The sequence below is a fragment of the Homo sapiens genome, chromosome 3, assembly GCF_000001405.40.
Source record: "Homo sapiens chromosome 3, GRCh38.p14 Primary Assembly".
Lineage (NCBI taxonomy): Eukaryota > Metazoa > Chordata > Mammalia > Primates > Hominidae > Homo > Homo sapiens.
In genome coordinates this window covers 84,632,260-84,920,617 of record NC_000003.12, presented here as the reverse complement: position 1 = coordinate 84,920,617, position 288,358 = coordinate 84,632,260, and the positions used below count along the sequence as shown (strand labels likewise).

The 288,358-nt window shown below is 36.0% G+C and overlaps 3 long non-coding RNA genes and 1 pseudogene across 3 annotated transcripts, besides 2 other annotated features; 3 read left to right on the top strand and 1 right to left on the bottom strand.

Annotated features, from left to right (window-relative positions):
• Positions 1 to 1,783: 1,783 nt before the first annotated feature.
• On the top strand, positions 1,784 to 10,320 carry LOC105377193 (uncharacterized). Its single transcript, XR_002959699.1, has 2 exons — positions 1,784 to 1,824; positions 10,198 to 10,320. It is a non-coding gene; the product is annotated as an uncharacterized LOC105377193 (long non-coding RNA).
• Positions 14,889 to 15,388: an enhancer, noted in NCBI's record as "H3K4me1 hESC enhancer chr3:84954381-84954880 (GRCh37/hg19 assembly coordinates)". NCBI's record gives its function as "activates a minimal SCP1, AML or CMV promoter by ChIP-STARR-seq in naive H9 embryonic stem cells {active_cell/tissue: H9 hESC(naive)}" and the evidence as "EXISTENCE:reporter gene assay evidence [ECO:0000049][PMID:30033119]".
• Positions 27,239 to 38,528, bottom strand: LINC02025 (long intergenic non-protein coding RNA 2025). The gene is made up of 4 exons (NR_147147.1): positions 38,514 to 38,528; positions 35,495 to 35,674; positions 27,653 to 27,686; positions 27,239 to 27,376 (listed from the first exon to the last, which is right to left on the bottom strand). It is a non-coding gene; the product is annotated as a long intergenic non-protein coding RNA 2025 (long non-coding RNA).
• A 12,514-nt stretch (positions 38,529 to 51,042) lies between these two features.
• Positions 51,043 to 282,213, top strand: LINC00971 (long intergenic non-protein coding RNA 971). The gene is made up of 21 exons (NR_033860.1): positions 51,043 to 51,340; positions 51,594 to 51,715; positions 51,950 to 52,020; positions 56,613 to 56,912; positions 57,182 to 57,402; positions 57,797 to 57,895; positions 60,695 to 60,803; positions 66,603 to 66,676; positions 128,327 to 128,450; positions 130,846 to 130,980; positions 174,281 to 174,573; positions 224,277 to 224,460; positions 224,736 to 224,908; positions 225,103 to 225,253; positions 234,838 to 234,978; positions 236,940 to 237,009; positions 247,713 to 247,997; positions 248,915 to 249,034; positions 250,762 to 254,218; positions 276,332 to 276,405; positions 281,406 to 282,213. It is a non-coding gene; the product is annotated as a long intergenic non-protein coding RNA 971 (long non-coding RNA).
• Positions 223,735 to 224,934: an enhancer, noted in NCBI's record as "CDK7 strongly-dependent group 2 enhancer chr3:84744835-84746034 (GRCh37/hg19 assembly coordinates)". NCBI's record gives its function as "activates an origin of replication core promoter dependent on BRD2, BRD4, P300/CBP, MED14 and CDK7 cofactors, with strong dependence on CDK7, by STARR-seq in HCT116 cells {active_cell/tissue: HCT116}" and the evidence as "EXISTENCE:reporter gene assay evidence [ECO:0000049][PMID:35650434]".
• Positions 227,947 to 228,939, top strand: TMEM183AP5 (TMEM183A pseudogene 5; annotated as a pseudogene).
• Positions 282,214 to 288,358: the final 6,145 nt, after the last annotated feature.

Below are 288,358 nucleotides of genomic sequence, written 5' to 3'. Positions count from 1 at the left end.
ACAGGCATGAGCCACCACACCCTGCTGAAGTTTTTGCTTTATGGCTACCCTGAGACTTACATAAAACACCGTCATATTATAATACCCTAATTTAAGCTGACAGTGACTTAACTTCAATTGCATACAAGACACTGCACTTTTAATTCTTTTCCTCCACAGGCTATGCTATTGATGTTGTATTTTACTTTAACATTTTATGCTATTAATATCATGCTATGGATGTATATTTTGTATCTGTTAATCAATCATAGCTTTTTTAAAAAATGAATTTTGTTTTTAACTCTTACACAAAAGAGTGATTTACAGACTACCTTTATAATATTAGAGTATTCTGAATTTGACTATATATTTACCTTTGCCAGTGAGTTTTATACTTTCATATGCTTCATATTGTTGCTTATCATTATTTTGTTTTAATGTGAAAACTTCCTTTAGCATTTCTCATAAGAGTAGTTTCATGGTGATGAACTCCTTCAGTTTTTTGCTTGTTTTGAATTTTTTTAACCTCCCCTTCATTTCTTTGTTTTGTTTTGTTTTTTGTTTTCAATATTTATTTATTTTGTATTTTCTATTTCTGAGATGGAGTCTTGCTCTGCTGTCCAGGCTAGAGTGCAGTGGTGTGATCTTGGCTCACTGTAGCCTCCACCTCCTGAGTTCAAGTGATTCTCCTGCCTTAGCCTCCCGAGTAGCTGGGACCACAGGCGCCCACCATCACACCCGGCTAATTTTTGTATTTTTAGTAGAGACGGGGTTTCACCATGTTGGCCAGGCTGGTCTCAAACTGACCTCAATTGATCCACCCACCTTGGCCTCCCAAAGTGCTGGGATTACAGACCTGAGCCACAGCGCCCAGCCCTTCAGTATTTATTTAAATTTGCCTGCTGGCTAACTTCTCATTGCACCTAGGCTCTAGTGTAATTAAATTACTTCATTCTCTCTTTTTAAAACTTTTTTCTTTTTTCTTTTTTGTGTTTTTCATTCTCTTATCTACGAGAGCCACAATACTTGAAGACACCAATTGATACCCCTTAGTCACATCTGAGCTAAACACTTTCAGTTCCTACAGCTGTTTCTTTTTTTCTCGCTTTTTTTTTTTTTTTTTAATTGATTATTCTTGGGTGTTTCTCTCAGAGGGGGATTTGGCAGGGTCACAGGACAATAGTGGAGGGAAGGTTAGCAGATAAACAAGGGAACAAAGGTCTCTGGTTTTCCTAGGCAGAGGACCCTGCGGCCTTCCGCAGTGTTTGTGTCCCTGAGTATTTGAGATTAGGGAGTGGTGATGACTCTTAAGGAGCATGCTGCCTTCAAGCATCTGTTTAACAAAGCACATGTTGCACCGCCCTTAATTCATTCAACCCTGAGTGGACACAGCACATGCCCCAGAGAGCACAGGGTTGGGGGCAGGGTCACAGATCAACAGCATCCCAAGGCAGAAGAACCTCTCCCAGTACAGAACAAAATGGAGTCTCCTATGTCTACTTCTTTGTACACAGACACAGCAACAATCTGATTTCTCTATCTTTTCCCCACCTTTCCTCCTTTTCTATTCCACAAAACCGCCATCGTCATCATGGCCTGTTCTCAATGAGCTGTTGGGTACACCTCCCTGACGGGGTGGTGGCCGGGCAGAGGGGCTCCTCACTTCCCAGAAGGGGTGGCTGGGCAGAGGCGCCCCCTACCTCCCGGACGGGGCGGCGACCGGGCGGGGGCTGACCCCCTACCTTCCTCCCGGACGGGGCGGCTGCCAGGCGGAGATGCTCCTCACTTCCTGGACGGGGCGGCTGCCGGGTGGAGGGGCTCCTCACTTCTCAGACGGGGCGGCCGGTAAGAGACTCTCCTCACCTCCCAGACGGGGTCGCGGCTGGGCAGAGACGCTCCTCACATCCCAGACGGGGCTGCGGGGCAGAGGCGCTCCCCACTCAGACGACAGGCGGCCGGGCAGAGACGCTCCTCACTTCCTAGACGGGATGGCGGCCGGGAAGAGGCGCTCCTCACTTCCCAGACTGGGCAGACGGGCAGAGGGGCTCCTCACATCCCAGACGATGGGCAGCCAGGCAGAGACACTCCTCACTTCCCAGACGGGATGGTGGCCGGGCAGAGGCTGCAATCTCGGCACTTTGGGAGGCCAAGGCAGGCGGCTGGGAGGTGGAGGTTGTAGCTAGCTGAGATCACGCCACTGCACTCCAGCCTGGGCAACATTGAGCCCTACAGCTGTTTCTTAATCTTAGGTCACATGGTTTCTTCCCATGCTGTTCTTCCCAGACAGCATTTTTTTTTTTTTTTGAGAGTCTCACTCTGTTGCCCAGGCTGGAGTGCAGCAGCACGATCTCAGTTTACTGCAACCTCTGCCTTCCAGGTTCAGGCGATTCTCCCCTTCATTTCAAAAGGACAGTTTTGCAAAGGATAATTTTTCTGTTTGGCTTCTCTTTTTTTCCTTTAGCACTTTGAATATGTCATCCCATTTTCTCTTGGCTTGAAAGATTTCTGTTGAAAATCTGCTGATGGCCTTATGAAAGATTCTTTACATGTGACAAGTTTCTTCTCTCTTGCTCTTTTGAAATCCTCTTTGACTTTTGGCAATTGGATTATAATGTGTCTTGGAGTGTTCTTTTTTTGATTTGATCTTGCTTACCATGCTTTGGACCTCCCGAATCTGCATGTCCACATCATTTCCAAAATTTTAGAAGTTCTCAGGCAATATTTCTTAGAATAAGCTTTCTTCCCCTTTCTATTTCTCTTCTCTTTCTGGTACTACCATAATTTATATACTTGCACATTTTGTTATGTTCTGTAGGCCCATATGTTTTTATTATTCTTTTTATATATATTTTTCTTTTTGTTCCTGTAATTGGCTAATTTCAAATGACCTGTTTTGAGTTCACTAATTCTTTCTTCCACATGGTTGAGTCTGCTGTTGAAATTGTCTGTTGAGTTTTTCAGTTCTGTCATTGATTTTTCTCAGCTCCAGAGATTCTTCTGTTTTTTTCTTGGGGGTGGGGAGTTGTTTCTATTTAATTATTAAACTTCTTATTTTGTTAATGCATTATTTTCTAATTTTATTTAGTTGTCTATATATTGTTGCATCTCACTGAGCTTCAAGATGATTATTCTGAATTTTTTTCCTGGCAATTCGTATATCTTCATTTCTTTGGAGTTGGTTATTGAAGCTTTATTGGTTTTCTTTGGTGGTAATATGTGTGCTTGATTCTTTGTTATCCATGCAGTCTTGCATTGGTGTCTGTATACTGGAAGTAGCAAACCCTTCTTTCATTGTTTACAGACTGGTTTCAGCAAGGGAAAATAATCTGTTTGGTCTCTGGGCTGATGGGATTGCCTGTGGGATAGCAGTTAAGTGGGATTGCATCTGGGTCTCATGGCTGATGCTGCATCTGCAATGGAGAATGCAGTGAGCAGGTCTGTTACCAGGGGCTCTATTGCATGTGGGTCCTATCTGGTCCCTGGGTAGACTGGACTTTCTCCAGTCCTTTGGTCTATGGATCTGTGCTATAATTAAGTCTCATTTCAGGGTTTGCAAATGGCAGGTCTGTTACCACATGCATGATGGATGTGGTTTTCACCAGGTCTCTGGAAGGGCTCCTGTTATATCACTGGATGAATCCTTGGGCTGGCTGTACTTTTCAAGTTGATGGCTAAAATGAGCTGGAACTGAGGCACGAGTTTATATGAGGCCACAGCTGAGACCGAAATCTTTAGGCCTGTCTCTGAGGCCATTAATAGGGTGTCTCCCAGCAGTTTTCCGAGTGAGCAGGCCTGCTTTCATACTGCAGTTGAGAAGTGATTGATAGAGCCAATTTCCAGGGCCACTTTAGGATTCACAGTGGGACTGAGGTCAGTGTGTCAGCCTGCAGAGCACTGTGGGACATGCCCCCTTCTGGGTCTCCAGGTGGACAGAACTGCTCTAAGTCTACAAACAAGAGGGACTGGGCCTGAGATCCAGGGCATTTGAGGATCTGCTGTGGGACAAATTGCCAAGCCTTCCACAGGAACTCAGACAGGCATATCTCAAAGTAGGATTCTTCCTGGGCAAACCTACTCTCAGATCACAGTTGAAAGATGGCTAAAACTGAGCGTCTGGGTTATTTCAGAATTTTCTGTGGGACCAGAATTGGCAAGCCGAGCCCATGTCACTGGTGGGCAAGACTCCTAGCATATCTCTATGTGGGCAAGATTGCTCCCAGACTGCCATTGTAAGGAGATGGAACTGAAATTCAGGGCCTTTTTAGAATCTAATATGGAATGGAGTTTGGCAAGCCTGACCAGGAGTCTCCCAGCAATTACCTGCATAGACAGGATATTAGTTAGTACTTAAAACTCTTTTCTTTTACTTTCCATTCCATTTCATGTTCCATTTGTCCACAATTAACTCCCCCCAAATTTACAACACATTGCTTAGTATGGGGACTTAATTTTTTATTCCCAAAGTGTTTGATCTTGCCTATATTTGATTGTTGTCATTTATTGTTGTTTATCACTAGATATGGAAATATTGAAAGACACCTCAGAGAAACCACTGGTTTAAAAACGTAACCCTTTCAGACTCTATTGATTAACAGAAATCCTGCTGCTTCTTTATGAATTAGAATTAGAATTATGACTGCAAACATTTAATACATCTTCTTTTACCTATTGGTTCTGTTGTATTAGGAACCCATAATGGTGAGGTAGTTTTCCCAATTTCCAGTTCATTGAAATGGTCATTGTGCCCTTGTAAAAGTTTCTTTTTTTTTTTCCTTAGGAACATAGATCAAGAAATCATCAACACAGTAAATTATAGGAATGGGAATTTTAAAATTTTGGAGGGAAGTTTTCAGGGTTATAATAAAATAAGTCATTCTCATTTTCAACAATCCATTTCCCAATCTTTTTTTTCTTTTTTTGGCTAGAAGAGAAACAGGTACCTTTTTTTTGTCATCAGAGCATAAACTAAAATTTGTAGAACATTTCTCCAAACCCACCAAGTGTTATTATATGCAAAATGTCATATTTAAGTCTTCTATAAGCTGTCCCACTATATTATTAGCCTCATCACTTCTTCTTTTTTTTTTTTTTTTTAAGGAATGTTGCTTTATCACCCAGGCTGCTGAAGTGCAGTGGCACGATCTCAGCTTACTGCAACCTCTACCTCCTGGGTTCAAGCAATTCTCCTGTCTCAGCCTCCCAAGTAGCTGAGACCACAGGCACATGCCTTGATGTCTGACTATTTTTTGTATTTTTAGTAGAGATGGGGTTTCACCATATTGGTCAGATTGGTCTTGAACTCTTGACCCGAGGTAATCCACCTGCCTTGGCCTCCAAATGTGCTGGGATTACAAGTGTGAGCCACTGTGCCTGGCTATGCTCACTTCTTCAGGATGATGGGGTACATAGTGATGTGAGTGATTCCCCTGAGAATGAATCTATTGCTTTACTACCTTGCTGTACATAAGCGACATAGGTTATCAGGGCAGCAAATCATTCATTTTGTGAATTCATAGATGAGAATGAGGTCCAAACATTGCAGACGGAGAAGTGGCGATACCGGTGGGGACAAATTGCTGCCACCCCTGTGACTGAAAACTAAAAGTTTATTAAACTGACACCAGAATTTACTGCTATATTTTCCTTCAGGAATATATACCATATGAAGGGCTTCTCTTTGGTTCTTGCTATGGGCATTTTAGTCATTAAGCAGTGGAGGTAGCCAGATTTACCTTGGTGAGGAGAAGTTTATGGACTTGAGGCTACACCACTTCTATACCAGCATTCATTCTCAGTTTGCTAATGATTCCACTGAATAAGCTAAAGGTAACAGGTAAAGAGGTTGGTGGACATTCACTGAATGAGAAATCTTACTATGTGATTATTGCAGATTTCTTTCACAGCATTTGTTTTTGAAAATATATACACAGATACTATATATATTTACCTACTTTGCCAGTTCTTGAGTTTTCTCCTTAATCTACACTAAACTTTTTCCCAGCCTTATAATTGTACAGTTTCTAAGGTATTTGTCATCCGCATAAATTATTAATCAACACATCTGATTGTTAGTATGGATGAATTAAGGTTCAAATGAATTATTGGAACCTCTGGGCAATTTGTTTCTCAAATGAAGTGAACAAACAGATGCCATACTCAAGGTTCTGCCCCCAAGGGGACTTCGCTGTTATATTTTATGTTTATGATGGCCAATTTTATGTGTGAACTTGACTGGACAGCAGGATGCCAAACTATTTGGCCTAACCTTATTCTGAGCATGTCTTTAATGGTGTTTTGAATGAGACTAACATTTGAATTGGTAGAATAAGTAAAGCAGATTGTCCTCCTTAATGTAGGTGGCCCTCATCTAATCAGTTGAAGGCCAGAAGAGAACAAAAAGGCTCATCCTCCCACGTTTAAGAGGGAACTCCTCCCGCCTGACTACTTAAGCTGAAACATCTGCTTTTCTTGCCTTTGGACTTGAACTAAAACTCAGCTCTTCTTGGCTCTTGAGCTTGCATATTCATGGGCTAAAGGACCAAAACTTACATCATTGGCTCTCCTGGTTCTCCAGCTTGCTGACTGCAAATTTGAGACTTCTGAGTCTCCCTCTCAATCAGTTTAGGTTGCTATAACATAATACTATAGATTAGGTGGCTTAAACAAGAAATATTTATTTCTCACAACTCTGAAAGCTGGAAGTTCTAGATTAAGGTTCCAGAATGGTTGGGTTCTTGGCGGCAGCCCTCTTTATTCCTAATTATGTCATCACGTGGCCTTCTTTGATGAATGCATGCTGAGAAAGGGGGTGGGGTGGGGAAGGGGGATACAGAAGGAGAGAGAAAGAGAGAGAGAGATAGAGGGAGAGGAGGAGAAAAAGAGAGAGAGAAAGGGAGAAGGGGAGAGAGAGAGACAGAGAGAGAGCGCTCATCTACTTCTCTTTTATAAGGGTGTTAATCCCATCATGAGGATTCCACCCTCAGAATCTAATCAAATTTTTATTACATTTCAAAGGCCCTACCACCAAATAGGATTACACTGGGGTTTGGAGTTTCAAGATATAAATGTAGGGGTTGGGGCACAAACATTTGGTCCACAGCAGCCTCCATAACCCCATAAGCCAATTCCTATCAGAATGGTTGTTTTTTTCTTTACCAGTCAATTGTTTTTTATGAAATCCCCTATGAGGCCATTGGATATGGACTGAAGAAGAGGTGGAAATTCAGGCAAAATAGATCTCATGAGAGTCTGAAATATTTGATCATAAAACTATTTGTGGTATCAGAATCTATAACAGCCCAACTGTAGGGCTTTATGGATCGGATAATAGCTAATTGTAATCATGTTGGAGAGCTCAGACCGTATGGTTACTAGGTAAGATAGCCCATCAAATCTCTACTGTGGGTTTCATAGCAAAGTTGATGTTTTTTTTTTTTTTTTTTTTTTCTTAAGGAGTTGTTATTTGTAGAAAAAGACATGGCTTTGCTCCCAAACCTAGATGTTTGCCAGGTTTTTATTCCCTGTATGAATTTGTACAGATATTGTATGTACTGTTGGATGTATTGAATCATAAGCTAGCACTTCAGTCTTATTTTGTTATAGACACCAACAAAAATAGCAACCTATGGAATTCTTATGAAATAGGTTAGTAATTAAAATTATTTATTTATTCATTTTGCTATTCTCCACCATGACCACTCAAATAAAGTCTCCAGATAGAGGATTTTATGATTTTTTTTCTAAACATTACATAACATGTTGGTATATTGGTTCATCTTTTTCAGTTCTAGAGTCTTTATGATCAATTTGCTACTTCCAAAGATACCCAATGTGAAAATTATTAATATTGCTATTTCAGTACCGCTGTCCATTTCAGTAACCATATTGGTTGTTAAATCAGTGGCTGTTAAGTGCTATAATTTGGCTTTGTCTACAGTGGGATACTGGTATGCCTATTAACATCAAGGAGCCCAGTCCTCATTAGTTAATCCATGCCTCATGAATACATCCAATGCAGAGAATGCAGAGTGCTTCAAGGGCGCTGGTACTTCCCTCACAAAAATATTTTCAATGCTTTCATGACAGGAATGTCCTCTGAGGATCTTCCAAGAGATAACAGAAATAATAAACCCATTTAAACATCCCTATATTTTTTAGCTTTGGCATTTGTTTATGAACATTAAGAAAGTTACACTAACTCAAATTCCTTTAACATAGGATACCATTTAGGTTGGATTTTGATTATCCAATCAAGCACAATAAGCCAATTAATACATTTATTCCAGAATCCCTAGTTAGTGTGTTCATACTTTCACATTCAGCCACTTTAAATGCATTTTTCTTTTCTTTTTCTTTTTTTAGACATATAGTAAGTATAACAACCATTCCTGTAATAAGTTCCTTAGAAACTAAGAATGAGATTTTTTTCAGATAACATAGAACATCTCAAACCAAAGAGCAAAATATCTACCTGTACTTCCATTAAAATCAGTTAAAAATGTCATGTATTATAATTTTTATTTGACATTGTTCTAGAGGTTACAACCAATGCATAAGATATGAAACAGAAATGTTGTATACAATAGACAGAAAATAATTTTCAGAAAAAGATAATATGCTTTGAAAGTGCAAATGAATTAATTAAAATTATTGAAAAAATAATCAAAGGATCGATATATTAGATGGATTTCAAGAACTTCCTTTTACATTAGACATGACTAATTAGGAAATAACATGGAAAATATTCCATCCACTAGATAAATAGCTATTAATGGAAATATTGCAAGAGTGATGAAATGTCTAAGTCATTATTTTTAGTTGGTAATTGTTGATAAATTTTGTTTCTTCTGTAGTTTTTATTATTTTATATTTTCTATATTGATCAAGTATAGCTTTTAGAATAAAAAGGCAATAAAACATTTAATAAAGCATTACTTTGTGTACACCTATACTCTTAGCTACTGGGGAGGCTGAGGTGGGAGGATGACTAGTACCAAAGAGGTAGAGGCTGCAGTGAGCTATGATTGCAACACTGCACTCCAGCCTGGGTGACAGAGCAAGACCCTCTCTCTAAAAAAAAACAAAGAAAATATTACCTTAGTAAGAAGTGACTTTGGGGACCTCCTCAGTTCACACTTGTAGTCTGCAAGCCATATTGTGAGAATCCCAGCTCTTAACTTCTTTTTTTTAAAATTTAATTTTATTTTATTATTTATTACTTATTATTTTATTATTATACTTTAAGTTTTAGGGTACATGTGCACAACGTGCAGGTTTGTTACATATGTATACATATGCCATGTTGGTGTGCTGTACCCATTAACTCCTCATTTAGCATTAGGTATATCTCCTAATGCTATCCCTCCCCCCTCCCCACACGCCAAAACAGTCCCCGGTGTGTGATGTTCCTCTTCCTGTGTCCATGTGTTCTCACTGTTCAATTTACACCTATGAGTGAGAACATGCAGTGTTTGGTTTTCTGTCCTTGCGATAGTTTGCTGTGAATGATGGTTTCCAGCTTCATCCATGTCCCTGCAAGAAAAAAACAAACAACATCATCAAAAAGTGGGTGAAGGATATGAACACACACTTCTCAAAAGAAGACATTTATGCAGCCAGAAAACAGATGAAAAAATGCTCATCATCACTGGCCATCAGAGAAATGCAAATCAAAACCACAAAGAGATACCATTTCACACCAGTTAGAATGGCGATCATTAAAAAGTCAGGAAACAACAGGTGCTGGAGAGGATGTGGAGAAATAGGAACACTTTTACACTGTTGGTGGGACTGTAAACTAGTTCAACCATTGTGGAAGTCAGTGTGGCAATTCCTCAAGGACTAAAAATACCATTTGACCCAGCCATCCCATTACTGGGTATATACCCAAAGGATTATAAATCATGCTGCTATAAAGACACATGCACAGGTATGTTTATTGAGGCACTATTCACAATAGCAAAGACTTGGAACCAACCCAAATGTCCAACAATGATAGACTGGATTAAGAAAATGTGGCACATATGCACCATGGAATACTATGCATTTTTCTTTCCTAATAGCTTTTCCACTTTAAGTATTTATTTACACACATATTCCCCCATATTCTGCTTGATATGAAGTGTCAAAACCTTGCACTTTTGGTGCAAATGCTATCTCTTCCAAGTAGACTTTGGGCCCATTTCCTTCAGCCATGATGAAATCTAACTCTAATTACAGTTTTGGAAGTAACAAGAAGGGATGAAATGAATATCATGAAGAAGAGTGACTGCTTCAAGTGAGGAAAGTACAGGATCTTCAAATGAAAGGATTGTAGCCTCCTCATGCAGAAGAAAAAAATGGGTAAGGTAGGATCATTGAATTTAGGTATTCAGCATACTCATGTTCATACAAATCCTCTCAAATGTCCTCAGTATGATATTCAGGTTATTGCTATTTCCCTATTACTGAAACATCTGGAGCAGACCTGAATTTAACTTGGTTGTAAATCTGTTATGCAGAATCAAACTTTAGATCTGGTTTCAGAAACAGAATTTTTAAAATAAGAGATAAAACATGCTTTCTGATAAACCACAGAAACATGGTCTCTGACTGTGCCTTTAACTAAGTATTTAAAGGACTAAACTTGTCATTTTATTGTTGTTGTTAATGTTCCAGTATAGTCAGAAAAATCTAGTGTATCTATAGTCATCATTCCTCCCCCAGCAATCTAGGGCAGCAGTTATTTGGTGTCTTGAGGCATTGTCTTTCATAGGCACTTCATTTATGGTCACCGCCAGTTGATGTAACTTTTGTCGTGACACTCCAGAGACCACCAGCATCCCATATTGCACAAGAGATGATCAGAGATTCTTATTACATTAAGATCCACAAATATCAGGTAGCATAAAAACATTAAACACACACACAAACACACATGTACACATAAAATTACATAAAATTATATATTTTCTTATTTTTCATTCCAAGGAATACCAGTGCTTATAACTGCTTTTGATATTTCAATCCTAATCCGATAAATGCCACTAAGGATTACAGAAATAATAAATTAAGACTGTTTAATTTTACAGGCAAAACTATGCCAAGAGTTGACTGTTTTTATTAGGTTGCATTTGCTCTTAAGGCAGTAGTGTCAACAGCTCAAAAAATAAAGGAAAATTATTGTAAAGAACCACACACAGCAAGCCTCAGGAAAAGTGGAATCCAGGGCAATTATGAAGGTTTCAGCCCAAGAAATTCTTAGATGTTCACTGTGGTATTTTGCCACCAGTGAGATATTAGCTACAATTTACTAAATCAGTATGTTAGTACTATTTAGTTCGACTTCCCAAATGAGATACATTTAAATAACTTTCCATGGGCCAGAGGGTCACATTTGAAACAATAAGCTATGATTGTGGAAAAAGAGGATCATAAGGTATGACACTGATCTCAGACCCACTTTTTAAATCAGGTGGTGCATGTAGGTTTCAATTCTAGAAGAATAGATTACGGACTGAAACAGCAAAACAAAACGTATTTCATAGAAATCTTCTTCTTCTTCTTTTTCTTCTTCTTCTTCTTCTTCTTCTTCTTCTTCTTCTTCTTCTTCTTCTTCTTCTTCTTCTTCTTCTTCTTCTTCTTCTTCTTCTCCCCCTCCTCCTCCTCCTCCTCCTCCTCCTCCTCCTCCTCCTCCTCCTCTTCTTCTTCTTCTTCTTCTTCTTCTTCTTCTTCTTCTTCTTCTTCTTCTTCTTCTCCTTCTCCTTCTCCTTCTCCTTCTTCTTCTTCTTCCCCTTCCTCTTCTTCTTCTTCCTCTTCTTCATCTTCTTTCTTCTTCCTTTTTCGAGATACTTTGTTTAACATTCCATAGGTTACTATAGTAAAAAATGAACATGATACAAATTGCTGTGGCAGAAAATTCCATAAAACAGAGTAATCCAGCAATGTGGTTTTGGGCACATGGCCCCAGCCAAAACTATAATACCAAGTGAATATGGAGCTGAAGTTAGTTGAGGAGACTAGAGTTCTTTTTGAGAAACAGAGTGATTCTAAAATTCCTACAGGATATCCTGGTGGTTTCATGGGAATTTCAGGATAAGACAAAACAGAATGAATTATAGCCCATTAATGCCTTCCAAAAATTTCTAGAACTAACTCACCCATTTGATTGACCTCTAAATTTATCACATAGTATTATTTATTATTAAAGACTACACAGGAATGACTTGGAACAAGTGTGGTTCACCTGATATGCTATAAGTGTGTGTTTCTGAAATACACACTGAGGCTCATGATACTGGAGGGACCTGTGTACAAGGTGCCTAAGGCTGATTATAGGCCAGTGGCGTTGTGATACTTGGTAGCATATGATACCCACATATGCTATTTTTATTTGGTTTAACATGCCCAAAAGATGCAAAAATTTTTTACCCAGAATTACAGCCAGATAAATGTGATTTCCTCAGGTTTTGAATCTTATAGCATTTTTTGTTTTCTTAAAACTCAAATCTACCCTATACAGATTTATAACAATTTTTGAACTTTTTTTATCATGAGGGGAATATTATGCCTTATTCACAATTGTTATCTTTTATAGCACTTTTTATATAATGCTTTGTATATATTATGTCGACAAGATAGTTCCATTTACACTAATTGAGGTAGAAATTTTAAATTTCTGACAAAATACAGAATTCATTGTCTTTCCCCTTTAAGAAAAAAGTCGGCCGGGCTCAGTGGCTCACACGTGTAATCCCAGCACTTTGGGAGGCCGAGACGGGCGGATTACGACGTCAAGAGATCGAGACCACCCTGGCCAACATGGTGAAATCCCGTCTTTACTAAAAAAATACAAAAAATTAGCCTGCCGTGGTGGTGGGCGCCTGTAGTCCCAGCTACTCGGGAGGCTGAGGCAGGAGAATGGCGGGAACCCCGGAGGTGGAGCTTGCAGTGAGAGGAGATAGCGCCACTGCACTCCAGCCTGGGCGACAAAGGGAGACCTTGTCTCAAAAAAAAAAAAAAAAAAAGAAAGAAAGAAAGAAAAAAGTCATGTATTCTTGCAAATAATAATAATTCATTACAGTAAAAAATTATGTTATACCTACATTTTTCTACCCATAAGAGGTGTTTGCAAACCAATCTGTTCATCAGTCCATCTTAGGTTTTCAGTTCCCATCATCAATTCTGTTAGCATTACAAAAGGTACATATATCTTAAAAGAAACCTTTCATTAAGGAACAACATCCCTGCAAGTAGTTACTGTAGATAGCACCGTGGAAAGAATCTCCTCTCATTCTCTGAAAGGCATACCTGTATCAATTTCCTACTAAAAGTTACCAGCCTTTCCCTACTGTCACAGGGAGTTTTGATTTATGTCGCTCACTGTGAGGATTCAGTGAATAAGTCAATGCCAATTTTTGTGTACTCTCTGGTACACATATAATAGTTTGTCTGGTACTGTCATTTCCCTTTTACATGACATTCCAAAATGACAAAAACCATTGGTGATCATACACACACACACACACACACACACTGATGATCAAGACATATTGATCTAGATCAGAAAGAATAAAAATGTAAAAATCTAATTCAGTATACTCAATGATCAAATTATGCTTAATGAAGCTTATAATTCATTTAATTTCCCCTACCCTCAATTCTCCTAAATTGTGCTTTTGTTGTAATTAGTTTAGAACATGGAAATTTGCAATGTATTTTTATTTTGAACATATCGTCTAAGTTGAAACTTCCCAAAATCTGTCTAGAATCAAAATAAATAGAAACATCTTGTGAGTTTTTCAAATGTCTCTTTTAATAATACATGCTAAAAAAATAGATAATAAGGTTACTTCATATGCACACACACGTATCACTCACTACGAGGATTCAGGAAATAAATTAATGGCATGTTCTTCTATATTCTCTGGTACATACAATAAAAAGTTTTCAAAACAGACAATTTTTGTTAAAAAATTATATTTGTGTGGTGGGGGGCAAGGGTAGGGAGAGTATTAGAACAAATACCTAATGCATGCAGGGCTTAAGACCTAGATGACAGGCTGATAGGTGCAGCAAACTGCCATGGCACATGTATATACCTATGTAACAAACCTGCACATTCTCCACATGTATCCCAGAACTTAAGGTAAAATTTAAAAACATTATCATTTCTAAACATGCATAAACATGTAACTACCCAATGGATGAGATGGACATTTAAAACCAAAGGACTGCTATTTCTAGTAACATTGTGACAGGATCCTTGGGGCCACAGAGGATGGCACCTTTGCCTGAGCAAAACTCACGAGCCACTAGGCTCGTTCTACTCACTCAGCCTGGCAGGCTGACCTTGGCTTATGCTACTGGCCTGTTTCCCATGCCTGTCAAGGGCGAGTCAAGTGTGGAGCAGTGAGGGGGTGTGAGAGAGTGAGCATGGGGTATGGTCACTGTGTACAGCTAGGCATGCCAGCTGTGGTGGGGTGGGCAGCTCCAGGTGCCAGCGTGGGGGCTGGCTCCCTGCAAGGCTGCAGCTGGACCAGGCACAAGCAGCTTCTATGGCTGCCACGAGGGGACATGGTTGCGCCCAGAACCTTAGAGACACCGGGAACCACAGAGCCCCAAAGAAGGTGTCACAGCCCTGGCTCAGGGAGCTCCCAGGTCTGGGCTCCCTGAATGGCCGCAGCTCTTCTCTCTTTCCCTCTTACCTCCTCCTTGTCGCCTGCAATGTGGCAAGCAAGGGGCATGTTTCAGCCCTGTTTGTGTTACAGTTCTTTCAGTCCCACCGTTTGATGGGTCCTGAGTTCTTGTCCTGTGTCCAGGAAGAATAAAGTATGTGGACAGGTGGAGGGTGAATAAGGCAAACAATTGCTTTATTTAGTGACAGAACAGTATAGGTCTCAGAGGAGACCTATACTGGGTAGCTCCTCTCCACAGTCAGGTCGTCCCAATGAGTGTCCAGCTCTCAGCAGAGAGGACACCCACAGTGGGTAGCACCTGTCCACAGGGAGGCTACTCCGTCATCTGCCCGAGTCTAAATGAGTCCAGGGTTTTTATGGGCTTCATAGGGGAGGAAGTGCATGCCAGATTGGTCCGTAGGTGGCCATGGGCAGGCCCGGAAAAAGCGCGAGTTTTCACTCTGGTGCACGGAAAAGGCAACGTGGAGCCCAGGCCTCAGGCCCTCCCTGGCTTGAAGGTGGGGTTTCACCAGGGACTTGACCCTTTCCAGCCAGGATCCTATTTGCTTTCTGCCACCATTAACCTGCCAGCCACGGTGCCCATGGCGACCAGGCTGTTGCTGCAGGGAGCCTACAGGCCCACGCCAAGCTGCCCCTCTCGGGCTCCCTCCCATGCTTGTTGGTGACCAAAGTCCAGAAGGCACCAAGGTGGCAGGGGGCTAGCATTTCACTGCTGCCCCAGGCACGTGCACACCCCGCCAGGTGATGACGGTGCCTGAGCTCAGCCACAACTTTGCTGTGAAACGGGAGTGGGCACTGGGAGTGGGGAGAGACCAGGCAGCAGGAACAGGCACTTCTGAGGCTGCGGGGGCAGGGGGGCTTCCTGCACCTCCCATCCCCGCAAAGTGCAGGGATACACAGATCCACAGCCAAGACTAAGCGGATGCAGCTGTGCCTGTGAGGGCGGGGCTCCCACCCCTCCAACTTGTAAGAGGGTGGGGCTACCACCTGTTCCCAGCTCCTGCCAGCTCCATGGAGCGGCAGTCCCAGCTGCGCCTCCCTCACTGAGCTAGCGTCAAGACAGCGGACACTCCAGACAGGCTGCTGCTGCCATCAACATTTCATTTTGACAAAATGTTTTGTGTTGTTTAACCATGTGAGCTCTCCAACAGCCCGTTGCTTTTGAATCCTGGATATGTCACATAAAAACTGCGGGACCTTGGACTAATTAATATGATTCAAACTCAGTTTTCTTATTTTTTAAATAGGGGTAATAAGAGTAACTACTTCATAAGGTTGTTGTGAAGATTAGGCATCAGTGCCTGCACTGGCAAGCATTGAATAAATGTAAGCTATTGTCGTTATCATACATTTCCACAAATGGAAAATAGAGAATATATAAATATCTGGTATAAAATAGTGGATTTATTGAATTATTTCCTTCAATAATTCACAAACATATTTCCAATTACTGCCTTCTTATGACACACAAGTCTGAAAATATATCATGTTTGAATTTCCTAGCAGAGGAAGAGTAGGTATTTCCATCCACAGAGATTGGCTTGGTCATGTGATTTGCTTTGACCAATCTAATGTAAGTTAGTCAGAAGCTATTCAAGAAATATGAACCACACCAGCTGTTTGAACAGAGATATTTTCATATAAACTAATCTTAATAATTAGATATTGGTGACAACTTAATTAAAAAGCAAAAGGAAACACTACATTTTCATGGAGTTGCTGTGGAAAGCACTTACCATCCCTAAGGCTGGAGGTTAAAAAGGGAAGAGGCTGAAACTGTTAATAATAGAAGTTTGGAGGAGAGACCTCATTAAAATGGAACGTGGACTCCTGATAAGGTTGGTACTCGTACCTGAAGTCCTGTGAAGAAAGATTCTGTAGAACTTGGTTGCAGGCCTTGAGGAAAGGGCACAATTCATTTCATAATGATGCCTTAGGTCTAAAAGAGGGAGCTTATTAAGAGGAGGAAATAAAATTCTGAGAAAGAGGCTTTGACCAGCTAGTGCTGGTATATTCTGAGTAGACACAATGAGACTGGTTTGGGGAATTTCAGAAAAACTACAAGCCACTCTGTTTATTTATTTATTTACTTGAGACAGAGTCTTGCTCTGTCGCCCAGACTGTTGGGCAGTGGCACGGTCTCAGCTCACTGCAATCTCTGCCTCCCGGGTTCAAGCAATTCTCTTTCCTCAGCCTCCCAAATAGCTGGGATTACAGGTGCATGCCACCACACTGGGCTAATTTTTTTTTTTTTCAGTAGAGATGGGGTTTCACCCTGTTGGCCAGGCTGGTCTTGAACTCCTGACCTCGTGATCCGCCTGCCTTGGCCTCCCAAAAAGTGCTGGGATTACAGACATGAGCCACCGCACCTGGCCTCATCTGTCACTTTCAGGGTAAGGAAGTTTAGCTGGGGTTATACACATGAGGAAGGAATAAGTCTCTTCTGGTTACTTCAGATTTTCAGTCATTTTCTTCCTTCTTCAGACTTCCAGATTTCTCCTGATTTCTAGAGCCTTCTATTGCTGTATCTCCAGCTGCCCAGCAGATTTTTTTTTTTCTTTTTACCCCTGCTCCTCCCTATGCCCAGCATATTTGAGACGGCATCAAATCTATCCACATAGATACTATCAAGAGAAACTAATGTTTTCCTTTATCATTTAACATCTTAGCCTATGACCTTTCAAAAGTATAGCACATGGTTATAAAATTCTGTCTTTTTAAAAACAGATTAACTTTGTGACTTTAGACATTTTTATTAATTTATTTCTACTGCATATTTCTCTGGATGACCCTCTGATATAAAAGCAAGAATCTCATGGCACATAATTGATTTACAGCACTGAGTTTTGGAATGGTTTGTTATTCAGTAAGAGCTGACTGATACAAGTGGATAGGTAAGCAGTTAGGTCAATAGATAGGTAGATAGAAAAATAGATGCCCATGAGGACAGGGCTTTCATTTGTCTTAGTCAGCACTACATCTTCCTCTTCTACTGGAATACTGCCTGATACATTTTGATGAGTGAAATAGTCACTAAATGAATGAATATATTGATTATAAATATTTAAATCCAGCATATTTTACTTAACTTTGCTCTAGAAACAGTTAACAATATCATTAAAAATCCTTGCAAAATTTTTCCCAGGGGCTTCCTATGAATATATCATAATTTCCCTTACAGTCTATTGGCAAGAAACATTATTTGGCTTCTAATTTGATTTTATTATAATAGTACTGTGGTTAATATTTTTATCCCTGCATGAAATCCTGAATCTCTAAATATTTTTATTTGGAATCTGTTAATAAAGGATACATTTTAGGTCAAAGGATCTACATGCACATACATACACACTCCACACATACATAAAAAATTCCAAAGATATCACATATATGTTATTGTACTACAAATATTTCATGTCATGTATACACAAGAGGGCATTCAATCTTTTTATGTAAGTATTATCTGGAACAACTTATATTTTCATGTATGATTTAACATCTTAACCAATGTCCTTTTAAAACTATAGTGCATGATCATAAAATTCTTTAGTAGAGATTAACTGTGATTTTGGGCATTTTAATTAATTTATTTCCTCTAGAGATTTATTCACCTACAAGATAAGAATGACAATAATAATGCTTATTTCATGGTTTTGTTTCTATGATTAAATGTGTTAACTGATCTAAGGTGCTTAGCATAGTGACTGAAACATAATATTAGTTTTATTAATCAAGGGTTGAATATTTGAAATAGTAGTTTTAATAAACATGGGATAATAGTCTCGTATTTGTCCATTTTCATTCTGCTTATAAAGACATACCTGAGACTGGGAAATTTACAAAAGAAAGAGGTTTAATTGGACTTATAGTTCCACGTGGCTGGAGAAGGTCTCACAATCATGGTGGAGGATGAAAAGCACTTCTTACATGGCAGTGGCAAGAGAGAATGAGAAGGAGGCAAAGTGGAAACTGATAATAAACCCATCAGATCTTGTGAGACTTATTCACTATCACAAGAATAGCATGGGAAAGACCGGCCCCCATGACTCAATAACCTCCCACTGCGACCCTCCCACAACACATGGGAATTCTGGGAGATACGATACATGTTGAGATTTGGGCAGGGACAGAACCAAACCATATCATTCCACCACAGCCCCTCCCAAATCTCATGTCCTCACATTTCAATGCCAATCATGCCTTCCTGACAGTTCCCCAAAGTCTCATCTGAGACAATGCAAGTCCCTTCTGCCTATGAGTCTGTAAAATCAAAAGCAAGTTAGTTACTTCCTAGATACAATATGGGTACAGGCATTTCATAAATACAGCCATTCCAAATGGGAAAATTGGCCAAAACAAAGGGGCTACAGGCCTCATGCAAGTATGAAATACAGCAGGGCAGTCAAATTTTAGAGTTCCAGAATGATGTCCTTTGACTCCATGTCTTGCATCCAGGTCACGCTGCTGATGCAAGAGGTGGATTCCCATGGCCTTGGGCAACTCCACCCCTGTGGCTTTGCAGAGTTCAGCCTCTCTCTCAGCTGCTTTCACGGCTGGGCATTGAGTGTCTGTGGCTTTTCCAGGTGCACAGTGCAAGCTGTGGGTGGCTCTACCAATCTGGGTTCTGGAGGATGGTTGCCCTCTTCTCACAGCTCCACTAGGCAGTCCCCCATTAGGGACTCTGTGTGGGGGCTCTGACACCACATTTCCCTTCTGCTGCCCTAGCAGGGGTTCCACATGAGGGCCCTGCCCCTGCAGCAAACTTTTATTTGGGCATCTAGGTGCTTCCATACATCTTCTGAAATCTAGGAGGAAGTTCCCAAACCTCAATTCTTGACTTCTGCGCACTCACAGGCTCAGCACCACGGGGAAGCTGCCGAGGCTTGGGTCTTGCACCCTCTGAAGCCATGGCCTAAGCTCTGTGTTGACCCCTTTCAGCCATGGCTGGAGTGGCTGGGACACAGGGCACCAAGTCCCTAGGTTGCACACAGCACAGGGACCCTTGGTCCAGCCCACAAAACCACTTTTTCCTCCTGGGCCTTCAGGCCTGTGATGGGAGGGGCTGCTGCAAAGGTCTCTGACATGGCCTGGAGACATTTCTCCCATAGTCTTAGGGATTAACATTCGGCTCCTTGCTACTTAGGCAAATTTCTGCAGCCAGCTTAAATTTCTCCCCAGAAAATGGGTTTTTCTTTTCTACTTCATTGTCAGGGTGCAATTTTTTTGAACTTTAATGCTCTGTATCCTTTTTAAAACAGAATGCTTTTAACAACACCCAAGTCATCTCTTGAATGCTTTGCTGCTTAGAAATTTCTTGCACCAGGTACCCTAAACTGGTATCTTTTGTGCCCTAACTGGCACAATACAGGGATGCCCTCTCTGAACACTCCTATTCAACATAGTGTTGGAAGTTCTGGCCAGGGCAATCAGGCAGGAGAAAGAAATAAAGGGTATTCAATTAGGAAAAGAGGAAGACATATTGTCCCTGTTTGCAGATGACATGATTGTATATTTAGAAAACCCCATCATCTAGGCCAAAAATCTCCTTAAGCTGATAAGCAATTTCAGCAAAGTCTCGGGATACAAAATCAATGTTCAAAATTCAGAAGCATTCCTATACACCAATAACAGACAAACAAAGAGCAAAATCATGAGGGAACTCCCATTCACAATTACTACAAAGAGAATAAAATACCCAGGAATCCAAATTACAAGGGATGTGAAGGACCTCTTAAGGGAGAACTACAAACCACTGCTCAATGAAATAAAAGAGGACAAAAATAAATTAAATAAAATTTCATGCTTATGGATAGGAAGAATCAATATCATGAAAATGGCCATACTGCCCAAAGTAATTTACAGATTCAATGCTATCCCCATCAAGCTACCAATGACTTTCTTCACAGAATTGGAAAAAAACACTTTAAAGTTCATATGCAACCAAAAAAGAGCCCACATTGCCAAGACAATCCTAAGCCAAAAGAACAAAGCTGGAGGCATCACGCTACCTGACTTCAAACTATACTGCAAGCCTACAGTAACCAAAACAGCACAGTACTGGTACCAAAACAGATATATAGAACAATAGAACAGAACAGAGGCCTCAGAAATAACACCACACATCTACAACCATCTGATCTTTGACAAACCTGACAAAAGCAAGAAATGGGGAAAGGATTCCATATTAAATAAATGGTGCTGGGGGAACTGGCCAACTATATGTAGAAAGCTGACACTGGATCCCTTCCTTACAGGGTATACAAAAAGTAAGTCAAGATGGATTAAAGACTTAAATGTTAGACCTAAAACCATAAAAACCCTAGAAGAAAACCTAGGCAATACCATTCAGGACATAGGCATGGGGAAAGACTTCATGTCTAAAACACCAAAAGCAATGGCAACAAAAGCCAAAATAGACAAATGGGATCTAATTAAACTAAAGAGCTTCTGCACAGCAAAATAAACTATCATCAGAGTGAACAGGCAACCTACAGAATAGGAGAAAATTTTTGCAATCTACCCATCTGACAAATGGCTAATATCCAGAATCTACAAAGAACTCAAACAAATTTACAAAAAACAAACAAACAAACAAACAAAAAACAATTCCATCAAAAAGTGGCAAAGGATATGAACAGACATTTCTCAAAAGAAGATATTTATGCAGACAACAGACATATGAAAAATGTTCATCATTACTAGTCATCAAAGAAATGCAAATCAAAACCACAATGAGATACCATCTCATTCCAGTTAGAATGGCGATCATTAAAAAGTCAGGAAACAACAGATGTTGGAGAGGATGTGGAGAAACAGGAGCGGTTTTACCCTGTTCTTGTGAGTGTAAACTAGTTCAACCATTGTGGAAGATAGTGCGGTGGTTCCTCAGGATCTAGAACTAGAAATACCATTTGACCCACCAATCCCATTACTGTGCATATACCCAAAGGATTATAAATCATTCTACAATAAAGACACATGCACACATAAGTTTATTGCAGCACTATTCACAATAGCAAAGACTTGGAACCAACCCAAATGTCCATCAATGATAGACTGGATTAAGAAAATGTGGTACAAATACATCATGGAATACTATGCAGCCATAAAAAAGGATTAGTTCATGTCCTTTTCAGGGACGTGGATGAAGCTGGAAACTATCATTCTAAGCAAACTATCACAAGGACAGAAAACCAAACCTCATATGTTCTCACTCATAAGTGGGTTTTGAACAATGAGAACACATGGACACAGGGCGGGGAACATCACACACCAGGGCCAGTCAGGGGTGGAGGCCTGGGGGAAGGATAGCATTAGGAGAATTACCTAATGTAAATGACAAGTTGATGGGTGCAGCAAACCAAAGTGGCACATGTATACCTATGTAACAAACATCCACATTGTGCACATGTACCCTAGAACTTAAAATATAATAAAAAATTTAAAAAATAAAAAAAACAAAGACAGTGAGATATAAGAAAAAAACAAATACATAATACAAAGATGTCAGGGAAACACTTGATTATCTGAATAAGTAATTCAAGAAAGAGATAGATGTGATAAAATAATAACCACACAGAAATCCTGGAACTGAAGAATTCAATGAATGAAATAAAAATATAATCCAGAGCTTCAACAATGAACCAGATCAAGCAGGAGAAAGGACTTCTGAATTTGAAATAACTCAGCAGAAAAACAAAGAAACAAACAAAAGCATTCAGGAAAAAAATAATAACAAAAGCCTATGTGACTTGTGAGACACCATAAAATGACCAAATATTTGAATTTAGGGAATTCCAGAAGGAGAAGAGATTGGCAAAAGCATAGCAAACCTATTTCATAAAATAATAGCTGAAAACTTCCTAAATCTTTTAAGAGATTGTAGACATCCAGCTATAGAATTAAAAACAGCAAAATGTCAAGTCACCTATAAGAAAATCGCTAATAAAGTACCAACAGATTTATCAGCAGAAAACTTACAGTGCAGGAGAAAATGGAATGCTGTATTTCAAAGTGCTGAAAGAAAAAAAAAATTGTCAATCAAGAATACCATACACAGAAAAGCTATCCTTCAAAAATAAAGGAGAAATAAAATCTTTACCAGACAATAATAAAAAAGAGGGAATTCATCACCTCTAAAACAACCATACAAGAAATTCATAAGGAATTCCTACATCTGGAAGCCAAACCACAAATCTACCATCATGAAAAAAGGAGAAAATATAAAACTCATTGGTAGAGCAGACACACAAATGAGAAAGAGAAAGGTGTCAAAAGTTACCACTACAGAAAACCACCAAACTGCAGTTATTTTCACAGAATTAGAAAAAACAATCCTGCAATACATATGATACCATAAAATACCCTTAGTAGCCAAAGTAATTCTGCCAAAAATGAACAACATTGGAGGCATAACACTATGTAACTTCATATTACAAAGCCATGGTAACCAAAATAGTATAGTGCTGGCCAAAAAACAAACAAAAACAAAACAAAACAAAACAAAAAAAAAACCAGATACATAGACCAATGGATTAGAAAGAGCACCCAGAAATAAATCCACACATTTACAGACAATGCATTTTCAGCAAAGGAGCCAAGAATATACATTGGGAAAAGGACTGTGTCTTCAATAAATGGTACAGGGAAAATTGGATATCCATATGCAGAAGAATAAAACAAGTCCCTTGTAGGGAGACCCCCCTGAAACTATTGCTACGGAGTGGAAGATGAAATGCTCCTGATTATTTTAAGTACAAAATTGTATGCAAGATTGTGTAAAGACAATGCCAGGTTGGACTGCCAGAATGAGCCAACAGCGTATGATGTGCTTTCCCCTGAAAAGAGCCTATGAATGAACATGCAGTCGGGGAGGTTTCACATCACCAAGATTCCTATCCCAGAAAAGCAGATATTCATAGCTCTGGGAATGGAATGAGACCCTTGTGGAGAGCCTATAAATGGATGCATGAGGGGTGCCTGTTCATATGGATAAGATAGGGCTATAAATGCCATCATCTTGCCACAGCTCTTCTAGGCCTCCTTAGGGTTAAGGCATACACCCTTCTGAGAATTTCTGGTCTAACCCGTTGTCTAGCTTTATGTCCTGTTTCTATGGATTGTTTGTAACCAGCTTTTGCTGCACTGTTACTGCTGATTAATATCTTGCTAATCATAGGTTATGGAAAGACTGTGTTTCTGTTTTAAGGCTCTGTTAGAAATTACTGATGCACACGCTCTATTGTAAATTCTTATCTCTGTATACTGTACTTCTGCATACAGATGTTATGTTAAAGAATTACTTCATCCCCATGTGACCATTTCACCTCATAATCAAACAACACTAAATCCCTCACTAACTTACCCCCGCCCTCACTAAACTTAATAATAAATGCTGGCATATCCAGTGCATTGGCAGCATCACGGGACCAGAAGACGATGACACCCCTGGACCCAGTTTTCACTATTTTGTGTGTGTCTTTTATTTCTCGACCTGCTGATCCACCTGGGAACAAAGAAAGAGTCCCGTTGCATTGCGGGCTGCTGGCCAGATCCCACAATAGTCCCTTATCTCTCACTATATGCAAAAATCAACTCAAAATATCAGACCTCAAACCATGAAACTACTGGAAGAAAACTGTGGAAAAACACTTCAGAACATTGATCTGGGTGAAGATGTTTTTTAGTAAGATCTCAAAAACAGAGTCAACTGAAAAAAATAAGCAAATTAAAAAGGTTCTTCATATCAAAAGTGACAGTCAGCAGAGGAAAGAGACAACTTGTTGAATGGGTGAAAGTATTTGCAAGCTATCCATTCAATAAGGGACTAATATCCAAAATATACAAAGAATAGAGACAATTGAATAGAAAAAAAAATTCCAAAAATTGGACAAAGCCCATGTGAATACACATTTTTCAGAAGATGTACAAATGGCCAAAATATATATAAAAAAATGCTCAGTATCACTAACCATCATGGAAATGCAAAACAAAACCCTAATGAGATATCATCTCTCTCCAGTTAAAATGACTATTACCAAAAAGACAGACAATAGCAAATGTTGCCAAGAATATCAAGTAAAGGGAACTCATACATTGTTGGTGAGAATGAGAATTAGTACAGACATTATGAAGAAAAGTTTGGAGGTTTCTCAAAAAACTAAAAGTAAACAATTATATCTTCCAGCAATCTCAGTACTGGGTATTTCTCCAAAGGAACAGAATTAGTAAATCAAAAGGTTACCTGTACCTCCATATTTATTGCAGCATTATTCACAATAGCCAAGGTATAGAATCAACTTATGTCCATTACCAGTTAAATGGATAAATAAAATGTGGCATATGTGCACAATTACATACTATTCAGCCATTAAAAAGAATAAAATCCAATCATTTGCCACAATATGAATGGAACTGGAAGTCATATTATTAAGTGAGTTAACCCAGGTACAGAAAGACAAATATCATATATTCTCACTCATGTATATAGGAGCTAAATATTTGATCCCATGGAAGTGGAGTAGAAGAGCTTCCAGTGGCTGAGTAGGGCCAGGGAGAATGAAGAGCGGGTACATAATGTGCACAAACATACAACCAGACAGAGGGAATATGTTCTAGTGTTCAAAAGTACAGTACTGTGACTATAGTTAACAACAATTTATTTTATATTTCAATATAGCTAGAAGAGAAAATTTGAATTTTTCTCAACCCAAATATATGGTAAATGCTTGAGGTGATGGATATCCTACATACCCTAGTTTGCTCATTACACATTGTATACATGTATCAAAATGTCATTGTATTCCATAAGTATGTACAATCATGTATCAATTAAAATTTTTTTAAATTAGATTGGCCAAAAAGATAATAACAGGAGAAAAACAGACAAAAGTTTATTAACACATACATTGTGCATATACATGAGGACATTCAGTGATGAGTAACTTCATGGCATGGTTAGAACTTGAGCTTATATAGCATTTTAGCAGAGAACAATAATTTGTACAAAAATGACAAGAAAAAGAAGATGACTTGGAGCTTCTAGATGTGGCAAATTGTGGGAAGGTAAATATTTTGGAGAGCCAATGTTAGACAAGGGCTGGTTAGTAAGGTTTGTTAAATAGATTCCTCTATATAATCCTCTGTATGCCATCTTTTGGCTGATAAGCATCTAGAGTTGCCTCTAGCGATTAACTTCATCTTTCCTGGTAGAGAGTGATGAGAAGATACCTTTACAAATTTATGTATTGCTTTTGGCACAAAGGGGAAGGCAGAAAAGTTTTTTCTGTATCAGCTTCATCTTAATTGCCTGTAGCTCAAAATAAATCTTATGCCAAAGTAGTGTATTTTGGGGTGCCATATTCTGTTACATTTTACACGCGAATAAACATAAAATTTGTGTTTATTTTCAAATATGTATTCTAGGCTAGCTACATTGCATAGTACAGTGCTTTGTAGGTACTAAATGTGCAATAAATAGGTATTGAGTAAATGAATGCATAATATTTTATTATTTCTCTATTTAATCTCTACTTCTGCCCCATCTGTAGAAAGAGAATGTTCCTTTATTTGACATGAAATAATACAATTTGGGTTAGCAAGCATTGAAACCTGTGCATTTTCAACACATCTATAATGGGTCAATCAATATTGTAAAATGGAGAGCCTGAATTTGAAAGCTCAGTCATATCATCTGTGAGTGGGGTGAACTCTTAACTTTTTCAACTTCAGTAAAATTGTGATGTTATGGTTATATTTGTCTGACAAGATTAGTGTGAAGATTAAATGAGATAGTGTAGTTAAGCAGCCCTTGCTAAATGATAAACATGTACTAACTTTAACTGCTATTGAAAAAGTAATAATAGGAGATAAAACTTTCAAATCAAGTACTCATAATAGCATGAAGATTCTTCAAAATGGAGGAGAGTGAAAAGTTCAGGAAGAATCTATAATGTCTAAAAATGAAGGCTACTTTAACATGTTATGACAGTTTTATAAAGGGAATGTAATTGAGGCATTACAAAGAATGAGGCAGATATTTTCATACCAATATAGAAGTATTCTGAAGGCAAATTAAGTGAAAAAAATGAAACAGAATTGTATGTGTGATATATGATCTTTTTTGAGATGGATTTATGTCTGTTTGTAAATATATGTTTACTTGTGTATGCATGTTTTGAAGAATATTTAAGCAATTGATTTTATATATATATAAAATATATTTCATTCTGGGCAAAAATGTGGTTGGTTAGAAAAGGAGGAAGAATAATAATTTCTTTTACTATATATTTTGAACGTGTACACTGTTGTCTAGTGGTTAGCTACACATAAGGCTGAATAACAAACCACTCCTAAATTTAATGGCTTAAATCAATGATCATTTATTCTATTTCAGGTACCTCTGGTTTGGCTGCAGTTCAATTGATCTAAGCTGGGCAGAGTTAGGCTTGAGTCCAAGATTCAGGTTGGGTTTAAGTATATTCCCCGTGTTTTTTTTTTTTATTTTTCGTAGACAGCCAGGCTAGCCAGCACATTATCTGCCTGTGGTGATGCCAGAAACATGAATCAATACCTCATCGTGCCAGTAAGCTTCAGGTGTTTGCTTGTGTCACACCAGTAAATATTTATTTGATTAAAGCAAGTGACATGACAAAGCCTAAAATTTCAGAGATTTAATCTACTCACCATAACATAAAATAAAGTTACATGGCCAAAATCAGCACCTGTTGGGAGGAGAAATGTAGTTCTACTCTCAATCACGTGGAGGAGGAAATGATTAGTATCCTAAGCAATCATTCACCATATTTATGACTGCATTACCTATTCAAAATATATGTAAAGGAGAATCCACAAGAAAACAAAACAAAAGGGGTGGAAAAGTGTGCATCTATAGGTTAAGCACAAGAAAGATAATACACCTAATGACAGCAGTATCAGAATAAAGATTCATTATGTAGTTTTTCCAGAGATGAGGAAAGCATATTATTTAACAAACTCACCATATATGGACATTATCCAAGTATCGAGGATAATCTAAAGAGAAAATTAAAAAAGAAGGGATGTTAACTTTGAAGATCCACTGTTTTCTTCCTCTGATCTTACAGAGAAAATTAACTCTCACTAATACACAGCTACAGAATGATTTTTGTCCTTATTTCTTTAGCATATCATTTATCATGTAAACCATTTTCAGCCTGTTTTTTGTACGGAGTTCATTTATTTATTTCATGTTTCTATAGTTGGACATGTTCTAATGTCCAAATTTGCATTTGTTTATTCCTGTTCTGTTTGCAATTAAAAACAAAGTAAGAGCAATAGAGACCTCTGTAGTTTTCAGACAATTTTGTGTTATTTTTCTTCCACTGTGTATTTATTAGTCTTTATTAAAGATTAAACAAATGATGGATTCATTTCAAAAGTACCTTGATTTTCAGTATTTTAAAGTTTATATATTAGAATTAAAAAATCAGTCAATTACATCAATGCCGTTATAGTATTTACCATCAGTCTGGGAAATTTGTTTTTCCTGAAGGGAGTTTGAACAAATTTTCTCCTGAAAGCATGTTATGCTGAAGGAGCTCTCTCCTCTGTAGCAACTCTATCAGAGGGGACAGAAAATTACTTTGTTTAAAGATCCAGAATAGGACACATGATGCTAATCTTTGCTCTACCTTGACCAAGTCGCTTAGGTTATCTTTACTGCAGCCTTGTCTGCTAAATGAAGATAAGAAACTTTCTGTCCCTTCCTTAATTTTATATAAAATTATTTTTTAAATGTGGTACCTCCAGAAGGGAGTCCATATGGCAACCACTTTACCACAGTAGATGACCCAGATTTAAAGCATTAAATAGATAAGTAGAAGAGAAAAGGTAAACCATGCTACCCATGGTGCAGCACAAATTTGTTGGCAAAATCTGGTGGCCATATGGACTTCTGTAAAGCTGTCAAAAGTCTAAGTAGAAGATAAGAAAGAGCCACTATGCCCATGATACAGGCACAAATCATTCAAAACCTGTTTGACCACATACGCAGAAAGGACTAAATAATAAATGAACTATCTTTTGGAGTTTGAATACACTAGATCCAATTTAAAAAATACACTAGATTCAATACACTAGATCCAATCTGTAGTCCCTCAATATATCTGCCTATTCCCGTATCAGCCAACAAGAGGAAAATAGTCACCCGCAATGGAAATTTACAAGAGGGATGTATCAAATACAAATTTTATCAGAGAGAGTTCAGAGGCAAGGAAGATTTTATTCAAGACTATTGCAATAGAGAGGAGAGATTGAACTCAACTCTGTGGAAACAAAAGACAGGAGGGTTTTAAGCAATAGGTGATCTGGTAGAAAAATACTGGAAAATTTTAATGGGAGGTTGATCAATGTGTTTAGGCTGTGTTTGCTAATTATACTTTATTGAAATTAGGTTCCTACCCTCCTACTGAGACTAGGAGATGGGTATTATCTTTCTTGATCATTGCGTTTCAAAGGAATGGCTTGACGAAAGTCCTTCAGAAAGACATTTCTGTGTTGTAAAATTGTCAAGAGTCTGGGAGAAGATTTACATTTCAAAGAAGCAGAGGTAGAATTAATAATTACAAGTTTTGTGAAGTAGATGCTCTAAAAAAGCAGATCAGGGACCTATAATCAGGAACAAAAAAAACCCCTCTACAAAGTTCAGACAAGCTAAAGAGAATATTAAGGCTGCTTTGGTCAGATGATAGGGTTAGTTTGATTAATAAAACAGGATGGAAGAAATCAAGGAAGACTGAGGGTAAAGAATGGAATTAACTCATTTGATTATTTATTTATTAATTTTATTTGTTATTATACTTTAAGATCTAGGGTACATGTGCACAATGTGCAAGTTTGATACATAGGTATACATGTGCCATGTTGGTTTGCTGCACCCATCAACTCATCATTTACATTAGGGATTTCTCCTAATGCTATCCCTCCCCCAGGCCCCCATCCCCCAACAGGCCCTGGTGAGTGATGTTCCCCGCCCTGTGTCCAAGTGATCTCATTGTTCAATTCCCACCTATGAGTGAGAACATGCGGTGTTTGGTTTTCTGTCCTTGTGATAGTTTACTGAGAGTGATGGTTTCCAGCTTCATCCATGTCCCTACATAGGACATGCACTTATCCTTTTTTATGGCTGCATAGTATTCCGTGGTGTATATGTGCCACATTTTCTTAATCCAGTCTATCATTCATGGACATTTGGGTTGGTTCCAAGTCTTTGCTGTTGTGAATAGTGCTGCAATAAACATACATGTGCATGTGTCTTTCTAGTAGCATCATTTATAATCCCTGGGGTATACCCAGTAATGGGATTACTCAGTCAAATGGTAATTCTAGTTCTAGTTCTTTGAGGAATTGCCACACTGTCTTCCACAATGGTTGAACTAATTTACACTCCCACTGACAGTGTAAAAGCATTCCTATTTCTCCACATCCTCTCTAGCATCTGCTGTTTCCTGACTTTTTAATGATTGTCATTCTAACTGGCATGAGATGGTATCTCATTGTGGATTTGATTTGCATTTCTCTGATGACCAGTGGTGATGAGCATTTTTTCATGTGTCTGTTGGCATCATAGATGTCTTCTTTTGAGAAGTGTCTGTTCATATCATTTGCCTACTATTTGATGGGATTGTTTGTTTTTTTCTTGTAAAAATTTCTTTGAGTTCTTTGTGGATTCTGGATATTAGCCATTTGTCAGATGGGTAGATTGCAAAAATTTTCTCCCATTCTGTTGGTTGCCTGTTCACTGTGATGATAGTTTCTTTTACTGTGCAGAAGCTCTTTAGTTTAATTAGATCCCATTTGTCTATTTTGGCTTTTGTTGCCATTGCTTTTGGTGTTCTAGACATGAAGTCCTTCCCCATGCCTATGTCCTGAATGGTATTGCCTAGGTTTTCTTCTAGGGTTTTTATGGTTTTAGGTCTAACATTTAAGTCTTTAATCCATCTTGACTTAATTTTTGTATAAGGTGTAAGGAAGGGATCCAGTTTCAGTTTTCTACATATAGCTAGCCAGTTTTCCCAGCACCACTTATTAAATAGGGAATCCTTTCCCCATTTCTTGTTTTTGTCAGGTTTGTCAAAGATCAGATGGTTGTAGATGTGTGGTGTTATTTCTGAGGCCGCTGTTCTGTTCTATTGTTCTATATATCTGTTTTGGTACCAGTACCATACAGTTTTGGTTACTATAGCATTGTAGTATAGTTTAAAGTCAGGTAGTGTGATGCCTCCAGCTTTGTTCTTTTGGCTTAGGATTGTCTTGGCAATGCAGGCTACTTTTTGGTTACATATGAACTTTAAAGTAGTTTTTTCCAATTCTGTGAAGAAAGTCATTGGTGGCTTGATGGGGATGGCATTGGATATATAAATTACTTTGGGCAGTATGGCCATTTTCACGATATTGATTCTTCCTAGCCATGAGCATGGAATATTCTTCCATTTGTTTGTGTCCTCTTTTATTTCATAGAGCAGTGGTTTGTAGTTCTCCTTGAAGAGGTCCTTCACATCCCTTGTAAGTTGGATTCCTAGGTATTTTTTTCTCTTTGAAGCAATTGTGAATGGGAGTTTACTCATGATTTGGCTCTCTGTTTGTCTGTTATTCATGTATAGGAATGCTTGTGATTTTTGCACTTGATTTTGTATCCTGAGACTTTGCTGAAGTTGCTTATCAGCTTAAGGATATTTTGGGCTGAGATGATGGGGTTTTCTAAGGATACAATCATGTCATCTGCAAACAGGGACAATTTGACTTCCTGTTTTCCTAATTGAATACCTTTGTTTCTTTCTCTTGCCTGATTGCCCTGGCTAGAAATGCCAACACTATGTTGAATAGGAGTGGTGAGAGAGGGCATCCTTGTCTTGTGCCGGTTTTCAAAGGGAATGCTTCCACTTGTTGCCCATTCAATATGATATTGGCTGTGGGTTTGTCATAAATAGCTCTTCTTATTTTGAGATACATTGCATCAATACCTAGTTTATTGAGAGTTTTTAACATGAAGGGCTGTTGAATTTTGTCGAAGGCCTTTTCTGCATCTGTTGAGATTATCATGTGGTTTCTGTCATTGGGCCTGTTTATGTGATGGATTACATTTATTGATTTGTGTATGTTGAACCAGCCTTGCATCCGATGGATGAAGCCGACTTCATCGTATTGGATAAGCTTTTTGATGCACTGCTGGATTTGGTTTGCCAGTATTTTATTAAGGATTTTCGCACTGATGTTCATCAGGGATATTGGTCCAAAATTCTCTTTTTTGTTGTGTCTCTGCCAGGCTTTGGTCTCAGGATGATGTTGGCCTCGTAACATAAGTTAGGGAGGATTCCCTCTTTTTCTATTAATTGGAATAGTTTCAGAAGGCATGGTACCAGCTCCTCTTTATACCTCTGGTAGAATCGGCTGTTAATCTGTCTGTTCCTGGACTTTTTTTGGTTGTTAGGCTATTAATTATTGCCTCTATTTCAGAGCCTGTTATTGGTCTATTCAGAGACTCAACTTCTTCCTGGTTTAGTCTTGGGAGGGTGTATGTGTCCAGGAATTTCTCCATTTCTTCTAGATTTTCTAGTTTATTTGCATGGAAGTGTTTATAGTATTCTCTCACGGTAGTTTGTATTTCTGTGGGATTAGTGGTGATATCCTCTTTATCATTTTTTATTGTGTCTATTGATTCTTCCCTCTTTTCTTCTTTATTAGTCTTGCTAGCACTCTATCTATTTTGTTGATCTTTTCAAAAAACCAGCTCCTGGTTTCCTTGATTTTTTGAAGGATTTTTATGTCTCTATCTCTTTTAGTTCTGCTCTGATCTTAGTTATTTCTTGCCTTCTGCTAGCTTTTGAATTTGTTTGCTCTTGCTTCTATACTTCTTTTAATTGTGATGTTAAGTTGTCAATTTTAGATCCTTCCTGCTTTCTCTTGTGGGCATTTAGTGCTATAAATTTCCCTTGACACTCTGCTTTAAATGTGTCCCAGATATTTTGGTACGTTGTGTCTTTGTTCTCATTGGTTTCAAAGAACATCCTTATTTCTGCCTTCATTTCATTATTTACTCAGTATTCTTTTAGGAGCAACTTGTTCAGTTTCCATGTAGTTGTGTGGTTTTGAGAGATTTTATTAATCCTGAGTTCTAATTTGATTGCACTGTGGTGTGAGAGACAGTTTGTTGTGGTTTCTGTTCTTTTATATTTGCTGAGGAGTGCTTTACTTCCAATTGTGTGGTCAGTTTTAGAATATGTGTGATGTGGTGCTGAGAAGAATGAATATTCTGTTGATTTGTGGTGGAGCGTTCTGTAGATGTCTATTAGGTCTGCTTGTTGCAGAGCTGAGTTCAGGTCCTGGATATCCTTGTTAACCTTTTGTCTTGTTTATCTGTCTAATATGGACAGTGGGGTGTTAAAGTCTCCCATTATTATTGTGTGGGAGTCTCAGTCTCTTTGTAGGTCTCTAAGGACTTGCTTTATGAATCTGGGTGCTCCTGTATTGGGTTCATATATATTTAGGATAGTTAGCTCTTCTTGTTGAATTAATCACTTTACCATTATGTAATGGCCTTCTTTGTCTCTTTTGATCTTTGTTGGTCTAAAGTCTGTTTTATCAGAGACTAGGATTGCAACCTCTGCTTTTTTTGCTTTCCATTTGCTTGGTAAATCTTCCTCCATCTCTTTATTTTGAGGCTATGTGCATCTTTGCACGTGAGATTGTTCTCCTGAATATAGCACACTGATGGGTCTTGACTCCTTATCCAATTTCCCAGTCTGTGTCTTTTAATTGGGGGCATTTAGCCCATTTACATTTAAGGTTAATAATATTATGTGTGAATTTTATACTATCATTATGATGTTTGCTGGTTATTTTGCCTGTTAATTGATGCAGTTTCTTCCTAGCATTGGTGGTCTTTACAATTTGGCATGTTTTTGCAGTGGCTGGTACTGGTTGTTTCTTTCCATGTTTAGTGCTTCCTTCTGGAGCCCTTTTAAGGCACGCCTGGTGGTGACAGAATCTCTCAGTATTTGCTTACCTTTAAAGGATTTTATTTTCCTTCACTTATGAAGCTTAGTCTGGCTGGATATGAAATTATGGGTTGAAAATTCTTTTCTTTAAGGATGTTGAATATTGGCCCCCCCTCTCTTCTGGCTTGTAGGGTTTCTCCTGATAGAGCCCCTGTTAGTCTGATGGGCTTCCCTTTGTGGGTAACTCGACCTTTCTCTCTGGTTGCTCTTAACACTTTTTCCTTCATTTCCACCTTGTTGAATCTGACAATCATGTCTTGGCATTGACCTTTTCGAGGAGTATCTTTGTGGTGTTCTGTGTATTTCCTGAATTTGAATGTTGGCCTAGGTTAGGGAATGTAGCTAGGTTAGGGAAGTTCTTCTGGACAATATCCTGAAGAGTGTTCTCCAACTTGGTTCCATTCTCCCCATTGTTTTCATGTACACCACTCAAACGTAGATTTGGTCTTTTCCCATAGTCCCATACTTCTTGGAGGCTTTGTTTGTTTCTTTTCACTTTTTTTCTCTAACCTTGTTTTCTCACTTTATTTCATAAATTTGATCTTCAATCACTGATACCCTTTCTTCCACTTGATCGAATTGGCTATTGCAGCTTGTGCATGTGTCACGAAGTTCTCGTGCCATTGTTTTCAGCTCCATCAGGTCATTTAAGGTCTTCTCTACACTGTTTATAGTACTTAGCCATTCATCTAATCTTTTTTCAAGGTTTTTAGCTTCCTTGCAATGGGTTCAAACATCCTCCTTTGGCTCAGAGAAGTTTGTTATTACTGACCTTCTGAAGCCTACTTCTGTCAACTCTTCAAAGTCATTCTCTGTCCAGCTTTGTTCCGTTGCTGGTGAGGAGCTGCAATCCTTTGGAGGAGAATAAGTGCTCTGCTTTTTAGAATTTTCAGCTTTTCTGCTCTGGTTTCTCCCCATCTTTGTGGTTTTTATCTACCTTTGGTCTTTGATGTTGATGACCTACACTGTCACAAAGGTGTTTTGTTGTAGATGTCCTTTTTGTAGATGTTGATGCTATTCCTTTCTGTTTGTTAGTTTTCCTTCTAACAGTCAGGTCCCTCAGCTGCAGGTCCCTCAGCTGCAGGTCTGTTGGAGTTTACTGGAGTTCCACTCCAGACCCTGTTTGCCAGGGTATCACCAGTGGAGGCTGCCCAACAGCAAATATTGCAGAACAGTAAATATTGCTGCCTGATCCTTCCTCTGGAAGCTTTGTCCCAGAGAGGCAGCTGCCTATATGAGGTGTCTGTCCGCTCCAACTGGCAGGTGTCTCCCAGTTTGGCTGCACGGGGCTCAGGGACCCACTTGAGGCAGCAGTCTGTCTGTCCTCAGAGCTCAAACGCCCTGCTGGGAGAATGACTACTCTCTTCAGAGCTGTCAGACAGGGACGTTTAAGTCTGCAGAAGTTGCCTGCTTTTCTGTTCTGCTATGCCCTGCCCGCAGAGGTGGAGTGTAGAGGTAGTTGGCCTTGTTGAGCTGCAGTGGGTTCTGCCCAGTTCGACCTTCCAGCTGCTTTGTTTACCTACTCAAGCCTTGGCAATGGCATATGCTCCTCCCCCTGCCAGGCTGCCACCTCGCAGATTGAACTCAGCCTGCTGTACTAGCAGTGAGCAAGACTCCGTGAGTGCGGAACCTGCTAAGCCAGGAACTGGAGAGAATCACCTCGTCTGTCGGTTGCTAAGACTTTGGGAAAAGCATCGTATTTGGGCGAGAGTGCCCCGTTTTTCCAGGTAGTCTGTCACAGCTTCCCTTTGCTAGGAAAGGGAAATCCCCTGACCCCTTGTGCTTCCCTGCCCTGCTTCGGCTCACCCTTTGTGGGCTGCACCCACTGTCCAACCAGTCCCAATGAGATGAACCAAGTACCCCAGTTGGAAATGCAGAAATCACCTTTCTTCTGCATTGATCACGCTGGGAGCTGTAGACTGGAGCTGTTCCTGTTTGGCCATCTTGAAACACCCAGCAAAACTCATCTGGTTTTTGAAATTCATTCTGTGAAATAAAATTACTCAAAGCTTAATTTGCTATATGCATGTGTCATGCATTATAAAATACAATTTGTTAAAGGAGAAGTGGTTCTCGTCTTCTGGGACTTTACTTAGTAAAAAATGTGACACATGTAAACACACACACACCCCATACTCCCTTATAACTTTAAAACCAGGTAAAACTGAATAAGAATTCTCCCACAAAATGATATAGAAGCAAAAGGAATAATGGTTTTCAAGATGACTTCATGAGGGTGGGTAGATTTTGTATAAAACTGATTTGAATTTGGTGGTAAAAATGTAGGTTAGAGTTTCCAAAAGAACTAAATTACCTTCTACAAATATTTTTGACAATAAAATTTTTAAAAGAAAAATTTTGAATGCAATTTTAAAAATTAAGTGTCTATGCCAGGCAAGGTGGCTCATGCCTGTAATCCCAGCACTCTGGGAGGCCAAGGCGGGTGGATCAACTCTGTTCGGGAGTTTGAGACCAGCCTGACCAACATAGAGAAACCCTGTCTCTACCAAAAATACAAAATTAGCCAGATGTGATGGCACATGCCTGTAATCCCAGCTACTCAGGATGCTGAGGCAGGAGAATCACTTGATCCCAGGAGGCGGAGGTTGCAGTGAGCCGAGATCAGGCCATTGCATTCCAGACTGGGCAACAAGAGCAAAACTCTGTCTCAAAAAAAAAAAAAAGAAAAAGTGTCTGTGAGGAAAATTTACTTTAGTATCATCTTTTGATTTATTTATTTTTAAAAATTCCTTGGAGTACCACATGTGTTATGCATCTGTTATCCATTGTAGATTCAAAGATAAATACTACACTATCCCCTCAAAGTACTCATAGGTGCAAGTGATAACAGTCAAAATGAACAAAAAATTACAAGAGAAAATGGTAAAAATCATAAGTAGTAACACATAAAAGGGGAGATCAAATGCCTTTGTATTACAGAAAGCTTCAAAGAAGTTAAAGCATTGAGAGGAGGACAAAAGTGATTTTGTAGCACTGTGCTGACAAAGCAAACTAGCTAAGGATGAAATTCTGTTACTTCTCCATCCTAACCCATTCTGTGGCTTTCCATCATATTTAAATTTTTAAAAATTAATTTTGTTGGTCTGCAAGTTGTCTATTTCTCCAACGTCCTACTATAACTCTTTGCTTCCATGCTACAAATTTCAAATTCACTGGCCTGCCCTCAGTTTCTAGAATGTGTCAAACATATGCCCCTGTCTGCTTTCTACACAGCTGGATTTATCTCATCCCTCCTCTCACCTGATTCATATCATAATCCCATAGGTATCTTTCCAGAACATCCTACCCAGGTATCTCCATCACTCGTTATTCTCAGTAACAACAAAGTAACTTCTCTGTTCAACTTATCATTTACTTTTATTTTAGAATTTTAACCATTAATTATTCCTTCTTCTGAAAGAGGACAGTAAAGAAATTTCACGAATAAATAAATATACAGCTATGTCTGGTGCCCACAGGGGAAACAAAAATAGGAAGCAAAGTATTAAATATAGTATAGTAACATTTGTGCTTATATTTGTAAAAAACAAAACAAAACAAAACAAAACTGGAAGGCCAAAATGAAAACTAATAAAAACGTTTGTTTATACAGGTGGCAGGGAACAGAGGGAGAGGATAAGAATGAAAGTGAGATGTTTCTGAGCATATGTTGTTATTAATTCTGACTTAAGACACGCAAGATTTGTATATATTAAAAATAAATTACATAAAAGTGCAAGTCTTAAAAATTCAGATCAAACTAAAACAAATGAACATATCAAGTTGGTGATTAACCACACAGGCAAAAATTAATAATTTCAACATGATTCAGAACATAGTATTGTGGCAGTACATCCTTAAAGGGGATAGGTACAAAGGAAACCTAAGGCAAACCTTTATTCAGCTTTATTGCTCTAGTTAGGACACCACTATGGTTGTTTAAATGTTATTTTATGTGTTGTAGAATAAAGTAAATAAAAGTTTGTATTTTTAAAATTTTTCTTGTAGGAGAAAGGAGTTAAAATTATAAAATTTTAAAAAGTTAAGGAAAAACTATAATATTGAATTTAATGTTAAGTATAAACTCATAGTTTTTGTTGCTGTTGTTGTTAAAAAATTTTCCCCATCTCTGTCCACTGAAAATGCCTAGAAGCAATGACAACTCAGTAGCTCTGAGCACTCACCTGTACACATCATGTTCTCTAAATATTATTTCTTACTAAAAGTAATTAGGGCTGCTTGGAAAAATAACTTGTTCTGGGTCTAGGGCAGGATATGTACAAAAAGATTGTGGAATAGTTTTCTGTGCTAGAAGTCAAGAAAGCTATCATAAGCTAATGTTGTTATGCCGAAAAATCACAGTGACAACTCTAAGGGGATCTTGATGCCAAAGATGTAATCATTTAAGAATAAAAAATAATAATTGTAATTAATTTTAATAATCATAAGTGGTAACTATTAATTACATATTTTATATCCACGTAGCTAAAAATAATTTTCAAAAATATAAAAAACTGAAAACGGTAAATCTTTTTATCATTGAGGATAGTGAGTACATTAGTTACTTTACTCAGAAGATCAGTAATGAAGAAAAAACATTAAATGTTTTCTTCTTTTTTTCTCTAAGAAGTGTATTTTAACTGACAGAATAACCTTGTTTGATAAAAAATTCTTTTTTATATGTGAATTCAAGTTAATATTAATACATATATTGGAAACACAGAAAGTCACCATTTTGCCACCACTACTTAATGATTATATTAAGCAAGAATAATAAACTACTTAAGAAAAACATTTTTTTAAAAAGTTGATAGGGGGTGCTTACTCTCAAAGATCATAAGTTTCAGCCCAAGGATTATTTACTGATTTCAAGATGTAAACCAACACCAACCAACCAACAATGAGTTCACAATGGAGGGAACAAGCTGCCACTTCCTGAAATAACTGGTCAATCACTAATAATGTGACAGCCAGACACTATGTGTCTCATTGTGATGCAACATGCTACCTAGAAGACCACTTCAAAAATGATTCTTCCAGAATGCTAATGTAAATCTAATCAGCCTTTAGAATTTAAAGGCTTAAAAAAGACTAAAGAAAAGTAACAACCAAATGCAATATGTAGAACTTATATGGAGCCTGATTCGAACATCAAGTATAAAGAGATATTTTTGAGAAAATTGAGAAATTTTAAAACATGAAATTAGTATTATATGATATTGAAGACTGCTGCTTTTTCAAGACATGTCCTCAAATTTATTTTACATTCCTTCCATACTAACTCTTCTCCTTGCATGTAGACAGACTTGTGGCTGCTTTCAATGACTTCTGAAATTAGGTCATTAAAAGTCATACATTCTTTGGCTAGTAATCTTGGGTTACTCACTCATGAGAGGCCAAGCTTTATCTAGGAAGTTCAACTACTCGAGACTGTCATGCTGGTGAGTATACACGTAGACACTCCATTCAACAGCCCAGATCATCCCACCTAAAGCAGGGTGCATATAAGTCAGTCTTGAATAATCTAGACTGGCTCATCACCAGGTGAGTACCATTGAGTAACCATAGAGAGCAAAAGAATCACTTAGTGGAGCACTGCCCAAATTTCTGACCCAGAGATTCATGAACATAACATGGCATTTGTTTCATAAGTATGAAATGGATGTTTTAATGGATAATAGATGACTGGAAAAATTAATTGTAAAATTTTTTGTAGGTGGGTAATGGTATTAGAGTTAGGAGAATGTATTTATTTGTGAGAAATACAAATAATGTATTTAGGAGTAAAATAATGCCTGGGATTTGTATGAAGCATATATGATTAAATAATTATAATTGTTGGATCTATGTAATGTGTATAGAATAATTTATTGTATTCTACTCTACTCTTTTTTTGTGTGAAGAGTTTCTTTTTTGTTGTTTGAAGGACTCACAGGGACATGAGTAAAGATTTCTGTTAGAAAATTAAAGTGAGTAGGGGAAGACTATGGCTTCTTGTAATTTTAATCCAAATCCTAGAAGAAAGCAAGAATTAACATAGGATTTGAAAAAAAGTTAAAAGATAGATTTGGGAAGAATAAAAGGTAGACTGAAAACTAGGAGATCAAAGAACCTTGACAGATATGATAAAATCACTTTGTACTGTAAATCTCTGTTTTATGTGGTGGTACCTCCCACCACTTTGTAAAATCATTTTGGGCAAGGACATTATCTTCACCTTTGTACTCCTAGAGGCCAGCATATTGCCTGGCATAATTTGGACACTCAGTAAATGTTACATAAAGGAAAAATAATGTTGGTGGAAATTGGAATTTTAGAAACTGTACATATTAGTTCAAAACCTCAATACTGAATCTATAGGGGAAGATCTACCGTGTGTAAATGTCTGTATTCAGGGCTCTGAGCACTGGCTTGTTGGCGTGGATACTATGGAGATTCCGGATATGGCATTCAAACTGTACAATGTGTAACTGGAAAGGAGAAATAGAGAGAGAAATAAACATGGGAAATTAAAGTAACCTCAGCTCTCATTTAAAACAAATACAAATATATTTAAGCATATAATAGCTTCTCAGCATGTTTTAAAAAAACAAATATTAAGAGATCATTTTAGCTCTCAGAATAAACATTGAAAGATGAATCATGATAATTATAGTCATCAACATTGACAATACCATTATTTATTGAATATCAGATGCTTTATAATCATTGTTGCTAAAATATACAACATCTTCTGTAAGGGGAAGTATTATTATTTTTATTTTACAGATAAGGAAATTAAAAGTCAGAGATTTAAGCATCTTGTGAAAAATATCACATGCAATAAATAGGTCTGAAATGTGATAGAACTACAGAGCTAACAACAATTAGCAAAAACCAAGTTAATATTATCTCTATTTCTCCATGAGAAAAATGAGATACAGAATCATGCAGTTTATAAGTGGCTAGGATATGAGGTCTGCCTAATTTGCAAATACTTGCCAATAAAGTCTAATGTGTAACCCTTTCTGTGTTACCAGATTGAAAGATACTAATTTAAATATACAGGCTCATAGTTGTAAATATTTATGAAAAAATCCTAGGAAAAGTGTGTCAGAGGAACTGATAGTACTTTCATACAAGGAAAAATAAAGGTTGTATAATGTAACGTGAAAGATGTTGGCTTTCCTGAACCTGCTATGGTAATAGCTGAAATTAATTTCTCAAAACTGCAAAATTTGGTAGAGCTTTTTGGAGGTTAAGAATGTCCCTATGAGAACAAGAGGAAATTAAAAAATATAAGAAAGATAATCAAGGGTAGAGAATCCCTTCTCACCTTTCCAGATGTCACAAAGTGGTGGTTCATGTTTAAAAAATGATATAAAGAAAATTCCCCAGGGAAGGAAGCAAGCCAACAGATTTAAAGAGCAAAATAGCTGCAGAAATGTTTAAAGGAGTACACAGACAGAAAACCATGGTGAAGACTTGGAAGTAGAAATCTATACAGAAATAACAGGTCTGTAAAGATAGTCAGAGTGATGAGAGAAGAGAGGATGCCAGACAAAAGTAAAAGCACTTCCCACAGACACCTGAGGTTCCACAAGGAAATTAGACAGAATAAAAAGCAAAAAAGGCGCAGGTTAAGTTGGCACTGAAGAAAAACAATGGCAACACTTGTGTTGTCTGAATAATGAAAGTGATATTTATAAAATAACTTGAGAAACAAGAAAGGAGAAGGAATCTGAGCTGATGCAGGGTGCCAACAAAAGAATAAGGAAGTGATTTATTGGAAACGATCACAGCTCTAGTAGTTAGGAACTCAAAGAAGAAAGTGCTTTAATGACATATTGCAGTCAAATTAAGCACATTCTTAGATATTAATTATGAAAATATTTGAAAATACTCATTACAATGGAATCTCTAGTTGGTTATTTTTTAAGAATTGAAAGATGTGTTTTAAAAGTTGGAAATCTATGAAAGTAGACATTGATTTCAAGATTTGTTGAAGCGGAGCATAGAAGACATGTGATAGGTGTTGTGGCAGGAGGGAAAAAATCTGTTGGCTTAGGAAGGCTAAAGAGACAGCATGCTGAAGTAGGAAAGTGGGAAGAACATTAATTTTATTTCAATGAAGCAAATGTTTGATCAGAAAAACAACAACACAAACAGTTTCTCTTCAAGACCATCTGTCTGAACATTGTTGAAATATGTGAAGACATTTCCCATCACCACCATCCGCAGCCCATACTCAGTGGTGGGAGAGAGTGTGTGAAGACTGTATACTTCGAGGTGCTGGATAAATAAGACAAAACTGCTTTTCCAGCTTCTCTGTGTGTGTATGATCTGAAAACTCTTTCTAAGAAGTTATTTTTTTATTATTATTATTTTGAGATAGGGTGTTTCTTTGTCACTCAGGCTGGAAGGCAGTGGTGCGACCCCCCAGGCTCAAGCAATCCTCATGCCTCAGCCTGTCGAGAAGCTGGGACTACAGATGCATGCCACAATACCTGGCTTTATTTATTTATTTATTTATTTATTTATTTATTTAGTTAGTTAGTTAGTTAGTTTTGAGATGGAGTCTCTCTCTGTCACCCAGGCTGGAGTGCAGTGGCGCGATCTTGGCTCACTGCAACCTCTGCTCCTGGGTTCAGTGATTCTGCTGCCTCAGGCTCCTGAGTAGCTGGGACTACAGGCATGAGCCACCATGCCTGGCTAATTTTTGTATTTTTAGAAGAAACGGGGTTTCACCATATTGGCCAGGCTGGTCTCAAACTTGTAACCTCAAATAATCCGCCTATCTCAACCTCCCAAAATGCTGGTATTACAGGTGTGAGCCACTGTGCCCTGACTTACTTTTTATTTTATTTTATTTTTTACTTTTTAATTTAAAATTTTTTTAATTAATTAATTTTTAGAGACAGGGTCTTAATATGTTGCCCTGACTATTCTCAACTCCTGTCCTTAAGTGATCCTCCCACCTTGGCCTCCCAAACTGTTGAGATTACCGGTGTGAGCCATCATAAACAGAAATAATTTATTTACTTATTTATTTTATTTTATTTATTTTCTTTTTTAGAGACAAGTTCTTTCTATGTTGCCCAGGCTTCCTTCAAACTCCTGGGCTCAAGCCATCCTCCTGCCTCAGCCTCAGTACCTGGGACCACATGCACATGCCACCATGCCTGGCTAAAGACATTTTATAAGGAGATTCTTAGAAACTTTCAGGGAAGTAAAATACAAAAATGAAAACAGGATGCTAACACTGAGTGTGAAATCAATTTTATTTCATGCAGATGACACCACTCTTTGAATTACAGGAAGAGCACAAGGATGTACATAAATATAACTAATGTTCTCCAGAGACCTGAAGAAGAACAATTAAACAGATCAAAGCAGGAAAATCATAAACATGGGCACCAGATGCAAAAGTGGCACTATGACATGTGGAATTCAGAAACGAGCTCAAGGAGAATTATTGGAGTGCACTTTATAAAGGAGACAATTATGCAAAATAAAATAAAATATGGAAAAGGAAAAGAAAAATAAGTGAAGAAACTAAGGGGAAAGCTGGTATTGGAAAATAACACTAGGCTGACTGTACGGCTTCCAGCGACAGCTTTTGTACCTTATTTCTATACGCTCACCTCACAGGTATGTGGCACTTCTGGCACTGGATTTTTCAGATTCCACTGGAAAAGTAGGAAGGAGTTAAAAGAGGGCTCATATACCTGACTGAGGAAGAACTACACAATTTACTATTGTGTTTCCATGTTTCAAAGTGAACTGTAACAATACACTGCTTTGGGAAATAAACTTCAAATTTTACCAGCTCATGTGAAGGAATGAGGGAGTGGGAGTGCTTTACTGAAGATAAAATATTTTTGAAGTAAGAAAAGGGCAAATTATGAAAAGGATATAGTGAAGTACATGACAGTGCAGAGTATAAAGCCTAAGACTTAAAAAGGAAAACTAGGAAAGGTATCACACTTAGAAATATCAAAGGCGATCTATATGTATAAAATAGAAATTGATGATATTGAGGATGAAGATGTTAAAAAAGGTTTTTAAACATCTAAAGGAAGTAGTGGAACTGGGTCAAGGTAAAGATGTCTTTTTGGAATGAAGCAAACTTCTGGCTAAAACACATATAAAGTTCTACCCAAGAGAAATAGGTACTGAAGAGACCAATAAACACATATTCACTGAATATAAAAGGCTTGGGAGTCAGATGGCTCAGGTTATACAAATTATAGTCATAATAATGGCATATGCTTACATGTATGCATACGCATGCATGTAAATATACATATATATGTTAGCGAACTGCATACATCTTCTTTCACATATTGAATTAGCCCATTTTCATGCTGCTGATAAAGACACACCCGAGCCTGGACAATTTAAAAAAGAAAGAGGTTTAATTGGACTTCCAGTTCCACATGGCTGGGTAGGCCTTACAATCACAGCAGAAGGCAAGGAGGCGCAAGTCACGTGTTACGTGGATGGTGGCAGGCAAAAAGAGAGGGCTGGTGCAAAGAAACTACCGTTTTTAAAACTATCAGATCTCGTGAGACCCAATCACTATCATGAGAACAGCACAGGAAAGACCCACCCCTATAATTCAATCATCTCCCACCAGGTCCCTCCCAGAATGCATGGGAATTATGGGAGCTACAAGACGAGATTTGGGTGGGGACACAGGCCAAACCATATCACATGTGTTGCTTGGTGTTTACACTAATCCTTCAGACTGGAAAGATAGTTAGTTTAATTTTCATTTTGCAGATGAAAACACTGAGTTTCCAAGAAATGTATCAACATTTCTAAGAAACAAAATAGCTATAATCCTCCACCTCACCAGCTTTGCCTAGTGCAGACTTAGCCTACCTATTCCCCAGGGAAAAGTAAATCTGGGAGTGTATTAACCCAGTAATCACACCTGAGTGATACTCTGGGGTTGTGTGTGCCCACAAAGCTGCAGCTCTTTCCTCTAACCTTTCCTAGATTGATGAGTCTTTATTTAGGCCTCAATCCCAGCTGTAATTTTCTCTCCAGTTCTGTGATGAGCCTAGATCCTGCTTAGCTGGGTGTCTGCTCACTTATCTAGGCATGGATGGCTTCTTATTTTTTGAGGGCTGGATCTTGTGCCTGTCTACAAACTCTTGTTTGAGGTTCTCTTTAACGCACACAGAGTGCTTAGAACAAAAACAGTGGAACACAACAGACAAGGAATACTGCTGCTCACCCAGTACTCTGCATATTTTCATAGGGCCTACATTTGCCATGCCCTCTTGAACATAGCACATACATTTCGGGTTGTTGTCCTTGAGAGAAAGACAGTTAATTCCCTTCCCCATAAATAGCCCATGAGTACAGTTTATTCTGTGCCTTGGTAAATAAATGTCATTTATACTACAAATATGAGACAGAGACAATTGTAGCAGCAGTGGAGGGAAGAAATGGACAAGCAACCATAGTAGAAGAACATGACTTGGGCACTTCATTGAGAGAGAAAGGTATAGAAAGAAAGTGACATGGTGGGAGCAAAGAATCCACAATAAAGCAGAAATGCTAAAACAATGCTACTCAAAGTGAGGTTAGTGGGACCATGCTTGTCTGCTGTTTGTTACAGGTTCATCAACTAGATAAGAAATTGAGAGTAAGTATTTAGAAATCAGTCAATCAAACTTAGATCGATTAAGTAAATGAGAAAAAGTAAACTCATTTGTTACATTTAAAACTTGAAAATCTAGGCAATACCATTCAGGACATAGACATGGGCAAAGATTTCATGAGGAAAATGCCAAAAGCAATTGCAACAAAAGTAGAAATTGACAAATGGGATCTAATTAAACTAAAGAGCTTCTGCACAGCAAAAAAAGCTATCATCAGCGTGAACAGAGGGCCTATGGAATGGGAGGAAATGTTTGAAATCTATCCATCTGACAAAGGTCTAATATCCAGAGTCTACAAGGAACTTAAACAAATTTACAAGAAAAAAAAACCAAACAACCCCATTAAAAAGTGGGCAAAGGACATGAAGAGACACTTCTCAAAAGAAGATATGCATGTGACCAACGAACACATGAAAAAAGGTCAACATCACTGATCATTAGAGAAATGCAAATCAAAACCACAATGTGATACTGTCTCATGCCAGTCAGAAAGGCGATTACTAAAAAGTCCAGAAACAACAGATGCTGGCAAGGTTGCGGAGAAAAAGGAATGCGTTTACACTGTTGGTAGGAGTGTAAGTTCGTTCAACCATTGTGGAAGACAGTGTGGCAATTCCTTAAAGATGTAGAAGCAGAAATACCATTTGACCCAGCAATCCCATAACTGGGTATATACCCAAAGGAATAGAAACTGTTCTATTATACACATAAATGCACATGCAGCTCTATTCACAATAGCAAAGACATGGAATCAACCCAAATGCCCATCAATGATAGACTAGATAAAGAAAATGTGGTACATATACACCATGGAATACTATGCAGTGATAAAAAGGAACTAGATCATGTCCTTTGCAGGGACATGGTTGGAGCTGGAAGCCATTATCCTCAGCAAAATAACACAGGAATGGAAAACCAAACACCACATGTTCTCACTTATAAGTGGAAACTGAAACATGAGAACATTATGGACATATGGGGGCGAACAACACACACCGGACTGTTGGGCATGTGGGTGATGGGAGAGCATCAAGAAGAATAGCTAATGGATGCTGGGCTAAATACCTAGGTGATGGGATGATCTGTGCAGCAAACCACCAAGGCACACGTTTACCTATGTAACAAAACCTGCACATTCTGCAATTGTACCCCTGAACCTAAAATAGAAGTTGAAGAAAAAAAGAAATTATATATGAATCTATAGGTGCTTGTTCAAAATGTGAACAATATGCAGACTTGTAACTCTTGGTTTAGTAAAAATAGGAATCACATTATGAGTATAATAATGATTATTTCAATGAACAAAGTTTACAAACTTTATAATTGTTTTCTTTTTCCTAATGTTTCATATGATATTTACGGGGATGAATTTTGTGGTTTTAAATGCAATAGAAAAAGTTTGGGTTTGTATTTGGTATGTCTTTTTTAATATTCCTTTTTCTTTTTCTTTTTTTTTTTTTTTTTTTGAGACGGAGTTTCGCTCTTGTCGCCCAGGCTGGAGTGCATTGGCACGATCTCTGCTCACCACACCCTCCAGCTCCCGGGTTCAAGCAATTCTCCTGCCTCAGCCTCCCAAGTAGCTCAGATTACAGGCATGTGCCACCACACCTGGCTAATTTTGTATTTTTAGTAGAGACGAGGTTTATCCAGGTTGGTCAAGCTGGTCTCGAACTCCCGACCTCAAGTGATCTGCCTGCCTTGGCTTCCCAAAGTGCTGGGATTACAGGCGTGAGCCACTGCGCCCAGCCTAATACTCCTTTTTCTAATGATTAATTCTTATTATATTTTATGGAATTATTGATCTGCAATTGAATATAAATCTATAAATAAAACAAACTTGTTCTTTACCACTGTATTGGGAGGCACTGAATTAGAATACAGATCTTGTAGGAGGAGGATTAATAAGAGAAGTAACTTACATTGTAAAAAGAAAATAAGTCAGCTGGACACAGTGGTGTGAGTCTGTAATGCCAGCTACTTGGAAGGCTGGGACAGGAGGATCATTTGAGCACAGGAGTTCTAGGCAAGCCTGGGCAACATAGTGAGACCCTGTCTCTAATAAATGAACAAACAAACAGATGATAGATAGATAGATAGATAGGTCAGTAATAAGAAAAATGATGAAACTGGAGGGTATGAAATTTACAGCAGTAGATAATTTTTAACCTGTTTATAGAAGTATAATATACATATAATGTTCAAAATATTTTTATGAGATGACAATGAGATATTTTATAGCAGGTCCAACTTATAGTAGGCATCTATTTTCTATATCACACCATTGCTGACGTTATGGCAAACATCACAAGAAATGTGGAACAATGAGATCATCTGTGTTTTTAGAAGTGAATAAAAGGAAGGGGCTATCATACACAGATCAGAGGGTTTAAAACCTATGCATTTATTTTTCATTTAGTTATTTCATCACTCTTTTATTAATTCATGAATTCATTCAACAAATAATTTATATATTTAGTAATATTATATCTACTTATAAAAATTATCCATCACATTTATAGGTTTAGATGAAATAAAGAAAAACCCAAAAAAGAATCAAATTTCCAATACCTCAGAGACAAATTGTGTTAATGTTTTTGTGAACCTTATTGCAGTTTTCTACACACAAACACACACACACACAAATATTGGTATATTATAATTTAAGAGCCTTTGCCAATTTATAGATCATGAACAATTTCCTGGTCATTCAATCATCCTCTATAATGCCATTTTAGTGGCTGCATATTTTTTTCAAAGGATATGTGTGTGTTGTCTGGCATATGCATAAGTAATCTGATCATTTTTTTCTTTGTTGGGTATTTACATCACTGACAATATATCATTATTTTGAAAATGCTGCACTAAGTATACTTGAGGTGAATATGAACATATCTGCAAATATTTCTTCAAATTAATTTCTGGAAGTCTAGATTAGTATTTTGCACAGTTAGGGGGTTTCTAGTATGTATTTCTATTTCTAATGCTAAATTGTGCTTGAGAAAAAAGTTTGAAACATTTTTTTCCTGCTTAGCTGTTATAAATGAGTGTCCATTTCTTCATACACTTGTGAACAATGGGCACTATTACATTGATTTATACAAGAACAAAACAAAGACCAAAATTCAAGGAGAATGCGTGTGCATACTTTTCAATCATATTCTCACTGGCACTTTTCTCTCTCTCTCGGCATATTAGCTGCTATGTTCCGGGTACTGGGCTCTGGTCTTTTGGTGACTCCTGGCCACTAGACTTTTCTGCAGTTGTCCTGGGGATTGAACAGAAGGTATTTCTGGGAAGAAAACGCTGGGGTTGAGGATGAGAGTGCAAGATCCTGCAGGTAGAGATGACCTAGGAGAAAGGCTGGTGGAAAAGTCTGAGGAGGTGACAAGTTTGGAAGATCACCGGCAGAGGTCAGAAACTGAGAGTTTGTAGTTGCTAGAAAGCCTTCTGTAGAAAAAGGAATTAGATGAGGAATAAGCACTTGCAGAGAAGTGGTCCTGAAGGCAGCAATACTGAAAACAGGTTTCCTAGCAGAACTCCTTGAACTTGGAGGTAACTAGGGCAAGAAAACAAGTTCTGCATCTACTTGTGTATTGTTATTTATAACATGGAGCAGTGCTCGGAATTTTACCAAGAGAAAATCTACTGTGGCCAACATGTACCTTATTTTCCAGTATAAATGAACAGAAATGGTGTGGGGATATTAATCAATCACATATTAATGCAAATAAATGTGTGCCTGTTGCTTTTTTCCCCCTAAGAGACATAAAATAATTTAGTCTTAAAAAAGAGAAATTGTAATTTGGTCTGGGTTTACAATTCTTTGGAAGGTGGATTACATTGGATTATCAGAGTTCCTCTTTCTCGGTCCCAAAGTAGAGACCTGAGGAAATATATTGGACATAGGGGAAGGAAAACACGCACACACACACAAACACACTTCCATTTTCTAACCACTTTCTTTGCCAGTAGCTGTAGTTGTTTTGAGAAATAATTTCTTAAAGTGAGTATCTTTCTAAAACGGGTTAAAAATGAAGGAATGATGCTGGAGGGGAATGACAAAGATGAATAATTATTTGAGAGGGGGGGCTTTTGGCATTGTAAGTAGACACATGCAATGCAGGGAAGGTAAAATTTTCAATGTCCTTTTGGAAAGAAAATTTTTCATTTTATGATGTTTCCTTCACTGTGATCCTTATCCTTCCCTAAAGGCTAAACCTATAAATAGATTCACAGGATGGTAGTTTCTGCACCAGCATCAAACTAAGTTTGGGTTCTTTGTAATCATTTCAGAACCATTGGTTATGATCCTCTCTATGTGTATGTGCATGTGTATCTGTCTGTGTGCTAGAGAGAGAGAGAAAGCAACAGAAAGAGACAGGGAGATGGAGATGGAAAGAATGAGATTGTTTTGTTTATAAACTTGGAAGCAGTGTGTCTCTGGGCCCTAATTTTTTAGTTGTTTTTTTTTTCTTTGCCATATCACATTATTTAATTGCTTCTTTTTTGTCTGTGATACCTATAATACATGCCAACATATCTATTAACACTTACTCATTTTTAAAGGTGACAAAGTTACTAAATGTGCAAGGCCTCATAGCTTAGATAGCAGCTGGCTTGTACTGCATCCAGCAAATGGACCTACACACCTGTGAGTACTTAATAGACTTCTTTCCCCCTAGATTTAAAAGTCATTCCATACTAAAATATTTGGTATTGGAAACTCATTTTAAGGTGACCACTGAAAATTATGGAATCTATATGCATCACCTTCTGAATAAAATAAGCCAGGATGTTTTATCATTTCTGTTAAAGTGGAAATCCCTAAGAAATAAAAATTTTAAGATTTCTGTCTGTAAAATTGATTCATTGAAATTCTGAGGCTGAGTTTGCATGATTTAATTTCTTTATAGATACACAAATAGATATTTATAATGATCCTCCTCTTTCAGCTTCCCTATTTAAGGGAGAAAAGTTTCCAGACAAGCGTGTAAGCATATTGGTCAATCTGGCTTGATTGCTTTCCTCCAGCAATGGGCAGTTTTAATTTCCTATCACATTTATAGTCATTATGTTTGAGAAAGGGCAAAAGAGGTTAATGAAATCATTATAATTTCATTCAAATGATATATATTTTAAAAGCTCAATTAAAGAAACAGATACCAGGGTACCACATTTTATTTACCTTATGGAGACCATCGCTCTGTAGCACCTGTAAAGATACTGAAGAAACACATTTCCCAATGCTAAAATGAATGTGAAGTCATTACCATCACTGAACATATCTATAAAGTAAGTTTATTATGAAGATAAATGATGTTTAATTGAAAATGCATTGTTTCCTTATTTATTTAATGCATTTTTAATCAAATTCCTGACAGTTTTAAGGTAACATAACAAATTGGTTACTAAGGAATACTGCAATTTGACTGAAATATTACAAGTTACTTGGTTTTGAACAAACTAATAAACCTCTTTAATCAGTGCTTTCTTCATCTGTAAAGTGAACATAATGATATTACTAGCCCCAACATGATGGGGCAAATGACATAAGTAACATAAAATCACACTGACTGACATCTATAATAAGACGTTAATACATTTTCTCTATTATCATTATTACTATTGTTACTACTATTATTATGTCATATCCTTTAGAAATATGGAACATTCTGGGAGGCCGAGGTGGGCGGATCACGAGGTCAGGAGATTGAGACCATCCTGGCTAACACGGTGAAACCCCGTCTCTACTAAAAATACAAAAAAATTAGCCGGGCGTGGCGGCGGGCGCCTGTAGTCCCAGCTACTTGGGAGGCTGAGGCAGGAGAATGGTGCGAACCCGGGAGGCAGATTTTGCAGAGAGCCGAGATCGTGCCACTGCACTCCAGCCTGGGCGACAGAGCAAGACTCCGTCTCAAAACAAAAAACAAACAAACAAATATGGAGCATTCTGATATGAATAAGACACTTGCTCACTTCTCAATTCCTTGGTGTCCAGGTGGGAAAGCAGATAAGATTATGTTAACATTGTACCAATCTGATCTGGTCTAAACATTTTATCTATATTAACTCATTTATACTGTCAATAATTATGTTAGGTAGGTTTCATGAGTATTCCTGTTGTACAAATGAGGAAATAGTGGCTTCATAGGATAAACGGTTGCTCATAGTTACATGGCTAGCTAGAGTTTTGCTGGGATGTGACTCCAGGCAGTTTTGTTCCAGAGTCATTATTTTTTTCTTTTCTACAGCTCTACAAGTGTATATAGACTTCCAAAGAATATTTAAATCCTTTAACAAAAATGCCACCTAAGAAAATATGAAATACTTCAGTCTGTCTGTCAGTGCTCACTTCCTGTCTAGAAACTTTCAGGTGAGGAACACAATTCTGGAAATGGTTGTCCTCAACCATGTTCAATTCTTTTCCCCCAGTAATAATTCAGGCATGAGGACACCTTCCTGTGTGTGCAAAACCTCTCATATTTTTCAGTGTGGTAAGCAATTTCTTCACCTTGAACAATCATTCTGGTATTCTTTTCCCAGGAGAAGCAAAATTATTGACAGCATTCAGCTATCATCTTTTCACAAAACACTATTTCTCTTTTAGGCTCCGGCACAAATGAACCATGTTCTTCGCCTAAGTCATTTATGGAACATCTGCTTTCGGTTTAGCATCAGGTAAGATAATAAGAGAAATTCAGTGCTACTATCACTGCTTTCAGGAAGCTTACAACCTTTTAAACAAATATGCAACCATAGCGTATGGCCCTTTTATGGAATTTTGGAAGATGACTAATGTCTGTATACAAAAATGTACATATATATGTACATGTATGTACATACACACAATTGTAATATTTGGTTATACATATAGTAAAGAATGCTACCTTTTTTAAAATTGTTTTCTGCCTTCCAGTCAATGATAAGAATCCAGACATATTCATTTAAATAGGGGGAGAGGGACACTTATAATTCTTATTTCATCTTTACAGATACAATGTATTTCTTTGGAATTGACAGGGGAAACAAAGCAAAGAAGAATGACACTGAAGAATCAAAAAAAAAAATGAGCATAAGACCCATGAAGATTACAGACACATACACTCCTAAAATTAAACATTAAGCGGAATAAAAATAATCCCAGATTATATGGTCTGACATGCCAGAAGAAATAAAAACCTAAGGAATTAGTTAAAATCTGTGCAAAAAAAAAAAAAAAAAAAAAAAAAAAAAAACACTATGACTAGAAAAAGCACTATTACTAGTAAAAATAATGATAATGAATTCTGGTGTCTAAAATATTGAACTAAATAGTTAACAATAGCATATACATTAAGAGAGAGTGATTGGGATTTACAGGTTCTTAATCCTGCTAATGTCAGGAATAAGGTAGAGATAATGTTAGCAGAGATTTTGATAAATATGTATATTAAAATCTGTAGGGTAATCACTGAAACCAAAATGGTGGATATAATTTATCAAATAATAGCAAACAAATCAAGTGAAAAATTACCAAATTAAGGCTGGGCACGGTGGCTTACACCTGTAATCCCAACAATTTGGGAGGCTGAGGTGGGTGGATCACCTGAGGTCAGGAGTTTGGGACCCAGCCTGGCCAACATGGTGAAACACCATCTCTACTAAAAATACAAAAATTAGCCAGGGGTGGTGGTTGGTGCCTGTAATCCCATCTACTCAGGCAACTGAGGCAGGAGAATCACTTGAACCCAGGAGGCAGAGGTTGCAGTGAGCCAAGATGGCGCCTCTGCACTCCAGCCTGGGAGACAAGAGTGAAACTCTATCTCAAAAAAAAAAAAAATTAATTAATTAATTCATAAAAGGCTAGAGAGCATGAAAAACAAAAGAGAAAAAAATAGCATTCAGCTATCAGAAGTCTGGGTCTAAAGGAAATAAATCTGTTAAATCCAGTAGTCAGACTCCTTAAACTTTGGCCTGCCTCTCCCAGATGAGATTATACCAAAACCAACCTAATTATTACTAAATTATTTGATCAATTTGGAATTGAAAGGATGAGGAAGAAAACACAACTAAAAGGAATTGTACACCCAACATTATACACTAAGTCAATTCCAGTTTGGGATAAAGAAAAATCTAAAAAATGAAAGTATACAACTTTTAGAAGTCATTTCATGGGGATATATTTATAATTTAAAGACAGCAAAAAAAAAAAAAAAAACATTGACACAAAACAAACAAAAAAGAAAACCTCTACTATATGAGTATATAAATTAAAAGTTATTGTTTATCAAGGACCATAAAAAACAAAAACAAGAATCTCAAATTGTGAGAAATTATTTTCAGTGCATAAAAATGACAAGTGAATATTATTCAGCATGTATAACAAAAGCTTCACAACTACTAAAGGAAAGAAAAAATTATAAAACACAAAGACTCAAACTGCAGTTAACAGAAGGGGAAATTTGAATTTTTATCAAAAAACTAAAAATTACACTCAAATGTAATAGCAATATGAAAATACAAATTAAAATCATAATGTGGCACCATTTTACATGTAACCACATTGTTATAAAAATTCATAGCCTTCAAATATCAAATAGTGGTGATGTGAAATGACAGATCTTTCATATATTGCTCACAGGAGGGACTCCAAATAAGTACAAACACTTTGGAAAATTACTGATATTACCTTTAAAAGTTAATAACATATAGGCACAAGGACTAGAAATTCTAATCTTCAATCTTTATCTGGAAGAACCTCATGTATATGTATTCCAAGACATACGTATTTTCATAGAAGTATGTATCAGCCCATTCTTACACTGTTATAAAAAGAAATATCTCAGTATGGGTAATTTATAAAGAGGTTTCATTGGCTCACAGTTCCACACGCTGTACAGAAAGCATGATGCTGGCATCTGCTCAGCTTTTTGGGGGGCCTCAGGAAACACAATCATGGTGGAAGGTGAAGAAACGAGAGGCAAACACGTTTTATATGGCTGGGGCAGGAACAAGGAGGGGGGAAGGTGCTACACATTTTTAAACAACCAGATCTCGTGAGAGCTCATTCACTATCATGAGAACAGCACAAAGGGGGAAATCCTCTCCCATTATCCAGTCATCTCCCACCAGGTCCCACCTCCAACCCTGGGGATTCCAATTTGACATAAGATTTGGGCAGAGGCACAAATCCAAACCATATCAGAGTACTTTTTGCAATAGCAAAAAAATCCAAGAAAAATCTTAAATGTCCATCAGCAGTAGAATAAACAAATAAATTGTGTTACAACCATACGATATAATACTCTATAGCAATATAGATGAAGACCTCAGCTACTTGTAATAACATTGAGGAGAGAACCTAAAGTTTAAGAACCTTAAGTGGAGCTAAAAAAGCAAATTTCAGGTAAATATATACAATTTATTTTGTTTTAATAAATATTAAAGCATGGGAAATAAATGATTAGTTGTTTAAAAACTTAAAATGAATAATAACATTTTTCTAAAGCAAATAAAAAATACATCCAAAATTTAAAATAGATGTTACCCATGAAGGGGAAAATGAAGACATAAGAGGAGGAGGATGAGAAGAAAGATGTTAAAAGCCATGAGACCGATCTTTCTCGTAAACCAAGTAGTTTACATGTAGAAGTTTATTAGTATTCTTTGTACTTTGTACCTCATTTTTTAATAAATATGGCTTAAATAATACAAATTCACTTTAAAAATGACTGTTTTCATGTGACTAAAAAAAGAATATAAAAAATGCCCTAAATGAAAAAGAAAATCTTTATATTTCAAGATTTAATATATTTTAATGTAAAACATTATAAAATATAATTAAATTTATATATTTAATTTATACAGATTGTCAGTTCAACTACATTGATTGCCAAAATGCTACATATCTATGAGAATGTATATATTTATTTGAAAGTTAATTTATGCAAGTTCTGATAATGCATTTTTTATTACATCTGTGTGCAAAAAGGAACTGCTACCCTCTTTAGATTTTAGCTTAAGAAATAAACATTTTAGATAATGCCTAGCTTGAATCTGATTAACATGGTTTTCAAAGACGTTCTGCCTCATTCCATGTCAACATTTCTAATACAGAAATTCTCATAATTTGTATACAATTTAATATAATGCCCACTCTCAGAATTCTGAAATATCCAAGGCCAGAGCAATAATTTAAATTACTACTGCTATAGCAACTGATTCGCTTTCTGACTGAACCCCAGAGCTGGGTGAAATCCCACTTGTAGACTTCATTTTCTCTAGTATTTCTCTACAAATGAATTAGTCTCAGTTTGAAATTTCTGTCTTTCTCTCTGGTTATAACTCCATGAGGATAGGCTCTTTGTTGTTCTATTCACCCAGGGTCTAGCACAGTGTCTGATAAGTAGTAGATATTTGAGAACTGTTTATTAAATGAAGAAATAGATCATTGATCACAAGTTAGTGTACAGAAAAAAGGCAAAGATAAAGGACAACATTTCAAAAGTCAAATAAAGCACTAATTATTTCTACTATTTAATGCTTAGGTGCCCACATGCTTTCAATAAGACTCATATATTTTGATTAAATTGAATTTTATTTTTTATTTGATAGTATATTTACATGAGTCAAATCTCAGTAAAAAATATATATTTAGAAAACTTGATTGTGCCCATTTCCTTCTCTACCAAATTTCTCCCCTTCTATTCCCTAAAATGATTTCTTTCCTAATGCATAAGAGAGTCTTCCAGTGTTTCATGAAACCAATATGAAAATATACTTATTACCTCCCTTTAGATACATAAAATTAGATATTCTATTTATACTCTTCCACTCCTTGCTTTCATCTCTTAAAAATATACCCTGGACATGGTGTGCACCTATAGTCCCAATTGCTGGGGGACTGGGGCAGGAGGATAGCTTGAGCCCAGGAGTTCAAGGCTATAGTGTGCCTGTGAATGGTCACTATACCTCAACCTGGACAATATGCTCTGGAGATTGCTCCATATTGGCACAGTGAAAGCTACCTTAATCATTTTTATAAATACATATCATTCCATTGTGTGAATTTACAGTATCTAATTGAATTCATCCCCTTGTGTTTTTTCCATTGTTATACTCTAAACAATGCTCTGGTGATGTGCAACCTTGTCCACACATCATTTTTGACGTGTGCAGGCATGTCTAGATGATAAGCTCCCAGAGGTGGAATTGCTGAGCCAAAGGGTATATGCATTAGTAATTTGAATGATACCACTCCACAGCAATTTTACTATTTTGTGTTTCCACAGTGTGCTATTAATCCAGGTCTTCCAAGAAACAAATGCCAAGATGGTATTAAACATGAAATGATTTTAATTGTTTACATGCCTGAAAGTAAATAAAGAGGGTGCCAGCTAAGGCTGAAAAAGTCTTCAGTGATATAAATTTTACCACACTTAAAGAGAGAGAGGAAAAGTTTAAGTGGAAGCTCCTACTCAGCCATGCTGTCTAAGGAAGATTTGGCAAAACCTTGAGCTAAAGTCAGCCAACGGAAATCCCACCTTTCTCCAAAGAATGGATCTGCTTTACTATCTTGCTTGGTCTTATTGGTAGGAAGCAGCCAGGGGAACTCAAAGAGCAGCAGCAATATAATGCGGCTGGGTTCTTCCTAGTTGGAAGTTTGCTCTGTGTGTAAGACAAAGGCAAATATAAAATCAAAGGCCTAATTCTTCCTGTTGAAAATGGGAGAAGAGGTTTCCCTCCTCTACTTTTTCTTTTACAACATTATCTTCTTAGATTGCTTTTAATTATAAATATTTTCCAATTTATTTGAAATGTATACAAATATTTTCAAAGACTATATTGACTTTTTTTTCAGCTTTGTGACCTAGTAATATCTTTCTCGAGTGCATGAAACATCTCAGAAATGCAAACATCAAGGAAGATACTAATCCTTTCTTCCAGTTTCTGTGTGAGGGTTGGAGGCTGACTTTGGTGGTGATCTTGCTCCAAATTATAGAACTACATCCTGTCATGAAGAGAAGTTTGTCTTCTCGATAAAGCCAAGTAGCTAACAGAGATGGTCACCCCAATTACCAGGTAAAGTTAGTATGAATAATGTGTGACAAATGGTGTTGTCAAGTCCTCTTACTTGAAGACTAGTTATTGTTTATCTGGAAAACATGTCTGTAATTGGTTGTATCTTCTTGGATCTTTAAGAGGGTGAAATTTGTTTCTGTCTTTGCAATCACTTAGTGGACTGCCTGTGATGCACATCACATTCTGTTTTAATGCATTCTCAATAGCAAAAGCGTTTTCTTTGTCTACTACCTTTGTGGAGTAGATTTCTGGGTTGAGAGATTTGACTTTCAATTATATTTCCTCAATAGATAACACAGGCAGGTATTGGTGTCAATTTACCTACAGAATCATGAAAGCGCGTTGTCAAACTTTTCACTTAACTTTTCTAAGTGCTCAGTTTTCCTTCCATTAGATGGACATAATTATACTTGAATGCTGACCTACAACATTTTGTGCTGTGCAGAGGCTTTGAAAATCAAACAACTTTGAAAATACAAAGCACCGCGTGGATGTAAGTTTATTAAATTTTGTTTTCATCAACATTCAATTGAGGGTATCACTTCAGAAACATTATAAGATTTATTATTATCAATGCTTAGAATAGCATGAATATACTGGAGAGATTTATATATGATAAGTTTAGCACACTATGTTTACAACATACCCAAAAAAAGCACACTTGTTAGCACTTCAATTTAACATGAATGGAATTTGCATGAATAGATCGGGGGAAGCATTGAGTCCCTAGTAGCAGAGAAATACCAGGAAAAATACTAGTGATTTTGAGCAGCAAAAGGGCTTTGCCTGAATTAATAAATAAGCTATCTGGTGATGGTAATTATAGCATTGCTCTCTACCTTTGTATGACACAAATATATCTGGGAAGAGCAAATAGACATGAGTTGGGGAAACAGACTATTAATATAAAGTATCATGTAACAGATCTTAGTTGAAGCATTGCATTCACTTTAAATAGGGCAAGTAGAAAATTATGAATTTTATAACTCTAAAACCTTTTACTTTGCCCATTTGCCAAGTCCCAGTTTTCACATAAAACATTTTTCTTCTTGTTGAATTTACTTTCTTCACTTTGTTACGCTTAAACCAGCTTTGATGAAAACTATTTCCTATGATGTGACATAGGAGCTCTAGCAGAAGCTTGTTCACTTGTATGTAATATGAGCATTGCGCCGAGCAAACACCATTTAGATACTACCATTATTATAAGGCTCATTTAGATACTACCACTATTAGGCTCAGCAATCAAACAAACATTTACCTAGAGTAGAGGCACTAAAATGCATATTCACAATGGAAAATTCTCCATTCGAATTAACGCACACCTTAAAGACCAAACCTGGCACTGCATTCTATATATCTAGACTGAGATATGTGCCATTATCTTTATGCCTTTCCTGTTGTGTGTTTCCCTAGGGGCACATTTACCTGTTCTGCATTCTATCTTTGTTACTTTTTTTGACCTTTTCTTGCTTTCATTTTGCTTCTTTTGACTTACAAATCCCTTTCAATCTATAGTAAATGCAATGGATAAATAGCACAATTTTAACTTCTCACCCCTTTATTTTAAATACACCCTTTCTGCAAACTGTGGTAGTATTTATAGCAACACACCAATATTCTACTTTTCTAGGAGATGGCAGTCAATACTTTTGAAATTTTTAATCTTTTCCCATTCTACACAAAGGAAAACTACTTTGTTTTCCATTGAGTAGGAAAAATTCAAATGATAAGCATGTATATACAAACTTCTAAGACACTGAAATCTCATTTACTGTTAAAAATGGGGGTGTGGTGTTAATCATTTGTATTAATCGAGACTATTGAAACATTTTAACTATTATATGTGTAAAGGTTTCTTTGATTTCTAAAGAAATGCATTTCTAAAAGTCTTATGCTGTAAGGATGCTGGATGCGTAGTTTGACCAATTATGGCTCTTGATGTCGACTGAAGTGGTCACTTGATTCCTATTAGCGTAAGTATCTGTCTGTAAAGACACTTTGTAAAGGAAAGCCTTAATTTGAAAACAACAACACAATAATGATGAATATCTGTCTAATATAGAAATCTGCACATCAGAAAAAAAAAGCTATATATGTATCTGTTGATTTAGGAGGATCTTATAAAATGAACCACTTAATTCCAATTGTATTCCAATTCCTTCTTCCCTAAGAGAATGTTGAAAACATGACACTTACTGGTAAGTGACAGGTCTCCTCTCTGTCTTGGTTTAGATTCTATGCTTTTCATACAAGAGCTGAAGCATTCCTCATCTGGAGAAACAGGATCTCTTGTGATGAGGCTTTTTTGTATCACAGATCATATTTCACACTTCTTGTTTGTCAAATCTTTTTCACAGTTTATAATGCTCAAGCTTTATATTTTTAAAAATATTATGAGCACTTCTTACTTGACTTTTTTTTCAGTTGGAAAGACATTTTAATCTTTCCTTTTTTTTTTTTTTTTTTTTTTTGAGACGAAGTCTCGCTCTGTCACCCAGGCTGGAATGAAGTGGTGCAATCTCAGCTCACTGCAGCCTCCGCATCCTGGGCTCAAGTGATTCTCCCGCCTCAGCCTCCCGAGTAGCTGGGACTACAGGCATGCGCCACCAGGCTGAGCTAATTTTTGTATTTTTAGTAGAGACGGGGTTTCACCATGTTGGCCAGGATGGTCTCAATATTTTGACCTTGTGATCCGCCTCTCTCAGGATCCCAAAGTGCTGACATTATAGGCGTCAGCCGCTGCGCACTGCCAGAAAGACATATCTACATACTGCTTCCTCTCTCGTCATGGTGAGCAAACCGCAGGCAGGAAGTCAGAGTTTGACGTTGCTCCTCCTGAGGAGGGGAGAGCTGGAGTTCAGGAAGCCTCTTTATATCTAATGCTGCTTTCTGATTCTGTGCCTTGGTATTAGGAACTTGATTCAGCCCAATATATATTATTTAATAGCAATTCTATTTGGTCTCCATATGACAATGACTTTGCTTTATATCTCAACTAGTTCAGTGTTTGGGTTTAATTATTGTCAGAGGCAATATCATGAGTACACCCTAAAGGTACTGGCTCAATACATTTGCTGCATTCCCATTTAATACAACATGCTCGAAAAGTGCTTACTGCCAGTTACTTAATACAAGTAATATACAATCTAATATTTTACAGTCCAAAAAAATTGTTTAACTCCTCTTAATTTCATTTATGGGGGACCCATTCTGTTTAGATTACTGTGTAAATAATTTGATAATAAGTCAACAAATTTTTAGCTTTGGTTTTGTTTTTATTTTGAGACAGGGCCTCACTCTGTCGCTCAGGCTGGAGTGGCACGATCTTGGCTCACTGCAGTCTCTGCCTCCTCCTCTTGGATGCAAGCAATTCGGCCTCCAAGTAGCTGAGATTACAGGTGCGTGCCACCACACTCTGCTAATTTCTGCATTTTTAGTAGAGATGGGGTTTCACCATGTTGGCCAGACTGGTCTCCAACTCCTGGCCTCAAGTGATCCACTTGCCTCAGCCACCCAAAGTTCTGGATTACAGGCGTGAGCCATTGCGCCTGGCCTAGTAAACATATTTTTTTTAAATAAAAATGTTATTTTATCATTTACATAAGATCAAAAACATGTCTATTGGATTCCACCGCCCAGATCCTTACACTGTACATTCTATTTTGCCTCAAATTTGACTCTCTTCACTTGCTTTTAAGCTCTGGATGAGTTTGATTCCAACTAGTTCAAAAGAAAAATGGAGCATCCCAAAAGAACATAAAACTAATAAAAATCAACTTGTTTATGAATCTAAAATGATAAAAAGCAATACATTTAAAATAAAGGTTACTTTTAAAACATGATTTCATGTCTCAATTTTTCCAACTACTTGGAGATTCTTCTAGTATTAGCATGCCATTATTATTAGGCTTGACTGCCTACTGTGAACCACTGTGAAGCCCACAGAAGAATCTCACTACAGGCAAATGCAAATGCTGAGATTTTAATGACTGTTAAGTAAATTTGAACTTAAAAATAAACAACAGGCTTAACAGAGGCTTAATTATTGTCAGATGCAGTATTAAAAAAAAACAAAACAACAGAATTTATTTACCTACCTGTCATGAAAATATATTTCTTCTGGGAGGAAAATCTTATTTGTATTTTAAAATATGAGACCTGCCTGGCAAGCAGGTACTTCTCTGTTTAATTATTGATTACTTTCCTTTAGATATAAGATCCGTCTTGTAGATGGGATAAAATTAGACCATCAAACTACAAAAATGTAACATTCAGATATACTCCTCTTTGTCATACACATTCATGTGTCCAGCTTCTTCTGACACTTAATTTAAAATATTGGTTGATTTAGAACCTTATTTTTGTCTTTATTCTATTTGCTTTTGTTTTTTACTTATTCCTAATCTTGTTAGCTTGCTTTTTTAGAACTGAAGCTGCTGGATTTTTACTGATTATAATTTCATATTGATGTGTCTTGAGTACATGTACAAATACATAAACACATGAAAGAGCATAAATACCTTGTTTCACATTACTGTTTGATCGGTCTCTCTATCTATTTATCTATCTATCCATCCGTCTAGCTATGTATATTGTCATGTGTATAAGTGTCTATGTATCTGTCATCTATGTATCTAGACATGTAGATATGTATATAGGTATCTATGTATGTGTGTATAAATGCATCTGTGTATCTATGTCTCTGTCTACTATCTGACTTGCTAGCTGTGCATGCATGTATGTACCTGTCTATGTCTGTATCTATCTACCTATCATCTTTCTAAATTATAATTGGCAAGAAAGACATTGAATTGGCAGAAAATCTTAGAAATTATTTCTCTCAATTTCATCAGTTTACAAATGAGGAAAATGAGGCACAAAGATATTAATAAAACAGATGGTTTGTGATGTAATTACAGCCAAATGGAAGGTTTCCCAATTCTAAGGATATGAAATCCTTACATTTTTATCTTCTGCATAATGACCTCTGATGTCCAAATCAGAAGTTGCTTACCATACTGGTGAGCATTATTTCCACGTAGCGCTAGGCAAAGCCAGAAGTTAGAGAAGATCTCTCACTGCTGTAGTGTGCTAGGTATCTTTATTAGACCTTTCATCCATACTTTCCTTACCATTTTCTTTTAAGAAAATCCTCTTTTAAACATTTATTATAAAATACATACACAAAAGTGAACACATTATAATCATTCAGCTTGGTGAATATTTGCAAAGTGAATATACCTGCATAGTCACCACTCAAATCAAGATATGGAAGATTATCACCACTTTTAATTTTATATAACTTAACATATGCTATGTTATATAAATGAATGTCATATAAATTAAAAAATACTTTTTTTCATGTTTGACTTTTTTCACTAAGCATTGTGATTTTATCCATATTATTGGATGTTTGTTTTAATTTCATCATATATATATGCCACAGTTTACTCACTGATCCTACTGTTGGTGGATATTTGGGTTATTTCTGCTTTTGACTTTCGTAAATAGTATTGTTATCAGTATCCTGTACAAACCATTTCTACACAAAATAATACATTTCTCTATATATTGTTTGTTCTTAGGTTGTACCAGTTTGGGTAGAATATAACAGTCATATATCAATTGGCACTCTGAAAAGTAATATATGACAGTTTAGACTGCTTGATTTCTTCACCAGTATCTGGTCATATCAGTTTTTTATTTTTCCTTCACTGTTTTTGGGTTTTTTTTTAAGCCATTCTAATGGTGTATGTTAAAATATTATATTCTTTAAAATTTTTATTTCCCTGAAGACTATGTTGAATGCCCTTTCATTTTATATGCATATATATATGTATGTATATGTGTGTATATATATATATATACTTAACACTATCGAGATCTATTCTATGTTACTGTCTATCCAGATGTAGGTCCCTCCAGAATGCTCTATATAGCATGAATTTATATAACATAACGTGTTAAGTTATGTAATGTAACAGTGTTTTGAGTGATGATTATGCAGTGGTGGGCTCTATGTTGTACTGACTATACCAACAGACTCTCTTGTCTTCTGGGTTCCATCATTGAGGACCATTGACAGGGAATAAAAGGAAGGAAAGGAGATAGTTAAATCAACATTTCTTCTCTCTACTCCTATGGTTGGCTCATGATGTCCTGAACTTCCACTGATCTTTGGCATTACTACAAATGCCACTACTTCTGCTGCAGTAGTCTGACCTACCTCATCTTCTGCAAGCAGATTTGCCTCACGGCCCTCTGTCTCTAGTTTCCGGGTCACTGTTATCTCTCTCCCTCCAAATACCTAGAGTTGTTATGGGAGCCATTCTAGCCCCTGAGATTTCACTGTGTTTTGTGGGTTTCCTATTCCTCACTACAACTATGTGTGTGGTTCTTTTACTAAGCTCTTTCAATGTATTTAAATTTGAATGTACTATCTCTTTCCTGGTGGAAAGCTACATAATATGCATGGTTATATCTGAATTGTACTGAACATGTGTGGGAAAATGGTATATGAAAGAGATGGAAATTTTAAAATTGAGCAAAGGGTATCTAGTAGTAAATACAGTGTTTTAAAGCAGAATCCTCACCAGGACTTTAAGTGGTGAATGTAGTTTGCCAAGGTATCTTGCAATGTTTTAGCAAATGGAAAGATATTCTATTACACTGACATCTAAGGTTAAATCTTTAAAGATATTCTGGTTGCTTTTAAGATTTCATCTTTGTTTTGTAGCAACAACAAAATTGTAATTCATACATATTGTATGATCTCAAAGGAGTGCACACCAGATTTGCCTAATAATCTTACCAGAGTGCCTTAAAGTTCTATTTATTATATACTCATTTGTAGTAAAGTAGGAAATCTGACATTCTGAAATATTATCTTCTGAAAGAGGTGTACCACTGTCTTTTTATGTACTTTTAAGGCTTCTATCAGATACTATTAAATACATTGAAATCTGAGTGAAGTAAAATTCTTCCTTTTCAGTGAATAATAGCTTCCACCATAAATATCAAAATGGTATATAAAAACCAAACCATTCATATAGAGGAGAAGATTTAGAGATTAAAGTTTACAAATTTCCAGGAACAGTGACAGAAATGGTTTTAATTTCAGTCTTAAATGTCTTTAAGCCAGGAGATTAATCACTTTTAAGCATTTGTTTAAAATGGGGCCCATAGTTATGAAAAAAGCACTGCCTAACAGCAGTGCCAACTTGGAGCCAACTCAAGATGAACTGTAATAAAGTACTCCCATGATATAGTTAAACAGATCTAATACACAAGATAACAACTGGAGACAAATCCATGAGCTCATGAGCTCTTCACCATTCAGTTTAATTCCCCTACCCATTGCAATTTGGTGTCTACCTTAAATATTCCTTCAAAAAATGCTCAAAAAGTCCACAGTGGTTTTTTTTAACTGTGACATCTTCTCCACATTTCTGGCAGCAATTTTTGGGGAAATCATTTCACTCATGAAACTCAATAGTACAATTATCTAGTCCCTTAATTCTGCTTTCTCCTATCTGGCCACTCTTTTTTCCTTCTTTCCTGGTATACCTTTCACTAACTACCTCTTAAATATTTGTGTAATGCAGGGTTCAGTTTTTGGAACTTTTCTCTGCTCATTCTATATGATTTTAGAGGGCTAAGTTAATCCCTTCATAAGAGTGATCTTTTATTCCAGTGAATTTAAAAAATCTGTATTTATAATAACCCCCAATCATATAACCTGTGTTGTAATATAACATGTATTGTAAAATGGTTACAAGGTATATTTTACATAGACTTTAGTTTCAATACATCCAGGCCAAAGTCCTTATTTTCCTCTCCAAAATTGCTCTTTCCTCTTCAGCTTTCCTTTCAGTTAATGAAATCACCATTCAGTGAGTCACCCAAGCTAGGAAACCTCATTATGATCCTCAACTTATTCATTTATCTCCTCTCTCACATTCAATCAGTCAGCACATCGTGTTAATTCCGTCTCCTGAATAGCTCTGGAATCTGTCTTCTACCTCTCATTCCCACAGCTACCTTTCTTGTTTATAGGCTCATCATCCCTTTTTCAGCTTCTAACCATGGCATCCTAACTAACTTCCCCAACTCCTATGGTTGGCTCATGATGTCCTGAACTTCCACTGATTGTTGGCATTACTACAAATGTATAATTCTGAAACATAAATAAATCATATCCAACTCTTACTTTAAAAGCTTCAATTACAGAATTAAATACCTACTTATATGGGATCTGCCTTAGGATAAGCCAGAATTCCAAATGGTAATATGCTCTTTGAAAAGAAAATATAAGAGAAAGTTTCCTTTCACAGAAAAGCATAGAAAATGCATAAAGAGAAGCATCCTTATTAATTTTTAGTGCAGTGTTGAATTTTATGGCTTTTAGAATCATACACTGGTTATATTTAACCCTCAAGGATACAATACAAATTAATTATAGCTATTGTTCACTAATGATTTTCTCTTTAAATAAAATTATTCGATGGTCTCTCTCTCTTCCTCTCTCTCTCTCCCTCTCACACACACACATGCACACACACCTTTATAATTTATACATTATGTAAATGTATACACATGTGTATATACTGCTTAAGCAACAATCTCAGAAACAATATTTATGAATTCATAAAAATTTATGAATTCATTAAAAATGAGTCTAAACTAATTAGAAAGACTTTTTTTAGAAAGAACTCTTGGGGTGCATGGAAAAAATGAAAATTGTTTCTAATCAGCACTTTTCCTCTTAATGAATAGGGCCAATGAGTTGGTATTAAAATGTGCATTTATAAATAGGATTCTGCAAGCATGTGACATTACACACCTGCCCGACAGCTTTAAATTGCAAATGCAGTTTTTTCTTATCTTTTTCTATTTTGTATTTATTTATAGTAATTTATCAGATTATTTTTCTACGTGATAAAATTTCTATTACTTTCTGTTATTTAACATTCCCTGTGCTCTGCTTAATAGCAGTGTGCTGGCTAGCTTTGGGTATTAATAAATTATATCAAATAAAATGAACATGGTAACTGGCAACCTTATGAATTATTATTCCACTATATGTCTAGAAAATGCTTTGATTTAAAGAACCTGTTATTGCTAGAAAAGTTGCCTTTGCTCCTCTTTTTCTTTGTAAAATGTTTTAGTAATTTTAGGTTTCTGAATTATGCTTCTAGAGAGGCTGAAAACTCAAGAAATGTGGACTAAGTGTGTGGGCAAGTGTGTCACTGCTGACTAAAACTATGAACAGGTTTGTTTACCATGATTCTCTTCTATTAGGCAGTGAATGTGTGGCAAATTGAAAATGGCATGATTGATAGTTATGAAATAAAATAACGAATAGTTTTTTTGGTGTCCTCTTATTCTTTGATTCTATCAATAAAAAGAAGACTATTTCGAAGTTCTAAAGAATAGTTTTGTAGTATTTCATACATAACAATGCAACATTCTTAGGAGTATCAGTTGGCTCTCAGAGTGACAGTAACTAGAACATTAAAATATTATTTGATACATTTTTGGCTTTGAAACTGACATTCAAAGTATAAAGATGTCACTACAATGACTAAAATACAATCTAAAATCAATGCTTTAAATTATCATAATCAATGAACAACATTACTTAGATATGCGTTTAAACTAATGAATGGAAATGGGTAGATACTTTTATTTTGACATAGTTATAGATAATGCTTAGATACCTAAAAGAGTTTTTCTGACTTTTTCAAAAATGCAAAATGAAATAACATACAGCCAAAATCACAATTCAGGTAACCAGTGTCTCATTTCTGCATTTGTTCTATCAGAGCCTGAATCTGGCCAAATCTAGTGATGTTTATCAACTTAAGAGCTTCAGTGATGGAGGAGACAAAAAATTCTTCATAACATTACATTGAAGAATAAATCTTAGAACATGTTTTTACTTGCAGCCAAAGGGAAATACACTGCTCCAGTTGGCATAGTTTATAGCCCCAATACTTAATTATTATCTATGACTGAGCTTAATTGAAAGTCTAAGATAACCAGAATGTTTGCTTAACATTCCAAAATCAAGGAGTATTATAGATTCATGGATAATAAATGGTCCTGCAATAATGGGATTCCAATCTCACATAATACACAAAAAACAATTTCAGGTGGAATTTATGTTCACCAAAAGACACTTACAAAATGTGAACACTTGTCAACAATCCAAAAGAAGAGCTTACAATGCATAAAATTAACAGAGCATGTATCCAAAATAGCTAAAGAATAATTCTTATGATCAGTAGTTCATTATTGATCAATTCTTTGACTCTATCAATAAAAGGAAGACTCTTTTGAAGTTTTAAAGAATACTTTTGTAGTATTCCACACATCACATTGCAACAGTCTTATGAGTATCAGTTGGCTCTCAGAGTGACAGAAACTGGAACAGAAGGATATTATTTGATAATTTTTTGGCTTGGAAGCTGACAGCCAAAGTATACAGATCTTCTAACTATAATGACTAAAATACAATCTAAAATAAATGCTTCACATTATCATAATAAATGAAATGACAAAACAATTTCATAAATTTCACTGAAAAAGCAACACAACTAGCCCACAAAATTCATAAAAAGATGTTAAATTAATGAATAGTCAAGGAAATGAAAATTGAAACCACAATGATATGCAATTTTGTACTCAGCAGATGGGCAAGGTCAACTAATATCATCTTTGACATGGCTATTGGCTGGTGGGAATGGTAACTATTATAGCTACCTTGTAAATCAGTTTAGTGTGACCTAGTAGAGATGAACATGTATGCATATATTCTATAATTAGCAATCCTACTCCTAGTTAATCCCCCAGAAAAACTCTTGCACATGTATATTAAGATATATTTACAAAACTGTATCAGTTTTGTAAAAAACTGTTTTGTACAAAACTATCCTTAGGACCTACAAATGGTATGATAATTTATAGGATATTTGTACAATCACTTAGCATAGCAGTGAAAACAAAGACCTGGAGCCATACACATCAAAATAGATAAATTTAAAATCTAAATTTTGAGCTAAAAGAAGCCCCTCACAAAAAAATTCAAAAAATATTGTATGTCTTGGCCTAAATAATGGCTACTCAGGTATTTTTAAAGAAATTTTTGCTTATGTTCCTATGCCCACTTATTATGTATGTTATATTTTAGATTTTAAGAAATCCAACGTCTAGAAAGGTAATACTGTTTATGAAGGAGAAGAAAGCATAAGAAGGGAAAACATTTGGGAGATTTTCTCATGGAGTTTATTTTTAACTTCCCTTCAGCACCCTAGAATTTTGCTTTCTTTTCATGTCTAACTTGCAAAGCCCTCTATTACCTTAGCTCTCTTTCATATAGCTGTGAAGGTTTTACTAAATTAGTTAAAAAAAGCAAAAATGCTAGTACTTTATCTTCTCCTTGGAAACTTGAGCTTATAAGGTATCAGTGTTATTAATATTTAGTAATAGTGTGTGAACAATTGATAGGAAAGCATTGCCAGCAAGGTTGACCACACTGACATTGGTGGAGGACCCAGTGATGACAGAAATAAGCTAAACCTTGAAAATAAGTAACTCTAACTGAAGAAGCAATGCTGTTGATGGTGACTGTTGGTAAGGCTGACAACAAAAATTAGATGTATAGTGAGAAAAGGAGAAAAATAGCAGATAGTCTAGAGTAGATACTACATAAAACTTTTTAGGATTATTTCTTAAGGCCCAAGTGAAACAGTTCTTGGGGACTCCCAGTATGATAAGAAATTTGAAATTGTTTTGTTAAAAACAAACTGGATGGAGTAGCATCAGGTTTGGGAGGAGCTGCTGCTAATGATAATATATATATATTTTAAATGTATGTATTTTCTTACTACTTATACATTGCTTACATCCAAGTCACTATAGTTTTAGAAATATGTTAACATTTTAGAAAGATAAATCTCCTAATGTATACATATGTAACAAACCTGCACGTTGTGCACATGTACCCTAGAACTTAAAGTATATTAATAAAGAAAAAAGAAAGATAAATGTATTTCCCAGAGTAAACATGTTATAATGGTTTGGCTCCATATAGCCAAATAATATTGTTCAAAAGTTTTGGCATTGGCTTGATTCTATATACATAATTATAATATTGTTACCAGAAATAATGCATTTTGGGTATTAACTGAATTTATGAATGAATATTTGAAATATACCATATTTACAAATTGGGAGATGACCAAACATGAACATGGAAATTTACAGAGGGTATAATTTGTTGATAAACATTAAATAGAAAACTGGTGAAGCAGTCATGCATTGTAGCAGGCCATAAGGAAAAAGCAACGTGCTGGTTGAATGGAACTTTTATAGTCAGTTTGGGCTGCTACAATAAAGTATCATAGACTTGGTAACTTATAAACAACAGATTTATTCCTTACATTTCTGGAGACTGGAAGTCCGAGATTATGGTTTCAGCATGGTCAAGACTCCGGTGAGGGTCCTTCTCTAGGCTGCAACTGCTAACTTCTTGTTATATCCTCGTATGGGAGAAAGAAAGTGAGGCAACTCTCTGGTTCTTTTATAAGTTCACTAATCCCATTCATAAGGGCTCTGATAGGGTTTGGCTCTGTGTGCCCAAGCAACTCTCATGTCAAATTATAATCCCCACATGCTGAAGGTGGGGTCTGGTGGGAGGTGATTGGATCACAGGGGTGGTCTCTAATGATTTAGTGCCACCCCCCTACTGCTGTCTTGTGATAGAGTTCTCGCGAGATCTGATGGTTAAAAAGTGTGGCACCTCCCCCCTTGCTCTTTCTCTCTCCTGATATCTTTTAAGATATGCCTTACTTCCCCTTTGCTTTCCACCATGATTGTAAATTTCCTGAGGCCTCTCAGTCATGATTCCTGTCAAGCCTGCAGAACTGTGGTCAATTAAACGTCTTTTCTTCATAAATTACCCAGTCTCAGGTAGTTCTTTATAGCAGTGTGAGAATGGACTACTACAGAAAATTGGTACTAGAAGAGTGGGGCACTGTTATACAGATACCTGAAAATGTGGAAGCAATTTTGGAACTGGGTAACAGGGCAGTGGCTGGGACAGTTTGGAGGGCTCAGAAGAAGACAGGAGGATGAGGGAAAGTTTGGAACTTCCTAAGGACTTGTTGAGTAGTTTTGACCAAAATGCTAATAGTGATATGAACAATGAAGTTCAAGCTGAGATGGTCTCAGATGGAGAAGAGGAACTTATTGTGGCCAGGGGCAAATCTTGCTATTCTTTAGCAAAAAGACTGGCAGCATTGTGCCTCTGCTCTAGAGATCTGTGGAATTTTGAACTTGAGAGACATGACTTAGGGTATCTGGTGGGAGAAATTTCTAAGCAGCAAAGTGTTCAAGATGGAGTCTGGCTGCTTCTAACAGCATACAGTCACATGCATTCAAAAAGAAATGATCTGAAATTGAAACATACGTTTAAAAGGCAAGCAGAGCCTAAACATTTGGAAAATTTGCACTCTGACCATGTGGTAGAAAAGAAAAACCTATTTTGTGGGAAGAAATTCAAGCCAGCTGGAGAAATTTGCATAAGTAATGTGAAGCCAAATGTTAATAGCCAAGAAAATGGAGAAAATGTCTCCAGGGCACTTCAGAGATCTTTGAAGCAGCCCCTCCTATCACAGGCCCAGAGTCCTAGGAGGAAATAATGGTTTTGTGGGCCAGGCCCAGGGCCCTGCTTCTCTGTGCAGCCCCAGAACATGACACCTTGTGTCCCAGCCCCTCCAGCTCCAGCTGTGGCTAAAAGGCACCAAAGTATAACATAGGACATTGCCTCAGAGGATGCAAGCCTCAATCCTTGCCAGCTTTCATGTAGTGTTGGGCCTGTGGGTGCGCGGAAGGCAAGAGTTTGGGAACCTCTTTCAAGATTTCAGAAGATCTATGGAAATGGATGAATGTCCAGGCAGAAGTCTGCCATAGGGGCGGAGCCCTCATGGAGTACCTCTACTAGGACAATGCTGAGGGAAAATGTGGGGTTGGAGTCCCCACAGAGTCCCCACTAGGGCACAGCCTAGTGGAGCTGTGAGAAGAGGGCCACAATCCTTCAGACACCAGAATGGTAGCTCCAGTGACAGCTTGCACCATCTTACTGGAAAAGCCATAGGCACTCAATGCCAGCCCATGAAAACAGCTGTGGGGGCTGTACCCTGCAGAGTCACAGACGCGGGGCTGTCCAAATCCTTGGAAGCCCACTCCTTGGATCAGTGTGGACTGGATGTGAGGCATGGAGTCAAAGGAAATTATTTTGGAGCCCTAAAATTTAATGACTGCCTTGCTGGGTTTTGGAATTGTAGCCCAGGAACCTGCAGCCCCTGTGTTTTGGCCAATCCCTCCCATATTAAATGGGAGCATTTACCCGGTGTTTATCCCCCCATTGTATCTTGGAAGTAACTAACTTGTTTTTGATTTTACAATCTCATAGGCAGAAAGGACTTGCCTTGTCTCAGATGGGACTTTGGACTTGGATTTTTGGGTTAATGCTGGAATAAGTTAAGGCTTTAGGGAACTGTTGGGAAGGCATGATTCTGTTTTGAAATGTGAGAAGGACATGAGATTTTGGAGGGGCCAGGGGCAGAATAATATGGTTTGGCTTTCTGTTCCCATCCAAATCTTATGCCAAGTTGTAATCCCCATGTGTTAAAGGTGGGGCCTGGGGGGAGGTGATTGGATCATGGTGGTGGTTTCTCATGGTTTAGTACCATCTCCCTAGTGCTGTCTCAAGATAGAGTTCTCACAAGATCTGATGGTTTAAAAATGTGGCACTTGGCCCCTTGCTCTCTCTCTCTTTTGCTGCAATGTAAGATGTACCTTGCTTCCCCTTTGCCTTCAGCCATGATTGTAAGTTTCCTGAAACCTCCAAGCCATGCTTCCTGTTAAGCCTGTAGAACTGTGAGTTATTTAAACCTCCTTTCTTCATATATTACCAAGTCTTAGGTCATTCTTTATAACAGTATTCAAATGAACTAACACAGGCTCCAACCTCATGACCTAATTTCCTCCCAATGGTTGGGGATCAGGATATCAACATATAAATTTGGAGGGGGAGGATAGACAGACCAATATTCAGTCCTCAACAGCACACCTTCTGAGGAATGGAAGTGATTGCCTCCCACTAAAAAGGGGAAAAATGAGATATTTACCTAAAAAGCGAGAAGAAGATATGCTGAATGATGTAAACTCTCCATCCCCAGATGAGATGAGGAAGTGTTCACTGACCAAAGTCCTGGATTCAGAGAGAGAGAATCAAAACCAAGAAACTAAGGCAGTATAGAACCCACGAATGTCAAAACAACAACAATAAAAAAATCAGTAGTGATTCTGAGAGATATTAATTGTGACGAAAGCTTTTGTTGTTTATTTTTCTTTTGTTCTTGTTTATTTGTTTTTGTTTTAAAGAAGTCTAAAAAAATTTCTCATATAACCCACTACAGTTAACTTCACATTTTATAGACTCTCATAAGATTAGGTACTTGACAAAATGACAGCATTTAGCTTTGCCAGTTTCATAAATGCAAGTCACTGAAATAATGTTGCTTCTGTTAATTAAGTTTATTAATACAATTTCATGGTAAGAATACCTGTTCTGAATTTCAGATTTCTATCACTACCCGAGAGATAGAAGGTTTTTGAAGGAGAAAGTAAAAAGATATGCCAATTTGGCAATGTTTCATGAAACTAAATGCCTGTGTAAATGCAGGAAAATAATATACTAACACAGGAATGATCTATGTAGACACATTAAAATTCAAGAAACATATTAGCACAATTACATAGGACTGATTAATAAGCATCACACAAATATAGAGAAATAGAAGTGAAATTAAAATAGTATTTACTGTGGCTCTTATTCATAATATTACAATTTTAAAACATTCATATTTAAAAGTTAATATGGTTATGTTATCCAAATATTTTTAGTTTCCTAAACAACAACAAAAGAAGCTACTTCTTTTAGACTTCTTTCATATAAATGATATTGATTATGAAGCAATTTTATCTCATAATTAATTATTTACTTTGTAAAACAAGTATGTCTGTATCATATAGATTTTAATGTAGATCAGAATTCAGATTCATATTATTTGTGGTTAGTTTTTTAATATAACTGTGAACGTACATGTGTTAACAAAATTCTTTCTACACATGTTTATTCCACAAGTGTATACTTAAAATCAGACATGATTTTGTATGTTCATGATACAGTAGTGAATGAAATAAATTCCCTCCCTTGTATATTTTATACTCTACTTTATAAAGTTTTTTTAACTTGTATTTTCTTAAATTTGTAGTCTTCTATGGTGTTTAAAAATTACAAGTTACCTATCACCATCTATAATAAAGAAAAGTACAGAAATGTTATTTTTCATTGTTAGCATTAACGTAAAGAATAGCAATCACAATTTGCTCTTGCATAGTCACTTTCATTCATGATTCTCAAAGAATAACATTTTATAGCACCCAAGAGAGACAGGGAGGTATTATTATTTCAATTTTACAAATGATAAAAATGTGTCATGAAAGCTGAATTCAGAGTTTCCTCCATATCTCAATAGAGCTCTTAAGAAACCCCATAGCTATGGCAAGGTTTCAGTTTACGTATTGTTGTGTACCTCTGTGGCTATGGCACTGTTTTCATTACTCAAGGTAGACATTCTTTGGTAAATGAAATAGAGCAAATCTTTATGGGGACTGAGTTTTCGAACAGTGTTATACAGTTGATGGAACCTTCCCAGCAAATTGTATAGTAAAGGCAGACTGACCCATGCTCATTTCTTATGTCATTTCCACATAGAAACGTAAAGCCACATATACATTTGGTTCAGAGAAAACAGATCATTTTGCCCAAGACCTTCTTATTTCATAACTTGGAAAACCCAAATAAAATTTTAAATACAATTTCCTCAACACAACAAAAAATGATAAACAACAACCAACAAAAGAACAAGCAAGCAAAAACAACTAAACATTTTTTACAATAAACAAATACTTGCTCTATCCTAAAGAATACATTAATGCTCAATTAACTCATAGTATAAAAAGGTAGCCAATTACATTAGTGAGCAGACAGAGATTTAAAAACAAACAAGCAACAAACAAACATGCCAGGTGATTCAATAAACAGACTATTGTAACAACTATCATTATAATGTTAGAATAGCTGAAACCAACCATGTAGGAAGGAGAAGCAAGCAGAAGTCACTGAAAGAAGCCTCTAAACCAAGCTCTGGAGGGGGTGTTGGGAGGAGGCTGTATAAAAGCCTGAGCTGTCAGGTTGAAGCCATGGAAAAGACACAGCCAGTGCTCTTTGATAACAATTCAAATAGGACACAAATATCTTCATACTCTGTCCTCTTTCTGAGAGGTCAAAAACAAACGCTTCTCCTCCAGATCTCCTTGACACAAATCTTATAACTGGGTTTCTCCAAGTTCCTCACAAATTAACCAAACGATTAGCCAATGCACATGAATAAGTACTATGAAATATTTTTCCTTTCATGCCAAATGAACAACTAGATGTGTTGTTCGAATTTCACCTCACTGGGAGTGTTTTCTTTTAGGGACACATTGACTGGATTATTGAAATAGGTTTTTAACTATGAACTGGTTTTCTCCAGATTGCACCTCATATGTCATTTTTCCTCCTTGAGTTTGCTTTGTATCCTTTCACTGTATATGTGTTTCCTGTCTCTACCTCTTATTCTTATTTTCCACATGACAGCCAGCGTCATCACTTTAGAACATAAAGTATATCATGACAGTCCTGTGCTCACAACTCCAGAGAAGTTCCCACTCACTCACTCGCTCAAAAAAACAAAAACAGAAACAAAGCCCGAATCCTGACATGGTCAAAAGATCACTTGTAATCTAACCTTTCACTATCACTGAACAGTCTCGTAGCACAGGCATACCTTGGAGATATTGCAGGTTTGGTCCTAGACCACCACAACAAAGTAAGTATCATAATAAAGTGAGTCACACAATTTTTTTTGTTTGCTTGTACATATAAAAGTTATGTTTATACTATACTATTCTCTATTATAGCAGTCCCCAACATTTTGTTACCAGAAACTAGTTTTGTGGAAAACAATTTTTCCATGGATGGTGCAAGGAGGATGGTTTTGGAATGAAACTGTTCCACATCAGATCATCAGGCACTAGATTCTCATAAGGAGCACACAACCTAGATTCCTCGTACGCATAGTTCATAGTAGGGTTTGCTCTCTTTTGACAGTCTAATGTCGTGGCTGATCTGACAGGAGGCAGAGCTCAGGTGATAATGCTTGCTGGCCTGTGGCTCACCTCCTGCTGTTGAGGCCCAGCTCCTAATAGGCCACAGACCAGTATCCATCTGCTGCCCAAGGGTTGGGGACCCCTGCTCTGTTAAGTGTGTAATAACATTATGTCTAAAAAAGAATGTACGTACCTTAATTAAAAATACTTTGTTGCTAAAAATGCTAACAATCTTCTATACCTTCAGTATGTTATCATCTTGTTGCTAGTAAAGTGTCTTGCCTCCAAGTGGATGGCTGCTGACTGGTTGCTGAAGATTTGGGTGGATATGGCAATTTCTGAAAATAAGAACGATGATGAAGTTTGCCACACCAATTGACTCTTCCTTTCACAAAAGACTTCTCTTTAAAACTTGATGCTGTTTGGCAGCATTTTACCCACTATAAAACTACTTTCAAAATTGAAGTCAATCCTTTAAAGCCTTGCTGCTGCTTGATACACTAAGTTTATGTAATATTCTAAATCCCTTGTTGTCCTTTCAACAACGTTCACAGTATCTGTACCAGGAGTAGATTCTATCTCAAGAAACCACTTTTTTGGTCCCTCGTAAGAAACAACTCCTTATCCATTCAAATTTTATCATGAGATTATAGCAGTCGTATCTTCAGATTCCACTTCTAAATCTAGTCCTTATGCTATTTCTACCACATCTGTAGTGACCTCCCCCATTTAAGTCTTGAACCCTTCAAAGTCACCCATGAGGGTTGAAATGAGCTTCCCACTAACTCCTATTGATGTTGACATTTGGATCTCCTCCCCCATGAAACACAAAAGTTCTTAATGGCATCTAGAATGATGAATCCTTTCCAGAAGGTTTTCAATTTACTTTGCCCATATCTATCAAGAGAATCACTATCTATGGCAGACATAGCCTTACAACATATATTTCTTAAATAATAGACTTAAAAGTAGAGATTTCTCCCAGATCCATGGGCTGCAGAATGGACGTTGTGTTAGCAGGCATAAAAAGGACATTAATCTCCTTCTGCGTCTCCCTCAGAGTTCTTAAGTGACTAGGTCATTGTCAATGAGCAGTAATATTTCAAAAGAAATATTTCTTTCTGAGCAATAATTCTCAAGGGCGGGCTTAAAATATTTAGTAAGCCATGCAGTAAGCAGATGTGCTATCTTCCAGGCTTTGTTGTTGTATTTATAGAGCACAGGCAGAGTACATTTGGCATAACTTTTAAGGACATTAGTATTTTTGAAATGCCAAATGACCATTTGCTTTAACTTAAAGTCAACAGCTTCATTAGCTGCTAATAAGAGAGACACCTTTTCCTTTGAAGCTTTGAAGCCAGATGTTGATTTCTCCTCTCTAGCTATGAAAGTTGTAGATGGCATCTTCTTCAAATAGAAGGCTGTTTCATTTACATTGAAAATTTGTTGTTTAGTGTAGCAACCTTCATTAATAATCTTAGCTACATCTGGTAGATAACTTGTGACGGCTTCAACATCAGCAATTGCTGCCTCATCTTGCACTTTTGTGTTACAGAAACAACTTTTTTTTTTTCCTTAAAACTCATGAAGGATCCTCTGCTAGCTTCAAATTTTCCTTCTGCAGCTTCTTCACCTCTCTCAGCCTGCGTAGAATTAAAGAGAGTTAAGGCCCTCCTTGGATAAGTCTTTGGCTCAAGTGAATGTAGCTGGTTTGATTTTCTATCCAAACCATGAAAGCTTTTCCCATATCAGCAATAAGCCTCTTTCGGTTTCTTATCATTTGTGTGTTCACCAGAGTAGCATTTGCAATTTCCCTGAAGTTTCTGCCTTTGCATTCACAACTTAGCTAACTGTTTGGCTCAAGAGATGTAGCTTTCAGCCCATCTTGGCTGTTGACATGGCTTTCTTTACTAAGCTTAATCATTTCTAGCTTTTGTTTTAAAAGTGAGAGACCTGCAACTCTTCCTATTACTCAAACAGCTAGAGGTCATTTTGGGGTTATTAATTGGCTTAATCTCAATATTTTTGTTTTATGGAGAATAGGGGGCCCAAAAAGAGAAAGCAAAATGATAGAAAGGCTGGTGAGTGGAGCAGTCAAAGCACACAGCACTTATTGATTATGTTTGCGTCTTACATGGGTGTGGTTTGTGGTGCCACCAAACAATTAAAATAGCATCATTAATCACTGATCATAGATTACCATAACAGATATAATAATAATAAAAAGTTTGAAATATTGCGAGAATTATCAAAATGTTACACAGAGACATGGCAATCACGTGCTGTCAGAAAAATGGCACCAATAAATTTGCCGAATGCAGGGTTGCTACAAACCTCAATTTGTAAAAAATACAACATTTGTGAAACACAAGAAAACAAAGTATGCCTGTATTGTCAAAGTAAAACTTGAACTGGACAAAGTTAAATAGACAAGGATGATTTATTTTATTTTATTTTATTTTATTTTATTTTATTTTATTTTATTTTATTTTATTTTATTTTTTTTTGAGACAGAGTCTTGCTCTGTCACCCAGGCTGGAGTGCAGTGGTGTGATCTCTGCTCACTGCAACCTCTGACTCCCTGACTCAAGTGATCCCCAACCTCACCCTCCCAAGTAGCTGGTACTACAGGCTCACGTTGCCACGCCTGGCTAATTTTTGTATTTTGGGCAGAGATGGAGTTTTGCCATATTGCTCAGGCTGGTATCAAACTGAGCTCAAGTGATCCACCCACCGTGGCCTCCCAAAGTGCTGGGATTACAGGCATGAGCCACCGTGCCCACCCGGAAGACTTTATTTAACACTCCTGCAATAGGTGATGGTGAGCTCTGCTGAAACAAAGGTCTATAGAATTTTTAAGAGCTGAGGTAGGTGGAATCATAGACTACCTGTGCTTACTGATTGGCCTTACCCAAAGGAAAAGTAAACCTTCATCTATTTTCATGACAGGAGGTAGTTTTACAGTTTGGAGTAATGTGCCTGCCCACTGCAGTTAAGCTCCCGTTCTTCCACAGAAACTCAGAAGTAGAAGTGTTGCACCCTTCTAAGTTTACACATCAATGAGATGCCTCCCAGGTCCTTGACAAAGACATTTCTTGGGTTTTAAAACTGGCGAGATGCTGGGCAAAGGTTTATATACATTTCAAAGGGGCAGGGAAAGAACATACAACTGGAAGTTTTTTTTTTTTTTTTTTTAAAGAAATGCTCTAAGAAGAGTCAGGGGCCTTAAGTCAGGAAGAAGCCTGCCTAAAATTTAGTCAAGTTGAGGGGAACATTAAGGCTGTATCTTGATCAGTTCTTACTCTTTTTATAACTTCAGACTCAGAAACAGTAGTTTCCTTCCTGTTCCTCAAAGACACCAAGTATATTTCTGTTCTATAATCTTTGCATTTGTTGGACTCTCTGGAACAATATTCTGCCAGCTTACTACATGGCTTGTTCTCTTATTTTCTTCTGATGTATACTCAAATGTCAACTTACCACCAGAGTGATATTTCATGACCACCCTATTTAAAACAGCAATCCTCCCTATATCCATTACTATGCTTTATTTTTCTATAACATCTGATATTATTATTCAATAACATCTGATATAGTATATATAATTGAAGTGCTAAGAACCTAATGATATAGCCTGAATTATTTTCTCATATAGTCTTAGAACTAGCATATCATAAGTGCTCATCGTAGGTGCTTGATATGGTTTGGCTGTATCCACATCCAAATCTCACCTTAATTTGCAATAATCTCTGCATGACATGGGAGGAGCTAGGTGGAGATAATTGAATGATGGGGGCAGTTCCCCCATACTGTTCTTGTGGTAGTGAATAAATCTCACAAGATCTGATGGTTTTATAAATGGGAGTTCCATTTCACAAGCTATCTCTTGCCTGCCGCCATGTAAGACATGTCTTTGCTTCTCCTTTGCCTTCCACCATGATTGTGAGGCCTCTCCAGCCATGTGGAACTGTGAGTCCATTAAACCTCTTTCCTTTATAAATTACCCAGTCTTGGGCATGTCTTTATTAGCAGCATGAGAACAGACTAATACAGTGCTCAATAAATTTGTGTTAAATACATGAATTAATGAAGTAGTTACTAATAACATTTCAGTTTTCAAAATGAAGAAAGTGAGGCATAAATATATTAAAGTACTTAGGTCCGTAGAGTCATTCAGTATCAGAGTTATGTATTAATCTACACCAACTTTGCTGACTTTAAATCTAAATATTCAGCTAGTAATTAAAAGACAGATTAGGAGTTGTAGTTTTTGAACAAATTCATGGAAATGATTTAAATATGTGCAACTTAATATGGAAAAGCAGAGTGGCCATTCAGTCCAAATGTGATTTTCGCATTGTTTCAACAAATTGTCCATAGCACCCATCACAGTGCCTGGCCCATGATTAAAACCATGTAAATAGTCAATGAATGAATGAATAAATCAATGACTGGAGTTAGCAGTCTAGATTTTTGACAACAGTTATGTAATTTGGGATATTTGGCTAATTTCTTTAAGCCTCAAAATTATTATTGGCAAATTTTGAACAGGCTAGATAGTCTCCTTAGTAGTGATGAAATGGTAGCCACCACAATCATACACCCTTTTTCACATAGAGAGAGTTGTTGCAGAGAAGTAGCTACCCAATCAGAGACTATATTTTCCATACTTGCATCTAGGGCACATTCCATTGCAATATAGTTGAAAGTCATTTATATCACTTCTGAGCTGAAGTTCAAGAAGAAAATGTGTCCCTTCCACATTTCCTTTATTTATTTTCTGGATGAATTTAGAGAACTTCAAGGCTGTAGTGGGGAATACAGCTAAAAGATGAAACAGCTCATTTCTCTGAATTACCATGTGGAAGAAAGCCATTCACCCACCAGCAACATCTAAGCAGTTATTTAACCTGAGTGTAAAATAGTAATCTGTGGTATATAGTCCATAAAACAGTTGAGTTTATTATAGCAGCTAACAATGCCCTTAATGTCATAATCACAAATGTTTATTTTAAATACAAAATTCCATGTTCTACACTCATGTCAAATCAGTAATTTTTTTCAGACATTAAACATAATTTCCCAGATAAAAGGCAGAAAACAATAGTAATGTACTAATTATTTTCCATTTTCAGGGCCATAACCCTAATTCTATTCCTAGTTAGCTAACACTTTTAATGGCCATATCGTTTCCAAGTGGTCTCCTTTCTTCTATTTTATTCTCCTTCAAATGATCATTATAAATGTTTTGTAGTTATTTTTCATTTATTCATATATTGACCTTTTATATGAGATAAACTCAAATGTTCACATCTGGCTTTTAATCTTTTTCTAAAATTCCTATCTAGGGTTTATCTCCTAGTGGTACCCAATGTAAATCTGCTTTAACCAGATCTCTAGCCCACACCTCTTTAAATCAACTATGCTTAGTTGAGTCTCTGAAGTTTTACCATTCCTTCCCCTGGGTTACTTTCTTTTTATCTGTAGTACTAATCTTTTAAGATCTATCCATAAGCTTTTTCTTCTTGAAAACTTCACTTTCCCTTCTGTCAAATTAATGTTAATTTCATGTGTATACACTTTGGTTCTTAATATTTTATGTCAGGAATGGAAGATGCTTAACTTATTTTGCCACCTTGGACCTAATCCTGTTTCTATAATTATATTGTAACAATCTTTCCCAGTTATTTTATAAAAACACTTTGCACAGGAAGGGTTCAGGCTGAAGCTTTTAATTAGATCAATTGACCCATTCTTGTTTTGAAATACAAGCTTATATCATTTAATTCTATTAAATTGTCTTTCATATATATATATATATATATATACACACACACACACACACACACACATATACATAATAGTTCTCCTATTAGACTACAATATTATTAAGAAAAGTAGTTTCTATAATTGGGCAAAACACAGAGTAGGGTTTTTTTATTTTTAGCTCTTAATGATGGTTAATATTAAAGAAAAAGCCCTCAACATCTGAAAACAAACAAGAAGTAGAACGTAAGAGTCCAAATTTGCAAATACAGCTCTAATAGTAAAATGTTCAAAACAAATCAGTCTGGCAGCAATGGGGTATAGCATTTTAAGTTCTCTGTACCATGCAGCATAAAAGTAAAAGATTTAAAGTTTATATTTAGAGGCAATATATTTGTCAGAAAGATGTAAAATTCCTGTTAAATGTTCACAATATAGAAAACATGTTATTACTTTGGTTCTATTTAGTATGAATTTTTTAAAACAGAGAAGGCAGAGGAAAATTATGGTATTAGGGTAATGTTATTTATATTTTTATTTTAGAAAAGCAAGATAGGTGATGTTTAAGTGAAGCGAAAATAATAAATTATAATGTTTAAGAAATGCTAATGGCATTCATGATCACTTTGGGAGGCTGAGATCAGATCATTTGAGGTCAGGAGTTCAAGACCAGCCTGACAAACATGGTGAAACCCTGTCTCTACTAAAAATACCAAAATTAGCCAGGTGTGGTGGTATGTACCTATAATCCCAACTCCTCAGGAGGCTGAGGCAGGAGAATTGCTTGAACCCAGGAGGCAGAGGTTGCAGTGAGCCGAGATGGTGCCACTGCACTCCAGTCTGGATGATGGAGTGAGGCTCTGACTTCGTTTTTTTTTTTTTAAAAAAAGAAACTGGCTGGTAAATATAAGAGGAAATAAATTATAAATCAAGAGTAATTTCTAATGTTTGGCAAATTTCTTCAGGTATAGGCAAAATAAAAGTTCCTATGAAGTTTATTGACATTTCCTCTCAGTGACACCATAACAAGGCAGTATTTCTTTCAATAAAATAATCTTAAGAAGTTAGAAAAAAAAGGCCATTAGGTTATGGCTTCTTTCTTACATTTCCTCAAATTTGTTTGATGCAACTATTTTTGCATAATTTGATAGAGTCGTCTAAAATTATGGATAAGCAATGTATGTGACAAAAACCAATACAAAACTATTCATTATTATAAACATAAAACATAAATTTCAACAATCTTTTTTGTGTTAAATTTTCAAATATTTAATATATATTTTTAAAACCCTGTTACTAACATTGTATATTCAATTATTAAGAAAATAAATACAATTGGTTTAGTATAAAGGTTTGAATTTTTTAATGAAAGCTTTTCAAACTAATATTTGAAATTAAACAAAAAACTAGCCTTTATCATTTACATAAAAAATTATTCAGTGATTGAAATTTTTCTCTTCTAAACATTTACAGAAATGCCAACAGCAGATAAAGGTATAAATACCGTTTATTTAGTGTTTATCTTTTCAGGCAAGTTCAAGTATTCTGTCAATTAGAACTTAAACGAATTCCAGACATCTGCATAATATGTTATTATTGGTGCTGTAAGAGGAATCAGGGTTGATAGGAACATAGTGGCAGGCTAAAAATGAGTTGTGTGACCAGGTGGTATGCAGAATGCTAGGCTTAAATTTGGACATGTCAGAGGTGTTTTAGTTATATAGATGGCTATGATTAAAGATTTGCATTAGAAGAGTAATTGGTAATAATATGGCCTGGAAGAGGCCTTGAGACTTGAAATAAAGACAATACCTATCAGAGGAAACACTCATCTATTCTCACTGGTCTCCTTCAGACTCACTTGTTTACAAAGCTACTGGTTGGGGAGGGGTAGAGTAGGCTGTTTAAAATGTAAATAGCTCCTCCAACAAGCTGGGGAGATTTCCATTACTTGAAAGTTGTTCTAGTTCCCTGGAGTTGGCAGGGAGCCAGAGCAGCAGGTTGAGGAGCCTGTTATATAGTCACTTCCCTAGTTGCTGCAGCTGCTGAGAGCAGATCCGGTCTATTTACCTGGTCGCCATGGGATTCTCCCTCTTGCTCAACCACCTGGCCAACCACAAACCAATCAATCCTAGCCTCCATTTCAAGGCTTTTCTAGGGCTCTGAAGAATTAATACCTCTCTGAAAGTACTTTATATTCAGGAAACACCTCATTAAATCATGAGGGTCAAGTATAATATATGAGATGGTCCATTTGGAAGGACCAGATCATCACAGACATATCTAGGGATGGGAGTTCTGAAAGGTTATACCTATCAGAGCGTGCCTTCAGTGTGATTAAATGTGTCTAACTAACGGGAGAGGGGTCAGCACACCCTATTGGCCTTTGCTCTCTGAATTCCATTAGTCTTGAGGTCAGCAACTGGACTACCTGTACATCTCTATTATGCATAAGTGATGTGGTTATATTCCAGGCAGCCAAGAAAAGCTAATCTGAGACTAGTGTAGATATATTATCCTCACTTCCACCACTCCTTTTGTATTTACCCAGAAAGCTTTTCTCTTAAATAATAAAATATAAAATTTCAAGATTGTCCTTGAAAGCAGGAATGGAGTAGGTAATTCACACTCTTGGTTTTTATTATCCTTAATGCCTTCCCCATCACAGAAGTTATATAAAATTTATCTTGTTCTAGGTATGATGCCATGACTTGCTTTTTTTTTTTATTCAACATTCTGCATTTAAGCATATTCATGTTGGCTTACAGAGAGTCTACATGGCTTCTTTTAAATGCTCTGTAGTATTCCATTGTATAAAGAGACCACAATTTATGTATCTATTTCTCTACTGATGGAGATGTTTGGATTAGTTTCAATTTTTCGCTCCAAAAATTATGTCAGGGCTTATAGCTCTGCATGTCTTCTTTATAGGTGAGAGAATTTCAGTAGGGTATATAATAAAAGTGTAATGGTTCTATCACAGACTATGCATGTGTTCAATTATCCTATAAAGATTGAAACTTTTATCCTGAATGATTTTACCAATATACCATTCAACAAAAGGTGTATGGGAGTTTTCTTTTCCCAACATCCAACAAATACTTAATATGGCCAGATTCATTTTTACTTTGCTAATCACCTGAATATGAAAAGAATCTCATTTTTCAAAATTTGCATTTCCCTACAGAAATGCAAAAAGGTTGTGAGCCTTTTCATATGTTTATTGGCCATTGTGCTTCCTTGTATACTAATTCCTGTTTATACCCTTTGCACATATTTCCTTTTGAGCTATTTCTTTCATTATTGATTTGTAGCAGTTACTTATATTTTCTCAGTATCTTTTCATTTATTATAAATGATCAAGTTATGTCCTCCAAGTCTATGGCTAGTACTCTAGTTTTGTTTACAGTATACTTGTCAAATGGAAAATTTTTAATGCCATCATATTTAGCCAGTCTTCTGGTTTTGCTTTGTATGCTTTGTGTCTTGTAGAGTGCTACAGACTGAATTGTTTTCTCTTTAAATTCATATGTTAAATCCCTAACCTTTAATGTGACTATATTAAGACATAGGAGGACCTCTGGGAGGTAATTAAGATTAAATGAGGTGAAAACAATGGTGATTTAATCTGCTCAGGCTGCTATAACAAAATACCACAGACCTAGTGGCTTAAACAACAAAAGTTTACCACAATTCTGGAAGCTGGAAAGCCCAAGATCAAAGGGATGGCAAGATAGGGTACATTCTTGAGAGGTGAAGCCGGCTGGGCTTCTGGGTCAGGTGGCGACTTGGAGAACTTTTTTGTCTAGCTAAAGGATTGTAAACACACCCATCAGCTCTCTCTGTCTAGCTAAAGGTTTGTAAATGCACCAGTCAGCACTCTGTAAAAGCAAACCAATCAGCAGTCTGTAAAATGGACCAATCAGCACTCTGTAAAATGGACCAATCAGCAGGATGGGGCCAAATAAGGGAATAAACGCTGGCCACCCAAGCCAGCAGCAGCAACCCACTGGGGTCCCCTTCCCTGTTGTGGAAGCTTTGTTCTTTTGCCCTTCATAATAAATCTTGCCACAGCACACTCTGGGTCCCTTTACGAGCTGTAACACTCACTACGAAGGTCTGCAGCTTCACTCCTGAAGTCAGCGAAACCACAAACGCACCGGGAGGAACAAACAACTCCAGACGCGCCACCTTTAAGAGCCGTAACACTGTGAAGGTCTGCGGCTTCACTCCTGAAGTCAGCGAGAGCACAAACCCACTGGAAGGAAGAAACTCTGGACACATCTGAACGAACAATCTCCGGACACACCATCTTTAAGAACTGTAACACTCACCGTGAGGGTCCGCGGCTTCTTTCTTAAAGTCAGTGAGACCAAGAACCCACCAGAAGGAACCTGGAAAGCCCAGGATCAAGCGGATGGCAAGATAGGGTATATTCTGACGCCTCTCCTCTTGGCTTGCGGTGATAAAGACTTTTTGCTTGTCCAAATTTTAATTAGTCTTCTGAGCTTCTCCTAGGTCCACCTTTGCACTTCCTTGTACAATTCAGTTTTAGCAAAGAACCCTGCTAAATCAGTTTAGCTAATCCCCCATCTTCAGTATCTGATTAGGTTCCTTATCCTCCACCATCATCCCAGATGATGTCTGATTACCCTGGCCTGTCTTCGGCAAGAATCCTGTTTAGTTGGTTAAGCCAGAATCCAGTTCACCCCGATATTTCCTCTTAGCAATTTCCCATCTACTGACACCCACACGGCTCTTCGACTATAAATTCCCATTTGCCAATACTATATTCAGCGTTGAGCCTAATCTTTCCCACACCCCATTGCAGTGGTCACTGTATCTATTGTGATGGTCCTTAATGAAGTCTTCCTTACCATGTTTTAACAAGTACCATTGAATAATTTTTTTCCCTTTAACAGTAGGTGGCTTACATCTCACTGTGCGCTCCTCACATGACCTCTTGTTCACAGGCAGAGAGAGGTCGAGCTCTCTGATGTCACTTATAGGGACACTAGTTCTGTCAGATTAGGGTGCAGCTCTTATGGACTCGTTTAATCTTAACTATTTTTGTAAATGCCCTATCTACAAATAAAAGTCACTGTTATTTAGGGGTAAGGACTTCAACATATGAATTTTGGGAAGAAAAAAAATTCAGTCTAAACCAGGTGGGAACATAATTTGATAGGATCAGTGGCCTTATAGTAAGAGGAAGAGACCTTTCTCTCTCTCGCTCTCTCTCTCTCTCTTTTTCTCTCTTCCCTTCTTCTCCTACTTGGGCTAAGAGGAAAGGTCATGTGAAGCCGAAGTGGCTGTGTGCAAGCCAGGAAGACAGCCCTCATCAAAAAACTGAATCAGCCGAAACTTTCATCTTGAACTTCTTGCCTACAGTACCATGAGAAAAAGAAATTTCTATTGTCTAAGCCACCCAATAGATGGTATTTTGTTATGGCATCCTGAGCTGAGTAAGACATATAGTATTCCTGCCTTCTACCAAGCTCATAAACAATTGCTATTATTTATGTAATTACTTATAATTACTTATGGCATTTGACCCATATAGTATATATAAAAATATATGCATCTATGAAATGAGAATACATTGATCCAAAAACATTTACTGAAGGGATGACTCTGTCACCACTGATTTTTAATGCTTCATATATCTTTTACCATGATGCCATACCATGATGCTATGTGATATGGTTTGGCTGTGTCCCCACCCAAACCTCATCTTCAATTGTAGCTCCCATAATTCCCATGGGTTGTGGGAGGGACTCTGTGGGAGATAATTGAATCATGGCTGCAGTTTCCCCCATACCATTCTTGTGGTAGTGAGTAAGTCTCACGAGGTCTGATGAGTTTATAAGGGGTTTCCCCTTTCATTTGGCTCTCATTCTGTCTTGTCTGCCACCATGTAAGACGGGCCTTTTGCCTTCCACCATGATCTTGAGGCCTCCCAACCACGTGGAACTGTGAGTCCATGAAACCTATTTTTCTTTAGAAGTTACCCAGTCTCAGGTATGTATTTATCAGCAGCGTGAAAATGGACTATATGTAAAATAGGGTTATTCCAATTGTCTATTTTGGTCAATTAGTCAATTTTGGTTTATTGTTCATCTATGTAGTACATCAAGGCCACTTTACCTTGACTGCCATCCTGGTAATAGTGAGTCCTGGTATCTGGTAGGTCAAGGGTCCTCCTTTTTTTTTTTGAGAGTGTTTTAAATGCACCTGTGATCTAGGTGATTTAGTAGGTCTGGAATGGGACCTAGATTCTGAATTTTATCTAAAGCATGTAGATTTTGACATTGAACAGCAGGCTTTTAGAAATAAGTTTGTAAAAAGTTTTGTTGAATAAAAATAAAGTTGAAAGGCGAATGTAAATGCAATAATGCGTGAAATAATCTGCCAAGAATTGATTGTGATTTAAAATATAAAGTCCTCCCATAATAGAACATAGTACTTTTTTCAGATATTTATATCCTTTAACAATGTGTTTTAATTTTCTTTATAAAAGGGCACTCTTTGTTAGGTTTCTACCCAGATAGCCTAAATTTTATATTGCCTTTATAAATGGTATTCTTTTTTCCTGTTCAATACTGAAATAGAGAAAATCGGTGGTATATGTGAAAGCTTTTCATTTTTATATGATGATCTTGTATTCAGCAACCCCAATGAATTACCAGGTCTAGTAGTGAGATAGCTGAAATTTGCTTTCTTTAAAAATAACTTGCCTGAGTTAGGATGAAGCACATAGGGTCCTTACTTTCCTTTTTTTTCTATTTGCTGCAAGTTTTGGATTACCTGTTCTAGATAGATTGGTAAAATTTGTCTAGATGCAGTGTATTCCCTGTTCCCATTCCTTTTGTGAGTGGGATTGGCCCAAGGTTTTAATTGCTGACTTTGTACTTTAATGGTGACAGATTTAGTAATGTTTTCTATTTTTTCTTGATTCAAATTTGTTTCTATTTTTTTAATAAAAGATCTTGTCTCAAATTATGGTCTAAAAACTCCTGTGGTTCCTGGAGAAACTTTCAGGGAGTTCATGAAGTAAAAAACAGTTGTGTAATTACACTATACTGAAATATTATTGTTTTTACTCTCATTTTTTCACAAGTGTATAGTGAAAGGTTTCAGAATTTCAGAGATGAAAGAGTGGTATTGTAGCAGATTTAATGTAGTATCAAGCGAAAGTTTAAAGAAACATGCACTATTCTACTTTTTTGTTTCTTTTGCTATAGTTATCTCATGTAGTTTATATTTATATTAGCATGCAGTGAGCTTGTTATTGTTATATTTTAAAATATATTAATAAAGGCACATTTTAACATTGCTTTAATTTTTAAGTGATAAATGTTGATATATAAGCCTGCATAAATACAAGCTCTTTGAGGTCCTCAATTTTTAAAATCATAGAGTTCCTGAAACCAAAATGTTTGAAAACTACTATTCTGGAAAAATTTTTGTTTTGTCAAAAGTGTCAAATTCATTGATATAAAAGTGTTCATCACTTACACATCTTTTAAAAATATTGATGTACTAATCTCTCTATGTTTATACTGAATTCCATTTAAAAATTTATTTTCTTACAAGTTTCAAATAATCATATTTAAATGCTTATTTTTTTCATTCTTCTGTTTATTGAATATTAAAATTTGCTGTTTGTGTATTCTCTTCTTTTTGTGTACCTTTCCCTTACTTTTATGTCATTAATCTAGGCTCTTGAATAGTTGCCAAATAAGCAATCATTTTTTAAAGAAAGACTGCAAATATATTTTTAAGTATCACTTAAACTGTGTCACAAGTTCTTTGATGCAGAATTTGCTTATTACTTAATTCTAAGCATTTAAAAATTGTCATTCTTTTAAAATTCCATTTTTACAAGCTTTTAATTGTTGGAAAATTAATTACATGGAGATTCAGTGCAGTATGCATGGTTTAAATTCATTTAGTTTTGTTTTAAATTTTCTATGCAATGTAGTATGTGGCAAATATTTGTAAATATCCACATGCACTTCAACATTGTTGATTACATGAATACATAACCATGAACATGTATAGTAGCTTTGGCTTTCTTTGAATTTTTTTGATTAATCATTAGCAAGTATTAAACAGCTTGATCTATCAGTTTCTGAGATATGTACATTTAAGTTTTATGATTGATAATTTATCTGTTGCTTCTTAATATTCTGTCAGTATTTTCAATATATATTTCGAGGCTATATTATTGAGTGCATATATGTTTATTACTGCAATGTATTATTGACTGGTTGTGTCAAGAATTGTAAAGCAACTAAAATTTACTCTGCATGCAAGCTCAAAAGTTGTTAAAATCCAGAAGACACAAGACTCCTGGTTTAGAGCAAATGGAAAGTTTATTATTCACAACAATAGCAGCAGTCACAACATTTTCATATTCTTATGCCTGTTCCCAGATCTCAAATTCCCATACAGTGATGTTACAAGGGCCCAATAATGCCTACGTGAGCATTAAAATGTGTTATAAGAGAATTGCAAACTTAAGAGACCCTAGTCTTTTATAATGTGCTGCAAGCAAATAAATCCAAATTCTTCTGTAGAGGGAGTTGTTAACTTTTATTCTACTCAGCAGTAAACAAACCTACCTCTGCTCTGGAAAAATAGCGTATCTCTGTTTTCCAAACCTGTTTTCTATACAAACCTCTTTAAAAAGATAGATAGTTGAGAAATAATGCTCTCAGTACCTCTGTAAGCTGTGCAAAAATTCAAGAGACCATTGGTGAATTGTCTTCTAATAAGTTGTTTCTATTTATCATTAGAAACAATCTAATTTGTTACTAGGAATAGCTTTATTTATTAACTAAAGATAATGAATATAACAATTGTTATTGGTAACAATTTATTAACTAAAGATAATGAATATTACATAATTGTTAACAATAATTGTTTTTACCATAATTGTTATTGGTAACAATTATGTAATATTCATTATCTTTAGTAAATAAAGCTATTCCTAGTAACAAATTAGATTATTTCTAATGATAAATAGAAACAACTTATTACCAATTGTTATTGGTAACAATTATGTAATTGGTATAATTGTTATTGGTAACAATTATGTAATTGGTAACCAATAATTTGTAATAATTGTGTAATATTCATTCTTTTTAGGTAATAAATATTATAATGTGGCATGAATATTTCCATACTAGCATTAACTGTTAAGTGGTTGACAGATATATTTTCTCAACACTTTTATATATTATTTTCAATTTGACTTTTGATTTTGATTTGAAGGTAGAAGCGTATGAATTTTAAAAATCTAATTAGAAATATTTGACTTTTCACAGTAAAAAAGTTATACACAATATAAAAATATAAAAGTACAGTTTCTGCTATACTTTTAATGTGTCTGCTACAGTTTATGTGTTGGCGAGTTAATCCCCAAATTAACAGTGTTCATAAGTGGGACCTCTAAGAAGTGATTTGGTCATGAGTGCTCCACCCTTATAAATGAGTTAACACCATTTTTTTTTTTAAGTGGGAGTGGGTGAGTTTTCATGGAAATGGGTTCTTCATAAAAGGATGAATTCGGTCCTCTTCCCTCCTGTTCTCTTACCTTCCACCATGGGATGATACAGCAACAAGGCTATTGCCAGATGCTAACACCTTGATATTAGACTTCCTGGTGTCCAAAACTTGATAAATACATTTCTTTTTGACAATAATTTTACCCAGTTGTGGCACTCTATTATAGCAACACAAAATGGACTAAGTCAGTTCTTGTATACTGTATACAGTTGGCCCTCTGTATCCATGGGTTCTCATCCATGGATTTAACTGAACATGAATTGAAAATACTGGAAATAAATTGTGTCTCTACTGAATGCATACAAAGTTTTTCTTCCTGTAATTTTTCCCTAAGCAATACAGCATAACAACTATTTACATAGCAATTACATTGTACTAGAAATTATTAGTAATATAGTGGTACTTTAAAGTATATACTTGGGAGGATGTGCATAGGTTATATGAAAATGCTAAGCCATTTTATTTCAGGGACTTGAGCATCAACAAATTCTGGTATCCAAGTGAGGTCCTGAAACAAATCACTCATGGATACCAGGGGATGATGACTGTACAATATTTAGATTTATTTTTATCATTTAAATTTAATTTTATGCTTTCCCTCCTTTGTCTTTAATTTTTTGCCATTCAATTATGACATTTTAAATGGCCCTTCTATCTGTAGTTGGTTTCAAAAAATATATTCATATGTCAATTCATATGTCAATAAGACTTTCTTTTTTTCTCTGAATCTACTTAGTTGTGCTTCCTTAGACAACCTATAACTCAGGAAATCAAAACTCTGTATCTCCTTACCGCCTCATGGGTGGTGATGTTATGTTATTCACCTTGGTTTTATGAAGTGGTTCTCTTTGGTGGTCATCCAGGGGAACTATTTGGGTCCCATTATCCTAATGGAGGAAAATTCTTAGCTACTTCTTCATTTCCAATTTCAGGTCTCATAAGTTTCATGAGAAGTTAAAAATATTATAAAAATCAGTGAAGTCTTGAAGAGTTGTAACTGGGTGTCTAATTATTGTTGTCATAGATGAGGGAATGCCAAGAAGATGAGGTTTCTGAAGGGCAAACTTCAGTCAGCCTCCGCTTCTTAATTCATAACTCAAGTTGTCGTGATTTTTGAATAATTAAAGTGAGCAGAGGAAACAGAATGGAGTGGATGATAACATTGAAAATGGAGACTGCACTTAGTTATAAATATTTTCTAATTTCTTTTTCCTTTGGTCAGTCTTGACATAGAGTTAAGCTTGCTTGTTAAGATTAGGCAACATGAGATTAATAAAATTCTATACAATTTGGGAAGCCAAATCGATTTTTGTTTGCTTTATTATTTTGACAAAATTCTAAACGGCTATAACTATTGAGAGGATGGTTTTGCTGCTTCAGTAAGTATTATAGTATCCTTTGCCATTGCTGATTTTATTTTATTAATGGACATTTAATCACAACTAGTGACAACAGAGAGATTATAATAAATTAGAAAAATGAGATTAGTCAAATTATGTTTTACCAGAAAAAAATTGTTTTTTCATGTTTATTATTTTTTTTCTAATAAAACTAACATCATCATTAGATTTTCTATTCAGCAAATTTGTCAAAAGCATCCAGAAATGTACGGGCAGGGTGCCATATATCTTCAGAGAAGAAAAATCACTTTTAGTTTGAAACAATCTGTGACAGACAGACTTGTAATATGGCCTATAGTGATTCTCAACCTCCTAGTTTTCAAACCATTTTGAAATTCCTTCTCCTTCAGAGGGGCCTGAATATAGTGACTTTCTTCCAACCAACATAATATAGCAAAGTTGATGAGTTACTACTTCCATGATTGCTACAAAGATGGTGACTTCTACCTTGCTAGTAACACTGTCCCTTGCTGGCTTTGATAAAACAAGTTACTATATTTGAGAAGCACATGTGATAATTGTCTGAGGGCCACTTTTGGCCAATAGCTATTAGCAAAAAGATTCTCCATTCAACATCTGTTGAAAAACTGAATACTACCAACAACCACCTAAATTAGCATGGAAGAAAACTTGTACCCAGTGAAGCCTTGAGATGACTCCCCAGCCCTGGCAACACAGGCATGCACATTCATTGCAGTCTTTTAAGAAACCTTGAAGTAAAAGACTCAACAGGGCAATTCCCCGATTTCTGATCTGTAGGAATGGTGAGAGAATAAATGTGTGTTGTTTTTAGTATTAATGTCTAGGGTACTGTTTTGCACATTAATAGATAACTAATATAACTTGTATGAACGTCAACATAAACATCAGATTGTTTTCTTATGAGTGAGTGCTACAGGGCTATTTATTTATAATGCTAGTATAACTCTTGGCATATAATATTATGTTCCCAGAGTACTCATGTTGAAGTCCTGGAGTCAAAGATTAACATCCCAGCAGCACAGCCCTAAATCTAGCAAAAGTTTTATTCAAATTTTGGTTCCATTTTCCTCTTTATTTGTGAGAGGAGATACATATGAATCAGTCTGGGTTCTATGTGTAAATATGATTGCTATAACTTAGACTAGTACCCAGTTTAAATATCTATTATGCCATATTTCCTTTCATACATTTATAATATGAATTATATAATAAACACGAGTTTCACATGATTGTCACTGTGCTTGGTTGGTTAGTTTCTGTTTTTGTGGTACTTTTGAGATTTTGGCCTTAATTTTTCCTCATCAGCTTTATAGGGATCCCTATTTTTTCTGTGTCATTACTTCTTGGGAATATGTTAAGCCACGGAAGGAAAAAAAAACTATTTAAAAATGATTAAAATATAGTTTCCGCCAAGATATCTACTTTATACATTATTTAGGCATTTCTTTTCTGGCTTCAATTAGTTGATTGTGCCCTTTTAAATCACAGTTTTATAAATGATGTTCCTGTATCTAACAATTTGTGATTAATTTTTCTCTGTGACAGAAACTGAAGCCTGAAACTACTCCCTTTGGTTCCCTTTATTCATTACTCAATGATTCCATCAGTGATGGGTACACAGAATTGAAAATGTTCTAAGCTAACTGAACCTGACTCAGCAGGGCCTGGGGAATCTAGCCATGAGGGATGAAAGGGAAAAATCTGGAGACTCTATATGCCTATAGGAAAACACCTGTTTGAATGTCTCTTCTTAACTGACTTTGTCTAGTTTTATACAATAATGAAAGCCATTTGAATGCAAAAATCATAGCCTAAAAAGCAAAGAGAAGAAATTCCTGACACTGTCTTATTTGATTTTAAATAAATAATACAAGCAAACTCTCTGAACTAGAAAAAAGTGAGATCCATGAAAATGAGGCCAGTCGTGAGTTACAATTTGCTTTCTTTTACGCACAGTGTTTGAAACTTAGAGAAACAGGATCTTGGAGACAATATTTACTTTACCTGTTTCTCTAATACTATATGAATCCACAAACAAATCTCCATGTTTATTTTGAACAACACCAAAGTTGTCACATGATTCCAGGTGATTTGCTCTAATAGCAATTACCTATTTTCAGCTACAGAACCTTTTTTCTGTTGCTTTTTCACCTTTTAATGCCTTCATCTTCAATTTATGCTTTCTGCCACAGGTGGCGGCAGTCTCATGGGTACAGGATAGTGAGCCTGCTGATGTGAGATCCAAATTTATCAACTCAGCTCAAACTTATTTTTAAACACATTTTAATTTCATTTCATTTTACCTTTAAACTTGGTTTTAAATTGTGAAAATAATACATAATATAAATATTCATTTAGAACAACAATTGGTAATAAGTAGAAGTTACTTCACAATGGCACTAGCAGCGTCATAAGACCATTCCCTGAATGTAAATACTTTAAAACAATTTCTTAAGCATCTTTTCAGATAATTTATTTGCACGTATCAAGGTTTCACAAATAAATGAGATTATATTGTCACACTGTTGTGCAATTTGATTTTAAAAATTAACAGCATATTATATGCTATATCTTTTTCCATAGTATAGTTAATGCCTAATATATTTAACCATTCTCCTATTCCTTTAACTTTCCTTCTTCTCTTCCTTTTTCATTATTCTTCTTTTGTATTTATTAAACGAACTATGTAATGAGTAGCACTTCACATATATCTTCGTGTATATGTTTGAAATTATGGGTGGATGAATTCCCAAATATGGAATTGCTAGCTCTTATGGTATACACTTTTAAAATAAAAGATTGAACGAATTTAAACTTCCACAAAAATGTTTGTGAATGCTTAATTCTTCTAGAGTTTTGTCAACATTGGTTATAAACCCTAGCTTAATTGGTTAGTGTTTCAAAATATATATATCTCATTGGTATTTTAATTTGAATTATGTAAAGTGAGTGAAGTTGAGCATATTTTCCTCTATTAACTAGCTATTCGTATTTATTTTTCTTTGAACTTGGAGTTTGAAATTACATAAATCAGCTTTTACTGTGATAACAAACAATCCCATATCTCAGTATTTTGTGACAAAACACATTTGTTTCTTGCTCATGTTACATAAATACATGGTCTACTCTGGCTTTGCTGGGCTTAGCTCTGTAAATCTTCTCATTTTGAAACACAGGTAACAGGCATAGTCACTATCTACAATTTCTAGTTCTCATGACTGGGGAGCAGAGCAAGAAGATACCTGTCAAGATACACAATAACATCTAAAGTGTCTGTTCAGATGGGGACTTTGGAGTTGTGACAATATATCCTTTTAAATTAGATTGAAAAAATAGATCACATAGCCAAGACCAAGTTCAATGGCGTATAAAGGCATGGAAAAAAACGCGGAGAGAAAAAAAAATTATTGTGAAAACCTAATGAAATTTACCATTATGGTCTTGACATTTCTCTATTGGTTAATTTTCTTGCTTATGTATTTATTAAAAACAATCTTTGTATATTAAGGAAACCATTCCATTGTCATATTTGTAACACTTTTTTATGCAAATCTTCACGTATGTTTGACTTCTATAGTCATTTTTATGCTATAAATTTTTAGAACATTACATATATTATATATAATAAATGTATAATATAAAAATTCCATAGATAATATATATTTTATATAAAACATTAACGTTTATAAATCATATTTATTTATAATATTGTTATATATTATATATAAATTATATATATATAATTTAAAAAATATAAACTTTATTTAACACTTACTTTCATGGCTTCTGGTCCTATATTATGTTAGAAAGAAAATCTCTCCTCCATGACTATAAGAAACAGCAAAATGATGAATTGTTAAGTAAAATAAATCTACATGCACACACAGACACACACTCACACATACACACCCAAATTTGGCCGGGTGCGGTGGCTTACACCTGTAATCCTAGCACTTTGGGAGGCCGAAGCGGGGTGGATCACGAGGTCAGGAGATTGAGACTATCCTGCTAACACGGTGAAAACCCGTCTCTACTAAAAAAAAAATAAAAATAAAAAATTAGCTGGGAGTGGTGGTGGGCGCCTGTAGTCCCAGCTACTTGGGAGGCTGAGGCAGGAGAATGGCGTGAACCCGGGAGGTGGAGCCTGCAGTGAGCCGAGATCGTGCCACTGCACTCCTGTCTGGGCGACAGAGGGAGACTCCATCTCAAAACAAACAAACAAACAAAAAACTACACGAAATATATATCTTGATTATAATTTGTACAGAATATCTTTTAAAGAAACATGCATTTAAACCCAGGTAATTTCCATCCTTCTATTATATCTAAACTAAACTAATTAGAGAAAAAGTATCTCTCTGATCCTCATTTGTTAAGATGACTTAATCAAGTTTAATAAATTTTTTTTCTAGACCTTTATATCTGTTTATCTGCATCGATATGTTTCTTGTTTTTTTCCACAGAAGTTTAATACAATTCCTAAACATGCCATAAAATTCAAATACCTAAATCACTCCGTTTGATTTATTTTCAACAAATCTCTTCTTGACATATTCTATTTTCCAGAAAACACCATATTTCCTTGTTTCTCCTGGATCTGGACATATATGTATATAAAAGCACATATATAAAGAGGTAGATATTAATATCCATGTTATTAATCACGTGTTTAACATTCTAAAACTGAAGTGCTATGGTGACTTGATTCACATAGTTCAATGATGTCTGACAAAGTCATTCACTTCCACATACTTTCATATAGTATAATTCAAGAGAAGTTTAAATCATGTTCTCACCTGGAAAGGGCTTATAATTTAATTCAGGTAACAAGTACATATATCAACAATTAGTGAATTATATAGGGCTTTAAATAATAAAATTATATTATTATATACAAAGTAATATCAAAACCAGCACGCATTAGAGCTGTCAATAGAAGCTTTGCTGGAGGAAGAGGCCCAATTTTAAAGATGGATAAGATCTAGGTAGACGCTAAAATTATAAAAGACTAAATATAAACATTGGGTAAAAGGACAGGATAAGCAAAGGTAAGGTAATGAGAAAAGGATTAGACTTTTAGATACAATAAATAATGTCTACACTAACCTGCTTGCTGAAGACTGGAAGTGTATAATATTAAGAAACAGTAGATACAGACCAACTTCTGGCATGTTGATATGAGGCGTTCTGTGGACCTTCTCCCTAGTGAAACTGATAAAAAATATTTTTTAAAAAGATACAACAATTTAAAGCCATGGACATGATCTTAAGAGCATACAATAAATGAAGAAACATCCAGTCAAGAAAATTAACAAAAATTTGGTAAGAAAAGTCAGAGTCAATGGTATTTAAAACAAAATTACTTCTTCCCAATCCCCACCTGCAGCTGATAATGCCACCCCAAACCACTACATTGGAGATCACAGTGCTTTCTTTCTACCCTGCTCCCCATCACAGGGTTTTGTTGTTGTTGTTGTTGTTGTTGTTGTTTTCCCTGGGAAGAGCAGGATGTCAGAATTTCTCATCCTTCCCCAGCTGCCTGCTCAGTCTGAGTTTTGGGAAAGTGCACTTGAAAAGTGGGGACTCCTTTGCTAAAACTAACTCTCACTCTGTCTTTGGCACATTATCACTAAGAATATGGGGGCAGAAACTGCTTTTGACAAAATTATAACAGTGAGAGAAATTTAACATAACACTTTACTGTTCTTCAAAACTCACAAGTTGACCACGTTGCTCACTGCTGTATGTAGACCAAGCTAACTATGGGAGGAATTTGGTTTCTAGCTTAATTTTAAAACAAATATAATAATGAGATTGTTTATTCTCAGTACTAGTCCCTTCCTTGCTTTAGGACTGAAACTGTCTATATAGCATTAATGAAAGCCTACAAAGCTAGAATTGTGGTAAAGGCCTGAATTTTGTTAAGACTTAGGCAGAAGTTCAGTGATAACCAGCCATTGTTTGTTTGCTTTTCCATAATTGCTTACAGCTCAGAAAGTCACCTAACTAGGGGTTACAAGATTGAAAACTTCTCCAAATTACTCCTATGGATAGGGTCACTATTGCAACACCTAAGACTGATGTTCAAGTTATTTTTCAGACCTTGCATTCTGATGAACCAACTGACACCAACCAGACTTGTGTCCCATACCAAGGAACTCACTCAACTGGTCCTGTGAACCCCACCCAGAAACTGATTCAGCGCACAAAGACAGGTTTGACACTCCTATGATTTTGCCTATGACCCAACCAGTCAGCATTCCCCATTCCCTAGCCTGTCAAAATATCCCTAAAAAAAAAACTTTAACTTCTGAATTCTTAGGAAGGCAGAATTGAGAACTATCTCCCATGTTCTCATTTAGCTGAATCTGTAATTATTAAACTCTTTCTTTACTGCAAACACCTGCTGTCTCTGCGTATTGGGTAATTCTGTGCAGTGGGCAAGAAGAACCCATCCGGCTGCAACAGGGCGCTGATCATGCTTTTCGTTGCTTGTAAAGTGGTGATTCTATGCCAGGAGAAGCAAAAAGAGAAGACCTCAGGCTTCTGCCTGCCTCTAGTGAGTGCTCAGTTCCTGAAGCATGGGTATCACTTAGACTGAAGAGTGGCATTGTCCCCACCCTCAGATCTAGAGCCCTGACTCAAAGGTTTTGCCTGGGGGAAGAAGCAGGACCTAAAGCTGATAACTCCTAATTTCTTCCCAAAGTCCTGACTTCATTTGCAGCAAGATGTAAAGGCCAAGCCAATAGGTACGCTTAATAACAGTGGACATTGAGGTTGAGTACAACTGAAAAGTGATTAGCAGATTTGGTGAAGGTATGGTCTAAATTTGTCCCAACCAGTTTGCAAGAGAGAGTGGGAAAAACCTACTGGGAGAATTCCTTCTGGGGAAAGCATGAATATCAAATGTGGACCTAAAGAGTTGTTCCTTCAAAGGAGTGTAAATTTGATTGAATTAATATCTAGAGCAATTTAGGCTTTAGAAAATTGTTGAAAACAATAGAACAGTCACTCAGCAATTATTGGAGCTTCACAGCTGGTTGTGGTCAGGGAAAGCAGCAAAAAAAGCCCTGCCAAAAAAATGGTCATTTCAAGGTGACTAAGCTGCAGTTTCCTGAGGAGCATCATCCCAGGTTAAACATAGCCATGGTAGGCAGTGGGGTGGGTGGGGGTGGGAGGTAAGGGGGAAGAGATAATAGACCAGTTCAGCCAGTCACTAAACAAATAGACAAACATGCAGCAATAACAAGCCAACCCTCTCAGTGGGGTGAGGGGATTCCAAGTGTTGGTGCAATATAATATCTAAAAAGCCTACTTTCCAACACAAAATTATGAGACATGCAATAAAACCAGAAAATATAATCATACACTTAGAAAAAGCAGGAAATAGAAGCTGTTGATGAGAGCAACCAGATGTGGGATTTAACAGGAAGAGACATCTAGATATTATAAATATTTTCAAATAACTAAAACTAAAAGAAATAATGATTAAAGAAGCAAAGGAAGATGTAATCACTACGTTGCCTCAGAAAATATAGAGAAAAATTATTGGAAAAAAATCTGGAGTTGAAAGTATAACTAAAATAAAATATTTACTAGGGTTGATGAAGAAATGATTGGAATCGGTGAAGAAAGAATTAGCAAAATTGAAGATAAATCAGTAGAAATTATGTAATCCAAAGAATGGAGAGAAAAAAGAATGGAGGAAAATGAACAGAGCCTCAGAGAATCCTTTAAATACTCCAATATGCATAATAGGGTTTGGCTGTGTCCTCACCCATATCTCATCTTGAATTATAACTCCCACAATTCCCATGTGTCATGGGAGGAACTCTGTGGGAGGTAATTGAATTATGGGGGTGGGCCTTTCCCACGCTATTCTCATGATAGTGAATGAGTCTCTCAAGATCTGGTGGTTTTAAAAAGAAGAGCTCCCCTGCAAAAATTCTCTTTGCCTGCCACCATCCACATAAAATGTGACTTGCTTCTCCTTGCCTTCTGCCGTGATTTTGAGGCCTCCCCAGCCATGTAGAACTGTGAGTACAGTTAAACCTTTTTCTTTTGTAAATTATCTAATCTTGAGTATGTCTTTATGAGCAGCATGAAAATGGACTAATACAACACACATAATAGCACTACCAGAAAGAGAAGAAAATGAAGAGAAAAAAATTTGAAAAAGTAATGGCTGAAAATTTCCCAAATCAAAGAGAAATTAGACAATACTTTGATATAAATAAAACTGAAGACACATCATATCAAAATGTATCAAATGCAATTACAGCAATACTTAGAGGGAAATTGATAGTTACAACTAACTATATGCAGAAAAAAGAAAGATCTCAAATCAATAATCTAAACTTCTATCTTACTACACAAGAAAAAGAAGAGAAAACTAAATTGAAAGCAAAGAAAACAATAAATATTAGAGCAGAAGTTAATGAAATAGATAATAGAAAAACAAACAAAAAAATCAATGAAACCAAAGTTGTTTCTTTTAAATGGTCAATTAAAATAACAAACTTCTCGCAGGATTGACTAAAACAAACAAACAAACAAAATGAGAGAAAGCACTTAAAGTACTGGCATGAGAAATAAAAGCGGGGGAGACATTATTACAGACCTTATCCGAATATTATGAATATTGCATATGTTGAAAAATTAGATAATTTAGATGGATTGCACACATTCCTGGGAACATGCAAACTCTAAAACTGACTTGAGAAAATACAATATGAATAAAACTATAACAAATAAAGTGTTTGAATCAGTAATAAAAGGATTACCCACAAAGAAAAGACCAGGCCTAGATCCTTCAGTGTGAAATTATTCCAACTATGTTAAGCAGACTGAATTCACCAATTCTTCAAAAAATCTTTCAAATAATAGAACGAGAGGAAAAAGTTGTAATCTTTTATTATTTTATTTTATTATTATTATACTTTAAGTTTTAGGGTACATGTGTACAATGTGCAGGTTTGTTACATATGTATACATGTGCCATGTTGGTGTGCTGCACCCATTAACTCGTCATTTAGCATTAGGTATGTCTCCTAATGCTATCCCTCCCCCCTCCCCCCAACCCAAAACAGTCCCCAGAGTGTGATGTTCCCCTTCCTGTGTCCATGTGTTCTCATTGTTCAATTCCCACCTATGAGTGAGAACATGTGGTGTTTGGTTTTTTGTCCTTGTGATAGTTTGCTGAGAATGATGGTTTCCAGTTTCATCCATGTCCGTACAAAGGACATGAACTCTTCATTTTTTATGGCTGCATAGTATTCCACTGTGTATATGTGCCACATTTTTTTGAGGCTAGACATACCAAAATCATAAAAAGACTTTGCAAGAGAAAAAACATTCAGACCAATATTTCTTATAAATATGGATACAAAAGTCCTCAACAAAATAATAGCAAATCAAATCCAGCAACAAACAGAAATAATTATACTTCATGATGTGATCCAAAAGTATCTGAGACAGATTTCAATCAATTTAGAAAGTTTATTTTGCCAAGATTAAGGACAAACCTGTGACACAGCCTCAGGAGGTCCTAAGGACACGTGCCAACGGTAGTTGGCTCACAGCTTGGTTTTATACATTTTAGGGAAACAAGAGACATTAATCAATATGTGTAAGAGGTACATTGGTTCTGTCCAGAAAGGCGAGACAACATGACTCAAAGTTGGGGAGAGTGGTAGGGGTAGGACTTCCAGTTCATAGGTAGATAAGAGACAAATTGTTGCATTCTTTTGAGTTTCTGATTACCCTTTCACTGAAAACACAATTTACATATGAGGAAGATAGAGGAATAGTCACTTATGCCTTAGTCTGGCTTAGTGAATCTGCATTCTTAAATAAACAAGAGGACAGAGGAAGCAAACAGGCATATATTATTTGTCTGGGTGAGCAGAGGGATGACTTTGAGTTCTGTCCTTTGTCCTGCACCTGTGAAGATAATCTATCAAATTACATTGCCAAGGTGAAATTCAACAGATCTGTTTTAGGGCAAAGATTTTTGAGGCCCCCAAAGAATTTCCTTCTTCACAAATTGTGAAGGAGGTATGGTAGCTTTTTAATTTTTATAGCTGTCTCATTTAGAAATAAAATGGGAGGCAGATTTGCCTGATGCAGGTCCCTTTGGCTTAGTGATTTTAGGGTCTTGAGATTTGTTTTCCTTTCACAATGACTAAGTTGGATTTATCTGAGAAATGCAAGGTTGGCTTATCTAGCAATCGAGTAATGTAACATATCATATCAACAGATTAAAAAACAAAAAAAATACCCACAAGATTTTCTCAACAAATGTAGAAAAAGTACTTGATAAAATCAAATACTCTTTCATGAAAAAACTTAGCATAGAAGAGACTTTTCTCAACATGGAAAAAGGCAGATACAAAAAATCTGTAGCTAACATCATACTTAATGATGAAGGCTGGATGTCTTTTTTTTTTTTTATAAGAGCGGGAGCAGGATAAGGATTTTTGTTCTCACTAGTTAACATTTAACAGTACTGGAGGTTCTAACCAGGGGAAGGGCAATTAGGTAATGAAAAAATGCATTTGGATTAGAAAGGAAGAAGTAGAACTATCACTATTTGCAGATAATGTGGTATTTTATATAGAGAAACCAAGGAAATTCACTAAAAGTTATTAGAATTAATAAATAAGGCCAGGCACGGTGTCTCACACCTATAATCCCAGCACTTTGAGAGGCCGAGGCAGCCGGATCACCAGAGGTAGGTGTTCAAGACCACCCTGGCCAACGTGTTGAAACCCTGTCTCTACTAAAAATGCAAAAATTAGCTGGGCATGGTGGCGGGTGCCTGTAATCCCAGCTACTGGGGAGGCTGAGGCAGGAGAATCAATTGAACCCAGGAGGCAGAGGTTGTGGTGAGCCAAGATGGTGCTGCTGCACTCTAGCCTGGGCAACAGAGCGAGACTCCATCTCAAAGAAAAATAAATAAATAAATAAATAAATAAATAAATAAATAAGTTCAGCAAGAGAGTAGCACACAAAATCAATATGCAAAATAAATTGCATTTTTAAAATTGTGATGACTGATTTTATGTGTCAACTTGACTGGGCCATGGGATTCCCAGATATCTGGTTGGACATTATTTCTTGGTTGTCTGTGAGGCTATTTTCAGAGGAAACTAGCATTTGAATTGGTACTGAGTGAGGCAGGTGGTCCTCCCCAGTATAAATGGGCACAACCCAATCTATATGAGGATCCAAGTAAATCAAAAAGGTTGAATTTTCTCTGCCTAACTGCTTGAGCTGGGATCAATATCCTGTCCTAAGTGCTCCTGATTCTAGGTTTCAGAATCAGACTGAAATCTACACCATCAGCTTGCTGGCTCTCAAGTCTTTTAAATATACCATAGGCTTTTCTGGTATAGATGGCAGATTATGGGACTTCTCAGCCTTTGTAACTGTGTGAGCCAACACCTTACAATAAATATCTTTCTCTCTCTATTTATTATTGTACACAGAAACCACTGTACTCATCAATTGCTACCTTTGACCAACTCAAATTCAGCATTTTAAAAAATGGATAAATTTCCATTTCTTTGGAGTTTTTGTTTACTCTTTTGTGGGTATTATATTTGTACAACTTCTTGAGAGCATGTTTAAAGTCTTTTAAATTAATATAATGAGATAAGAAACTTTTAATAAACAACATTATAGCACACATTATAGCATACATTACTTGAAAATTTCTCCTGTATATCACTGGCCACTTTTAGTTGCCTATAGCTAACTGAACAGTTATTAAAAATTCCCAAAAGAAATGAGCTGTAGTAAGGAATGTTTCCTTTATTTCCAGTTATTTTTTTCTATTTGTATTGGTATAGGGATCCATTTATTTTTGTCAAGGATATTCTAGGTATGTTTGTCCACCTCATTAAGATTAGGAGGTGAGACATCTACTAATTTACCACCTAGTGCACTCTGACTATATGAAGTGGGAGCTCTTTCCTTCCCCCTCTCCCAGCCTACTTAGGAATTCAAAATGTGAATCAGGAAGCATCATGTATTTTCAAAAAAAAAAAAGCGTGGTTTATCAAAGGCTATATTAAAGATGAAGGTGTGTAGTTTGGAGTTTTGTTCCATCAGTGTGGACTGAGCAGCTGTTTGAAGAATATCATTAATTACTTTAATCTTTTTTTTTTAATTGACAAAACAAAATGGTTCTAAAAAACGTTTTGAAACAACTGTGAACAGATAAAGAGTCACTGGATCGTTTATCTAAGTAAACCTATGCATGGCATGGCATTATATTTCATTTAATCTAAAAATGTATTTATCTGATGGCTGAATAGGAACAGCTCCAGTCTACAGCTCCCAGCATGAGTGACGCAGAAGACAGGTGATTTCTGCATTTCCAACTGAGGTACCAGAACCATCTCACTGGGGCTTGTCAGACAGTCAGTGCAGGACAGTGGGCGCAGCCCACGGATCATGAGCCGAGGTAGGGCGGGGCATCGCCTCACCTGGGAAATGCAAGGGGTAAGGGAATTCCCTTTCCTAGCCAAGAGAAGCTGTGACAGACGGCACCTGCAAAATCAGGTGACTCCCACCCTAATACTATGCTTTTCCAATGGTCTTAGCAAATGGCACACCAGGCGATGATATCCCGCGCCTTGCTCAGAGGTTCCCACACCCACAGAGCCTCACTCATTGCTAGCACAGCAGTCTGAGATGGAACTGCAAGGTGGCAGCGAGGCTGGGGGAGGGGTTCCTGACATTGCTGAGGCTTGAGAGGGTAAACAAAGCAGCCAGGAAGCTCGAACTTGGTGGAGCCCACCGCAGCTCAAGGAGGCCTGCCTGTGTAGACTCCACCTCTGGGAGCAGGGCATAGCCGAACAAAAGGCAGCAGAAACCCCTGCAGACTTAAATGTCTCTGTCTGACAGCTTTGAAGAGAGTAGTGGTTCTCCCTGCATGGAGTTTGAGATCTGAGAATGGACAGACTGCCTCCTCAAGTGGGTCCCTGACCCCAGAGTAGCCTAACTGGGAGGCATCCCCCAGTAGGAGCAGACTGACACCCCACACGGCCGGGTACCCCTCTGAGACGAAGCTTCCAGAGAAACGATCAGGCAGCAACATTTGCTGCTCACCAATATCCGCTGTTCTGCAGCCTCCACTGCTGATACCTAGGCAAACAGGGTCTGGAGGGGACCTTCAAAAAACTCAACAGACCTGCAGCCGAGGGTACTGACTGTTAGAAGGAAAACTAAAAAACAGAAAGGACATCCACACCAAAATCCCATCTGTACATCACCATCATCAAAGACCAATGGTAGATAAAACCACAAAGATGGGGAAAAAACAGAACAGAAAAGCTGATAATTCTAAAAATCAGAATGCCTCTCCCCCTCCAAAGGAATGCAACTCCTTGCCAGCAATGGAACATAGCTGGATGGAGAATGACTTTGACGAGTTGAGAGAAGAAGGCTTCAGATGATCAAACTTCTCTGAGCTAAAGGAGGAAGTTCGAACTCATCGCAAAGAAGATAAAAACCCTGAAAAAAGATTAGATGAATGGCTAACTAGAATAACCTGTGTAGAGAAGTCCTTAAATGATCTGCTGGAGCTGAAAACCATGACACGAGAACTATGCGACAAATGCACAAGCTTCAGTAGCCCATTTGATCAACTGGAAGAAAGGGTATCAGTGATTGAAGATCAAATGAATGAAATGAAGCGAGAACAGAGGTGTAGAGAAAAAAGAGTAAAAAGAAATGATCAAAGCCTCCAAGAAATATGGGACTATGTGAAAAGACCAAATCTACATCTGATTGGTGTACCTGAAAGTGACGGGGAGAATGGAATCAAGTTGGAAAACACTGTGCAGGAAACTATCCAGGAGAACTTCCCAAACCTAGCAAGGCAGGCCAACATTCAATTCAGGAATTACAGAGAACATCACAAAGATACTCCTTGAGAAGAGCAACTCCAAGACACATAATTGTCAGATTCACCAAAGTTGAAATGGAGGAAAAAATGTTAAGGGCAGCCAGAGAGAAAAGTCGGGTTACCCACAAAGGGAAGCCCATCAGACTAAGAGCTGATCTGTCGGCAAAAACTCTACAAGCCAGAAGAGAGTGGGGGCCAATATTCAACATTCTTAAAGAAAAGAATTTCAACCCACAATTTCATATCCAGCCAAACTAAGCTTCATAAGTGAAGGAGAAATAAAATACTTTACAGACAAGCAAATGCTGAGAGATTTTGTCACCACCAGGCCTGCCCTAAAAGAGCTCCTGAAGAAAGCACTAAACATGGAAAGGAACAACCGGTACCAGCCACTGCAAAAACATGCCAAATTGTAAAGACCATTGAGGCTAGGAAGAGACTGCATCAACTAACGAGCAAAATAACCAGCTAACCTCATAATGACAGGATCAAATTCACACATAACAATATTAACCTTAAATGTAAATGGGCTAAATGCTCCAATTAAAAGACATAGACTGGCAAATTGGATAAAGAGTCAAGACCCACCAGTGTGCTGTGTTCAGGAGACCCATCTCACGTGCAGAGACACACATAGACTCAAAATAAAGGGATGGAGGAAGATCTACCAAGCAAATGGAAAACAAAAAAAGGCTGGGGTTGCAATCCTAGTCTCTGGTAAAACAGACTTTAAACCAACAAAGATCAAAAGAGACAAAGAAGGCCATTACATAATGGTAAAGGGGTCAATGAAACAAGAAGAGCTAACTATCCTAAATATATATGCACTCAATACAGGAGGACCCAGATTCATAAAGTCCTTAGAGACCTACAAAGAGACTTAGACTCCCACACAATAATAATGGGAGACTTTAACACACCACTGTCAACATTAGAAAAATCAACAAGAGAGAAAGTTAAAAAGGATATCCAGGAATTGAACTCAGTTCTGCACCAAGCAGACCTAATAGACACCTACAGAACTGTCCACTCCAAATCAACAGAATATACATTATTCTCAGCACATCGCACTTATTCCAAAATTGACCACATAAATTGACCACATTGTTGGAAGTAAAGCAATCGTCAGCAAATGTAAAAGAACAGAAATGATAACAAACTTGTCTCTCAGACCACAGTGCAATCAAACTAGAACTCAGGATTAAGATACTCACTCAAAACCGCTCAACTACATGGAAACTGAACAACCTGCTCCTGAATGACTACTGGGTACATAACAAAATGAAGGCAGAAATAAAGATGTTCTTTGAAACCAATGAGAACAAAGACACAACATACCAGAATCTCTGGGACACATTCAAAGCAGTGTGCAGAGAGAAATTTATAGCACTAAATGCCCACAAGAGGAGGCAGGAAAGATCTAAAATTGACACCCTAACATCACAATTAAAAGAACTAGAGAAACAAGAGCAAACACATTCAAGAGCTAGCAGAAGGCAAGACATAACTAAGATCAGAGCAGAACTGAAGGAAATAGAGACACAAAAAAACCTTCAAAAAATCAACGAATCCAGGAACTGGTTTTTTGAAAAGATCAACAAAATTGATAGACCACTAGCAAGACTAATAAAGAAGAAAAGAGACAAGAATCAAGTAGATGCAATAAAAAATGATAAAAAGGATATCACCACCGATCCCACAGAAATACAAACTACCATTAGAGAATACTATAAACACCTCTACACAAATAAACTAGAAAATCTACAGGAAATGGATAAATTCCTGGACATATACACCCTCCGAAGAATAAACCAGGAAGAAGTTGTATCCCTGAATAGAGCAATAACAGGCTCTGAAATTGAGGCAATAATTAATAGCCTAACAACCAAAAAAAGTCCAGGACCAGATGGATTCACAGCCGAATTCTACCAGAGGTACAAGGAGGAGCTGGTACCATTCCTTCTGAAACTATTCCAATCAATAGAAAAAGAGGGAATCCTCCCTAACTCGTTTTATGAGGGCAGTATCATCCTGATACCAAAGCCTGGCAGACACACAACAAAAAAAGGGAATTTTAGACCAATATCCCTGATGAACATCGATGCAAAAATCCTCAATAAAATACTGGCAAACCAAATCCAGCAGCACATCAAAAACTTATCCACCATGATCAAGTGGGCTTTATCCCTGGGATGCAAGGCTGGTTCAACATATGCAGATCAATAAACACAATCCAGCATATAAACAGAACCAAAGAAAAAAACCACATGATTATCTCAATAGATGCAGAAAAGGCCTTTGACAAAATTCAACAGCCCTTCATACTAAAAATTATCAATAAATTAGATATTGATGGGACGTATCTCAAAATAATAAGAGCTATTTATGACAAACCCACAGCCAATATCATACTGAATGGGCAAAAACTGGAAGCATTACCTTTTAAAACTGGCACAAGACAGGGATGCCTTCTCTCACCACTCCAATTCAACATAATGTTGGAAGTTCTGGCCAGGGCAATCAGGAAGGAGAAAGAAAAAAAGGGTATTCAATTTGGAAAAGAAGAAGTCAAACTGTCCCTGTTTTCAGATGACATGATTTTATATTTAGAAAACCCCATCGTCTCAGCCCAAAATCTCTTTAAGCTGATAGGCAACTTCAGCAAAGTCTCAGGATACAAAATCAATGTGCAAAAATCAGAAGCATTCTTATACACCAATAACAGACAAACAGAAAGCCAAATCATGAGTGAACTCCCATTCACAATTCCTTCAAAGAGAATAAAATACCTAAGAATCCAACTTACAAGGGATGTGAAGGACCTCTTCAAGGAGAACTACAAAGCACTGCTCAACGAAATAAAAGAGGACACAGACAATTGGAAGAACATTCCATGCTCATGGATAGGAAGAACCAATATCGTGAAAGTGGCCATACTGTCCAAGGTAATTTATAGATTCAATGCCATCCCCATCAAGCTACCAATGACTTTCTTCATAGAATTGGAAAAACCTACTTTAAAGTTCATATGGAACCAAAAAAGGCCCCACATTGCCAAGTCAATCCTAAGCCAAAAGAACAAAGCTGGAGGCATCATGCTACCTGACTTCAAACTATACTACAAGGCTACAGTAACCAAAACAATATGGTACTGTTACCAAAACAGAATTATAGACCAATGGAACAGAACCGAACCCTCAGAAATAATACCACACATCTACAACCATCTAATGTTTGACAAACCTGACAAAAACAAGAAATGGGGAAAGGATTCCCTATTTAATAAATAGTGCTAGGAAAACTGGCTAGCCATATGTAGAAAGCTGAAACTGGATCCCTTCCTTACACCTTATACAAAAATTAATTTAAGATGGATTAAAGACTTAAATGTTAGACCTAAAACCATAAAAACCCTAGAAGAAAACCTAGGCAATACCATTCAGGACATAGGCATGGGTAAAGACTTCATGTCTAAAACACCAAAAGTAATGGCAACAAAAGCCAAAATTGACAAATGGGATCTAAGTAAACTAAAGAGCTTCTGCACAGCAAAAGAAACTACCATCAGAGTGAACAGGCAACCTACAGAATGGGAGAAAATTTTTGCAATCTATTCATCTGACAAAGGGCTAATATCCAGAATCTACAATGAACTCAAACAAATTTACAAGAAAAAAACAAACAACCCCATCAAAACATGGGCAAAGGATATGAACAGACACTTCTCAAAAGAAGACATTTATGCAGCCAACAGACACATTAAAAAATGCTCATCATCACTGGCCATCAGAGAAATGCAAATCAAAACCACATGAGATACAATCTCATACCAGTTAGAATGGTGATCATTAAAAAGTCAGGAAACAACAGGTGCTGGAGAGGATGTGGAGAAATAGGGACACTTTACACTGTTGGTGGGACTGTCAACTAGTTCAACCATTGTGGAAGACAGTGTGGTGATTCCTCAAGGATCTAGAACTAGAAATACCATTTGACCCAGCCATCCCATTACTGGGTATATACCCAAAGGATTATAAATCATGCTGCTATAAAGACATATGCACACGTATGTTTATTGTGGCACTATTCACAATAGCAAAGACTTGGGACCAACCCAAATGTCCATCAATGATAGAGTGGATTAAGAAAAAGTGGCACATATACACAATGGAATACTATGCAGCCATAAAAAAGGATGAGTTCATGTCCTTTGTGGGGACATGGATGAATCTGGAAACCATCATTCTCAGCAAACTATTGCAAGGACAAAAAACCAAACACTGCACGTTCTCACTCATAGGTGGGAATTGAACAATGAGAACACTTGGACACAGGAAGGGGAACGTGACACACCAGGGGGCCTGTTGTGGGGTCAGGGGAGGTGGGAGGGATAGCATTAGGAGATATACCTAATGTAAATGACGAGTTAATGGGTGCAGCACACCAACATGGCACATGTATACATATGTAACAAACCTGCACGTTGTGCACATATACCCTAGAACTTAAAGTATATAAAAGAAATGTGCTTATCTGACTGTTAGATTTGGGTTGTGTCAGTACCTTATGTCAAGCTCAATTCTTCTTCAGACACAGACAATAAATAAAGTTGAAAATATTTTGTGGGAAAAAAGATTAATTTTATATGACTTGATTGAATATTTGGTATTTTTTTTTTTTTTTTTTTTTTTTTTTAGGTGGAGTCTCTGTTGCCCAGGCTGGAGTGCAGTGGTGCAATCTCAGCTCACCACAACCTCTCCCTCTTTGGTTCTAGCGGTCCTCCTGCCTCCACCTCCCAAGTAGCTGAGATTACAAGCATGTGCCACCACGCCTGGCTACTTTTTGTATTTTTAGTAGAGAAGGGGTTTCACCATGTTGGCCAGGCTAGTTTTGAATTTCTGACCTCAAGTTATCTACCGCCTCAGCCTCCCAAAGTGCTGGGAATACCGGTGTAAGCCACCATGCCCAGACCTCCTATTATTTATTAAAATAAAATAAAATAAAATAAACCTGATAGATCTTTGGGAGGTGGTTGTATAGGTAAGTATGTTTGAGTGTTAAGACACTGTAAGATAAATGTTCAAGTGGTAATTGAGAAGGAACTTAAACTGGCAGCACATTTTACTTTCTGGTGATTATTCATTATCTGTGATGCAATAAGTTCGTAATAGTCACTTTACTGGGTATATAAAAGGTGCTTGATACTATTTTGTTTAAATGAAATTACAGCCAGCAAATATCCTTTGTATGTTAATTTTTATTAATTTATACTTAGCTTATATTTCCACATTTGAAAAGTAGATTTTTTTGTTTTTTACTATGTCTATAAATTATAAGGTGAAAATATAAAATGTAGTAAATATAATAAGCTCCGAAAAATAACATTTTTGTTATGGCAGAGATAGTGACAAGGGTTTTTTAAATTCTCTGCTATTTCTTTAACTAGTTATAAAATAGCCTATCCCTGAGATTAATTTGAACCTACTGTGACTTATAAAATAACTGAATGTGCAACCGACTTTTTAAAGGTCACAGGGAATTGAAAGAAGTAGATGAGTAAGATGGTTAAATGCCTTTTTTATTTTTATTTTTTCTTAAGTATGAGTTTTTCTGTAAAGCCTTAGAGAGACTTTTGGCCCAGAAAGTAGTTGAGTAGGGATTAAGTTCTTGCAGGAAAAAAAAAGAAAGTTTGTTCCCTGAAGGTATTAGAAGGATCCCAGCTGTTGGGGTACTACTCCCTGGTTATGATTGGCACTGAAATGTCAAAGCTCAAAATCCCAAGCCACTAAATTATCTGCTTTAATCAGGCAAGGACTGTCTACCGCCCACAGCTCCGCATCAGCCAAAAGCTGCCTATCTTAGTTTCTTACAGTCTTTTGACTGAGGAGACACCTCCCCATGCCCCTTCAATTATGTTTCCCTTTTCTTCCCCAAAGATAATTTTTTTCTATTATACTCCTTTAAAATATCATTTTACTTATAAAACATTTACTTATAAAATTTATAAAACCCTTTTACTTTTTAGCTACATAGAGAAAAGAAAATGATATATGACCATTGAATCATTCATTCAAATAATATAGTTTGACTTTAGGTATCTAGATTTGTCAGAGGAGACATATCTAGATGCATAATAATTTAATAGAGATTAGTAATAATAACAGTTTATATAATATAAATATATTAACTTCATATAGACATATATCCTTACACAAAATAAAAGTGTGTGTGTATACATATAGAGGCATATGTGTGTATATATATATATCTATATATGCATGTATGTGTACATATGTATATATGTGTGCATGTATATGTTTATAGAGAGAAACAGACCCAGAGAGAGAATTCATAACTTTGCAGGAAGCCCTTAAAAGCTATTTACATGGAGTATCTTTCTTGTTAGAGTTGATTCCCCACTAAGCAGACATGTTTTACATTTTTTAAATTTTTGGTCTTTACAGGGAGTCTGTCTTGTCATTAAAAAGAAAAAAAAAGAAGCTGCCTCACCAATTAATTCCAATGGTATCTTAAGACTTCTTATTCAGTTCTATAACAGTAAAAATTCTTCTAAATACTTTGCACATATCATTAGGCTATTGAATGACCTGGAATCAAAAGTTTGCATGAAAATAATTAATCCTACTCTTTCTTACTACTGTTATATAAACCAGGGCACTTTAATGTACACCGCCTGGGGAAGTTGTTGAAATTTATATTCTGATCCAGGAGACCCAGAAAGTACCCAAGATTCTCTAGTCCTAAGAAGTTCTGGGGTGCTGCTGCTATTGCTGTGTCAACCATACTTTAAGGAACAAAGTCATAAAGAAGTGCTTCAAATTATCCTTCCTTGCCCCTATATACAACCCTTGTGGATCTCACTGTTTCTCTGGTAAATTTTAGGTTTTAAAAAGCTTACTCAAGTTCAAAGCAATTTCTTACTTGATTAAGAAGTTTTCCTCCCAAAGCCCAGTTCTGATTCAGTCTCAGAAACTTGAAGTGGAAGGGTTGAGGATGACTTCCATGTCAGCTTCTTCAGTCAGGTTCAGCAGTCACAGACAACAGTGTGGGGAAGCAACAGAAGAATCCCTTCAAGAAAACAGACGGGGAGAAAAGGAAATAGAAAAAAATGCTTACTTGACATAACGTATGATATCAGTGCCCATTTGTGTGTCAGCTGTCTAAATATTAATTCTACTGAAGGCTTTTCAGAAAACCTAATTATTGAGGATTTTCATTTCTAGTTTCTTGATGAGGCAACTTGCATCCCTTGGTTATTTACTAACTGACTTGTTTTTCGAGCCATAGTTTAAGCATTCTATTGTGGCCACTTTGGTCTTACAGGAAGTGTCTTTCAAGATAACCTAGGACTGACACCCATCTGCAAAGTCCACACCATCTATGGGGAAACATCAACCTTTGCCCTACTTGTGCTCATGGTGTGCTATGTCCATGCAGCCTGCCTCCTTTTCTGTCCCTGGATAGGCACCTCAAGCCTCTTTCTCATGGTTAGCCTTTTTAGGCATGAGTGAGTCAAGTATCCGTCCTTGCATCCCACATGTTAAGCTATTTTAGTAGTTTTCTTGAAGCAACCTTATATGTAGAAGTTCTCCGAAGTTCGCAGAAAAAATATCTACATAACTTCCTGAAGAAATCTTTATGCTTTAATCTTATTCTGTTCGATCTTTAAGCCTCTTCTCATATACTTTAAAATGTGAGCTATGGGCAGAAAAATAATTTTCTTAGTTTATTTATATCATATTTTATATAGATGCTTTGGCATTTTGCTTTAAAGTGTGGATATGATTAGTATTCATTGTTTCTGGCTTTATGTTTTGAGCTAAACCTTGCCAGAGATAGTACAGTCCTATTACAGAAACTTATTCCATATGTATTATCTCATTTAGTCTTTACCCTGTGAGATAGGGCTATTATTATTCCTACTTTAGAGATGAGAAAATAAGGCACAGAAATAAAATCTATAAATCCAAGTATGTATTGGTCCCTTTTTCACTGTACACATTCATTTACCTTGTAAGTGTTGTATCCCATCTGGTGGTTGGGTGATGCCACTATTCAATAATGTCAGGGGCTCTGGTTGATGGACAGCATGATACGACTAGTGAATCCAATTGACATCAATCCACAGCCTTCTTTCTTTTTCTGAGCAGTAAAAGTTGTATTGGAAGTCATGGTGTGTGAGTTATTATGGCAGTGTATATAGCATTCAGTTCGTATATGGATAGTGTTAGCAGAGAGGGAGGGAAATAAAATCTGAATGCAGATAAATTATCACTTTCAATGATCATACATCTCCATCTCCTTCATGAAGGAAAAAGATCGGGCTTTTTCAGAAGCAGATCTCAAAACAAGGATTCAAAGCACGTCGTGTATTTGAAAAGGCAGGGCACACAAATGTGGAACTAGGAAAGTGATGCATACAAAACAGGGCAACCACGAGCAACTGGACTTCATCCCACAGGGACACTTGGGGAAATTGCAACAAGAATGTCTCAAAATTATTCCACCAGAAAAGTGAAATAAGTGGGGCATTCATATACGAAATCCTAAGAATTGTTAGCTAAGAATTTCAATGGGGTATTCATTTCTTCAGTACTTCTGGCATGCACATGCAGGCCAAGCAACCCAGTTGGGAGTGGCGGCTGGGGTGGTGGTGGTGGAAACACTCAGTAACAAAGATGTATATACTACCAGTTGGACCTCTGTCAGAGCATACTGGAAAGTTGGAGAAATATGAATGGAACACTGGCAACATCTCTCCAGAAAAGTACATAAGGATGGCTGGGAACTGCCATGTGAATGGTACAGTTGGTCAACTGATTTTGGAAGATTGAATGTAGATCATGTTTTTTTTTTTTTTTCTGTTTTTAGAAAAATAATTATTTATTTTTTAGCAGTTATTGTGTGCCAAATATATAGCTACAGTCATCAAGCAGTTAGAAGACAGGTACAAATTTCAAAGATAATTTTTCTGAAGAGGTGACAAGTAATATCAGGAGCAGCAGGGTAATTTTGGGGACTGCAGGGTCATGAAATCACCCTCTTGCAATGGTAAGTGATGCACTTACACTCTGTCAGGAATCTTCATGCAGGTAAATTATTATATGCATTACTTATATTGTACATACAAGTAGTTTTTGCCAAATCAATTATTTTCCATCAGTCATTGTCACTTTGCAGATCCAAAATAATCAACCTGCTCCTGTCAGAATAATGCTTCCACGTAAATATGCTCAGAGGTTGTGAGTATTCTTGGAAAAATTCAGTAATCATCAGTGCAATAGCTAGAACCTACTTGGTTAGATTATATTGGTTAAACTCTTGGATAGTCTTTATTCCTGGTATCATGGCCATTATGTTTATGAGACCATGGAGGAAAGAAGTTCAGGGTACCTAAGGTAAAAGTCTGACTGATATCTGCAGCACAATTCATCTAAACTCCACACTTCTGCAATAAGCTCCTTTTGAGGTTCATGTGGAATGTGGAATACAATTTTCTCATGCTCTCTGCCCATTCTGAGATATCCAACCTCAACCTTCGTTACCCCAAATGCCTACAGTACTATTTACTAACTGGTTGCCAAACTTGTTGCTTCTTCACAGGCTCTGAACCATCTTGGCAGACTATTGGCAACTATATAACCTTGTGTAGCTCACGGACTCTAATTTAAGAGTTTCATCTTCCCAGTGGGTCAGCAATGGGCCCATCAAACAGTTTGAATACTTATCCTAAATTAGCCTATTGAATCACAGCTCTATATATCAATGAATTCAGGATGCTTTAAAATTATGCCTTACTCAACTTTGTTAAGCATCTTTCATATTCATTTCTACAAATTTGATACATATATTTTAATGGCAAATTCCCTTGATTCTTTTTGTGTATAACACTTTATTTCTTGCTCTAATTATAAATTTTACCATAATCTCTTACTCCACCCAAGCCATGTTGAATTTATATTCCTTTTACTTGTCATTCAGTATCCAACCACTGGACAAGATGAACTTTAGTTTTCTTTTTATATCTAAGGACAGCTTCTTCAGGCATGGATGATACTGAATTTCTAAACGAGATGTACAGTAAGTCATGTTTCATTGGAATTTTGGAGGTTGATCTGTTTCATGTCTTTTAATTAATCTGTAGTATCTTCTTAGCAATTAGTAAGAGTCTAATCTTTTATGATCAATGCCCTAACATTCACATAAAATATATGGTCAAGCTGTAAATCAACTGGTATTGTAATTCTGCAAGCTGCAGAGACAATATCTGAATTTGGTCTTCAGTGATTTCTGTTGCCAGCAATATCTTATTTTTTCAACTAGGTCATGAGAAATCTTTGAAGGTTGTTTCATTCCTTAGGAGAACATTTAGGAATTTGATTTGCCCTTTATTTTGACTCATTTATCAAATACCATTTGAAGTGTCCATCTGACCTATGACATAGTAATTTTAATTTCTTTATAGTAGGGGTAATCTGGTTTCCCAGAATTTCATCCTAACTAATAGACAGTTGCTGTTTGGTTTTCTAGCATTCATTCCCCTCTTTTGTCCTGTCCTAAATGTACCAACAATTTAATTTCCTTTTATGTCCCTGTATTACATAGAGGTTTCCTTCATTGCAGCTCTAGAGAAAGGCCATGACTTTCTTTAGGTAATCAGTACATTTTATCCCCCTAGCAAAAATCATGAGTGGATATGTAACCTAGTTTGTCCATTTAGGCTGAATTTGAAGATTGACTCTAGAACACTTTAAAAATGATATACTCATATACTCATATGAAGGTTAGAACTGCTCCATTCTTGGTTTTTTTTTTTTTTTTTTTTTTTTTTTTTAGCAGTGAGAAAAGCCACAGTAAGAAAAAAGGCTGCATATAGGGTAGGACTAAGAAGAAAAAAAATCAGAAAATTCAGATAAATGGCAGCTGGAGGCCAAGCAAACCACACATATGATTTTTCTGCTACTTTTGGTCTTTACAGTTACAATCCCTCACCCCACTCCAAAATACAAATTATTGGGGTAGTTGGAGTTGGAAGTTTTGTTACTTAGAGAAGAAAGATGTCTTACTGCCACATCCTCAATGAATACATTGCTCTAGGTAATCATGAGGAATAATTCATCTACAGTTTTATCACAGAGTCTCATGGACAGCCAGAAACTTATTCTATAATATGAATGGAGATCTTATTCTTTCATTCCAACTTAGCCTTATGAGGAATTTTAAATAGTATATATTTTCCTAATTTGTTTTTTCTAGTACATTAACTAGTACCAATAGCTGTGGTTTTTATCCACTACTTTTTATGTTGCAAGTATAGGAACCCCAGTTAAAATGGTTTCAGGAAATTGTAATTATATTTTATGAAAGTTCAAAATAGAGCTTTCATTATGCATAATTTTGTTCATATCTTAAACATAAATAGGTCCAGAAGTTCAGCTGATGTCACTAGTTTTTTCTTTCTCTTTTTTTCACCTCCACCATCTTTCCACTTTTCTTTGTCTGATTTTATCTTAACTAGGCTTTCTTCTCGAGTTGGCTACATGGTGACTAGTGTCTTCATGTTTACAGTCAATCACGGAAGCCAGGAAGTTGAATTATCTTGATTAAATGGGCAGAGGACACATGCACTACTGAAATAATAGATTGAGGAAAAGTGACACCAAAACCACATGTACTGAAATTCGGGAAGTAATAGTTTACCTGAAGGAAATCAGAGTGCTGATACCTTAAACAGTGTTATGTTATTCAAATTCTGATCGTTTTGTTGTGTTCCAAATGTTCTGTGTATGCATTTCTTAAATTACAATTAAAATGAAAAAGACTAAATAGCTATGTGGCTTTTTCCTACTTTTTTTTTTGTTTATTTTGAGTCACAGTCTCACTCTGTTGCTCAAGCAGGAGTGAAGTGGCCTGATTATGCCTCACAGCAGCCTTGACCTCCCAGGCTTGGATTTCTCCTACTCTTTGCATCTGTTTCTTAAAAGATGTTTCCCTGGATAATAACTCTGCAAGAAACACTCTACACAGAGGTGAGGCTTACAAATTGACAGACTGTGTTTTAAGATGCAGCCTACTGGCAGTCAACTATCAGTCTGGACCTTCCTCATCCTCACATCCTTTGAAAGGAATTTGAGAAATTGATTAATTTGGGAATTGAGTTGGGGGCTAATCAAGGACAAAGACATGACCGCAAGGTGACAGCATCACACAAAAGACTTACTGGGGTCACCTTTTGACAGTTTTGCATGCAGGGTTAGTCCCTCACAGCATGAGCTTGTCCAGAGGCTATGGTGAAAGGTTGGTCATTCAGAAGGGGAGGAAGCCAAGGAAGATGGAGAGGGTATGAGGAGTCAGAGAGAGGGCTTACAAGTTTAGGTGACGTGACTCAGCAGCATGGTAGGGAGTATCTGGGTCAGTGGCCTGGTGTATTTAAAGCCCTGAGATTAATCTTACTTATGGCTAGTACATCCTGGGCAGTTTTGAGGGTTATGCAAGGCAGGCAGGCTCTAAGTGGCTAAACATATGCTTATTTAAGACTACATTTGAAACAAATGAGTGTGTAAAAACTTGCATTCCTGACAAGACGGCTTTTGAGCTAACTGGCCGCAGCATGTTTTGAAGAAGTAGACAACCTAGGAGGCAATATACAGAGGCCATCTTTGGCTCATTTATATAACACCCACTGAATGCCAGTATAACAGGAGTGTTTTTCTTGTTTGTCAAAATCAAGGTAGAATTCTTTGATCTCATCAGATGTTTTATCAAATTCACCTGGAGGAAAGAATTATTTTGCAGCCCCTGCACTGTATTCTGAGTAGCTGCTCGTTTTCACTGATTTCTTTCTTTCTTGGAACCCCCTCCAATCACTTCTTTTATAAGCGGCTGCTTTTTTGTATTTCTGTGTGTTGTTTTTTAACCTGTGTACTTGGGAAAGTAAAAAGCAAATATAAAAACACAATCTGCTAATCTACTGACTTGAACAGAAACTAAATACTTTCAACAAATATTTATTGAATGTTACCATGTGTACAGCAGTAATCAAAACACATAAAAACCCCTATTTCATCAGGTTTTCATTCTAGAATTCCGAAGTGGTTAGCCTGGATTTCAATAAGGGGATCACAATATCTCTAAATCTCAGACAATTACACGTACTGAATGAATGGAGACATTTTTAAAAATAAGCCCTCTGGCATATCTGAACTCAATAAGGAACTCCTCAATAAGATTACAATATGTTTTGTGAATCCTTTCAATTTTTTATTAGAATCATTTGTGGGTTTTGTAGTCAGAAATTAATTCTTTATGTTAGTAACCCATTCTTGAACCATATTCCCATTAAGATTCTTTTTTTATTTAGGTTAGTTTTTGATTTATTAAACCTATAGTACATTTAAAAGTGCTCCTTTGTTTAAGTATAATAAATTCTAGGATAACATTCACTTTTTCCCAAGGTTTCTGTTATATCAAAATCACAGTTAACTATTTCATTGTTTGTTAATGTTAAATGAAGAATAGAATTTCATTTTATTGTGTTCTTGAGTAGTCAGCAAAGCTAGCACTTATCAGAAATTACGCTTTTTGTATAAATAAAGTTGTATGACTTATGGGTAATTTTAAACCTTGTTATTACACTGTATTTCCCATGTAAACAGATTTATAACTCAAATGAAGTAGCTTCTCTCTGTAACTTCTTTGTGATTGGCCATCCGTATGTTGTCACACAGGTGATGCTTTTATTTCTATCTAACAAAAATCTGGCTCAATTAGCCTTGATCAGTGAAAACTAATTCATTATTTCACATAATTAGAAAGTAAACAGATAACATGGACGGACTGCATGCATAGTAGAATCAGAAACCTGTGGTCATTTTTCTATCATTCTCTAAGCTACACTCTCTCTTTGCTTGTCAGCTTACCTACAGGGTAGCTTCCTTCTTGGTCTCAGAATAGCAGTATCTAAGGCAACAGGTTTCTTCATTTATATATTATATGTATGTCTCCTTCAAATACAGAATAAAAGCTATTTGTTCAGTATTACCAGGTTAACTTACATTGTATACCCAGCCTTTAACCAATAATCATTTCCTGGGGAACTATTGGCCTCTGGCTGTGTTATAGAAGTATTTACTTGTAAAGTATTACCATAATTGATTTAGAAAAGTAGATGAGGTTGGTACAAGAAATACTGTCTTAGTTCTGTATTGCTGTGTAACAAATGAGCACAGAGTTAGTGGCTTAAACCAATAGCCATTTAGTATATCATAGTTTCTGCAGTTCAGAAGTCTGGGAAGGGATAACTGAATTCTCTGTTCACGTTCTTCAAGAGCTGATGTCAAGCAGATTGTGTTCTTATCTGGAACATGGAATTCTCTTTGACTCTATTAAGCTCATTTAGTTTATTAACAGAATTCCCTTCCTTGTGGTTGCGAGCAGAAGATCCCGTTCTCCTGCTATCATCAGCTAGAAAATGTTCTAAGCTGCTGGAGGCTACCCACGTTCCTTCCCATGTGGCTTCCTCCATTCAAAAACTGCAGTGGAGAATCTTCTTCACGTTGAATTCCTCTCAGATGTTGACTCTGTTTCTTGTAGAACATCACAGTACCTTTTAAGGGCTCATCAGATTAGGTCAGACCACATAGAATAAGCTCCCTTTCTTAAGGGCACGTATGCCATTTAATGTAATGCAATCACAAAAGTTATTTCCCATTATATTCATAAGTCCTGTTCAGACCCAGGGGGAAGAAATTATGTAATACATATATACATCAGAGGTTGAAGGTTCTGGAGGCCATCTTCGAATTCTGCTTACCATAAGTATGTACTAGACAATAAATATTGTAATACTTAGTGGGTTTATGGATGTACATGGCTGAAAGAGGTGAAATAACATTGATATGGTTTGGATGTTTTGTCCCCTCCAACTCTGTTGGATGATTTGTTGCCTCTAAATCACTTGTTGAAATGTGACCTCCAATGTTAGAGGTGGGCATAGTGGGCTTAGTGGGAGGTGGTTGGGTCATGGGGGCAGATCCCTCATGAATGGCTTGATGCTGTTCCTACAAGAATGAGTGAGTTCTTCCTCTGTGAGTTCACCTGAGATCTAGTTGTTTAAAAGAGGCCAGAACCTCCTTCTTTCTTGCTTCCTTTCTTGCCATGTAACATGCTGGCTATTCTTCACCTTCCACCATGATTGTAAGCTTCCTGAGGCTTTTACCAGAAGTAGATACTGGCACTATGCTTCATATAAGCCTGGAGAACTGTGGGCCAAATAAATATCTTTTCTTCATAAACCAGCTAGTCAAGGATATTCCTTTACAGCAATGCAAACAGACTAATATACGCATGTAGAATGATTCTTTGATTTCTAAAATGTATCTGGCTTTATTCTTATTTCCAAAAATGAAATTAGGTGAAATTTTGAAGAAGTAGACGTTATAGGCAAAATTGTGAGTTTAATTTGAACTTTTATGCTTGAGATATTTTCAAGGATTTTAAACACCTCACGGCTAATATAGGAAAATATTAGGGATAATCAGCTGTCTGCATGTACTTTGAGGGCCTAGCTAACTTGTACACTCTTTGTCTCATTACAAATAATGTTGGGAAGCCCTGATAAAAGCCTTGAAATACAGCAAATTTAAAACTCTATATTTTGTGAGAATTGACAAGTTCTTGACAATACTTACTTTATGTGGAAATCCCAGTGAGTGATTTATTCCCCATCTCTTATAGACATACCTATTGCCATTGGCTGTGATATGCATTGATTTCAGTGGAACTCCTGAGATCTTGGACTAGAAGCTCCTATTAATAGAAGTTTTGTTTATTATTTTTCACTCCATCTACATCAATCTTCCAGTTTCCAATCTGCTTTTAGATACAAAGCCCTATATTATTCTTTTTGGAATAATTGAACTTTACTTCTAGTATTTTCAAATCCCCAATCTTCTGAGATTTTACCTGCTGAGTCACTTTTGAAATTTGGTCTTTGTCTTGTTTCCCAGGATATTCACAACACAAAGAAATGATAAATGTTTGTGATGACAGATATGCTTATTACCCAGATCAGATAACCATACATGATATATATCAAAACATCACTATGTATCATATAAATATGTATAATTATTATTTGTTTTCTTAGTCCGTTCTCACGCTACTAATAAGGAAATCCCTGAGATGAGGTAATTTATAAAGAAAAAGAGGTTTAATGGACTCACATTTCCATATGGCTGGGGAGGCCTCACAATCATGGCAGAAGATGAAGGAAGAGCAAAGGGACATCTTACATGGTGGCAGGCAAGAGGGCTTATGTAGGGGAACTCCCCCTTATAAAAACTATCAGATCTCGTGACTTATTCACTATCATAAGAGCAGCAAGGGAAGAAACCCATGCCCATGATTCAATTACCTCCCATTGGGTCCCTCCCATGATGTGGGGTTATTACAATTCAAGGTGAGATTTGGGTGGGTACACAGCGCCAAACCATATGTCAATGAAAAATTTTAATTTAAAAATTTAAAAAAAAATTGTGGGTATATTTGATGGGGTACATGAGGTATATGATGCAGGCAAACAATGGATAATAATTACATCAGAATAAATGGTGTATCCAATTTACACCTCAAGCATTTATCCTTTGTGTTACAAAAACCCAAGTATACTCTTTTGGTTACTTTTAAATGTATAATAAATTATTCTTGACTGTAGTCACCCTGTTGTGCTATCAAATACTAAATCTTATTCATTCTATCTAACTATATTTTTGTACCATCCCCACTTCCATCCGTACCCCACTACTCTCCCGAGTCTCTGGTAACCATCATTCTTTCTCTATCTGCATGAGATTGTTTTAATTTTTAGCTCCCACAAAGTTGAAAACATGTGAAGTTTGTTTTTCTGTGCCTGGTGTATTTCACTTAACATAATGACCCCAATTCCATCCATGTTGTTACAAATGACAGCATCTAATTTTTTAAATGGCTGAATAGGTCTCCATTGTTTATAAGTACCACATTTTCTTTATCCATATATCTGTTGGTAGATACTTAGTTTGCTTCCAAATCTTAGCTGTTGTGAATTGTGCTGCAATAAACATGGGAGTGCAGTTAGCTCTTTAATATACTAATTTTCTTTCTTTTGGGTATACACCCAGCGGTGGGATTGCTGGATCACATGGTAGTTCTATTTTTAGTTTTTGAAGGAACTTCCAAACTGTTCTCTATAGCAGTTGTACCAATTTACTTTCTCACCAACAGTGTATGAGGGTTCCATTTTCTCTACATCCTCTCCAGCATTTGTTATTGCCTGTCTTTTGGATAAAAACCATTTTAAATGCAAATTTAAATTTGCATTTCTCTAGTGATCAGTGATGTTGAGAACCTTTTCATATACTCGTTTGCCATTTTTACATCTTCTTTTGAGAAATGTCTATTCAAATATTTTGCCCATTTTTAATTGGATTATTAGATTTTTTATATAGAGTTGTTTGAACACCTTGTATATTCTGGTTATTAATCCCTTGTCAGATGGATAGTTTCCAAAATTTTTCTGCCATTCTGTGGGTGGCCTGTTCACTTTGTTGATTATTTATTTTGTGATGAAGAAGCTTTTTAACTTGATATGATCTTGTTTGTCCATTTTTGCTTTGGTTACCTATGCCTGTGGGGTCTTATTCAAGAAATCTTTGCCCAGTCCAATGTCCTGGAGACTTTCCCAAATGTTTTCTTATAGTAGTTTCACAGTTTGAGGTCTTAGATTTAAGTATGTAATCCATTTTGATTTGATTATTGTATATGGTGAGAGATAGAGGTCTATTTTCATTCTTCTGCATATCTATTTTTACCAACACCACTTATTGAGGAGACTGTCCTTTCCCTGATGTATGTTCTTGGCACCATTGTCAAAAATGAGCTCACTGTAGGTGTATGGACCTGCTCCATTGGTCTACTTGTCGGTTTTTATGCCAGTACCACACTGGTTTGGTTACTATAGCTCTATAGCATAATTTAAAGTCAGGTAATGTGATTCCTCTAGTTTTGCTCTTTTTGTTCAGGGTAGCTTTGGCTATTCTGAGTCTTTTGTGGTTCTATATAAATTTTAGGATGGTTTTTGTATTTCTTTGAAAAATGTCATTGATATTTTTGATAGGAATTACATTGAATCTGTAGATTAATTTGAGTAGTATGGACATTTTAATAATATTGATTCTTCCCATCCATGAACACAGACAATCTTTCCATTTTTTGGGATCTTCTTCAATATTTTGCATCAATGCTTTATAGTTTTAATTGTAGAAATCTTTCACTTCTTGGGTTAAGTTTATCCCTAGGTGTTTCATTTTATTTGAAGCTATTGTAAATGGGATTACTTTTTTGATTTCTTTCTCAGATTGTTTGCTGTTGGCATAGAGACATGCTACTGATTTTTATATGTTGATATTGTATCCTGCAACTTTGCTTAATTTATCAGTTCTAACAGTTTTCTTGCGAAGTCTTTATTTTTTTCAAATATAAGATTATATCATCTGCAGACAAAAATTATTTGACTTCTTCCTTTCCAATTTGAATATATTTTATTTCTTTCTCTTGTATAATTGCTCTAGTTAGGACTCCCAGTACTATGTCAAATAACAGTGGTGAAAGTGTGCATTCTTATCTGTGTTCCAGATCTTAGAGGAAAGGAGGCTTTTGTTTTTTTCCCATGCAATATGATGCTATTTGTGGGTCTGTCATATATAAACACATTTTATTGTGTCTAGGGATGTTCCTTTTATACTCAGTTTTTTGATGTTTTTTATTATGAAGAGATATTGAATTCAATCACATGCTTTTCCAATATCAATTGAATTATCATACGGTTTTTGTTCTTCATTTTGTTGATATGATGTATTACATTGATTTGTATATGTTGAACCATCCTTACATCACTGGCATAAATCCCACCTGGTCAGGAAGAATAATCTTTATAATGTGATGCTGAATTTGTTTTGCTAGAATTTTGCTGAGAAATTTTGTATCAATGCTTATCAAGGATATTGGCCTATAGGTTCCTCTTTTTTTTTTTTTTAATGGGTCTTTGTCTGGTTTTGGTATCAGGGCAAATACCAGCCTTGTAGAATGAGTTTGGAAATATTGTTTCCTCCTCTATTTTTCAGGATAGTTTGAGTAGGATTGGTATTAGTTCTTTAAATGTTTGGTAAAATTTAGCAGTGAAAAGCAGAGAGGCTTTTCTTTGTGGGGAGACTTTATTTACGGCTTTGACCTTGTTACTTTTCATTGCTCTGTTTAGGTTGTGGATTTCTTCATGGTGCAATTTTGGTAGGTTGCATATGTCTAAGATTTTTCTCCACTTATTGGCATATAGTTGCTAATAGTAGCCACTAAAGATTGTTTGAATTTCTGCAGTGTTGGTCATGATGTCTCCTTTTTATCTTTAATTCTGTTTATTTGGTTCTTCTCTCTTGTTTTCTTAATCTGGCTAAAGGTTTGTCAATTTTGCTTATGTTTTCAGAAGAATGAACTTTTCTTTTTTTTTTAAGACAGTGTTTCTTTCTGTCACCCAGGCTGTGTGCAGTGATGTGACTACAGCTTGCTTCAGCCTTGACCTCCTGGGCTCAAGTGATTATTTTACCTCAGTCTTCCAAATAGCTGGGACTATAGGTGCATCCCACAATGTATGGCTATTTTTTTTTAAATTTTGGTAGAGACAGAGGCTATCTTTGTTGCCCAGTTTGGCTTTGAACTCTGGAGCTGAAGCAATCCTCCCATCTTAGCTTGCAAATTGTTGAGATTACTTGTGTGAGCCACCTTCCTGGTCCCCAACTTTTTATTTGATTTTGTATTTTGTGTTTTTATATTTGTTTCAATTTCATTTATTTCTGCTTTGATCTTTATTATTTCTTTTCTTCTACAAATTTTGGGTATGATTTTCTCTTGCTTTTCTAGATTCTTAAAATGAATTATTAGGTTATTTATTTGAAGTTTTTCTACTTTTTTCTATAGGTGTTTATAGCTATAAACTTTCCTCTTACTACTGCTTTCACTGTATCCCATAGGTTTTAATATATTGTATTTACATTATCATTTGCTTTGGGAAATTTTTAAATTTCCTTCTCAATTTCTTCATTGACCCACTGTTTATTCAGGAGCATATTATTAAATTTCTATGTGTTTCTAATGCTTCCAAAATCCCTCTTGTTATTGATTTATAGTTTTATTCCATTGCGTTAAGAGAAGATAGATAGAATTTCATTTGTTTTGAATTTTTTAAGACTCGTTTTGTCTTAAAAAATGGTCTGTCCTTAAGAATGATCCACGTGCTGAAGAGAAGAATGTGTATTTTGCAGCCATTGGATGAAATGTTCTATAAATACTGGTTAGATCCATTTGGTCTACAACGCAGAGTAAGTATGATGTTTCTTTATTTTCTCTCTGGATGATCTCTCCTATCGGGGGAACCTGCCCCTGATATTTCAACATAGATTCTTTTCTATTTTCCCTAAGTGTCGGCTGGTCTAAGAAATAAAGGGAAAAAGTATAAAAGAGAGAAATTTTAAAGCTGGGTGTCCAGGGGAGACATCACATGTCAGCAGGTTCTGTGATGCCTCCTGAGCCTCAAAGCCAGCAAGTTTTTATTAGCAATTTTCAAAAGGGAGGGAGTATATGAATAGCGTGTGGGTCAGAGAGATCACATACTTTAAGGGCAACAAAATATCACAAGGCAAATGGTCAGGGCAAGTTCACAAGGCCAGGGAGAAACTAGAATTAATAATGAGGTTCCCTGTCCTGCTGTGCACGCATTGTCATTGATGAACATCAGGAAACAGGGTTTGAGAGCAGACAACTGGTCTGACTAAAATTTACTAGGCAGGAATTTCCTAATCCTAATAAGCCTGGGGGTGCTGCAGGAGGCCAGGGCGTGTTTCATCCCTTATCTGCAACTGCATAAGGCAAACACCCCCAGATCGGCCATTTTAGAGGCCCCCCCGGGAATGCATTCTTTTCCCAGCGCTCTTAATTATTAATATTCTTTACTGGGGAAAGAATTCAGCGATATTTCTCTTACCCATCTTCGGTAATAAGAGAAATATGGCTCTGTGCTGCCTGGCTCCCAGGCAATCAGACCTAATGGTTATCTCCCTTGTCCCCTGAACATCTCTGTTATCTTGTTCTTTTTTCAAGGTGCCCAGATTTCATATTGTTCAAACACAGGTGCTTTCCGAACAACTTGTGCAGTTAACACAATCATCACAGGGTCCTGAGGCGGCATACATCCTCAGTTTATGAAGATGATGGGATTAAGAGATTAAAGTAAAGACAGGCATAGGAAATTATAAGGGTATTGATTGGGGAAGTGATAAATGTCCATGAAATCTTCACAATTTATGTTCAGAGATTGCAGTAAAGACAGGTGTAAGAAATTATAAAAGTATTAATTTGGGGAACAAACAAATGTCCATGAAATCTTCACAATTTATTTTCTTCTGTCACGGCTTCAGCAGGTCCCTCCGTTTGGGTTCCCTGATTTCCTGCAACACTCTCCAATGCTTGAAGTGGCTGTTGAGTTCTCCAGCTATTATTTTATTGGGGTCTATCTCTTTCTTTAACTCTAATAATATTTGCTTTATATATTTGAGTGCTCCAATGTTGGGTACACACATATTCACAATTGTTATATCCTATTGCTGAATGAATTGATTTCTTTATCATTATATAATGACACTCTCTCTTTTTATAGATTTTTTCCCCTGAAATATATTTTACTGATATAATTGTAGCTATTCTTCCTCTTTTCTTTTGGTTTTTATTTGCATGGAATATCTTTTTACATCCCTTTATTTTCAGTCTCTGGGTATCTTTATAGGTGAAGTATTTTCTTGTAGGCAAAAGAGCAATGGGTCTTGTTTTTTATTTTTATCCATTCAGCTACTCTATGTCCTTTCTGTTTGTTTGTTTGTTTGTTTTGTTTTTGCAGACAGAGTCTCACTCTGTCATCCAGGCTGGAGTCCAGTGGTATGATCTTGGCTCACTGCAAACCTTTGCCTCCCTGGTCCAAGTGATTCTCCTGCTTCAGCCTCCAAAAGTAGCTAGGACTACAGGTGAGCATCACCATGCCCAGCTAATTTTTGTACTTTTAGTAGATAAATGGTTTCACCATATTGACAAGGCTGGTCATGAACTCCTGACCTCAGGTGATGCACCTGCCTCGGCCTCCCAAAATGCTGGGATTACAGGTGTGAGCCACTGCACCCAGCCCACTCTATGTCTTTTGATTGGACAGTTTTGTCTATTTTCATTCAATGTTATTATTAATAAGTAAAGACTTAGGCCTGCCATTTTGTTATCTGCTTTCTGGTTGTTTTGTGGTCTTTTTGTCCTTCTTTCCTTCCTTCCTGTCTTCCTTTTAGTAAGGTGATTTCTCTGGTTGTATTTTTAACTTCTTGCTTTTTATTTTTTGTGTTGTTGTATGATTTTCTATTGGTACTATGAGGCTTCCAAGTACTATCTTACAATTCTTTATTTTAAACTGATGACAACCTAACATTGATTGCATAAAAAAAGAAACAACAAGCAAAGAGAAAACTAATAAAAAAAATTTAAAATACCTGATCCTCAAAGAAAACAGATGTTAACTTCTCCTGAGACCTTAAAAAAATCGCGTTTTTCTTTTGTATTTAGATATTAAAGATGATACACTTATTTATAGGTATCTTTTGGCTATATCATTCATTCTGACATGTACAGAAGATATTAGTAGTTGGGGAAGTTTATATGTACAGTCTTAGTATTTATTAGATATTATTGGTAGTGTAAACACAAAGAAATATTTCAATTTAATGTACTCTAAAATTTTAGCTCTCTGGAAGATTCATGGAATTTGGTGATTAGAAAGGTGTCAGTGATTTTGAGAATAGAGTTTGAATAATGTACTGAATGCAGAAGCGAGAGAGCCAAAGGTTAAGGATAGACATTATTTCTAGAGTGATCTTTGACAAAGTAACTGGTTAATCTCTGATAATTTTGAACATCCATATTTATTGGAATGGGAAAACATAAGGTCTTTATTATGTGTCAAAAGCCACAAATAAATATAGGGTTAGTTGCTGTTATCCATTTATTTGTAGGCCTTTGATATTCCAGTGGTGTTGCTCATTCATCCAACTCAAAATAAGGCAGTGAAGCATATTTTCTTTCACTGGAAATATTTTTTAAAATGAAAACTTACTTATTTTCTTCTTCTTAGGCTGAAGATTTACAAAACACTGAGTAGAAAGTGAACTGATTTACAAAACACTGATTGTTATTATTTATATGATTTAATTTACATTTGTACCCTTGTGTGAATAAAATACTTGGTATATGAAAATGAATTAATTTTCGGGCTCACCTCCTCATACAGTTTTGCACATTGTGGAGTCAAAAAAAAATGACTGGTTTCATTAAGGTTATTTTAGTAAAGTAGATTTGATGTAAGCATAGTCATCAATTCTTTATAAAGAACTTTCACACTTGATTTTATCTTCATTTTTCCTAATTTGTGTTTATTTGCCAACTAGGCGGTTCACACAGAAAGTAAGAGATACCAGACAAACTTATTTGACTTTTTAAATGTTGATGTTTTCCATTTAGAAAAATATATTGAGATCTTACTGAAATATCAGTTCTCTGGCTCTACCATTTTAATTTTTGAATCACTTTGGGGTTGTAGAAAGCCATAAGAGAAATAGGATGTTGAAGCATTTTCTCTAAACTGCAAAAGACAGAATGGACAGCATTTTTTTAGATTATTTATATAAGATTATAACTACTAATTATAATATATTATTTATATTATAGTTAAGTCTAGTTATAATATTGATGTATATATATTACTCAATGTTATTGTGCTTTTATTGTTATAGGTAGTAGATTTTTTACAAGTAGTAAGGGGAGAGTTTTATAATCACATAATAAATGCCATCATCAATGTGTTTCAGAATTATAATGTCTTGATTGGGTTCTCTGGAAGCAGAGCCTGAGAAAAGAAATTTCTGTTTATGTGGTTTCAAAAGGAAAATGTGGGGAGCAAGATAAGATAGGGGGAAAAGCTAGGGTATGGTCTCAGAGATCAGTTTCTGGGTGACCTCACAGGACTATCTGGAGCATAAATTTCATCATAGATTTAGTCTCATCTTAAAGCGAGGAGGCCTGTCTTATTAACCCTATTGTCAGTCATCAAAAGGCTGAGATGTAGCAAAAGAAAAGTACATTGCTAGCCAGAAAAGGGAAGTCTCTTTTCATATTATGGGCTGCTTCTCTCTTCATACAAAGAGAATGACAAGATGTTCTGCCAATGCTTAGTGGGAGAATAATTTTAATTTCTTCTCACTACTACCTTTCTGGGTTATCTCTGAATATGGTTGTTAGGCAATCAGGTCTTCCATTTTTATATTGTGTTTACATACAAAGCAGATATGTGTCTTAACTAAACACAGATTTTTTTTCCTCTGGTAGCTAATCCTAGTGAATCCTCCATGAGGCCATTGTTCTGAATGGAAGAAGAGAGATATATGCAATAGGAAAAGGTGACGTGGAATCTATGAGAGTCCCATGTTTATGTAGCATATTGTGCCTACTGTATCTATTCAGGTGAATCTCAAATTTTCTACTTCTATTTTAGAACAGATTGCTGCTGAATCTTGGTGCATATAATGGTATTTAGCTGATTCAGAACAGTTCTTGTTCCATGACCGTACGGTATTACATTATAAAATGCTCCATACATATCTGATCTCAGTAACATGCTGGTTGTTTGAATAACCTATAGTCTCTGATAAGAACAGTTTCACCATGCTATAGAACTTTAGAGTTCTGCACTGTAACTTTTACTGGGGTTTGGCAGAAGCAAACTGTGTTTCTCTAACACAGTTATCTCTAATATCTTGGGATTCTGCAAGTGATATGGGCCAATCAGGCTTGCTTCTACTGCAGTCTGAACCTACTTTAGAGTTCTTTCTTGTTCTGGATGTTACTCAAAACTAGGAGTCATACACATCATCCAACAAATTTATCTGAATGGTAGTTGCAAGTAGAGGATATGACGCCTCCAAAACCCAGGGGACTTTCTTAGTGATAGGTGTTGCAAGGTGCAATAAAATGTCTTCTAATTTTCTGGTATATTCCGGAACACTAGACCACCCCTAAAAACTCTATTAATGTGGTAGGGTCAGAAACTCTATAGTTTTATTTCCCATTCAATGGGGTGCATGTGTTTTACCAAGGAATCCAGAAAACTTTCTGCTTTTATTCATCAAAATTGACTTATAAGATACCATCAACAAAGGGGAAAATGTGATTTATTTTTTAGAATATCCCAATGGTCCAAGTCTCTTCTGACTATACTACAGCAAAGAAAGGGAGAATTATTATATCCATGGGACCAGACAGTGAATGTGTATTGTAGTTCATCCCGTATGAACACAAACTACTTTTGATCCTGATGGGTATAGAAAAGAATGCATTCACCAGATTAATAGTCACATATTCCTTTAACATATTTGAGTTTGGGTTGTTTCACTCTTTCAAAAATACTACATCTTGTGTAATAGCTCCAATTGGCATCGCTACTTGGTTAAAGTTTGCAGTAGACCACTGTCATTTATTAGGATTAATACAATTTTGTAGGAGTCAGACAGGTTAATAGAATGGGGAATATGATGGAGAACACCATCTCTGCTTCTTATAATTCTTTGAGAATTGCATCTCTACCATATCCTCCAAAATGCAATACTAGTTTTGACATACACAGTTGGCCCTCCATATCCCTGGCTTCTGCATTCATGGATTCAATCAACCTCAACTTGAAAATTTTTTAAAAGAAAAAACAATAAAAATATCAATACAATAATAAAAAATAAAAATAAGTGGCTATAACTCTTTACATAGTATTTACATTGTATTATGTATTATAACTAATTTAGAGATGATCTAAAATATACACAAGGATGTGCATAGGTGATATGAAAATATTATGCCATTTTATATAAAGGATTCAATTATTCACGACTTCTGGTATCCATCAGGGGTTCTAGAAACTACCCCCAGTGGATATTGAGGGAGTATTTTATGTTCTTCATTGGTGGTAATGGTAATGAGTTTTTACTTGATACCACTTAGCCTTTTTTACCATTATATTTTATATTTAACAAGCCAAGGGACTAATGTGAGGGTTCTGCTCACTGGTAAGTATGTCCATACCAAATATAAATTAGGAAATAGAAATAAAAATTTGAAGGCAAATATAAATGACTACTAGTTGAGGCCATGGAGCCAGTATACCCAAAATAAGAAAAACCTAGGCTAGGATTCCATGTTACCCATATTAGATTCCTGTTGCTGCTGTAGCAAGTGACAACACAATTAGAGGCCTAAAGCAATGCAAATTTGTTATCTTACAGTTTTGGAGGTCAGAAGTACGTAATATGTTTCACTGGGATAAAATTAAACTGACATGAGGTCTGCTTCTTTCTGGAGGTTCTAGGAAAGAAATCTGTTTCCTTGTCTTTTACAGATTCTAGTGGCCAGTGTGGCTTGTGGTTCCTCCCTCTATCTTCAGAGTGAATCACTGCAGATGTTGCTTCCATCATCACATTGTTTTCTCCTCTGATTGACTTCTCCTGAGCTCACATTTCAACCCTTTTTATAGTAATTATGCCAAATTAGCATCTCATAATTAAATGCCTGGGATACATCCTGTAATCCCCATCTCATGTCTCAGAATTCCACTTCATTTCTATCAGAGTTCTTATTTTGGCATAGAAGATTTGATCGCCATATGAATTCTGCATTCTCTAAAGTTTTGGCACACTTAGAATTAAGTTTTGTGATTGATATTTAGGTGCATCTGGCCTTCAAAGGCAGGAGATAAGACTCTCTTTAAGTATTGCAAAGAAGACAATAACTCATACATGTTGCTTTAAATAGTTGAACAGATTTAAACTACATTTTCTCTTTTAAAGACATCAACGGTATTCAGCAACAGTCAATGCCATAGTCATTACAGTTGTTATATCCCCTAGATCTGTGAAATACCCAAGATATTGCATTAACTAGTGCTTTTCTTTTCACCTGTATCTCTTCCCAGTTTATCACGTTTGAAAGTTTTAGCAATATCAGCAGTATAACATGCCAGATGCTATCAATATATCTATCTACCACAGTAATGGGGGGGCGGTGGTCCTCTTTACCACCCAGGTGGTGAATAATCTGACTAAAGACCTACATTCTTAAAAGGCTGCTTCCTATGATGACTTCTATTACCACCTATTTTACATCAGTTTATCCAAAAGCAGAGCCCAGGATGTGAGATCATCTCCAAATGATAAATTGGGGGAGTGCTCTCGATCAACAGAAATATAGGAAGTATGATAGGGTATAGTAGAAACGCTAACTTAAATTCGTGTCCCCACTGAAGAACCAGCTGCAGTCTGATCTCAGAGAAAAGCTCTGGAGCACAAAACGTACCACAGAGGTAGTCCATCCTGAGGTAAAGAAATGTGTCTTATAACCTCTTAACAGGCAGCCACTGGTCAAGGTGGTTAGGAGATGGGTTAGAAAGCCATAGCTTCCAGGGGAAATGACTCCAGTTTGGCTACAACACTTTTCTACAGAAGGCAGCAGTTGCAAGCCATTGTTGACCAAGACTCCCAGTTTCTGGGAAAATGGGTGCACTGACTGGAAAAGGGGAATGGGATGTAGCAAGAACGGCATTCTTGACATAAAATTCTACAAGTATAAATTAATTTTACTTCAAATCTCCCAGATGTGTATAACTACACCAATTGAGGCACTTCAGGTGAGCAAAAGACATACTACGTAATCTTGTTTGGTTTCTGTTGTTCAGACAGAATATCAACACTATAAATTACTCAGGTGATTTTAAATCCCCACTTTGGGCAGTGAAATCCTATACACTAGCTTTGTTCCTATTACTCTGTGTGAAATGACGATGTGGCTATTATCCTCTTATTCGGATCATCCAGGGCAGATAACTTGAACCCTAAATTGACTTTTCTTTTCCTACTTGAATCAATCAATTTACCTGTTTAAATTTATAAAAGCTAGCTTACAGCTTCAGTAGATTGGTCTGTACCTGAGTGGGATAGGTTTTTCTGCACAACACCAAACAGTTTGGATGAAAAGCGAAAAATCAGGTGGCTCAGATAAATAATGTGGCAGCCCACTGTCCATTCAAGACCAAACAAGTGATTTTAGCCACGTTCCCAAGTTGTGATGAATAATGAAATCGTGTTTTCATTTAATCTTGGTGGTTTCGGCTCACTTAAAGGTAGTTGATCTGATTTGACAGTACTTCACTCATCTAGGGAAAATGTGATTACCTTTTGGCTTCCAGGGAGTAGTGGGATGTCAGAGTTAGATACTGAAAATATATTAAAGCTGATTTTTTCTTTAATTTTTAAATTTAATTTGGGATTACATACTCTGCTAAAGATCTATACTTTAAAATATGGAGATTTGGATCACTGATCCAAACAACCATTTGAAAAAAATAGTACATTATCTTGGGCTGTAAAGAAAATAAACCAATTCATAGAACCAAGGCATTTCTATAGGGCATTGGGCCATCATGTCTCCATGTTTCTATTTAATAGATTAATGCATTAAAATTTCTGTTTAGTATTTCAGAATGGTGATTATCTGTCCCTTAAATTTTTATTTAGGAGACAAGAATTTTATTACTAAGAAAAACAATCCCTTAGTACTGTTGAGGGCTTTTCACCTTCTAGATGATAATAGGTTAATTTGTTCATTAATAATTTAAAGAATATATTTTCTGAGGCTTTTAATGAAAAACATATTTAAAATTTAACCTCTTTGCTTTTGAATTTTATACTTAATGTCACATTATGAAGCATTTTTAAATTTTTCGAAGACCTCAGAAAATGTCTTATTTTGTTTTGTCTAAATTAAATTTTTTTCTGCGATTTCCAGAGGAAAAATAAAAATAATTCTATAAAGAAATATCTATATGGCACTTAAGACTACTTTAAACATTAAACATTTATACTAGGGCAAAAACACATTTTATGTATTGCCTAACTGTGCTTCAAATACTCAAACCTCACTCTTGAGTATTTGCACAATAACACACATCATCACTGATATCTTTGAGAGCATGTATCTTTCTATGGGAAATTTACTATGCAAGTATTACAGACTGAATCTTAATCCTTAAAATTCTTATGTTGAAGCCCTAAGCCCCCGTGTGACTGTACTTGGACATAAGGCTTTGGGGGAGAGAATTAATGTTAAATGAAATCATAAAGGTAGATCCCTACTTGATAGGACTGGTGTTCTTATAAGAAGAGGAAGTTACACCAGACATCTCCCTCTCCCCAACTACAGAGGAAAGGCTTTGTGAAGACACACACACACACACACACACACACACACACACACACACGTGACTATCTGCAAGCCAGAAAGAAAGACCTCACCAGAAACTGAATTTGCCAGTACCTTAATCTTGGACTTCTGGCCTCCAAAGCTGTGAGAAAATAAATTGATGTTGTTGAAGGCATCCAGCCTGTGGTACTTATTGTGGCAGTCTGAGAAGCAAGTAAGAAGTGACAGAATCCAGACATCTCAAGACATAGACTTAGTACATATGAGATCATTTTCTTCTTCTGAGTTGCTATAGATGGGTAGAAAATATCCAATTTGGACTAAAATTAATGATTGACTTGTACTTGGTGACATCATGCAGACACTAAGAGTGATGGCTAATCTATTGATTTTGATATGCAAAATGTGCTTCTAAAGTTATTGATAAAATACTTTATAGGTAGAACTAACTGCAAGCACTGATTTTTCTTGTTGGCTTTCGCTCTCTAAATATGAGATATTTGATGCTTAACATACACAAATAATGTTTATTGAATATGTTCTATATATCATGAATATTCTATACATGGTAGAATTATTTACCCAACAGGATTGGCCAATGTTGCAAATGAGGTCTTTTTCTTCACTGCATGGAGAACCAGTTATTAAACATGTAGCACTCCATCTCTCCTTAATACATATTGTATTCTAATCGAACCTGGAAGCAATGGGGGAGTGCAAAAAGCTTGTGACATGGCTTTCACTTTTGAAATTTTGTTCAGAAAAAGAAAATAAAATTCATATGCTTGACTAGCCCACTGTACATTTATTATATTATGTGTTTATTGATTCATGCAGCCGCTCATTCATTTTTATGAAATTTTATTGTGAAATACAGCAAAATACTGATGTTTATACAACTATGCACAATTTAATGAACAATTATAAGTAAAGAATTGTGTAACTACCTCACAAGATAAAAGTTAACATTGTCATTACCTTAGAGAACTTCATCTGCCCTGTGTTTCTATCATATGTATAGCATTGAAAAGACCTTGAAGGACTTTAGGCTGTATTTTCAGATATTCAAGAACGATCTCTGGTTTCAGGGGACCTCCTATTACATCCCACTGTCTCCTACCAAACCATATTTTTATATAATCATTTTTACAGTCTTTTTGTTTGTAATCATTTCTTTTAATCAACATTATGTCTGGCCATTCTTCCACACTGTTTGTGTGGCTGTGGTTCATTCATTTATGCTATTATGGAGTAAAGATTTACCTCAATTCATTGCTTTATTCTTTTAAGCAACAGACATAAAATTAATCCTTTTAAAGTGTACACTTAAGCATTCTTTAGTATATTCACAAAGAAGTAGTGCAACCATTACCACTGTCTAATTCCAAAATATTTTAATCCCCCAAAAAGAAACTCCATATCCATTCAGTCACAACTAATCGCCTCCTCACTCTACCTAATCCCAGATCTGACACTTATCCACTCTGTCTCTATGGATTTGTCTATTCTGAACACTTTATGTAAATGGAATCATGCAATTTGTGGCCTTGTGGTTTGACTTCTTTAATTTAGCATCACAGTCTCAAAATTCACCCATGTTGTGACTTGAATCAGCACTTTATTCCTCTTTATTGCCAAATATTCGATTGATTGGATATATCACATTTGTTTATCCATTTATTTGATGGACATTTGAGTTGTTGCAATTTTCTTCACTATTATAAATAATGCTGCTGTCAACATTTCTGTGTGTTTTTATTGGGACGTATATTTGCATTTTCTTGGGCATGTATCTAAATGTGGAGTTACTGAGTCATGATAAAGCTGTGCTTACCTTGTGTAGGAACTGCCAAAGTTTTCCAAACTGGCTATATCACTTTCCAACAAAGTTTTGAAGATTGCAATTTCTCCATATCCTCACCAACATTTATTACTTTCTGTCTTCTTGATTATAACCATTTTAGGAGAGTGAAGTATTATTTCATTGTGATTTTGATTTGCATTTACATGATAGTTGATGATGTTGAGCATTTAAAAAATGTGCTTAGTGGTCTTCTCTGAAGAAATGTCTTTATTTATAAATTATATTTGGTCTTTAATTATAAAGACCATTTATAATTGTCTTTTTATTAAGTTTAAGAGTTATTTATATTTTCTAGATACTAGTTCAATATCAAATACAGAATTTGCAAATATATTCTCCCATTTTATGGGTTTTTCACTTTTTTGATAGCATCTTTTGAAGCACAAAAGAGTATAATTTTGATAAAGTATAATTTATCTATTTTTTTATTTTATTGCTCTTTTTGGGGTGTCATATTTAAGAAATCATTGCCTAATCCATGGTCAGGGAGTGTTATGCCTACACTGTCTTTTAAGTTTTTTTTTTTTTTTTTTTTTTGAGACAGAGTCTTGTTTGTCCCCCAAGCTGGGATGCAGTGGCACAATCTTGTTGGCTCACTGCAACCTCCATGTCCTGGGCTCAAGCCATTCGCATGCCTCAGTCTCCCGAGTAGCTGAGATTACAGGCCTGTGCCACCAGGCCCAGCTAATATTTGTATTTTTAGTACAGACTGGATTTTGCCATGTTGGCCAGGCTGGTCTGGAGCTCCTGGCCTCAAGAGATTTGCCTGCCTGGGCCTCCCAAATTGTTGGGATTACAGGCATGAGGCACTGTGTCTGGCCCCTTTTAAGATTTTTTTTTTTTAAAGTGGGAGGATTTCATATAAATAATGATAAACCTGTAGATAAATATTAAATCTTTTAATCCAGGAACATAGACTGGCATTACATTTATTTAGTTCTTTAATTCTGCTCAACAATGTTTTGCAGTTTTCAGTGTACAAGACTTACACACTTTTTTTGTTAAATTTAATATTAAGAATTTTATTTTTAAGCCATTGTAAATGAAATTGTTTTCTTAATTTCACTTTCAGATTGTTTATTGTTAATGTAAAGAAATACAGTTGATTTCTGATAATAATCTTGGATCCTACAATACGGATGAACTTGTTTGTTAGCTCTAATAGTTTTTTGTTTGTTTGTCTGAAACAGCATCTCACTTTGTCACCCAGGCTGGAGTGCAGTGGTGCGATCACAGCTCACTGCAGCCCTGACCTCCCGAGTTTAAGCGATCCTCCCATCTCAGCCCCTCAAGTAGCTGGGACTACAGACACGTGGCACCATGTCCAGCTAATTATTTTTATTTTTATTCTTAGTAGAGACGAGGTTTCGCTACATTGCCTAGGTAGGTCTTGAATTCCTGTGTTCAAGTGATCCACCTATCTTGGCCTCCTGTCACAACTATGGAAGAACATGCTTCTTTTGAAGATCTGGTCAAAAGATCATTGCTTACTGAACTACTGAGTCATTGCTTGGAGGATATTGGCTCTACAAGTTCTTCGTATTTCTATGTAAATTTAAAAATCACTTTGTCAAGTTTGTAATAGAAAGTCAGTGGGATTTTGAGTAGGATTGCTTTGAATCCTTTTAGAAAAAAAATGAGCTGCTGATAAAATTGAATCTTCTAATCCACGAACATGCAATGTCTCTTTATTGATTTAGTATTTTAATTTATACAAAAATATTTTGTTATTTTCAGGTTACAAGTCTTGCACATCTTTTCTTAAACTGATTCCTAAGTATTTTGTTTTTTACACTTTTATAAATAATAACATTTATTCCTTTATTTTTCAATTGTTTGTTTCTGGTATGTAGAGTTATAATTATTTTTTCTATATTTGTAATTTTACAATATTGGTGAATTCACTCATTAGTTCTACCTGTTGGTTGTAGATTATTTTGAATTTTCTAAAAAAATTACTCTTGTCATCTCATAATAAAGGTATTTTAGTTTTCTTTTACAATATTTATGGTTCTTATTTATTTTTCTTACAGTGATGCTCTGGCTAGAATGTCCAATACAATGTTAAATAATTTGATAGGACATCTTTGCCGTATTTCCTATCTTAGTGGGAAGTGTTCAATATTTTACCTTTAATTTTGGTGTTAGCTATAGACTTTTTTTTTTTTAATAAATGTCTTTTGTCAGAAACAGAAAGTTCCTTTCTGAGTCATAGTTTTCTATGAATTCCTATTATAAAATGTATTAAATGTTGCCCAAAACTCTTTCAGTACCTATTAAGAAGAGACATAATTTTTCTTCTTTATAACGTGATATATCATTGTAGGTTTTAAAATGTGTTTCTGTGATACATCTCAATGGGTATTGATGATTTTTCTTATTATACATTGCTGGATTCAATTTACTGATACTTTTAAATAATGTTTGTATTCTTGTGAATGAATAATATTGATTTGTAGTATTTTTCTTTTCCTGTAAGGGAGTTGTCACATTTTAGTATCAGGAGTATATAAGCTTCATAAAACAAATTGAGAGTTACTTTCTTCCTGCATTTTCTGAGAGATTTGATGTCAGATTGATATTATTGATTGGTATTATTTCTTAAATATCATTTAAAATTCACCAGTGAAGCCATATAAACCTGAAGAATTCTTGGGGAAAGGCTGAAATTTTGTTGTTGTGAATACAAATATTTTATATATATAATTGCTCTGCATATGAAAACTTTTTGAATCCATTAGATGTGTGTGTAAATATAGTTCAGCAGTAATTTTATGTCAGTATATTGAAGATATAGCAACACCAACTTCTCACTTCTATTATTTGTATATGTAAGTCAATTATCAATGCAAGTGTTAATAATTTGATGGTAATCACAATTTTTTTCTCTGGCTCCTTTAAAACAAACGAAAAATGTTTCTGTGTGCTTTGGTATTCTAGCTGTGACCATGTGACAATTTCTATTTATTTATCCTGCTTGAAATTTCCTGAGCTTTTTGTGCATTAGTTGATTTTATTATTTTGAAAAAAATTTCCAACAATTATATCTTCACATATTTTTGGTTTTATATTTTCTCTCCTTTTTCTAAAATGCTGGTTAGACATATGTGCTACTTTCTAATTCTATTTTTTTTAATGCTGCAATAGCAAACTAATAATTACCCAATAATGCCCATATTCGAATCCCCAGAACCTCTAAATAAGTTACCTCTCATGGAAAGGGGACTTTGTAGATACAATTAAGATTAAGAACCTTGAGATGAAAAGATTATCCTGAGTTATCGAGGGGAGTCCAATTTAATTATATTAGTCCCTAAAAGTGAAAGAAAATGACAACAACAAAAAGAAAGTGTCAAAGAAATGCAACTTGAGAAAGACTAACCACAATTATTGTCTTTGAGACAGTAGGAAGGGGACCAGGAGCCAGAGAATAGGGTGGCATCTAGCATGTGTGAATGGCCTTTAATTTGTAGCCACACAAAAAAAAACGGAACTGAAATCTTCCAAAACTCAAATGAGCATAAAATGTATTCTTTTTTACAACCTTCAGAAATGAATACAGTCTGTCTACATCTTGATTTTAGTCTAGTGAGACCAGTAGTGGACTTCAGACCTACAGAACTAAAAGGTAACAAATTTGTATTTTGTAAGCTGCTAAATTTGTAGTAATTTATTATAGCCACAACAGAAAACAAATATATGTATTGATAACTATTTCTTATTTTAAAATTATATATCTATGCCCTGCATTGGGAATATTTTCATTTGATTTATTTGTCAGTTCACTAATTTTCTTTTCAGCAGTGTCTATATACTTGTTAAAAAGCTATTTGTAATGTTATTTGTTATTGTTACTTTTTTTCTAGACATTTTATTTGGCTTTAATTTGATTTTAATATTCTAATAAATTTTTACAATTTTTGTATATTTTATTTCTTAAAGCATAGCAGACAAATTTATTCATAACTCCTGATAATTCTAATATTAAAAATTATGCAGGTCTATTTTTGCACTGTTATTTCTTTTGATTATTTCTTATGATCCCATGTTTTTGTCTTTCATTTTATACATGATTTGACTATTTTTCTTGGAAAACTTCTGTTATTTAATTAAGGCATTTGTATTTGCTTCTGCTAGCCACTTAGTGGCAATGCCAAACAGGAATAATTTTTATTTAAATTTGCAGCTTTGTTTTTCTTTGTTTTGACCATAAGATGATACAATTTTGCAAATCACAAATATGATGCAAGGGAATCATATTTATTTGTTTATATTAAACTTATGTAACGTGTATAAATTTTTGCCTCATTTTATGTTCATTATAAAAACAATGTTTTCTGTTACCCTGCATTGTAAGTAGGGCGTATTTATTTTGGATTCATAATTAAACTGAGGGTGTAGACACTGGGATTTGAATTATATCAGAGGAGCATTTGAAATTATATAAACCTAATAGCTTGTCTTATACAACTTTAATCTGTATGTATCTTATACTACTTGGGCAAGTTCCATTCTTTTCCTTTTTCCCCATGTAACTAAAATATATTTAAAAACCATAGCTCAAATATTTCAAGTTTGGCAGGTGTCTTTCTTTATATATATATATATATTTTGTTGTTGTTGTTGTTGTTTTATTATACTTTAAGTTCTAGGGTACATGTGCACAATGTGCGGGTTTGTTACATATGTATACATGTGCCATGTTGGTGTGCTGCACCCATTAACTCGTCATTTACATTAGGTATATCTCCTAATGCTATCCCTCCCACCTCCCCTGACCCCACAACAGGCCCCCTGGTGTGTGATGTTCCCCTTCCTGTATCCAAGTGTTCTCATTGTTCAATTCCCACCTGTGAGTGAGAACGTGCAGTGTTTGTTTTTTTGTCCTTGCAATAGTTTGCTGAGAATGATGGTTTCCAGCTTCATCCATGTCCCTACAAAGGACATGAACTCATCATTTTTTATGGCTGCATAGTATTCCATTGTGTATATGTGCCACATTTTCTTAATCCAGTCTATCATTGTTGGACATTTGGGTTGGTCCCAAGTCTTTGCTATTGTGAATAGTGCTGCAATAAACATACGTGTGCATGTGTCTTTATAGCAACATGATTTATATTCCTTTGGGTATACTCAAAAGTCTGTGCTGTATTCAACTTACATTTCTGGATTCCAGCCTTCATTAAGAGTATGGCCTGATATTTTCTTACTATCTTTCAATACTATCTTTTACATCTTTTTCTATTTTAAAAAGAATGTTTTCTTTTTCAATACTGAAAGTTATTACTGCATAGTAGATGTATATATTTGGGGATAAATGTTATATTTTGATATATTCATATTATAATATAAGCAGTGATAAAATCAGAGTAACTGAGATATCCTTTATCTTACCCTATATCATGTATCTTTTCCTTATGCTAGTAACATTTGAATTACTCTTTTCTAGCTAAGTTGAAATATACAATACCATAGATTATTGTTAACTGTAATCACCCTATCGAACTCTCAAACAATATGCCTTATTCTTTCTCTCTAAATGTATTTTTGTACTCATTAATCAACCTCTCTTTATCCTCCCACCCCTTCCAGCATTTATCTTTATGAGATCCATATTTTAACTCCTACGTATGAAGAACATGCAATATTTGTCCTTTTCTGCCTGTCTTATTTCATTTAACATAATGACTTCCAGTTCCATTCATATTGCTGCAAATGACAGAATTTCATTTTTCTTTATTGCTGAATAATATTCTATTGTGTATATATACCATTTTTTTATCCATTCATCTGTGATGAACAGTAGGTTGATTCTGTATCTTGGCTATTGTAAATAATGTAGCAATAAACATGGGAGTGCAAATATCTTTTTGATATACTGATTTCCTTACTTTTGGAAATATAGCCACTAATGGAATTGCTAAATCATTTGGTAATTTTATTTCAAGTTTTTTGACAAACCTTCATGCAATTTTCCATAGCACATTCCCAACAACAGTGTATGAGTGTTCCCTCTTCTTCACATCATCACCAGCATACCTTATTCCCTGTCTTTTTGAGGAAAACCATTTCAACTGAGGTGAAATGATATGGTTTTGATTTGCATCTCTGTGATGATTAGTGTCATTGAGCATTTTTAAAAAATATACTTTGGCCATTTGTATGTCTTATTTTGAAAAATGTCTACTCAGATATTTTGGCCATTCTTCAGTTGGATTATTTGTTGCCTTGCTATTGAACTGTTTGAGTCTCTTATATGTTATGGTTATTAGTCCCTTGTCAGTTGAATAGTCTGTAAATACTTTTCCTATTTTGTGGATTGTCATTCACTTTGTTGACTTTTTTTTTTTTTTTGAGGAGAAACTTTTTTAACATGATATGATCTTTTTTGTCTATTTTTGATTTTGTTGTTGTGCTTTTGAGGCCTTACTTAAAATCTTTGCTCAGACCAATGCCTTGGAGTGTTTCCCCAATGTGTTCTTTTAGTCATTTCATAGTTTCAGGTCTTAGGTTTAAGTGTTTCATTTATTTTGATTTGATTTGTGTATATGGTGAGAAATAGGGATCTGGTTTCCACATACGGATATCTAGTTCTCCCAGCACCATTTACTGAAGAGACTCCTTTTCTCAATCTATGTTCTTGGTGGCTTTGGCGAAAATGAGTTAGCTGTAAATGAGTCAATTTATTTCTGCATTCTCTATTCTGCTCCATTGGTCTATGTGTCTGTTTTCATGCCAGTACTATGCTGATTTGGTTACTATAGTTTTATAGTACATTTTGAATTTAGATAGTGTGATATCTTTAGCTTTGTTCTTTATGCTCAGGACTATTTTGGCCATTTGGTGTCTTTTGTGGTTCCACATAAACTTTAGGATTGCTTTTATTATTTCTGCAAAGAATGTCACTTGTATTTTGACAGAGATTGCATTGAATCTGTAAATTGCTTTCCATAGCATCAACATTTATACAATATTGATTCTTCCAATCTATGAGCATAGAATATTTTTCATTTTATTTTGTCCTCTATAATTTCTTTTGTTAGTGTTTCATAGTTTTTCCCTGTAGAAATTGATTTCTAGTTTAAATCCACTGGAGTTGTGAGACTTGATATGATTTTAACTTTTTCGAGTTTGTTAGACTTGTTTTTTGACTAACATGTGCTCTGTCCAAGAGAATGTTCCATTTGCTTATGAGAAGAATGTGTATTCTGAAGCAGTTGGATGCAATGTTAGTAAATGTCAGTTAAGTTCATTTGGTCTACTGTGCAGTTTAAATACAACTTTCTTTGTTCAATTTCTGTCTGGATAATATGTCCTTTACTAAGAATAGGATGTTGAAGTACCCTGCTATTATTGAATTTCACTTTATTTATCTATCTATTTTTACTTTTTTTTTTTTTTTTTTGAGACAGAGTCTCACTCTGTCCCCCAGGCTAGAGTGCAGCGGGGCCATCTCGGCTCACTGCAACCTCCACCTTCTAGGTTCAAGCAATTCTCCTGCTTCAGCCTCCCAAGTAGCTGGGTTACAAGGATGGACCACCACATATGGCTAATTTTTTGTAGTTTTAGTAGATACAAGATTTCACCATGTTGACCAGGCTGGTCTTGAACTCCTGATCTCAAGTGATCTGTCCGCCTCAGTCTTCCAAATGGATTACAGGTGTGAGCCATCATGTCTGGAGAGATTTCACTTGATCTCTCCCTTTAGATCTATCAAGTTTTTTTTTTTTTTTTTGAGATGGAGTCTCGCATTGTAGCCCAGGCTGGAGGGCAGTGGCGTGATCTCACCTCTCTGCAAGCTTCGCCTCCTGGGTTCACACCATTCTCCTGCCTCAGCCTCCCAAGTACAGGCGCCCACCACCACGCCATGCTGATTTTTTTTTTGTATTTTTAATAGAGACAAGGTTTCGCCATGTTAGCCAGGATGGTCTTGATCTCCTGACCTCATGATCTGCCCACCTTGGCCTTCCAAAGTGCTGGGTCAAATTTGTTTTATATATTTTAGTGGTCCATTGTTGAGTGCACAGGTATCAATAATTGTTACATCATCTTGTTGAATTGAACTCTTTATTATGACCTTTATTGTGACCTTCTTTGTCTCTTGTTATAGTCTTTAACTTGTGGTCTACTATATCTAACATGAGTGTCAGGAATTTCTGCTCTTTTTTTGTTCCATTTTGATGGAATTCATTTTCCATTTTTTCAATTTCAGTCTATGCTGTCTTTAAAGGTGAAGTACGTTTGTTGGAGGCAACATATAGTTGAGTCTTACTTTTAAAATTCATTTAGCTACTCTATGTCTTTTAATTGCAGAATTTAGTCTGCTTATATTTAATGTTATTATTGATTGGTAAGAACTTAAAATTGCCATTTTGTTACTGTTTTCTTGTTTTGTAACTCCTCTCCCTTTTTTCTCTTCTTACTGTCTTCCTTTATAGTTAAGTGATTTTCTCTGGTAGTATGTTTCAATTAATTGGTTGTTTTTAGTGTATCTATTACAGATTTTTGCTTTGTGGTCACCATGATGCTGGATACAAAATTATTTTAAACAGATGACAACTTATCTTTCATCACGAAGAATACAATAGAAAAGAAACAAAAAACAAAAACAGAAAACTGGAAACACTCAGCTTTAACTCCCTTGTCCACACATTTTGAGTTTATATTGTCTCAATTTCAATCTTTTTATATTATCTATCACTTAACAAGTTGCTCTAGCTACTTTTTTGGTATACTCGTGTTCTAGTCTTTATACTATAATTTTGAGTAGATTGTACACTTCAATTACAGTTTTAGAGCATTCTGTTTTTCTGTGTACTCACTTTTACCAGTGGCCTTTATACAACTCCAATTTGTTTTTTGGATTTTTGTGTTTTATTATTATTATTATTATCATTATTATTTAGAATGAAGAACTCCCTTTAGCATTTGTTGTTAGACAAGTCTGGTGGTGATAAACATTTTCAGACTTTGTCTGGGAAAAACTATCTTTCTTTCATGTTCAAAGCACAACTTTGCTGGGTACATGTTCTTGGTTGGCAGCCCTTTACCTTCAGCACTTTGAATATGTTGTCTCACTTTCTCCTGGCTTGTATGATTTCCATTGAGAGAAGTCTGTTGCCAGACAAATGGAAACTCCTTTAAACGTTATTTGCTTCCTCTCCCTTGCTGTTTTTACGATTCTCTGTTTGTCCTTGACCTTTGAAAGTTTGCTTGTTATAGACCTTGGGGTAGTCTCATTTGGATTGAATCCATTTGGTGATCTCTAACTATCCTGTATCTAGATACTTACATCTTTCTGAAGTCGGAAAGACTTCTGTTAACATTTTTAATGAACTTTCTACCACTTGCTCTTTCTCAGCTCTCTTGAACACCAATAATTCTTAAATTTGCTCTTTTGAGGTGGTTTTTAAAAATATCTTATAGGTGTTCTTTGTTCCTTTCTGTTCTTTTTGTGTGTATTTTCAAATATCCTGTCTTCAAGCTCACTGATTCTCTCCTCTATTTGATCCATTTTTTTCTTTGGACAGTTTCTAAAAAATTTTCAGCTCAGCAAACATATTTCTTTCTTACTCACTGGTTTCATATGTTGTTAATTTGTGGATATCATGGTTCCCTGTTTATTGTTGTTTCCTGTGGATGTACATCTATGTTTTCTCATTGAAGAATCAGTTATATATTCCAGTCTTCTCTGTCTGTTTTCTTATGTTTTGTTCTTGGATACGTTTACAATTTACCTGTTGAATATATACATATATATACATGTATGTGCTTGTGCATAGATATATATGTATATATATACACATATATATATTTTATATAGTTTAAGTTCTGGGGTACATGTGCAGAACATGCAGGTTTGTTACATAGGTAGACACATGCCATGGTGGCTTGCTGTACCCAACCTGTTGAATATATTTTCACTAGGTTACTGCCTTCTATTTGGCACTAGGTGGCACCTTGAACCCATGTTTGCTTTGGTTCTAGCAAATGTTTGGAATATTGCCCATCCTGATTGGGGAAATCCTACAAAAAATATCCTGGCTGGGTGCAGTGGCTCACGCTTGTAATCCTAGCACTTTGGGAGGCTGAGGTGGATGGATCTCCTGAGGTCAGGAGTTCAAGACCAGCCTGGTCAACATGGCAAAATCCTGTCTCTACAAAAATAAATAAATAAATAAATATACAAAAATTAGCCACGTGTGGTGGCAGGCACCTGTAATCCCAGCTACTTGGAAGGGTGAGGCAGGAGAATCAATTTGAACCCAGGGGATGGAGGTTGCAGTGAGCTTAGATTGTGCCACTGCACTCCAGCCTGAGTGATAGAACAAGACTCCATTTCAACAACAACAACAACAGCAACAAGTACCTCAACAGTATGGGAAACCTGACTAGGAACTCATGCCCAGGGGAACTGTGGAATATGCTTCCAACAGTATGGTTCTACTAAACAGGCCCTCTGATTTGGTGTTTCCATTGACTGAGATATAGAGCAGAGTTCTGTGGTTTGAGACTGCTAGTCCTGCCTCCTCTCTTTGTCTTTGGCTGTCCTCAGTGGTTTTTCTCCCTTTGGGCACTCGAGATGCTTTTGTGGGTTGAGGCAGAGACAGTTCTCCTGCCAGGGAAACCAACGTGGTAAGGAAGTGGTTGTCCATCTTGATTTCACTTTTTCCAGTGTAGAAACTGTGAGTTCAGGGGAAATTTTATATATGGGAGGATATCTGGTAGATTGGGACCAGTCGTTACTGATATAAAAGTCTGATTCTCTTACTGTCTGCATGGAGTTTTAAAATTCTCTATGGCCTAGAAATGATCTCATCCCTGTATTTGAATTTTAGGATATTGCTGGTAATAATCTTGGCAGTATATATGTATTTTTGGTTTTCAGTTAGGGGAATAAAGTCAGCTTGCTTTTACTCTGTTGTTTCGGTGATTTCATATCAGCATTTTTTATTACTTTTAGTTGGAGTGTATGTTTGAATATCTAACTTGTCGTCTTTCTGAACATAATTCATTTACTAAACAAACACTTATTGGAGACTTATCATATATTTGATACTCCAGTGTAAATAAGACATGACTCTTGACCACTTGGATGTTGCAGTACTGTGACAAACACACATAAACAAGTAAAATTATAAGTTATGTAAGTATTATAAAATAGGAAATAGAAGGAAATCTTGATCTTCTAGGTTAATATTTTGACTCATGAGATTCTGTGGTATTTCTGATTATACAGATTGTTAATTGCAAACTCAAAACTATCAGTTACCCTCAATCCCAGTTCAAGGTTCTTCCTACTTTGCTATATTTATTTATTTTGATTTGTCATTTGTCAATGTTTCCAATAGTGGGATTCTGTCTCACCATGCAGATCAAGCTGCTTGTGGCCTTAAGTTCTTTAAAAGAGTTCTTTAAGAACTCTCTAAAATTTTTTTCATGAGCTTTTAAAATATAAGTTGCTAAAGTTGTATGTATCTTATTATTAATTTTAATACTGCCATGGTAGTAGGGCCACTTATGTATGCTCGATGCATCTTATTTAACTAGACTAAGAAAAGAAAAGTTGTGTAATTCTTCATAAAATGTCAAAGGAGAAAACTGCAATATTTGGTTGAAAATCAAGTCAGTACTACTAGCACAAAACTTTGTCAGGGAATATAAAATACTCAAGGGATCAAGAAACCACCCCTACAGATTATTCATTAGAAAGTATTCAAAAGTTCAGAGATAATACAAATGGAAAATTGAAACTTTTTTTTTCTTTCTCTCTGAGACACCCATTAATTCCCTAATATAAAGCTTCATCTGATGGTTAACTTATGCCATTTGGGTATGAAGTTCTTGTTAGACAATTTTGAAAGGCAGCATCTGTTTTTTTCTATAAGCATTTTTCTACCTTTCCACCTTTCTTGCTATAGATTTTTACAACTGGTGTTCCAGCCAAACACTTGACATTTTACCACAGAACATTAAGTTACCACACTTCCTACCCACATAAATAATCTCATTTCACATTTTTAAAGAGCTTTATTTTCACAATACTCATTACTTTGAAGTCTTCTTATATTAGCCCTGACCAGAGGACTCTATTTTCCTAGTTATTACCTAAAAACAGTCAAAGGACGGTTTTATCTGTGGTTTTGTCTGCTTGTCAGTGAAAGAGATGTTTCTTTTTCTTATGATTGAATAAATATGCAGTAAATACTAAATATTACTTATATGTTAATAATGTCTAACTTCTATTGAGTGTTTTCTATGTATCAATCATAGTTATAAGTTATTTCCCTATGGAGCCAATTTAATTTTCCTGTCAGCTCATTTAATTCAACAACCTTCTAAAACACAGACTATTATTGCTCCTATTTTACAGACAAGGAAGCTAAGACTGTTTTCTAAAAATTTCCATTTTTATTTTAGATTCAAGGGTACACCTACAGGTTTGTTACAAGTGTACATTGTGTGATGCTGAGGTTTGGGCTTCTATTGGTCCATCACCGAGATAGTAAACATAGTACCCAATAGTAAGTTTTTCAATTCTTGTCCCTCTCTCTTCTTTTGGAGTCCCCAGTGTCTATTGTTCCCATCCCTGTGTTTATGTGTACCCAAGATTTAGCTCCCTCTTATAAGTGAGAAAATGGGCAGTAATTGGTTTTCTGTTTCTGAGTTAATTCACTTCAAATAATGGCCTCCAGCTGCATCCATGTTACTTCAAAACACATGATTTTTTTTTTCTTTTTTAATGGTTGTAGTATTCCATGGTGTGTATGTATCACATTTTCTTTATCCAATCTTCCATCGGTGGACACCTAAGTTGATTCCATGTCTTTGCTATTGTGAATAGTGGGAAGCTAGTCCTTAAAAGGAGAAAGTAACTTGCCAAAGACACACAACTGTTCAGTGGCAGAACAGAACAGTTAGATTTTGAACTAAGAAAATCTAACTCTAGGGCCTTTGTTCTTCAGTGTCTGCAATCTAGATTTCCATTGATGATATTTACTCTATTTATTGGGTGAACCAATATCCTCATTTTGATGGGTTTATAATATGTTATTTTATTATAAAGTCATGAATTATCTTGCTTATTTCCTGATTGTAGAGATTTCTTTAGATTTTGTACTTTTAAATGTAGCCTCTTATAAAATAGAGATTATATGTGCATATATTGTATACAAATATGTTATGATGTGAACATGTAGTGACCCATAGTGTATGTAAAATTAAAAGAGTCATTATCTTCTCGTTTCATAAAATTAAGCATTACATATTCTTAAGTATTGTCAAAAACAGGATTATGATTTTAAAGACTGTCTAGAAATCTGTAACAAGAATGTTTTACGTACCCATGAATTTGCTGTTTCTCATATTTCTTCCATTTTACTATGATTAGAAAATACTTTGGCCAATGTTTATGTTCAGTCATAACATATGTTCAGTTCATATTTCACCTATATTTCATTAGACATTGTATTAGTCTGTTCTCACATTGCTATAATGGACTGCCCAAGGCTGGGTAATTTACAAAGGAAAGAGGGTTAATTAACTCACAGTTATGCATGTCTAGGGAGGTATCAGGAATCTTACAATCATGGCAGAAGGGAAAGCAAACACATCCTTCTTGACATGATGGTAGGAAGAAGAAGTGCTGAGCAAAACTGGGAAAAGCCCCTTATAAAACCATCATCTCTTGTGAGAACTCACTCACTATCATGAGAACAGCAGCATGGGGGTAACCGCCCCCAGAATTCAATTCCCTCCCACTGGGTCCCTCCCACAACACATGGGGATTATGAGAACTATAATACAATTCAAGATTTGGGTGGGGACACAACCAAATCATATCATTAATTTATCATTTTATATGCCCATTGTCCCTTCCAAAAATTATTTTCTTTGCTTCTAATGGCCTAATTGCTATAAAATCTCTTGAAAGACTGCCCTTGTGGTAAAGGAGGCATTTTAGAAGGCTAAAAGCAAAATCATTGAAGTATCTGGTAGATTACGCCTTCATGTGATGCAGTGTACTAAAGCATAAAACCCAGCTCCCTTGGATTAAACAGAGATATACTTTACTCATACTGTACATTGTAGTCTAGAGCAAATTTGTGGGATTAGTTTAAAGCTGGTGTGTTGCCTAAAATCTTACCCCGATTGACTTATTTTCCCTTCCCTGTTCTATTGGTTTCTCTTGAGAGCACTTGCTCAATAAATCACTTACAGATCAATTCTAAGTTTCAAGGAAACTTTACATAAGACAAAATGTCATTATATGTAAATCTTTATATGTAACTCATAATATTTTTAAAATTTTATGCAATACTTTTTGGGGTACAGGGTTTTCTTTGTCACAAGCATAAGTTCTTTAGTGGTGATTTCTAAGATTTTTTTTCACCCATCACCTCAATCCTTTCTGACTTCTATGGTTTCTGCTGATAAATCTGCTGTTAATCTGATAAGTTTTTCTTTATAGATTACCTGATGCTTTGTCTCACAGCTCTTAAGATTCTTTCATTTGTCTTGACTTTAGATGATTTTATGACTATGTATGTTGGTGATGGTCTTTTTGTGATGAATTTCCCAGGAAGTATACGAGGTTTCTGTATTCAGGCGTCTAGATCTCTAGGAAGGCCAGAGAAGTTTTCCTCTATTATTCCTTCAAATAAATTTTCCAAACTTTAGATTTCTCTTTTTCCTAAGAAATAGCAATTATTCTTAGGTTTGGCCACTTTACATAATCCTATATTTCTTGGAGACTTTGTTCATTTTTTTCAAATTCTTTTTTCTTTGCCTTTGTCAGATTGGGTTAATTCTAAAGGCTTGTCTTCCAGTTCTGAAATTCTTTCTTCTACTTGTTCTAGTCTATTGTTGAAACTTTCCATTGCCCTAAGTGTGCCTTTCATTTCCAGAATTTGTGATTGTTTTTTCTTTATGATATACACTTCTCTGAAAAATTTTCATTCATATCCTGGATTTGTTTTTTAAATTTCTTTAAGTTGGTTTCACCTTTATCTGCTATGTCCTTGAGCAGATTAATAATCAGTCATCTAAATTCTTTATATGGTAATTCAAATATATTTTTTTATTGGTTTGGATCCATTGCTGGGGAGCTAGTGTGATCTCTTCTGGGTGTTTTAGAACCCTGTTTTGTCATATTACCATAGTTACTTTTCTGGTTCCTTCTGATTTGAGCAGATTATCTCTTCAAATTGTTCTTAAATTTATTTTTGATTGGATTGTGTTTTTTTAAAAAAAATTCTTCCCTGGCCCTACCCCTTAAGGATTGGACTTTATGTTTATTTTAGCCTAATTTGATTTTGGGTACTTTTAGGTGGAAAACTTTTTATGAATTCCTTAGTTATGGAGAGACTTTGTGTGCTAGCTTTCTCAGATGCCGTTTGCAGTAGCTATGTTTTTGGTGTGTGGGTAATTTCATTGTCTCCTATGGGGATGGAATGACAAGAATCTCTTGAAGCTTGATTTATTCTTTTTTGGTGTTCAATTTATTTAATTTTCCTCCAGTATTTTATTTACTGAGTTGACGATTCAGGCTTCAGGCCAATAGGAGAGGTAACCCTGGGTAGGAACAGGTTGTTGTTAAGGCAGGTGGGTGGATGTAATACCTAATGGTGGTCCAAGGCCCCAGCCTTGATGAGGGTGGCTGGGGGAACTCACAATTAGATTTGCTGAGGTATTATCAGGGTGAAGAGTGGAAGCTACTTCAGCTCCCTTGTCCAGCCAGCAAGAAAGCTATTTATTTTATAGCCTTATTCTTGTCCCAGTATTTCAGCTATTCAGATCAGTCAGGCACCTCTTTTTATCTATAGGAATGTTTTTTTTAAAAAATTTTTTATTATACTTTAAGTACTGGGATATATATGCAGAACATGCAGGTTTGTTACATAGGTATACCCGTGTCATGGTGGTTTGCTGCACCCATCAACCCATCATCTACATTAGATATTTCTCCTGATGCTATCCCTCTCCAAGCCCCCCACCTCCTGATAGGCCCCCTTGTGTGATGTTCCCCTCCCTGTGTCCATGTGTTCTCATTGTTCAACTCCCACTTATGAGTGAGTACATGCGGTGTTTGGTTTTCTCTTCTTGGGTTAGTTTGCTGAGAATGATGGTTTCCAGATTCATCCATGTCACTGCAAACGACATGAACTCATCCTTTTTTATGGCTGCATAGTATTCTGTGGTGTATATGTGCCACATTTTCTTTATTCAGTCTATAATTGATGGACATTTGGGTTGGTTCCAAGTCTTTGCTATTGTGAACAGTGCTGCAATAAACGTACATATGTATGTGTCTTTATAGGAGAATGATTTATGATTCTTTGGGTGTATACCCAGTAATGGAATTGCTAGATCAAATGGTATTTCTGGTTCTAGATCCTTGAGGAATTGCCACACTGTCTTCCACAATGTTCGAACTAATTTACACTCCCACTAACAGTGTAAAAATGGTCCTATTTCTCCACATCCTCTCCTGCATCTGTTGTTTTCTGACTTTTTAATGATCGCCATTCTAACTGGCATGAGATGGTATCTCATTGTGTTTTTGATTTGCATTTCTCTAATGACCAGTGATGATGAGCTTTTTTTCATATGCTTACTGGCCACACTTCTTTTGAGAAGTGTCTGTTCATACCCTTTACCCACATTTTGAAGGAGTCGTTTGTTTTTTTCTTCTAAATTTGTTGAAGTTCTTTGTAGATTCTGGATATTAGCCCTTTGTCAAATGGATAGATTGCAAAAATTTCCTCCCATTCTGTAGGTTGCGTGTTCACTCTGATGATAGTTTCTTTTGCTGTGCAGAAGCTCTTTAGTTTAATTAGATCCCATTTGTCAATTTTGGCTTTTGTTGCCATTGCTTTTGGTGTTTTAGTTGTGAAGTCTTTGCCCATGCCTATGTCTTGAATGGTATTGCCTAGGTTTTCTTCTATGGTTTTTATGGTTTGAGGTCTTACATTAAAGTCTTTAATCCATATTCAGTTAATTTTTTTAAGGTGTAAAGAAGGGGTCCAGTTTCAGTTTTCTGCATATGGCTAGCCAGTTTTCCCAATGCCATTTATTAACCTTTCCCCATTGCTTGTTTTTGTCAGATTTGTCAAAGGTCAAATTGTTGTAGATGTGTGGCGTTATTTCTGAGGCCTCTGTTCTGTTCCATTTTTCTATATATTTGTTTTGATACTGGCACCATGCTGTTTTGGTTGCTGTAACCTTGTAGTATAGTTTGAAGTCAGGTAGCGTGATGCCTCCAGATTTGTTCTTTTTGCTTAGGATTGCTTTAGCTATACAGGCTCATTTTGGTTCCGTATGAAATTTAAAGTAGTGTTTTCTAATTCTGTGAAGAAAGTCAATGGTAGCTTGATGGGGATAGCATTGAATCTGTAAATTACTTTGAGCAGTATGGTCATTTTCTCGATATTGATTTTTCCTATCCATGACCATGGAATGTTTTCCATTTGTTTGTGTCCTCTCTTATTTCCTTGAGCAATGGTTTGTAGTTCTCCTTGAAGAGGTCCTTCATATCCCTTGTAAGTTTTATTCCTAGGTATTGTTTTCTCTTTGCAGTAATTGTGAATGGGAGTTGAATCATGATTTGGCTCTCTGTCTATTATTGGTGTATAGGAATGCTTGCGATTTTTGCACATTGATTTTGTATCCTGAGACTTCGCTGAAGTTGCTCATTAACTTAAGAAGATTTGGGGCTGAGACGATGGGGTTTTCTAAATATACAATCATGTCATCTGCAAACAGAGACAATTTGACATCCTCTCTTCCTATTTGAATACCCTTTGTTTCTTTCTCTTGCCTAATTGCCCTGGCCAGAACTTCCAATACTATGTTGAATAGGATTGGTGAGAGAGGGCATCCTTGTCTTGTGCTGGTTTTCAAAGGGAATGCTTCCAGCTTTTGCTGTTTCAGTATGATATTGGCTGTGGGTTTGTCATAAATAGCTCTTATTGTTTTAAGATATTTTCCATCAATACCTAGTTTATTGAGTGTTTTTAGCCTGCAGGGGTGTTGAATTTTATCAAAGGCCTTTTCTGCATCTATTGAGATAGTCATGTGGTTTTTGTCATTGGTTCTGTTTATGTGATAGATTACATTTATTGATTTGTGTATGTTGAACCAGCCTTGCATCCCAGGGATGAAGCCGATTTGATCGTGGTGGATAAGCTTTTTAATGTGCTGCTGGATTTGGTTTGCCAGTATTTTATTAGGGATTTTTGCATTGATGTTCATCAGGGATATTGGCCTGAAATTTTCTTTTTGTGTGTGTGTGTCTCTTCCAGGTTTTGGTATCAGGAGGATCCTAGCCCCATAAAATGAGTTAGGGAGGAGTCCCTCTTTTACTTTGGTATGGAATAGTTTCAGAAGGAATGGTACCAGCTCCTCTTGTACTTCTGGTAGAATTCGGCTGTGAATCCGTCTGGTCCTGGGCTTTTTTTTGGTGGTTAGGCTATTAATTAATGCCTCAATTTCCAAGCTTGTTATTGGTCTATTCGGAGATTCGACTTTTCCCTGGTTTAGTCTTGAGAGGGTGTGTCTATATCCAGGAATTTATCCATTTCTTCTAGATTTTCTACTTTATTTGCATAGAGGTGTTTATAGTGTTCTCTGATGGTAGTTTGTATTTTTCTGTGGCATCGGTGTTGATCTCCCCTTTATCATTTTTTATCGTGTCTATTTGATTCTTCTCTCTTTTCTTCTTTATTAGTCTGTCTAGTGGTCTGTCTATTTTGTTAATATTTTCAAAAAGCCAGCTACTGGATTCATTGATTTTTTGAAGGTTTTTTGTGTCTCTATCTCCTTCAGCTCTGCTCTGATCTTATTTCTTATCTTCTGCTAGTTTTTGAATTTGTTTAGTCTTGTTTTTCTAGTTTGTTTATTTGTGATATTAGGGTGTTGATTTTTGATATTTCCTGCTTTCTCCTGTGGGCATTTAGTGGTAAAAATATCTCTCTAAACACTGCTTTAGTTGTGTCCCATAGATTCTGATATGTTGTGTCATTGTTCTCATTGATTTCAATGAACTCATTTATTTCTGCCTTAATTTTGTTATTACCCAGTAGTCATTTAGGAGCAGGTTGTTCAGTTTCAATCTAGTTGTGCAGTTTTGAGTGAGTTTCTTAATCCTGAGCTCTAATTTGATTTCAATGTGGACTGAGAGACTGTTTGTTATGATTTCCTTTCTTTTGCATTTGCTGAGGAGTGTTTTACTTCCAGTTATGTGGTCAATTTTAGAATAAGTGTGATGTGGTCACAAGAAGAATGTGTATTCTGTTGATTTGGGGTGGAGAGTTCTGTAGATGTCTATTAGGTCCACTTGGTCCAGAGCTGAGTTCAAGTCCTGAATATCCTTGTTACTTTTCTGTCTCATTGATCTGTCTAATATTGACAGTATGGTGTTAAAGTCTCCCACTATTATTGTGTGGGAGTCTAAGTTTCTTTGCAGGTCTCTAAGAACTTGCTTTATGAATCTGGGTGCTCCTGTATTGGGTGCATATATATTTATGAGAGTTAGCTCTTCTTGTTTCATCGATCCCTTTACCATTATGTAATGCCCTTCTTTGTCTTTTTTAAAATCTTTGTTGGTTTAAAGTCTGTTTTATCAGAGTCTAGGATTGCAATCCCTACTTTTTTTTTTTCTTTCTACTTGCTGGGTAAATATTCCTCCATCCCTTTATTTTGAGCCTGTGTATGTCTTTGCATGTGAAATGAGCCTCCTGAATACAGCATACCAATGGGTCTTGACTCCTTATCTAATTTCCCAGTCTGGGTCTTTTAATTGGGACACTTAGCCTGTTTACATTTAAGGTTAATATTATTGTGTGTGAATTTGATCCTGCCATTGCGATGCTAGCTGGTTATTTTGCCCATTAGTTGATGGAGTTTCTTCATAGTGTCAATGGTCTTTACAACTTGGTATGTTTTTGCAGTGGCTGGTACCAGTTTTTCCTTTCCATATTTAGTACTTCCTCCAGGAGCTCTTGTAAGGCAGGCCTGGTGGTGACAAAATCTCTCAGTATTTGCTTCTCTGTAAAGGATTTTATTTCTCATTCGGTTATGAAGCTTAGTTTGGCTGAATATGAAATTCCAGGTTGAAAATTCTTTTCTTTAAGAATGTTGACTATTAGCCCCCATTCTCTTCTGGCTTGTAGGGTATCTGCAGAGAGATCCGCTGTTATTCTGATGGGCTTCCCTCTGTGGGTAACACGACCTTTCTCTCTGGTTACCCCTTAACATTTTTTCCTTCATTTCAATCTTGATGAATCTGACGATTATGTGTCTTGGGGTTGTTCTTCTTGAGGAGTATCTTTGTGATGTTCTTTGTATTTCCTGAATTTGAATGTTGGCCTATCTTGCTACGGTGGGGAAGTTCTCCTGGATAATATCCCGAAGAGTCTTTTCCAACCTGGTTCGATTCTCTCCATCACTTTCAGGGATACCAATCAAATGTAGGTTTGGTCTTTTCATATAGTTCCATATTTCTTGGAGGCTTTGTTTTTTCCTTCTCATTCTTTTTTCTCTAATCTTGTCTTCATGCTTTATTTCATTAAGTTGATCTTCCATCTCTAATATCCTTTCTTCTGCTTGATCGATTTGGCTGTTGATACTTGTGTATGCTTCACGAAGTGCTTGTGCTGTGTTTTTCAGTTCCATTAGGTCATTTATGTTCTTCTCTAAATGGATTATTCTAGTTACCAATTCCTCTGACCTTTTATCAATGTTCTTAGCTTCCTCGCATTGGGTTAGAACATGCTCCTTTAGATTGGAGGAGTTTGTTATTACCCACCTTCTGAAGCCTAAGTCTGTCAATTGATCAAACTCATTGTCCAATTTTGTTCCCTTGCTGGCAAGGAGTTGTGATTCTTTGGAGGAAAAGGGGCCTTCTGGTTTTGGGAATTTTCAGCCCTTTTGTGCTGGTTTTTCCTTATCTTCATGGATTTATCTACTTTTGGTCTTTGCTTTTGGTGACCTTCGGACAGAGTTTCTGTGTGGACGTCCTTTTTGTTGATGTTGATGCTATTCCCTTCTCTTTGTTATTTTTCCTTCTCACGGTCAGGGCCCTCTGCTGCAGGTCTGCTGGAGTTTGCTGGAGGTCCACTCCAGACCCTGTTTGTCTGGGTATCACCAGTGGAGCTTGCAGAACAGCAAAGATTGCTGCCTGTTCTTTCCTCTGGAATCTTCGTCCCAGAGGATCACCTGCCAGACATCAGTGGGAGCTCTCCTGTATGAGGTGACTGTCGACCCCTGCTGGGAGGTGTTGCCCAGTCAGGAGGTACAGGGGTCAGGGACCCACTTGAGGAGGTAGTCTGTGCCTTGGCAGAGCTTGAGTACTGTGCTGGGTGATACACTACTCTCTTCAGAACCAGCAAGCAGGAACGTTTAAGTCGGCTGAAACTGCACCCACAGCTTCCCCTTCCCTCAGATGCTCTGTCCCAGGGAGATGGGAGTTTTATCTAAAAGCCCCTGACTGGGGCTACTGCCTTTCTTTCAGAGATGCCCTGCCCAGAGAGGAGAAATCTAGAGAGGCAGTCTGGCTTCAACAGCTTTGCCAAGCTGTGGTGGGCTCTGCCCTGTTTGAACTTCCTGGCAGCTTTATTCACACTGGGAGGGAAAAACCGCCTACTCAAGCCTCAGTAATGGCCGACGCCACTCCCCTCTCCAAGGTAGAGAGTCCCAGGTCGACTTCAGACTGCTGTGCTGGCAGCGAACATTTCAAGCCAGTGGATCTTAGCTTGCTGGGCTCCGTGGGGGTGGGATCCACTGAACTAGACCACTTGGCTCCCTGGCTTCAGCCCCCTTTGCAGGGGAGTGAATGGTTCTGTGTCACTGGCATTCCAGCTGCCACTGGGGTGCGAATAAAAAACTCCTACAGCTAGCTCGTTGTCTGCCCAAATGGCTGTTCAATTTTGTGCTTGAAACTTAGGGCCCTGGTGGCATAGGCCCCCGAGGGAATCTCCTGGTCTGCAGGTTACAAAGACTGTGGGAAAAGCATAGTATCTGGGCCGGAGTACACCATTCGTCACGGCACAGTCCCTCACAGCTTCCATTGGCTACAGGAGGGCGTTCCCCAACCTGTTGTGCTTCCCAGCTGAGGCGATGCCCCACCCTGCTTCTGCTTGCCCTGTGTGGGCTGCACCCACTGTCTAACCTGTCCCAATGACATAAGCCAGGTACCTCAGTGGAAATGCAGAAATCACCCGCTTTCTGCATTGATCTGGCTGGGAGCTGCATACTGAAGCTCTTCCTATTCAGCCATCTTGCCAGCCACCCTGGAATATTGATGTTTTAAGCAGGGAGGAATTGTGACTCTGCCTTTCATGCAGGCCTGAATTGGAGGTGTTCCCCTGTGGGGCTGCACTCACCCTGCATTGTCCCCAAAATGCTGCCTATAGGTGCATACATGCTGTGTCCCAGTAGGGGAAGCCCCAGCTGTGTCTCAGTGGAGTATCAATGGAGAATAAAGACCCCTTCTCCAAGGCCCCTCATGATCACAGAGTATAGCATGCCTGCCTGTTGGGGTGGAGGTACAGTCTTTCCCTCCTGCACCCAGCACTGGATTGTTTTTCTGTTGGAAATATCCCACCGGTGGAAAGACCTGGGATTCAAGGCCTGCTGTTAAGGTACTTTTATCTCACTGGGTGATCCCTTGATGTGGTTTTATCCCCTTGCCCTAGAAATGGGGCTTCCTGAGAACCAGATTACGGTGATTATTATTGCTCTTTTCAATCTAGCCACCCATTGGTGCTACCAGGCTCCAGGGCAATGCTGAGGAATGTCTGCAAGGACTCTAGTGATGTGATCTGTCTTCAAGTCTCCCAGCAGTGGGTACCAGCACCTGCTCTGATGGATGTGGCAGGGGAGTGATGTAGACTCTATGAGATTCCTTGGTTGCAGATAGGCTTAGATTGCTAGCTTTCTTGAATGCCTAGCTTTCTTGAATGCCAATTATGCTATCAGTGAAGTTGTCATGTGGACAGACTCAGGACTTCTGGTTAGTCAGGGTGTTGCAAGCAGTAGTGTTAGCAGCCATTTTCTCCTCCCTGGGTGCAGTGTTATTCTACAGAGCTGTGCTGTGATGGCTTGTGTTGGTTGGCCTCTAGTGAGGAGGTGGCACTTGCAAGAGAGCACCAGCTGCTATAGTAGTAGTGGGCTTTGAGCTTGCCCTAAGTTTGCCAGAGGAAGTATTCTGGTTTCTCAGGTGATGGGCAAGGCCATAAAGTTCCCAAGAGTTTATATCCTTTGTGTTAAGCTACCAGGGTGGGTAGAGAAATACCATCAGGTGGGGGCAGGGTGAGGCTGGTCTGAAGGCAGACTCTCCTTAGGCGGGGCTTGCCAAGGCCACTGTGGGGGATGGGGCAGTGTTTCTCAGGCCGCTTGGGGTAATGCTCCAGAGGGGAGGGAGTATGACTACCTCTGCTGTGCGGTAGTCACAAGGGTAGTGGGAAATAGCTGGCAGCAATTCCCATGCAGTTGGTGAGGCCAGTCTTGTTCCCACAGTTCCCTGCCAACAGCAAGTGGTCTAGATCCAGGCAGCCTGCACACAGAAATCAGACCTGCCCCAGGCCATAAGCTTCCCCTCTGAGAAAGCGAGCATGGCTTTCAGGCCATGCCCCTCCCTGTCTTCCTGCAATGCTGGGCACCCCACTCCTGTGCTTGTATCTGCAGCACTTCCCATTCACCCACCAGATGCTGTTCAAGGGAGTCGGTGCCCACTCAAAATTATATCACAAATTTTAACCGGGACCTTCTTTCACCCTTTGACCCCTCCTTGAGTTTGCTGGCGGCCTTTCCTGAGGGCCCCTGTGAGACACAGTCAGGGATGACTTTCCTGGGTTCACATTGGAGACTGGGAATGCTTATCAGGCTCTTCCAGCTGCTGCTTCTGCTATTATATTTTATGCACTTCCTAAATCTGTTCCAGCTCTAGGTAGGATGAAGACCTTCTACCATGATCTGGGTTTTCAGATTCCCCAGTGGAGATGTGTGTTTGGAGGCAGGCTGTCTCCCTCTCATACTCCAGAAATCCACAGTTTTTTGCCTGTCTCACAGAGTGTGCTGCAGCCTGTGACTTTTTTCAAAGGATCTGTGAATTCTTTGGGTTTTTCTGGTAAGTTCCTGCAGTGGTTCTTGGAACAAAAGTTCGCAGTGTGAAACTTCACCCACTATTCGGTCCTTCCGATTCGGGGGAGAGGCACAGTAACACTGCCTCCTATTCTCCATCTTGGGGAAAAAACAAAACAAAACAAAAGAAAAAAAAACACTTCATAATATTTTTAATATAACTCTTTAGATCTGGAATGACTGTGCCAAAAACTAAATATTTTTATGGCCTTGAAATTTGTACTCATATTCATTATTCCCAACCTGTGAGAATGCCAGTATCACAACACTCTGCAGTGATTTGCTGCAATGTGGACTGTATATTTTCACTTTATTTCTAACATCAATAAAATATTTTCTTTAATTTTTTTCTTTTTTATTTGTATTTCCATGGAATTCTGAGATGGAACAGGTCATTAGTAACCTGTGCTCATGTTATTATTTAATGAATTTATGTATTTATTAGAGACAGTATATTTTCACTTTATTTCTAACATCAATAAAAATTTTTCTTTAATTTTTTTCTTTTTTATTTGTATTTCCATGGAATTCTGAGATGGAACAGGTCATTAGTAACCTGTGCTCATGTTATTAGTTAATGAATTTATGTATTTATTAGAGACAGTATATTTTCACTTTATTTCTAACATCAATAAAAATTTTTCTTTAATTTTTTTCTTTTTTATTTGTATTTCCATGGAATTCTGAGATGGAGCAGGTCATTAGTAACCTGTGCTCATGTTATTATTTAATGAATTTATGTATTTGAGAGAGCATCTTGCTTTGTCACTCAGGCTAAAGAGTAGTGGTGCCATCATAGTTCACTATAATCTTGAACTCTTGGGCTCAACAAAGCAATCAACCACAACCTCCTGAGTAGCTAGGACTGCAAACAGGTGGTACCATGCATATCCCCATGTTATTTTTTTACTTGCAATTCCAAAGCTCGTGATAAATACTAATGTTATTTTAGATTGCTTCTATGTGTTTCAATTGAAATAGAAAATTTTAGTTTTAACCAGACCCACATTTATCTATGTATGTCTGGAATAATAACTAAATTGTGCTTTTTGAAGTTCATTTTGTTTTGTTGGACATTTCAGAGTACTATTTTGTCTTTATAGATAACTTTTCTGTCCCATACGTGTTTTCTCAATTACCCTCTACTTGCTATAATTGGTTCCAAGAAATGGTAAATAAGACAGATATTGGTCCTACAAACATTCTAATAGTGGATATAGACTGCTAGGTAAATAAATATAGTGTTGATGGCAGCAGCAGCCCATCTGGAGTGGCCACTGCTATGACACTGGCTGCAGGGAGGGAGGCACAGCTGGGGCTGTGTGCTCCATGAAGCTGGTGGTAGCAGGGAACTGGTGGTAGCCCTGCCTGCTTCCTAGTTGAAGGGGTGAGAGCCCTGCCCCCCTGGGTGCAGCAGTAGCCGCCCAGCCACAGCTGCAGACCTGGGCATACCTGTATCTTGGGGCTCAGGAAGCCCCCTGTTCATCTGCAGGCTCAGAAGTGCCTGCTCCCACTGGATGGCCTCTGGCTGTTCTTGGCACCTGCTCCAATTTTGGAGCAAAGTTGTGGCTAAGCCTGGGAATCATCATTACCTGGCCAGGTATGTGCACACTCAGGGTGGCACTGACACACCAGCCCCCTACTGCCTCAGTTCCCTCCAAACTTTGGGCACCAATGAGCATGGGAGGGAGGTCAGGGGGCTCTGAGAGCAGCTCGATGTGGGCCTGCAGGTGCCCCCTTGGCTTGAACAGCCTGGGCACTATGGATGACATATAGGGATGGTAGGAGGCAGATAGGCTCCTGGGTAGAAAAGGGTGGGTCTCCAGTGAATCCCCACCTTCAAGCCAGGGACAGCCTTAAGCCTGGGGCCTGGGCTGCCAGTTCCACAGACTGGTGTGAGAACTTATGGTGCTTTGTCCAGGCCTGCACATGGACCAATCAGAATGCACTTTATTCTCTCTGAAGTCTACAAAACACCCAGTCTCAGCCAGACTCAGGCAGATGACAGTATGAGCTGCCTGTGGCTAGGGGCTACCCATTCTGGTCTCCTCTCCGATGAGGGTTGCAGAGACGTTGGGATGACCTGCCTGCAGGTAGGAGCTACCCACTCTTGGTCTCCTCTCTGTTGTTGGCAGCAGATTTGATGGATGATCTGCCTGCAGAAAGACATTGGGATGACCTGCCTGCAGGTAGGAGCTACCCACTGTGGGTTTCCTCTCCACTGAGTGCTGGGCACTCATCTGGATGACCTGCCTGTGGAAAGGAGCTACCCACTTCAGGTCTCCCAAAAACTGTTCTACCACTCAGTGTAGCTCCTCTCTACCTTGCTCATTCTCCTGTTGTCTGTGTACCTCATTCTTCCTGAATGCAGGACAAAAACTCGGGACACATTGAATGGTGGGACTAAAAGAGCTGTAACACAAACAGGACTGAAACACACCCCCACTCACCACGTTGTGGGAGACAATAGGAGGGAAGAGCTGCCACCCTTCAGGGAGCCCAGACCTAGGGGCTCCCTGAGCCAGAGCTGTAACATTCTATTTGGATCTCTGCGGTTCCTGGTGTCTCCAAGTTTCTCGGCAACACCGTGTTCCCCTCATCTAGACATGGATGCCCACAGTGGAAGCCGCGTATGGTACGTCTTGTCCAGTTACAGCCTCACATGGAACCAACACCTGTGCTGGTGCCTGGAGCTACCCACCCTGCCACAGCAGCTGCCATGCCTGGCTGTGTGCAGTGGCCAGACCCTATGCTCGCTTGACCCCACACTGCTCGCTGCTCTGTGGGCACCTGGCTCACCCTTGGCAGGTGTGGGCCACCAACACAAGCTAGTAGCATGAGCCGAGTGCAGCCTGCCAGGCCGAGTGGGTGGAATGAGCCCAGCAGGTGCGAGCAATACTCAAGCAGAAGGCGTCACCGACCACAGAAGTTTCTGGCTGGTGAAGCAACACCCTAAAGATCCCGTGACATTGTGAAAGCGCTTTCATGAGGAACGTACAGTTTTCTGTAGGGAGCACATTGGAAAATATTTCAAAAATCAAGAAGGGCAAACTTTTTCGTAGATTCCAAATTGATGTGTAAGGGATTGGAACTCTTCAGGTGAAAACACACATAATCTAAGAGGATTTGTGAAGGATATTTCAGAAAAGTTGGAAGTTTAGAGTCAAGGAAAATATTAACTTTTCTGAAAGTAGAGAAAGTTCACTATTACTAGAGATGTTGGCAGAAGGCAGTTAATGAAGGACCTTGCAGACCAAATTAAGACATTTAGAATTACACATGAAGGCATTAGAAGTCATTGATAAATTTTAGTTATGGATAAACATTTTATCAGGTTTTTTGTGTTAGCAATATAATTCAGTCTAGTGTATGGAGAATGGATTAGAGTATGGATAAATTTGGAGAAGGAAGCAAGGAGTTAGAAATAGTTGCAGTTATCCAAGTGAGAGATATATGGTGTATGAATTATTGGAATTTGAAGTCTAGATACAGATAAGTAATTAGAAATAAGGTGTATTAGGAGGTAGAATCCAGGGAATTGGTAATCAAGTGAGTATATGGAATATGGGAAAGGAAGGAGTCAGGGATAATGTGGAGGTTCCTTTCTTTGATTATTGGGTGGAAATTTGTTGTCATTCTTCCAGCAGGAAGAGTGCAGAACGTATTTGAAACTAAAGATGAAGCATTTGTTTTTGGACATGCGGAGTCTGAAGTGTCATTGTCAGAGTCAAATAAATACATTTAACATACATATGATATGTGGGTCATATTTCAACCTCGAATCAGTTCTATGTTGGCGATTCTGGTTTTGGAGACATCAATGACAAACATGTAGATGGCTCTTGAAACAATGATTAGTATGAGGTAGCCTAGGAAGCATGATTAGAGTGAAATAAAATGGGCTTAAGACAGAAACTTAAATAATACAATATTTAAAAGATAAATTAAATAATATACTGTGACAGAGTGGCTAGAAAGGAGGAAAATATTCTAAGAAAAGGAGGTAATTAATGGTGATGTCAGATAAAATAAGTACTGATGGTCCATGGGTTATCAGCAAGAATTGGTACCATGGAGAGAGTTATTTGGTGAAGCTGTGGGGACTATATCCAGATTGAAGTAAGTTGAGGATTGAATGGGCTGTGAAAAAGTGGAGTCAGTGAGTATATATAACCTTTTTTAGCAGGCTGATATTACAGAAGAAGAGAGAGACACAGGTCCGTATCTTAAAAAGAGTTAATCTTAAAAAGGAAGAAGAGGCGGGCATGGTGGCTCACGCCTGTAATCCCAGCACTTTGGGAGGCCGAGGCAGGCGGATCACGAGGTCAGGAGATCGAGACCATGGTGAAACACTGTCTCTACTACAAATACAAATTATTAGCTGGGTGCGGTGGCCGGCATCTGTATTCCCAGCTACTCTGGAGGCTGAGGCAAGAGAATGGTGTGAACTCCAGAGGCGGAGCTTGCAGTGAGCTGAGATCACACCACTGAACTGTAGCCTGGGTGACAGAGTGAGACTCCGTCTCAAAAAAAAAAAAAAAAAAAAGAAAAAAGAAAAAAAATGAAAAAGAACACTGTTTTCATTATAAATGAGGAGAAAGAGGTAAGAGTAGGCAGAAATGCAGAGTAACACGTGAGTTTGTGACATAAATTGAAAGGTCTATTTTATGAATTACCTATACTCCATTAATTACATATTGAGGTCATTTGCTGAGAGAGAATGGAAGGAGGAGAGGGGACAACATTTGAAAAAGAAGCCGAGAATTAGAGTGAGCACTATAGTTACTGCCTTTGCAGACTCATTTAAATTTTAAATTGGATTCTATTAAGCCTATTCCATAGGTGCAGTTTCCTTCTCACCACCATCACTGTTCTCAGGTTCCATTGCTCCCTATTTTGCTGATGGTGGACAGCAAATCTATGTGAGTCCTAGATTCCTGATGAGAATGTAATGTTGGGGTGGGACATAGGCACAGTCTGGAGGAAGAGAGGCGTATTACTCCAGCTCAGAGGTGGATTTACCATAAAGTTAATGGAACTTACTTGCCTTGTTGGGGATGCTCCCTAGCATGAGCCCCTTAAGATTGCTCAGAGAGGCCCTAGTGATATCTTTACATACTCCTTTTCTTTCTTTTTTTTTTTAAGTGGACAATATTGTATATATGCAAGAACTCACAAAAACAGATTCATCCCTGTTCCTACCAGCTGTTGAACTGGACATGTGCTGATTGCATTCAACTGGTGGTCCAGGATGATAACTGAGCACTAATTTGTCTTCTGGTGGTTCCATGATGGGGACAATGAATGGTGGTTTTCCTAGTAAAGGCTTATCACTTTTAAACTTTCATGCTTTTCTTATTTCCTTGATTAGTAATCCCTGTTTGACCAGTCCATGATGGCTTTCATTTTGGCTTTTCTCTAGGGACAATAAAACTAATAATGGTTGTTTTTCTCTAAAACTTCATTTTCAACCTAAGTCTTTATACTTATTATGTATCCTCCACCTTTTGATTTTTATTTAATATCGATCCTCTCCTCCATAAAGCAGTGGATAACATTTCTAGTAACCCAAGGTTGAGAAAGATTCTCATAGAACAAGCTATGAAATTTGAGATAGTATCTTCCCAGATCCTTAATGATTCTCAGGGAATTGGGAAAGCTTTCTCTAGTAGGATTGAATCACATGTGTTATATTCCTTTGAATAAATTACCTACTTGCCTCAGAAATACTAATCATTAAAATTATATGGCTGATCTGAACTGCTTCTGCATGTAAAAGTTCTCAGTAGTTTGGAAATATTTTCTTTTGATTTAGTAGTAGTTAGAATTTGTTTTGACCCATGTTATTCAAGTTTAATTTTTTTTCTTTTAGCAGCAACAGAGGTTGTGGAAAAAAATCTCCTTTTCATTTTGCCTGTTTGTTTGGGGCAATAATACTGTTTTACATTACTGGAGGTATTTTATCCTCTTGAGGATTTTATTGTATTTAATATTTACAGATATGGTTTTGACAAGTGCTTATAAAAATATCCCAGATACTTGTGGCACAAAAGACATTTATTCCACAGTTTATTTCCTAGTGGCTATTTTCATAGCCATGATATGGCATTAAATCCACGATTAGAGAAAGAAAGAGCAGAGACGGAGAATTAGCAATGAAAAATGGATGAAGAGATCAATATGTTTCCGGCAGCTTTGTGTTATTAAAATAAAAAGGCAAATTATTTGGATAAAAATGGATACTCAATTGATTACACAGTTTAATTATAATATTTAACAACAATGTCTGATATTATACAATTTAAATAACATTAAGGAACACTGGATTCCTTTTTCATTATGGTCAACTATACTAAGTAAGATTATAAGTGACTTAAATAAAGTGCAATACAAAGAAATATTTTGATGAAAACATTTGTCCCAGCAAATGAGCCAAAATAAGACCCAAACAAAAGTAAACTAGTTATCTTTTATTTCCTTTCCATCTTTATTATTACCATTTGTCATTTAAAATGAGTTTTCCTTCATGCAGATTGTCTCTCAGTTGAAATTTAATATGTAAATCTTAGCAGTTCATTTGGTTCCTAAAAACTTGGGGTGTACTGGTACAACATATGCACATTGTGCTTCTGCAAGGAAGATAATTCAATCATACGCTAGCCCCCTCCCCAGAGGAATAGCAATTTATGAAGGGCAAGCTATGAAGAACACTTGTTTTACTTATTCTCCTGCCTGTGTGTGCCTCCTGGTTAAAATGGGTTAGCAGACAGCGTGCATGGTTTAACTTAGAGTCAGAGAAAGCAATTATATTACATGATATTTGTAAGGATAACTTATAGATAAGGAGTAGGGAGCAGGGGTCAGAATGGTAGCCAGTGGGAAACGTGCCACTGATGTTCAGGGAAAGAAAAAGAAGAACAAGGAATAGTCCCAAAGCTAAGGTAGAAAACAGAAATTTAAATAGACCCCAGGATAAATACTAGATGAGACAGAAACCCAACTTAGGGCCAGACTCTATTTACTTCAACAAGGGAAGCAGCTGGAGGGTAAGCAGCTGTATAATTCAACATATATAACTTGGGTTAATACCAGTGGGTGAAGAAAAGTTTGGGGCAATTGAAAGAGTAGGATAAGCAGAGTTGTGACTTAGATAAAAAACAATTTACAGAGAAAAAGCATTAGGGAAAAGTAGGCATAGTAAGCATATTTTAACTGATCAGGAGGGTCCTTCGAAATGTAAATGAAAGTATAAATGTAGTTATAATTTACTATATAAAGCAATTATAGTGGGTGCTTTCGATGCCCTGTCCATATCCAATTTACTAGGTGGTATACACCTACCTTCTAGTTGGGAGGGGCTATGTTAACAGCTTATACCCGGGATGGATGTTACATTTCCCGTCCATTGCACTTATGGCTTAATAAGGGGGCTCTGTGGTCTATTTGCTTTGCTTAAGAGGGATGACTCTGCAATGTGATTTATGCTCCAGAGCATGCTCATGAATCAGATCAAGGATAGAATCTATGTGAGACTACACTCTTGCCCAGCTCCTTCCTCTTTCCTATTTGGCTGCCCACATTCGCAGGTTTTCCTGATGAGAGCTCCCTCAATCTTATCCACCTGAAACCCTGACACTAGCTTTGCTTCTGCAGTGCCTGACCTTGAATAGTTGGTACTAGTCAATCTACTATATTCATGTCAGTAACAAAATGTCCCAATTCCATTTATTATCTTGCTAGATGTTGTGGTACAGGAAGGTGTACGAGGAGGCAATTAGAACAGCTATTGAGCTATATCTCTTGACTTTTGAAGAACAGTTTTGCCAGGCATAGTATTCTTGGTTGTCAGTTCTCCCCCGCCTCCCCTCAGCACTTTGAAAATATCTTCCCACTTTTCTATGCTGCAAAGTTTCTATTGAAAATTCTGCTTATATTCTTATAGTGGTTCTCAGATAAGTGACAAGTTGTACAATCAGCATCAGTATAAAAGTAAGTAGCCGGGTGTGGTCACTCATGTCTGTAATCCTGGCACTTTGGGAGACTGAGGCCGGCAGATCACGAGGTCTGGAGTTTGAGGCCAGCCTGATCAGCGTGATGAAACCCCATCTCTACTAAAAATACAAAAATTAGCCAGGTGTGGTGGCACATGCCTGTAATCCCAGCCACTCAGGAGGCTGAGGCAGGAGAATCCCTTGAACCTGGGTGGTGGAGGTTGCAGTGAGCTGAGATCACGCCACTGCACTCCAGCCTGGGCCACAGGGCAAGACTCTTTCTCAAAAAAAAAAAAAAGAAAAGAAAAAAAAAGTAAAAGTAAGTAAATTAATAGATCTAAATCTACAGACTATGTTCTAGATATCATTTGAGTATGTGGTAGATATAATAAATAGTTGGTTTCAATTGTTTATTTCACATTCTTGCCTTAGACACATGGTAGGCAGAATAACTTTCTGTCCTTGCCTAGGCCTTCACTATACTATTTGATTTTGGTCAACTAGATGTTACAGCACTCAATGCAAGTGGAGGCTTGAAATGTACATACCTGTTTGGGCTTCCTCATTGGGCTTTTGATATCACCATCAGAATAGCATACCTCAGCAGTCACTGTCCCTTTAACCTAAGCCCCACATGAAACACATGAAAAATACTTGAACTTGAGCTGTAGCCCAAAGCTATGCTGACTAAATCCAGCCAAGCCCAGCCAAGATCAGCCAAATACCATCTGACACTCTGGTTCTGAGTGATGAAAGTAAATATTTGTTGTTGTAAGCCACTAAACATTTGAGAGTGTTTGTTATGTAATTAATTATTGTAGACAAAGATAATGTATAGCTTAAGTATTGAATTTTTTTCTAAAAAGGTAAATGTTTAATATATAGAAAAGATTCATAACTGGTGCAAACTTTGCACCCAAAAGGACATTGTATAATGCCTGCAATTTTTGGTAGTCACAAATCAGAAGGAACTATTGGCATGTAGTCCAATATGTCAATAGTGCCTAGGGTGATCACCCATGAATTAAAAGTTTACATTAGATATTGAAATGAGTCAAATGATTTGTTTAAAAACAAGAAAATGGCCAGGGACAGTAGTTCACACCTGTAATTCCAGCACTTTGGGAGGTCAGCCTCTCAAAATGGTCGAATTATGGGCGTGAGCCACTGTGCCTGGCCATTTTGTAGGCCCTCTCAACAAGAGACCTCACCTCTACACACACACACACACACACACACACACACACACACAATAGCTGGGTGCTACCAAACAGCTAATGTGTGTATGTGCCTGGCTGCAGCGAGCTGTGATCTCGTGACTGCATTCCAGCCTGGGCACCAGAATGGGACCCCATCTCCAAAAAATAAAACAAAATACCAAAAACCCCAAGAAAATGTTTAGTTTTTACATCTATGGACTTGAATATATGGCCACATGTTCACCAAAAACTTCGGCAATGTACCCACAAAACTGTCATATATCAAGCCTCCTTCTCCATTCTCATGGCTTCTTTTTGACTTCATATTTTGTTCTTCCAATTAGAGTATGGTATCTTGGGATGTTTTCCTGGTTTCAGTATTGCTCATGATTCCAATCTAACTTTGACAGTGCTAGCAACATAATCTTTTATAAGGTTTAGTTTTAGTCATGTCACACAGAGAATTCACATGGATAAGTTTTATAATTTTTCAAATCTTTTATATTTTGACTGATTCTAAAATTTCTCCTTCAACAAACTCAGACCCACTGTCTGAAACACATACTATATTTGATTGCATATACTATTTTTATTTTGTTGAATATTTACTCATTTATTCTCACTTTTAATCCATTTTAAAATACTTGTTCAAGTTTAAACATATATGCAAAGCAATTTCTTTTATTCAAAGACAAGGCTTTAAAACATATACATCTATATGATATATGCATATGAGAGAGAGAGAGAGAGAGAGAGACAGTGTGTGTGTGTGTGTGTGTGTGTGGTGTATGTATGTATGTATTTGGGTATTTGACTTAGTCCTAGGACTACATCTAAGTTCCTTCTCTATTACCCTGACACTTCCCACTTATTATCTGTTTCTCTCTGAATTTGGTACACATGAGAAAGAAAAACCAGATAGTTAAACATGTTAAAAAATCACATTATTTTGGATAATAGAAGAAATCTATGGATGCAGTGTATTGATGTATATATAAAGTTTAAATAAAGTACTTTAAACAGTCAAATTTTGAAATGATAAGTATAATTACCTAAGCTTTTCATTGGTTTATTTTTTAAAAAATACATAAACCAAGTAAAATCACATTGTACTGACATGAAGAGAAACTTTAAGGCTGCATTTTGAGTCAAATTTATTCTATTGTAGCACTTATTATAAGTATATTCATCTATTAACATCTTTTTTCCTCTGGTGTGTGATAAGCTGTTGAGCACCCACTGTGTATGTTTGTGTATCTGTGTGTTTGTGTATGTGTTTATTCTCAATATTTACCTCTACAATATATGAAAAAACCTGGAGAACTGCTGTTGCATAAGCATGTTTTTGTTGATAAATGAATAAATGTATCTTATAGCTATAAATCTAGATACCTTGTTTTTCCAAAATACCTTTTTCCATAAAAGATTGTAAGAAATCAGTATATTTAAATAACAAATAAAATTATTCAACATAATTGTATTAATCATTGACTTAGGAACATTAAGGTCAAATTCACATTTATTTATTTGTTATAATGTCTGATATAATGTTTGAAATTATTCCATATGTCCTTCTTAAGCATTTGCTGCTGGGGTTCATGGAGTTTCTTTGTTAGTTACAATCTCACCACCAATTCTTTTTAAGCATGAGGTCTTTGTTAATTATTTTTGGTTAAGCATAATAATGAACAAATATTATTTATCATGGGTTTATCTTTGTTGTAAAGTGCAAATCAAGCCATGCTTTTAACTAGAGAATTTTGCAAATACATTATCAATAGAGTTCTTTTGGATAAAAACTTCTGCCTAGTATCTAAATTAACACCGTTATTATTGGGATTCTATAATTTCTCAGCTCTATCAGAGTCAGGGAAAATATCAATAAATTCAAGTTAACTGTGAAATATTTTTAAATAAATATCTGTAGGTAATATTATTTGAACTGATCACATATCTGACACTATGGGAAAGTTTAATGCATTAATCAAAGTTGCTTTTATACTAATAGAAGCAAAATGTTCTTTAATTTGAATAGTTTGACTGAAATTAATTGAAAGCAATGGAATATATTCTCATACACAAACAGGATAATGCAATTAATATGACCACAAGATCAAAGGTAGCATGTGAAATGCTAAAACCTAAATATTTTACTCTGTGTTTGAGTCCCATAATTATTGCTGTCTTGGATACTTTTTGTTTTGTGAATTAGAATTAAATTCTTAGTCTCTAATGTGTGTATCATCCTACTTTAATTTTTATTAAATATCAAAATACTATAGAAATATTCTGCTGTTTTAGGATAAACAGTTCATCCTGAGAAGCACATATTTTTATTTCTGCAATATCCAGATCTTATAGCAAGCAGAGAGATTTTTCCATGTTACTAAAGTATTCAGTTAAACAGTTTTTTTAAAGCTCTTTTCACATAAAATAAACTTCTGACCTTATGTATATCTTATGTAATTAGTTTGAATATATGATTTTTGTGACATGATTTTCATTTTTCTTTTTAATTTTTTTTTTTTTTTTTTTTTTTTTTTGAGACGGAGTCTCGCTCTGTCGCCCAGGCCGGACTGCGGACTGCAGTGGCGCAATCTCGGCTCACTGCAAGCTCCGCTTCCCGGGTTCACGCCATTCTCCTGCCTCAGCCTCCCCAGTAGCTGGGACTACAGGCGCCCGCCACCGCGCCCGGCTAATTTTTTGTATTTCATTTTTCTTAAAACTATGACTATCTTCTGGGTTAATATGAGGATGTTTATCTATTGACTTATCTTCTCCAGGTACTGCTAATACCCAAACAAGAAATGAATGAGGGCATTCAACTTTATGATAATTCATAGAAGAATCAAGAGTTTTGCAAGTCTGAGAAAATTTTATAGTTTAAAAGGAAATTTTGATGGCAAATAAGATACAGGGACAAACCACAGTATATAGACTATAAAAATGTTGTGAAGTAAAAATTAAACTGCTAAGTTGGTGTTCAAATTCCCTGTTAGTGTAACATTGCAATATAACTTAATGCCTGTTTTATCATTCAAGATATCATTATAACAATTTCTTTTCAATTCAGATCAACTGAATTAAATATATTTTCAATTTTACTATAGAATTTGGTGGCAAACAAAATTTGAAATAAAATTAACTTGTTTAGGATGTATGCATTCTATGTATGTTCACCGTTATGTTTTTCTACATAAATATATACAAGAAAATTGTATTTAAAAAGATGTTTTTGGCACTGTATAGCACCCTAGTGCTTTCTAACCACACTAGTCTGAGCTATCAGAAGAGTCTAAGAATTACAGGACTAAATTTTTTCCTTTCAGGAGGGGATTCTTAATATAAGAGATACATTTACAAAATTGCTTCCATTACCTACAAACACCATAAAGAAAAGTAACAGTGATGCATATGGACAGAACTGCATCACCAGAAGTTAGAGGAGGAAAGCATTTCCTATCCAACTTTAAATGCTGAGAATGAATAACCAGGAAAAATGGTACAGAGGACAAAATACCAACAAAAGTCTCCAAAAGTGATGTGAAGAAAATAAGGGGCTCATCATTCTAAATTCTGCAGGAGAGCAGTAGAAGAAATCAAGGGAATCCCACATTATGTGGTAACTTTTACAATTGTATGCTTCTTTACACATTTTATTAATTGAATGACAATTTTTTATTTACTGTGGAGCACCAGAAAATTCTGACACACAGTGAAGTATTCTGCTTCTCAAAATAGTGAAGGGTCCTTCCCTTAAAAATAAATAGAAATAAAAATAAATATTATTGCTAGGCTGGTAAATCCACAAACCAAAGTTTAAGACAAATTATTATTATTCTGAATCAGTGATTCTTTTATTTAAAGTCATAAATTACTAAGTAAATTACAGTTTCTGATCTGAGAAAGTGGCTGCTAGACATATATTTCTTGATAATGTGACCTAAACAACAGCGTGACGACATGAGCTTGTGCATAGAGCCAGAAAGGGTTTAAATAACTAGCACATGTTTGGTGAACAACTATACCTGTGGTGACATTTGTAAGTATAATATCGTCAACCTAAGCGGCTTCCAGCTTGGTAATAAACATGTCTAGATACAACTGAACAATAGTATACAACTTATACTGTATGTTTAATTCCTAAACACTTTAGTCTTTGCGTATTTTTTTCACTTCACAACCTCATATTTTAATAAAATGAGTTTTTGAGTTTTGGGGAATAAATGTATGTTCTAATTAAGAAAAAATTTTAAAAGTAATAATGGATTTAAGAATATTTCAGCCAGAATACTGTTACCTACAATGTTAATTTTAGAGGAAAGGCAGCATATGATGTGGAGGAAAAATCTCCGTGTATAAATTTGATTCCAAAATTACAGTTAAGGTATTATTTTACTTTCACCTTTTTTTAAACCACTGATGGATGAATTATGGCCCATGGGTCAAAACCAGCTCACTGCTGGTTTTTATACATAAACTCTTATTGGAAAACAGCCATGTTCATTCATTTACCTATGGTCTGTCGCTGCTTTCACACTTCAGTGGCAGAGCCAAGTAGTTGTGGCAGAGACCATATGTCCCACTAAACTGAAAATTACTGTCTGGCCCTTTAGAGGAAAAGTTTGCTGATCCCTGCCCCAAACCATCAAAAACCAAGCATCAGTTCTTTGCTACATCTTTTTCATAGTAGCAATTTATAATTACCTTCAAATATTAAACTTCAGAAAATTAATTGTGTTGTTTTGAATGTTAAGAAGTTATTTGAGGTGTTGATTTTTCTACTTATTCTACCAGGTTGTCATACCAATATCAACATTGAGAAAATAAAAACGTTCCAAGAGAAAAATCAATACGCCTATAATCCCAGCACTTTGGGGAGCCAAGGCGGACGGATCACCTGAGGTCCGAAGTTTGAGAACAGCCTGGCCAACATGGTGAAATCCTGTCTCTATTGAAAATACAAAATTAGCCGGGTGTGGTGTTGCACGCCTGTAATCCCAGCTACTCGGGCGGCTGAGGCAGGAGAATCACTTGAATCCGGGAGGCGGAGGTTGCAGTGAGCCAAGATCGCGCCACTGCACTCCAGCCTGGGCCACAGACCGAGACTCCATCTCAAAGATAAAAATTAAAATTAAAATTAAAATTAAAATAAATAATGTTTAGAACAGGATCGAGGAGCTACATAGGGTTATGGGTACAATCTGTAGTCCTGCAGTAACATAATTACTTCATAGTTACTAAAACCTAAGATTTTAACATCATCAATATTACTGAATACTGAAGGGTGCTGATTAGTCCAATTTTGCTGGTAAAGCAAAAATGCAATACAAAGTCACCTGCTTATGATCAGTTGTGTCATAGCATCATCTAGATGAAAATGAACTCTTGTAGCTTCTTTGAGCTATTAGGTCTTACAAGCAAATACTTTAATGAGGGCTGTTTTTTTTTTTTTTTTTTTTCCAAGCAATGTTTTTTACTGATGACTAATATCTTTTTTTTTTTTCCTTTGAAATCTTTCCTGGATGTATTACATTGCATTAGGAGCCATGCCTTTCTGCATGTACTACTTATAGCTAACCCACCCTAGTACATCTTCTGACACTAGTTGTGTCAGAACACAACTAGCTGCTAGTTGTGTTTTCACGGTTTCTTTTTACGTTTGCTTCAGTCTTCTAGGTCAGAGTGATTTACGCATAGTGTTGTTTCTCCTGTTGCTCCTGCTATCCTCTTCTGCTTTAATGGCATGCTTATGAGGATGGATGCTGTTATTAGTCTCACTTGCTTACCTAGTATGGAGCCATTATAATCTCAATGGAAGAAGGGGGGCAGAATGATTCAATTATTATGGCTTTAGTGGATGAAGCTCATGCATCCTGTTTCTTTATCACTTTTTATTTTTAACACTTGACTTTCTTTTTGCCAGACTCTGAAAAAATTAATGAAACTTACTTTTTGCAATTCCCAATGATTTTTGAGGTATGTAGCTCTCACACAAGTATACTTACCATAAGAATAATAGAATTTCTATCTTTAGGTCAGCATCCTAACTAGATTTCCTAACCTTATTTCCATGACTACTTAAATAAGTCAAATCTGAAAGTCTATTTTTTTATTTTAGTAATCAAGACACTGAAAAATATGTAGCTCTTCATTGTGATAAAAATATTTTTATAATGGAGATTTTTGGACCTCTTTTGAAAAAATATATTTTCATTAAAAAATTTGTCTATTGCTTTTTAACAAAAAATGTAGATGTATATCACTTTGATCTTTTCATTACCTTGAGAAAACTGTCTTGAAACAGTGTGAGTAAGCAGACATTTCTGAAAGTATTTATAAATTTGAGTTCCTTCTCCAGTTTTGAAACAGTTCCAGATTCAACTGCAAGTGAAGTTTCTATCTTACATTTTCAGCTTGTCAAGAAATTAACATGTTTTACTGCTATCACACAGGACTCTGGGCCAGAGATTTTTTTCAATTTTAATCTCACTATCATTTTTCCATTTGCAAAGATGTGAGAGCCGTGAATATACTCCTTCAACAATCAAACTGTCAGTGCATTTGTCTGCTGATGAGTTTAGACTACCATTGACAAGTTCATACCACCTTTTCTGTATGTGAGTCAGCTTAGTGACATAAAATTATTGCAGTTATTCGATTGCCACAAGAAGGTGTGCATTTCTTCCTCTTGCCACAGTGACCCTATATTAATACATGGAAGCTCACTTAGTGATTTAATTTCAAAGGACTGAAGACAGTCTCTGTACAATCTTCAAGTAACCATGGTCCTTCGTTTTGCTGTGGAAAGGCTCCTGGCAGCAAAGGCTAAGTTGTTTTGCATGAATATTGAATTTCTGCTTATAAAAAATTTTACTCGCTGTTCCTTGTAGTAATTCAATACAAGTTGACTTTGTATTGATAGAATTCTTAGTGGCTCTTCATGGGGATAGACTAATAATGAAATGAGTGGTCACAAATAAAACTATAAGCATTTTTAACAGATACTATAATAATTTCTTTGACAACTAACTCAAGAATCCAAACTTTTCAAATGTTAATTTACCGGATAATATTGTGACATTAGGTATCAGGGATTTCACAGACAGTCATTAACCTGTGTGTTTCAGAAGTCAATCAACCTCCTTGTTGACTATAAACAAAGTTAAACTAATCAATAGTCTTTAATGGTCCCAGTTCCTCTGTAGATTACCCAGGTGATGTTTTCCAAGGGAATGGCTGAACAAAAGGAAGTCTTTTTAAGAGGTTTATTTTGATTTACAACCTTATATAGCTCTGGTCAGTGAAAAACATTTGTTGAATACAGATACAGCAGTATTACTTCATAAGCCCTTGTAAGAGAAAGCACTCAAGTATTATTTATTATTGTTCCTACTACTGCTACTAGTATATTATTACCAGAAATGGATCACTTGGAAGAGGATTTATATTAAAGAAATACCAAATACATACTCTGAGTAAATTCTAAAGGTAAGAGAACAATTTTACCTTATGTCTTGGCAGACAGGTGTCCTTGTAGATGTTTCAGGACAAGGAAAGGAGGTGTATCTAAAAAAGATCCATGCTTTTAAATGTACATATTATGTAAAGCATAACCATCTTAATATGTTCTTATTATTTTAATTTAAACTATAAGGCATAATGATAACCACAATGTCTGTCTGCATAAGATTTAGGACATAGTCATAATGCAAATTGGGAGATGGTTTCTGGTGTTCTTCTGCCCATTTTTGTTATTCTTTCCTGAATCTTATCATGTCCACATCCAGCAACCAGTCCCTTAGAAAAAGTACCTAATGAAGCAACTCAGAAGACTCAGAATAATAAATATGTAGGAGTACCTGTTCTTTCAGGGACAAGGAACTTTTGATCAGGCTATGTGCTTTAGAGCCTTCAATCATATCATGTAAGTTACTGCCTAATGTGTACTCTTAAAGGCCAACTCAACTCAATTATTTTCAATTTTTTTGTGTTACTGAGTTCTGGAGGCTGTTCATATGTATTTTTCAGATTAAAATTACAACTAAATGTTTAACCTTTGTTTCTACTTCTTATATGTAAATTAGATTTTACAATTTAATTTTCAAACTTGATGCTTTTTTGCATCCTGCTTCTATTTGTGAAAATCTGTAGCAATACAGATTTAGGGGATTTTTGTACTGACTGTTTTAAAACTATAAAAATTTTATTCTAAAAAGAGCTAATTTTTCTTTTGAGATTGCATATACTTCAATAGCCTAAAGGGATATTTGTATCATAAGCACAGTACTCAATAACTAAGGTTATAGTTTCACAATTATCCCCAGGAGATGATCTGGGGGAGAGATAGAAGAAAGTCAAAGAAACATAGCAAACCCCAAAAGATATCTAGATGTTTTCTAGTTCATCGTCCAACTAAGATGTTAAATAATTCAGATCACTATTAAGAAAACATTGAACTATATGTTTACCACAGTCAGATACTGGATGTGGTGAACTCAATTTGTTGACAGGAAGGGGGTATGATATTCTACTCTGGTGCTATAGATAATCAGGTGTCTAGGATTCTCTTCATTTCTTGTTAAATCAATGGAATGATGTGTGTGACTCATTAAGTGATATATTCCACATAAGACTATAATTATTTCCTTTACCTACGTATTTCTTCTTTGTACTTGAATCTAAATGGTAGAAGCAGCAGGAATTTAAGGAAACTGTAGTCAAGAATGTGCTTTGAGAGAAATCAATGGACTGCTTTGACTGGTCAGGTCAATCAAAACAACTTGTGCATACTGAAACATCCTAAAATAATTGTATAGAGTCTGGTGGTGTGGGGAGCATGATTGCTAAAACATGCTCTAACTGTTATTAATTTTGGATTTTTTAAAAGAAAAAAAATAAAGAGATTTGGCTATGGGTTTCATCCTTCATCAAGAGTTAAGATACAGTGTTTTAGCCAGTAATTGAATGTATGAGTCATTTGACCTTTCATAATTCACTATATTGCTATTCAGTTTGCAATCAGACTATGAAGCTCTTTATAGTTAATTTTGTTTTTCCTCATTTTAATAGCTGTATTTCTTTATATCCCATGTAATTCAATGGAAGTCTTATCAGTGGGAGATATCAATTAATTCATTGCTAGCTAATTTTCATTCAATTCAGAAATATTGATAGTTCAACTTAGATCTGATGAACTTCCACTGTGAAAATTAGATATCCATACAATCATGTGCATTGCATCAAATTCAAGTTTATTGTGCTTAGATGCTTAGATTCTTGCAATGCTCTTGATTTCCCTTTCCATAACTAACAACTGTTTGATTTCTGAATTACTAGACATATTCTGAAAATTAATTTCTTTTCTAGAAGAATTAGGCAGCTGACTTTTTGAGCTCCAATGCTGCTTCTAGGAACAAGCACAAAATTAAACTTGATTTATACGTTATGCATATCTTAAAGAAAACATATTTCTAAGTGTTTGTAAATCTTGAATGCTTCATTCATGATGGTTCAATTTATTATTACTAATAAGGAGGTGATAACGTGGCATGTGGTATTCATCCAGAACAGGGGTGACATTATTCAGCACTTTCAAAGACTGCTTTGCTTGCTGCAGGACTAGCAGTCAATGTGGTAAATGAGATGTATACCAACCACTGATTTTTCTGATTCCATCCCCTTAAAAACCCAGAATGTATTTGAAGACAGAGCAAGGTATTTTCTACTGTTAAATCAGGCATAGGCAAATCGGTAGTTTGTTGAACAAATAGAAACGGCACTCCTGAAGAGCTTGGAAGATTGTTATTAGATTCTCTCTGTTGAGGATTCTAATTCATACCACTTGAAATACTAAGTAGGCTGCATCCAAAATAAACTAAAATCATGTGGATCAGAAGCTAATTGCTAGCAAGCTGTTTAACCAAAACTGAATTTAACAAGCTGTCTTCATTATTTGGATATTAACTGACAAAATACCCAAATTATTGATAAATATAGGGATTCTCAGAATGTAAGACCATGCTATGTCTTCACCAGTTCATTACATTTTACTTCTGGGAAAACAGAGAGACCATGTTTCCAACCTTTGCATTTAGGAAGAGCCATATGACAAATTTTATCTGACAGAATGTGGGCAGAAATGATCTTAATTTTATCTTTCATTGCTTATCAGATGGCTGAAGGCAAAGAATCCAGTGAAGGACTTTGAGGTCCTTGGATGAAGCCCTTGGTGCCTGATCCCTGAATATAAAAGGCTGCCTGATAAAACCTGATTGGATGAATGTAGATAAAAAATAAACTTTTACTGTGCTATATAAATGAGATTTTAGGGATACCTGTTATAGCAGGTAGCTTCCTCTGAGTAATACATGCATGATAAAAAAACATGTGAAATATAATGGCTATAGTACTGGTATATATGCTTTAATAATATTTGATTCCTTAGTCAAACCATACATTTCTCTCTTTCGTATTTAGATAACAAGCATTAAAGCAGAGAGTTTACAAATTTAAGCCAGTCTCATCTCTTATGCTATTGTCAGGATTTCAAACCTGAGTTATTAGAAATAAAAGGGAATACAAAAGAAATGTTTTTATTCTTCCACTTCCAATTAACCTATCCTGTTATGTAAAAAAAGCAAAAACAATAAAGGACATAAATTTCAACTTTTACAAATGTCTGAACTATAGGTATTTTTTTATTATACTTAATATTATTCTTCAGTGACTGAATGTTTAAGAATGTATAAAGATGTAAAACTGAACATATAAGAACAAATTAAATAATAAAATAAATGAGTTGTTTTTAAATGCCAAGGTGTTATGTAGCTTGTAAAATGTTGCCTCTTTGTTCATATACGTAGTTGTCGTTTCTTGCAAGATAAAATAAATAAATAAATAAAAAGGACCCTAATTGTGTATCATCCCAATAGTATGAACAATGAGGTAGTTCAGTATAATTCATGTAGCACAGAACCACAAAATATGTGTCTTCCAATATGTCATGCCTTATAATTCGTCTGAAGTTAATAAAGAGGTTTAATTTGTCAAAAAAGTCCTCTAAATGCACTTTCATACAATAATGTCCTAATGTTTTATACTTATGTAGACTGAAAATTCCTGAGCAACTGAAACTTTAGGTTTCTATTTTCTGTAACCACAGTAATTCATGAGATGTAAACATAATTCCTCTTGTTTTTTATATAAAACTTAAAGTTGGATGTTGTTTTAGGCTTGAACATTTAGAGCTCAACTTGCTCAATACTTTACTCACTGTCTGATTTTGGTTCCTGGAGTTTCACATTCAGGCCACAGAACTATAATTAGAAAGGGACAATTGGTACTCTGCCCCAGTTCACCCAAATTTAGAGGGTACAACATGAAAATAATAATTGTAAAGACTTAGCACCTACTTAACAAGAATGATTAGCTAAAAAAGGAAGTTACCAGATGGCACACATGGTTAATAACATCCATCTGTGAGCCTCAGCATGAAGAAAATGAGTTTATTTGAGGGCACATTTAGTGCCGTTTACACCAAATAAAAGATTATTACACCTTTGTTAGGGCAGGTTCCCGTTAAGTGCTTCTTTCTCAAGCCTGACCCCGGCAGAATATGTGCTTTTGTTCTTGGAGGAGAGAGGAACAAAATAGTCTTAAGATTTGTGGGAGCACAGAAACCATCTTTTCACAACTCCTGTTTGCCTTGCCCTGTCTCCTTCCTCATGAGACTAGCAAATTAAGATAAATAGTTTTCACTAAACTACCTTTTACCAGGAGCAGTACAGCTGGATACACTGAAAGATGAACAATAGAGATATATTGAAATAAATCCAGGTTGTAATATTCTAGCATTCAGATGAGATAGTCTGGATTCTAAAATACATAAACTGTTAGTATACCAGTGGGGTTAAATACTTGAGATGTACAGCTAGACTACCCAGGTTCGAATCTCATTTCCATTTCTTACCATTTTTGTGACTTAGATAAGCAACTTAAATTCCCTATAGCTAAGTTACTCCATCTGGAAAGTGAGGATGATAAAAACAATAAAACCTGTCTATGAGGGTAGTTGGGAAGTGGAAATGTGTTATTTTTAAAGGCTTTAGAACAGACTCTTGAACATAATAAGCATCATATGGGCTTGACTGATTGAATAATGACAATTTTAAAACATCTTATTTAAATAGAATAATTGGCTTGTGTGAACATTGTAATGTTTTTTACACAGTTTGAAAGGAATTAATGCTAGCTTTCCATTGCATTTTATAATCCAATCTAATGCCTAACCATGTAACTAATCTAGTACAAACTGTCAGGAAAATATAATTTGGGCAATTATCCAAGTGGAGCAAGATAGAGCCTATGTGATACATAAGCACATGTATAATCCTTAATAGAGACATATGTCTATTTTTGTCCTGCTGAGGCTATCAGCTATATTCCCTGTGACTTAACCCATTTGATTTTTTCTTACAACGAAATCCACCAGAAGCGAAGAAAGGTGAAGCGTACTTAGGTGAATTGCCAGAGGTCTCATTCAGGTTTCCAGAATATCATGAACTTTGATAAATCTAGAAATATCATCCTTGCCTTGTTTGTAGCTAAAGAGTATCACCAACTGCAAGTTAGTGGGTGCAGTGCACCAGTGTGGCACATGTATACATATGTAACTAACCTGCACAATGTGCACATGTACCCTACAACTTAAAGTATAATAATAAAATAAAAAAAATAAAAAAAAAGTATCACCAATACCATAACAAACCTGGAGGCTGAATGTCCATGAATGTGGGTAATTTTTTAAATGTTTAAAAGGCTTGTACATATACCTTTAGTCAAGTCCAAAAAATGTAAAAGAAGCAATATTAAACAAGCCCTGTGTTACTCATCAGATTTAAATAAAATAAAAATATATACTAAGGCACATATGTGAGAATAGTGTTTTAGGTTAATATTTATCTTTTAGTTGGAAATCATTTCTTTGGAAATCCTTTTTGAGACATTATCACTACTTACCTGTAAATACATTAAAGATATCACTTTGAAATATTGCCTGTGAAATCACACATTTTGAACTATGGAGTTTTTACTTTCAATGAAGACCCAATTTTATAGCATGGAAAGAAAAATAGTCACCCCCCCCTTTTTAAACAAATACATGTAGTATGGAGTCACTGTTAATTTTGTGATTCCTATTTTCTTCCTTTAAACATGAGATTGACTATTGAATCACTGCATGAAAGGCTTTCCTGGGTCAATTTAAGTTGCTTATTTTTTAGAAAGAAAATATTGGGTCTCAGGTGTAATACATGTGAATATATCTATGAGACAGTTAGTGTGTGTATTTAAATTCATTCTACACCTGGCTTGGTGAAATTTAATGTCCACAGGTCCCCTCAACTCCTTTCGGCCCTCTGCTTCTTTACCTAATTTTGTCCTATCTTTATTGTTTCACCTTAGAAAGATATATAACTTGGACATATTTAGTAGAATTATTTGTTAGCATATGTGCTGTCATAATTTCAGCATAGGTTAATGGAAATGCACCAAAATATCTCCCCTTATGTCTGCAGGAGATATTCTTAATTGCCACAAGTCTAGAAAGACACAGGGGAGAGAATGCACTTTTTTTTTTAAACACATTTACATTTATTTATTCTTTTTCCAATGTTTTACATTTCTTTTATCATTATTATTATTATTATTATTTTACTTTAAGTTTTAGGGTACATGTGCACAATGTGCAGGTTAGTTACTTATGTATACATGTGCCATACTGGTGTGCTGCACCCATTAACTCGTCATCTAGCATTAGGTATATCTCCCAATGCTATCCCTCCCCACTCCCCCCACCCCACAACAGTCCCCAGAGTGTGATGTTCCCCTTCCTGTGTCCATGTGTTCTCATTGTTCAATTCCCACCTATGAGTGAGAATATGTGGTGTTTGGCTTTTTGTTCTTGCGATAGTTTACTGAGAATGATGATTTCCAACTTCATCCATGTCCCTACAAAGACATGAACTCATCATTTTTTATGGCTGCATAATATTCCATGGTGTATATGTGCCACATTTTCTTAATCCAGTCTATCATTGTTGGACATTTGGGTTGGTTCCAAGTCTTTGCTATTGTGAATAGTGCCACAATAAACATACATGTGCATGTGTCTTTATAGCAGCATGATTTATAGTCCTTTCAGTATATACCCAGGAATGGGATGGCTGGGTCAAATGGTATTTCTAGTTCTAGATCCTTGAGGAATCACCACACTGACTTCCACAATGGTTGAACAAGTTGACAGTCCCACCAACAGTGTAAAGTGTCCCTATTTCTCCACATCCTCTCCAGCACCTGTTGTTTCCTGACTTTTTAATGATTGCCATTCTAACTGGTGTGAGATGATATCTCATTGTGGTTTTGATTTGCATTTCTCTGATGGCCAGTGATGGTGAGCATTTTTTCATGTGTTTTTTGGCTGCATAAATGTCTTCTTTTGAGAGTGTCTGTTCATGTCCTTCGCCCACTTCTTGATGGGGTTGTTTGTTTTTTCCTTGTAAATTTGTTTGAGTTCATTGTAGATTCTGGATATTAGCCCTTTGTCAGATGAGTAGGTTGCGAAAATTTTCTCCCATTTTGTGGGTTGCCTGTTCACTTTGATGGTAGTTTCTTTTGCTGTGCAGAAGCTCTTTAGTTTAATTAGATCCCATTAGAGAATGCACTTTTAGAGGAAGTGAGAACTAACTGGCTGTCTTTGTAAGCAGATAGGGGCAACTTTATTTCCTAGAACATTGAGAGAGCATAAAAGGGAAGTAAGAAAGCAAGCCAAAGTATCACTTTAATATAAAAGCAGCTCTTTAATATCTGATGCACATTATTATATGGTCTAATTCAAGGTAGAAGGGAGGATAAAATATTTGTTTCTTTTAATCTGTGACCTTATATGAATTAAGATGATATAGATTATAAATAACCCTATCTTTTGGTTACTGGACTACAACAAAAGTTTATCTATCTCTCACTCCTGCATAGCCTGCTATTGGTCTTGGTGATTCTCCTATGCAGGGTGTTCAAAACATGCTGTCATAATGATTATGAAAAAAGAAAAGACTGTGGTGTTAAGCATCAGCTTTGCAACATCAACTAATAAGTAATACATATTACTTTTTCCTTATAAAAATTGCAACAAAAAGTTTTTCTTATTGAAGCAACAAACATTTTTTGCAGAAGTCTAATATAACCTCCATTGTATATATAAATATAAAACATATAAGTGTATATGTTATATAATGTATTCCATGTGGATTTATTCATTTCATTTCTCTGAATTAGGACTAAACATGTGTTCTTGTACTTTTGGACTTGCAGGAGCAGGATGCAATAGAATATATTCTGAAACAAGTAACATTTCATGATTTGATCATACCTACTGATATGGTTTGGCTGTGTTCCCACCCAAACTTTATCTTGAATTGTAGCTCCCATAATCCCCATGTGTCTTGGGAGGGACCCAGTGGGAGGTCATTGAATCATGGGTAAATTGAATCATGATTTTTTTAAATTGAACTGAAAAAATCAGTTTTTCCCATGCTGTTCTCATGATAGGGAATAAGTCTCATGAGATCTGATGGTTTTATAAAGGGCAGCTCTCCTGCACACATTATCTTGACTGCTGCCACGTAAATGTGCCTTTGCTCCTCATCTGTCTTTTGCCAAGATTGTGAGGCCTCCCCAGCCATGAGGAACTGTGAGTCCATTAAATCTCTTTTTCTTTATCAATTACGCAGTCTGGGGTATGTCTTTATTAGCAGTGTAAGAACAGACTAATACACCTAGTATCATGTATTATGCACATGTAAACTCCAGTAATTTTCATCACTTTCTTCCGTGTGTCAAAATACTACAGTTTTATTCTTGCTTCTCAGTGATACAACACTTAATCCAGTGGTTTCATATTCCTTATCTGATTGTATTTCTCTGGCATGTGACACATTTGACCACGACTTCTTCCCAAATCTTTCTCTTCTCTTGAATTCTTTGACGCTGTTATTTCTGTTGTCTTCCTCCTTAGTTTCCTCCTCTGACTGCCATGCTCTTTAGATTTTATCTTTCCTAGAATTTTAATTCTAAATCCTATTCTCTTATCATTCATCATATTTTTCTTGAATATTATTCAATACACTCTCCTTAGTTTTGAGGGATTTAGGAAAATCAGGCACCAACTGTGGCTACTGTTGGGACTTCAGACTGAGAAGGAGTTGGGATGAGGTTTATCTGAAAAGAGGAAGAAGAGTATTAATCCTAGGAAATGACATCTGTAAGAAACCAAAGTCAAAACGAGGTCAATTTGTTAAGCATAAAAATATTATATAGATAATGAGCAACAAGCTGGGTAAGATAAGATTGAATAGCAGGTATCAACAGCAGGTTCATAGAGTCAGGTAATGATAACAGTAGGTGATAGTTATTAAGAACTTATTCTATATTGATATCATATAGGCAATTTGTATATTCAGGGTTATAACCTCTTCTCTGAAACTCTGTGTGCCAGATGTTTTGCATTTTTGAGTATCACAAATTTTAGAAAGCCTGCACACTGCATATATGGCATAATTGGCACTACCCCCAAATCAAACATATAAATATTACACAATTTATGATAAATAATGACTACCACGAACTACAGTAGCCTGCCTTCAGGTCAGGTAGGATTTTGCCAACAGATGATTTTGCAATAAACTTACCAGGAAAGAAAGGAAAAAAAGCAAACTTTCAGTTTTCAGAACTTGATATATCTCACGATTGTAGAAAAGGTATGCTGTGTCTAAATTATCTCATTCAGTCATTGTGAAATATTAAATTATTATTATCCCCATTATTCACAGACAGGAAAACTAAGTTTTAGAGATAATAATTCAACAATAGATGATTGGTAGATGACAAGGCTAGTATTTGAACTTAAGTCTGTGTGACAGTCTGTTCCATTTTCTCTTCACTACAATGCCGCAGTGATGACAGTCTGAGAGACACAAATACTTTTGAAGCAAATCTTGCTGAACTATATTGAAAAAGCACTCAAATCTCATGCTTTCAAACAGTATGTATATGTCTGTGACTTCCAAATCCGTCTCTATAACTTGTGTTCCTCTAGAAGTCTCCAGACTCATATTGCTAACTATGTGTAAATATCCAGCTGCAGGACCCTCAGCTCCTCCAACCCCATATAATCAAAACTTCACTGAGATTTTGACTGGCAAATGAGGATTACTTTCATTTGTCTGGATCTTGGTTACAAATTCCATTTTTAAGTCTCAGAGTTCCTTTTGATTGCGCCTCCTAATAAAGGTCTTTATTTTAGCCTGGACTATTTCAGTGAATTGTATGTCTGCCTCAAGTCTTTCCCTTTTTAGTGGCTACAAAGATTATGTTTAAAGTCCTTTTACTTACTTGTGTTATTTATCTGCATTAATGATAATATAAACAACTCACAATGTCTATGGGATAATTTTCAAATTCCTTAACACTCCATGAAAGAACTTCCTACACCTGACCCATTTTACCATGCTAATAATACCTCCCATAAACCCCATAATCCCCTCTATGATCCAGTCACATTGAGCTTCTGGTTTTTGAGTTGTTTCTGCTGTTTTATGCCCCATTATTTTAGCATATATAGTCCTCACTTATTTTCTATCTCATTCTGCTCTTTCTCACAGACCCATTTCTCAAAACCCAGGTGAGAACTACTCCCCATGTAGCCTCACAACTTACTGAAGCAGAGAGAATTGTTTTCAGTTTTAGGCTCAAATGGAGGTAGTAATTATCACACTAAATTGTATTTATTCAAGTGTCTTTGTCACTCACTTGTTTGAGTTTTTAGATGATGAAGATCACTAAAAATAGTCTTTCATAAACTTTACTTACAGAGTATAAATCATAATGCCTGATTACTGAATAGATGAATCAGAATTTAGGGCTTTTTGAATTATACCAGTAATAAGCCACTGTCTATTCTTAATTATTTCTGATCATTAAAAAATGCAATAGTTAACCCCAGGAGGTTTTAGACTACAGAGACCTAGGGAAATCTTAGAAATTGTCCACAGTCCATTTTATACGTTTATTGACATAAAAACTGCCTACATTTGAGGTAGCTCTATACTGAATTATCTAGAATTATGAAGTACTGCATAAAATAAAATATTTTGAATTAAATTAGCAAAAGTGTCAGAATTGCTATTAGTAATCCCAAACAATATACATTTACATGCTTTTTGGGTCAAAAAAGAGTGGCAATACTTTAAGGTTAAGTAGTTTTAAGAGAATTTGAGATACTTGATATGAGGCATTTTACTTTTGCTTATCACACCATGAAGAAAGTTATACATCTATACTATTTAAGGGTTATTTCATTTTCTAACTTTTAGTCAATCTTGTATCATTATGTTAAAGTGAAAGTCATCAGCATAGGTTAAAAGAGCATAACTACTAAAATAGGGGAATAAAATAAAATGAAGTAGCACAGCATTTAAGATTTAATTTTGTTGATTAAAACGTCCATCAGAGAAGGCTACAATTAGAAATTATTCAAAACTTGAAGTTTTATCTTGGAAAAAATGCTTGTTCATAAAAAAGGATGAATTAAATTTTAAGGAGATTAATGTATTAGTGTACATGACATAAAGTCTGTTATTCCATAGTAACATTTTATAAAAATAAAAACTCAGAAGAATACAGTGTAGCATAAAAAAACCTTAATGCATATACACTGGAAAATAAATGTATCTGTGTTAGACCAGGTTCTGTTAGAAGCTAACACCAAGATATGATTAAATATGCAATGATTTTACTAGGGCAAAGATCTGTGTGAGAAGAAAGAGGAAGGGAGACTGAAATGGTTGGGAGAGGCATCAGACCAAGATGCACGCCAAATCCCAAGAGAAAGCCGGAGCAGGGAAAGATGAGTGGAAGCATAATCCACTGCTGTGTAATTTAAGAAAGGTTCAACAGGTCCATCTGGAGTCGAGTTGAAGCCATCATCAGAGAAACACTGGGTCTCCCAATATCAGCATACCTTTCTATCACTGCACTTACTCACTGAGTGAGAGCAGCCTGTGGGAAGTTGGGGCCTCAGCACTAACCGAGGCTTGGATCTCAGAATGCAGTAGCCAGAGTTCTCAGTCAATTATGCTCTTCAAATTTGGAGATCTGTTTGTTGCATCCTTGTGGCCACTACAATATCTTTCTCACTTCTGTTTCTCTGGAAGAAAATACCATGTATTAGAACAGTAGGAAGACAGACGGATGGTTCAGTGTTCTAAATTCTGTATTCTTAAGTTTTTCACCTTGGAGAAATTAACAAATTGACATCTATAAAAGGTTCAGAATAGAAATTATCTAGGGCATCCACAGATTGTAAAATAGGTAACTTCTTTGCTCACTTGGCTGGATATTGCTTGACCAAAGAAAAATTAAGCATCGAATGTTTTCATTTAACATCATTCTGTTTGTGTCTCTTGCATGTCTCTAGTAGATGCTATAGGATGGCAGTTCATCATCACCCATCCCTGCTCCTCTCCTTCCCTTTCTCTTCCTCTACTGTAGGGACTGTACAGATTAATGCTCTCCATGTCAAGTTTCCTTGCAAGTAGGGGAACTATGACACAACATTGAAACGTGATATGTAAAAGCACATCTTTGAGGAAGGAGAGTTAGGACTAATTTTGTTTCTTGATAACATCAATCAGATGTCCCTGAGCATTTCTTCTTTCTTCCTGTCTTGAATGTAGAGGGTATATCTCGAATTGCAACTGTTAATTTGCAACCATAGTGACAAGTACGTGAACAAACATCACTATGCAAAGAATTGTATTGTCAACGTAAAGCGTCCAACTCTGTAAAATATACGGAGATTTATTCTGAGCCAGTCTAAGTGACCAATGACCCATGAAGCCTGAAGAGATCTTGAAAACATGTGCCCACGGTGGTCAGGCTACAGCTTGGTGTTATACATTTTAGGGAGACATGCGACATAAATCAGTACATGTGGATATATATTGGTTCAGTATAGAAAGGCAGGACAACTCAAAGCAGGTGCGGCCAGGTAGTAGGTGGATTCAAAGATTTTCTCATTGGCAATTGGTTGAAAGAGTTTTCTTTTCTTTCTTTTTTTTTTTTTTTGACTGAGTTTCACTCTTGTTACCCAGGCTGAAGTGCAATGGTACATCTCACTATCTCGACTCACTGCAACCTCTATCTCCTGGGTTCAAGCCATTCTCCTGCCTCAGCCTCCCAAGTAGCTGGGATTACAGGCATGTGCCATCACGCTGGCTAATTTTTGTATTTTTAGTAGAGATGGGGTTTCACCATGTTGGCCAGGCTGGTCTCGGCTTCCCAAAGTTCTGGGATTACAGGCATGAGCCACTGTGCCCAATTGAAAGAGTTGTTTCCTAAAGACCTGGAATCGGTAGAAAGGGATGTCTGGTTTGAGATAAAGAATTGCAGGGAACAAAGTTTTATCGTGTAGATAAAGCCTCTAGGTCGCATGCTTTAGAGCTCTTATCAGACCTAAAATGGTGCCAGACTCTTAGTTAATTTTCTCATTGTTTAGGGAAGACCTGGAAATGGAAGGGGATTCTCTACAGAATGAAGATTTTCCCCACAAGAGACACTTCGCAGGGCCACTTCAAAAAATGTCAAATAAATATATTTTGGGGTAAAATATTTGGATTATTTCAGGGCCTGCTATCTGTCATACTGGTATCTGATTGCTACTGAGTCAGCTTTGTCAGTCTTAAGGTTTCTCTTTTAATGGTAATGCTGGCCAGCTAGGCCTGAATTCATAAGGGGTAAGGCATAATGAGGCACGTCCAACCACCCATTCCCATCATGGCCTGAACTAGTGTTTCAGGTTTACATTAGAATGCCCCTGGCCAAGGGAGAGGGCCATTCAGTTGGTTGGGGGGCTTAGAATTTCATTTTTGGTTTACATTCTGATGAAAGACCACTGAGCAGCCTGATACACATGCAGATACTTCGCATTGATAGGATTAAATACTCCATCCTAACTCCATGGATAAAATGATTTGACTTGTCTGCTTTCATCATTACCACTTGATATATTGATAACATTTCTTGTTATTTACCATATCCAAATTTACCTTTGTGAAGTCTCATCCTTTCGATAAATGAATATATGTATTTTGAGGACATGACTAGCTAATATGATACATAAATACATGCCGGGGTAGTAAAGGATGGATGAAGAGTTAATGCAATATTGGTATTTTAAGAGGATCTTCTGGAGAAGGAGTGTCTTATCTCTAAAAATTTAAAAACAACTTTTTAAATAAGGAGGCCTCATTTAAAAAAAAAGTTTCACCTCACATGAGGAAGGCAGTTATGTACTCTGCATTGGCTAAGTGCTTATCCTGGAAGCAATAAATATTAGGTTTCTGAGACCCCTATATTTAAAACAGTTTAGTTACATGAGTTTTGTTTTGGTTGAGTATGTTGAATGAGAAGTGTCTTTCAAAGGACTGGAAATTGAAGAAAACATAATTCCAGAAGTCGTAGATGTTATGTTAAAATTGTTTTATTTCTGATAAAATGACTTAAAATAACCCTCCAATTTGGGATATTTTTATTTAAACTTTATAAGACTAACAAAGGACCAATTTACACCATCTGCTTCAGTTACACTCTGATGTGTATTTTCTCTCCATTTTTTTTCTCTTTAAATAGACATTCTGTTTGGCACCTTGTGCTTAAGTACATGTCTTTGAGTAAAAAATGTAGTTTGTCTGACTTCCTGTCAAACCAATATTTATTCACAAATATCTGTTTTGTTGCTTTCTCACATAAAATCATATAGCACTTTTCCAATGTGAAGAGTTGGCTAGTTGGTGATAGTGTGAGCTACCAGCTGGAGCTTTTACAGTTTTTAGTATGCCAGCTGCTTTCATGATGGACAATTTGTTCTCTGCCTTTAGCTTTACTTTTTTTTTTTTTTTTTAAACGGAAGTGTGTTACTTTTGCTCCAATTATGAGAGGACAGGATATTGCCTCATATTTTAAAAGTACATATTTTGATTGTTCAGTTAACAATAACAATAGCATTTCTTTTGAAACTATTATTCTGGTGAACTGTTCTTGAGCCAAAGGTGAATCAGACACTAAGCCTCACCTCTCTGTAAGATATCTTTCAACTATCTTTAAAAAGTTCATTCGAAGTTTCTGTTAACATAGCATATTTGAAGAAGAGAAAAATGGAACAAGTGCTGGGAAGATAGACCAGAATCTTTCACTTATAAGTGTGTTTTTTGTGGAATAATTGCTGGGCAATTCTAATATTTTTGCCTGTCCTCTTGCTGCTTCAGGAAAGTAAGAATCAGATCTGCTTGTCCTGACTTTGCCTGGGGACTGTTTTACAATCAATGAGAAGCCCGTACAATTATTTTCTCTAAGTTATTTGACTATGTTTCTGAAACAAAATTTGAACTATGAGGGGTCAACAATAAAAACCCAAGAATACTGAAAATGAACTTTTCCCTGGCTATTTATAGGACTCTTTTGTTTGGAAGAGGCTTCTGTTTTTGCCATTATCTTCATGGGCATTTTTTAGCGTATGTGACAACTTGGAAACAAACTAAATTCAGTTGTGATTAAATAGAAAATTCATAGTCTTAAAACTCACCATATAAATACCCATTACCTCTATGAGGCTTAAAATTATATTATAACCAGAGCACTTCAATTCACTGGTAAATTACAGCAAAAAATAAAAAGAAAGAAAAATACACCTAAATCAGGTTATATATGCAGCCTACGAGTTTAGAAATGTATTGTTGAGTAGCAAATGGATGTTTTCAAAATTTCATGTGATAGGAATGAGAAGGACAAACAAAAAAAGGTCCACTTTTGTTAAAATATGTCCCTGTCTCTGATATAACCCTACTTAAATGCATTTAAAAAGATGTTGAACAACACCTTTTTTCCCGTAACTGTACCTCATAGCCAAAGAAGTTATCTAGATAAAGATTATTCACATATTTATTCATTCACTCATTCAGTCATTTAAAAAAATACTTCTAAGCACATCTGCTATGTACATAGAACCAAGTCAGTTTTATTCTGAAGTCTTAAATGTTTCTTAACTCTATTAACCTAAAACTTAGATAAATAGTTGGGATGGTATTTTGGGAATTAATATTATAATCTCAGCTTATCTTATGTATAATTCAGATCCTGAAGTTAAGCGTTGATGGTCTGTTTCATGCTACTTTATTTTGGAGAATGAGATTAACATAATACTGTATTAAAACTTTTTAAAGATTGTGAGAATATAACTAAATTGAAGTAAAAGAGAATGTTATACCTAATGATAGTTTATTCTCTCTTCAGAAATCTTGAATTGTTGGATTTTATGTTATGTGTAAAGTTAAATTTCATCTAAATATATGACAGAAGGATTGTTTAAATCTATGAAGGTAAATGTTCTATAAATGATCCCAAGATGCAATGCAAAATTATAACATGTGCACACATATAGATATACAGACACACATACATATATGAGCATGTGCAATGGAATTATATTTGCCTTTCAGATTGCCTGAGGCTTCATAAGGAGTTTATTTATGAAGTTTTCTTCTTGAACTTATCAAGGAAATACAATTGACTATATTTAAAGTTATTATTTAGGTACACATGTGAAAATATCTGTATCTAGGTAGATTTAGATCCCATATATATTATTTTATTCTCATTTTTGAGGTGAGGTATAATGTACAAATTATGTATGAATATCAGTCTTAGACTAAAATCAGAGCTTTAAGAAGTATTACCAAATTATTGAAGCAAGTTAGTATTCAAATTTCTACTGACAACTATTAACTGTAAATCCTTCTGGATATTTGGACTTGTAATATATTATAGAATGAATATTTTGGCCTAAAATATAAACATTTGCTAATTCATAAATACAAAAGCAAAACACAGAGAAATAACAAATAAAGGGTGTGGTTTGATTTCTGTTGACTTAGCACTTCTGTCACCATTTGTCCAAGTTCTGCTTTTTACAAAAATCAAGGCAAAAACAAAGTGAAAACACAATTCCTGTGCCATGGTTTAAAATGTATATGTGTTTTCTTTAAATAAACAAATTTTATTTGTAGCTTCTACTGGGAAAAAATTGCAACTGCTAATGGGGAAAAAAAAAGCGAAACCCATACCATGTTAGGGAGACATTTTCTATTTGTCTATCATTTTGAACTTAATTACGGCTTGAACAGTTGTATTTAAATAAGCTGCTCCGATATACAACAGTTTTTAAGAGATATACAAATCAATTTCACAGTTTGAAATTTATAGTAGTTCTCCCCTTTTTCATTTTTCTTTTTTTATGGTTTCAGTCATTGGTCAATATTAAATAGAATATTCCAGAAATAAAACAATCTGCATGTTTCAATTTGTGTGATATTCTGAGTAGTGTGATAAAATTTCTCACCATCTCACTCTGTTCCTCTGGGGACATGAGTCATCCCTTCGCACAGCATATCCACGCTGTGAATGCTCTGGCCCGTTAGTCATCAACATCATCTACCCCTGACATCTAACCACTGACATCGTCATGGCTCAGTGATCCAGGCACCAAAAGCAGATGCCTAGGTCACTTCATTTCATCTCATCATGTAGGCATTTGATCATCTTACATCATCCCAAGAAGAAGAGTGAGTAGAGTACAATACAATAATATATTTTGAGAGAGGGACCACATACACATATAATTTATTAGAGTATATTCTTATACTATTTTATTATTAGCTATTGTTATTGATCTCTTACTGTGCCTAATTTATAAATTAAGCTTTATTGTAGGTATGTAAGTACAGAAAAAAACATAAGATTTATAGGGTTTGGTATCATCTATAGTTTCAGGGATTATCCATTGGAGGCCTTGGCACATATCCCCAGCAGATAAGGGAGGCCTACTGTATATATAGCAACATATAACTTACATGTATAGTTTAAAATGAATCTTTACCAAAATAATACATGTACACAATGAAAAATAAAATTTAACAAAGGAACTTATGAGCCAAAGACATATTTTCAAAACCCTACCTTTCCTACCTCTGACCCACTCTTTGAGGCAAACTATTTATTACTCCTATTTTAGTTCTTTTGGCGATTGCCTGCATAATTCTTGAAAGTATGCCTAGTCTTTTCTTCCTGTCATGTCAGATTCGGATAGCATATGTTCAGGCCTTGATTTATCTAACATTTACCACCTCGTTTATTTCCAGCATTCATATTTATATTTTGAATTTATTTGTTAAGATAAAAACTTGAATAAATGTTATAAAAACTATTTGTCCTGTTTCATGTATTTTTGTCAGTATTTTTTTATTTGTATAAATTTAAGGGGTATAAGTGCAGTTTTGTTACATGGATATATTGAGTAGTGGTTAAGTCTGACTTTTCGGTGTAAATATAACCCAAATAATATACATTGTACTGATTAAGTCCTTTCTCATCCTTTACTCCCCACCTACACTATCACCCTTCTGAGTCTCTGGTGCCTACAATACTATTCACAATAGCAAAGATATGTAATCAACCTTAGTGTCCATCAATGGATGATAGAATAAAAAAGAAGATGTGGTATACATTGATGGTATTTTCTGAGTCTCACTTTGTAATACAGTATGTTAGAAATGCCATCTTTTCCTCTATCATTCTTGACTATTTCAAGTCCTATCTTCTGTTTATACTCTGTCTTGCAGCTACAATCAAGACTTTTGGTCTTGTTCATAGGCTGACTTTTATATTTGAAAGCAAACATGATTATTTTAATATTATTCAAATTGCTACCAATTATTTCACTAAGATTACATTTACTTCTTGCCTATTCATTGCCTTAAACCTGAGCCACTCTTAGTACCTAGCATTAGGATTAAATATATTCCATTTTAAAAATCTCGTTTGCTAAGAAATCTGTCACAGTTTCATTTAAAAATATTTGTATTAGACTTTTTGTTTTGCTTGTTTGATTTTGAGTTGTTAGTTTTTGCTGTTGTTGCTGTCTGTGCGTGTACGTTTGTGTGTGGAGGGGGGTATTTATCACACCCTTAAGATTCACAAGATTTCAGTCAACATTTTTACACTACCAAGTGTCTTTTATGCCTAGATCCTGTCTTATGGAAACTTCCATTATCTTTTTCAATTATTTCTTATTCATTTCTTAAACAATACTTTTAGGTACATACTAGAAGTCAGATATTGTGGTAGGCACTTGGATTACATAGCAGCTTGATGTTCTCCAGGCCTTCAGTTTGGGACCTTCTTTTTACTGCTTTTATATGTTAGAGTCTATGATATTCAAGATCCTGCACCTTTCTACTTCTTGAATTTTGTTTCATGTTTCTGGAGAACATACTGAGGCAGGGGTGCGTGTGCCACAGACAATGTTTGTCCATTAATATTTGAATGCGGCTTTGTTGCCTTCATTATTGTTTTATGGCCATTTCTTTCTAGATTGCAAATTTTCCTTCATAAACACCAACACATTTCTCTATGGTGTTCTTGCATTACTTTTTCTGATAATTAGTCTAGCAGTATGTTGTACTGGTCTCATTTTCTCCTACATGGAACAGCATCTTTTATTTAGGCATATATTTCAGGAATTTTATGGAACTAAGGCTTTTTTCCTGTTTCTTCTTTGAAAAAAATGGTTGTCTACTATTTCATTGGTAATTACTTCCGTTCCATCTTTTTTTTTCTATTCTTTCATTCTTGGACTTTTATCATATTTCTAATACCAATTATTTATTCTTGTTATCTGATATTTATTCCTTTGCATTAACATAACAATGTTTTATGAATGCTTTGTATTTTCAAATAATATACAAAGTTTAAAGTATATCATCTCTAGTCTCTTTAATTATATGTTTTCCCAGGGATCAGTGATTGTGTTTGATTTTCATTTTCCTATTTCATGCTGCTCATTCTCTAAACACATCGAATTATGGGGTCTCCTTATATTAAGACAGTTGGCTTGAGCAGCTGGCAGTCACTTTCTTTATTTTCACGCAAGTAAAGGCTTTTTTTTTCAGGCAATCCTGGAGTGAAGTAGTAAGAAAGTCCTATGAATAAAGTTAATTATGAAAGAAGTTGATAATATTTCTTAGAGTATGATTTGGATTTAACCAGGAAAAGAGAGGTTGAAAAGATCACTGTTAGAATAGACGTAGCAAGAAGAAAATGATGCTGTATTGAGAGCAATTGGCACATTCATATTTCCTTAATGGGACAGAGATGACACAGATTTTGAGGTTGGCAATTTGGGCAAGGCCAGGTCATGGGACCCTTGTATATATTTGAGCACAGAAAATGTAAATACAGGTGTGGTATAGTCATGTTTTATTTTAGATTACTTTTGATGTTTTGTGGCATATTAACAGGTTGGCCAAGAATGGAGAAAGAGAGATCACTTAAAGATCCATAATCTTTCAGCTGAAAAAGATGGACCTGAACCAGGAATTAATTACCAGGGAAAAATATGAAAAATTACTGAACTAGGAAAATAGTGTGCATGGAACCTGAAAACAAAAATTACATAAAACACGCAAAATAGAAAATAATTTGACTGAACACAGTGGTTCATGTCTGTCATCCTAAAATTTTGGGAGGCTGAGGCCAGAGGATCTCTTGAGTCCAGGAGTTTGTGACTAGACTGGGCAACATTGTGAGACCCCATCTCTACAAAAAATTTTAAAAATTTAAAATTCAAAAATTTTAAAAATACTATAGGCTCATGCCTGTAGTCCCAGCTACTCTGGAGGCTGAGGTGAGGGGACTGTGGTCCCAGCTACTCTGGAGGCTGAGGTGAGGAGCCTGTGGTCCCAGCTACTCTGGAGGCTGAGGTGAGGGGACTGTGGTCCCAGCTACTCTGGAGGCTGAGGTGAGGGGACTGCTTGAGCCTGGGAGGTTGAGGCTGCAGTGAGCCATCAATGCAGGAGTGCACTCCGGCCTGAGTGCCAGAACAAAAGAAGAAAAGAAAAGAATTTGGCTAAAAAGAAGAAAGAAAAATAGATCATAAATGATTCTTTAGGTTTGTAGTTTAGGTGCTTCAGTAGATGTTTATGCTATTGATGATTATAGACAATTCACAAACAGAATTTATTGAGGATAAAAGTTCATTGAATGAGATTGGGACACGTTACATTTAGAAATTTGAAGTTTTGTGAAATAACCATGGTTTAAATGATAGTCAATTCCACATAAGTGCTAATAAAAAGAATGATAATGTATGAGAAAATACAGTAGGAACCTCAAAATTGAAGCAAAATAATCTGAAGGTAAAAATCGTTTTTTTTTTTTTTTTTTTTTTTGAGATGGAGTCTGGCTCTGTCACCAAGGCTGGAGTGCAGTGGTGTGATCTTGGCTCACTGCAACTTCTGCCTCCCAAGTTCAAGCGATTCTCCAGCCTCAGCCTCCCAAGTAAGTGGGATTACAGTCATGTGCCACCATGTCTGGCTAATTTTGTGTGTGTGTGTGTGTGTGTGTGTGTGTGTGTGTGTGTGTTTAGTAGAGAGGGGCTTTTGCCATGTTGGCCAGGCTAGTCTTGCACTCCTGACCTCAGGTGATCCACCCGCCTTGGCTCCCAAAGTGCTGGAATTACAGATGTGAGCCATTGTGCCTGGCAGAAGGTAAAATCTTAAACCCCTAATATGATGTAGGTAGTAAAGGAAAAGCATTAGAAAACTGAAATATGATTATCAGAGAGTTAGGGGTTGTAAAAGAGGGCAGTAGTTTATGGAAACTGAGGGAGAAAATAGAGATAGACGGAGGGGAGGTGGACATTTTTTGACAGTACAGCTTTGCACCATTGTCTTCTTCTGCCTCAAATGTTTGTCTGCTCCTGTTATGCCACCTCCTCGTCATCCTTTAGGTCTATGTATGATCTTCATAGAGAGACCTCCAAGCCTACCCTGTCTATAGTAAGTCTTCATTGTTGCTTTTATAGTAACTGGTTCCTTTTATTTATTTTTTCTATCACAATCATCTTCATTTTGTTTTTGCTTGTTTGCTTATTCATTATTGTTTTTTTTTCATTTTTTATTTTCCTCTAGCTTGAGAGCTATGGAGAAGGGTAGGGTTCCTTAGTTTATTTATCACATATCATAAACTTAGCTCAATTCTTGACACCTATTAGTTGCTCAGTAAATATGTCTTGAATGAATTAATGGAACATAGCAGAGAGGGAGACAAAGGGAAGAAAAGTTTCCCACTGGATTTGAAAAATGGAAGATCATTAGGTTCCTTAAAATAAATGCATGTGTTGTATGTTTATTGCAGCACGATTTACAATAGCAAAGACTTAGAACAAACCAAACCAAACGCCCACCAATGATAGACTAGATAAAGAAAATGTGGTACATATACACCACGGAATACTATGCAGCCATAAAAAGAATGAGTTCATGTCCTTTGCAGGGACATGGATGAAGCTGGAGATCATCATTCTCAGCAAACTAACACAGGAACAGAAAACCAAACACTGCATGCTCTCACTCATAAGTCGAAGTTGAACAATGAGAACACCTGGACACAGGGAGGGGAACATCACACACCAGGGCCTGTTGGGGGCTGGAGGGCAAGGGGATGGAGAGCATTAGGACAAATACCTAATGCAAGCGGTGCTTAAAACCAAGATGACGGGTTGATAGGTGCAGGAAACCACCATGGCACATGTATACCTATGTAGCAAACCTGCACGTTCTGCACATGTATCCCAGAATTTAAAGTAAAACAAACAAACAAAAATTGCATGTGTACTAATAATAATGATAGGGAGAGGAAAAGGAGGAGTAGGAGGAAGAAAAATTGTTTAGTGTGTTTCAGGTGCTGTTTTAATTGCTTTCCATGTTTTTTACTGATTTAATCCTCAAAACAATGACATGAAATTATTAGTGTTTTTAAATCTGAACGTTACACAATGGAGGGCAGGTAAGTTTAATTTTTCTTGGTAGGAAATGGTTTAAGCTATGAAACTAATCCATGTCATCCATACAGATACTGTGCATTCAATATGTCACTTTTACTGGGTTGAGAAGTAAATGGGAAGTAAATAAGCTGAGAGAAGATATATGCTATTTTTAAGAATTTTAGTAAGAATAAAATAATTTTTATGTTGAGATTTGGAGGCAGGAGATAACATTACAGAGTATGAACATATATATCTGCTAAGACTAAGAGGTGGTAATTCTTATTAGTATATTTTGAAACAGGAAATCTCAATTGATGATATAAAATCATGGGGTAGAGGCTTTTGGGAGGCAATGCAGTAATGAGTAAAGATGACATTAAGATGCTCATATATTGGAAGGAAAGGAACATATTAGGGGTGAACCCAGGAAGTTTGTATTTGGGAAATGGCAAACATTTAAGAGTCTTCACACATAAAGCCTTTAGGAATTTTTGTTTTGGTTTTGGTTTTGAGAGGGTTTAAGAGAAAAGGCCGTATAATAAACCATGAGACCAAGGAGGGCTAAGAACCTGGTATTAAGTAAAATGTAGGTCAAATATAATATATTGGTGGGAGGAAGAGACAGTACAGCTGGTGGGCTATCTCCCAAATTTCATAGGGGTCAGAATGGGGCTCATTCTCATCAACCAAATTGCACCTAGGATAAGTCAATTACCTCTAGAAGAGTTAATAATTGTTCTTATGAGCTATAACATGTTATTTAGATGTCATTTTGCATGGCAGAGAACCTTGAGAATAATAAGTATGGAGTTATTAGAATCATTTGAGATTTGTATAGATCAAAATTATGCTATCATTACCATCTCTGGACTATACAAAAAAAAAAAGGAAAAGAAAAATAGAAGAAGAATATGACTAGCATAAATCCTGTTTATTACAAAAATCTTAGTATAGTGACATCTACACAGTACTTTATATTAAAAATTGCTGAAAAATTGAGTTTGAGTTGTTATATTTGTTGATATGTAAGCAAGAATAAATCAAATTTTTCCTTTGCAAACATTTTGTTCTCAGCTCAGTGTGAGTTACTGTCATGGATATTAAAAAAAAAATCATATAGAGCATGACCCTTGACTTCAAGAGGCTAATAATGTACCTGTAGTGGTGATAGAAAAAAATATGAAATAATTAGAGAATATTGATGACACAAACAGTGAAACTGAACTACATACATAATAGAAGAGAAAGAATGAAAAGGTCAGTGTCAGCTAAAGTAATCAAAAGAGGCTACAATGAAGTAAATGAGACTTATTCTGGGTCATGGGAAATAAGTTGGATTTGGATAAACAGAAGACAGGTGAAAGAAAATCACAATAGTATAATGCTGGGAGCCAAGGCTTGAAGGTGTCAAAGGGCAAGGGTCTTGAAGGACAGAAACGCTGTGCATGTAGCTGAAACAAGACCACAGTCAAGAGCAATTGCACAACAATCTCAGCAAAAAAGAACCAGAGGTACCGTGGCAGATATTCTGACTGCCTGCACCATTAGGAGCAGCGGACTGACCAGATGGGACTGCAGAAACTGGAGATGGGGTGGATCTTTCTAAAAATAGGCATCAAGCTACCCATTAGATTAAAAAACAGAGCCCAGGATGGTGACAGGTTTTGAAAGAAATGGGAGGAGAGAAACATAAGCCATGATTTGGTTTTTCAGTCACACTTGTACTAATGGAAAATATCTTCCAACATGAAAGATGAGAGTGTGAAGTTCAAAACTCAGAGGTCTTCATTTTCCAATTTGAGTTTTTCTCTAAATTTTATAATTCAAGTCTTATTCATGTGTCAAATTATTCTTTGATCTTTGATTGTATATTTAATTTCTCTGAGTTAACATTTAAAAAGTTATCTTTGGATAATAGCCAAATCAGTAATAAAGAATCTCAGAATAAAATAGTGCTTTTATAGTGATTGAAAACACTTTTAAACTCTTCTTCTTTTAAAAATTATTGTAGAGGTTATTTTTTCCACTTGTTACTCCTCTTATAGAAGAAATATGACTCATTTCTTTGAAATCCTTTACAAATATTGAATTATCCCTTTTGTATACTGTTGGATTTTTTTTTTTTCTTTTCGAGATGGAGTCTTGCTCTGTCGCCCAGGCTGAAGTGCAGTGGCGCAATCCCGGCTCACTGCAACCTTCACCTCCCGGGTTCAAGAGATTCTCATGCCTAAGCTTCCTGAGTATCTGGAATTATAAGTATGCGCCACAATACCCGGCTAATTTTTGTATTCTTAGTAGAGACGGGGTTTCACCATGTTGGCCAGGCTGGTCTCGAACCCTTGACCTCATGATCCACCTGACTTGGCCTTCCAAAGTGCTGGGATTACAGTTGTGAGCCACCGCGCCCAGCCTTACATTTGGATTTTAAAATGGATCATGACTGAATTTATTGGTACCTAGTCAGATAAATTATATGTACTATAATTGATATCAAAAGTCTATTAATAATTTCAAATTTGTATTATAACCAATAGATCCCAGATATGAATAGACATGAATGCATAAGTGAATGACTGATTAGATTAATGAAAAAATGAATTAATGTATTAATGGATGAATAAATAACTACAGCTCAGAAGTATAAGATTTTCAAATAATCTGGTGCTAATAATAATAATACTGTAGGAAATCTGTAAACTTTGTAATAATAAACTTGTTATACTTAAAATTTCGCCCAGGCGCAGTGGCTCATGCCTGTAATCCCAGAACTTTGGGAGGCCAAGGAGGGCGGATCACGAGGTCAGGAGATCAAGACCATCCTGGCTAACACAGTGAAAACCCATCTCTACTAAAAATACAAAAAGAGCCAAGCCTGGTGGAGGGTGCCTGTAATCCCAACTACTTGAGAGGCTGAGGCAGGAAAATCACTTGAACCTGTGAGGTGGAGGTTGCAGTGGGCCGAGATCGTGCCACTGCACTCCAGCCTGGGCCACAGAATGAGACTCAGTCTCTCAAAAAAAAAAAAAAAAAAAAAAAAGAAAGAAAGAAAACAAAAAAAGAAAAAAAAAATTCAACTTTTATTGTAGATACAGAGTGTACATGTGCAGGTGGTTACATGAGAATATTGTTTGACCAGAGTTTTGGGGTATGGATCCTGTCACCCAGGTAGTGACCATAGTGCCCAATAGGAAGGTTTTAAACTCACACCCCCTCCTTCCACCCTCTAGTAGTCCACAGAGTGTATTGTTCCCATATTTATGTCCATGTATGCTCAGTGTTTAGCTTCCACTTATAAGTGAGAACATGCTGTGTTTGGTTTCTGTCCCTGTGTCAATTCACTTAGGATTATGGCTTCCAGCTGTATTCATGTTGCTGCAAAATACATGGTTTTATTCTTTTTATGGCTGAGCGGTATTTTGCAGTGTAAATATACCACATTAAAAAAAATCAATCTACCACTGATGGCCACCTGGGTTGGTTCCATGTCTCTGCTACTGTGAATAGCACAGTGATGAACATAAACATGCATGTGTCTTTTTGGTAGAATTATTTATTTTCCTTTGGATATATATCCAGCAATGGGATTGCTCCTTCAAATGGTACCTCTGTTTTAAATTCTTTGAGAAATGTCTAGACTGCTTTCCACGGTGGCTGGACTAATTTACATTCCCACCAATAGTGTATAAGCATTCCCTTTTCTCCACAGACTCAACAGCATGTTGTTTTCTGACTTTGATAATAGCCATTCTGATTGGTGTGAGATGGTATCTCATTGTGGTTTTGATTTGCATTTCTCTGATGATTAGTGATGCTGAGAATTTTTTTTGTGTATTTGTTGGCCACTTGAATGTCTTCTTTTGAGGATTGTCTTCCTATGTCATTTGCCAATTTTTTTTTAATAGGCCTATTTATTTTTTGCTTGTGATTTGTTTAGATTTTCTATAGATTCTGGATGTTAGTCCTTTGTCAGATCCATCATTTGCTAATACTTTCTCCCATTCTCTCGGTTATTTGCTCTGTTGATAGTTTCCTTTGCTGTGCAGAGCTACTAAGTTTAATTAGGTCCCTGTATTAGGCAATTCTTGCATTGAAATAAAGACCTGAGACTGGGTAATTTATAAAGAGAAGAGGTTTAAATAGCTCACAATTGTGCAGGCTGTACAGGAAGCATGGTGCTGGCATCTGCTCAGCTTCTGGGGAAGCTTCAGAAAGCTTATAATCATGACAGAAAGTGAAGGAGGAGCAGGCATGTGATATGGCCAGAGCAGAAGGAAGAGAGAGAGAGTGAAGGGGGAGGTGCCACACACTTTTAAATGACCAGATCTCATAAGAACTCTATTATGAAGACAGCACCAAGTCATGAGGGATCTGCCACCATGATCTAAATGCTTCCCACTAGGCCCCACCTCCAGCATTGGAGATTACAATTCAACATGAGATTTGGGTGGGGGCAAATATTCAAACTATATCAGTCCCACTTGTTTATTTTTGTTTTTGTTGCAATTGCTTTCGGGGACTTAACCAAAAATTCTTTGCCAATGTTGGCGTATTTCCTAGGTTGTTTTCCAGGATTTTTACAGTTTATGGTCCTACATTTAAATCTTTAATCCATTTTGAGTTAATTTTTTATATGGTGAAAGGGAGGGGTCCAGCTTCTTCTATTTTCTACATGTGGCTAGCCAAATATCCCAGCACTATTTATTGAAAAGGGAGTCCTTTCTCCATTATTGCTGCTGTCAGCCTTGTTGAAGATCAGATGGTTGCAGGTAGGTGGCTTTATTTCTAAGTTTTCTATTCTGATCCCTTGGTCCATGTGTCTCTTTTCATACCAGTACCAAGCTATTTTGTTACTATGGCTTTATGGTATCATTTGAAGTCAGGTAGTTTGATGCTTCTGGCTTCGTTCTTTTTGCTTAGGATTGCATTGGCTATTTGTAAGGGCTCTCTTTTGGTTTCATATGAATTTTATAATTTTTTTCCCAATTCTATGAATGATATTGGTATTCCAACAGGAAAAGCATTGAATCTGTAAATTTCTTTGGGCAGAATGGCCATTTATATAATACTGACTCTTCCAACTCATGATCTTGGAATGTTTCTACATTTGTATTGTCTCTGATTTCATTCAACAGTATTTTGCAGTTCTCCTTATAGAGACCTTCCTTGGTTAGTTGTATTCCTAAGTATTTTATTTTCTTTGTGGCTATTGTAAGTGAGATTGTGTTTTTGATTTCACTCTCAGCCTGGATCTTGCTGATGTATAGAAATGTTTTGAATTTTTGTACATTGATTTTGTATTCTGAAACTTTACTAAAGTCATTTATCATTCTAGTAGGCTTTGCCATAGCATTTTCGGTTTTCTAGGTATAGAATCACATCATCAGCAAAAAGAGATGTTTACTTCTTTTCCTATTTGAATGTCTTTTATTTTTTCTCTTGCTTGATTGCTCTGGCTAGGGCTTCCTATGTTGAATAGGAGTGGTGAGCGTAGGTATCCTTGTCTTGTTCCATTTCTCAAGGGGAATAGTTTGAGCTTTTGCCCATTAAGTATGATGTTGGCTGTTGATCTGTCATATATAGCTCATATTATTTTGAGGTATGTTCTTTTGATGCTTAGTCTGTTGAGAGTTTTCATCATGAAGTAATGTTGAATTTTATTGAGAGCTTTTTCTGCTTCTATTGAGATGATCACATGTTTTTTGCTTTTCATTCTCTTTATGAATCACATTTATTGATTTGTATATGTTGAATCAGCCTTGCATTGCAGGAATAAAGCCTACTTGATTGTGGTCTATTAACTTCTCGATATGATGCTGGATTTAGTTTGCTAATATTTTGTTAAGGAATTTGCATTTGTGCTCATGGGAGATATTGGCCTGAAGTTTTTTGTTGTTGTCCTATCTCCACTAGGTTTTAGTATCATTCTGACACTGGCTTCATAGAATGAGTTAGGGAGTAGCCTCTCTTCCTTGACTTTTTGCAATAGTTTCAGTAGGATTGGTATCAGTTCTTCTTTTTAAGTCTGATAGAATTAGGCTGTGAATTTATCTAGTCCAGGGCTTTTTTGGTTGGTGGGTTATTTATTGTGGATTCAATTTCAGAAGCTTTTTCTTAAATTTTATTTTTCCTTAGGTTATTGGGGTACCCGTGGTGTTTGGTTACATGAGTAAGTTCTTTAGTGGTGATTTTTGAGATTTTGGTGCACCCATGATTTGAGCAGTAAGCACTGAACCCTATTTGTAGCCTTTTATCCCTCACTTCCCCCGACCCTTCACCTAAAGTCCCCAAAGTCCATTGTATCATTCTGTGCCTTTATGTCCTCATAGCTTAGCTCTCAAGTATCAGTGAGAACATATGATGGTTAGTTTTCCATTCCTGAGTTACTTCACTAAGAACAAAAGTCTCCAATTTCATCTAGGTCACTGTGAATGCCGTTTTTTCATTTTTCATTCCTTTTTACAGCTGAGTAGTATATCACAGTTTCTTTATCCACTCATTGATTGACGGACATTTTGGTTGGTTCCACAATTTTGCAATTGCAAATTCTGCTGCTATAAGCATGCATGTGCAAGTCTCTTTTTTGTATAATGACTTCTTTTCCTCTGGGTAGATACCCAGTAGTGGAATTGCTGGATCAAATGGTAGTTCTACTTTTAGTTTTTAAAGGAAACTCCACACTGTTTTCCATAGTAGTTTTACTAGTTTGTGTTCCCACCAGCAGTGTAGAAGTGTTCCCTGATTACCATATCCATGCCAGCATCTATGGATTTTTGATTTTTTGATTATGGCCATTCTTGCAGGAGTAAGGATATATCTCATTTTAGTTTTGATTTGCATTTCCCCGATCATTAGTGATGTTGAGCATTTTTTTTTATGTTTGTTGACCACTTGTACATCTTCTTTTGAAAACTGTCTATTCACATCCTTAGCTCACTTTTTGATGGGATTATTTGTTTTTATCTTGCTGATTTTTGATTTCATTGTAGATTCTGGATATTAGTCCTTTGTCAGATGTAGAGATTGTGAAGATTTTCTCCCATTCTGTGGGCTGTCTGTTAACTCTGCTGATTATTCCTTTTGCCATACAGAATCTCTTTAGTTTAATTAAGTCCAAGTTATTTATCTTTGTTTTTATTGTATTCACTGTTGGGTTCTTGGTCATGAAATCCTTGCCTAAGCCAATATTTAAAAGGGCTTTTCCAACATTATCTTCTCGAAATTTTATAGTTTCAGGTCTTAGATTTAAGACCTTAATCCATCTTGAGTTGATTTTTGTGTAAGGTGAAAGATGAGGATCTAGTTTCATTCTCCTGCATGTGTCTAACCAATTATCTCAGCACCGTTTGTTGAAAGGGTGTCCTTTCCCCACTTTATGTTTTGGTTTGATTAGCCAAAGATCAGTTAGCTGTAAGAATTTGGGTTTATTTCTAGGTTTCCTATTCTGTCCCATTGGTCTTTGTGTCAATTTTTATACCCATATCATGCTGTTTTGGTGACTATGGCCTTATAGTATAGTTTGAAATCAGGTAGTGTGATGCCTCCAGATTTGTTATTTTTGCTTAGTCTTGCTTTGGCCATGTGGGCTGTTTTTTGGTTCCATATGAATTTTAGAATTTTTTTTCTAATTCTGTGAAGAATGATGGTGGTATTTTGATGGGGACTGAATTGACTCTGTAGATTGCTTTTGGCAGTATGATCATTTTCACAATATTGATTCTACCCATCCATGAGTATGGGATGTGTTTCCATTTGTTTGTTTTGTCTATAATTTCTTTCAGCAGTGTTTTGTGGTTTTCCTTGTAGAGGTCTTTTTCCTCCTTGGTTAGGTATATTGCTAAGTATTTTATTTATTTATTTATTTTGCAGCTATTGTAAAGGGGTTGAGTTCCTGATTTCATTCTCCACTTGGTCGCTGTTGGTGTACAGAACAGCTGCTAATTTGCATACATTAATCTTGTATCCAGAAACTTTGCTGAATTATTTTATCAGTTCTAGGAGCTTTCTGGAGAAGTCTTTAGGGTTTTGAGACAAAACAATCATATCATCAGCAAACAGTGACAGTTTGACTTGTCTTTACCAATTTGGATGCTTTTTATTTCTTTTTCTTGTCTGATTGCTCTGGCTAGGACTTCCAGTACTATGTTGAAGAGGGGTGGTGAGAGTGGGCATCTTTGTTTTGTTCCAGTTCTAACAGGGAATGCTTTCAATTTTTCCCCATTCAATATTATGTTGGCTGTGGGTTTGTCATAGCTGGCTTTTATTATATTGAGGTTTGTTCCTTGTATGCTGATTTTGCTGAGAGTTTTAATCATAAAGGGATGCTGGATTTTGTCAAATAGTTTTTCTGCATCTATTGAGATGATCATGTCATTTTTGTTATTAACTCTGTTTTTGTGGTACATCACATTTATTGACTTGTGTATGTTAAACCATCTCTGTATCCCTGGTATGAAACCCACTTGATCATGGTGGATTATCTTTTTGATATGTTGATGGATTCAGGCAGCTAGTATTTTGTTAAGAATTTTAGCATCTATGTTCATCAGGGTTATTGGACTGTAGTTTTATTTTTTGGCTATGTTCTTTTCTGGTTTTGGTATTAGGGCATTTCTTGCTTCATAGAATGAATTAAGTAGGGTTCCCTCTTCCTCAATCTTGTGGAATAGTTTCAATAGGATTGGTACCAATTCTTCTTTGAATGTTTGATAGAATTCTGCTGTGAATCCATCTGGTCCTGGACTTTTTTGTTGGTAATTTTTGAATTACTGTTTCAATCTCACTGCTTATTATTGCACATGAAACTTATTGCAAAATAGTGCATATGATAGGCCACAAAACGAGCCTCAATGAATTTAAGCAAATTGAAATTATATCAAGCACTTTCTCAGACCACAGTGGAATAAACCTGGAAATCAACTCCAAAAGGAACCTTCAAAACCATTCAAATACATGGAAATTAAATAACCTGCTCCTGAATGACCATTGGGTTAAAAACAAAATCAAGATGGAAATTAAAAAATAATTTGAACTGAATGACAATAATGACACAACCTATCAAAACCTCTGAGATACAACAAGGGTGGAGCTAAGAGGAAAGTTCATAGCCTCAAACACCTACATCAAAAAGACTGAAAGAGCACAAACTGACATTCTAAGGTCACACCTCAAGGAACTAGAGAAACAGGAACAAACCAAACGGAAGCCCAGCAGAAAAAGGGAAATAACCAAGATCAGAGCAGAACTAAATGAAATTGAAACAAAAAAAATACAAATGATAAATGAAACAAAAAGCTGGTTCTTTAAAAAGATAAATAAAATTGATAGACCATTAGCAAGACTAACCAAGGAGAAAAGGAGAGAAATCCAAATAATCTCAATGAGAAAAGAAACAGGAGATGTTACAACTGACTCCACAGAAATACAAAAGATTATTAAAGGCTACTATGAACACCTTTATGCACATAAACTAGAAAACCTAGAAGAGGTGTATAAATTCCTGGAAAAATACAACCCTGCTAGCTTAAATCTTGAACCCTGAACAGACGATAACAATTTCAGAAGTTAACATAGATCTATTCACAGTTTCAAGCTCTTCCTGATTCAGTCTTCAAAGATTGTTTGCTTTCAGGAATTTATCTATTTCCTTTATATTTTCTAATTTGTGTGGATAAAGTTGTTTATAGCATTCTCTGAGGATCTTTTGTATTACTGTAGGAACAATTGTAACGTAGCCTTTGTCATTTCTGATTGTTCTTATTTGGATATTCTCTTTCTTTTTCTTTGTTAGTGTAGGCAGTGATCTATCATCTTATTTACTTTTTCTAAGAACAAAACCTTGAAACGAAAGTTGATCTTATTTTTGCATCTCAATTTCATTAAGCTTTTCTCTAATTTTAATTATTTGTTTGCTTCTGCTCCCTTTGGAGTTGGTATATTATTTCTTTTCTAGTTCCTTTGTTGCAAAGTTAGATTGTTAATTTGAGATCTTTGTAACTTCTTGATGAAGACATTTAGGGCTAATAAATTTTCCTCTTAAGATTGCTTTGGCTGAATCCCAGAGATTTTGTTAAGAAGTTTTATCCTTATTTTAATTAATTTCAAAGAATTTTTTTTTATTTTTGCCTTAATTTTGATGTTTCCAGAGGAGCTATTCAGGAGTAAGCTGTTTAATTTCCAAAACTACAGTTTTGGAAAGTCTTCTTGGTATTAATTTTTATTTTTATTGCCCTGTGGTCTGAGAGTGTGTCTGGTATAATTTCATTTTTAAAAAATTTATTGAGGCTTGCTTTATGACTGAGCATATGATTGATCTTCAAATACATTCTGTGTGCAGATGAGAAGAATGTATATTCTGTGGTTGTTTGTTGGAGTGTTCTATAGATGTCTATTAGGTCCAATTGGTCAAGTGTCAAATTTAAGTTCAGCATTTCTTTGTTAGATTTTTGCCTTGATGATCTGTCTAATGCTATAAGTGACATGTTATATTCTCTGACTCTTATTGTGTGGTTGTCTAAGTCTTTTAGAAGGCCAAGAAGAAATTGTTTTATGAATCTAGTTGCTCCAATGTGGGGTACGTATATATTTAGAACAGTTAAGTCATCTTGTTGGATTGTTGAACTAAAATCTTTATTATTATTTAATACCCTTCTTTGTCTTTTTTTATTTTTATTTACTATTGCTGGTTAGCAAACCCTGCTCTTTTCTGTTTTGATTTGCACAATACGTCTATTTCTACCCCTTATTTTGAACGTGTGACTGTCTTTACAGGTTAGCTGCATTTTTTGTAGGAAGCAGATGGTTGGGTCTTTTTAAAAATCTAATTTTCCAATCTACATCTTTTAAGTGGAATATTTTGGCTGTTTACATACAAGGTTAATATTGATATGTGAGGTTTTCTTTCCATCATAATGCTGTCAGCTAGTTGCTTTGTAATCTCAGTTGTGTAATTGCATTATTGGATCTCTGAATATTTTATTTATGTGTGTTTTGTTTTCCATATTTAGAATTCATTGGAACATTTGTTTTAGGACCAGCATAATGGTGACAAAGTTCCTTAATGTTTACATGTCTGGGAAAGACTACTTCTTGTTTATGAAGATTAGTTTGACAGGATATAAAATTCTTGGCTTGAATTTTTTTTTTTTTTTTTCAGAAGACTAAAAATGGCCCTCAATCTCTTCTGGCTCTTAAGGTTTCTGCTGAGAATTTCACTCTTAATCTGATGGGATTCCCTTCATAGATGATTTGACTCTTCTCTTTATCTGCCTTTATGAATTTTTCTTCATCATTATCCTTGGATACTGTATTAGTTCATTTTACCCTGCCAAAATGGAATACCTGAGACAAAATAATTTATTTTCAGAAATAGGTTTGTTTGGCTTACGGTTCTGTAGTTGTACAAGCATGACACCAGCATCTGCACAGCTTCTGGTGAAGCCTCAGGGACCTTTTAATGATGGCTGAAGGGTTCCTTGTTGCTGTGCAATTGAGGTTCTCAAAAATGCCCCTCTGGTGGCTACCATTCAAATGGGCTCAGAGAAGAACTTCTCTCTGTCCAGAGCAGACAGCTGTGGCTTGTTTGCCCACCATTGCTGGGATGCCACCACTCTGTTTAAGGAGGAAGAGGCGGGCCCTGTTTTTTGTGCATGCCTGGGTGGTATGGCTCACTTACAACAGGGTGCAGCCACTGCAAAAAGCACTAGCGGGGCTAACTCCAAGGGTGCATGCATGAGACTGCAGGTGGGAAAGCCCCTGCTGTATCAACAACAGTGGACAGAAGGAGTGGGAAATCACCCCCCTCCCACCCCGTCTATTTCTTTTCCTGGCCCTGGGTGTTGCCCCCTTTAGTAATTGGCACCATTCCTGCATTTCTTTTGTCTCAAGGCTGCATTTTTCCATCTCCTGGGGTTGCATTTAGAAGACTGAATTTTCCCCTCTCCTGGCTGGGGGCCATGCCAAGGGCTAGATCTGTGGGGAACCCATGGACCTGCAAGTCCCCTGTAATTGACAAAATCAAAACAGGTTCTAGGGTATGTTTGCTGGAGATCTGTTAGTGCAGTGACATAAGAGCTGAGGTTCCCCAAGCAGGGCAGTGGCCCACAATGGGTGCACAACCAATATGGCAAGTGCCGTCTCAATTTGGGCCTGAGGGAAGTGCAGGTGCATTAGCACAGGCTGGCCACTCAGTGTCCTGACCCTCAGAAGCTCCCAAATTGCTTCGACAGGGTTGCCTGTTGTTGCAAAGGCATAAGGCCTCTGACAATTTGGTAATCAGCAATTTGTCACAAGAGTGAGGGGAGCAGAGAAGGACCCCTCACCAAAACCTTCTGTAGGACTCTGAGCTCCTCAAGTCAGTCTTTGCCAGAGGTTTGCTACTTTCTTCTTCTGTACCCTGGCTTCTTCCTGTGGGCTCTCTGACAGGTCCTGGCTCTATTTCCTCAGGTTTCCATTTGGATAATGACCATTCACCTGTAATTTTGATCTTCTTTCTGAGGAGAAATGACATTTAACATCTGTAGTGAGCCATCTTCGGTGGCTCAGCCTCAATTCAAATATTTAAAATGTCACTTTGGCCTCATAGAGTAGAATAAATTTTAGGAAGATAAAAATTGATGCAGCAAAATTAACTAGAAAACTTTGCCATGATCTTAAAGGGAAATAATTATAGCATGCCCTAGAATAATGGCAGTGGAGATGGTGAAGATCTCAAGAAACATTTAGGGAAATACAATGACTAGATTTTGGTAATTAATTGGAAGCAATAGTTTCCTTGGATAACTAGGTGTAGTCATTTACTTACATTGGAAGTGCAGACAGATGAGTAAGTTAGCGGGGTTGGGGGGGAATTAGTGAGTTCAGCTTGTGATGTGTTAAATTTGAGGTTAATGGGGCATTTAAATTGTGCCATCCAGTAATCAGTGAATATGTGGATTTGAGGTTGAAGAAAGAGCTCTGAGTTTTAGGTTTCAGAATGAATGATATTTTGTGATGAAATAATTTAAATATATTTTATTAAATATGACTAGAATAAAGTATAAGAGAGAAATTTGGTAGACACTAATGTTTAAGAGAAATGCAGAAGATGAAAAGCCTGCAAAAGACTTTGAGGAAGGGTAGCCAGATAGGTCAAAGGAAAACCAGAAAAAAAGCAACACTGAAGTTAGGGAAAAAATGGCATTCCCAGGAGTCAATAGTCAATAACTTTGGCTGCTTAAAAGAGGGCTACAGTGAATGAAGAACTGCTATGGATTAAGAGGGGGAAGTCCTTGGTGCCTTTAGTGCACTTTGCATTGAGTAAGAATTGAGGAATAAGAGAGGGATTGCATGCTTCTATTTGAAGACATTTGGTTTTAAAAGAAGAGCTGCACCACTGAAGAACAATAAAGGGTCTGGAGAGAGTATTTTATTTTTTAAATGAGAGAAGCTTGTGATACTTAAATGTTAATAGGATACTTCCATGGAAAAGGAGAGTTGTTGAATATAAAGGAAGGAGAATAATGAAAGAGCAATATTCCCAAGTAGAAATATAGTTTTTGTAGTTTTATTGTAATAATTCATATAATTGGTTAAAATGCCTCCAAGGAGGTAACCTCTTAAGCATCAATTATTTACTTCATTTAGACAGAATTTGATTAGCAAACTTTGACTCAAGGCACAAAAGAGTGGCAATATTTTTGGCCTTTTTGTTGCAGATTGAAATATGATTAAATGATTTCAAGACTGTTATCTCTTGTAGGCCAGCCTTCAATTTATTTTCACTGAAATATGTGTTTAGAATAGTTCTTTTACAGAAACATTTATAAAAAAATCAGAAGCATGGAATAAAAATTATTTGTGAATTCTTGTTTCTGGTTATGGTCTATTTAGAATCATAGGATAGTTTCTGAGACAGCAAGCATCTAAAGGACCAAGATTCCTAAAAGAAGGCAGTTATGAAGCATTGAAGTTCTTAGACTTAATTATTTTCCCCTGAAGCCATTAACCAACATTTTAAGCTTTGTGAGGCTAATAGAAAGCAAAAATAGAGTAGAATTTTTTGTTTGTGAGTTATTATGACTATTCATTTATTTTAGTAGCCTCAGACTGCTAAGGGGATAAATATTGGCGTTCAAGACCTACCTAAATGAAGTATTCTAGTAAAATTTCAAGACTTCCACTTGAGAAAGCTTAATTGAAGGAAAACATGATATAGTTTGAACTTTACAAATTCAGAAACACTACCTCCATTCAGCTCACTCGCTGTTTGAATTGAAGGGATCCTTCCATTTAGCTTTCAACCAGGGGATAAGGTAACTCTTCCCAAGAGGGAAATCATGTCATCTGAAACCTAAAAATGTTTCAAAAATTTTTCCATAAAAATTTTTCAATGAAAAATAAAAATTTTAGTTAAAAATACCATAAAACATATTAAAAATGGGGAAGGGATAATTAAAATCAAATAGTAAGATGGTAGATGTAAACATAATCAGCAATTATGTTAAATCTAATAGCTTGAAAACTCCAATTAAAGGGGAAAAATTCTCAGACTTTCTTAAAACAAATAAGTTGCATATTTCTTATAATAGAACAGTATAAATATAAGAGAACAGAAAGGTTGATATTAAAAGATATAAAAATATACACAATAAACACACATGCCAAAAGACAACTTATATGGATATACAAATGTTAGACAAAATTGACTTTATGTCAGAAAGGTTAAGAAAATGAAAAACAGATGTTCAAAAATAGGTGAGTTCACAAGTAAGATATAACAAATATAAACAAGTAGTCTCGTGATAAAAGAGTTTCAAAATGTATACAGCAAAAATTATCACAGCTAAAAAGAGATAGCCCAATTCACAATCTTAGTGAAAGATTAAAAAGTTTTCTCATTCTCTGATGAAAAATACACAAAAAATCTGTAGGAATAGAGAAAGCCTGAAAAACACCATTAAGAAATGAATAAAATAACAACAAAACACGATATAAAGAAAATAGAAATCATATTGCCTACAGTTCTCATGGCACATTTACTATAGTCTGCATCATAAATCAAGAATCAATAAATATCTTCTTTAAATTTTTAACTTTCATTTTAAGTTCAGGGTTACATGTGCAGGTTTGTTATACAGGTAAACTTGAGTCGTGGGGTTTGTTGTGCAGATTATTTCATAACCTAGGTACTAAGCCTAGTGCCCATTAGTTTTTTTTTTTTTTCCTGTTCCTCTCCCTCCTTCTACCCTCCGCCCTCTGATAAGCCCCAGTGCCTGTTATTCTTCTCTGTATGTCCATGTGTTCTCATCATTTACCTCCCGCTTGTAAGTGAGAACATGCGGCATTTGGTTTTCTGTCCCTGAGTCAGTTTGCTAAGGATAATAGCCTCTGGCTCCACCCATGTTCCTGCAAAGGACATGATACCATATTTTTAAGACAGCTCCATGGTTTATATGTACCACATTTTCTTTATTCAGTCTACCATTGATGGGCATTTAGGTTTATTCCATGCCTTTGCTGTTGTGAATAGTGCTCCAATGAACATATACGTGCATGTGTCTTTATGACAGAACAGTTTATATTCTTTGGGTATATACCTAGTAATGGGTTTCTGGGTTAAGTGCTATTTCTATTTTAGGTCCATGAGGAATCGCTACACTGTTTTCCACAGTGACTGAAAAAAATTGCATTCCCGCTAACAGTGTATAAATGCTTCTTTTTCTCCACAACATCACCAGCATCTGTTATTTTTTGACTTTTTAGTAATAGCCATTCTGACTGGTATAAGATGGTGTCTCATTGCATTTCTCTAATCATCAGTCATGCGGAGATTTTTTTGTATGATTGTTTGCTCCATGGATGTCTTCATTTGGAAAGAGTCTGTACATGTCCTTTGTCCACTTTTTAATGTGGTTACTTTTTTTTTTTTTGTAAATTGGTTTAAGTTCCTTACAGATGCTGGATATTAGACATTTGTCAGATGCGTAGTTTGCAAAAATTTTCTCCCATTCTGTATAGGCTGTTTACTCTGCCGATAGTTTCTTTTGTTTGTACTGAAGCTCTGTTGCTTTTGTTGCAATTGCTTTTGGCATCTTTGTGATGAAATTTTTGCCCATTCCTATGTCCAGAATGGTATCACCTAGGTTGCCTTCCAGGGTTTTTATAGTTTTGAGTTTTACATTTAAGTCTTTAATCCATCTTGAGTTGGTTTTTGTATATGGTGTAAGAAAGAGGTCTAGTTTCAATATTCTGCATATGGCTGGCTGATTATCCCAACACCATTTATCGAATAGGAAGTCTTCTTCCTATTGCCTGTTTTTGTCAGTTTTGTCAAAGATCAGACAGTTGCAGGTGTACTGCCTTATTTCGGGGTTCTCTACATACCTGTGTCATGCTGTTTTGGTTACTGTAGCCCTGTAGTAAAGTTTGAAGTTGGGTAGAGTGTTGCCACCAGCTTTGCTCTTTTTGCTTAGGATTGCCTTGGCTATACGGGGGCCTTTTTAGTTCCATATGAATTTTAAAATAGTTTTTCTTAGTTCTATGAAGAATATCATTGGTAGTTTAGTAGCAATAGCATTGAATCTATAAATTGCTTTGGGCAGTATGGCCATTTTAATGATATTGAAGAATCAATGAATTTTATAGTACTGAATCAATTCAGAGTTACACTCTAACCACATGAAATTAATATGGATATAAAAATAATCAATAAAATCTCCAAACATTTTGAAATTGAATAGTAATTTCTATTAAATAACTCATAGATTAGAAAATGAATCACAATTAAAATCAGAAAAAAATATTTTAAATTGAAAAATATTAAATGAACCATCCAAAAGTTATTGTAAACTTTAGAGTCTCAATTTGTATATTAGTGATGACTGAAAAATTATGTGTACATCTCAGGAATCAAAATGCATACCAATCTCTACTTAACACAAGTAAAATTAAAGACAAATTAAATATAATAGCAGAAATTGACTAACCAGAAAACAGAAGTACAATAAAAAATAATGATAAAATATGGTTCTTCAAAAAGTCTATTAATATTTATAAAAAAATGAGTGATATCTGAATTTACTAATAGTAGCAATTGAAATGTGACACCACTATGGTGCCTTCAAATGTAAAACAGATAATAAAGAATGTTAAAATAACTTATGTAATGATATAGAAAATCTAAATAGTCCTACATCTATTAAAGAGATTGAATCTGAAATAAAATCTTACCACAGGAATGTCCAGATGGCTTTCAGAGTAAATTCTTCTAAACATTTGCGGAAGAAATAAGAAATAACACAAATTGTTCCAGAAGAAAACTAAGGGTTGGGGGCACCTCCAGGCTCATTACATAAAGCCAGTATAACTTTGCTACCAAAACATTACTAATAGGAAAGGAAAACTATATAGTAATTCCGATCATCATTATAGATGATATAAAACCTAATTAAAACAAGTAGAATTCAGAGATATTCAAAGAGAATAACATGTAATTCCCAAACTGACATTATTCTAGTAATGCAAGTGTAGTTTAATATTTGGAAATCAATGAATGTAATTAACTATATTAATAAACAAAACAAAAAAATTAAATGACAATCTCATACATGTAGATATATATTTCATAAAAAATTATAACAGAAACTCATATGATGTATATCTAAGAACTTTTTATTCTGATAAGGAATATCTTAAATAATTATATAGAAAATGTGATATTTTATAATGAATTTCACATTGAAATTGACAATGAGACAAGGTTGTTCACTGTTCACTTCTACTTAGCATATGTTTTGGGAAATCCAGCAACAAAAGAGAGTGAAGAAGATGAAATATAATTGCATCTGTTTTCAGATGACATAGTTATATACTCAAAAAATCCAAAATAGTCAATAAACTACTAAAATTTAGAAGCAAATTTTTAAAAATTGATAGAATCAAATTTTATATAAATATTCCATCAATAATTCCATCAGAAAATATAAGTATTACTACTAAACATCAAAGAATATCTAAATAAGCAGAGGATATATTAAATTTATGAATTGGATGATTCAATTTTCAAAAGATGCCGGCACTCTTCATAATTATCTACTGTTCCATGCATGTTTCAAAATTCATGTAAATTTATGGGATACAAGTGAAATTCTGTTACATGCATCGATTGTATTACAGTGAAGTCAGTGCTTTTAGGGTATCCATCATTCAAATAATGTATGTTGTACACATTAAGTAATTTCTCATTATCCATCCCTTCTCCCACCCCCACACCCTTCTGAGTCTTCATTGTCTATCATTCCACACTCTAGACTCATGTGTAAACATTATTTAGCTCTGACTTGTGAGAACATGAAATATTTATATTTCTGTGTCTGACTTGTTTCACTTGAGATAATGGTCTCCAGTTCCATTCATGTTGCTGCAAAAGACGATTCCATTTTTCATGGGAGAATAGTATTCCATGGTGTATGTGTACCATCTTTTCTTTATCTAACCATCAATTGATGAACACTTAAGTTGATTCCATATATTTGCTATTGTAAATAGTGCTGTGAAATTTATACAAATGCAGATTTTTTAATATAATAATTTCTTTTTCTTTGAGTTGATAGATTCTAGCAAGATTTCTGGATCAAATGGTAGGTTTATTTTTAATTATTTGAGAAATTGCCATAGTGTTTTACATAGAGGTTGCACGAATTTACATTCCCATCAGCACTGTTTAAGAGTTTTCTTTTTTCCACACCCTTGCCAAGGTGTTACTTTTGTCTTTTTACTAATAGCCATTATGACTGGGGTAAGATGATATCTTGTTGCGGTTTTAATTTGCACTTATCTGATGATAGTGATGGTGAGCATTTTTTCACATACCTGTTGACAATTTGCATGTCTTTTTTTTCAAAAATACCTATTCATATACTTTGCCCACTTTTTAATGGGATTAACTGTTAATTTTTGTTGTTGAATTGAGTTCTGTATATATTCTGCATATAAGACCCTTGTTGGATGCACATTTTTAAAATATTTTCTCCCATTCTGCAGGTTGTTTGTTCACTCTCTTGATCATTTCTTTTGCTGTGTGGAAGCTTTTTAGCTTAATTATGTACCATTTGTCTATTTTTGTTTTTGTTGCTTGTGCTTTTGGGGTCTTAGTCATGAATTCTTTGTTAAAATATGACATTTTCTTTCTTCTGCTTTCCTTTCCTGTTTACTCCCCTTTTCCCTTTCCTTCCCTTCCCTTCCCTTTCCTTTCTTCCCATTCCCTTTCCTTTCTTCTCCTTTCCTTTCCTTTTTTTTCTTCTCCCTTCTTTCTTTATTGAATTGACAGGCTGATTCCCAAATATATGCTAGAATTCAAAGGGGCAAGTGTAAGCCAAAGTAATTTTAAGAACAACAAAGTGAAGGCTAAAACTACTATGTATTATATATTATGAAGTGACAGTATTTAAGACTATGTAATATTCTGCATGGGAGACAATTTCAGAAACATTCACATGTATATAGTTACTTGATTTATGATATTAATGATTGTTTAGTGCAGAAAGTAAGTGGTTAGCTTTACAAAATAATGTTGGGACAATTGAATATATATATGTGTGTGTGTGTGTGTGTGTGTGTGTGTGTGTGTTTTGCCTTACCATACACAAAAATTAAATCTAGATGGATTCTATATCTAATTGCAAAAGTTGAAACAGTAAAACCTTATATGTGAATGTGGGAGTATATTTATGACATTGTAGTAGCCAAAGATATTTTAAAATAAGACATATAAGGAATTAAACATAAGAGAAAGACTGATACATTGTAATTCATTAAAATTAATAATATTATTAAAAGTCATCAAAATGAGAGTGGAAATTTAAGCCATATTGGGAGAAGGCATTTTAGCGTATTCATCTAAAAGTATTATTATGTGAAATGTACAAAGAACTTCTAAAGTTCAATAAAACAGATAACAACCTAAAAGGAAAAAGAATAATTGAACTGATTACTTCATAAAAATATCAATTCTAATGATCAATAAACACATTGCCAGGTGTTCCACCTTATTAATAATTATGGAAATAAAAATTGAAATCACAATTAGATGTCATTACCCTCATTAGAACACCTAATTATAAAGCGTGCAAAAAATATTAAGTATTGGCAAAGACATAAACTGAAACTTGCATATTTGTATTGTGGTTTACTGATGTGAGCATAATGTACTCCAATAACTTTCGGAAACTGAATGAGTTTACAAAGCTGAATGTACATTAGCCTATGAAAATTGTGTGTGTGTGTGTGTGTGTGTGTGTGTGTGTGTGTGTGTGTCTGTGTGCATATACCTTTACAACATGGTATCCCTTTCGATTGCTGGTAATGTTCCTGATTCAGGTACTAGTTATTCTCATCAAAGTATAAAAGTTAGAGTTTCTGTATTTTTCTTTATTAATTACATATTACTTTTCTAGTGCTGCCATGACAAATTACCCCCAACTAGATAACTTTAATAACATAAATGTATTATCTTACATTCCAGAGGGCCAGAAATCTGAAACAAAGAGTTCTGCAGGTTTAGCTCATTCTGGAGGCTTCAAGGTAGAATCTGTTGTATGCCTCTCTCCCTAGAGTCTAAGGGCAGCCAGCAATTCTTGGCATCCCTTGGCTTATAGATGCATCACTTCAATGTCTGACTCTCTCTTCACATGTCCACTTGTCTATGTTTGCATGTTCTTTTCTGTCTATTGTAAGGACACTCTTACTGGACTTGAAGCCCAGTTCAATCCAATATGAACTCATCTTGATCCTTTAGTTACATTTGTAGAAGTACTATTCCAAATAACGTCACATTCTGTGATTGAGGTGAATATAAATTTTGGGGGGCTACTGTTAAACTTGTTACAGTTATTTTTCAATAAGCTGGTTGCATACAAAATATATGCTGTTAAAATCACATATAATAATATGTTAATCAAGTGATTAATGCTTATTCTTGGTGGTGCATAAGTTTTAGCTAAGTTTGTTCTATGGGAAAATAGTATTGACCCTGGATTCCTTTTTATTACCAGTAAAAATAATAAATTAGCATATATTTTGTAATGATACAAGTATATTTATGTATATATATGTATATTTGTAATAATATATTTATATTTTGTAACAATAGAAATATATGTGTGTATGTATACAATACATATGCATGTTTCTATTGCATTGGAGTTTTTTTTGTCATCTGTGCTACACGTTGCTTATTTTCCCTTGAACTTGATAGAAAAGATTTAAAATTTTAATATGACAAAATGGCAAACCAAAACAAAATGTATTTTGTGGATATTGATTTATAAAAATAACTACATTTCTAAGCTTAAAATCAGTGACCATATGATTAATTGAGGTCATTATACTTTTATAATTTTATACATTAATATACTATGGAACTGTGATAAAGTTGAAATTTGAAAACAAATTAAAAAAACTTCATTTCCTATATTGGTACATCATTTAAAACTTTACCCCAAACACATTTTGGATTAAAGACAATAATCACATAAAGGTATAATTGCAGCTTTCTCACTTATAAAAACGGATTTTTTACACTCTAAAGACAGTTTTGGATTTAGTCCTCACCTTTCCAAAGACCAGTTCCTTTCTTATTTTACATGCAATATGTTCATTAAGATTTTCTATATGGCATATTGGAATAAAGAATTCTATCTTTATTTAATCCGTACAGCTTTTAAAACTAAATCTCAATTTCTAAATTAAGAAATGAGTGCTTTAGCATTGCCTGTTTATATGCATACCAAAATGGCTTATCTTGGTTTTATGATGTTGTTTGTAAGCTCTGGAGATACTAATGCTAATTTCATCTTTGTTACATTCTTGGATAATCTGTTCTGAGGCTTAGTGTATTGCTGACATACAATGTTCAGATTTTATTTTTCCTTAGTGGACCTGTTGTTTAGTCTTGCTATCGCTAAAGCTTGTTATCATTTATCCCGCTCATTCAGCTGCAAGGTTCAATCCCTGTCCATGATGCTCTCTAATGCCCAATGTCAGTACTTTCTGGCAACTTTTTGTTTTTGTTTATTGGTATAAGCTCTTTTTCCCCTTTGGGAAGATAATAGTTGGTCTTATGGTAAGAATCATTTCAAGTTCTTTTCTCATTTTGAAAATATAATATAGTTTAGCCTTTATATATACAGAGAAAAAGAATGTAATGGTATTTTCCAGTAATAATATTGTTAACATGGGAAACTAATTGGAGAAAACTGTTGGAAAACAAGCCTAGTCAATGTAGAGGTACAGCGATGTATTAAACAAAATCAGCATAGCCAACAGAAAATAGGTGTTACAAAACAGAACATTAGCCTTTCACATAGTCTAGGAGCATTATTAAACAGTGAATGATCTCAGAAAATCAACACCTCCAGTGATATGAGGATCAATTAATAAGGGTAAATAAAATAGGACTGTAGACTTCCTACCATCCTAAAACATATGGATTAACAAATATTATTTGTTAAAAGAGCATGATTCAGATAGAGAAAAACCTTCCATTCTTCACCATGTATATGTAATGCAACAAGAGATCAAAGACAGTTTATGTGTACTCTTCCATATCACCTTGGCACTCACTCTTCCATGCATTCAGAAAATCTTGCTACTGAAAGCACCTGGAACTCTCCCCCTGATGACTTTGCCAGAAGCACTTACCTAGAAAGCAGGCTGGAAATGCTGAGCAAGTGGATGCCCAGGGAGCAGCTCTTATCCAATGACAGTGTAAAAGAAAAATTACAGCAGCTTCCTTGCCTCATAAATAGGACAACTTATAAGTACATTCTACCTGAGGGTTATTCCAATTCCACACCCTAAAAGCAGTCATATTAGCTGAGGGCTTCTTAGAAATCCAAGTGGCATCTCTTGGACTTACAGAATTGGAATATCTGGTGGATGAGCTTCAGGATCTGATTTAAGTGAATCTTTAGATAGCCCCTACATATGCTAAAATTTGGGAAGCATTATTTTACACTAGGAGCCAAAAAGCTTTTAGATTATGTTTCTTATTGAAGCTGAGGCAAACCACCACAAATATAAGTTGATAAAAACAACACAAATTTATTATCTTACCGGTCTCGGGGGCAGAAGTCCAACATCATTCTCATTTGGCTGAAATCAGACTGTCAGTAGAGCTGGTTACTTCTGGAGGTTCTAGGATGGGCCCTGTTTCCTTGCCTTTGCCAAATTCTATTATTTGAATTGTGATCCTTTATCTATCTTCAAAACCAGCAGCGTAGTGTTTTATCTCCTTTACTGACTCTATTTTTGTGTTCATATTGCCTTCCTCTGTCTGACTCCCTTCCTCCCTCTGACAGGGACTCTGCGACTGTATTGGACACATAGAATAATCTAGGATAATCTCTCTGTCTCAAGATCTTCAAATGAATCGCAGCTGTAACGTCCCTTTTGCCAGGGAAGGCAATATATTCACAGATTCTGAGGATTAGGAATGAGACCTCCTTGGAGCCATTGTTTAACCTTTCATAGGCTGGATAATATGTAAGTACTATCTGCCAAGAGGCAAAATTGAGGCTATTGTACAGTCACTTTATGTAAAAAGACAGAAAACTCATGCCCTGCTTCATTTTCCTGGGGTGTGTCTTCCCACGTGGTGGGCCTGCTTTGGCCCAGCTGGAAAAATTTTCCAGAGGAAGAACAATCAACCAGAGAGAGGGAATACCTGGGGGTGGGAAATGGTGGCTGCTTCTCCACCTATCAGTTTTATTCTGTGCTCCAGGAATACCCAGATCTTTGTGCTTCTTTCTTTCCTGAAGAGTTTTGCAAACTCAATTTGGGCAGCTGGACAGTGATCAGGCAACTTTCCGAGTCCCTGACTCCCACCTAGACTGAGATTCCAATGCTAGGTGCCCAGAAGTTTCCAACCAATGCAAAGGTGGCAGCTGGCAAGGGCCCTGTGCAGCAGTAAGGCGAGTCATAGACTGATGAGGCAAGTGCTGGGAGAAACAGGCAAGTGCTGGGAGAAACGGGCAAATGGGGATGTCTTAGCTTGCTTTCCGTAACTCACAGTGCTAGACTGCTAGGGAGCGGTGCCCTTTGTGCATGGGGGCTACATAAACAGGCAATGTGCCAGGCGTGACCTGAAAGCTGTGGTTTGCTGATATCAATTCTACCATTTCCCAGAGATCACCATTGGGAATGAGCTCCATTTGCCCACAACAGTGATCGGCTGATGGCTCCACCCTCTACTTAGTCGCTTCTGTTTCCTGTCCCATGGATTCCTCACCCCACACTAATGCTTCCAGGAACAACTTCTCAAATAAATCACTTGCACGTAAGTCCTGTTTTCAGGAGCACTTCTCAGTTAACACAGCCAGGACCAGAGATAGTAGAAATGTTTTAGGAAGTCAATTCTATTTGATTTCTCATTAATATCAGGCCTTGAGTAGATAGAAAGGTACATGCTTTTTCTACTTATTCTCCCATTGGTTTGTTGTTTATTTGTTATGATGGTGTTGGGTATAGATGGAAGAGTATAGTAATATTAATAAGGTAGAAATCCATGGATGATCTCTAAATGAAGCAAATGATAGAGGAGAAAATTATCTAGGAATATAAGAAAATTGATAATAGAAAAATACCATTCAGCTCTGCAAATTGTTGTTTGGACCTCTAATATTTGAAAATCATTCTAGAAGAATAAAGAGTTTGTCATATTTTTGCCCGCTTGCCAGGGTGTTTTCTAAATCCCCGGTAGCCAGTGCTCTGCTGAAGGTCTGAATAATGTTTCTCTAACACAAACTTAAAATGCAAGTTTAAAGTCAGAAAAACTGTTCTTTTTCAGTTATTTGAAAGGAAGGACCATTTAAAAAATGCCTTCAGGTTTATAAAAAAAGTATTTGTCCTTTCCTGGGGCAAAATAAGAATAAGGTGCCAGAAATGGAACATTCAGAAGGATAATGCATATATGTCAGTTAGGTCTTAATCTGTTTTGGTTAGAATACGAGATCTAAACTTTTAATCTGATATTAAGAGACACTATTTTTCACAAATACGTGGCTAATGTAACAAGTGCACACATTTTAGAATTTTAACTAATCAAGCTAATAGTTTTCACAACATATCCTTTTCTAATATTATAATTACAAGGAAAAATTTCATGTAGTGCGATTGTCACCAGCGAGATTCCAATTTAACCATAATAACATTAGTGAGTAACAGGGCATGGAAATGAGCTCTATAAACCGGCAGCATAAGGAAAAGATTTTATACCCACACTCTATTTGGAATGTGATCACTACTGTCTTAGTGCTTCTGTGATTGCTCAATTTCTCAGGTAAAAGTATACTTAACATGTTAAAACAATTAACATTTAAAGTAAAAAAGTCAAGCTTATATAGAGTAAGTTGGAGTTTGAGGCAAGTATTCAGTAATTCATGTTCCCTTTATCTACCCTCTGATGTATACATAACTACAAATAAATGAATGAAACCTATTGTGTCAATTAATAGTATATATTATAGAAACTAAAATGTCTGTTTATCCATTTTATTGAAGTTACTCAATTGTCCCAGATTTTTAGTATGCTTTTTATATGCAAGTATAAAGATTAAAGTTAGATTAAATATAGATTTACATAGAAACCTACAATACAGGGGTTTATGTAGGTAAGAGTAATCATGTAGTGATAGAAGTAAATATATTTATTAACTGTAATAACTTCTGAACAACTGACCACAAAGTAATTCCCAAAGTGGTGAACACTTCCACTATTTCTGAAACCTATACAATCTAAGAGAGGTAGCTTTAGTATCATATTCACTGTTATAATATTATTGACTATTTGTAAAATAAACGGAACATTGGTTTTATAAATCAAACCATAAATACTACTGAAGTGTACTAAATTTTGGCCTGTGGTAAGTTGCCAATTAAGGATTAACATATCTGTGTATCTCAATAGAGCAGAAACAGTTGAACTTTGAAAAATTTATGAGTGTGTAAGCTATTTACACCTTTAAAACTGGTAATGAGTAAGAAAACAATTGGGAAACACTCCTTTAAGGACTAAATTTTTAAAAGAAACCAGAGATTGCAGCTTGTCCGAAAAGCATGGGTGACTTACTATCATGATGACATTTTTGTAGTTTCTTCATGACCAAGTATTAGATTATAATGGCATGTGTCTCCTTCCACAAAATGTGGTACACTATTGGTGAACAGCTACTATATCTGTTGTTTTCATTACAACTTCAAATTATCTGACAAAATAACTGTATAAAGAATAGTTCCAAACCAACATTATTTTAAACCTCACTTCTGAACACAATGTCTATCAATACTCAGCTTTCTCTAACATTTTTCACATAGGAATTCCAATTAGAGAGAGCACAGCTAAGCTATATCTTATTTTAAAAGAGAATTTTATTGCCTGTATTTATGTTAAAAATGGGACTGCTGGGAGGCCAGGAGGGCAGATCACCTGTGGTCAGGAGTTTGAGACCAGCCTGGCCAACATGGTGAAAACCCATCTCTACTAAAAATACAAAAATTAGCCGGGTATGGTGGCAGGCACAGGTAATCCCAGATATTCAGGAGGCTGAGGCAGGAGAATCGCTTGAACTGGGAAGCAGAGGTTGCAGTGAGCTGAGATCGCGCCATTGCACTCCCAACCTGGGCGACAAGAGCAAAACTCCGTCTAAAAAAAAAAAAAAAAAAAAAAAAAAAAACAGGACTGCTAATGTCTCTATATTAATTCTATATGGTTTTAGGTAAAATTAATATAATATTTAGGTATAATTAACATACAATAACATTCATTTATTTAAATTTTTCAAAACTTGACAAGTTTGCTAATGTATACATCCCATACAATAATTACCACATTCAAGATATTGAATATATTCATAATCTACATATCTACAAAAGTTTCTCTGTGCCCTGTGGTAATCACAGTTTCCTACCTACCATGCTAGTACCAACTTTCCCAGGCAACAACTGATCTTAATTGTCATCATTGATTAAATTGAAAGTTCTGCCTGTGGGATGTCTGCAAAGCTGGGTGTAGCTGACCTGCACCTCCTAGGGCTGGCTCTCTGGAACAAGACATGGCTGGGGGTCCCAGCCCCCGAGGCTGGTCTTGCTCTGACATGGTTGCCATACCTGAGAGAGGAAAGTGACTCAAGTTCTGGGCCTACGATGCCTGCTCCAGACTAGTGACTGTGGCAGATTATGCCAGCCCAGATCTGGCAATCATGAGGTCTGGATGAGTCAAGAAGGAAGTCACTAATGCTATTTAGCAGGAAGTAAAACCTATTTGTGGCTTAAAAGCCTTCCAGATTCCTTTAGAGGAAGCTTTTTTTTTTTTTTTCTGGGACAGGTGAACACTGTGACATCATCAACAGCAGTGATGAGATGGATCCAGCTTAGGAGGAAAACATCCATGAGAGAACTTGTCTCTAGAAAAAAGAAAAGAAAAAGGAAACAGGAGACCTAGACGGGGCTGGAACAACATAGTGTCCCATGGATATTTTACTATTTCCCGCCTCCTACGTCTGTCCTGAGGATATTGTGAAATTTTTCTTCATTTGTAAAAATGCCTGGACTGTCACTTGTACTGCTGCCTTTTGGATCAGGTTATATCAAAAGCATTACATGCTGAATGCTTTTCAGCCTTTGCACCTGTGACCACAGTCAATGGGGAAGCTGCAGTCTCTGGGCATATGTGATCCAGTCTCTGTACTGTATAAGTGATTTGTGGCTCAACTCTCCAAGAATCCAGCCATTGCAGAAGCCACTCCCAGCACATTAAAGAATTCCAAATGCTTACTTTTCTGGTGCAGAATGGGCCCAGAGAAGAACCGATGTGGGAAATCAACTTCAAGTTCAAAAAACAGGCCCCTACGTTAAAGAGCAATGTACGGGAGGATTGCAGTCTCTCTTTCAGTATGAAGATGTTCACACCAACTCAGTCCAGGTGTGCTGCCTATTGTAGGTCACCACCCTCAATTTCATCTTTATCTCTTATCTCTCTCTCTTATCCTTCTGGGGTTTCCACATGATAGCCTGCTTGATGGTACCTCATTCTCTTAGTCATTGTTCACTTGGGTTCAATCTTTTTTCCTTCTATCCCTCAGACTTCATCATTTCTATTGTCTCATCTTCAAGTTTACTGATTCTTTTTTCATTATGCTTAGATCTGCCTTTGAGTCCTTCTAGTGAATTTTTTAGTTATTGTACTTCTTGGCTCTAGAATTACTTCTTGGTTCCTTTTTAGGCTTTCTAATATTTTATTAATATTTCCCTTTTGTTCATGCATAGTTTTCTTGACTTTATGTCTTAGTTCTTTGAGCATCTTTAAGATTGTTGTTTTAATGTCTGCATTTTAGATCTTCTCTCAGTTCTTTTTTAGGGAAAGTTTGGTTGTTGTTGTTGTTTTGTTTGTTTTGTTTTGTTTTCCTTTGAATGGGCCATACTTTCCTATTTCTTTGTATGACCGGTAATTTTTTTTTTTTTTTCTGAGATGGAGTCTCACTCTGTCACCCAGGCTAGAGTGCAGTGGTGTGATCTTGGCTCACTGCAACCTCTGTGTCCTGGGTTCAAGTGATTCCCCTGCCTCAGCCTCCCGAGTAGCTGGGACTATAGGTGTGTGCCACCACGCCTGGCTAATTTTTTGTATTTTAGTACAGACAGGGTTTCACCATGTTGGCCAGGATAGTCTCAATCTCCTGACCTTGTGATCTGCCTGCCTCGGCCTCCCAAAGTGCTGGGATTACAGGCGTGAGCTACCATGCCTGGAAGACATGTAATTTTTTTAAATCAAAACTGGACATTTTAATTGAATAATGTAATAGTTCTGCAAATAAGATTCTCATTCTTCCTCAGGATTTGCTCTGTCTTTTGTTATGGTGGCTTTGTTTGGATTTTTGTAGGTCATTTCTGTTATAAGGATAAGCCTAAGGTGTAAACTTAAGGTCTCCTCAGGTCTTTTTAGAGCATACATCATCTGCTGGGCGTGCACAATGACTTCTTAATTTCCTCATACATGTGGTTGATTTTGGATGTTCTAGTCTTTAATATCTGGCTCTCAAAGGGGAAAAAGTAAAATGAAGAATGGAGCTACTGAACTTTGAGATCTACTGGATGTCACTTCAGGTGTAGGGTGAAGGACTTGCAACCATGCGACTGGGAAGTGCAGTAGTCTCTGCCTGCCTCCATGTCTGCACATCTGTGATTATATGCAGTAAACAAAACACAGATTCCTAATGTTTGGTGGACAGGATTCTTATCATCCACCCCAGCTATGTGCAGGGTTTTCAAGAAACACATGCACAGCTGTTGGCATGAAGCTAGGAGTTGGGAGAAGAGTAATCAATACTGAGCTAAGAGCCAAAATTAACTGCAATTTACATCCAAGCCTTCTGAAATTTATAATTGTTCAATAGACTGTAGAGTTCCGAAATATGTCAAGCAAAGTGATTCTGCCAGTGCAATTGTTGACTAGGTGGGGACAGAGATTTCTGGTGCTCCGTACTCCAACATTTTTCTGGAATCCTCTTCTAAATAGGTAATTATCTTTTAAAAAGAATTAAACAATAACAAAAAATTGTATATTCATCCATAGAGTCACCATTTCTGATGCCACTCATTCCTTTTTGTAAATCATTTAGTATTATTTTTCTTCTTTCTGCAGGAGCTCTGGACATTAATATTTTGGTTCATGTGTGTCTAATAGTGACAATAATTTGAGCTTTTGTATGTATATTTAAGACTTTATTCTACCTTTGTTTTTGAAATATTTTTTCCTTACCATAAAATTCTAGGTTAACAACTCTTTAGAACCTTTAGTGAATTGCTTAAGTGCCATTTTACTTACATTGTTGCTGATGAAAAATCTGCTGCCTTCCTTCTGTCTGTACATTGGTAAATATTATATTTTCTCTGTTGGCTTCTAGGATTTCCCCTTTAATACTGGTTTTGAACAATTTGATTAAGATTTAATTTTGAATAGTTATTTTATGTTTTTGTACTTTGGTTTTTTGAACTCTTTAGATCTGTGGAATACATAATTTAGACTTTGTAAATTTTCCAGATATTATTTCTTCAAATTTATTTTTTGCCCCTTTACTCTGCCTCATTTGTTTTTTCAAATTATACATATGTTAGGTAAATTGATGTTGCCACATGACCTACTTATATTCTTTCATTCTTTTTTTTTCCCCTGTCAAGGGCTTATAAGAAAACTTCCACTATTTTTAATAGTTTTTTTTCACTGTTTTATTTTGAATCTTTTATAAAGAAATAAAAAATTGTCTTTGATTTCATGAATATGTTTATTTGCAATAACATGTTTATATAAGTTTATTTGCAATATCTAATCTGAAATTAATCTGATCCAATGCATTTTTATCTCAACTATTCAAATTTTTTCTCCAACAAGTTTAATTGGGGTTATTTTTATATATCTTCAATATCTCTAATTTGAACAAATGAAAGATAGTTTTAATAACTATTTTATAGACATTGACTGCTCATTCTAGTACCTGTGTCAGTCTTGGATCAGTTTCAATTGATGGGTTTTCTTCCTCATTATAGGATGTGATTTTCTGCTGCTGCATGGCTGATAACTTTTGACCTATTAGTACGCATTTTAAATTTTACTTTGTTGAGTCATGGATTTTTTTATTTCTATAAATATTCTTGAGTTTTGTTCTGAGGCTCTGATAATTTACTTAGAAAGTGTTTGATTTTGTTTTTTGGCCTTATTTTAAACATTTATTAGGTGAGAAAATAACAGCATTTATTTTATTGCTATTTCTATTAAGATCCCTCTGAGTACTCTACCCAATTTCTTGTAAATTATGGGCCTGTTGGTCTGTTTTAATAAATTTTTATTCAGATCACTTCTCTCTGGTATAAGTTATAACTTATTCTTTATACTGAGATTGTTTTCTCATTTTCTGTAATTTCTTCGCTTGCCTAAGTCAAAAATCGTTGCATTTACTTTAATATTGCTATTTCTGTTGTTACATTTTCAAATATGAGTCTATTTCTTATGTTTTCATATGCTTTTTTGAATGTATTTAAATTTTCTTCATTTATGATTGGTACAATTTTCTTCTCCTTTGTGATTACTTTGTGCAAAGAATTATATTACCTCAAATGTTTTGATTTTTCTTATCTAGTTTACTTTACTGTAATTTTTTATGGAGTTGGTCTGATGTTTCCTATTCCTAACCATTTCATGGACAAGTTCCTACTTTAAGATTACATTCTTTCATCAATGTATTTAAATATGTTTCATTAATAGATAAAGGTTATGGTGATGGGAGTGGTAAATTTTCTCAGCTGGAATACTTTGATTGTTATTTTCTATTCTCTTGTTAAGGTAAATTTTTTATGAAAATTATCTGACATTTTTATTCCTAGGCAGGTAATGGACATATTTTTTATTTAAAAATACCGTCTTTTGTTAGTATAGTAAAATGTAACTTTTTAAAATAATATGACAGTATTTGTTGTTGTTTTATCTTTTCAATATAACTTTTTAATTTTTGTTTACTGTCTTATCTTAAATGGCAACTTACCCTTCTCTAGTTATCTCATTTCTCTGCAGAGAAATGTTCTTCCAGGCTTTCTGTCTTCAGTCCCACTAACTTCTAAGTTTCATCCCTAGACCAAGTGATAGGCACTACCAATTTCCAGACTTTTGATTACTAATTTGACTTTTTCTGAGGACATCTATGCCTGTGCTTTGACTTTAGTTTCTACAATCCTCCTGTATTCTCTCCTAAGCCTCCTGTAAGAGGGCGGCTGAGGACTGTCTCCCAAAAACACATATCCACATGAAGCCTATGAAGGTAACCTTGTTTGAAACAGGATCTTTGCAGGTATAATCATGTTAAGATGAAGTAAAACTGGATCGAGGGCCCACCTAAATGGGCCATAAATCCAATATTACTAGTGTTTTTAAGAAGAGGGAAATTGGACACAGGACCACAGGGGAGAACACTGTGTGAAGATGGAGGCAAAGATTGGAGAGATGCGTCTGTGAGCCAATCCATCCCCAAAACGGCTGGAAACCACCAGAAGCTAGGAGAGAAACATGAAATAGATTTTCTCTTAGAGTCTCCAGTAAAAACTAACCTTACCAATTTCAGCTTTCTGGCCTCTGAATTGTGAAAGAGTACATTTCTGTTGGTTTAGGCCACTTCATTTGTGGTGATTTGTTCTGCCAGCACTGGGAAACGAATACAACTCCTCTCCTTCACTCTTCATGTCCATAAACTTGTTTCTGAAGCAGGAGCTTCACTTGTAGATCTATTGGAAGATGTTTATTTCAGAAATTATAACAGTAGGTTCAAGGAATTCTCTACCTCCTAGCAATGGTAAATGTTTATAGCATGTGAAGTTATTTATTTGCATGGAGTTTGGAAAGTCTGGGCAGTGTAGGCTCACATAGACACAGTTTACCTGGAGACATTGCTTTTTTAAAAATTATTTATTTATTATTATTATACTTTAAGTTTTAGGGTACATGTGCACAATGTGCAGGTTAGTTACATATGTATACACGTGCCATGCTGGTGCACTGCACCCACTAACTCATCATCTAGCATTAGGTATATCTCCCAGTGCTATCCCTCCCCCCTCCCCCCACCCCACAACAGTCCCCAGAGTGTGATGTTCCCCTTCCTGTGTCCATGTGTTCTCATTGTTCAATTCCCACCTATGAGTGAGAATATGTGGTGTTTGGTTTTTTGTTCTTGTGATAGTTTACTGAGAATGATGATTTCCAATTTCATCCATGTCCCTACAAAGGACATGAACTCATCATTTTTTTACGGCTGCATAATATTCCATGGTGTATATGTGCCACATTTTCTTAATCCAGTCTATCATTGTTGGACATTTGGGTTGGTTCCAAGTCTTTGCTATTGTGAATCATGGCACAATAAAAATGCGTGTGCATGTGTCTTTATAGCAGCATGATTTATAGTCCTTTAGGTATATACCCAGTAATGGGATGGCTGGGTCAAATGTGGATCTAATTAAACTAAAGAGCTTCTGCACAGCAAAAGAAACTACCATCAGAGTGAACAGGCAACCTACAAAATGGGAGAAAATTTTCACAACCTACTCATCTGACAAAGGGCTAATATCCACAATCTACAATGAACTCAAACAAATATACAAGAAAAAAACAAACAACCCCATCAAAAAGTGGGTGAAGGACATGAACAGACACTTCTCAAAAGAAGACATTTATGCAGCCAAAAAACACATGAAAAAATGCTCACCATCACTGGCCATCAGAGAAATGCAAATCAAAACCACAATGAGATACCATTTCACACCAGTTAGAATGGCTATCATTAAAAAGTCAGGAAACAGCAGGTGCTGGAGAGCATGTGGAGAAATAGGAACACTTTTACACTGTTGGTGGGGCTGTAAACTAGTTCAACCATTGTGGAAGTCAGTGTGGTGATTCCTCAGGGATCTAGAACTAGAAATACCATTTGACACAGCCATCCCATTACTGGGTATATACCCAAAGGACATTGCTTTTTATTGCTCTTTTAAGAAGTGTCCAAGGATGACCATGAAAAAGGAAGAATTTTTCAGAGAACAGAGCTAATGGCTAATGAATATGTCAGAATTGAGGACTATCTTTAGGAGAAAATAATGGCCTAATCAAGATTTCCTATGATCATTTTAGATTTTTAAACTGTGTTCTGCATAAGTTTCAGAATTTCTATGAATCATTGACTACTAGAAGCGTCTCATCTTCCCTTTTCCTAAAATAAATGCTTACTGTGGCTGATCTGTATATCTTCACTCTTGTAGCTTAGTATATAGTGAGAAAGTAACATTTTTTTAGTATATCATTGTTGTTATTTGTATTATTTTATACAATAGATTTCTAGATGATATGAATTATATTCAGACCTGAAGAGAGGACAGAAAAATTCTGGACTTCAAACTCAATGCAATGATTGGATAAGACTTTCGGAGTAACTTCTTTTGGGATTGCGTAAGAGATCAAGACTACAGACTTTGGTAGATTTTACCGCCCCAATTATTTGCTTTTTATAAAAGGATAATACATTATTTCCCATTGGCAAGTGAATTATAGTGCCTTACCAATTATAAGAAAAGAAAATGTCTGTTAATTTTGAGCATAGATAGCCATGTGATGTTTTTGGTCATTTGGATGTAAGCTGGTGTAATTAACATATCTGAGTAGTAAACATAACTGCAAGCTTCTATCAGCTATCTTTTTTTCTGTGTGTTTTTTTTAACCATTCTAATAACAGGGATGGTGTAAATGGAAGTTATTTATTTAACTACAGTCCAAAAGGGATAGACACATGGAGCAGAACAGCAGCTGCAGACATAAAGCTTCTGATGACTCATGTTTTATGCCACTGAATTTGAGAGCTGTTTGTTACCAAAGCGAAGCTGTCTGTTACAACCTTCAGAAACTTAACAAATGTAACAACAATTACAAAACTAAATAGATTTAATGGCTGGCAGTGATTGATGTGTGGAATGAAATTGTGTAAATTCACTCATCTTTCACAACTTTGCTAGAATACCTATTTTTATGTTAAAACATTAAGTTAAAAATAGAACATATGACTGCAATCATTTAATACTTATTCTTAATCCTTTTCTTATTTGTAGTATAATCAACATTTATCAGAAGTTTGGCAAATACATGTTCATTGTAATGTGACTTAGTAACGAATTGTATCATGATTCAGAGTTCTTTTTACATTATTGATTCTGGGCTATCATTGTATCATGCTCCAGGCAATAAAATACAAAGGAAATGAGAATATGTCAGTTCTGAATTCAGGCCTTATATGGTATTGAATACTTCTGCCGGTTTTCTTGAGCTCATGGCACCAATATGAGAACAAGCCCAGGATAGCCTGCTGGAGGATGACAGACTGGGACATTAGAGCCAGCTTACACTTACTTGCAAGAACCAATTATGCACATCTGTTCCCAACTCACATTTAGTGACATCTTATTGGTAAATTGAAATTACTTCAAGGCTGAGTATACGTCTGCTGTTGTGGATCAAAATATTTTCTAAATTTCATGTCTTCGTATTATGATCTTAGTTAGTTCAGTGAATTTTTCAACATCTGAAGGCCCTGAATTTCTAAAATCTCTCTCTTTTTTCTTTTATTTCTGCTTGCAAAATGGCTACTTTTATCTGAGCTTGTCTGTTTCTTTCAATACAGTTCCTAAAGAAACTACTAGCAACTGAAACAATACTCTGAAACTAATATTCTGTTTTCCAATCTTTAGATCTAAAAGTTTCTTAGGTAATCAATCCTTCTAAATTATTTAAAACCACAATTTTAGGAGATATTTTACCAATGTAAATTTCACCAATTTTTAACTTCTAATTCAAGTTTTATTTTAAAGTCTGCTGAATTTAAAAGCAGATGCCAATGCAACTTACTTTTTAAGGCAGCACTCTACTTTTGATACCATAAACAGGGGTTCATTCTATATTGCCTTTCCTGAATAATATAACCTGATGTAAACTCCACTGTCTGCAGAGATGTAGGTTGTTGTGGCTGTGGAAAGGAGACATAGCAAACTGTGCCTCACTTCTTAGAGGTTTTTATTCTAAAAATAAAAACAAGACTTCATATAGGCCTGATGTGGCACAGAGTAATCCTACAATTTTCTTTAGAAAGGGGAGAAGCAAAAATCTAAGGATAACATTAATCATTACCATGGTAATAGAAGGGCAAGTACACAAAATAGAAATAATACCATGATTAAAGGAAGACAAAGATGTGGCAGTTACTGAAGAAAGTGTTCATTAGTTTTCTAGTGCAGAGTGCAAGTTTGGGTTTGAAAAGGCAGCCAGCATTTGGATGGCTGCCACAGAGACAATATCAACGGCCAGTTAGTCTTACCAAGAGCATCAAGGACAAAGAAGAGGGAAGTACAGCAGCTCCCACATAATCACATGTTCCCTTCCTTGTCAACAGAGGTAAAAACAACCTAGATTCGTGAGAAGAGGAAGAGTAAAAGAACTGCAGCTTTCCTCCCACTCTTAAGGTAGATATCTGGCTAGATTTTGGGGATATAAGGAGGTGACCATTAAATGGATGCATTTGATTGATGCTTTAAGGTTGGCCACACTTTTATTTATAACTGAAGTAACCAGAAAATTAGAAACGTATGCAAGATATGTACTATTAGGAAATTGAAAGAGGTCTTTAAAAATATGACTGTAGGTAGTGTTTGGATACAAATAAAATATATACAATCAGTTCTAATTATTTGTGGTAGTTGTGTTCTAGAAAGTTACCACAAACATTGAGTTTTCAAATAGAGAACCATTGCTCCTAAGGAAAATACAGAATTAGGTTCCTGAAAGCCTCTGATCATAGCATTTTAATTAACTTATCAGTGCATAACTGTGTTTTATGTGTGTGTTTTTAAGGACATCATATTTAATTTGTAATTGATCCATTAGCATTAAACCCACAGCCAGTATCACTCTAAGTCATGCCTGCATGCAGCTTATCGAACACGTATTTTCTCACAAAGGCACATCATGATTTTTTATACTTGGGAACACTAGACATCACATTAGCATTATGCTTGGAGGTCATTTTTAAACAGCAATATCAACAACGAAAAGTACTTTGTAACTGAAATGACCAGAAAGTTAGAAATGTGTGTAAAAAATGTGCTATTGTGGAAATGAAAGAGGTCTTAAATATATGGCTGAAGCCAGTGTTTTGATACAAATAAAATAGATACACTCAATATGTAAATATGTAAAGATTTAATGTATACAATGTGTAAAAAAATGTGACACCAAATAGACTGAAAAAGAAAAAACAACATTTTCTTGCAGTATGTGACTAAAACAACAAGGTGGAATGTCTCCTTGTTTGACGTAGGCAGGGGACATGTACCTGGGGCAACTCAAATATTTTGCTACTCTGTGCATGCCTCTGAATGATCATGAACACATTGGGTATCATTGATCTTTGCAAAGTTTTAGAGCAGGCTTCAGAATGGTAAATGTTTTTTAACTGAGTGTGAAATTGGAATTTGTTAGCCACATGAGTATATGATAAAGGTCCATCTAGCCAGAGAGAATATTATATAGAAAGACAGAGAAGCAGAAATGAATATGGTATTTATTGAGGATTGTAAGAGATCTGAAAGGTATTAAAGTGCAAGATCATAGATGATGAGTGTACCACGTTAAAACTTTTGTCTAGGAATAAAGGAGATACCATCAGATTGTTTTGAGCAGAGAAGGAGAGTTGATTGTACATATATTCTTATTTTAGAAAATGCATTCTGGAAACACTGTGGAGGATACACTAAAGTGATATGACAGGAGAAAGGATGACTGAGGCTCCTCCAATTTGTAGGTGAAAAATTTTGAGTCTTCTTTGATTCCAAGATTTTATGGCATAGAGTCCAAGACTCTAAGAAATACTGTGAGAGAGGAGCAAAAAAGATAATTCTGTGGTTGGGGTAGGGACTTCTAACTTGGAGTTTAAGAAGAACAACTTTGAAAAAATAATATTTAATTAATTTTGAACAACTGATAAATGTATATGGTTCAAAAATAGAAAAAAATTGCAAAAGGGTACAAAAAGTTAAAACATGTCTCTTTTACTTAAAGTCCTCCCACTATGCAGAACCTCGTGGTGGAGGACAAATTTTTTTTTTTTTTTTTTGGAGAGCACAATTTTTTACTTTTTTATGCAAATTGCTATGCAGAGGAATCTAGAAAAAGCACGGCATTTGGGAGCAACATTGATGGGTTTTCTGGATTTGGAGATGAAATACAGTGCATTTATAAAGACCTTAGAAGACAATATTGATTGAATGAAATCATAGAGAGAAATTGTGAGGAGACCCAGCATTAGACAAAAACTGTCAATTACAAATTTAGTTAGAAGTTCTGTTACATGATCACAATATTATTATCTTTTGAATCATGAGTTTTAAATATACTGAAGAGTAGAAATTATATCAATTGATCTCAGAAGTGTATTCTTAATTTTACTTCACTGTTAGAAACGTTTTTTAATATCTAATGAAAATCTCCATCTATTAATTTTATCACAGTGATTTGTTTTAGTAGGAAAAGGATTATAGAAGACTACAAGAAAACAAAAGCAAATAGTAAAAAGAAATTAATAAAATACAACTTTGAATTTCACAGTTATTTCTGATTGTTTCCAAAGCTTTTGGGGTTTTTAACAAACTCAACTGAAATAGTTCTACAGTCTCATGAAGTAGAGGCAGGCATTATAATCTCTATATTAAAGCTGGGAACCTTGAGGCACAAAGTCATTTAAGTGATATGTCCAAGGTCACTGAGCAAGTCACTGGTGAAGCCAAAAATAGAATCCCAATTCTTCAGTTAGTCCTTTGTTCAGGAGACCATATTGGTTCTTTTATTACTCTGAAGAGAAAATTTAGCTTTATATCAGAGGATTTTTTTTTTCTTATACACCAACCTAAAAAATCAACATTTAAAAAGACTATTGAAAGGATATTAAATCAAATCATATTTCATGCTTGAGATTTTCAAGTTACTCTTAGAAAAGTGTTTTCTTGTTGTTTAAGAGAAAAATATCCTTGGTAGTTTTTCACTGTTATTATCTCAATTCATAAAACTTTTCACCCTCCCCTAAATATTTAATGGCTCTATTTAACAATGAATATGTTCTGGTTTCTGCACAAGGAAATGCAAGCCATAGTAATTGGCTTTGCCCTCAGACAGCTGAGTCAGCATGAAATCTAGCAGCCTATAGAAACCTTTTTATTTGCTATCAGTTTTTCAGAGTCTCAAGCCATTGAAATATATTGAAAAAATATGGGAGGCAACTAAACCATGCAAATTAACCTTACATCTGCTTTATAGGACTCTTGAACCTCTAGATTTGTAATTCCTTATCTGTGGCTGCTCAAACAATTTTCTGGTTCATAATGCTGTCAGTGCAATGGTAGGAAAGGAAAGTGGATTATAGTTTCCAGTACATATTTGTCTAAAAGTACTTGTATTTTTCCAGTCATGAAAATAATCTTTTTCCCCTCTTGTGAGAATGTTGGACAACTAGAAATTCTACTTTTTGAGCTTCCTATTTACACATGTAGATTTTATGAAAAATAACTTTATAAAGTACAAATTTGTTAAATATTTTTAAAGAAATATATGTTCACGTACACTAAATAGGACTATAGATGTGTTTATCTTTCTTTATATGTATACACAAACACACAGATAAGAGCTCATATGTATTTATGTTTATATATACTTTATAGTATTCTATAAGTGTGTGTTATTAAAATATAATGAAAGATAAAATTTATGGAGCAATTACCTTAGGCTAGGCACTCTATGAAAACCTTTACATATAATATTTATTCTCATAACCTTATGAAGTGACTATTATTATAATTTTCTCCATTTACTTAATGAGGAAACTGAGACAGTAGGAGCATAAGCCAATTGCCCAAAGTTGCATAGCTTCTATATGGCAGAGCAGGAATATAAGTAAAGGCAGTCTAGCTTCCCTACACTGTGTAGGAATAGGAATTATTTTTGGACATGTGAGTATAATAAAATATAAAATCTAGAATTTTAATAAAAACCTAATCCATAAACTGAGATCCAGAGAAAAAAAAATACTTTTCACTAGTTCTACAGCTAGCCAGTTCCCAATCCTGGAGTATGACTCAGGCAGTATTCCATTATAGCTTTCTTGGAGTTATTATCAATGGATGATGTCAAAAGTTGCAAACCAGTCAAAAATGATCTTTTGCGGAAATTATGCAACAGATACCTGTATTAGTCCTTTCTCACGCTGCTACAAAGAACTACCTGAGACTGGGTAATTTATGAAGAAAAGAGGTTTAATTGACTCACACTTCTGAAAGCCATATGGGAAGCATGGCTGGGAGGCCTCCAGAAACATACCATCATCAGAAGGTGAAAGGGAAGTAAGCACTTCTTCAGGTGGCAGAGAGCGAGAGAGAGAGAGAGAGAGAGAGAGAGAGAGAGCACAAAGTGGGAGGTGCTACACACTTTTAAACCACCAGATCTCATGAGAACTCAGTATCATGAGAATAGGAAGGGGGAAGTCTGCCCCCATGATCCAATCACCTCCCACCAGGTCCATCCCCCAACATGGGGAATTACAATCTGATGTAAGATTTGGGTGGAGACACAGAGCCAAACCAATATCCAATTTTTCTAATGAAATATTTTGCTAACATGACATTTTTCACCTGAGATCTTTAAAAGCTTAGAGAAAGTATTTTTCACTTGTTTAAGTTTCTATTGATATATAGCTTAAAATTTTTTCCCCATGTATAGGACATTCATACATCCTCCTGACTGGTATTCAACAACATTTTTCCATTCCCATTTACTAGTCAAACTCCTTATCTCAAATTTTTAATCAAATGTCTCTTGTTAGATAATTAGATCTGTGAAAAGCTACATGCAATGGAATGTCTTAGTATTTATCTCAGAAGAACTTTTTGCTGGATTTGACACTCTGGATTACTCTTCCCTTCTTCACTTTTCTTTGAACTTGACTCTATCTTATTCTGATTCAACTTGTAACTTCTTAACTCTGCCTCCTCTCATTTCTCTATGAGAAGTTCTTTAACAAATGTTGATTTTTCTCAATGTTCATTCAGACTGTAGACTTCTACTTTTCTTACTCTATAAACCCCCCATGGTTAAGGATGATCACATCTCCTATAATACACATATTTGGATAACTGTATGCAACTGTGTGTGTGTGTGCGTGCGTGTGTGCATGCACCTGTGCATGTGCATGTGTACACAGGTGTATAAAAGAGAGAAAGCCGTAGTTTCAGAATCCATTTGTGTATTATACCTTCTCAACTCAACTACCCATGACGGCAGATACAAAACACTTAATTACAGTGGTCAGAGATAACCCTATAGAGACAAAACACATAGCCCAAGAGCTGAAGCCTGAGAAGGATCCAGTTATGTGAATATATTTGGAATCATTTTGTTTAAGTTTTATGTTTTCATAGCTATACTCAGATGCCACCTTTTTAATGAAATTTTCTCCTAAATAACAGGTCACAAAAAGAACAGATTCAAGAACTTCTTTGGTCTATTTTAGTTGCTGGAATCATCTGACTTTCCCATTTAAGACTTTGACTTGCTTGCTACACATTAAACTATTCAATGTCTTCTTAATTCTCCTGGGCAGGATATACATCTTTTCCTTGCTGGACTGTAAGAACTATTTTTTGTTGTTGTTGTTTGGGAATTTTAACACATCATGCTGATAAGGTGTTCATTTCTGTGCAGCTCCTCTAGGCATTTTGAACATCTTGGTTTGGATTCATGTCTTAGCTGACCTTTAGCTGATGACTTTTATAGTGTATTATTCTAATGCCCATATCTCTTTTCTCCCTTCACTCCCCAAATCTGGATGTGAAATGACCAAACTCTCTTTCAGTTTTGTCTGTCCTTCTATGATGATGGATCCCTGCAGAATGCTTCTCTTATTCACTTAAAGGAGCTGATTCTAGCTCCCTTTATGTCTTGCCGCTGTCTATCTCCCTCTGTTCTCCAAATTCTCCTTTTTATTTTTCTGTTTAGCACAGGAGCATATCATTAAGTCCTCTTTCTAGGCAGATGCATAAACAAAGAATAAGAATTATTTTTTTCTCATGAACAGACACTTCTCAAAAGAAGACATTTATGCAGCCAAAAAACACATGAAAAAATGCTCACCATCACTGGCCGTCAGAGAAATGCAAATCAAAATCACAATGAGATACCATCTCACACCAGTTAGAATGGCAATCATTAAAAAGTCAGGAAACAGCAGGTGCTGGAGAGGATGTGGAAAAATAGGAACACTTTTACACTGTTGGTGGGACTGTAAACTAGTTCAACCATTGTGGAAGTCAGTGTGGCGATTCCTCAGGGATCTAGAACTAGAAATACCATTTGACCCAGCCATCCCATTACTGGGCATATACCCAAAGGACTATAAATCATGCTGCTATAAAGACACATGCACACGTATGTTTATTGCGGCACTATTCACAATAGCAAAGACTTGGAAACAACCCAAACGTCCAACAATGATAGACTGGATTAAGAAAATGTGGCACATATACACCATGGAATACTATGCAGTCCTAAAAAATGATGAGTTCATGTCCTTTGTAGGGACATGGATGAAATTGGAAATCATCATTCTCAGTAAACTATCGCAAGAACAAAAACCCAAACACCGCATATTCTCACTCATAGGTGGGAATTGAACAATGAGAACACATGGACACAGGAAGGGAAACATCACACTCTGGGGACTGTTGTGGGGTGGGGGGAGGGGGGAGGGATAGCTTTAGGAGATATACCTAATGCTAAATGACGAGTTAGTGGGTGCAGCACACCAACATGGCACATGTATACATATGTAACTAACCTGCACATTGTGCACATGTACCCTAAAACTTAAAGTATAATAATAATAAAATAAAAAAATAAATAAAATAAAAATAAATTATTGGAAATAAAAAAAAAGAATTATTTTTTTCTTCTACCAGTCTTTACAGAGGAATCTCACAGAGCCCCTTTCCATGTCTTCTAAGTGATGGCTCACTTTCCATGAACAGGGAACTCTCTGAAATGTCAGCTAGCCTTGTTTTCTGATTTTCATCCCACAGTAATCAATAAGGATAAGTAGAGATGACACAGTCCATTCCCTGACTTATACCTCTCAATTATTTTGATGGTTTGCATCTCTCTCATGAAGTACTTAAGGCTCTATAGCATCAGCTTAAGCCATGATTTTAGAACAGTGGAAGAAATCATCAACATCTTGTTACATTTTGATCGGTTGAAGGATAACTCATGGGAAAGGAACTAGTAGTTTCAAAGACCTTGAAGTAGGAAATTCACTTGAAATGTTAATAAAGACTCTGAGTTCATTTTTGATGTCTGAGTGCTGACAGTGTTCAACCCCTACCACTCTCCTTTCTCCTCTACTTCACAGATGGTCAAGCTGATCAGAAAGACTAGGTGCTCTCTTCTTTGGCAAGGGCAGGAATTTCAAACCATGCAAGCCCTATCTCATTCATGAGAACCCTCACCCTAGACCCATCTACTAATCATAATAAAAGTCAAGCCAATCTCCTTTCTCTGCTTTCTTAAGACACTGTTTTTGGACCTGTGTGGGAGGTTGCCCTGCCTGTTGTAGAAAGCTTCTTTATGTTAGTTATAAAGCGTTTCATAACCTGTTGATGTAGATGTGGCATAATCAGTTACAAACCTTAACCAAAAGTTAGGTGTGTGGAGATCCATCCAACTTCTGTGGGGTGTGAGAAGGATGTCCAAACAATGACCAGTATCACCGCAATCTGTAAGGGGGTTGTCTTTCTTCCAGTGCTTGCTAATTGGTTTTGTTGCCTGCTGGCAAGCATGCACACGGAGCTGTTGGCTGCTGGCTAGTGTTAGCTTTGAGCCCTGCTGTTCTGTGCATAAGTTATTCTTATAGATTTTTGTTTGTTTGTTTGTTTGTATTTTTGGTTATTTCCAAGTTAACATTTTTTTTCAACATTTTTAATTTTTGTAAAAAATTTACTTCAATCTCTGGGATACAAGCACAGAACATGCAGGTTTACTACATAGGTATACATGTGCCATGGTGGTTTGCTATACCTATCAACCCGTCATCTAGGTTTTAAGACCCACATGCATTAGCTATTTGTCCTAATGCTCTCCCTTCCCTCAATCCCCACCCCCCATCTGACCCTGGTGTATGTTGGTCCCCTCCCCGTGTCCATGTGTTCTCATTGTTCAACCTCTGCTTATGAGTAAGAACATGTGGTGTTTGATTTTCTGTTCCTGTATTCATTTGCTAAATATGATGGTTTCCAGCTTCATCCATGTCCCTACAAAGGACATGATCTCATTTCTTTTTATGGTTGCACAGTATTCTATGGTGTATATGTACCATATTTTGTTTATCCAGTCTATCATTGATGGGCATTTGGGTTGAATTCCATGTTTTTGCTGTTGTAAATAGTGCCGCAATAAAACATGTACATATGTCTTATAGTAGAATGATTTATAATCCTTTGGGCATATACCCAGTAATGGGATTGCTGAGTCAAATGATATTACTGGTTCTAGATCCTTAAGGAATTGCCACACTGTCTTCCACAATGGTTGAACTAATTTACATTTCCACCAACAGTGTAAAGATTTAACTGACCCAGGTTGAAAGTTTTGATAATACACATTTAAAGAGAGTAGTATGGAATTAGAACTCTCCTAAAATGACTGTAGTCCCTGTGTCTTGGCTGGGAAATATCTGTGTGTCTCAAGTCCAGCATAAACCGTGACTAACAGTAGGCACAAGGGAATGACTCTTTCCCTGTAATAATTGATTGTGTCTCAACCTGGCACTGACTCCCATTCTATCGAATGCTCAGGAGAAAGAATGAAGGCCCATTGGTAGTAGTGTGTAACCTGTGGAGGGCCACACTCCTAAGTAGACGATGTGCCTTAGGCCCTTTTGCCTCTGTTGCAAAAAATAGACATAAAAGTAAAAAATCTTTATACTCAGGGATATAGGAAAAAACACCGATGACACACTTGTGACAAAGCAAAGGGGTCAATTCAAGCCTGACTTCAGCTATGAGCCCTTAAAACCCACAAAGCTACCATTGCCTTGAGGGAGGTCCTGAATACTTACATACTGATCTGAAACTCTCTGGAGGAAGACATTTATAAATATCAGGAGGATATAGAAAAATTCCTCAAATTATATCTGGTAATTACCTAAAAACAAAAAACTGAAACAAAGGTCTACAACTTGGTCCAATTCAAAATCTGAAACTGACTAAAAGAATGTATACGACAAATAGATAGAAGGGTGCTGATTAAATTTTATGCCTCTATAATGTAGGTTTTCAATTAACTTTAAAATCTGATTAAATTCACCAATTGGCAAATATTCATGACCTTTATAAATACGAAAGCTCAAATTTCAGTTGTTACCTGGAGATCTCACTATTTTAAAATAAAGTATCCCTTTACTCTTAGAAGAGCTAGCAAATATAAAACAGGAAAAATAGGTATGCTTCACCTTAACCATTAGAAGTATCACTTTTCTAAACTCCCTATAATCCTAGTAAGCATAAACCTAAAATATCCCTGGGTGAGCCTAAATACTGTCAATTAACAAGTAATGAATTAAATAGTGTTTTGCATTTACAATCAGATTTATAAAATGAGACCTCTTCGACCTTATTCCTCAGTTTCTCAGATTTTGGGCTTGAGAAACAGATGACTGAGCAATGAGTTTAACAATGCCTTTTTTAAAAATTCTGTCTCTGGCACTCAACATCACTCACAAGCTCAGGACGATGAAAGGGGAAGCACAGAAACATGCCATTGATGGAAGAGCTGAGGTCAGTAAGAGTAAAGGGATTTTGTTTTTAGTCTCTTGATTCATCTTTTAGCATTATCATTTCAACCATGGAGAACCTTACCCTTGCTGTAAGGGTACTATTACCTTGCTGTAATAGTTCCAGGAAATTTTGTGTGGATGAGGCATGGATCGGTGAGGAGAAAATTTTAGGTAGCAAGTGAGATCTGCTGTTGGCAGGAGTAAGGGAGAAGAATGAGAATTCCCAAGAATATTAGGAAAGTGAAGGATTCTCTGTTTGAATTTATTTGTACAAAGAATAATTCTTGAATGAGGGGCCTTAGGCTGTTATAACTTTGTTCTCTGCCTAAAGGCAGGTCATAATATTTGGGGAAATTTATGTTTTTGTTCAGCTGTCCTGTCTGTGCTCAAACTTTCTTTATTCTAAATCATTTGAGACTCAGTTTGATGAATTTAAAGTGAAAAACGTTTACTTAAAAAACGCAGTGCTAAAAGATACGTACAAAAGAAATAATTATCTATAGAGTAAGATTAAGGTATCTGCTTTAATGCATTCTTTAATTTATTCATAATTTTATAGCATTGGGATGCATTTTTATGAAAACAGCTTTATGTTTCTTGTCCATTTCAAAGTTCTAAAGATTAAAATATTAAATGATCTTTTTAGAGTAACTGTTTTTTGATCAATAAGTATTAATAGTAGAACAAATAAAGATCATTTTTTAAAAATATGTGTTTAATTTTACAGATAATGTTTCTCAAATAGATAATCTTATTAATTTTGTTTTTGTGTTCTTAAAATAACATATGCACATGATTTTGTTGTTAGTTACTAAAAAAATTTAATTAATGTCTGTTATGTTTCCATGTCAGTAAAAAAAAAAAAAAAATAGAATATGCGAGGACACAGGGAGAAGAATATTTAGTAAAATAGCATGATGGACTATGATCTATATTCTCAAAGTACTTTTAAATTTTTCCCCTATTTCCCCAGGGATGCTAGATATTCATAAATAGTGTGCATACTTTTGCATAGCCATTATATTTTAATAAAATATTATTGTCTGTTTTTGTCATATGCCTGTGGACATTGTAAAAAACAAATATTATTTATTTCTTCTTTTTGTATCTCTAATGCTAACCTTGGGCCTGCTAAATGATGGGATCAGCAAATATTTGATAGATAAGTGTTTAGTTAATATGAACCAAGAGCCTATAAAGTGAAAAGATATAAAAGTATGTAAGAAAGAAGAAATTAAAAAAATGGTTCACATAGAGTTTTGTTTTAAAAGCATTATTACATTTATCTCCTTTGATAAGGTATAAATATGAAGTCTAGGTCATTTCGAGTTGGAGAAGCCCCAGCTACTTCATAAGTGTGATGCTAGTTTTGAATGTGCATTGAGGGACAGCTGGTGTTGAGAAAAAAGGAAATTACCTTAATACCAATAATTTCAGCACAGATTGTCATGTGGTTGGGAAAATATTTGATATGAAGACATTGAATCCACCTTCTAAAGAATAACAAGATATATTCATGAATGGAAGGATTTGGTAGGGTACATGAGGACAGATATAAAACTGCACAACCAATGTTACACAAAGGTACGTGAATCAAATAAACAATAAAAGATAAAAAACTTTACTTTTTCTTACAAACTAATTAATTAGACTAATAATCAAGGCTCTCTGTCAATTGATTCTATGTAGCTTATATGATATTATTTTACAACTTAAACACTTTATTTTACCTAAGTCAATCTCCAAATTACATTGGAAAAGATTGAAGACTTATTGCACACGCATCTGTGTATTCATTCACATATTAGCGGTATACAGTGACTCTTTACTCTGTTAGATGTTATTTTAGGCTCTGAGGTTATACTGGTGTATAACACAGATACAGTTCTTATGCCCATGGGATTCACAGTTCAGTAGAAGAACCAAAATGTTTTTAAAAATTACACGGATATGTTCCTAACTGTGATTTTGTTTTTCGGAATGCAGTGAGAATTTAAATAAATAGAAGGCACTGCATTTGGGGTTAATTTATGTTTCAGCAAAGGCTTTCCAGAAGAAGAGACATTAAGCAAAAACCTGAAGTATGAACATGGTTTAGACAGGAGAAGTTGAAGAGAATGTGTGTGACAGTCTGGAGATGAGGATATTCTGAGCGTGTTCAACAGAATGAATGCCAAAGTAGCTCAGTTACAATGAAGGTAGTTGAGATGGCTTGAAAGGACCTCAGAGAGCTGGGTAGCAAATAGATCATACAGGGTGATGAAGGGCATGCAAAGAATTTCTTTATTCTAAGTCTTTAATAATACTCTGGCCACCGCCTGAAATGCCTTTCCTTTGTTCCTCTGTCTGTGCTAATTCTCCATATCCTTTAATGCGTATTACTTGGAACCTAATCATAGTGGCTAATATTTATTACATGCTTATCATATGCCAGCCTCATCCTAGGTGTGAATTGTTTCATATATAGCATCTAATTTATTTTCCACCTGTATTATACACAGGAGGTTTATTCTTCTTCACAAGAAAGTGATGTGTAGAGATATTCACTGAATTATTGAAGATTATATGTGGCAGAGTCAGCTTGGGGATCCAGGTTGTCTAATCCAAAGATTGTTTAACCAGTAAGCCATACTGACTCTTTTAAAAGAAATTTCATTCCACTAATCTATGCTCTCTTTCTAAAAATCTAACCAAAACTTGTTATTTTTAGTTTTTCAAACATTTATTGATATGTGTGGCCACAGTATGTACCCAGGACCTGGTGTTCAGTTCTGCCATGGAGGCATTATAAAAACAGTACTCACACCAGACAACTTTTGCTAATATGGAGAGCTAGGTTCACAGAAGGCATTCAATTAATATTTTGAGAGTCAGTGTCTCAGTGATCAAATTTGCGACTAATCTGTTGTTCAGCTTTGTTATGACCATCCAAGGGCATAGTGTGCCTGAGTCCCTTCAGACCAAGCTGGGCCACAAAAAGCAACAAGTGTTTGTTCTACATGTGTCAAAATTCTCAGTGTTGCTCCAGGGACCCTACTACACCTCCCAATGAAGGGAAGAGTGACTCAAGAGTGCGTGGCTCTTCATTTAATACAAATATCCACTGGTGCTCAATTTTCCACCAAGCAAATGTAATAAGCATAGGAATAGGTAGAACTCAGAATTCTAATCACCTTTTTCTCTTTCGAGCATGCCCAAATACTCAGTAATAATACCAATTAATTATATATCAATTTATGAATTGGGATAATGGTATTTTGGTTCAAATTTGCTAAAAAATTACAAGTAATTTTGGTGAAATTCCCCATGCTCTAGTTTGGTTATCATTATTATCAAGGGAGAATCTATTATATGTTAACAAATTCTTAAATAAAGGAGCTCTTTCAAATAAAAAATCATATTTATTAGAGTAATAGAAACGATTTAACCATTAATTAATAATATCTGGAGACTCCCGAATTGATATTTTCCTTCAGTTCTTGGAATGGATTATAAGCGAGGAAGCTTAATTAACAGAAACATATGGTATATATTTTCCTGTCTATTATCATTGGTATTGAGAGAACATAAGGAAGAAAATCCATAGTTTATTCAAAAGCACAGTTCTCTGAACTAAGATGGTGGTAATTTATATCAGGTGAGGAATATTTAAGAGAAGATAATTTGACATTCAATGTCCCCAAACAGGTCTTCCATTAAATATAGTAGAGATATTGTCCAGAGAATTGATTCTGTGCACCACCAATACATAGTTATTTAAAAATTGCTTTATTTTTAGTGTATTTGTGGACATATTCTGGTCTTCTGGATTTCTTTCATCTTTTATACTGAAGTGTTTACTTCCTTACTTTTCCACTTACAACTCTTATAATGTAGTTTTTTTAATATTTAAATATTAGAGTAACAGTATCATAGCCTTCTTTCATGAAGAAAAATAAAAACATAAACAATTTAAACATTGTCTAATTTGTGAGAGCATTATATTAGTAATACACATTGAAATCTGAGTTCTCTGCAGGTATTAGGTATTAGGGTTAGAGTGACACAAGTTTGCAGTTCTCAACCACTAAATTGCCTTGCCTGCAGCTATAATGTGTAGCAGTTTGGGGGATGAAACACATACACATATCTGACTGTCTATTATTGTCTCTGTATTTGTGCAATGAGATAGAATTCTTAGGGCTTTTTTGGCTATTTGAATGATGAATATAGTTTCCCTGATATGGTCATTGCATCATTCACTATTTCTCAGAAAGTTGCATTTATGTATAACTTCTCTAAATCTAGCTTGGCTTGGTTAACTTTTACTCTTGTCCTCTTTGTGTTGTACTCTTTCCCCTCTATCTAGAGAAACAAGGTCAAGGCATGTTCTTCGATGCTTGTTCATTAACAGCTCTGCGGGTGATGCTCCTAGAGAGGTCTGATGTGTTGTGTGATGTTCTCACACAAACTATGTTAATTTTTGATCAGTGATTGTGAGTTTTAATTGTGTTGAGGTAACTAGAGATTTGTTAAGTGGACGTTACTTCAAAAAGGTAAGTTGAAGCAGTAAATGTTAAAACCAAGGAATCCCCCAAATTCTTGCCCTTTATTTTTTGCATGTTAATTCCAGAAAAGAAAAAAAAAAAAGCTTGTGGGTTAACGTGGTATTTATGCAAGGCTGCCAATGTAAATATAATTCTGTGATTTAATTTTTTACTGGCATGACATTATATATATGTATAAAATGTGCATACATAATATATACATATGTATATATGTTATATATTAGATGTGTATGCATATATAATATATATTAGATGTATAAAATATATTACATATATAATAAAATATTAGATATGTATTATATAGTAGTATATATAAAATATATACATATCTAATAATACATTATAGATCATGTATTAATATATACATATATCTAGTATATACAATATATACATATCTATTATATTTATACACACATACATATACATATGTGTATGTGTATGTCTGTGCCTGTGTGTCTTTTTGTCTTGCAAGCTCAATCTTTAAAAAGAAGAGTTCGAGGAGGGATGGAGAAGGAAGAGAGTGATTATATATACATATACTGTCCATGTTTGCTTAGCTAGTATGAAGCAGAATCTGGATTCAAATTCAAGAAGTCTGATTCCCAAACAGCCACCCAATTAGGACCGCTTTGAAAACTCCGAGTCTTCTATTTGATATAAGTATAGCTCATTGCCATGGAAATAAACATATGTTTCTTTTTTAAATTAAAAAAAATATTTTTATTTTGTTTTCAACATTTAGCATTTTTTTGCATCAAAGTTCTAAGTAGCTGCATGTCTGTTTATAATGTGTATATTTGTTGTTTGTTTTTCTGTTTTGTTTCTGTATAGTTTCTTTGTTTGTATCACTGGTAATTTAATCCCTCATGCTATGCTGTGGGATTATGTACAACAACACAACTTCTTAGCCTCTTCAAACCCTTTCACTGCAAGCTGCTTTTTTGTGCTTTTTGAAAGAAAAGGAAGAAAAACACATTGCATTTTCTTAAGATAAAATGATACCTGCTTCTTCATTTCCTCCTACTCCTTCCTATTATCTTTTGTAGAAAGAATTGCTGAATCTATTGATATGTAATTTTCATTTAATTCTCCAACATCTTATTGCTATTTAAAATGGTTTAAGAAAACTGGCTTAATATAGCCAAGAAAAATTCTATAGTAATACTTGTCTGTAATTTCTCTATATTTAAATAAAATATCATTTCTATCTTGGAGGTTTGATTTGGCCATTTAAAAATGCTAATGTTTTATTGTTTTTTCAAAAAAATACTACATGCATGCTCATAGTATAAACATCAATGTTTCATTAGGATATATAGTGAAAAGTCAGTAACTTTACAACCTCTGTTTCAAACCCAACCAGTAATTTAAGTTGTTTTCATAACAAAGTGTTATTATTTATCTTCTAATACCTATAAAATATTTATTTACTCCCCAAATTAAATAGAGTGTTGGTTCTTCAATGAAGGTATGAAGTTACTTTCAATTAAATATGCAGTTTGATTAGAAGAAAAAAAAATCCATCAGATCTCAGCCAAGCTCTTTTGGATGATTATTTTTCTTCAAAATCAAATACACTAAAATTTCCAAACAGTAACAGTTACAATGTTTCAGTTTCTTTTAAGGTAGCCTGAACTGAGACACATTAAGGTTTATATCTAATTTCATAGTTCTGTTCAGTAGGAAATAAGTAAATTAGTTTAAAGGACTGATCCATATCAGGAGATCAGGACTGGACAAAGTGTTAATTTATCTACAGATTTTACCAGGCAGATTGCCAATATCCAAGTTCATTAGACAGGTCCTAGGACTAATAAGAACTCTTGGGGGCTACAATGTGAAATACCTGAGTATATGAGTCAGGTAAAGACTTTAGAAAGTTTGGCTTCTACTCTCATATTCCCAGGAGTTGAATAGATTGGAGTGGAAAAAATGTGGTCAAAAACTAGTGATTTTGGATTAGAAGTAGGGCATAAAGCTCCTATTATTGCACTTGGGCAATATTAACTGGATTGCAAGAAACTGTAATATGCAGAAACAGCATATTTCCCTTAGGGAGTACATTTTGTTAAACTTAGTATTCTTGCTACCTGTTTTGTTACCTAAGCTTAATGGACCTGGCCCTAGACTTTAGCTTGGTGCATGGTGAAAATTGACCTTAAGCAACTGCAGCATTGTCCAAATATTTGGTTTCACATAGACCAGTTTTGGTTCTTGTTTCTGTGTGACTTTGAGGGGCTCTTTAAGAAATCCAAGGACAAGGTGCCACATTTATTAAGGCCCCGCCATTCACAATGCATGATGCTAGAGCCTGACAGTGCACCATGCTAGAGACTGAAGAGACATAAAAAAAAGAAAAGGCAGAGTTCTTGCTATCAGGTTCTTAAAATTTTCTTTGTTTTGGTTAAATTCTTGATTGGATTTTTTCACTAAATGTTTGGCCCTATTAAAAATAAGTAAAGAAAAAATGAAGGAAGAATGGAAGAGAGGGAGAATAGGAAATGAATGAAACAAAGCCAAGTAAGAGATACGTCTACTACAGACCTGCAAGTTGGCAGTGCTTGCAGAAGACAGTTGACATATTCTAGCCTGGTTCACATTTTCTGGTTAACTTTTGAGCATAGAATAAAGAATATAATAAAATGCTTTTTTTTTTTTTTGCACAATGAACTTTAAACAAATCAGGAGAGTATATTGGTAATTTAGAGAAGTAGCAATTCTCATTAAATCTGTTTTTCATTGAATTATCATGCCCTTAAAATTATATGATAGATTATTATCTTCGGTAGTATTAGTTTAAATAAGAATTATATACAACCAAAATATCAGTAAGGCTAATTCTCTGAGACCATAAGAGAACCAAGTCAATATCCCCATAGCTACATCATATTGATCATTCATTTGATTTAAGAAGAAAGAAGACAAATATGTTAGTGAAAGGGAGACAAATGAGTATGTGCCTGGCCTGGCCAATTCCTGACTCATTTACAGAGGAAGCTAATATAACTCTCTTACTCATTTTATGGGAAATATGATAGATCTGATTATATAATTTATGCCTCCTTTCAGACTTCCTACACCCCACTAATTGTCTCTTCCTTTCTTTTCTCCACCTTTTGCTCAGGTATTTGGCAGTTATTGCACTTTTTTGGATCTTTTTTTTAAGGATGTTACTATCAATCTTTTGCCTACATCTAAATGACTTACCTATGAAGAAGATCCCATTTTTAGCCTTAATATTTGCAAATTACTTGAGAGGTAATATGAGGGAAAAAAATTAAGTATTCACCCACATATGTCACCATAGCTTTAACATTTTACTTAAAATTGCATAATCAAAGCCTATCACTATATTTTGCTGCATAGTCTTAAAACTAGCAAATTGATTGCTTTAAATGGATTTTTCTTTATCTTGGAGCTTTGGTGCAATAAATTATTTTAAGTAATGTTAATTTTGACTGGAATTGTAAATCATAGTTTTCTAAGTTAAATACATTTTAAAACTTTAGTTTTAAATTTCAGGATTCATGCATAACATTCTAAAGTTCCTGGTATGAACAAAGACACACACACACACACACACACACAGAGAGAGCTCTTGAAATTGTGTAGACATCAAAGTGTGCTTTAAAAATGTAAGTGTGAATTAGCTCAAAATATATAGATTAAATCTCTTTGAAATACATTTGTGTTTAAAATTTAATGTTAGCAATGCTTAGCTTGAAGATGTCTTGGGTTTTGCTTAGTAAAAACATTTGAATTATCTCACTGAACTGAACTTAATGTTTTTAACTAGAAATGAATATGCAGCTATAACTCCTAAATTCATTGAAATAAATGCATAGTTAACACACATTTCTAAGAAACTCACAAGCAATGTAATTTATATATTTGAGGAAGTTTTCCTAGACCACTGCTTTTCAACGTTCATTGTACATATATGAATTGCCTGGGGATTTCGATAAAAGTAAAATCTACTTTTGTATGTGTGGGATAGGACCTGAAATTCTGCATTCCTAACAGGCTCCCACTTGATGCTGCTACTGATGTTCCATGAATCGTGCTTTGAATAGCAAGAGTCCAGTTCACAGGCCACATGGGAAAGGCATATTTGTTTCCATGTCTTGAAACTTCAAGGAAAATTCTTTCAAATAGTATAATATATGTATTATATATTATAACTCTTCCCCTCTAGATTTCCATCAGAAAGCTATAGATATGATATCCGCTGAAGGGTTAGAAGCAACATAGACACGTGGAGATGTCTAAATTCTCTGTACCTCATTATTTTATGTTTAGTTTTCAAAAATATAGGGTTAATCTGATGCTGAGTTTTGAACTTGGGAGGCAGTTGACTAGTACAATTACAACTGCTGTCAGCTATGGGCATAGGCTTCAACTTCAACTATATATATAACAGTAGTAGATATGAATATTAATTCAGCGAAGTCAAAGAAGGCTTCTTACATGATCATTGTATTGAGATCTGAAAAATGCATTAAATTACTATATATATAGGTAGTTATATATAATTATATAACTATATAAATATATTTATATATAAGGTTTATATATAAATATAAAATTTATACCTATATTATATATATGTGTGTGTGTGTGTGTGTGTATTTTTATATATATATATATATATATATATATATATATATAGTTCCAGGATACATGTTCAGGACATGCATGTTTGTTACATAGGACCAATGAGCTGTATTTAAGCCAGCGTAAATACTGAGAGTCACACTAGTGGTTCCAGCAAATTTAGAAATGGAGTTCACAAGTTACTATCTATCTCAGTAAGATTAAACTTGACAGGTATGATAGGAAATTTGCTTTGACAGAATAAGCTTTGGAACTTTGTTTGTGGTTAATCACAGTCATAATCATTCTTACATTACATAAATAAAATCATTTTAATAAGTATGTTAAGTATGAATTTATAATTAATATGGAAAATTTTTATGTTTCGTGTCTTGTCATTTAATTTCCTAAAGAGGAGACAGACACATATGGATCTTTATATAAGGATTCTTGGTAAGAATGGTGAAAAATCTCCTTTATCATACCAAACAGAAAGACAATTTGTTCAATAAATGTATTTAATTATAAAATTTTCATTTGTTGAGAATGATTAATTTCAAAATCAAATTAATGAAGACACACTTGGTCTTTTACCTAGAATTTGTGAACTACAAATTCTAGGAGACACAGTTTGCCTAATTAGTAGGTTAAGCAATAAATTTTAGTTCAGTATGACTGTATTTAAGAAAACTCTTTATACTATATAAATAGGGACTAATAAGTAGAATTTCTGAGAAATATTTCATATATGAATATAAGTATCGTTAACTTGGGGTTGTAATGAGATCTCCCTCAAGAATTCAGGAATAAGTGAAGTATAACAGCTCTTTGAGAGATTAACTGTTAAATAATGACAGTAGAACAGAGCGGAAATATGTAGGTCACTGGAAAGAGAAAGAATACTTTCAAGGCCTGTGTGACTTAACTGTTACCTGAATAAATATATTAATATAGCTAGTAAAAGAATAAGATGTTCATCGGGGAAGTTGGTCAGTGGTAAAATCATAGGTAAAGGAAAGTAACACCTATAAATTTTATCAGCACCCATCCAGATATTTCTCTTGGATGGAGTTTTAACCAATAACCTGAACCCTCTGTACACATTACCCTTCCTCTCTCCTTCTCCCCTGTATCCACCTCATTATTTTCCTACCCATCTTGTTCATGAGGCTCTCTTAGCTGTGAGATGGATGATGAGATACTCTTCTAGCTTGATGCTACTGAACATTTGATACACCCAACTCCTTCTTTTGTTTTAATTCCTTGCAAGATAAGCAAATTTTGTATTCATTTCCCCTTGCAGATCTCATTAAAACAGAAAATGAAAAATCTCATGCATTTGAAGATTTCAGCCTTTGTGATAAATGTTATTATTTATTATAAAATAATAAATAGGTATTACAATGTACTGTGTGGGAAATCCAGATTAGGTGCTAGGCGTTGAATATCTGGATGGGGCTAAATACATGAAGTATGTTTAACTTTCTTCTACAAGTTGGGCAATACACTCACACACACACACACACGCGCATATATATATATGTATATATATGTATATATTTATATATATTTAAGAAATGAATTAAACATATTATTTTTAATAAAAATGTCATACCAGCTCCTTTTATAAGCCTTTTAAAAACTTTTTTATAAAATTAATAGAAAATAGTAGGTAGCTCTTTGTAAAGAGCAAATTACTGTTGCTATGTTACTTTAATCCAAGGTATAAATACAGAGATGTGAATTGAGAAAGAAGTAGGGTAGGTCTATGGGCTTCTATTTTAAAAATGACGTCAATTATAGTAGAATGATTTATAATGTACACCTACGTTTATTGCAACACTATTCACAATAGTAAAGACTTGGAACCAACCCAAATGCCCATCAATGATAGACTGGATAAAGAAAATGTGACACATATACATCATGGAATACTATGTAGCCATAAAAAAGGATGAGTTCATATCCTTTGCAGGGATGTGGATGAAGCTGGAAACCATCGTTCTCAGGAAACTAACACAGAAACAGAAAACCAAACACCGCATGTTCTCACTCATAAGTGGGAGTTGAACAATGAAAACACATGGACACAGGGGAGGGGAATGTCACACACCAGGGCCTGTCTGGGGGTGGGGGGCAAGGGGAGAGATAGCATTAGGAGAAATAACTAATGTAGATGACGGGTTGATGGGTGCAGCAAACCACCATGGCACGTGTATATCTATGTAACAAATCTGCACATTCTGCACCTTTATCCCAGAACTTAAAGTATAATTAAAAAAAAAAAAGAAAAAAATGATGTCAATTCCCAAAGATTAGTATAACCTTCCCTCTTCTGATCCTTGCTTTCAAGGTCTTAGAATAAATAAGATAGGCTGGCAAGACATAAAGAATGTTCACTCTGTCACATACTCTTCTAATTCAACATTTGCTTTTTCTTTCTTTTACTCTGAGACGGAATGACAAACATAAATAAGATAGCATATGATTTTCTGGTCACAGACTGGTAGGATCCCCAATGTTTATCCTAGTATGTTATATATTGTTTTTTTCTTCCTTTTTCCTCATACTGCATCAGTACTTTAGAAGTAGGGTAAAATTAAACAAATAGAAAGCGAAAGCTAATTTGTAATTGGTTGTGTGAATGTCCTTCAGTTCATTGCATCACATTCTACTTTTTTTGTTCATTCAGCAAATATTATTAAAGTATTAATGATAGACTGGATTAAGAAAATGTGGCACATATACACCATGGACTACTATGCAGCCATAAAAAAGGATGAGTTCATGTCCTTTGTAGGGACGTGGATGAAGCTGGAAACCATCATTCTCAGCAAACTATTGCGAGGACAAAAAAACAAACACCGCATGTTCTCACTCATAGGTGGGAACTGAACAATGAGAACACATGGACACAGGAAGGGGAACATCACACTCTGGGGCCTGTTGTGGGGTGGGGGGAGGGGGGAGGGATAGCATTAGGAGATATACCTAATGTTAAATGATGTGTTAATGGGTGCAGCTCACCAACATGGCACATGTATACATATGCAACTAACCTGCACATTGTGCACATGTACCCTAAAACTTAAAGTATAATAATAATAAAAAAGTATTAATATATGTCTGGTGTAGAAATAGATCCTGGGGACTTGTAGTCTCCAAAACTTGCCAGGTTTTGCTTTCATGAAGTTCTCAGTTTAGTGAAAATGACAAAATTATATTCAGGAGTCATAATCATATGTAAAAAGTGCCAATAGTGATGACTATGTACTTTGTACAATAGAGATGAATAATTTTAGATATGAATATTCATTCAGTGAAGTCAAGGAAGACTTCTTAAATGATAATTGAATTGAGATCTGAAAAATGCATAGAATTACTACTTGTAAGTGAGGAGAAAACAGTAATCATTTCATTCAGTATATGCAAAGACCATGTGACAACAGTGAGCTTAGCTTAAAAGAGATTAGCAGAAAGCCATAGTGGCTGAAGTCACGTGTGCAAAAGTGAAAGTTGTATAAGATCTGGACAAGCTGACCTGGAATTGACATTTCAAGGCTTTTCTGACGTTTTTAAGAGTCTTGTACATTATCCTAAGCTAAATGGAACTCCTTAAAAGGAGGATGCAAGTTGGACAGTTATGCAATAAATGCACCCTCTAGATGAGAGATAAAGCTGACAATACAGCTATGTTAGTAGGAATTTGTTTTTTTTTTTTTTCTAAGAAAGCATGGCATTTTGAACAGAAATATATTCTAAACAAAGAACGTAGTTCTCAGCTATTGGTTCTGGGTTTGGTCCTATAGGTAAGAAACAATATTGTTTACTTTTTGAAACTAGTATGGTTTTGAGAGAACTGACCATAATTAATACTTTTGCCAGGATCACAGACAAAAACTGACAGTTTCCTGGGCAACTTGAGAAACATGGCCTTGCCACCAGAACAGATTCCAAGGAAGGTCTCTAGTTGAGTGATAAAGACTTAAAAAACATGAATTGCTTGAAATCTTTGCTGGTGAAGAGTCTTATATCATGTAAAGAATTCACTGGTATTCACTGGTGGCTTTTAGTCTCTGACTTGACATCAGAGCATCAGTGATTTTTATTTTCCATTAGCTAATGTTTTATCATAGGTCTGTCCTTGGGCAAGCTTGTGTGAATCATTGCAGTACTATACAGGCATTTTCTAGTCAATCTCTTTGTTTTTGCAGGTATCATGAGAAATTGGCTTTGGCTACCATGGCTCATAGGGTAAATATCTATTATTAAACATGTGATCTCTTGACTCTGATCAGAGTAACTGATGGTCTGTGAGCCCTCTAAAAAGTCCATTTGGGGTCAAGTTCAGAAATGTTGCAAGGCAGTTTTTTGGAAATATTTTGTTCAATGGCACAAGAAAGCAGAGGTCATGTGTTCAGTGCACAGGGTAGACCCAGGAAAGATTTAGACAGTCATTAAACGTTCAGGGTTTGAGAATTTCTAAGCAATGTTTTGCTTCTTTTCATTTCCTCTTTAAATTTGATTTTATTTGTATGCACTTTTTTTAAATTTAGAGGGCTGGTTTCCTATCTTTTCCATCCAAAAGATTTGTGCATATGAAAAAAACCTTTAGAGTAATTCACTCATAAACCCTGAAAACATTCTTAAAGGGGGTGGGCAACAAAGTTGGGGGATACTTTGATTCCACTTTCCATTCTATAAACAGCCAGCAGACTATGGGGTGGAAGAAATTGCACTTGCACTTGTAGTAAGCAGGAATCATTTGATTAAAAGTGGAAAACAAACAACAAAGAGTAGTAGCCAAAAGGAGGGTTAAGAACCCATTGCACTTTATTGCACAGAACAATTGACTTTCTGCTTTTATGCATCAGTCACGTGAGCTTGCTCAATAGCTGGTCCTGAGAGATGGACACTCTCTGTATGTGCTGACAAAACCAGGTTTATGTATCTGCAGTACTGAAGGGCAGAACTTTGACCACAGCAAATTTGTTAAAGTAATGAATGCCACCCTGGAGGACTTCTCTTGGCTCTCTTGCTAGCCTAACACAGGAAACCTAACCTCTGTGCATTACTATTCAAGCAGGTTTAATTCCTGCTTGATATTAGGGGTTCACTTTTGGGAGGTTCCATTGATCTGGATAGACATTGGCACATTTGAATAAAAAGTGTAGCATTACCCTTTACTTATTAATAATGTCCTATGTTATCATAAATGAAGTTGAACCAAAGTAAGAATTGGAATTTTAGTGATTGTCAGGTGAGATATTTTAAATACAGAGCTGATGACTGACATTTGAAGAATTCACTCTCTCAAAATCTATGAGAGTAGTTGTGAGAATTTATTTTTCAGGATTAAGATAGTTACAGTAATGATATGTATACTTAACTAGAAATATGACAGAAGGTGAATGAGTGGGACTATGTTGAATCAAAGAAAGAAAATGGAATTTGAATAAGGTAAAAGGAAAATAAAAAATAACCTGGGATTTTTAAAAGTGTATATTTCGTGTAAGTAAATATATATATATGTGTGTGTGTGTGTAAGTATATTAGTCAATTCTTGCACTGCTATAAAGAACTACACTGCTATAAAGACTATTTATAGTAATTTATAAAGAAAAGAGTTTAGTTGTCTCGCAGTTCTGCAGGCTGCACAGGAAGCATGGCAGCATCTGCTTCTGGGCAGGCCTCAGGGAACTTTTACTGATTGTGGAAGGCAAAGTGGAGCAGGTGTCTTACATGGCAGGAGCAAGACCAAGGGGTGGGGGGTGGTTTAAACACTTTAAAACAACCAGATCTCATATAACTCACTGCCAAATGTAAGTATCTCTTTTCAATGGTCTCAAACCTCGCAACGTCTTAATTCATTCCAATATTAACTCCAAAGTCTAAAGTCCAAAGTCTCATCTGAGACAAAGCAAATCTCTTTCACCTATGAACCTATAAAATCGACAACTAGTTGCTTCCAAGATGCAATGGGGGGTAACAAGCTTTGGGTAAATACTCTTGCTCCAAAAGGGAGGCATTAGCCAAAAGAGAAGGGCTACAGGCCCCATGCAAGTCCTAAATTTAGTAGAGTAGTCATTAAATCTTAAAGCTCCAAAAACAGACTCCTTTGACTCTGTCTCCCACATCTAGGGCACATTGATGAAAGGACTTGGATCCCAAAGTTTTGGGCAGCTCTGCCCCATGGCTTTCCAGGGTTCAGCCTCTGTGGCTGCTTTAAAGGGTTGGCATTGACTGCCTGCCATTCTTTGAGGCTGAGGGTGCAAAAGCTGCTGGTGGATCTACCACTCTGTGGTCTGGAGGATGGTGGCTCTCTTCTCACAGCTCCACTAGGCAACACCCCAGTGGTCATTCTGTGTGGGAGCTCCAACCCTACATTTCCCCTCTGCACTGCCCTAGTAGAGATTCTCCATGAGGTCTCCACCCCTGCAGCAGACATTCGCCTGGACATCCAGGCTTTTCCATATATTCTCCAAAATCTAGGCAGAGACTCCCAAATCTCAACTCTTGCACTCTATGCACCTGCAGGATTAATACCATGTGGGTGCTGTGAAGGCTTACTGCTTGCACCCTCTGAAACAGCAGCAAGAACTGTACCTGGGCCCCTTTTAGCCATGGCTGGATTTGGAGTGGCTGGGGTACAGGGAGGAGTGTCCAGAGGCTATGTAGGGCAGTATGGGGTGATAGGAACCAGAGCTTGACCCAGGAAACCATTCTGTCTTCCTAGGCTTTGAGGTCTATGATGGGAGGGGCTGCCACAAAGGTCCCTGAAATTCCTTCAAGGCTTTTCTCCAATATCTTGGCTATCAGCAATTGGATCCTCTTTACTTATGCAAATTTATTTAGCCTGGTTGAATTCCTCCCCTGAAAATGGGGTTTTCTTTCACATGCTGGGCTACAAATTTTCCAAAGTTGTGTGGTCTTCATCCCTTTTAAATATAAGTTCCAGTTTTACATCATTGTTGTTGTTGTTGTTGTTCATACGTATGGGCATAGCCTGTTAGAGGTAGCTAGGCCACATCTTGACACTTTGCTTAGAAATTGCTTCCACTAGATACCCTAAATGTTCACTCTGAAGTTCAAGGTTCTATAGATCCCTTGGGCAGGGGCACATTGAACCCTGGCTATTTGCTAAAGCATGACAAAAGTGACGTTTGTTCCGATTCCCAATAAGTTCCTCTTTTCCATCTGTGACCTCCTCAGCCTCTACTTCATTGTTCATATCACTCTCAGCATGTTTGGTCACAACAATTTGACTAGTATCTAGGAAGTTCCAAACTTCCCCTAATCTTTCCACCTTATTCTGATCCCTCCACCCTCTTCCAACCTCTGCCCATTACCCAGTCCCAAAGCTGCTTCCATAATTTCAGCTATCTTTATAGCAATGCCCCACCTCTTGGCACTAATTTTTTATATTAGTTCTTACACTGCATGAAGAAATTCATGTCCTTTGTAGGGACATGGATGAAATTGGAAATCATCATTCTCAGTAAACTATCGCAAGAACAAAAAACCAAACACCGCATATTCTCACTCATAGGTGGGAATTGAACAATGAGAACACATGGACACAGGAAGGGGAACATCACACTCTGGGGACTGTTGTGGGGTGGGGGGAGGGGGAGGGGATAGCATTGGGAGATATACCTAATGCTAGATGATGAGTTAGTGGGTGCAGCGCACCAGCATGTCACATGTATACATATGTAACTAACCTGCACATTGTGCACATGTACCCTAAAACTTAAAGTATAAAAAAAAAAGAAATAACCTGAGACAGGGTAATTTATAAAGAAAAGAGGTTTAATTGGCTCATGGTTCTGCAGACTGTACAGAAAGCCTGGCAGCATCTGCTTCTGGGGAGGCCTAAGGAAACTGTTACTCATGGTGGAAGGCAAAGTGGGAGCAGGCATCTTATATTGCAGGAACAGGACCAAGAGAGAGCACAGGGAGGTGCTACACACTTTTAAACAACCAGATCTCATGTTAACTCACTCATTCACTATCATCAGAACAGCATGGAGAGGATGGTGCTCACCCATTCATGAGAACTGTATCACCATGATCCAGTCATCTCCCACCAGGCCCCACCTTTAACACTGAGGACTGCAATTCAACATGAGATTTGGTGGGCACAAAGATCCAAACCATATCAGTAAATATACACAAATATAAACATTCATATACCTATAACTTGTATATTTTTGAGAAAATTTGGATAAATTAAAAATTGTTTAAAAATTTTATGTATCAGTTATGTATAAATTTATTCAAGAATCAAGCCTTCTCAATCGGCTTTAAGCATGGTTACTAATGATAGGTGAAGAAGGTTTTTGATAAGAAAAGTTTTCAATTTGAAAAAAAAGATAATAATTATACTTACATGTTTTTGTTCCATTTTCTAATTCCAGATGTTCTTTTAACACCCATATTTTGAGGAAAATCATAAGACTCAAATATTTGGCAGAGAAGCAAAACAGCCAGTATTTGTTCTTCCCCCCTTTAACTCTATATGTCAGTAAAATCTGAATATTTTCTTTTAAACTCTGATCTCTGGAAAAATGCCATTTCTTCCTTCTACTGAGAGATATCAACATTGTCTAAAAAGCAGTAAGTTTTCAGAGAAAACCCTGTGTAGCATCACATATTCTAGAATATGTCAGTCTTATAAAAAAAATTATCCCATTTGATGCAACTGGGATAACATATAGTTTCTTTTGTATCTCTTCAGTTTTATTGAGGTGTAATTGTCAAAAACTGTATATATTTACAGTTTACAATGTGAGGCTTTGATATATGCATACATTGTAAAATGATAACCACAATAAAGCTAGTTAACATATTTATCACCGCACATTGTTACTTTTCTGTGGTGAGAATATTTGAGATCTACACTCTAAGCAAGTTTTATGTATAGAATACATGAAATATTATCAACTGTAGTCACCTTGTTGTATATCTCCAGAACTTACTCATCCTACATGATTGAAACTTTATACCCTTTAACTAACATCACCCGCCTTCTCCCACCCTCCGACACTGCCTACCACCATTCTACTGTCCTATAAGTTTCAGTTTTTTAGACTGCATATATAAATGACATCATACAGTATTAGTGTTTGGGTGCTTGCTTCATTTCACTTAGCACAGTGTCATTCAGGTTAATCCTCTGATTGCAAATGGTAGGATTTCCATCTTTTTAAAAACTGTCTCACTGTGTGTGTGTGTGTGTGTGTGTGCGCACGTGCATATGTATATGGGATATATATACACACATACACACCCTTTCTTCAAAGTATGGACACATATATTGATTCCATATATAATGCTGCAATGAAAATGGAAGTGCAGATATCTCATCAAGATGCTGATTTAATTTCCTTTGGATATATACTCAGAAGTGGGATTGCTGTGTAATATTATAGTTCCATTGTAAATTGTTTTGCATAAATTTAAGGTGTACAAGTGCAGTTTTGCTAAATGGATATATTATGTAGTGGTGAAAGTCTGGGCATTTAATGTCACCATCTCCTGGATAATGTACATAGTGTCCATTAAGTAATTGCTCATCCTTTATCTCCCTTCCACCTTCACCTTTCTGTGTCTCTAGTGTCTATTATTCCACACTCTATATCCATATGCACACATTATTTAGCTCCCACTTGTAAGTGAGATCATACAGTATTTGATTTTCTGTTTCTGAGTAGTTTATCTTAAGATATGGCCTCCAGTTCCATTCATATTGCTGCAAAAGACATGATTTTATTCTTTATTTACAGCTTAATAATATTATATTGTGTATACAGACCAGTTTCTTTATCCATTCATCCATTGATGGATACTTAGGTTGATTCCATATCTTTGCTATTGTAAATAATGCTTCAGTAAACACACAAGTACCAGCATCTTTTTAAAATAATGTGTTTTTTTTTTCCTTTGGATAGATACCCAGTAGTGGAATTGTTGGATCCAATTTTAGCTCTATTTTTGTTCTTTGAGAAATCTGTATATTTTGCTATAAAGTTTGTACTAATACTAATTTACATTCCCACCAGCAGTGTAAAGTGTCCCTTTCTCTGCATCCTCTCTAACATCTATTCTTTCTTGACTTTTTAATAATAGTCATACTGATTGGCATAAGATGATATTTCATTGTGGTTCACTATGTATTTCTCCGGTGATTAGTGATGTTGAGTGTTTTTCTGTATGTTTATCGCTATTGTATGTCTTCTTTTGAAAATTGTCTGTTCATGTCCTTTGCCCACTCTTTTTAGTTTTTTGAGGAACCTTCACACTCTTCTTTACACATTTCTTCATACTCAGAATGTTAGTAAAAATTTACATTTCCATCAACAATCTACAAGAGATCCCTTTGCTCCCCATCCTTGCCAACACTTATCTTACCTTTTTATTTTAAAAAATTTTATTCATTCTAACAGGTATGGTGTTCTATATCACTGTGGTTTTAGTTTACATATCCTTGGTGATTAGTGACATCGAACATTTTATTTTCACATACCTGTTGGCCACTCCTATGTCTTCTTCTGAGAAATGTCTATTTAGAATCTTTGCTTGTTTTTAATTGGGTTGTTTTCTTGCTAATGTGTTAAGTTTCTTATATATTTTAGACATTAACTACTCATCAGATGTATGGTTCACAAATGTTTTCTTCCAACTGTATATTATCTCTTACTTTGGTGATTGTTTCCTTTGCTGTGCAGACGCTTTTTCAGTTTGATAGTCTCGTTTGTCTTTTTCACTTTTGCTGTTTGTGCTTTTCAGGTTATATCCAAAAATTTTTTGTCCAAATCAAGGTCAATAAACTTTTTCCTGTTTTCTTCTAGTAGTTTCAGTTTCACGTCTTATATTTAAGCCTTAATTCATTTTGAGTTGATGGTGGGAGATAAGTATCCTATTTTATTCTACTGCATATGTACATCTAGTTTTCTCAACACCAACTACTGAAGAGAATATTCTTTATCCATTGTGTGTTCTTAGCATATTTGTCAAAGACCGGTTAGACTGTAAATGCATGAGTTTATTATTGAGCTTAGCATTCTGTTCCATTGATATATGAGTTTGTTTTTATGCCAATACCACATTGTTTTGATTACTACAGCTTTGTAGTAATACTGTGAAATCAAGTAGTGTTATGCCTCCAGCTTTATTCTGTGTGCTTAATATTGCTATGGCTATTGGGGGTCTTCTGTGGTTCAGTGTGAAATTTAGGATTATTATTATTATTTTTTTTTGTCATTTAGTAAGTTTCTTTTTTTTATTATACTTTAAGTTTTAGGGTACATGTGCACATTGTGCAGGTTAGTTACATATGTATACATGTGCCATGCTGGTGCGCTGCACCCACTAACTCGTCATCTAGCATTAGGTATATCTCCCAGTGCTACCCCTCCCCCCTCCCCCCACCCCACCACAGTCCCCAGAGTGTGATATTCCCCTTCCTGTGACCATGTGATCTCATTGTTCAATTCCCACCTATGAGTGAGAATATGCGGTGTTTGGTTTTTTGTTCTTGCGATAGTTTACTGAGGATTATTTTTTACATTTCTGTAATGAGTGCCATTAAGACTTTGATAGAGAGTGCATTGAAGTTGTAGATCAATTTGAGTAGTATGGTCATTTTTAACAATATTAACTATTTTTGATATAAATAGGAGATGTCTTTCCATTTATTTGTCTTCAATTTCTTTCATTGATGTTTTATAATTTTCAGTGTACAGTCCTTTCACCTCCTTGGTTAAATTTATTCCTAATTATTTTATTCTTTTTGCTGCTATGGTGAATGGGATTATTTTCTTGATTTCTTTTTCAGATAAGGTATACAATTTCTTCTGATTATTTTTATTATATATATTATGTATTAGTTGTTTCTATCAGTTTACAAATTTTTTATTAGTTCTGACAGATTTTTGGTGTTATCTTTAAGCTTTTCTATATATAACATTATGTCTTCTGCAAATAGAGATAATTTTACTTCCTCCTTTAGAATTTGGATATATTTTGTTTTAATTGCTCTAGCTAGGATTTCTAGTACAACATGCAAAAGAAGTCATGAAAGCGAGTATCTTTGCCTTGTTTCTGACGATAGGAAATTCTTTTAGATATGCACAATTGAGTATAATGTTAGCTGTGGGCTTATCATATATGGCCTTTATTATGTTGAGGTACACTTCTTCTATATCTAAGATATCATGATTTCTTAATCATGAAAATATTTCAGATTTCGTCAAATGCATTTTCTACATTTATTGAAATGGTCATATAATTATTACCCTTCATTCTGCTAATTAAGGTGCTATATCATATTGATTGATTTGTGCATATTGAAACATCTTTTCATTCAAGAGCTAAATCTTACCCGATCATGGCATGTGATCCTTTTAATGTGCTGTTGAGAAAGGTTTGCTAATACCTTGTTGAGGTTTTTCGCACCTATGTTTTTCAGGGTTATTAGCCTGTAATTTTATTTTCTTGTATTCTTCTTCCTGGCTTTAGTATCAGGGTAATGCTAGTCTTATAGAACTAGTTTGTAAGTGTTCATTTCCTTCAATGTTATTGAAATGTTTTAGAACAATTAACATTAATTCTTCTTTAGATGTTTGCTAGAATTTACCAGTGAAGCTATTAAGCCCTCGAATTTTCTTCATTGATTGGGTTTTGAATACTCATTCAATCGCCTTACATTTATTGTTCTTTTCAGAATTTCTGGGTTTTTTATGATTCAGTCTTTGTACATTGTAAGTTTATAGGAATGTATTCATTTCTCCTACATTATCCAGTTTGTGGTGTATAATTGTTCATGGTATTTTATTATCCTTTGTATTTCTGTTACATCAATTGGGATGTCTACTGTTTCATTTCTTCATATATTTATTTGTGTCTTCTTTACTTTTTTATTTGTCTAAATAAAGGTTTCAGAATTTGTATATGTTTTCAAAAGAAGCCAACTCAGTTTCATTATTTTTCCTATAATTTTTAATTTTTTATCTTATTCGATTTCTGCTCTGATCTTTATTATTTTGTTTCTTCTAACAACTTTGATCTTCACTTGTTATTGTTTTTCTAGTTTCCTGAGGTGTATAGTTCTGCTGTTTATTTGAGAGCTTTCTTTTTTCTTAATATATGTGTTTGTTTTCATGAATCTCCCTGTTTGAATCGCTTTCACTGTAACCTGTAAGTTCTGCACTGTTGCTTTTCCATTTTCATTTGCTTTGTAATATATTTTATTTTCTATTTGGTTTCTTTTGTAACCCATTGTTTAGTCATGTGTGTCTTGTTTAATTTCTACATTTTTGTAAATTTTACAATTTTTCTCTTGCTATTGATTGCTAGTTCCATATAATTGTGGTCTAAAAGCATACTTGATACGATTTCAATCTTAAATTTTTAAAACTTGTTTCCTGACATATGATCTCTCCCAGTGAAGTTATATGTTCATCTGTAAAGAATGCGTATGCTGCAGCAGTTGTAGGGAATTGCCAATATGTGTTTTTTAAGTCCATTATGTCTAAAGTGTTGTTCAAGTTAACTGTTTTCCTTATTTTCTGTATGAATGGTCTGACTATTGTTGAAATTGGGATATTGAGACTTCCTACTACTAATATTACTGTCTTTCTATCTAACTTCCCTTAAGTTCTGTTAATACTTTCTTTATATCTTTAGCTGCTCCAATGTTAGGTGCATGTATATCTAAAATTATTGGAGCTTATTGATAAATTGACTCCTTTATATAATGACCTTTTTGTGTCTTATGAAAAATGTTGACTTAAATTCTATTTTGTCTGAAACAGTCATAGCCACTCTGGATCTCTTTTGCTTACTATTTGAATGGGATATCTTTCTCTATTTCTTCACTTTCTGCCTGTGTGTGTCATTAAAACTAAAGTCTTACAGGGAACATATAGTTGATTTTTTTTTCACCATTCACCCACTCTATTTCTTTTGTTTGAAGAATTTAATCCATTTACATGTAAAGTTATTATTGATAGGTAAGGATTTAATATTTATATTGTATTAATTGGTTTCTGGTTGTTTTGTTGCTTCTCCTCTCTTATTGTCTTCCTTTAAGATGAGGTCATTTTCTCTGGTGATATGCTTTGATTACTTACTTTTTATCTTTTGTGTATCTATTACAGGTTTTTTCTTTGTGGTTTCCATGAGGCATATGTAAAACATCTTTTAATCGTACATAACCTTAACAGACTGTTGTAAGCTGATAGCAACCTAATGCTGGTCACATTAAAAAAAAATCTCCACTGGGTATGGTGACTAATGGTTGTAATCTCAGCACCTTGGGAGGCTGAAGCAGGAAGATTGCTAAAGGCCAGGGTTTGAGACCAGCCTGGGCAACATAGTGAGACCCTATTTTTACAAAAAAGAAAGTTAGCCAGTCATGGTGATACACTCCTTCTTTGGTCCTAGCTACTTAGGAGACAGGGTCACCTTAGCCCAGAAGTTGAATGCTGCAGTGAGTTATAATTGTGCCACTGCACTCCAACCTGAGCAACAGAATGCAGCCCTGTCTCAAAGTAAACAAAAACAAACTCAACATTTTTACCCTTCCCTACCCTCACATTTTATATTTTTGATTTCACAACTCATGTATTTTTCTTTTTTTTTATTATACTTTAAGTTTTAGGGTACATGTGCACATTGTGCAGGTTAGTTACATATGTATACATGTGCCATGCTGGTGCGCTGCACCCACTAACTCGTCATCTAGCATTAGGTATATCTCCCAATGCTATCCCTCCCCCCTCCCCCACACAATTCATGTATTTTTCTATGGTGTCTTCTTTATCAAGTTATGTAGCTATTATTCTTTTCAGTAGTTTTATCTTTTAACCTTTATGCTAAGGATATAACTAACTTATACACCACTATTACAGTATTAGAATATTCTGAATTTGACTATGTACTTTTACCAGTGAGTTTTGTACTTTAGTATAAAAGTTTTTAGTTTTCTAGTTAGCATTCTTTTTTGTTTTTTTGAGGCCAAGTCTCACTCTGTTGTCAGGCTGGAGTGCAGTGGCATGATCTTGACTCACTGCAACCTCCATCTTCCAGGTTCCAATGATTCTCCTGCCTCGACCTCCTGAGTAGCTGGGACTACAGGTACGCACCACCACACCAGCAAATTTTTTTTGTATTTTTAGTAGAGACGGGGTTTCACCATGTTGACCAGGATGGTCGCAGTCTCCTGACATCGTGATGTCCCAAAGTGCTGGGATTACAGGCATTAGCCACTGCACCTGGCACCTAGTTAGCATTTTTTTCATTCGTTTTGTTGAAAAAAAACTTCTTTACTATTTGTAAGGTAGGTCTGTTGGTAATGAACTCCTTCAGCTCTTGGTGGTCTGGGAAAGCATTTATCTGTCCTTCATTTCAGAAGGACAGATTTGCTGTGTAACATATTCTTGGTTGATGCTTTTTTTTTTTTTTTTAACCTTTAGCATTTTAGATATATCATCCCATTATCTCTGGCCTTTTAAAATGTCTGCTGAGAAAACCACTGTTAGTCTTATTGGAACTCCTTTACATGTCATTTGCATCTTTTGTATTTCTGCTTTCAGAATCCTGTCTTTGTCTTTGACTTTATTGTTGTTATTGTTATTATTATTATTATTGAAACAGTGTCTTGCTCTGTTGCCCATGCTGGAGTGCAGTGACAAAATCTTGGCTCACTGCAACTTCTGCCTCTTAGGTTCAAGCAATTTTCATACGTCAGCCTCCTGGGTAGTTGTGATTACAAGTTTGCGCCACTATGCCCAGCTAATTTTTTTTTGTTGTTGTTGTATTTTTAGTAGAGACATGGTCTTGCCATATTGGCCAGTTTGGTCTCGAACTCCTGGCCTCAAATGATCTGCCTGCCTCAGCCTCCCAAAGTGCTGGGATTACAGGCATGAGCCACCATACCCAGCCTGTCTTTGGCTTTAGACAGTTTGATTATAAATTGTCTTGCTATGGTCTTGTTTGAATTGAATATAATTGGAGACTTTTGACCTTTCTGTATCTGAATACTTATGTGTTTCCCCACATTTGCAAAGTTTTCTTCTAGTGTTTACTTAAATAAATTTTCTGGCTTTTTTTCTTTGTCTTCTCCTCCTTATACTCTTATAATTTAAAATTTTGCTCTTTTGATTCTGTCTCAGAAATCTCATAAGCAGTTATTATTCATTTTTATTCATTTTGCTGGCTTGGAACTGAGGTTCAATGGGTAGGTTGCATACCGGGACAATGGGCTAGACTTGGAACCCGGTTCCATAGGGATAGGCCTGGAGCATGGATCTGTGGGGTAAAGCCTAAAGCCTGGCACTGGGGTCTACTGTTTTAGGCCTCAACCCTTGGTCCACTGGAGTAGGCTTGAACCCTGGAAATCTCTGAGCCTGGAGCCATGGAGACTGGCCTGATACTAGAGTGGGCCTGCCATATTATTTCATAAGAACAGTTCTGACCATGAGTCCACATTCTGGCCTGGTGCTGAGGTCCACAGTCATGGGCTTTGTGTCTGGGACCATGAGTTAAGCCTGTGTCCTGGCAGTATGGTTTTGCTCTGTGCCCTGACCCACATCTCATCTTCAATTATAATTCCCATAATTCCCATGTGTCAAATGAGGGACCTGGTGGGAGGTGACTGGATCGTGGGAGTGGTTTTCCCCATGGACTTCTTGTGATAGTGAGTTCTCACAAGATCTGATGTTTTATAAGTGGCAGTTTACCCTGCTCTCTCTCTCACCTGCTGCCATGTAAGACGTGCCTTGCTTTCCCTTTGTCTAGCATCATGATGGTAAGTTTCCTGAGGCCAACCCCAGCCATGTGTAACTGTGAGTCAATTAAACCTCCTTTTATTTTTTTAAATAAATTACCCAGTCTCAGACAGTTCTTTTTAGAAGTGTGGAAATGAATTAATACACCTGGGGTCCATGGTGGTGGGTATGGAGCCTGAGTTTTTGGGAACTGGCTAGGTGCTGTGGTCTACTGGGGCAGAGCTGGTCCCTGGGTTCACTGAAGCTTGGGGCTGTGGTGGTAGTACTGGAGCTTGGAGATGTAGGGGTTGGCATGAACAGGCAGTTCTTTAAATTATATAATAGTGCATTCTCACACTGCTAATAAAGACATACCTGAGGCTGGGTATTTATAAAGAAAAAGAGGTTTCTTGGACTCACAGTTCCATGTGGCTGGGGATGCCTCACCATCATGGCAGAAGGTGATAGTCATGTCTCACAGCACAGCAGGCAACAGAGAGAATGAGAACCAAGCAAAAGTGTTTCCCCTTATAAAGACCTCAGATCTCATGAAACCTCTTCACTTCCATGACAACAGTATGGGAGAAACTGCCCCCATGATTCAATTATCTTTCACCGGGTCCTTCCCGTAATACGTAGAAATTATGAGAGCTACAATTCAAGATGAGATTTGGGTGGGGACACAGCCAAACCATATTAGTGTATTACTTTGATCCTAAATTGTTTAAAGAAAACTCTAGCTTAAGTCTCAGAAGGCTTTTGCTTCACGTTTTTCACTATACTGAGAACATTGGATATACTACAGAACATTCCCTCAAGAGCATCCCTCCTAGTAGGAGTTTGGGTATTACATATACACCATGGTCAGTTAACTACTAGTAAACAGATATTCCCTGGTGAGAGCGCTTAAAGAGAGAATGGCTTTTTTTTTTAATTTTCCACAATAACATAGAAAATCTGGAAGCATATGAACATCAATGATCAAGGGAACTAGGATAGGTGACTTTGGGAGAGGGAAAAGCTGACCACATCTTAGTGATAACAGCAGTAACAATAACCATACGAATGACATTGGCAGTACTCTTTTCTGAAACTCTATTATATCTGGCAATGCATTCAGCATTTTAATACTACATCTTATAATCCTCACTGGAAACATATGATCTAAGTATTATTATTTGCAGTGTAAAAACAAGAAAGCTGGGCATTAAGTAAATTTAATACTTTTCTGAAATTACAGTCATAGCCAAATTGAATAAATGTCAGATCTTAGATTTGAATTCAGCTGAGTCTGATCCCAAAGTCTTTTGTATTGGTTTTAGGTCATGGACTCTAGCATTGTAAAGGCTAGAGAATAGGTAAATCTTATCATTTAATATTAGGCATAAAGTTGAGTTGAGCAAACCAAAATCAATATACCATTTGGATATGGTTTGTATGCATAAATACCTAGAAGTAATTCCATATCTTTGATACTGTGAATAGTGCAGTGATCAACATGAGTGCATATGTCCTGTTGTTGGTAGAATGATTTATATTCTTAAAGACACATGCACTTGTATGTTCATCACTGTACTATTAACAATAGCAAAGACATGGAATCAACCCAGGTGCTCCTCAATGGTAGATAGGATAAAGAAAATGTGGTATATACACCATGGGATACCATGCAGCCATAAATAGAATAAAATCATGTCCTTTGCAGTAACATGAATGAAGTGGGAGCCCACAATCCTATGCAAATTAATGCAGGAACATAAAACCAAAAGTGGGAGCTAAACATTGAGCACACATGGACATAAATATGGAAACAATAGACACTGCGTAATGCTGGAGGGTAGAAGGAAGGGAAGTGGGTTAAAAACTTCTTATCAGATATACATTCACTAGCTGGGTGACAGGATCTAAATCTCAGCATCACACAATATCCCCAGGTAACAAATCTGCACATATGCCCCTCTATCTAAAATAAAAGTTGAAATTAAAAAAAAAAATAGAGAATCAGATATGTATGTGTACATAACATATGTAATTTGGTTTTGATAGCCACTGCCAAATTGCCCATTAAAAAATATGTATCATTCGCCGGGCGTGGTGGATCACGCCTGTAATCCCAGCACTTTGGGAGGCTGAGGCGGGTGGATCACAAGTTCAGGAGATCGAGACCATACTGGCTAACACGGTGAAACCCCATCTCTACTAAAATTATAGAAACAAAATTAGCCGGTCGTGGTGGTGGGCGCTTGTAGTCCCAGCTACTGGGGAGGCTGAGGCAGGAGAATGGCATGAACCCGGGAGGCGGAGCTTGCAATGAGCGTCTGCACTCCAGCCTGGGTGACAGAGCGAGACTCCGCCTGAAAAAAAAAAAAAAGTATCATTCTTAAAAGTATTGACATATGAGCTGATAAAGACATATTTAATTTATTTAATTCTAGTTAAAAATAAAACAAAACTTGGAATAGAAACTTTCAGAGTATCTATTATATTTGAATTTCACATAAAAAATAAGACCGCAAAAGGTAACAGAAATGTGCTATGGAATGTCAGCAACAAAGCTATGATATAAAAAAAAAATTCATGAGACATTTTCAGTACTTTAAAGATACATTTATGCTAATTAGAGTCCAAGCTAAAATTTGATTTTCACAATTAAATATTACTAAGTAATCACAGTAAGTCAGCGTCTTTGGACAATTTGTATTTTACATTATAATATAAAAATATGATTTATTAAAATTGTAGAATATTGCAGTGTTTAAGAACAAAAGGTCTGGATTCTACTTGCCTATGTTCAAATAAAGGCTTTGGCAGCAGAAGCAAATGAATAGTTTGTCTAAACCTCAGCTTTACAGTTTAGTGAGTGGTGACTAACAACTGCATTTAGCTCATAAGATTGTTTCAAGTATTTAATAGCATAAGCACTTGCTCCCACAATTGGTACATGTTAAATGCTTGATACAATTTGTGTTTTTATAATTATACTTTAGCTTGTTTATATAATGAAGCTTACCTGCTTTGCATGCCCCACAAGTAATGTATTTATCTGTATTTGCAATGTAGTCTTCTACCTTCTGAGATCTCACATTTTTATGTTCTTAACTACAAAATGTATCTCTATGACTTTCTTTTCTACCCTCAATGGCCTTTCTGTCTTTTCAGTACACAAACACCTACTCATTCTTTTTTAAAAAATCAATATATGCTATACCAACTCTCTTTGCTACTTTAATTGGCACTTAAAGAAATTTTCATATAATTCAATACATCTTAAACTCTTTTCTGTTTTATTTTTTCAATTCATTAATTGAGGCTAGAAGACATGTTGCAAGTATAAAAGAATGGAAACATTTTAAATAATGAGAAATTGAATTCTTTGAACTTAAAAAAAAAGTACCAAAGTTTGAATAAACAAATAGGAAATAATGAGCAAAAACATCTGTAGCATGCTTAATTTGTGCCAGGTAATATAAGCACTTTACACCATTGTTCCTTAATTGATGCTCTCTGATGCAGGTTATTTTGTTATTGACATTTAATAGATGAGGAAACGGAGGCATAGAATCAGTCTCAGGTGCAACTTCTTGGTAATGCCTAACCTACATCATCTAAATCTGGCTCAGTTTTAGTTTCTTCTCCTATGTGGGTACAATATTGTACTTAAATCAATTATGGTAGCTATTTAGAAAATCAAACCTTGTCAGGATGGAAAAATTACTCAGTAAAGAATTCCTTTCTTCTTGATTGGTTAAGGCCAAAGAAAGAAAATATCCAAGCTCTTTTCCATGGTCTTTTGCAATAGGTAAATTAATTTAGATAACCAAAATGGTAGATAGCTTGAAGAGCTAGAGGATGGGATAGAATATATTATTTTCCAGCTTTACCTAGTCTAAAGTTTGTTCTGACATAAGACCTGCTATATCTAAATTTAAAAGGTTGTTTATAGATGACTTACTAAAAGTCTATGAGTAATCTGAAATAAATGTTTATTATTATTATTTTTTTTTAGATGGAGTCTCACTCTATCACCCAGGCTGGAGGACAGTGGCACGACCTCAGCTCCCTGCAACCTCCACCTCCCAGGTTGAATCAATTCTCTTGCCTCTGCCTCCCCAGTAGCTGGTATTACAGGCACCCACCACCATGCCTGGCTAATTTTTGTATTTTTAGTAGAGATGTGATTTCACCATGTTGGCCAGTCTGGTCTCAAACTCCTGACCTCAGGTGATCCACTGGCCTCAGCCTTCCAAAATGCTGGGATTACAGGCTTGAGCCACCGCACCCGGCCTGAAGTACACTTCTAAATCTGAAGTATTTTTGTATTTCTGTATTCCACATCTGTATGTAGAAAGAGTGAAAGAAAGCTAGCACCAACGAGCACTAGCCAAGATGATGCCTGTCACCAAAATTCTTAAAAGACGAATTTATAGCCATAGCCAAATATTCTATAGTGTACAGCAAATTGATTTATCCTAGATGAAATCCCATAGAAGAATATTGTGCCATGATTTTTATTAAATCCTGTTTGTGGTATTGTCCTATATTCTTACAGAAGTGTGTGTCATATAGGAAGTATGATTCTCTTATGAAATTTAATAAAGTATGCTATCCATAAAGCACATAAATACTAAAATAGAGTCAAACAAAAAAACACCTTTAATGTGGTGATACTGGTAGAAATTATTGTACAGAATGAGTTTCTTTTAATATTAAATTAACATAATTAAATTTATTAATTATTATTGGCTTGAAAAGCAGTGAATATGATGGAATGATCTTTCAGTGTCTTAGTATATGAAAACAGAGCCAGCAACAAGTATTGTAGGCAAAAATGAAATTGTCAGCAACTACTTTAATAGTTTTTCAGAACTCAAATAATGAAATGCACTTGTGGAGCTGTATCCATTTGTGGCAGTATACTGCCATGTGGAACACAGGTCTTGTTATTTAAACCAGTCACTTTACATTGATAATTCAATGTTTAAAATGCTGTTTATTTAGTTTCTTCACATCATGTAGTGAACAGAGTCACAAGAAATTATATTCTTTTGCAGAAATATTCTAAGGATTTTTTTGTATCTTTGATGCCTAATTCACTGTCATTTTTACAAAAGTAAAAATACCTGGCTGGAAAATCAAGAAAAAATTCAATGAACTTTATGTAGCATTTATCTTGAAGTGTTTCTTAGTTTCTAGGGTTTTGTGTCAATATTGGGGATGTGCACTTGCTTACTGATGTATGTAATTCTATTATGCATGAGTTTTGATGGTTTTAAAATTGCCAAAACTAAGTTAAATTGGTAAAATTATAAAGTCATTATAGTTGTTACCATTAACACTGTAACTTTCTCCAGTATTCCTTATTTCTTCAATCTGTACTACTACTTTCTGCTTTTGACCTCCGAGAAAATCAAACCATTTGCAATAGCAGTCTCTCTTGTTGGGAAAATCAAAGCTATACAACAAATACATAATTTCTTTTCATCTGATTGCTACTACTCTTTGTCCTTCTGCATCACTGGCCTATGTGATGGCAAAAGAGAGTTTTTTAGTCTCTGTCTTTATCTCTTATCTCTCTAACACTGAAATTCCACCTCTAGGTAGAAAATATGGTTCTGATTCGGTTGTAGTGCATTTTCAAATACAAATGATATATTACTAGTTTTTCCTCTAACAATTCTGTTATTTAAAAATTTTTGTGCAATAATTTTCCTTCCAATTCCCACCTTGTTTCTTTGCTTCTTAATTGTTTTGTTATAATGCAATATCACATGACAGATAATAGAAAATGATGAATGTTAGAGCTTTTTGCAACATAATATTTTACTAATACAAATATTGATTGTGTATTAAATTATTCAAAATTAACTAGAGAAAATATCTGTTTACAATAGACAGTCATGCACTGCAAAATGAGATTTTGATCAATGGCAGATCGTATATACGATGATGGTATCATAAGATTATAATGCCATATTTTTACTGTACCTTTTCTGTGTTTAGATATGTTTAAATACACAAATACTTACCACTGTGTGAAAATTGCGTACAGTTTTTTGTACAGTAACATGTTGTATAGGCTTGTAGCCTAGGAGCAATCAGCTATATCATATAGCCTAGGTGTGTAGTAGGCTGTGCTCTCTAGGTTTATGTAAGTATACTCTATTATGTACTCACAATGACAATATCGCCTAATGAAACATTTATTGGAATGTTTCTCTGTTAAGTCATGTGTGACTGTAAACCTCATGAGAAAAAGGTAACTTTATTATTTTTTTGACAGTATCTAGATAAGTTTTCAAAATTGACAAGTCTTCACCGCAGGGATAGATACTTTTAATATACTTCCTCTTATATTTGTATCTAAGAGGATACAAATGAGACACCACTGTACCTTATTCCATCCTTTCTTTCTACGTTTATTTTTTAGAAGCATAAATTCTGATATTTTTTCATTGGCTTGCTAGTTTTTCTTCATAAACTATCATCTCTTATGGTATTCGTTATGATATCTTGATCTTATAAATTATGTACCCTTGTAGCAAACCAGTGGATTTGAAAGTAATCAAAAAGCATTTTTGGGGTAGTTTTCTAGCAGTTACAAATATCATGCTCCCATAAGCAAAACGTGAAAGCCGTATTGTTTCTCCTGTGCCTTAATTCACTTTTCTTTATATTTTCTTGATTCCAATGAAATGTAATACAAAATGTGACTTTATTAGAGCACCTCATCTATGGAATATGTTTTTGCGAAAGTATAGTTATGTTAACTTGTCTTGTATTGCATCTTGTAAAGCAGAACAAGTTTGTGATAAGTCTTCAGGGGAAAAAACAAAACTTTAAAAGCAATTTTTGCAGATATTAAAATATTACATATTAAAATTCCAGATTAGATTATTTTATCTATTTTCATAATATTATAAGACATTCTAGATATTTATTTTAAAAGCCCCTAAACTGTTGACTTCTTATTACACAAAAACAGATACTACTTAGACAAGTCTTTTTAGTTTTCTATTTATTTATTTAAATGAAAGAGATTTTATAGGAGTGGGTGAGAGAATGGGAGATTAGACAAAAGTGTTCAAAAAGAAAAGTCCATTCCTTCACATTATCTACTATTTAAGTCAGAAAGTTTATAATACCAATCACAATTTGCAGTGTTGACTGGCATTACTCACTGCTAATGGCAAAGTCTTTTCTTGACCAAATTTCAGTTTGGCTCTTTGAAGCCCTCTTTTCAACCAAGCCTTTACCTTCACCCATCATGTCTTTGACCTCCTCAGCCCAGTTTTAGCAGAGAGTCCTGCTATATCAACCCGCTAGTCTTGGTGTCTGATCACCCTTCGTGTCTGATCAAGTTCCTTATCCCCTACCTTTGATGTATAAGTTTTGGCTTGCTTTTAGAAGGAAAGCTAATCAAAAAGTGGGCGAAGGATATGAACAGACACTTCTCAAAAGAAGACATTTATGCAGCCAAAAAACACATGAAAAAATGCTCATCACCACTGGCCATCAGAGAAATGCAAATCAAAACCACAATCAGATGCAATCTCACACCAGTTAGAATGGCAAACATTAAAAAGTCAGGAAACAACAGGTGCTGGAGAGGATGTGGAGAAATAGGAACACTTTTACACTGTTGGTGGGACTGTAAACTAGTTCAACCATTGTGGAAGTCAGTGTGGCGATTCCTCAGGGATCTAGAACTAGAAATACCATTTGACCCAGCCATCCCGTTACTGGGTATATACCTAAAGGACTATAAATCATGCTGCTATAAAGACACATGCACACGTATGTTTATTGCGGCATTATTCACAATAGCAAAGACTTGGAACCAACCCATATGTCCAACAATGAAAGAGTGGATTAAGAAAAAGTGGCACATATACACCATGGAATACTATGCAGCCATAAAAAATGAAGAGTTCATGTCCTTTGTAGGGACATGGATGAAATTGGAAATCGTCATTCTCAGTAAACTATCGCAAGAACAAAAAACCAAGCACTGCGCATTCTCACTGGTAGGTGGGAATTGAACAATGAGATCACATGGACACAGGAAGGGGAACATCACATTCTGGGGACTGTTGTGGGGTGGGGGGAGGGGGGAGAGATAGCATTGGGAGATATACCTAATGCTAGATGACGAGTTAGTGGGTGCAGCACACCAGCATGGCACATGTATACATATGTAACTAACCTGCACAATGTGCACATGTATCCTAAAACTTAAAGTATAATAATAATAAAAAAAAAGAAGGAAAACTATTAGGTGAGTTTGGTAAGAATCCCCTTACCTTTCATATTGCCTCTTAGTGATTCTTCATCCACTGCCTCCCCTCACCCTGCTCCTTGGCTATAAATCTCCACTTGTCATTGTTATATTCATAGTTGAGCCCTATCGCTCTCCCTTATTGCAACTCGCATTGCAATAATACTGAATAAAGTCTTTACGGTTTTTAACAAGTGTCAGAATTATCTTTCTTTAACACTAAGTTTATACTAATTGTGTTAGTGAGGGTTTTCTTGCTGGAATGAACAAATTCCATACATGTACTATAATCCTAAAGGTTTATTTCCAGTTCAAGCAAATCTATTGCAGATTTCCTTGATCAGGTGCATTTTTGGCAACCTTGTTCCAGGCAGTAACCTCAAAGTCTGTGCTCTTTCCCTCTCCTGGCTCTTCATATCTTAGCCCTTCATGTCCAGCTGTGTGAGTAAGGAGAGCATATGGGAGACTGTGAAGGACATTATTGGGTGTAGCAGGAATGTGGCATGAATCATTTTTACCAGCACCTCACTGGTCAGAAATCAGCTTCAAGGTATCATCTAGACACACAGGAACTGAGAAATGTAATAATTTTGCTTATCCAAATGGGAAATAATTCTTTTTTTCAAAACATATTGTGGAAGGACTGGTTGGTATTTGTTTGGACCTGGGCATGCTTTGCTAAGTAATCCTCCCTTAGCCATATCATATACAATTAGATCGATTGGAGAGTTTATTTAAAATAGTTTTTTTTTTTCCTAAGAACACGTAGGCAATGTGCTGAGTTGATTTCCCGTTTCTCACACAGGTTACTGATGGATCCGTCCTAAATGCCATCCATCTCAAGACAGAGGCCCACAGAAGTCAATGTATCTTCAAGATGGGAGTACCTGGAGATGGCTGTAGAGACCATGTAGCAGGAAATGGTGACAGAGAAGAGCTGGGCCTCTGGTACCAACATGCTTCCCCCCCGTTACAGCTATGCGGGCTGATAGTGACGCAATGTGTGGTTTCAATACTTCATAGTGTCTTACTTCACCTCAGTATAAAGTACTTTGAAAGCATCAAGGAAATGGTCCTCAAAAAAGGCTTATCCAGTCAGGACATCTGGTGCTGGCTCTGGAATGAGTGGATGAAGATAAGGCCTTCCAGTATGGAGGTGATAAAAATCAGGGAAGACAGGTAATCACAATGGATGACAGACCAGGATTCCCAGATATCTTGGCATGGCTGGAACAATGTACAGATCAAACCATGTAAAACTTAATGGGTATAAACCAACTCTTCACTTTGGTCTAAAAAAGTCCATTTGCATGGCTTCTAGTTAAAGGTGGACAGGCTCACTTTAGAATCCTATTATATACAAAGGATTTAGGGGGTTTAGTTCACAATGTGCTAAAGCCATCTCACAGTGACCATGGTATGAGCTGTGTGATTTGGTTTAAATATAATAGAGAATGAAGGACAAGGTTGAGGGTGGTGGTTACAGTCCTGCCTGATTCTGTAGTGCTCAGGTGACCTTTGAAGAATGAAGAAAGAAGTCAAAACCCCACACTATTAAGACATTGGAAGACTGGGAATGTTTATTTTCTGAAGAATAAAAGATGTAGGAAACATGAGCTGTCTTGATATGTTTAAATGGTTGTCATAAGAAGGAAAAATTCACAGACTTGTTCTGGGTAGGAGCTAAAGAATGATGTGTTTTTGCCAATCTAAAGGTGGAATTTTTAAACTCTGAGCTTACCGGTATTGAAATAAGCTATTCCAGAGGTCAAAAGCTTCTCATCATTATATGGTCAAATAGAGTTTGGGTCACTATTAGAAACAAAGATTTGAAATGAAATTTCAAGTATTGGAAGAGGACTTTTTTAAACTCTTAGAGTCTATAATTCAATGATTGAGATGTAATTCACTGGAACCTTCATTTAAAAAATTTATTTTGCTGTTCCAATATTATATGACAGGACTAATTGAGTTCAATAAACATTTATTAAAATATTTCCTGTATAACATCTTATGCTACACACAGTCCCTAATCTTTAGAAGTTAAACCTGAGGAAACTGCACACACAGACATCACTGTATACTCGCATAAGTAGTATAATAAAGGATAGTAAGGAGGGTCAGGGAGAGGAAAACAAAAAAGGCTAATCTAGGAACAGTATTTGGCCAGGTTTATATGGTAAATGTGACCAAACAACAACAACAACAACAACAACAAAACAAAACAAGCTTGTATTAGAAATTGGAGATTTAATTTGGGGGATAGACTGGATTCAGTGACATCAGTCCCATATCCTTTAGCTTTTCTACTTCCAGATCTAAACTTTGACCTTTGGAGTACAGGATATCATAGCGAGGTCCAACAAAGTCCTTAATGACTAGGTTCAGGAGTTACTCAACGCATCACTGTATTCTAAGGCAGAGAAGTGCACACCACAATATTAGAAACAGTACTACTGGCTATCTGCTATTCTTAAAGAAACATCACATTCACTTTGTCATGTTTCCTAAGCAATGCGGTTAACCAGCAGGTGGTGAAGATTGCAACACCCTTCTCTTGGAGAAAACTTTATTTTCCTAGTATTACCTCAAGTTTCTTAAAAATGAATATTTCTTATCTGGTATGTCATTTTCCTGGTTGAGACCATTGTTGAACATTTAAGAAGTCTGGACTTGGTGGCCAAACAGTTATCTAGGCAAAGGCTCTGACTTGTTACATAGCCAGTCCACAGATAAACTCTTCAATTTCTCTAGTTTCTCATGACAGTAACTCCCACCTCATTCATAATTTAAAAATACTTATTGAGTGCCTTCTGGGTTCTAAAGCTGTAACAGTAAGCAAGATAGTCATAGCCACTAACTGTTTGCAAGGCAAGGGTGTTGAAATTGTAGTATACTAGTGATTATGTGTAAAGAGATCAGTAAAATATAACTAATATGCTGGAAACATTAAAAAACGGTGGGGTGGGAAATAAAGGATTATTTCACAAATGCTTGTCTAGCAATTGATTAACCTTTTGGAGAAAAATAAAATAAGAACCTCATTTTGCAATGTATTCCCGCTATGGTTAGAATATGTTCCCTTCAAAATTCAGGTGTGGTTGATGTGGTAGTATTAAGAAGTGGAGCCTTTAGGAGGTAATTATGACATGAGGGCCTCTTCCTCATAAATGGGATTAAAAACCTTATAAAATAAGCATGGAGTGTTTGGGAACCTGCCCTTCTGTTGTATGCCTGGTGAGGATGCAGGAAGAAGGCCCTCACTAGACCCAGCACTTCGATCTTGAACTTCATAGCCTCCAGAATGATAAGAAAATAAATTTCTGTCCTTTATAAATTACCCTGTCTCAGGTATTCTGTTATAGTGGCACAAATTGACTAAGAAAACTCCAAAATAATTCTTATATGAATTAAAAATTAAATCATAAAGAAGAAAGCACAGACACAATACTCTCAGAATGGAAAAAGACTACTAACTGTTAAATGGGAAAAAGAAATAAAGAAAAAAACCCAGAAATATTTAAACACATATATGTCAACATCATAAACGAAATTTAAAAGGTAAATTAGCCAAGAATGTTTGCAAAAACATTTGTAAAACAAAAAGATAGGGAGGATAATATAAAAATAAAAGTGAATTTATAATAAAGTGAACCAAAATGAAGATAAATCACAAAATATATAAACATCTCCAGTAAAAAGACATCCAATATCATTAATAATGCAAAATGGAAAACAATTATATCATCTCCTCTTATATTAGTAAAATGTTTCTGTTTTGGTTTTGTTTTTGCATTTATTTAATGATGCCTAGGTTTGTCCATAGGAGGGTGAAATTTGAATTTTCATATACTATTGGTAAAAGAAGACATTTTTATACATTTCTTAGTGGGCATTTGAGCTATTTGTCCAGAACTTTAAAAATTTCAAATACTTTAATAGTTCTACTTCCTAGAATTTATAGCATAAAAAAATTGAGAAGCTCATAAGAATGTATTTCCAGATGTTCACTACAGCAAAGTTTAATACCAAGAAGCTAGAAAAGATTCAATTATTCAATGATACAGAGTCTATTTTATTATGGTACACTAAGTAATTTCAAAATTATAGTAAAATCACATTCTAGAAAAATCATCTTTGCCCCATTTGTGAAATGGCATCTTCTTATTTTTGTAGTTTCCTCACTCATGGCTCAAACTTCATTGAAATCACTTGTAGTATATAGTCCAAATAAACATAATCCTTCATTCTTTATGAGTTTCTAAATAAGGATTAGTAACAAATGCTGGCAAGGATTTAGAGAAAAGATAAACCTCCTGTTGGTGGGAATGTAAATTAATTGCTGGTTTACGATGTTACTGTGTTATCACTATGCTGCAATGCACAAAAGAATCATTGTAAGCACTGGAGATACTGCTGTTAAAAAATATATATATATATTGCCTTCTTTATGCAGCTTGCCCTTTAGAGCAGAGGTGTCCAATCTCTTGGCTATCCTGGGCCACATTGGAAGAAGAATTCTCTTGGGCCACACATAAAATACACTAACACTTACAATAGCTAATGAGCTTATTTTAAAAAATAAAAATTGCAAAAACATCTAACATTTTAAAAAAGTTTATGAATTTGTGCTTGGCCACATTGATAGCCATCCTGGGGCACGGGTTGGACAAGCTTGCTTTAGAGGATGAAACATACCATACACAAATTATTTCAAGTGGTAACAGATTATAGAAAATAAATAATGAGAAATAGGACAGACAGACTGGGGAAGTATGCTGTTTTACAGAGTTTTCAGGAGTCTCTGATTAAATAACATTTGAGCAGAGACATGAAGCTAGTAAAAAAAATAAGTCATGAGGTCTCTGGGTGATGAAGTCAAAAGCAACAGCAAGTGCAAAGGTCCCTAAAGCAGGATGAGGAACAGTAAGGAGGCTAGTGAGATGAGTGGTGTGAGATATGGAATAGTGGTCAGAGATGATGACTGATTGATAGTGATGGTGGAGGGAGTGGGTGGAGGGATACATTTAAATCCATGGGACCCTGTATGCCATGCTAGAAGTTGTGCATGTTTTGAGCTATGTAGGAAACCACAAGAGCTATTTAAATAGATGAATGAATATTACAGCCTATGATAGAGAATTGTGACTAATGTGTACAAAAGAATCTGTAAAGAGGCACCAGTACTGGGTATATACCCAAAGGATTATAAATCATTCTGCTATAAAGGCACATGCACACATCTGTTTATTGCAGCACTAGTCACAATAGCAAAGAGTTGGAACCAATCCAAATGCCCATCAGTGATAGACTGGATAAAGATAATGTGGCGTATACACACCATGGAATTCAATGCAGCCATAAAAAAGGATGAGTTCATGTCCTTTGCAGGGACACTGATGAAGCTGGAAACCATCATTCTCAGCAAACTAACACAACAGAAAACCAAACATTGCATGTTCTCACTCATAAGTGGGAGTTGAACAATAAGAACATATGGACACAGGTAGGGGAACATCACACACCAGGGCCTGTTGGCAGGTGAGGAGCTAGGGGAGGGATAGCATCAGGAGAAATACCTAATGTAGATGATGGGTAGATGGGTGCAGCAAACCACCATGATATATGTGTACCTATGTAACAAACCTGCACATTCTGCACATGTATCCCAGAACTTAAAGTATAATAACAATAATAAAAATTGTTTATAACTACAAAAAAGAAGAGAAAGAGATGCACCAGTAGAACCAGGGAGATCAGATACATGGTAGCATAAGCAAGACAATGATTGCTTGCATAAGGCTGGAGGTGATGAGCAGTGGTTGAGTTTGGGATGTATTTTGAGTTTCAGTGACAGGATTTTGCTAACAGATTGAATTTTGAGTGTGAGCAAGAGAGAAAAGTCATAAACAACTCCAACAGTGGCTTGAGTAACCTTTATTGAAATGCACAAGATTTTAGAAGTAAGAGATTTGAGGGTGGTTCAAATTTAGTTAAGCTTGACTTCCCAATTTTATATGTATGTATATATATATAAATTAATTTACCAATTATATATCAAAAGGGACATTTTGAGTGGACATTTGGACTAAGTCTATAGATAGGAATGAGGTTGTTTTTACAGGCACATATTTGAGAGCTGGTCTATAGATTTATTATTCAAAGCCATGTGACTAAATATTACCTAGGGAATGAGTATAGCTAATACAAAAGTTCCAAGGTAATTCGGCATTTAAAGTTTAGGTAGATTATAAGGATTCAGAAAGGAACCTAAATATGGATGATCAGTGAGGCTGAGAAACACCAGTTGCATGTGATCTCATGAAGGCCAAGTGAAGATGAAGATTCATGAGTATAGGAGGGATCACTTCATCAGGCTGCTGATGGATTGACAGAGACAAACATTCAGGAGTGACCAGCAGATATGACAACACGACAGTAATTTATGATTTGTTGAGATTAAATCAGGAGAAGGGGCTGGAAGAAATCCAGATGAGAGAGAATGGGAACTGGAAAAGTACAGACAGCAAGGAGGGAAACCTATTTGGACAACATTTGCTTAAAAAAATGGAAGAAATTTTAGTGGCTAGAAGGGCACATGGGAAAAATAGGTTTTTAAAGGGATAATAGTATAGCATGTTTCTGTTCTGGTGGGAATGGTACAGGAGCAAGAGAGAAAAAAATTGATGAATCAGGAGAAAGAGGGAGATAATCAAGCTTGTCATGTTACTATCTACAATAGCAAGGTCACACTTTTGATTATTCCCGTAAAACTGGGATCTTTTGACATTTTTCACATTTTATATCGCTAACATTCAAAGCAGAGAAGCAGAGACCCAGAGCTCAAATGCTCTGTCTTATCGATCAAGAATTCCCTGTGAGATAAAGGAACAGAGCAGCATCAAGACCCTTAGCTATCTGCCTGTTCCCTTTAAATATAGCCACATCTGCCCTCCATTCTTACTTTCTTTTATCCTTTTACAGAGGAATATGTGTCTCTCCAATGCAAAGGCAATTCTTTTGTTTTGTGAATCTTTTCACAATCAGCCGACTTGAATTGTTTTCTATTCAGCTAAAAGATCATTGATAAGAACACACTGAAGACGTATTTTACAACTGAAGAATGAATTAATGCAAGCAAATTTCTCACAATGTACTGTGTATGCTCACAGGCTGTACGCATACTGTATCTCTCTCTCTCACATACACACATACACATACATACACAGACACACCACCTCTTTTTAATCACCTAGTTCTGAATTTGTCATAAATCTTAATTGCAAACTATAAACAAACTATTGAAGTTAACTTCTTTGGGCAAAAAAAAAAAAAAAAAAAAAAATTAAGTCAGAATCAAAATTTGTTTGGGATAACATACTCTGATAAAGACCAGGGATCAAAGAACAACCAAATTCTGCCACAGTATGGTTTTTGTTAGTGTGCTTCCACTGGCAGTACCTCCACAGATATTTGGTATTTGTTGCTATGTCACTGGATTCAATCACTCCCAAATTTTCATCCATCTCACTGCCTTGCTGCTATGAATAATCTTTAAGTGAATGGCAGATCATAGATCTGTGACTGTTCTCTAGTTGGCAGGAAATGGGAAGAGGATTTTTTTTCCCTTTTCTTTTTTTTTTTTTTTTTTGAGATGGGGTCTTGCTCTGTTGCCCAGGCTCCAGTGCAGTGGCACTATCTCGGCTCACTGCAAGCTCCACCTCCCAGGTTCACACCATTCTCCTGCCTCAGCGTCCC